General features: G+C 44.9%; 2 protein-coding genes and 1 long non-coding RNA gene across 5 annotated transcripts; 1 reads left to right on the plus strand and 2 right to left on the minus strand.

Moving 5' to 3' along the window:
* Positions 1 to 29737: 29737 nt before the first annotated feature.
* KLHL38 (kelch like family member 38) lies at positions 29738 to 41037 on the minus strand. Of its 2 annotated transcripts, none has more exons than XM_029591980.1 (4): positions 40720 to 41021; positions 37908 to 39489; positions 31985 to 32090; positions 29738 to 30641 (listed from the first exon to the last, which is right to left on the minus strand). In XM_029591980.1, the coding sequence occupies exons 2-4, from the start codon at positions 39255 to 39257 to the stop codon at positions 30352 to 30354; spliced, it is 1746 nt and encodes a 581-aa protein (XP_029447840.1). In that variant the 5' UTR covers positions 39258 to 39489; positions 40720 to 41021; the 3' UTR covers positions 29738 to 30351. The 2 variants fall into 2 exon arrangements, with proteins under 2 accessions (XP_029447840.1, XP_029447841.1); XM_029591981.1 differs by having other exon boundaries at positions 30473 to 30641; positions 37946 to 39489; positions 40720 to 41037.
* Positions 41038 to 74919: 33882 nt separating this feature from the next.
* ANXA13 (annexin A13) lies at positions 74920 to 203117 on the minus strand. Of its 2 annotated transcripts, XM_029591982.1 has the most exons (11): positions 202514 to 203117; positions 160118 to 160193; positions 151867 to 151961; positions 148110 to 148280; positions 131563 to 131596; positions 131392 to 131471; positions 126837 to 126905; positions 126014 to 126115; positions 88982 to 89057; positions 86302 to 86414; positions 74920 to 75187 (listed from the first exon to the last, which is right to left on the minus strand). In XM_029591982.1, exons 1-11 carry the CDS (start codon positions 202526 to 202528, stop codon positions 75068 to 75070), a joined length of 951 nt encoding a protein of 316 aa, XP_029447842.1. In that variant the 5' UTR covers positions 202529 to 203117; the 3' UTR covers positions 74920 to 75067. The 2 variants fall into 2 exon arrangements, with proteins under 2 accessions (XP_029447842.1, XP_029447843.1); XM_029591983.1 differs by lacking the exon at positions 160118 to 160193 and having other exon boundaries at positions 202514 to 203110.
* LOC115085681 lies at positions 84961 to 86728 on the plus strand. Its single transcript, XR_003854928.1, has 2 exons — positions 84961 to 85439; positions 86221 to 86728. It is a non-coding gene; the product is annotated as an uncharacterized LOC115085681 (long non-coding RNA).
* Positions 203118 to 277488: the final 74371 nt, after the last annotated feature.

Consider the following 277488-nt stretch of genomic DNA (forward strand, 5'->3'; position numbering starts at 1 on the left):
CTTGTTGAGAATTGACAAAATGCCAGCAAGAGCAAGGCACCCTAATTTCACCCCCAGGGACGTTGCCCATCTGGCATCCCTGGTGGTGGCTGAGGAGGCAAAAGCTATTCCCGGTGCCGGGCTGGCGGAGAAATCTGCAGCAGAGAAGGGCATGGAGGGAGCTGCAGCTGAGCTTTAACCAGCGGGCCTTTTACCATCGGGGGGTAATTTGAATGTGGTTACTGTGATTATCTAAGTTAGTGCATAAAGGGGGGGGGGGACACTGGGGGAGGGGGTGTCAAGTTACGCTTATGCCTGTGGAGGCACAAGTGGCCACCATATAGTTATATTAAATGGATATGTATGGAGACTGTAATGGTTAAGCCTGACATGATTAGCATGGATGTTCATTGCTTTCCTAGGTCATACTAGGTAGCAGAAATATAGTAGGCCAGATTTACATGGAATGATTGAAGCACAAGTATACTAATGCTATAAGGAAGAGATGGTACTAACTTACCCTGGGAATATAAAATGGTTTCGTGCTGATATCTCAAGCAATACCTTGCAGACCAAGGACACCTAGGCAGTCAGGTTTTCAGGATAGTCCCGATTACTATGCATGAGACAGTCTGACATGCCCAGCTGCCATTCTCTCCTACTCATGAGCATGCATGCTCCTAGAGGATATCTACAAATCCAGCATGCCTAGGTGTGCCCCAAAAACTGACTTGAGAAGCACTGAGCTATAGGAGAGCAAACCATTAAGAATACATTGAGAAGGCATAGATAGGGACCAGTTGTAGGGATCTTGGTTCTCCACAAGGATATTCCCACTAGTTGCACTGCGCAGCTACACGACTAGTGAACTAGAGTATCATGGTTCTTCATGGAGGCTAAATCTTCATGAATACCACATCGAGGTGCATTAATCACCTAGTAGTAGCAATCATTGTCACATACCAGTATGGAGGTCCCATTATCAGCTACAGAGCACACTCAATGTTGTCTTCCTGTTAGCGGCGTCGGCTGCGGCAGGCCGTGACTGGGACCAGGTGTCATGGCCGCTGGCCGCGGTCGGCCGCGACTGAAGCAAGGCCGACGGCTGCAGCAAAACTAATACTCACCCGGATCGCCGGGTTTGGTTGAGGGTGCCTGCAGGGGCATACAGCCCTTCTTATTCCCTCTCTTTTGGCCGCTGCCATCGCTGTGTCAGCAGCGTGGCTTCGCGGCGATCTGGCTCCTCCTCCTCTGCCCCTTAGGGCTGCGCACGTGGCTGAGGGAAATTCTTAAAGGAGCCATGACAGGAAGTGTCATGGCTCCACCTGAAGCTCCTCCCCCGGTTTCCTGTACTTAAGGCAAGGGCTGAGCATTCAGTCCTTGCCTTGGTATTGAGGTTCCTGCCTGAGTGTGTTCCTGGCTCCTGGTTCTTGGTTCTTTGTCCCGCTCTTCTCCCCTGCTCCGTGGATTGATTCATGGCTTCTGACCTCTGGACTGGTGGACGTGTCTTCTCCTGGCTTGACCCCGGTACGGATTTGGACCCTTCTCCTGGCTTGACCCCAGTACGGCGTTGGACCCTTCTCCCGGCTTGACCCCGGTACGGCTCTGGACCTTTCTCCTGCCTTGATCCTGGCCTGGACTCGGACCCCTCTGGTATATTGATTCTCGGACCAGTTTTGGACTTTTCCTCGACTCCGTCCTCAGACTGTCTCGACCTGCTGGAGGCGCCAGCCGTCTGGAACCCACGACCTGCAGGAGGCGCCTGCATCCAGACCTTCTACAGTCTTCAGAGGAGTCACCTAAGTCCCAGCGGCCGTACCCCTACAGGCTTCTCCTGGGGGGGTCGCGTGCTTCCAGGGTGAAGATTTCTAGCAAGTCTCTACAGTCCAAGAGCCCTTCGATGGTAGTTATCTACCTCGAGACAAGGGTCCACTTTCATAACAGAATACCAAGGCCATGGACCCGGCAGAGGCCTCGGCTCGGCAAGCCATTCCAGGACTGGCTCAGAAGGTCATGGAACAACAACGTATTCTGGAATCCATGGCTTCATCTCTAGAACGACTTAATGCACATCTGGACTCCATGGCAGCTGCTCAGGCTGCCTCTGCCGATGTGCCAGCGTTGGCGTCAAGCACTACCCGAACTACAATTCCGCTACCCATACCTCCACGTTATGCAGGGGATCCTCAGTTGTGTCAAGGATTCATCGATCAGTGCAGCATGCATTTTCAACTCCAAGCCTCTTTGTTTCCAGACGATCTCACTAAGACTACTTATATTCTGTCGCTCTTGGAGGGGAAGGCCCTGGCATGGGCTTCTCCCTATTGGTGATGATCAGATCCAATCCTGCAAGATCTTCACAAGTTTCTGGAACTTTTCCTCGCGGTTTTCGATGATCCTGGGAAGCAGGTAGTAGCCGGTTCTAAACTGTTGCAACTGCGACAAGGAAACCGAGCCCTCGCAGTCTACACCATCGAGTTCAGAACACTGGCTTCGGAACTCCACTGGGAGGAGACCTGCTTGCGTTCTATATACCTGGAGTGTCTGTCATCGAAGATCAAGGACGAGATGGCAGCTCGTAAACTACCAAGGTCCTTAGACGCTATCATAGATTTAGTAAACCGGATAGACCGTTGCCTGCAAGAAAGAGCTCGTGAGGGAGCTAACTCCAGAAGAACCAGCTCTTGGAACTCTCCTCGTCCAGTACCGACTGTCTCACAACCTACATCTTCTTCCGGAGGAAATATAGAGGAACCTATGCAACTAGGGCGTGGTCCTCTTTCTCCCGAGGAATGACAAAGACGCCGTCGTGCAGGCCTCTGCATGTACTGTGGAGGAACAGGGCACCTCATAGCCCGTTGCCCGATCCGTCCAGGAAACTTCAAAGCCTATGCTCCGGCGGGGGAGTAACCCTAGGCAGTACCTCTCCAGCTCCCCCACTCACTCTTCGGATCTCTTTGGCACTGAAGGACCTCCAATTCTACACCATGGCCTTAGTAGACTCCGGTCCAGGCGGGAGTTTCATCCTTTAAGATATCGTGGAGAAACTCCATATTCCTCTTCAACCTTGCCCCACGCCATTGATCATCTCCTCTATTCATGGAGATCCTCTGCCAGGGAGGAAAACCCATCAGACTGTTCCGCTGGAGTGTCACATCGGCCCCAAACACTGTGAACAAATTTCGTTTTATGTCATCCAGAGAGCCATACACCCCGTGGTATTGGGTATTCCCTGGTTACAACGTCATAACCCTCAGTTTGATTGGACTACCCTGAAACTTCTGCAATGGGGATCCACTTGTCAAGAAACTTGTCTACGGGGATCCATACCAACCGACAGCTATGTCTGCATCGCATGACTTGAAGGTCTACCCGCACCGTATAGTCAATTTGCAGATGTCTTTTCTAAAAAGGCTGCTGATATCTTGCCTCCACATCGAGAGTTTGACTGTGCCATTAACTTAGTTCCAGGAGCGTCGCCTCCCCAAGGAAAGGTCTACGCATTATCCGCTTCAGAGACTCAAGCGATGACCAGCTATATTCAGGAAAATCTACAAAAGGGGTTCATTTGACGCTCTACTTCACCAGCCGGAGCTGGTTTCTTCTTTGTAGGAAAAAAGGATGGAACTCTGAGGCCATGTATTGATTTCCGCGAACTCAATGTCATCACCATCAAAGATCGCTACCCATTGCCTTTGATCACTGAACTTTTTGATTGTTTACAGGGGGCCCAGATATTTTCCAAATTAGACCTCCGAGGGGCCTACAATCTAATCAGAATTCATGAAGGTGATGAATGGAAAACTGCTTTTAACACTAGAGATGGAGATTATGAATACTTGGTTATGCCGTTTGGACTAACTAACGCCCCTGCAGTATTCCAACACTTTGTTAATGAAATATTCCGAGACCTGCTTTAAATCTGCGTTGTGGTCTATTTGGATGACATTCTTATTTTCTCAGCCAATTTGCAAGCACACAGACAACATGTCATTCAGGTATTACAGCGGCTTAGAGAGAACAGACTGTATGCTAAGCTTGAAAAATGTATTTTTGAAAAAGAGTCTTTACCTTTCCTGGGTTACATTATATCTAAACAAGGATTTCAAATGGATCCTGCTAAATTGAAATGCATTAAGGAATGGCCTCAGCCTAATGGACTGCGTGCGCTTCAGCGTTTTCTGGGTTTCACGAATTATTATCGCAGTTTTATCCAAAATGTTTCTAAACTAGCCACCCCTCTGACTGCTCTGACTCGAAAAAGAGCTAACATCAAGGCATGGCCTGTGGAGGCCGAGGAAGCATTTCAAGCCCTTAAAGACTCCTTTCTTCGACAACCCTGTCTTCGGCATCCCGACCCCAAGCGCCCATTTTTCATTGAAGTTGATGCATCGGTTGAGGGAGTTGGAGCTGTTTTGAGTCAGACAACCACATCAGGAGCAGCGCATCCTTTTTCATATTTCCCCAAGAAATTCTCAGCGGCAGAACGTAACTACTCCATTGGAGATAAGGAGCTTCTTGTTATCAAGATGGCACTAGAAGAATGGCGACAGTGGTTGGAGGGAGCCCAATATCGCATAACCATCTTGTCGGACCACAAAAATTTAACATATTTACAACAAGCTCAACGGTTAAACCCACGTCAAGCCTGTTGGGCCCTCTTTTTCACTCGCTTCGACTTTGAATTACGGTATCGCCCTGCTGACAAAAACATTAAGGCTGACGCCTTATCTCGTTCATTCTCCACAGAAGATATTGAACAACACATCATTGATCCGGCCCGTATCATCCTGTCCGCTACCTTCACGGTACCACCTGGGAAGACGGTGGTGCCTAAGCGGCTTCACAATAAAGTTTTGGCTTGGGGTCATGATTCCAGATTGGCAGGACACCCCGGACGACTGCGAACACAGGCGCTCTTACAACAATATTATTGGTGGCCAGAGATGCATAAAGATATACGAGCTTATGTAGATTCCTGTTCTGTCTGCGCACAACATAAAGTCCTCACCGGGAAACCTTGGGGCCTGTTACAACCCTTACCCATTCCCACTAGACCATGGACACACATCTCCACAGATTTTATAGTGGAACTACCTCCATCTGATGGCAATACAGTGATATGGGTAGTGGTAGATCGTTTTTCTAAAATGGCTCATTTTACTCCACTCCCCTCCCCTCCCTCCCGTCTGCTCCACAACTGGCTCAATTATTCATGCTGCACATCTTCCGTCTACATGGACTGCCTCAACACATCACCTCGGACCGGGGCCCGCAGTTCACGGCTCGATATTGGCTCAACCTCTGCAAGAAATTCCAGATTTCATTGGATTTCACTACGGCTTTCCATCCTCAGGCTAATGGTCAGGCTGAGCGCACGAATCGAACACTAAAACAGTTCCTACGTTTTTACGTCAATTCTCGACAAAATGACTGGGCATCACTTCTTTCCTGGGTGGAGTTTTGGCATAATTTGCATGCTGGGACCTCTACAGGAGCATCTCCCTTTCAGATTGTCTTCGGTCGTCAACCCCGTCCGCCCTTGCCTGTACCCTTACTTGTGCCTTCGCCAGCAGCTCAGTTGACAGCTACACAACTGAAACAATTTTGGACCCATACTCAAAAGATGCTACAGGGAGCAGCCCGCTCCGCTAAGAAATTCGCTGATCCGCATCGACGCCAGGCTCCTCAGTTTCATCCCGGGGAAAAGGTGTGGCTCAGCACCCGGCATATCCGTCTGAGGGTCCCTTCCATGAGACTGGCTCCGCGGTATATTGGTCCGTTTCCGGTATTGAGACAATTAGGTCCAGTAACCTACCAACTTCAGTTACCTGCTTCATTGCGCATTCACAATTCTTTCCATGTGTCTCTTCTAAAACCATTGATCCTCAGGTGGCCCAGTCGGAAACCGCCTGAGCCTGCGCACCATCAGGCTGTGGATGAGACTATTTATCAAGTGCGGGAGGTATTGAATGTCCGGAAATGGGGCACCATTTGGGAGTACCTCCTGGCTTGGGAGGGATTTGGCTCTGAGGAGAACTCTTGGGAACCGGCAAAGAATATATTGGATAAATCGTTGCTCAAAGACTTTCATTCAAAGCATCCTGGTAAACCCAAACTTTCTAGGGGGAGGCCTAAAGGAGGGGGTACTGTTAGCGGCGTCGGCTGTGGCAGGCCGCGACCGGGACCAGGTGTCATGGCCGCCGGCCACGGTCGGCCTCGACTGAAGCAAGGCCAACGGCCGCAGGAAAACTAATACTCACCCGGATCACCGGGTATGGTTGAGGGTGCCTGCAGGGGCAGACAGCTCTTCTTCTTCCTTCTCTTTTGGACGCTGCCATCGCTGTGTCGGCAGCGTGGCTCCACGGCGATCTGGCTCCTCCTCTGCCCCTTAGGGCCGCGCACGCGGCTGAGGGAAATTCTTAAAAGAGCCATGACAGGAAGTGTCATGGCTCCTCCTGAAGCTCCTCCCCTGGTTTCCTGTACTTAAGGCAAGGGCTGAGCATTCAGTCCTTGCCTTGGTATTGAGGTTCCTGCCTGAGTGTGTTTCTGGCTCCTGGTTCTTGGTTCTTCGTCCCGCTCTTCTCCCCTGCTCCGTGGATTGATTCTTGGCTTCTGACCTCTGGACTGGTGGACGTGTCTTCTCCTGGCTTGAGCCCGGTACGGATTTGGACCCTTCTCCCGGCTTGACCCCGGTACAGCTCTGGACCTTTCTCCTGCCTTGATCCTGGCCTGGACTCGGACCCCGCTGGTATATTGATTCTCGGACCAATTTTGGACTTTTCTTCGACTCCGTCCTCAGACTGTCCCGGCCTGCTGGAGGCGCCAGCCATCTGGAACCCACGATCTGCAGGAGGCGCCTGCATCCAGACCTTCTACAGTCTTCAGAGGAGTCACCTAAGTCCCAGCGACCGGACACCTACAGGCTCCTCCTGGGGGGGTTGCGTGCTTCCAGGGTGAAGACTTCTAGCAAGTCTCTACAGTCCAAGAGGCCTCGCCCTTCGACGGTAGTCATCTATCTCGAGACAAGGGTCCACTTTCATAACACTTCCTAATTCTTTCCTATAGATAGAGGACCTGAAGAAGAAGGCCCGGTGGCTACACCTCAGAAAGAGGCATTGGCTTGATTGGTTAAGTGCTGATCGGGATGGGGCTAGAGGTAAATGATTCTTCCAGTCTACTGGCCAATGTCCACATATAGTGAGTGGGGGTGGTGGATCTGGACACCTCCCAGCAATAGCAGCAGCAGGGTAAGCACTGTCTCTAAGATACGTTGTCCTACTGTATGTCAAGAGATAGCTTTCCAAATGGTATACAGGTTGGGCGCCTAAAGCAGATTCCTCTTGAATTAGGAGGAATGGCACATGTGCCCACATAGAAGAGGATGATTCACCCCTTGGCTTCAGCGCCCCAGGTTTGTTGTCTCAGACACTGCACCATAGGATTGGTAGATAAGTATGTTGTATCTAGCATCCTACTATATTGGGACCTCAGTTGCATACTGATCTGTTTGGCCGCATGACCTAGTGATGTTGACTTTCCTCTCCACTCCCAGCCTATCTGCGCCATTGACCGGCCTCTGTCAAATGGAAAGGGCAAAGGGCCATCGGCGCCATTTTGATTACTGGCAGCCAACGGCCTGACAGCGGGAGATCGCTCCCGGGACCCCCGCTGGACCACCAGTGTTTTGGGGGGGGGGGGGGGGGTTGCAATGAAGTACATTTGGAGGGTTGGGGTGGGTTTGGGGTTTTTGTTTGGGGTTTTTTTTACCGTACAAACCCGGTTTTAATTAATCAAATTGGAAGGGTTGGGGCAGGTTTCGGGTATCATTTCGGGAGGCAGCCAAAATAAAATTGGCCCGAACCGTGGAAAAATGAGATTTCCCGTGGCGGGCCGATAACGAAGGGTTCGGCCGAAAATTGAATCTGATTGGTGAATGAAAGAGGAGGCGGGCTTAGCCTTGTCCTTATTCACCAATCATGGAAAAAAAAAATAGACATCCCCGAAAATAAGCCCTAACCTGTTTTTCGGAGAAAAAATTAACTATAAGACCTGTCTTATTATTGGAGAAACACAGTAAGTATCATCAATAAACCAAACAAAGGAGCAGACAATGGTCCACACTTAAGTGCAGGCTTAGGTCCCGGCGAAGGGACAGGCAAAGGGACACGGGCCTTTGCCATGGCCCTTCATGAGCGGCCTGCCCCTTTTAGCAGCCTGAGACACTTGTAATGATGTCAGTGCCAGCATCATCCAGATGGGTGGAGCTACCTGGCTCCAAATCTTGACTTCAGTGGGTGAGGTATAAACAAGCCAGCAAATGCAAATAAAGGGCTTGAGTGAGGTTCAGCAGCACTAAGAAGTACTTGCTTATTTCTTGGTGTACATGGGGTGTTTGTTTTTTTCCTTTAAGACTGGTGGTCCTTGAGTATGAAGTATACCGGGAGGGATTTCAGTTTTGTTTTTTGCCATCCAATATAACATCCTGTGGTTAGAGCAGCGGGCTAGGAATCAGGAGACCAGGGTTCAAATCCCAGTGTTGCTCCTTGGGAAGTCACTTTACCCTCCGTTGTTGCCTCTGATTAGATTGTGAGCCCGCTGAGGATAGGGAAATACCTACAGTCCCTGAATGTAATCCACTTTGAAGCGCTGAAAAAAGTGCAAAAAGCCGAATATAAATCTAAATAAAAAGTGGGGTCTAATGTGCAAATATTCACAGTATCTCTGATGTTGTGTTCTGCTGTGGCTGCCCCAGGAAGATTTAAGCCATCACTGCCTCCTTTGCGCTTCCATGGGCCAATTCAGGCCCCACACCGTCCTCTTCCCTCAGGCTTGCAAATGCAGATACACTACCACTGCACACTACCGGTTAAGTTAAAGTTATCCAGGTATACACAGTATACAGGATAACTGTGCCACCTAATCAGAGCTATTCAAATCTAGCCGGTTAGGTCTGCCCGGCTAACTTCATTCAGGGATATTCCGTGGGATGTCTATTCTGCTGAATATCCAGGATAATTTATCCAGCTACAGTTGGAGGTTTCTTTGAATATTGGCCTCCTTGTGTAGAGAAAGAGGAAAGGCGAGGGCCACGGAGAGATCAACAGGCAAAAGAGAAGAGCGCAGAAGGAGCTATCAAATTAGAGCTAAACCTGTGCTCACACATATAGGAGAAGAAGGTGTACAACAGAGTTAAGCAGGCATTGCCTAGAGGTCATGAGGCCAGAGTGATTAACAGTTTCAAAGGCTAACAAAAATTTAAAGCTGGAGATGTGTCCACAGGACTGAGCTAGGAGAAGGCCATCAGAAATCTCTTTATTGGCAGTTTTAGTAAAGTGGATGGGACAAAAGAACGGACTGTGGAGGTCAAACAGTGAGTAAGCACAGGGACTACTTATTAGTCTATAAGGCGATAGCGACCTCTGGGTCAATTTTGCTACCACAAACCAACATGGATGCCCCTGTGGAAGTAATCAGGATGAAGGTGTACAATTTTCAATTGACTGCGCCCATCCTGGAATGGTCTCATGTATATTCCATGCTGTAAAAAAAAGGCTAAAATATGCTGGAGAAGGGGTAGAGAAACATTTACTGCAGATAGAAACTGTAAAACAAGAATGTACACAAAAATATTAGAAAATAGGCAGGGGGCATAACTCATTGCAGTACCATGTCATCAATAATTCATGTCTTTGGCAAGTGCTGCAGGTTTTCTGTGCCAGTCTGCTCTGATTTTCCCCTGAACCTGGATAGTTTCCTTAATACAAACCATACTACATGATACCGATCCTTTTACCAGCGAGAAAACAGTCACCTCCTCGTAGAAATCTGCAGACACAGAAGGAAAGAAGTCAGGAGCCCCCTCTGATTGCCCGCTTTGATATCACACGAAGCCAGGACAAATATTCTAATATTTGCTAGCATTTAGACACGTCTTACTGAGAGACGGTTCTTCTCGTTGCTTTACCAAATTTCCTTGGTTCATTGTAATCTCATCGGATGTATGATGGAGAGCAACACGTGATATTTGCATGTGGTTGAATAAAATATAGTGTAAAATTTACAGCTGTTTTTTTGCTGATGTTTAAATAGAGTTTAAAATAAAATGATCGGCTCTGGAAAGTTTATGACACATGAAAGTCCTGGAGTCTTTACACTTATAAATGTGTCAGTGTTCTTTCATATTGGGCAGACATATCTGAACAGCGAGGCGAAGAGAATCGTAAATGTGTTATACTGCAGAGAAGAATGCACTGACCTTGAAATGACTTTGTACTGCCCGTCCCTCCATTGTAGCACAGTTTTCAAACTTTGCTAAGATTTATGAGTAATAATAAAACCTATTTATGTCAGCAGCCGAAATGTGAAAAGTGTGTTTTCTAATGGCAACTGACTTTCTGATTTGAGCAGTCATACACTATAAAATCTTTCCTCTCCTTCCTGATTCTGACTTTCTATACTTCAGCATAATAAGTGATTGGAGTATTGAACATAGTCAAGTACAAACTGCATGGCTAAAGGACTCATGATAAGGTACACTAGCAGGAGAAAGGAGTTGGCTCATACTCAACAACTTACATCTGTATAATAATAATGGTCTTTGTAGGGTTTTTTGGATACTCCATTATGGTACTTCCAATTGCCCTTCACATATGGTTGTGGAGTCCTTTAACACTGCAGAACATTTAGCTTTGTCCAAAAATATAGTTTTGCAAAAATATTGCATTCACTCTAAAAATTAAGTGGAAAGAATTTGCTGTACCATAGCTATTAGACCGGCCTCTACAAAAATGGCCGACAAGTTCATTGTTAGCACAGTCAATGTCATTGTCATGTACCAAGGCACATGGGCCTGGGGCTTCTGTCTGTCAGATTGGGAAGAGAGAAGAGCCAATGGGGCTCATGGATCCCCCCTCTGAGATTTATCTTAGATTGCTACTCATATCCCTAATTCTTACTTGCTGCTTTGATAAACAATATTCCCTCTACTTGTTTCTGGGAGGTCTTTCGGTGCAGACATGGGAATCTTGTTTTGTTTCTATGTGCCAGTTCATTTAGGCTCTGTTCCAAATTGTGTTTTTAGGGAGAAGCAATCAAATGGAAGATGGAAAAAGGTGGAAAAAGAAAATATGAGACGGGAGCTTCCCTAAGACCCTTTCAGCTCTGCAATTTTAGATATATAAGAACATAAGAAATTGCCATACTGGGTCAGACCAAGGGTCCATCAAGCCCAGCATCCTACAATGGCCAATCCAGGCTACAAGTTCCTGGCAGGTATGCAAACACTAAGCAGATCCCATGCTACTTATGCCAGTAATAGCAGTGGCTATTCCCTAAGGGGTAGATTTTAAAAGAAGCGTGCGCGGCCTATATATACTCGCGCGTGTTATAAAATCCGGGGTCAGCATGCGCAAGGGGATGCACAATTGTGCACCTTGAGCATGCCGAGCCCACTCCGAGCCACGCTGCCTTCCCCTGTTCCCTCCCAGGCCGCTCCAAAATCGGAGCGGCCTGGGAGGGAACTTCCCTACCACCCCACCTCACCTTCCCTTCCCTTCCCCTACCTCCCCACCCTTTCCCCCTACCTTTGATGACTTCTTTTTTTTTATTTCAAAACTTACTTCAGCCCTGGGGCTAAGTAAGTTGCGCACGCCAGCTGACTGCCGGCACGCGATCTCTGACACAGCAGCAAATGGCCTCTGTGTCAGAGGCCTCTGCCATCGCCTCCGCCCTGCCCCTGCCCCTTTTTGCAAGCCCCGGGACTTACACGCATCCTGGGGCTTTACGCACGTCGCTGGGCCTTTTTAAAATAGGCCTGGCTCGCGTAACCTTTTGAAAATCTGGCCCTAAGACAACTTGATTAATAGTAGTTAATGGACTTCTCCAAGAACTTATCCAAATCTTTTATAAACCCAGCTACACTAATTGCACTAACCACATCCTCTGGCAACAAATTCCAGAGCTTAATTGTGCATTGAGTGAAAAAGAATTTTCTCAGATTAGTTTTAAATGTGCTATTTGCTAACTTCATGGAGTGCCCCCTAGTCCTTCTATTATCCGAAAGTGTAAATAACTGATTCACATTTACCTGTTCTAGACCTCTCATGATTTTATGGTTAATCTGTTTTTTATTATCATAATCAATATGCCACAATAAGCAAAAAACAAGTTAACATTTAACTGTGAACATTGAACTGATCCACATCAGCAATACATGTCAATGATACATGTAAGAGGGACATTAGCAAGGAGTGATACCCCAGCAGTGCAGGAGGCGAGCCATATTTGTTCTGATAGAACCCACGCCCCCAGAACAACATACCTCAGGTCATTCCCTGAGCATGAATATGAGTGGAATACAAACAACAAACAAATTAGCATTGCAGTCCCCCCCTCCCCCCCCCCCCCCCGGATGATATAATGTAAGAATAATTAATAGTGATGTAGGAAAATGGCTCAAACCACATACAGAAGAGTTCGCCAATATGAGAAGGCTTATATCCATCACATCAAATGTTAAATGGATTTCCAGTTACGAAACATTGTTGAAGTTTAAACTCCCCTCTCATGATCTCTATCATATCCCTCTTCATCCATCTCTTCTCCAAGCTGAACAGCCCTAACCTCTTTAGCCTTTCTAGATATTACTGATCAGGGATTTATGGTTATTTTTTTCATTTTATTTGCTATGTGAATATAGGAAGACTCCCAACATTTGACCCTCATTTTCAGTTTTAGTGCATAAGACGTTTGGGTAGGGGAGACCTTATTATCACATTTGACAGGTTTGGGAAAATGTTTAATATATTTGCTATTGCAATACGAATAGATGACCACTGGATGGCATTTTTAGAGGTGTGAACATTGTAGTTTAATGTGATTTTCGGAAAAAATGGTGTGTGCCCTTAAATGTGTGGGTTTTACTGATTGGGTGACCAAGGTGTAGTGGGAGCTATAAAAGTAGGAAGATTGTGTCAGGTTTTGCCCTTTTCTGTTTCCCTTGTGGGGGTTTGTGAAAGGGACCTCCAGGGATGTAGTCAACTGGAGCAGTCAGCCTACGGGCTGGGGAGCCCATGGAGTCTCCTTGGTGGGGAGTGGGGCCTTGCAGCAGGTCTTCCTCTCAAGAGTTTATCCTCCTCCTGAGGATTTGACCAGGTTGGAGCATCAGAAGTGAGGAGGAGTGGGGGTAATTTTGAGAGAAGAGCCCCAAGAGGTCCAAGGCATGGGTATGCTGAGGAAGAACCCTACACGTTGTGGAAGCAGTATGGTGTGGGAGATCGGATACCCATGAGTTGTGAGTAGCTCTGCAAGCGGGAAATTGCGCTGCGGTCCTTTTATGATGTGAATTTTGCTGTGGGTGTTGGGAAGAAGTGCACCCCATTCCTTCCTAACAGTCAGGCTGATACAGTATGGTGCGCTCCGGTGGAGTGCACTGTTAACCGGCATTTGGACGTGCGTTTTCGACGCGCTAGCTTTACCCCTTATTCAGTAAGGGGTAATAGCGTGTCAAAAATGTGCATCCAACTCCTCCAAGACTAATAGCGCCCGCAATATGCAAATGCATGTTGATGGCCCTATTATTCATTCCTGCGCGATACAGTAAGTAAAATGTGCAGCCAAGCCGCACATTTTACTTTCAGAAATTAGCGCCTACCCAAGGGTAGGCGCTAATTTCTGCCGGCGCCGGGGAAGTGCACAGAAAAGCAGTAAAAACTGCTTTTCTGTGCACCCTCCGACTTAATATCATAGCGATATTAAGTCGGAGGTCCCAAAAGTTGAAAATAGTCAAAAATGGGCCCGCGGCTTGCGGGTTGAAAACCGGACGCTCAATTTTGCCAGCGTCCGGTTTCCAAACCCGTGGCTGTCAGCGAGTTTGAGAACCAACGCCGGCAAAATTGAACGTTGGCTGTCAAACTCGCTGACAGCCGTCGCTCCTGTCCAAAAAGAGGCGCTAGGGACGCGCTAGTGTCCCTAGCGCCTCTTTTTACCGCGGGCCCTAATTTAAATAAATTAACTTACTGAATCGCTCACCCGCTCTCCCGCGATTTTTACTGTATCTAAAGTAAAGGCGAAGAAAAAAATCTGAGATCTCAAATCAACTTCTGATTTATAGAGAGGCAGGTTTAATTTTGGAGCACTGAACCCCCGTGATGTGCTGAAGGAACGCATTAGAGATTTGGAGGGTTCCATCATGCCCCTGAGCAATGATTATAATGAAGAGAAGTGAAATGTTTGAGTTCCATGAATTCCGATGGATTCAGTGTTTATAATGTTACCTGCTTCTCAGCCACGCTGGCTAGTTCATCCAGAAATAAAGTTAATGGTTTATTTAGCCAGTAGTAGTGGAAAGCATGGAATGGAAGACAAGGAATCCTCCCTGTCCAGCCTGAAAAATGAGCATGGTTAATGGACACCCCAGCTGTCTCTGTACAGGTACACTTCCCCATGTTCATGACCTAAGCTAAGAAGTACCCACTAAATACATTTGCATGGCATAACCCTTAATGAATAGGGAAACCCTTTTCATCATTTTATGTACGTCAAGCGGGGGTTACATAACATTGGTACCCATGATATGGGCCTATAGCAATAGCATGGACAGAGAAGTAGTGTCGTGGAAGAAATATGGAGAAATGTGAAGTTTTGAGTGCGTGTATTATTTTTTGCACCATAGAGTGGAGCTTCCATAAGAGTGAATGGAAGCAAGATGGCGGCAGGGATGTAGAACGCTGAAGACTTTCGCGTCAGAAAGGAATTCGAAAACCCTTCTCAGATTGCGCAGATCAGACCCCTGCCAGGAGGAAGTGAAGGAGGAGCTTCTTTCCAACGTGGTTGACCACGTCACTAGGATGCAGCATCTTGTGGGAGCTAGTGTCCAATCCCGTCAACAAGTCAAGAGCACGAGGTTCAGAATCATCATAAAAGGAGAGAGCTTTCTTATTTGCTGTATTCGTTTTATTATTCCCACTTTTTCTTTATTTCTGTCTTTCGCTTAGGATATATACAGTAGATAGGCGAAACATAAATGTTTTTAAATTAAATTAATTATTCTTTTTCTTTCTTGCTTGTGTTCTCTTGTATCACTTTCTTTTTTTTCTTTTTTTTTGGCGTGGTAATTTCTGTTTTCTTTTTCTTCCAGTTTATTTGGAAGCAGTGCTCAGGGCTTTTCCCTCCAATTCTATTAGAGCCACCCTCTCCCTGTTCCTAATCTGCAGCAATGGTCCGGAGGCCGTGAGACATGCACCAGGGCACCTTCCAGAACTCTGTATCCTGGGTTCTAAATCCGGCCAGCAGGTGTTATCCTTAATCTTGAACATGACTCCCCCTCCGGGGGCTGTGAATGCTGCCTCTACAGCATCCTCTGCCCCAGCGGACTTGGGGTGTGGAAGACCCATCTCTGGGGTTGAACCAGGAGCCTTCTGCATATCAGCACACTGCCACTGATTCACTGGGTTGGGCTCTCTTTTTTTTTTAACTTTTATTTCCCTCTGTTTTTTTCTCATTCTTTTTGTTTTTTGATTTCTGTTTCCTTTACTTTTTCTGTTTCATCTTTTTCTTTCTTTGTTCCTTCCTCTTTCTTTCCTTTCAGCTCACTAAATCCCGTTGGCTAGCTTTCGGCTTTTGGCTGCCACACTTGTTTTCCCATGCTTGAAGGCCACTTGAAGCAATAGAACTGCACGTACAGTACCAACATTCTTTGGCTAACAACAGCTTTCCTCTGGAATCTGCTCCTCGGTAGAATAGGGAATATAGGTCTTTGTTTTCTCTCTCAGGCCCTTGCCAAAAAAACATTTCTGTCTCTACTATGCTTTACTGCCCTAGGCATGCCATACTCAATAACACATTTCTTTAGATTCATTAATTTTCTTGTGCTGTATTTTGAGTCCGATATGAAAACACCAAGAAATCATACATTCGGTTTGTTGATCACATGAAGGCAAACATCTATGACGTTCATCCATCTTTTTGTTGCCCATAGCAATGAGACTTATGCTAATGATATATCACATTATCAAAACTATGAATATTCACATCCATGAAGTTATCCTTTGTTTATTTCATTGGATTATTCCAGGATGCTATATATATAACCTCATAATGAATCTTTATATCACAACCTGATCATCTGAATGCTAAGTTAAGTTCTTTTGTAGAACCAAATTCAATTAAAATTTCCACTCCTGGACTAGTCACTGTCAAAGACAGAATGCTGGGCTTGATAGATCTTGGTCTGATCCAGCATGGCATTTCTTATGTTCTTATATTCCCAGCTCCCTTCAGCTGGTATTTATCCTATATCCCTGATTGGTTAGTTGCCCTTGGTTCACTTCATCTACCACTGATAGATTCCCTACCACTGATTCATCGGAAATATGGAGATCAAAACTGTTCACTGTAATTTAGGGGCCGCCTCATTAAATATCAACATAATAATAATAATAATATAAGACAAGAAAATGTTCCTTTGTTAGCCTTTCAGGAATGAGGAACTCTGCTCCTCGTGTGCCACAAGCAGGCATAGTGGCTTTCAGGTTTTTTATGATTAATAATCGTGCAATATATTTGCAGACATGTGATCCAAGAACCAGGTTAATTTGCATTGCCAGCTCAGCCTGACACTTGATTGCAACTTTTGTGGTTCTTGAGAGTTCACCATTACTGGCCCAAGTGTCTGTCTAAGCTGGCTTTGAATGCACTGGTAGGCTAATCATTGATCCTATTTTGTAAAACAAGTCAATTTAGAAGGTAACAATTTTTCTCACTGGAGATTAGCCTCCAGTTTTACTGGTAATCTGTTGTATGATTTGTTCTCATATAGATTATTGCACAATTTAAAATAATTTTAGAGAGTGACATGAATTTTAAAAAATTGAATCACCATTATAGAAGATTATAATTAAAAAATGAAGGGATAAATCACAGTAAATTTCAACTTCAGAGAAACACTAATAGAAATGTAAGGCTGTTAGATCTTTACCGTAGTCTAATGTAGGGAGACCCTCAAAATGGACCTCAAAATATAAAGCACTCTTTTTGGATCTGGTGGCCATACAAGAGGCTCTTGGTGGGGGAGAACCAGGGAGAAGAAGGAAGGATGTTGATGCAGCTTTAGAGTGAGATTGTGTTGAGTTTGGAGAATGGAGGCCGGGTAGCAGTTTGGCTTCAGTGCGCAAAATGTGGCATGAGTATGGTGTGCGACTCATGCTAGGAGACACACATTGTGGGAGAAGAGGAGCCAGAGCAGTCCGACATAAGAACATTAGATTTGCCATACTGGGTCAGACCAATGGTCCATCAAGCCCAGTATCTTGTTTCCAACAGTGGTCAATCCAGGTCACAAATACCTGGCAGGATCCCAAAAGGTCAATAGATTCCATGTTACTTATCCCAGGGATAAGCAGTGGATTTCCAAAGGTCAAATTAATAATAGTTTATGGACTTTTCTTCCAAAACCTTTTGTAAACCCAGCTACACTAACAGCTTTCATAATATCCTCCCATAACAAATTCCAGAATGTAATTATTAATTGAGTATAAAAAAATGTTCTCCTGTTTGTCTTAAATGTCTCATCTAGTAACTTCATTGAATGTCCCCTAGTCTTTGTACATTTTGAAAGAGTAAACAACCGATTTGCATTTACCCGTTCAACTCCACTCATTATTTTATAGACCTCTATTATATTTCCCGTCAGCCATCTCTTTTCAAAGCTGAAGAGCCCTAACCTCATACAGGAATCATTCCATCCCCTTTATCATTTTGGTCACTCTTCTCTGTACCTTTTCTAATTGTGCTATATCTTTTTTGAAATACGGTGACTAGAACTGAACACAATACTCAAGGTGCTGTCACATCCTGGAGCAGTATAGAGGCATTAAGATATTCTCTGATTTAGTCTCCTATATTTTTTCTTAATAATTTCTAGCATTCTATTTGCTTTCTTGGCTGTTGCTGCACACTGAGTAGAGGATTTCAACATGTTAACCACAATGACAACTAGATCCTTTTCCTGGGTGGTGAATACCATGTAGAACTTTGCATTATGTACTTATAATTTGAGTTGCTCTTCCCTACATTCATCACTAGGGATGTGAATCGTTTTTGACGATTTAAAATATCGTCCGATATATTTTAAATCGTCAAAAATCGTTAGGGCCACGATACAATACCAATTCCCCCGATTTATCGTTAAAAAATCGTAAATCGGGGGAAGGGGGAGGGCAGGAAAACCGGCACACTAAAACCCCCTAAAACCCACCCCCGACCCTTTAAATTAAATCCCCCACCCTCCCGAACCCCCCCCCAAATGCTTTAAATTACCTGGGGATCCAGCGGTGGTCCAGAACGGCGGCGGTCCGGAACGGCCCCCTCAATTGAATCCTGTTGTCTTCAGCCGGCGCCATTTTGCAAAATGGCCACCGCAAAATGGCGGCGGCCATAGACAAAAACGATTCGACGCAGGAGGTCGTTCCGGACCCCCGCTGGACTTTTGGCAAGTCTTGTGGGGGTCAGGAGGCCCCCCCAAGCTGGCCAAAAGTTCCTGGGAGTCCAGCGGGGTTCAGGAAGCGATTTCTTGCCGCAAATCGTTTTCCGTACGGAAAATGGCGCCGGCAGTAGATCAACTGCAGGAGGTCGTTCAGCGGCGAAAAATGGTGCCGGCTGAAGACAACAGGATTCAATTGAGGGGGCCGTTCTGGACCGCCGCCGTTCTGGACCACCGCTGGATCCCCAGGTAATTTAAAGCATTTGGGGGGGGTTCGGGAGGGTGGGGGATTTAATTTAAAGGGTTGGGGGTGGGTTTTAGGGGGTTGGCTCACGATTTTAAAGATTTTTCACGATAGTTTACACACCCAAACGGCAACAATACGATTCCCTCCCCCTCCCAGCCGAAATCGATCGTTAAGACGATCGAGGACACGATTCACATCTCTATTCATCACTTTGCACTTGCCGATATTTAAATGCCATCTCTCATTTGGACGCCCAGTCTCCCAGTCTTGCAAGGTCATCTTACAGTTTCTCACAATTCTCTTGTGATTTAACAACTTTGAATAATTTTGAATCATCAGCAAATTTGATCACCTCACTTGTTGTTTCCATTCTAGGTCATTTATAAATATGTTAAAAAGCAATGGTCCTAGTACAGATCCCTGGGGCACTCCACTATTTACCTTTCTCCATTGAGAAAACGGATCATTTAGCCCTACTCTCTGTTTTCTATCTTTTAACCAGTTCTCAATCCACAATAGAACATTGCCTCCTATACCATAACATTTAATTTCCTCAAGAGTCTCTCATGAGGTTCTTTGTCAAACACTTTCTGAAAATCCAGATACACTATATCAATTGGCTTACCTTTATCCATATGTTCATTCACACATTTAAAAAAATGTAGCAGATTGGTGAGGCAAGACTTACCTTGGCAAAAGTTAATGTTGACTTTGTCCCATTGAACTATGCCTGTATATATGTTCAGTAATTTTGTTCTTTTGAATAGTTTCAACTATTTTTCCTAGCACTGACATCAAGCTCACTGGTCTATAGTTTCTGGATCACCGCTGGAACCCTTTTTAAAAACCATCGTTACATTGACCACCCTCTAATCTTCAGGCACCTTAGCTGATTTTAATAATAGTTTATAGATTACTCACAGTAGGTCTGCAATTTAATTTTTCATTTCTTTCAGCATGCTGGGATATATTCCATCTGGTTCAGGTGATTTGTAACTTTATAGTTTGTCAATTTGCTCTACTACATCTTCCAGTTTCACTCAGATTTGTTTCCGTTCCTCTGAATCATTACCTTTAAATATCACTTCTGGCAGGGGTATCTCTCTTATACCTTCCTCAGTAAAGACTGAAGCAAAGAATTTATTGACTGTAATCTCTCTGCTATGGCCTCGTCCTCCATTAGCACTCCTTTTCCCTTTGATCATCTAATGGTCCAACTGACTCCCTCGCATTTTGCTTGAAATGTATCTGAAAAAGCTTTTATTATTAGTTTCTCTTTCCACAGCAAGCTTCTTTTCAAATTAAGTCTTTGCTTTTCCTATCAATGCTTTGCATCTAACTTGCTGATGCTTATGCTTTTACTTGTTTTCTTCATTCAGATTCCTTTTCCATTTTTTGAAAGTTGTTCTTTTGGCTAGAAAAGCCTCTCTCACCTCACCTTTTAACCATGCTGGCAGTAGTTTGGCCTTCCTTCCATCTTTTTTAATACATGGAATACATCTGGTCTGGGCTTCCAAGATGGTATTTTTAAACAATGTCCATGCTTATTGTAAACTTTTGACATTTGCAGCTGCTCTTTTCAGTTTTTTTCTAACAATTTTTCTCATTTTCTCATAATCTCCCTTTTGAAAGATAAATGCTAACACAGTAGATTTCAAAGATCCTTCTCCAGTTATCAAGTCAAATTTGATCATGCTTTGATCACTATTGAGAAGTGGCCCTAACACCATTACTTCTTTCACCAAATCATGTGTTCCACTAAGGATTAGGTCTAAAATAGCTCCCTCCCTTGTTGGTTCTTGTACTAGCTGCTCCATGAAGCAGTCATTTATTTTATCAAGAAACTTTACCTCCTTAGCATATCCTGAGGTGACATTTTCCCAATCAATGCCAGGGTAATTGAAATCACTCATTATTACTGTGTTGCTAATTTTCTTAGCTTATTTATTTATTTGGAACTTTTATATACTGACATTCATGTGCAAAAGTACATATCATATCGGTTTACAGCGAAACGATAGAAGCATAAAACGAATGCGTTACATCGAACAGGGGTTACAGGAACTGGGATCCAACTTACAAAGAAATACTATGTTCTTCCTGGTAAATAAGAGGGTAGCAAAACTGAACTTAGATAGAAGACATATCATGAAGGAAAGGAAGGAAACATATCCAAAGTTAAATAGTGGCTAGTGGGTTGAGGTGAAAAAGTGAGATGCCAAGACCTGACTACGAAGTAGAATCATAGTTTAGAGTTCGGAAAACTTGACTGAAAGAGTAGTCCAGTTATAAAATGAAAGGCAGACGGATGGATCATCTGAATTTACTGAAAAGCTTGAGAGAAGAGCCAGGTTTTGAGTTTTTTTTTGAAGGTTGCCAAGCATATTTCTTGCCAGAGGTCTGGCGGGAGAGCATTCCATTGTGAAGGGCCAGCTGTGGAAAGAGCTTGTTTCCTTAAGGAGGATTTGACAGGAGGGGGCGTAGAGAGTGTCTCTATAAGCAGATCTGATTGGGCTAGTAGGGTTATGGTGACGAAGCGAGATATTTTGATCAGGTGGGGTGAGATTGTGTAATGCTTTGTTTATAATCATTAAGACTTTATACTGGATTCTAAATTTGATTGGGAGCCAGTGAAGGTTACGCAGGATGGGTGTGATGTGCTCTCTTTTGCTGGTCTTGGTCAGAATCCTCGCCGTAGCATTCTGCAGCATCTGCAGGGGTTTGATGGTGTTTGCTGGTAGCCCGAGAAGAAGAGACTTGCAGTAATCTATTTTCGAAAAAATGATGGCTTGAAGAACAGAGTGGTATTCTTGGAAGTGTAGAAGGGGTCTCAGTCATTTTAGGACTTGTAGTTTGAAAAAACAGTCTTTTGTGGTGTTATTGACAAATTTTTTTAGGTTCAGTTGGTTGTCCATGATGACTCCGAGGTTTCTCACATGGGAGGAGAAGATAGGTTGCTAGCTTTTCATCGTCTGACTGTTCATTCTGGACAGGTCGATGATAGTACACTCTCCACTTCTATTCTATTTCCCTTCTCATATGGAATTTCTATCCATAAAGATTCTACAGTGCATTTTGTTTCCTGCAGAAGTTTTATCCTGTTTGACTCTATTCCCTCTTTAACATATAGTGCCTCCCTGCCACCAATTTGATCCATCCTATCAGTGTGATATAATTTGTACCCTATCACAGTGTTCCATTAACTATCCATTAATCTCCTTCCACAAGGTCTCTGAAATGCCTAGTAGATGAACCTACTAGGTCCACACCATCAGCTGGGGGACACACCATTACTGGGACTGGAGCTGGAGCTTCACTTATACCAGCCCCATTCCCCACAGGTTGAGCATTTGGGTTACACGGGCCGACAGTGCTTAGGTGAGTGTCCTTTAAGGAGCGATCAGAGAGAGTCCAGGTACGGGCAGTGGTCTGGGTAGACAGAGAGCAATGTCCGGGTCCAGGCCAAGGGTCAGGGCATGCAGTGAGCACATGATATATGGGTCCAAGCCAAGGGTAAGGGAAGGCAGTGAGCAGATGATATCCAGGTCCAGGCCAAGGGTCAGGGCAAGCAGCAAACTGATGAAGTCATAATCCAAGGCAGAGGTCAGAACCAGAGAACCAGACCAAGACAGATAAGACAGACAAAGACAAGACACAGAGGGATAAGACAGAGCAAGATGTACAAGGCAAGGTGGACAGGGCAAGGCAACAGAGGCAGGGCAAGGGCATGGACAAGGCAAGACAGCAGGATAGCAAGGCAGGCCAAGGGACAGCAAGACAAGGCACAAGAGCAATAAAAGTGAGACAAGGCCTAGGAAGTAGTAACATGCAATGCAAGGCAGGAGGACTTGTTGCTGAAGCACTGGGCTAGAACATGGCTGGTGCTTAAATAATAGCCGCACTGACATCAAGGGAGCATCGGACAGACTTTCCTACTGCAGGCCCTTTAAGGACAGGAGGGGTACGCCTGCACCTAAGGGGAGGTGGGGTGCGACCGTCCTGGCAGCAGTGGCGGCATCCCTGCCACTAGAGATCCTGATGGCTTCCTGACTTCAGTGGCGCCCAGCATAGGTACGGTTGGTCATGGGGCCTTCCTGCGGCTGCCCGAGACTTTACATTGTTACAATTCTGAAAAGTGGCAAATACTAACTTAAACAGGCTTACAAACTAACCCAAAATCCTATTTCTAAACACACACAATTCTTAACAGAAGCAAACAAATAATAATAATGTATACAAGCCCACAACATTAACTCAAAGCCTCTTATCTCTAAACTCTCACAATTCTTAAAAGTAGCAAACAAATACTAATTTCTACAAACTCACAAAACAACCCAAAGTCCTATTTCTAAACATACACAATTCCTAACACTTGCAAACAACTACTAGCCTTAAAAGTAACACATAATAAACACAGCTAGTAATAGTTAACCCTTTAACATTTTTTAAAAGATGTTAGGCATTCTTTCCCAGCAAGTCCAACACCCACAGCAGATGAAGGTTCTTCAGTCAGCATTCCCTCTGGATGAGTCCAAGGGTGAGAAAGGCGAAATGGTCGAGAGACAGTGGGGAAGTTTCGGTAGTAGAAATGCCATGAAGGCCCCTGTCTTATAAAGTAGCATGCCAATAGCAGCGGCGCCAGAGGTGAGACCTACTGCAGAGCAGGTGAGTGTACCCTGTGAAGCGAGAGGGATTGGAAGCCATCCGCTAGTACCACCAGAGAGGCCACTGTAAGGCCTAAGGCTAGTGCATGGCCCACAATCACAGTAAGAGAATATACCTGGGGTTTGATGAGGGGCAAAGGAGTTCCCAGGAAGTTGGTGGGGTCAGTGTCTCCATCATCAGAAGTGCATACCATCCTAATGAGTAATGCACCGCAAGTTATGGACTTTTGAGGGGCTGATACCATGGCTTAGTGGGCCTCTGAAGGGCAGGGATAGTTGGGGTGATGAGCGTGCATCAACTATGACTTTGATGGACATGCCACCCAAGTGGATTTGCCAAGGTGCGAATCAACCAGTGTTATATATGGTGGAAACTGTCACTGAAATGGTGCGAGAAGTGAGATAGTATTCACCAAAGGTATCGTCCGGGGAAGTGCCTATAGTAAGCATGCTTGAGAATTTGGGAAGACCATTGGATTCACAGCCTCACCAAAGTTGTCCATGATTCAGCAATGTCTGGGATAAGAAGTTAAAGGGTAAGCCGCTTAAGGAAGATTCAGTCAGTGCTGATGAGCACAACAATTGAGGGGACGATAAAGACATTGATGATGTATTTGTCAGGAGTCCTTGTTGGATATTCAGGTGGAGACCCCTTGATTATTGCCCAGTTGGTGAGATGTGAAGAAGTTTCTAACTAAAATAGGTAAGGCTGAGCAAAATGATTGGCAGTGAATATGGCGGATCTGGAAGGCGCAATACTTCGTATGTGCCTACTTGGTTCATGGAGATAGTGGAGTGTGATTGTAATGACTGGATTACAGAGGAAGTGTTGGCCAAGATACAGAAAGATCTGAGGTTTAAAGGCATGACCTATGAGGACCCGGCATTGTGTTTAGTGATGCAGGATGTGGTAAAAAAGTGGCCATCTGGACGAAATATTAGGATGCAGTCATTCCAGCTGGGGTCGGAAGGCCTATTCTATAACATGTATACATCCTGCCTCTGGGGATCTGGTATAGAAACCCGACTGAATGTTTTTTTTAAGGAATGGTGCTACATGCTAAGAGCCCTAGGATCAGGTCTGTTATGATCTAATGTTTGCTCTGCATAGAAACCCTGAGGACTACATGCTTCATGGGACCTGATGGAATAAAATATTTGAGTGATGCCAGCCTTCTCAGTTGGGCTAAAGCTTGTAAAAAGTATGGCCTCTGTTTCCCTTTCAGGTTATGATCATATTTGAAGAACTTTTTGAAGACTCTTCCCAGGACTGACACTGCTGCAGGTTAAAGGGGAATGGTTTCAAGGCATTGTTACCCCTGCAGTATTCAAAGACTGGCATTTCCTTAGAGTGTTGTAGAAATGAAACTGTGCCTGACCTTCTTAATGTGGACGCGTAAATGTAAGAGAATTGCTGATGCTGCTAATAATAGGGAGACCCAAAAGAGGAAACGTGCTGTTTTGTGTTTTTCAGATCCTGTTATTTATTTATTTATTTATTATTTATAAAATGTATTAATCATTTTCCAATTTTTCAATTAAATTTCCAAAGCGATGTAGACATAGAGCAGCAGAATCATACAAAAACAGAAAACAAAGCGCAATTTTAAAACAAATAATTAACATTTTAATATTAATAGCCATCTAGACTAGCAGCCCTAAAAAGGGACCAACCTCCGTCCCATTATAGTAATACTATGTTTAAGTTTGTGCCCCATATATCTGATTCTGGGATTATACGCCAGCATCACCAGCCCTTTAAGCCTAAATGGTTTTCCCAAGAATTAATTTGGAAGCAGTCTTCCAATGGTCCCTTTCCTCATCCAGAGTAACTAGTAATTTTTTTTTTCCTTTTACCTTAGCGGGACACTGTCTATGTCTATCTTTATTTGTTTGGCAGCAGAAGAGAGACGGGTGCTGCAGTTGTTCATTAAGACTGTTCCATAATTTAGGAACCGACATGGAAAAAAGACCGATTTTGAAATTTTACGTAGTGGAAACTTTTTACCAAGGGGAGTTGCAGCTGAGAGCCCTACTGATAGAGATTCCGGATATGGGAGAATGAAGTGACAAAAGGAGAAGCTGATCTTGATGGCCCTTCATCTGATCTTTACTTGGTGGTCTGGGGAACCAGGACCACATTTGGTTAGGCGAGAATGTAAGAAGACCTCCCCCCCCCCCCAGAATGAACCCCAAAATATAGTGCACTCTTTTTGGGTCTTGTGGCTGTACAAAAGGATTTCAGTGGAGGAGAACCAGGAAATGTCATGGTTGCCTTGTTTGGAGAAATATTTTGTGCATGTAGTACTACTAAGAGATGACTGGATGGCGCTTTATGTATTTAATGGATAATGTGTTTGTGGGGAAATGGTGTGTACGTTCCCTTACAGAATTAGGGTTTTCTGATTGGATGTCCAAGGTGTAGCAGGAGCTATACAAGTGGGAACTTTAGGCAGAACTTTTCCCTTTTTAATTCCTCCAGTGAACTGCTGGAGTAGCCGGCCCACAGGCTGGTGGGGTCCAGGGACCTTCCCAATTGGACGTGGAACCCTGGGGGGGAGGGTGGGTCTTCCTCTCAAGCAGAGAGGCTCATGGACGTGGAATGGCATGGAGTTGGATTGTTTTCCTCCTTCTGAGGAACTAACCAGAAGCTGGAAGGAGAATTAGCCAGGAGGTGAATGGAAGAGGTCATTCCTCCCTCTGAGGAAGTAGGCCAGAAGTTCAGGAGTGGGACGAGTCCCAGAGGAGGAGTGCTCCAAAGTGTCATTTGATGTGCAGTGGTCAAGGGAACCTGCGCTGGGGGAAAGGTGCTGTGGAATTCAGAGGAAGGCTATGACCAGCAAATGAGTGAGTAAAATATGTAACCTGAAGATGCATTTGGTCTCCATTGGATGTGAATGTTGATATGGGTATGCTACAGAGCAACACAGACTCCTTCCATTAACAGACACTTTGTGAAGAAACTCAAAACCCTGCAAAAAAGACACTCAGAACCTACCAAACCTGCCATACCAAAACAGCACAATTGTTTTAATGTGAATGTAGCCGCTCTTTGGCATTCTCCCAAAAGCTGCCACCCTAGACGCTTGCTTAGTTTGTCTAATGATTAAGCCAACACTGGGAGGAAAACTCAACCTTCTGCAAAACTTGTGTGTTCAAGGATCTCTAATAAAGTGCTAGAAATCTACAGCTGTGAGCTGTATTCTATTCTTTAAGCAAGAGACGTTGGTGAGGATTCTGTGGGTGGCAACTTCTGAAGAGGGTCCATCTCCAAAGGATGAGAGTGGCATCGTTCCTGAAGGACTAGGGTACTTAGAGTAAGGTGCCAACTGACTCCAGAATCATCCGATGGGATTTATCCATTCCAGGGTTTACCCCACTGCAGGCAGGGGCTCATAGTCTTACTTTTCTTAGGGAATGCAATAGGGCAGGGGGTCCCCAAACTCGATGACTGAGGGCTGCAACCCAGTCAGGTTTTTCAGGATTTCCACAATGACCATGCATGGGGTCTCCTTGCATGCACTGCCTCCACTGTGGAAAATCTGAAAACCCAACTAGGATGCAGCCCTTGAGGACTGAGTTCAAGGGCCCCTGTAATAGAGAAATCAGCCCTGCATGTAATAGGGTAAATTTAGGTGTGGATCAGCCCTGTTAGGTGAATCTGGAACCAGTTGGTAAACCTAACTTACAGATACACTTAACAGATTTTGTTCAGGTAACAGCAGGGCCAGAACTTTCTGGGAAGGTTTTGGAGGCAAAGGGAAGGCAGAAGGAATTTCCGGAATCTGCTTTTACTGCTCTGTGTTTTGTAATTTTGTGGTTTGGACTGCAAATTGTCTGTTTTTTTTGGAGAATCCAAAAATCTGGGGTGGATTCTTTTGCTTTTCTGCCACTTTACTTACTATTCTTCAGTAAACTTGTTTGGTTTTGGTTGTGGAACGAGGCATTTTAGGTGAAGATTCTTCTTTTAAGTCTTAGGCCTGATAGCTTGAGCTGTCCCTCGCTGGGAGAATCGCGATCCAGGAGTGCAGATGGTTTTTCCTTACTCTGCTGTACCTAAACATGCAGTGCCCTGGGCTTACATTACAGAAACAGAAAAAAGAAGACAGCAGACCGGGTTTGGGAACCCCTGCTGTAACCTCTTGCTCTAGAATATTATTTCCTCTGATCAAGGTTTGCTTGTTGTGCATGATTTATACCTTTGATAAGCAATGAATGTCTCAGTCGGGTCCACCTCCTCTCCTCTCTCTCTCTCTCCTTTATGTTACACACAGACAGGTCCTTTAAACCTCATCTCATAAAGGTTTGGGGGCAGACCCTGCACCAATTTGATAGTCCTTCTCTGTATCACCTCCACCCTGTCTATAACCTTTTGGAGGGATGACCCAATACTTCGGGTGAGGTCTCACCAGTGACCTGTACAAAATTATTATTGCCTCTTTATGTCTACTGGGCACCCTTGTACTCAGCAGAGGAAGCCAAGCTAAGTAGCTCTGTGTGTGATGGGAAGGAACTGAGAGAGACAGGTAGGAAAGTGAGAATTAGTTTTAAAGCTGATAATAAAGAGTTGACATAACCTATAAGAAAAATCAGGATGAAGAAGAGATGAGGGCGAGGCGGGGGGAAGAGGAGGCTAGATGGGGAAGGCTGTAGAACCCTACATTGAGACAGTATCCCTTTCCTCATCCAGAGTAACTAGTGATTTATTTATTTTTTTTACTTTTACCTTAGCGGGACACTGTCTCTCTTAATTTGGTTGGCAGCAGAAGAGAGGTGGGTGCTGCAGTTGTTCAGTAAGTTATCATCCAATATATCACACACGTGCCACACAGTGCCATCATGTCAACTAGGAGTACTAACTAGAGTTTATTTTGCTGTTATTTTACTTGGGTTACTATTGCTGCCTGGCAGTGTGTATTCAGCAGCAGCAGAAGAAGAAAAACAGTAATGGCTTTCCCTTAGAGACTTGCTATTCAATCAGCTAGTATTGATCCCGTACAGGCCCAAACTTCTGACTGTGCCAGCAGCAATGTTCATCCAGTGCCCACAACAGCAAGAACAGAAGAAAAAGTCAGCACAGGCCCTGCAGCGGTCCATTCCTCACATAGGTTTCCTTGATAACAGGAACCCATGCAGGAGGAAGGGGGTGGGACTGTCATGGGGCCTGTGAGCCTGGGCCAGCTCATGGCAAATTTTTTCCTCTGTTCCTGCTGGCTGAGGTCAGGAGGGTGGACATTATCAGGCAGGGACTCCTCTGCTCTCCAATCTCTCAGGAAGAACCCCCCCCCCCCCACACACACACACACACAGTGCCTATGAGTGATGACATTTTAAATCTGGCCATGGTCACATATACCAGATAGTAGCAGTATGCACACAGTGAGAGAGCATCACAGCTCATACAGGGCAATTATTCTTTACTTGTTCCCTGCTGTGGTTGATAAAGAGAGGCTGCTAGCAAAAGAGGTTGCGTTTAGGTAGGTCAAGCAAGTGTGTACCTTCTATTAATACTGGGCAGATCCTATGCAAAAATAATGTCATTTGGTGTATTTTGAAAACAAATTCCTAACCAAAGTAACAGGGAAGCTGATGAACAGATCAGAGGGCAGGGAAAGAACAAATGGAGAATATATTAGCCAGCCTGAGGAAAAAGCTCAACTCATTCCAATATCAAAGGTCAAAAATAAGAGAAATCCCATTAGTACATTTGGTCTATAATGGCATTCGCAAAACTTGCTCTGCTGGGCTAGTGAGAATCCATAGAACCTTCCAAGTAAAGGGGCTTCTCATCAAAACTAGGCACAGGAGCCAGAAGGCTGGCAAACTCCTTATCACAGAGGTCCAGCTTGGGGCAGGTTTTCATTTGTTTGACCTCTAGCTTATGCCCTTCCTGTTTCTGGTTTGCCTTCCCTTCATGGCTGCTGTTCTCACCCCAGCCATTTGGCTCACCTCAGGATTCTTTGCAGACTGTGGTACGTTTCATTTTGTAGAGACGCTGTGCATGCGCTATTGTGGGTGCCAATCCCTTATTCCGATGCGACAGCACAGCGTCAAGAGAGGAAGCATGGAGGGTGGGGAGTGGAGGAGCATCAGCCTAAACCTTCCCTGTTGAGGCAGGCCCCAGTGTTGTTGACTGAATCAAGGAAGAGATTGCTACAGCAATGTGAAAAACATGAAGAATTCCTGCTTGGAGCCCAGGCATGTCTCACACACACAGGCTCAAAACACACACCTGGCTTTCATAAACACGCGGATCTAATTGGCTCATATTTTTTCAGTTTGAAACAAAATATAAATCAATCCCACAGGCAAGACCCACATGCAGCAACACATACCCCCTACTAGCAAGCCATCAGGCCAACTCTGTTCTATAATTCCATTGTTTACCAGTTCTGTACAGCAGTCTGAAGCATGCTAAAATGAATTTACATTTTGCTCGCAGTAATTACATGCTATTTAAAATAACTTCATCAGTACACGATCTTCTCCAGCACAAGGAAAATGTCCGCTTGCCTTTGCATCAAACTTACTAAAATGTATTATGTTACACTATAAATAGCAGGAGGGAATAGTGATGCCTTACTTTCCGCCAAGAATACCAGGAATACATCTGCCCCCTTTGGGCTGTATTTTGTGTTGATGCTTGCAGGTGGCTCTTAGTATTGCATATGATATGCCCACTTGCACTCTGTCTACCAGTCACTACAGAGTCCTCTCAGCCTTGTGGCAAGGAAATGCTGTTTGTGATAATAATAATAATATGAATTATTTTATCCAAACAGACTCCAAAAGGGCTTTGCAACTTTAGATATTTTAGAAACATACACGGAGCTCCCTCTGGGGAGGGGGGAGAGGAACAGGCACGGGTACCAATTTTCAGTGCTTCACCTGCATGGCAGGGGAAGAAGGGGCAATACCACCATCATTATTGCCACCCGCTTTCAGATGGATAAACCGAGGCACAAGGAGAGCTACGGGTTTCAGGTAAGATGTGAGGCACAAGGGACACACTGGAGGGTCAGGCAGCCGTGGTCAAACAGTTTGTGGGGCAGTTTGCCCTCCGATGTCCATGTATCCGTGTCTGGGTCGTAACAGTCAAAGGAGTCCAAATCCTCAATCGTGTTGTCTATGGTGAGGCATCGCCCGCCGGTTACATACAGTTTGTGTTTGATAAGCGTGGCCCCGTGGTGCATCCGCCTGTCCTTCATATCTGCACATTTAACAAACTTATTGGTTTTAGTGTCATAAGCAATTGTTCTCCTTGTATATCCTACAAAAAGCAAAGGAATGAATGAATAGGAAAGATGAGCTAACAACAATAATGACAATTCTTTTTTCTTTTTTTTTTTAATGGCACATCACATCCAAACCAGACTTTACATTCAAAGTGCTTCAGAAACATCATATCCACCAACTTTTCTGTGCATGAGCTGCGGGGTAATTTATGTGTGTATACAACTCAGAGTCTGGCTGTGTATGCCTATATAATGTATTTTATAACCTATACAATGCATTTTATAAACTTTGTATGCATATGAATGTTGTTGAGGCTATGGATGCATATATGTGTGTCTGGAGTTATTTGTATGAGACTGAGGCTACATTTGCATGTATACATATGTGTGTGTGTGTGTGTGTGTGTGTGTGTGTGTGTGTGAGGGGGGGTATTTAAGAGTGAAGCTGTGTGGGTCTATGTGAAATCAAGGTTATCTATATGTATGGATGAGACTGAAGTTTTGTCAGGGATGTGAGATTTAGGTTGAGTTTGTCTTTCTGTGTGAGACTGAGGCTGTAGGTGTGCATAAAAGACATATTGCCGACTTTTTTTTAAATAATGGACTCAGCTAGTGAGTTGTCTGCCTAGCATCCATATTGTGATCCTGCCAACAATCTGTTGTTAATAAAGTATTTTTGCTTTCCCCACTTTCAATACTGAACTGCTGTGGAATACATTGAACGTTGGTTTAATGCTGGTTTACTGGAAAAGTCAAATGAGGCCTGTGCTGCAAGCATATCAACGTGTCACTCAGCATCGAGTGACCATGTGTCAAGTGTCTTTAATGCCCCGTGATCAAATCATGAGGCAATAACCAATGGCATAACAGCTTCCTGATGACATCACAATAGGGCTGGCTTATCAAAGGCTTTCACAGAATATATTCTCAGGGGGAAAACCTTTGATACATTAGGCCTAATGTCTAACTCAAGTGAAATTTCAACTAAAATGGTTGAACACACAACACAAGATAAAATAAAAAACAATCCTATAATTAAAAGCAAGATCTATCGGATATAGGAAAGGTAAATGAAATAGTGGCCTTGTGCTCGCAATATACGCAGGGTGTGCATTAAATCCTGTAGAGCACATTATATTATTTGATCTTCCCTGTATTGAATGGGAAATGGAAAGCTGTGTTGCAGTGAATTACAGAGATATTCAGGTTGGCTGTGTAACTGACGGCTCCCTGCACGTTAAATGTGTTAGTAGGGTCTTTACTGTATGAAGTTGTAGGAAATAACCAGAGGTAAATCGCTAGAAATGAACTGAAAGAATGAAATGCCAGACAAAAAACCAAAACAAAACACATTAGAACTGTAGGTCATGAACTTTACCTCCTACAATCAAAATCCGGTCGCCAATTACAACTGCAGGGGCAAAGACGTTTTTGACCATTCTGGTCTCCATCCTGAACCACATGTTTCGGTACACATGATAAACCTAGTGAGAAAAGAAAATGCTAGAGGGGTTAGTGCTCTAGTGGGTGCCCAAGGCTACATGCTTTGTGTTGCTAAAACACAAATGGTCAATGGTTTAAGCCTGCATTTCATTTTTATTACAATGCATCTGAAACTACCTGTATGGCCAGGGCCAATGCAAGCATATTTGGGGCCTAGGCAAACCTTTGATCATCCTCCCCCTGCCCCGTCAACTGAATTCCAGCACAGCACTTGCTTCTTTGACAGTATTGGCTGTGGTACAGCGCCCCTGTACGCATTTTATTTAGCTATTCTTATATTCTACCTCCTTCACATTATGTTCGGCAGGATTTTGCCTAAACCCCCTCCCCTAAATCTTGGCATTTGCCTAGTTTGCCTAACGGAAGGGCCGGCCCTGTGTATGCCTAACCTGAAATCACTCTAGGGCGGCTTAAGATAGTTCCTCTTAAAATATTTCATTGGGCAGTTTTAAATTGGTTTGAAACTGGTTTCCATGCTCACTGGCTAAAGGAAGCTAAGTGAAGACTATGCTACTACCACTCTCATATTAACACTTTTCGGTAGCAGTGACAGGCTGGTCAGGGGAGTGACTGAAAGGATGAGATTCACATGGTTAAGTCTTTCCCAACACACCCTATGGAAGAAAAATCAACTTTTAAAGAATTAGGCCTCTGGCCTCTTGTTTCAGCAGGATGATGGAGGATAACCATGAAAAATGTGTATCCCTTTCTTTATGCAGAGAACCAGCGGTATCATCCATTTAGAACTGGGTGGGAATGTAGCTGGTTTGGTGTGGGTTCCCCATGTTATATAAATCTCTGCCACCATTTTCCTGTGCGGTATTAGGAGTCGGCCCAGTGTGGGACAGCGTGCCCTTGTGCCCTTCCCTTTTGGTTGTTTTTCCGGAGAAGGGCCCTGGGACGTCTGGAGTGAGATCTGGGTGCAGTGAAGAAGTCGGGGCACCGTCACCTGTTTCAAACCTGGTTTTGGAAATCATTTTGTTTTTGAGGAAGACGTTTCTCCGCCCTTCCCGCCTCTGCGTTTTGGTTTTCCCTTTTTTGCGTGATGATTTTTTTCTTTTGCATAAGCTGAATACCAAGGACTCAGGCACTGAAACATCAGAGCAGGAGGAGGAGGTTGTCTTTCATAGAGAAAAGCCCACAGGACCACCGGGATCCTCAAGGGAGGGAATGAATTGCCATTCAGTCCCTGGGAGAAGGAGTAGGGAAGAAGGAGGCAGACTGGAAGATCCACTCAGGGGATCACGGCCATCTCTAAGAGATCAATGGAGCAAGAGAAAAGGCATCTGGAGAGCACCCGTCTGTTACTGTGAGAGGGAAGAGAGGAGAATATAGAGTGACAGGACTGAGAAGTATGAAATGGGGGATTTGACAACAACATCTAGGTTGGGACTTGCTCTTTCCATCTATTAGATGGAAGGGAATGCAAAGACCTGCTTCGTTTTAGGGAATGAGAAAGATCTGAAGGATGACAATTGGCTTTCATCATCCCTGTAAATAATTTAGAAAAGCAAAGTCACAAATTTATTAAAAGCCTAAAATGTGAATCTGGACATTGCAACTATTCTGAGCTATAAAGAAATTGTATTACGTTTCATCAATCACCAATAATGTTGCTTTGGAAACCATATCAGCTTCCAGTGTGCTTCTTACTGCTGTTTACACCTATGAGATCATTAGCGCTGTTTGCAATGGATTTACTTGCATGATTTATAGTTAAGCAATGCACAGGGGCTAGAAGAGTAACCTTCCCCCTGACCAGGAAATTCTGGACTTTCAGATAAAATTAACATCAAGAGAGACTTTAACATCCATGACTGTGTTTGAGGTGTGTTTCCTGGAGCCTGTCTGGGATTATCAGCTTAAGAAAGTTAATATAGTCCATGACAAGTTAAGCTGCAGTATTAACCATTTATCATTTATCCCAAGGCAGCGATCTTAATAGACATGCATCCGGTTCTTTAAGCATGCACACTCACAGGGCCACTGGAAAGGGTGGGACCATTGGAAAGGGTGGGCAAGAAGGGCAATCATTCAGGGCACCAGGTCAGAGGGAGTGCTAGTGCACCATGCAGTCACCATCCAGGCTAGCAATAGCAGTAAGCTCCTGTGGCAATTGCTTTCATTATCTGGGGCTTAAAGCCTGAGATGATGTGTTATTGGATGGGATTCCCCCAGCCAGCCATGTAATTGGAGGAGCATTCCCCTTACCCCAGCGGCTGGGAGATCCTCCTCTCTGAACTACCTGGGGCACTATTTGCTCAGTGATAGTACAGCTCACTCCCATCTGCCTCTCCATAGCCCCACTTCTGCTACTAGGGATTTTCAAGGGTAGCTGACTGTAAAACCACTCGGAAGCCTTGCAACACAGTTTTACTCTGTGCAGGTGAACGTTTAAGGCTCTTCGTGCAGGGTCCATCCACCCTATCACAGTAGAGTTTGTGCAGGACCCTGGACATCAAACCCACTTTATAAAGATGAGATCTCGGTGCACTCTCTATGGAAGGTGTCCTATGATTTATAGTTCAGAACTGCTCAGTGCACTAAAGAGAAACCACTTTGAAAAATGCATTCAGATACATCACAGTAAACACTGATTAGGGCTTCAAGAGACTCTTTCAGGAGCTCACATGCCTTCTTGTCCTTCGAAGATGTCAGCTTCTGAAACAATCACCCAGAGCTTTACTTTCTATGGCATTTATGGGTTTTGTTGTTTTTTCTTAACCAGGGAGCTATCTTAATCCCCTGCATGAACCTCCTATGCCATTTTCAAGATACATAGCCAAGGACTATAGACGTATTTGGAATCAGGGAATTAGAGATTGCCGGGATATGGTTTGCAAATGCAGAGATAAAAGAAACTGGGGCGGGCTTCTGAGGACTGGATTGTTCTCAGCAGGTTTTTATTGTATCTCAGAAAACTGTTGTTAAGTGACTTATGCTTGAGTGATTTTGGCTAAGCCAGGGAATGAGCTATTTACTTCCCTTGGGATTTTCAACTGTGAAGGTTTCAGTTGTGGAAACTTAGCTGCATTACCAGTTTCTCCAGAATCTGCCTGCTGATTAAGGACATGACCTACATTACCTTACCTTCTCATTAAAGTGCGTTTTGTTTGAAACACAGAATATGATGGCAGATTCGGATCTTGAAGCCCATCTAGTCTGCCCAACTCCCTCCCTTTTACAGTGCCAGAGACCTCAATTGACCTGTTCTTTTCCTTCTTTTCTATTCAATTAAAGATCCTCTGGGCTTATCCCGTACCATCCTGAATTCTGTTACTGTTTTTTCCTCAACTGGGAAGCTGTTCCATGCATCCACCATGCTTGCTGAGAAGAAATATTTTCTCACTCACTCAAAGGTGCAATCATCAAATCAATTCTGAAGAAACCTGGGTCAGATCAAAAAATATTAGATAACTGTCACCCAGTCTCTAGCCTCTACTTCCTATCTAAGCTAAAAGAAAAAATGGTTTATCTCCAACCCCTTTACCACCTCGTGAAAAAGAACATTTTACACTCCCAAGAATCCAGCTTTAGGAAAGGCCATTGAACTGAATCTGTTGTATTAGCCATTACTAATAGCCATTCACTTGCACCCTGATCAAGGTGGAGATTTTCTCTGTGTCTTGCTAGATCTCTCTGCTGCCTTTGACACAGTTGACCACCAACTTCTGATCCAGTGCTTACGGCGACATCACCCTAAACTAATTTGAATCCTGACTCTCTTACAGATACCAGTCTATCAATTGGGCCACTAATCCTCAAAACCTTGAGCTCTCACATGTGGAGTCCACCAAGTTTTTTTTTAACATTTACATATGTCCGATATGTGACCTAATTCAGGGCTTCAAAACTGAGTGCCATCTTTTTATGGATAACATCAACTCTGAATCAAAATTGGAACTGACCACATACCCCCGTATCAAGTCTTACTAATTGTCTTAAGTGGCACAATGGCACAACAATCAGAAAGTCAAATTGAACTCCTTTAAATCGGAACTTCTCTGGATGAGCCACCAAGGTCATCCCTTACAGTTACCACCCTACCTGTTAATCACTCTGTTACATCCCAAAGAAACAGTACAAAGCTTAGGGAGTCCTACTTACTCAAAACCTCAGTATGGAAACACACATGTCCAAAGTAGTAAAAACCTCATTGATAACACCTGTTTCAGATCTTCCAACTACGAAATTACCTAGACAAACACAATCTGGCTACAGTAATCCATGCACTAATCACCAGTAGAATACTGTAATTCTTTATTAAATGGCATCTACCTGAACAGTTCAAAATGCCTCCTGCTCCTACAGAACAGAGCAGCAAGAATCCTGGTAATAACAAAAACATCTGACCACATAAAACCTATTCTATCTCGGCTATACTGGATCAAGTTCCGAACACTCTGCTTTGTCTACAAGTGCTTGAGCAAACAGGATACAGAATATCTCTCACAACTCCTTATGCCTCTAAGAGAGAACTCAGATCTTCTCAACTGGTTCTGCTTTCCACCCCGCATCTGGCCTCTGCTAGACTGTTCTGCACCTGACTTCAGGCCTTTAGCTGTTACGCACCAAAGATCTGGAACATGCCTTCATTATCCCTACGCTCGGAGCCCAGCAGCCTCACCTTCAGGAAAAAAAAACAAAACTAAAGCATGCGTTTTAATCAAACATTCCCAAAAAAGACTTCTTGTCCAACTACCACAGAAGTATTCCTATTTCTACAGCAGCAACAAAGTAACCTAACTATGAACTGTCTCTTTAAATATATAGATGCTCAACCAATATTGTCTGTTGATTTAATACTGTTGTAAGCTACTTTAAATTTATTGTAATCCGCTTTGGGGCCATTCATGGTAAAAGGCGGAATATAAAATGTCAATAAATAAATAATTTTATTTCTGATTCCATCCCCTTTTGGCCTCTTGAAAAATATTGGCTTCTTGTGTATTAATTGCACCTTTAAGTTAGTTGAATGCTTATATCATAGCCTCTCTTTTTCTTTGCTTCTCTAGAATACACATATTTAGGTCTTTCAGTCTCATCTAACAGAGCTTCTGCTGCAGACTGTGTACAAATTTAGTAGCGTTTTTTCCCCAGACTGCTTACAGTTTGTCTATATCCAGACAGAAGTATGGCCTCCAGAATTGGACACATTACTTCAGATAAGGTCTCACTGCACAGAGACATTATCACCTCATTTTTTCTATTAGTTATGCCACTTCCTGTACACTCTCCCTTTGGGTCTGCTCACTGCTTTTGTGCATTGTTTCGCTATTTTGAGATCCTCAGATATGATCACCCCAAGGTCTCTCTCTTACTTCTTACTCTCCATTTTATAATACTTCCTTGGATGTTTACACTCCAAATACATCACTTTGCACATTTTTTGGGTTGAAACTTAGCTGCCAAGCACTTGACCACACTTTGAGCTATCTTACATCATCCTTCATTCTGTCTTTATTGTTGGAGATTTTGCTATCATCTGGCTAAGGAAACTGTGAAGCCTCAGGTACATCAGTGCTAGAAAATATGGTTTCCTATTGCGAAGACTATTTTTTTCTCTTTGTATGTTTCGCTGTTCCCATCAGCAAAGCATACAAAGCTGAATCTTCATTTCTTTAAATTAGTTATTGAATGTGGACCACTGAGAAGAGACCTACCCATGTAATCTCAAAATTTCAAAACACAACATGAATTTTAGATAATTCTTATGTTGATCCAGTTTTCTACCAGAACCACCATGGCTACCATAACCACGCACTACAGCAGATGTGAAGATATAAGTAACTAATTACCTGTATCAGGCGGACAGGATTTTGCATGACATCCTCACCTCCAAACAAGTAGATTCTTTGGTTTTTAGCAGCAACGGCGGGATGCAGGACAGCAACAGGCATGTTCGCCATGGCCTCCCAGACATTGTAAATGCTGTCATATCTCTCCATAGAGTTCAAGATTTCCTGGTTTTCCCCAATTCCTCCAATCGAAAAAATATAGTTCTTGTAGGCAAGGCTTCTGTGGGAGTAGCGGGAAGCTAGCATTGGCTCTCCTGTCCTCCACTGATTCATTTTGAGAGACAGAATGTAAACAGCGGCGCTAAGCGACGCTCTCCCACTGCTGACAGGCATCCCTCCTAAGACATAAATATTACTGTGCAAACCTACAGCAGAAAACTTATAAAGACGCAGTGGTAGTTTAGCAAGGCTAAGCCACTGTTGGGTCTTTTCATCGTACAGCAAAACGTCTCTGGTGGTTTGCTGATTGTCCTTTCTGCCACCAACATTAATCAGGAATTCCTGGTGCGAGCATCTTCGAGGCACATGCCACATAGGCTTGATGTCAGGGGCACTGGCGCTGTTAAAAGAAAACATTAGCCTGCGCGCTGATTCCAAAATACTTCTACAAGAGGGAGCAGTCTGAATGAGAGGGTCATTGGCAATAAAATGGAAGAGAAATGTTGGGTGCACATACTGAAGCCTGACCATTTTGAACAAGTCCTGTATGTACCCTCTCCTTGCCTGCAGGTCATGTCGGATCCAGGCCATCATGGCCTCGAATACTTGCTCTTCCTCACCACAGAGGTCATCATCACCAAGATAATTGATCAGTTCCTGCACACAAAGTTCTTTCAGATCTTCAGAGGTAGCTACTTCAGGAAAGCATTTTAGGGACATGACCTTGGCCTTTGCATTGAGTGTCTCACAGCTTAAAATTTCTGAGAGCCTTATCATATTTAAGCAATTGCTGGGAGTTATCTGGTCTTGGAGGTAGGAAGAACAGGCCTCAAACAGTTTTGTATACTGTAACATGGAAGCCGCTTGCATGAGGTATAAAACGCTCCCTTCTGTGATCAGAATCTCTCCGGTGTACACATAAAGGAGAATCTGCTGCAGAATGTCGGAGTCAATGCCCTTCAGGTCCACCTTCTCTTGGAAGCTCTCTTTAAAGTTGCTGCAGAACATTGCCCTGAAGTAAGGGCTGCTGGAGGCGAGCACATTTCTGTGGCATGGGAATTCATGGTCACCGGTGCAAATAGTAATGTCAGTCAGCAACTTATTCTGTCTTAATGTGTTGAGCTGCCTCAGTAATTCAGAGGAGAAGTCTTCATCCTGGAAGCGAAGTCCTTCTGACGATTCCTCATCCATGCTGATCGAGGATGGGTTACTGAATAATGCTGTTGTCTCCTAGCTGGTTTTCAGTAGAAATTCTGCCTTACATGCTTTGCGTTTGTCAGTTTTCTAACGCTGAAACATCTTGCCTAAGTCACAGGGAAATGAAAAGCTGCAAATCCATCCTAAAAGCTGAGAGATAGCTCAGCATCGTCCTTTAAACACATTGGATGGGGTAGAAAGTTCCAGGACTGTGTCTTCTGTCAGCCTAACAAAGAACAGAGGAGTTGGAAATCTTGTTGTTTATGTTTTAACTACAGCTTAGCTCTCAGACAAGCTATTGACAAATTGTTTAAGCATCACAAACACTTTTGTGCCAATTTCATGTATTATTTTCACAATGTTAAGTAATCTTTTACAATTTATACTTGCTTGTAGTAACCATTTTAGCAGAAACAAATAAATCATTTCGAAGGTTTTAACTTGGTTGTTAGCAGTTTATAGTTGACAAGTTGCTCCATGGGTTAAGAGCCAAGTTGAGCTCGTCCTGACTTTACCCCCCAGTGTATGCCTGGGCCTGTAATTCCAGTAGGTCTAAGGGCTGAAGGACTACAGCCTACAGCTGGAACATGGGGTTATCTGGTGATGTTACTGACAGAGGCGTGTATTTAGCGCGGCCCCCATTACTAGCCATGGGGCTTATTCACTAATAACGAACATCACAGGTTAGCAAATAGATCCCAGAAGTGGCTGCTAGTTCTATTTGCAGACTTTCCCCGCAAAATAAAATCATAAAGACAGCATTTTCCCATTCCAGTGTGGAATACTATAGACATGGCTTTCTTTACACTTTGCCCTCAGCTTGGAAACGTCCCTCTAGCCTCACTCGGATATGCACGTGTCCAGGAACGATGCTGTCCTAACCCCATGAGCCACCGCTCTCTGCGGCCATAGAAAGGAAAGCGAGGGTAATGCTTGTATGTTAGAAACATGAAGCAGCTGCAGGCAGGGCTGCTCCCACCTCACAGCATGCTGCCGTCAGGCAGTGCTGCTGTTATATGATTTTACCGATGTGCCGACCGGACTGCAAAAAACAAAGGGCCTAGCAATTCTTGCCAGCCAATAACAAAAGCAATAGCCAAGAATAGTTGTGCCGTTTTTGTTTTTAAATCTAAACTGGACATGAAAGTATCCTTTGAATCTTTTCAAATGTCAAAACTATATTTGCAGAACCCGCAGGCTCTGCTTCGAAAGGGACTTTTCCCATTCTTTGCCCCATCAGTACTTTTGAAGTACTCTTGAACTCCAGAAGGGGAATCTGAAATTACATCAGGCTAATTATTTACCAGACTCATGGTTTGCTTTCAATTAATAGCACGGCCGTGAGGCAACAGCAAGGAGCAGAACAGAAACAGGGCATTCAGTTTTAGGAACATTTGATGGGCAGCTTGGGGGCAAAACACCGCAGCGGTGGGCGAGGGGTAAAGAGGATAATTACCTTGCAGTATGCGGTCTCCAGCTCCGGCTGATCCTTTCCAGAGGCCGGGCGTGAGCAGTCCTAGAAAAGTACCACGGGGCTTGCTGTTGAAGAAGGAATGAGAGAGGCTGATGGATTCCTGTGTTTGTTTACTCTGAAGGCACTCTCACCGCTCTCCCCGGCCGTGCACAACAACCCAGAGGCCACCGAAGTGGCAGCGCGCATTCCGGAGCTAATTATAGCGGCAGTGGGCAGCCTTCTCAGTGTTGTCCCATGTGACTGGGACATGCCCAAATGATGTTTTCATGGTCAGTGTTTATGTGTTACCCGGCGATGAAACTTTGCTTAGGAAAGACCTGACTGGCCACTTGGAAAGAACTCTAGACGGAGCCTCCTGTCCTAGACTACTTGGAAACTGGAGAAGTCTGTAAATAGTGTGCAATGTTTAATGTTGCGTTATACTTCAGGGGATGTGCTTTAACTTGGTGCTTGAGGGCGGGCTGGAGGCTGCCTCAGGAGGCTGGGGCTGTTTTAAGAGACGATGCCACCACTCTTTCAGTTTACAGAGGAGGAAGAGGCGGGCAGGCTGGGAGTAAGTTCACATCTGGGGCATTGCTGCAGATGGTCATCTAGAGTGGATAAACTATTTGTTTTTATTCAGGGCGAGGAAGAACATAGTAAAGATGAGAGACTGTTGGGTTGCTGCCCACCTGTAGGACTGAAAAGCTCTCAAAATACCAGCAATCTAATCTGCAAAGAATCCTGATGAAAGACAAATGGAAGGAGTAAGAAGAGGTGACTTGTTAGGAAGGCTAACCAGAAAAATAAAGGGGGTGGGGAGGGAAGATCCTCGGGTGTAAAATGGTTTCCTGAATGAAAGCATACTTTTAAACCAGTGGGAGGTTTTCGACCCATGACAGCAAATTATTTCGACCTGGAAGTGTGATCTGCAGGGTCAGAAATGATGTCACCACCACACACCCTACCCAGACCACAAATCAGAGCCGTAGCTAGGCAATTTGGTGCTTATGGCCAAGTGAAAAATTGCCTCCTCCACCATTACACAACATGTGACGCCAGAGTTAGAAGAATCTGTCAAATGTTTGTACAGCAATGCCCAAGGCTGGTGCAAGGGTATTAGGTGCCCTAGGCAAACCTTACAGCCTTGCATCCCCTTCCCAACCTGTCACACCCTCCCCGCACACAATTAAAAGTTATACATTCATAATATCAGATTTTACATGAAAAAGGATATTCATACTACAGTCTTATGAGGCAAAATATCACTTACAATATGGTTATGGCAAGCCAAGTGGTTAGAGCAGTGGGCTACAAGCCAGGATTCAAATCCCACTGCCACTTCTTGTGACCTTGGGCAAGTTATTTCGCTCTCCAATGCCTCAGGTACAAACTTAGGCCAAGAAGCATTAAGCTGCAATTTTTTTCCTGGAGGGGGGTGGTGTGTTTATCCTCCCCCCAAAAATATCACGACTGTATCATCGCATTGTTCTATCTTGCAACAAATTACACAAGGCAAAACAATATAGTCCTGTCCTTTACCATGCAATGGCAGCCCCCAATGCATGGGGCCGCCATTGTCTTAAAGGGCCATGTGGCCCAAGAAGTGACCTCCTTGAAATAGCCAAAAATAGAATTGAGGGTCTTTGTCCTTTGGTCCATGGCCCCGTTGACAATTCCAGCAGACTTGCGGTGCTTCTCCTGCGACTCAGGCTGCGCTGGCGATTCTGGTGGGGCTGTGATGCTCCTCCTCCTCCTTGAGGCAGCCTCGCCGTTGATTCCAGAGTGGCCGCAGCGCTCCTCCAAAGGCCCCGCCAGAGTTCTTCTTGCTCTTCCAAAGGCCCCACCAGTGTTCTTCTTGCTCTTCCTAAGACCCTGCTGGCGATTCTGGAGAGGCCCTACCACTCCTCCCACTCAAGTTGCGCTGCCCCCAATGGCAGCGATAGGTGATATCACCAGTGGTACTAGGGTGGGCGTCGGGTAGCGGTGCCTATGGCTGAGGCTATATTGGCCATAGGCATGCTACGGCTTCTGATTGTCTGTTTGGGTCTTTGGGAGGACACCTCTGCCCCCCCCCCCCCCGAACCCCCAGGTTGCCAACCTGAAACGCAGAGGATACCTCTCAGGTACAAAAGTTTCCCTTCTCCTACTTTAATCTGTACTTATTTCTTTTCTATAGTTTTCCATTTCTATCAATCTCCCCCCAAGATGGCATGCCTGGGTGATAGCAATACCCAGGGGTGGATTGGCCTATCGGGGGATCAGGCATCCCCTGGTGGGCTGGTCGCTCTAATCACGCGGTCTGCCGAGCGCGGCTGTGACAGAGCCACGCTCGGCAGCCACGTGGTATCTCCTGGGCCGGCCCGGGCGGCGAATCCCCGGGCCGGTCGTCATCGGGAATCCGCCCCTGGCAATACCTTTGCCAATGTACTGTACCTCCGTTTTCTAATGGTTGCTATAAAGGAAGAGAACCTACTCAGTACCAGGGCTTAATGCATACAAAGTCTCACCAAAATCTGTCATGGCTTCTCTAAATTAATTAGGAAGGGAAGGGCCATAAGAATAGACTTCCAGGGCCCAACGTAATGTAAACATCTCTTTCTGTGGGTTTGAGACTGGAGGTGAATTCTAAACAGTTGGCTCACCTTCAGAAAATACTCCAGAACTGAATCAGGTCATGGTCCAGGGTTCTACAACTAACAGGTTCGGCTCTGGAGACACCATGTGGAGCCTCTCCATGGCCTCCTGGCTTCTGTTGGCAGAATCCCAGTTAGTGGAATCTGAAGCCTATTTGGTTTCAAATTTCCTGGACCTTTCAGAGGATCTGGAGCTGGCAGACCACTTATCCAAGGAATGTCGTTTTCCTCATCCTCGCACAGACACTGAGGCAGCTGGCAGACTAGATTCAGAAAAGGCCTAAAGTAAGGTTCTAGGCCTTGCACCCTCTGAAATCTTCCTATGGGTCTGCCAGCCCCACTGGGGCCTTTCTTCAATCCCTACTTACTCATCCTTGAGGATCACTATGTCATCTAGGGATGGGGATGATAGTTTTGTCTGCTCCTCAATGGGAAATGACATACATTTTCTCGGGAGAGACCCAAGAAGTGAGGTGATCTTCCCAGAGCTGACAGAAATCTTCAGTCCCTTTCTCATTCCACTACTAATCTAGACCAAAGTGCTAATTCTGCTGCCTTCGGACCCAACTAATTTTTAATTAATTTAAATTTATTTATTTTTATATCCCACATTTCGAAACTTCAAAGCTGATTATGTTCAGGTACTGTAGGTACTTGGTGATGCAGACCTGGCGGCCTCGCTGAACCCTGCAGTTTTGAGCACTCTTGCAAGCTGGGGTCCCAGGAAGGCAGATAGGGGCATAAGGTACCCAGCATCAGCTTCTTCAAATACATTTGCACAGCAATGAAAGCACTGTGGCATCACGGTTGCGGCCTTTGCAGTGCACAGTGCTTCACATATTCCATCGCACAGGTTATCACACTTTCGATCAAGGCCAGATGTAGTTTTCCTCTTTGGTGTAGGGGATGAACCTCAAGAGGACCAAGCACACCTCTTGGTCCTGCAGACAGGAATGGGTTCATGCTCACCTCAGGCCCAGCCACAGGATCTGATTGCCCTCAGGGTGCGATGGCAGGCTGTCATCTCCCACCCCAGATTGGTCAGCATCAGTCATCCTGATTAACTTCCAACTTGCCTCTCCAGTGTTAATACTATAAAACTTCTTCTCTCACTTTTCTCCTTAGGCTGAGGGAAAAGAAAATCAATGCCTCGGCAGCAGATAGCTTGACTTGCACTTCCACATGCTCTCCTCATGCAAAAGCCACCATGCACTGCATGCTTCAGTTTTTCTGAATGCTCATTGGTGGTGCTCCTTAGACACGGCATGTGAGGATCCAGCTCCTCAGATTTTCATGCGCTTCCTTTCCCATGGCAGAAACATCATCCATTTTGAGTATTTTCCTGGTGTTTCACCAAAGTTTTCCAAACACTCAAAAGTCCCAAAATGACCCGGGGGGGTGGGGCGCAAGGGAAAAGGCTCGCCTAGGGCACCGAATCCCCTTGCACCAGCCCTGGAAGTAGGCCTGTGTTGTTTTCCTAATGTCTGTGAATCAATACCCCAGGCCTAGCATTGGCTGTCTTCTGAATCCAATTCCCTTTTCTCCTCACCATCAAAGCGGAGAGCAATGTTATTGCAACAAAAGCATCAAGGTTATTGGTTAAGGGTAGTAATCCCCATGCTTTCTGTTAAGGTAGCAACTGCCACTCCATGCAGGCTATCCCCATGCACCCTTTTCTTCATTTCTAACCTCTAGCCTTTAGGGATCTACAGTGTTTATCCCAGGCCCTTTTGAATTCATTTATGGCCGGGCCTTGTGCGTGCTGCCTGCATTTTCAAATGGGCCCGGCCACACGCGTAAACCCTGGTACGCGCACAAATGCCAGGCCTCTTCAAAGGGAAGGGCCAGGAGGACGTGGTCTGGGCAGAGAGGAGCACGGAGGGGCAGGGCAGGACAGAGGCCAGCTGGACAATGACCATCAACCGCTGTCCTGGGGAAGCACGCTCCAGCATTCAGCCGGCGCATGCAAGTTGCTTCTGCTCCAACAGAGCAGTAAGTTAAAAAATTATTTTACTTAGGCAGGGGGCAGGGGTCGGGGTGGAGAGGGGAAAGGGTAGGAAGGTTAGGCCTTGGTTAGGGAAGTTCCTTCACAGTCCGCTCTATAATTGGAGCGGACTGGGAGGGAACTGGGGGAGGCCCAATTGCATTGCTGCACATAATTTGGTAAAATTCCCCCCTGCATGCGCCGTCCGCACATGCATGCACGGATTATAGAATCCAGTGAGCATGTGTATGCGCCCCACGAATTTTATAACATGTGTGAGCCGGCATGTGATGTTATAAAATCTGTGTGTCCATGTATACACATGGACGCACGCATGCACCTTTTAAAATCTACCCCTTACTGTTTTTGTCCTCACCACCTCTTCCAGAAGGGCATTTTAGGCATTCACTATTCTCTCCGTGAAGAAATATTTCCTGATGTTGGTTATGAGCCATCCCCTTCTGAAGGTTCATTTTGTGACCCCTAGTTCTTCTGTTTCCTTTCCAATGGAAACGGTTCAGGCATCATTAAAACCTTTCAGGTATCTGAAGGTCTGTATCATATCACCCCTGCTCCTCCTCTCCTCCAGGGTGTACATATTCAAATCCATCAGCCTCTCATTATAAGTCTTCCGATACAGACCCCACACCATTTTGGTCACTCTTCTCTGAACCAGCTCTGACCTGTCTCTGTCCTTTTTCAGATATGGTCTCCCTTCTGTGCTGATATGGGCTCCAAATAAGGCCTCACCAGCGACCTCTATGCAGCCTAGTATTATTCTGGCATTAGCTATTGCTTTGTCACATTGCTTTGCTGTCTTTAAATTGTCAGGCACTATTACCCCAAAGTCTCTCTCCCAGTTCATACACATTAGTCTTTCACCTCTTATCACATGCAGCTCTTTTGGATTACTGTACCCCATATACATGACTCTACACTTCTTGGCATTGAATTCCAGTTGCCAAATCTTCGACCACTCTTTAAGCTTTCTTAAATCTCTTTTCATTCTCTTTACTCCTTCAGGCGTGTCCACTCTGTTGCTGATCATGGTATAAACCGTAAATAGAAAAACTTTAGTTTCTGCAATGTCGCTCACAAAGATAGTGAATAGAATGGTCCCAAAACCAATCCCCGTGGCACTCCACTTTAACAAGTTCTCTCTTCAGACTAGGTTCCATTACCATTACACACTGTCTCCTGTCAGTCAACTGGTTTGTACTCACTCCCAAGCTTCTCATTCTATTCACAAGCCTCCTATTTGAGACCGTATCAAAAGCTTTGCTGAAATCCAAGTAAATCACATCAAGCGTTCTTCCTCGATCCAATTCTCTAATCCCCCAATCAAAAACATCAATCAGATATGTCTGACTGGACCTTTCCCTGGTGAATCCATGCTGCCTTGGGTTCAGCAGCCCACCTGATTGTAGATAGTTCACGATCCTTTCCTTCAGCAGAGTCTCCATTAATTTCCGAACACTGAGGTGAGGCTAACCGGCCTGTAATTTCCCGCCCCCTCTCGGCTACCACTCTTGTGAAGTGGGACCTCAATGTTTAAAACTCTCCTTTCCTGTTTCTCCTTGATAGAAATTCCTGTGGAAAACCTTAGGTTTCTAGATTGTATTCTTTCACTTTTTCAACCTCCTCTTAGAAATCACTGGGACTCGACAGAGACAAAGATCCAAAATGAATGCAAAAAGGGAAAAATACCTTTGAAACTTCCTCCCAAATAAAATTACCAAACACCAAAGTGCTCATAACACTAAGATTCACTTCCTAACCTACTCAGCACAGGGTTTTAAGCAATGCTGGGTAGGGGAACTAGCCAAAAACCTGATCCTTCTCATCCAACGCCAAACCAAAAATGCCTAAGGGTTACCTTTTCCTATGCAGGCAGGAACCTACCACTATAGCAATCTCCAGTGAAGGTGCTATGGAAAAATGATGTATTAATTAACTTAATTTATTTACTTAAAAAAAATCGTACAACCTGCAGATTCACTACAGTTCAATGCAGGTACAATTAAACCATACAAATTAAAACAAAAATACTTATAATCCTTAAAATAGTACAAAGAAACAGTAAGCACTGGACACATTCATCTTACGGCTTGTCTTGCATGCTAATGGTCATCATTCTGAATAAGCTTCTTTCTGAAAACCTTATAATCATTCTCTAGTCACAACTCAAGAGGCAATTCATTCCATATTTCAAGGCCATTAATTGAAAAAGGTTTTGATCTAGTGCACACCAGTCTAAAAGCCTCTATAGAAGGAACATCCAATAGTTTCTGAGATTGAGAACGTAAAGATCTATTAGGTACACACACTGACACTCTCTCAGACAGGCAACTACATCCATCATAAATTGCCTTATGAAGGATGGAATATACATTAAACTGCACTCTTTGAGCTATAGGGAGCCAATGCAACTGTTTCATAGATGTCTTTACATCAGTATCTTATTGCAACCCACAGATCAACCTAAACCACAGTGTTCTGTACTAACTGAAGAATTAGTAAGTATTTTGTTAAGCCTGTATATAGAGCATTATAGTAATCCACTGACCATAATGCCAAGGCTTGAACAACTAGCTTAAAATCCATAGGAGATAAATAATTATGCAACGGTCTTACTAAATGAAGTTGGAAAAAGCCAATTTTGACACATTCTTAATATCATACTTAAAAGAAAGTGTAACATCAACAGTTATCCCCAGATTGCAAATTTCTGCAATTCAAAAATATTTACTGAAGTAGAAAGATGCTCTAAATGCCCTAACAACAAAATTGTGATTTTATTTACATATAGCAATAATTGATTAGACACAAACCAATCCTTAATCATCCTGTAACTTTTCCACAATGCTTCCTCTGGAAATTCTCCTGGCTTTACACTAAGTACAAAACATTGTACGTCATCTGCGTATAGCTTATAAACCAAATCCAGTGACCTCATTAGAAACCCAAGTGGTCGCACAAGCACATGTAACAGACATTCGGTTCTGTTACCAGTAAGCCCTGGGTGTCAAGTGTCAGCTAGCTAGGGCGGGATTAAAGTGGGGAGGATTCATTCAAATACAGCCCTTCCTTCTGTGGGGTCTGAAATGACCATCCCTCTGGTGAGCTTTAAAAGCAGGGCTCTGGCTACTACTAGAGAGTCAGTCCTTTGAGTTGTGAATATTGTTCAGAGGTAGATAGCAGCTTAGTTTTCGTTATTTTTACAGGCACAGCCAGAGAAGCCAAGCAAACCCTGTTTGGTGGTCCTGGCCAGGGTCAGGAGGAGTTTTGCCTATCCAGTTGTTACGACTGTCGCTGCCCGACGTCTCCACTCCGCCCTCCTTACCTCTCTGGCGACTCCTCCCGTGGTTGACAGACGTTTAGCTACCGCGGCGTCTGCCTGCCATCCTCTCCGGCGTCCCCGGTCCGGCTTGGGTGCTGCCTCCTGCCATGCTGTCCAGTTGCCTTAGGGCATGCGCGCCGCGCAGCCCTGCTTCAAATACTTTCTTTGGCGCAAACCTCAGGGGTGTCCCCCTATGATGACGTCACGCATCCCGGATACAAATAGCCTACACTACTGCTAGCTAATCGAGTTAGCAAGGTCAGGTATTCGTACTGGTGAACTCCTTACGGGTGGGATTCGCTCTCCATACCTAGCTACTCTTCCTCTCCATTATTGGACTTACTCTATTTGGGGTACCTCTCTCTTCTCTTTCAGGTTGCTGTCTGGAACTGGTACTCACTCCTCGAGGGCCCATGTTCCCTGACTCGCTGCCTGGACTTCACTTCTGCCTGGAAGATACCGCTGCCTACACTATCAGTGAGTTACTATCTACTTCTCTCAGAGCTGTTCCCTGGAACCAGATACTCGCTCCTCGAGAGCCTGCCTCTACTCCAGCTCCTGTGATCCCTACCGAGAGAAACCGCTGTGTGAGTACTCATCCAACGAGGCTCTATTCCTGAACCCTGCATATACTTCATTGTACTCACTATCTCAGTTTCTCTACACTACAGCACAGCCATTGTGGGATCGCTGTTCCAGAGCCTAAGGGACTACAAGCCCAGCCGGGCTTCATCTCTGCTCACTACTGCCACGTCTGGTGGCTCCTCAATACTGTTAATAAAAGATCTGTGTTGTGTGTCCTAAGCTGAGCCTGACCTGTGGCCCCTCATAGGACTTCCCCTCGTGGGCATGGTCAGCAGCCACAGAGTCCAAGGGTCCACCCAAAACCTTACAAACAATAATACCAGTACAGAACCTGTCTGGTGGGAATTCTCCTCTGGGTACATTTTTCAGAATTTTGCCTTTTAAGTGGTAGGAGCCTTACTGAAGCCTGTTTAGCTCCTGGGCCCAGGGAACTGGGATCTCTGGCTCTCAAATTGAGCAGGTTAGGGAAGACCTGCCCCCTATATCCTCAGTGAGGTCACTACAGATTACTTTCGAGACCCAGGAGGAAGTTCTGACTGCCCTTCCTTCCTGTCTGGAGCACCAAGAGTCCTGCTCCAGGGGATCCCTCCCATCAGGGATTCGAAGACAAGAACAAAGGACTGCATTAGAGCACAGAAGTATCTGAGCCATCTAACAGTGAATAAAGGCATAGCCTACCATCAAAAGGGTCACCCATCTGCTGACCCTCAAGGCCCTGGGGAAAGAGAGAGAGTTTTATCTCTCTGTGCAGAGACAGCAACTTTGTCACCTTGCCAGATGGAAGGGGTGGTTTTGCCCATCAAAAAGACACCCTATCCACTTGTGGACCTATTTTTCCATGCCCTGGAGGGTAGGAATTCCCTGGCTGGCCTTTGACATTCCTGCACAGATTGAGGAGAACATTGTGATAAACCAATACATTGTGCTGCTGTGGATCAAGATTTGTGCCATCTTCACTCATTGTTCATCAGTAAAGAATTGTTTTGGACACTAGCACGGTGACTCCAGTCATTTTTCGGCACACATTGGGACAGATGTACACTGCTTGCCCCAGGCACAACGAGACAGACACAAGGAGCCACTTTTAGCACTCGGGGCCTTCGGAGTCATCTCCCACCCCACTCAACAAAGGATTCAGGCTCTAAAATAAAGAGACTGCGCCAAGCTAGCCTGGGAAGGCTCCTGCTCCAAAGAGTATAACAAATTCTTTTATAGCCTCATCAGGTAGCAATCCGCACCTGGGGATGGGGTTACACACATTAAAAAGGCCGGCCAATAAAACTGATCCTTGCAGGGTTCTTGAAGTAACAGCCTACCACTTAGTGTCAGTCCCTCCAAACCTGACTTGTTGTCTCCTCTCAATAGAGATCTAACCTACATGGCTTGGTCCTGTCACTAGTCCAAAATTCAAGTGGCGACCTCTACACCCGCGATGGGGTGGAGGGAATGGAGGTCAAAAGAAATCTCCACAAACCTTTAGGCCCCCCCCCCCCCCCCGCCAGAACCACCCCCATCAACTGGCAGGGCCTGCTTCAGCAGGGATCGTCACCTTCCCTCACTCCTCAGGCTCAGTCATTTTTATTTTCAAATAGTCCCCTTACAAATTAATACAGACCAGACTGCAATGCTGAAAAGCAGCACATCATTTTCTGTTCAGGAAAAAAATCCAAAGGCTTTTCATAATCTTATGATAAAATGTGCCCTGTTCACAAGGAATCTTGCCACGGGCATAGAATGCAGGAGTGCATTCTACACCAGAGATCGGATTGCACACAGAACTAACTACAAACAATTGATTACTTTTCTTTTACTGGGTAGCAAAGCCCCTGTTCTTCAAGGATCAGATGCAGATTCACAAAGTAAGGAAGGAGAGAAAGACATTTGGGTTCACCATTGCCTCATCTTTAGCTTTCGAAGATGCCTCATTTGAAACCTTGGTCTCTGCTGTTATCCCCGTACCTGAAAACTCTCCGGATTTGACCTGGAGACTCCGGAATTCTAAAGGAATTGCCGGATCTTTGGGTCAAAGCAAGAAACCTCTGGGCGCAGCTGCTGAAGTGGCTCGTGAAGTTCTGGGCCCCAAAAGAATTCACTTGGGTCCGTGCTGGTGGGAAGAGATAGGAGTGTTGGCCACATGGCCAGAAGAAAGAGCTGGGGGCAGCGTCAGCCCATGTCGTCCCCAGGGCCCGTGAGGGCAGGAAAAAGGAGGCGCTGGGGTTACACAGCCAGAAGTGGAAACCGGGAGGAGTGTCGGGCTGGGAAGAGGTGTGTGGCATGGCTGGAAGAAGCTGCTGAGTATTTTTATTAATTTTATAAAATTGTGCTGGCCTACATTGCACTGACAGTGCTTGTTACGGTTCGGGGCCCCCTTCTTTGTCACCCGCGGCTCTTGCTCTCGACCCTCACACTGCCGCCATCACGCCCAGTCACATTCTCGTGAGTGGCCTTAACCACCTAGATGCTGAAAGAACTCACTGCTGCTACCAGCTTAACACTGCCTCTGGATGCAGGTCTCCCAGTCTCCCTACACAGCCTGACTCCGGCAGCTCACCCTGCTGCCTCTCCCTTCAGGAGCCCAACGTTACTGCTACACTCACTGCCAGGCAGGAAGAGAGAGAATGAGATTCATGTGTGAGAGAGAGAGAGAAAGTGTGGGAGAGGGAGAGAAGAGAGAGAGTGTGAGCAAACGTCGGGAGAGGGAGAAATGTGAGAGGGTGGGTGAGCATGGGTGGAGAGGAAGAGATTGAGCATGAGAGTGAGAGAGAAAAGTGAGTATATGAGTGGGCAATTGTGCGTGAAAGAAGTAGATGAGTGAGTAAGCATGAGAGTGAGCATGTGCGAGTCAGAGAGTGTGAGCGTGAACTTGTCTTAGAGTTTGTGCAGATGTGGGAGGAGAAAATCTGTGTGCATACCACACTGCTACATATGAAAGGTTTCCAGGTCCCTACAGAGAGAAGGCTTATTTTATATACGGCTTGTTCATGACATATTGCTGGATGAAAGGACTTTAGTACCTCTGAACGCTTGCATCTTTTAAACAGTCATAAAGGAATCGTCTGTACCTAACTTCTTTGTTTTTTTCACTTGCAACTCATTTTGGGCCTGAGTTATTCTCCATAGACACAGGATAGGAGAAAAGCCCCAGAAAATCAGGTCCAAGTCGGGATTCTTTTCTCTTTCTAAAATGTGTTTTCGATATCTCTTTGCTGCAGGTTTTCCAGCATTTTGGTTCTACCATTCACAGCAAGTTAACCTTGACCTTGACTGAAGGTCGAGTGGAAGGCCTTGCTTTAAATCCCTCTTTCCTTTACACAGCAGAGGGCTCCAGATTTCACTCACTGGCCCACAAAGCTCTTCTCCTTTGCTCTCCTTCTCTCCCATCCAGACTAGGGATATGGTGCTAAATTTGCATCAAAGGGCTTCTGCCAGCTCTTCTCTATTTAGTGAGAAATGCTTTGAGGCCAATATTAAAAAAAAAAAAAAAAAAAAGCTGATCTCCTAAATTTTGGCACCTAAGGGGCTTATTTACTAAAGGTTTTCTCCCATTTTGTGTCTATGGGAAAAATGCAGAGTAAATAACCCTCTAAATCAGGAATTTCTTTTCAGCCGAATTTAGGTTCCTAATGTAGCCCATCTTAAGTAAAAGGTGGTGAAATCATGTGAGATGTGTCACTGGTGATATTGCAGGGCTGCAAACTGCATGCTATCGCCTTCAGAGCTGTAGAGTTAACAGCCTTGCCCAGAGCATGTGCAGGCAGATTACTTATTCTGCCAGCCCAGGACACAGCTATGTTTGCTTTGATGCAATTCCTAAAAATGACCATTTGTTTGCAATTAAAGTAAGCAGGTCTTCATATTTTCTGTCTCAAAAACTGAGTTGGAGTTAGTTGTGATTGTTGAGAGAATTGTGACGGAGTTTCAATTAATACTTTGTCTGTATATTAGTGCAGACTATTAGAATCCATAGCTGTGCAAACCACTCTTATCTAGTTGCATGAGAAAGTTGAGTCAATGCAAGTAATGCACTTAACTTTTCAAGAGATATCGTGTTTAAATGTTAATTATGTATTTAACAAAAGATGTGTGCACACAGGGTTGAGGTTAATGTAATTATGACAGAGCATGCCATGTGCAGGCAGATTACTGATTCTGCCAGCCAAGGACAGAAGAAAGTTTGCTCTGATGTAATGCCCAAAAACCGGTGCCTAACTTTGCAAAATATATATTTATGTATTTCACTTGTGTATAAAATTGCCTTTATGGCATTGCAAGACTCAGATTTTGCAATGTTCAAGACTGCAGGCACTTTCATTTCAGTCACTAACCACTAACTGCACGACTTACTGGCACATGAAACTATTCAGTTTTGCTAAGGGCCTGATTTGTGTAAAACTGGGTTTTACTCTAGTAAATGCACTTAACGCGTAAGTGGGCTTTTGAAAATCGCTACAATATGTCATTGAATTGTCCATAGTGTAGCACCCCTTCAAGTAGTAAGCTGCCAAGGGAGAGGGGCTGCACAAGAAGAGTAACCCCCACCTGCACCCATGGATATGAGTGTCAGAGTGGGGGCTTGCGGGCTATTTATTTATTTATTTTATTTTAAAAACTTTTCTATCCCGTCGTTTAGTCATGCACCATCACATTGGGTAAAAATCTCTAACAAAGTCCCAATAACATTTCGGTTACATGTTTTATTAATATAAGTTAAATGATAAATGACATGGATCTTGTCCATTTATATGGTTATACAGGGGCAACCATACAATTATTGTACTTTATACTGAATTTCTTTATTCTTAGTAGTTAAGTAGGAGAAAATAATAAAATATGCAAAAATGCATCTGGTGACTTTTGTGCCGTGTGTTGAAGTTCATTTGCCTGATCATTTATATTTCTTATTCTCCGTTCTCACGGTAAAATGCTTTTTTGAAAAGCCAAGTTTTTAAGCTTTTTTTGAAGAGTTTTAAAACTCTGTAATCTTGTTTCGAGTGGCATTGTGTTCCATAGTATCGGACCAGCTCACTATAGTGCTCAATCTCTTACTTGGGTCAGTCTAGCTGTCTTGACCGAAGGGATGGTTAAAAGGGCTTTATTGGCTGATCTGAGATTTCTCTGGGGGACATGTTTAACCAGTCTGCATTTTCTTCGTTGATTAGTTTGTGAATCGTGCAGAGTGTTCTATATTGTACTCTTTGTTCTATTGGCAGCCAGTGTAATTCGGCAAGTCTTTGAGTGATGTGATCCCTTTTGGTTTTACCAGAAAGTATGCTGGCAGCAGAGTTTTGTAGGATTTGTAGTGGTCTAATTGTTGAATATGATAATCCCAGATATAGTTACGTTAGCACCTCCGGGATAAATGATCAAATGCCTGATCCTCTCTTCTAGGGGTCTCTGTGGTTCTCACTCCACACCAGGGAACAGTGTACAGCACAAAAATCACCACTTTACTGTAAACATTGACTTTTTTTTTTTTTTTACTATGAACAGGTATGCAGAACAATATAGAAATGATAAAGCAAAAGAAGGGAAAATAATTATTAATAGCACGCATCCATAAGCCTGACAATCATAAATTGGCCAAATATTTATCTAGTAAATTAAGCAACCTGCCCAGTCAACCAGGGCTATGAGCAACTTGAATTATCAGTAGCAGTCTGTGGATTCTCCTATTCAGACCGCCCTCTGGCAAACCTTATGGTTATCCAAGACCTTAAGGGTAAATGATCTACCAGTGCACAACAAAAATGTTCTACTCTTACTTTCATTATTCTCCAGTCCAAGGAGTGTATTTTATTTTTATTTATTTCATTTATTTATAAACTTTTTTTATACCGACATTTGTGGGAACATCACGCCGGTTTACAAGTAACTTTGAAAGATTAGAAAATACAATGAACAAGGAGGGGGGAAGATGGGGCAGGCTGAAGAAAAAGGAGGCGGCAGCTGGGAATTCAAGAGAGTTAGTGGAGAAACAGATAGGAACAGCACCATTACAAGGTACAGACGGTGAGTAGCCTTAACGAGTAAACAAGGTGAAACCATGGAGGATGTACAAAATGATCATGGGATATGTACAATAATAATACTTTTACAAAACTGTCATAATTTGGGGGAGCAAGGTAAGCATCATACAATGGGGGGGTACAGTAGTCAATTTACACACTATGTATTATAAGGCTGGGGGGGAAGAACTAAATTAAACATCGGCAGAAATTCTGTATTGTTCTGAGGAAACAAAGTGAGCACCGTACAATGGGGGGTACATGCTGTAAAGGGAATATGCTAAAGGACGGTAAGAGGGGCTGTATGAAATTGAGTGTCTGGCTAGCTTTGGTTCGAGTCTGGGTAAGCTTGTTTGAAAAGCCAGGTCTTGAGTCCTTTTCTGAAGTTACGCAGGCAAGTTCTGCAGGTAGGGAGTTCCAGAGGGAGGGGCCGGCGATGGAGAAGGCTCTTTCTCTGGTGAAGGAGTGATGTGCAGTTCTGAGGGAGGGGGTATGAAGGGTGCCTGCGAGGGAGATTCTGGTGGGACGATTTGATGAACGGAAACGTGGCGTATCCTCGAGCCATGAGTGATTGAGATTGTACAGGGAGCTGTGGAGGATGGTAAGGGGTTTGTATTGTATGCGGAATGAAATAGGTAACCAGTGCAAATCCTTTAGAATGGGAGTGATATGGTCACCTTTTCGAGTATTAGTGATGATTCTGGCCATGGCATTTTGCAGTATTTGCAGGGGTTTGATAGTAGAAAAGGGGAGGCCCAGAAGAAGGGAATTACAGTAGTCCAATTTTGATAGCATAGTCGTCTGGATTACAGTGCGGAAATCCTGAGCATGGAGAAGGGGTTTGAGTTTTTTAAGGATATGAAGCTTGAAGAAAACCCCTTTATAAGGGTGTTGATATGGGGTTTGAAGTTTAGCTGTTGATCTAAGGAGATACCCAAATCTCTGACAGATTGCAAGGGGGCTTTTCCTAGATTGGTGGTGTCAGAGATGGATTGCGGTATACGGTCAGGTTGATTTGAGATTATGAGGAGTACAGTTTTCGAGGCATTTAAAGCAAACTGGAGGTTGGATGTAGGGAGTTGGATACGAGACAAGAACACCCAAAGGAGTTGATGGATGCGAGACAAGAGCACCCAAAGAAAAAAAAAAGGAAAAATCACAAGAATGTTGGGCCCAGATACAACTAAGAAAATGGTTGTTAAATCATAGTCAATGCAGGCTGTATAAGTTGAAAAGTAATGGCTCCCTCTGGGGAAGCTCCAAGCTTATAGAGGCTCCAAACCAGGGGAAAACAAGCTGGTTCCCTGCTCTGATGCAGGGATTTAGAAATTCAGGGTAGGTCCCTACTTGGTTGGTAGCAAATAGCAGGGGTTTATCGTGAGGTTCACTGATGCAACAGTCTGGGCCCCAGAAAGAGAGCTGGAATCGCTGTACGGCTGCTGAGCAAAAGTAGGATTACTTAAGCTGAACAAAGTCCTGCAGGAGGAGGACGTAAACTCTCAGCTCCTGGACTCTCCTTCTGCTGTGCTCTGTATCCTTGTAGCCATGGGCAGAGGACAAGGAGGGATCCTAGCCCAAGCACAGCTCTCGCCTTCCTTCCCCTGCTGCTCTCTCTCCCCGATCTCCCACGCAGCCTCGTGCCTTTTTTTTCTTGCTCCGCACTGATTGGTCTGACGGTCTCTCCTCTCTCTGGGTAGTAAGCTGGCTCCCCATTGGCTCATTTAAGTAACTGAACCCCCTGTGCCTCTTGTAATCTAAATCCGATAAAGGCTGCTTGTTTGCAACAGCACAAGTCTCATGCTGGATCTAAACTGAAACAGTTTTATTATGACCTCTCTCTGCTCTACAGGGAAAAACAACAGTGCCCAGTTGTCCCCTTGCTGCAATTCTGAGATACAGTTGTCACCAGTCCAGTTATTCTCTGTTGGTCTTTTATTTTTCTTGTCCCTGGGTTACACCATATCTCCCTGCGCCAGGTAAGGTCTGGGGGGCAGGGACCCAAATCAGTCAGTCCTGCCACAATAGGATTTACTCGCGTTAAGTGCAGTTTATGCGAGTAAAAGGCTTTTTAAAATTGTTAACTCCTTTGAAAATTTCCTCCTAAGGGAATAAGCAACTTTGTCAACTTGTAACCGTCTCTTTTTAGTCAGTAAGGAGGTCCAGACAACTGATCCGTAAAGATAGACTTTTATTGCCAGCAAGATGCAGCTAAGACAAAGGCTCAGTACAACTGCATGCCCCTCCCCTCCAGGAGCAGACTCTTATGCACTTTACAGTTCTTATCTTTTACACATGCGTTCTAAGCATTGCTGAGCGAGCATATTCCGGCTGAAGGGGCTACTGACCCCCTCCCTAGACACCCTGGAACTTTCGTGAAACTTCTCCCATGTTCTGCAGGAGAGGCTGCTGGGACTTGCAGTTCTGGAAAGGAATTCGCGAGTCTGCAGTAATACAGCCCATCACATAATACATCCATTGTTCTAATCTAGGTTACAGCAGTGAAAGCTTATCAGAGAATAAGAACAGCGAAGCCAAAAAATGAAAATGTGCAATGTGCTGACAGAGAGTTTCTCAATGTCCTAATTACAGCTGTATTGCAGACTGTAAGTAAACCCGTCATGAAGCAGGGAATTCTGGTACATGAAGTCCTTTGTCAGGTTGAAGCGTTCAGACCCCTTCATTCCCCCCTTTGATACTTATCATTATTTATGAAAAGTATCACACCATCACAACGCAACTGTGGAGCTGAAAGAAACAGAAACAAGAAAAATTAGCAATTTGAGTTCTCAGGGGGCCCTAATTTCCCAAACAGTCCGATGGTTTCTTCACGGGTTTGAGACGGATGGGCCCTAATGGCTCCACCCCCCTTTGTAGCCCGAACTTGTCATGTATGGGAAGATGGCCCAGGATAAAACATGAGGATGGTTAAACAGGTTCTATAGGCTCAGAGGAATACATGTACAGTGACAGAAGCTGCGTGGCGGTTTTGCATTCAGCAATGTCCTTCATCACCTGACGAAGGCGGTTTGAGCAAGAAAGGAATAATTCAGGGTCCTAAAAAACAAAACAGAATTAAACTGGCTGGGATAACAAACAAGCTCTTAAATCCACCGATCATGGAAAACCAACCACGGAATCCATTGGTCCAGTCCCAAGCACTATTCCATTGCTGGACAGGGACGTGTGCCATCTTGACCATGCGATCAGTGATGTCTTGGATAACCTTGTTTTGGTCATCTACCTGTAAACAACAATTGGAGAGGTTAAATGTTCCACAAACCCTCCTTCCTGGGCCAGAGGATAATCTAAAACCAATCTATTCTGGTACACTGCAGTCATAATTTTGGTATTTTGTTTTGCCCAGAGTTTAAGAGCGAAAGCAGTCGTTGGTGATGAGCTCCAGGACTGCCTGAAGCCTGATGATTCAATGCAATTAATACTGCTTGGAAGGGTTCCCGAGTTGCCCCTTTTTGCTGCTTCATCTGCTCTCTGATTTCCTTGACAATAGGGTTTGATTTCCTGGTGTGTGCTTTGCAATGCATTACAGCCACCTTGCGAGGTAGCCAAACTGCGTCTAGTAATTCACGTACTTCTGATGCATTGTTCAATTGTTTTCCCTCTATAATGCTCCATGCACTTGAATTGTAAGAAAGGCATATTTAGAGTCTGTATAGATATTTACAGTTTTCCTTCTGCCAACTGCAGAGCTCGAGTAAGGGCAATTAGTTCAGCTTTTTGTGCAGACGTTCCTGGGGGAAGAGGTTGAGCCTCAACGATTTCATCTTCGGATACAACAGCATATCCAGCAGAACGTATCTCATGAATGATTTGGCTGCTCCCATCAGTTAATAAAGTCCAAGCTCCTTGCCAGGGTTGATCCCTCAGGTCTGGTCTACTGGAATGTATTGTAGTCATGACTTCTTCACAATCATGGGCAACTGGTTCAGGTGCCGGCATAAGAGTGGCCGGGTTCAAGTTTTTGCTGTCTTGTATTTGAATTTCAGGTGTTTCACACAGTAAGGCTTAATACTTGACGAGACGTGAATTAGTCATCCATTTTGGTCCATGGGTCTCTAGCAGTCCTTGAATGGTGTGGGGAGTTGTTACGTTCAGAGTTTGACCAAAAGTTAATTTGACTGCTTCTGGAATTAGTAAGCATGCAGCCGCAATGCTTTGAAGGCAACCAGGCCATCCTTTTGCAACATTGTCCATTCCTTTTGAGAGATATGCAACAGGTCGCTCCCATGAGCCTAAGGTTTGAGTCAATACCCCTATGGCCATGCCTTTTTTCTCGTCGACGAATAGATGGAATGGTTTCATCACATCTGGCAATCCTAAGGCAGGTGGTTCAATTAAGGCTTCTTTTAATTGACGTAAGCTTGCCAGTTCGTTTCCTTCCCATTGGAAGGGTTGAGATTCTGCCTCTTTACCCCGCAGCTTGTCGTACAGGGGTTGGGCAATAACTGCATAGTTAGCAATCCACAGCCTACAGTATCCTGCAGCTCCAAGGAACGCCCGGAGCTCTTTCTTGCAAGTGGGTACAGGTTGATCTCTTATAGAACTGGTGCGAGAAATCCCCAGACATCGGGTTCCTCCACATATTTGGAAGCCTAAATACTCTACTTCCAATTCACAGATTTGCGCTTTCTTTTTACTTGCACGATACCCTTTTGAGTACAACGTCTTTAGCAGCTGAAGAGTGGATACCGCACATTCGAGGTACGTCTCTCGAAACAACAGAAGGTCATCCACGTATTGTATGACTGGCCCATACTTTACTTGATACATCTTTAAGTCTTTTGCCAGTTGCTCACCGAACAGCGTAGGTGAGTGCCTAAACCCTTGAGGCAACCGAGTCCATGTGTACTGCTGCTTTACTCCAGTATCTGCATCTTCCCATGTGAAAGCAAAAATCTTCTGACATTCCTCCGCCACCGGGACGGAGAAGAAGGCATCTTTGAGATCAATGACACTGTACCACTTTGATGCAGGAGAGACTTGAGCCAAGATTGAATACGGATTTGGGACGAGGGCTACTAGATCTGCTACTTGACTATTCACTTTTCTTAAGTCTTGTACTGGTCGATAGTCATTAGATCCAGGCTTCTTTACTGGCAACAAAGGGGTGTTCCAAGCAGATCGGATTCGCCGAAGAATGCCCAAATCATACAGTCTTTGCAGGTGTATCTGGATTCCTTGTCTGGCCATATATGGAATGGGGTATTGAGGTTGATTAATCACCTGTGCATTCTGTTTCATCTCTATCCATATGGGGGTAGCGTCGATAGCTATTCCTCCCGGGTTCTGTTCGAACCATACTTGGGGTACACTATCCATCAGTTGTCTTCGTTTTTGTTGAGGGGGGTGTTGTTTTCATATCGATGTTCGATGGTTCGTTCGACTATGGGAAGATGTAGTCTCCATTCTTCTTGGAGGGGACAGATGAGTATCACTGGATGGTCCCCGAAGGAGGCTTTAACTTCCCCTGTTGGTTGAAATCTCAATGTGGTCTGAGGCTTACACAGCAGGTTCCATCCGATAAGGGATACCATGGTCCCGCCTACTTGTATACTTCATTCTTTCTGCAGAGGGGCAGTGAGTACCTGACCTGAGTCACCCACTATAGAAACAGTCTCTTTCGTCGGGGGGGGCCGATTGGTGCAGTCATGACAGATCGTTGGCCTCTGAGTCCAACAGGCCCCTGATTTTTGTTGTGTTACCTCGTGGATCTCCACCAGAGGGTCAGTGGGGATTCTTCCCTCCCGGTCTCTTCAGGCTGTATGCTCCTTGTCGCCTCCCCCGCCATCTGCCAGTGGGGGTTGTCCGATCTCCTTCCTCCTCGGCCCCTTTGTGTCGGTGCAGGTCCATTTTTGTCGTTAGTATTCACTGCAGGGCTCCCGTATTTCTTTTGCCATTCTTCACAGTCTCTCTTCCAATGGCCTTCATTTTTGCAGTACGCACACTGATTCTTTCCCAAAGGGGGGGTCTTGTTCCCCCTCCTCTTCACGGTCTGCCATTGTCTTGGCTCCTTCCCGTCCGCGTGTCCTCGAGAGCGGCGGCTAACAGTCACTTTCTCCTTCATGTCTCTACTTGCTTCTCTCTTTTCTCTTCCACTTCTCTATTTCCACATACCTGGTCTGCTATAGCTTTTAACTGGCTGAGGCTCATGCCCTCAAAGCCTTCGGCCTTCTGCAGCTTCTTTCGGATGTCGGGTCTCTATTATTAAGTTCCTGGTTGCAGGGACGGGCCCTTTTCTTCTCTTCCTGATCCCTGTTCCCATACATCTCAAAATACGATGAAAAGATCACAGTCCATCTGGAAATTGAATAGGTGACCTGCGCCTGGAGGCAAATCAGTTCTGACGAGGCTGAGAAGCTGCAAAACATTGCTTCCTTCATACTTGTAAGTTTGGCATTGGGTTAATTCAATAAAGTCAACCTGGATCTGCAGGCAAGGATCCAGGGGGGGCGCTTTAGGTGTGCAGGAGTGATGATCAAACCCTTGGAAGCCTTGTATCAATTACATTGCAAACACTAAGAACATATGGTAATAGCCAGAGCCCAGCCCCCACCAGTGGTCAAAGAACATAATTGCAATATATACATATATATATATGTGTGTGTGTGTGGGGGCTACTACTTTATCATTTGGGCCGACTCATATTTGCTCTTGTTCCTAATCTTGCATAGTGGCCCCTTCTCTTGCCCACAACTTCCAATAATCCTTATCTTGCGCCTGCCACTGAATCAAAATTTTTAATATTAAGTCTTTGTTTTCTCCGGTTTTTTTTTTGTTTTTTTTTACAAACGGCATCCTGTAATTCCCACAGTCAGCGCTGCACATGCTTGGCTGTCTTATCTTGCCAGTTCCTTAAAACAGGGAGTAGCTCTGCATATTTAACTACTGCTAGCCAAAGAAGCAACAAGAAAAACTTTAACAAAGAACCCATTCCTAATCATTTCTCTAAATTTCCCAGAGACAGCTTCAAAATAAACTGTGTCAGCAAAAGAGAGTTCATACTTTATCATGCGTTCCAATGTAACTTTTAAATAACAGATAATATATATGAGACAAGCATTGAAACGCACAGCCATATTGAATGCACTACGCACTGGCTCAACGTCTTTTTTTTTTTTTTTTTTTTCCTCTGGCTCGATTCCCTCCTCTCTCCTGTAATTATCTCTGCCGTTAACCCTTAACTGCCATCAAGTTCTAAACTTCAACACCAGTAAATGCATTCTCCAGCAATCAAATCAGTATTTTAACTTAACACTGTACATTAATTTGTTGTATAGTAGTCTTGTGCAGCATCTGTAAACCAAAATCTCTTCTTATTAGGGTTTAAAACAATTAAAAACAAAGAATCCCTGGTACATGTGCTTGCAATTCACAGATAGCAGTTACATACATTACAATCCTTAATTAATAATGGGGACTTCCAGTTCCCCATTTTGTGCGCCTGAGCCACCATTACGAGGGCGGCTCCCTCCACTAACTTCTTTGCCCACGATGGAGGATTCTCAATAACTGCAATCCAAGCAGTTATGTACGGTATATCCTCAGGGCAACCCGGATTCCCTTCTTCACTAACTATTTTCTGGACCCTCGTGGCCATTTGGAAATCGAAAGTTCCTACCGGAGGCCAATTTACACACAAACTGGGCCACCTATGGGTACATCGTTGAATCATTCCGGGTTTAATACATTTATGTCTATCGAACACTTCCCTATAGTGTTCCGTCATGACTTTTAATGGAGTCGAACCGCCCCCTCCCATCAGGATAGAATTCACAGACAGAGGAGGGAAGGGAAGACGGATAGGTAAGGGGTCCGTACCCGTCAGACACAAAAGGGTCACAATCGCCCCGACTAGGACGCGGTCAGCCCGGCCTAGAACTGCGAGGCCATTCACTCTCTTTCACACAACAAGAAACCTATTCCCACTATCGTATGCGTTACTTCTTTTTCCTCTTTTTATGCGCGTGGCTTTCGGAATGCAATTCCTACCAAACCACCGCTTGGGGTGTGATCAAAGCCCCCTCGGTCCCCTCACGGATGGACCGGTTATTTGCTACTCTTTTAGCTATTCTTCACTTTTCCCATCATTCCCTTAATACTCGCCTGCAGGGTTCTTCCGAACGTCATGAAAGCCTTCTTCCCGGATCACCAGCCCAAAGGTCTCAGAGGATCTCCGTGGAATGACCCCCTCAGATACCTGATCACTGAACTCAGCGGTGGCCACTCACCAGGCAAGTCTGGGGGATCACTCCGCCACAAAATCCCCTGGACCAACTGGGGGGCTAAAATAGCGTCCCCGGTACCTCCTGGCTGGCTCGCCAAATGTAACCGTCTCTTTTTAGTCAGTAAGGAGGTCCAGACAACTGATCCGTAAAGATAGACTTTTATTGCCAGCAAGATGCAGCTAAGACAAAGGCTCAGTACAACTGCATGCCCCTCCCCTCCAGGAGCAGACTCTTATGCACTTTACAGTTCTTATCTTTTACACATGCGTTCTAAGCATTGCTGAGCGAGCATATTCCGGCTGAAGGGGCTACTGACCCCCTCCCTAGACACCCTGGAACTTTCGTGAAACTTCTCCCATGTTCTGCAGGAGAGGCTGCTGGGACTTGCAGTTCTGGAAAGGAATTCGCGAGTCTGCAGTAATACAGCCCATCACATAATACATCCATTGTTCTAATCTAGGTTACAGCAGTGAAAGCTTATCAGAGAATAAGAACAGCGAAGCCAAAAAATGAAAATGTGCAATGTGCTGACAGAGAGTTTCTCAATGTCCTAATTACAGCTGTATTGCAGACTGTAAGTAAACCCGTCATGAAGCAAGGAATTCTGGTACATGAAGTCCTTTGTCAGGTTGAAGCGTTCAGACCCCTTCAAACTCACTCATAACACATACAGAAAGTATTCACAGATTTATGCATTAGGATTCACTTAAGATTAGTGTTATGAAATCCCCTGCCCGCGGGTTCCCCTGCGAGCAGGCACTTACCATTTGCTGCTGTTTCCCCGACGCGGCATGGACGCCGCCGTCAGGCCTCTCCAACGCGGCTGGAGCCGTGGTCTCACCTGGCTCACGTGGCCGGGAGGCCGCCCGTACTCGTCCTCTTCACCGCGGCCAGAGCCGCGGACTTTCCTGCCATCAAAGGGGCTGGGACCGCCCCCGATGCCACTGCTATCTTTGCGGCGCAAAGGCCGCATCCCTGGGCTGGAATGGCGGCTGGAGCCGCCCCTGGGGCCTCCTGCAGCGGCTGGAGCCGCTGCTGACATCGGAGCCTGCGCCCAGGCTCAGCCCTGCTTCCTTCACGCCGTACATCGGTGCAGGCCGCTGTCCACGGTCCTGCACATCCCTGCTTCCTGCTTCTTAGGCGCCGGCGTGCGCCTCTTCACTGGATTTAAAGGGCCAGGCACAGGAAGTGGCCCCACCTAGGGAGTGGACTTCCTGCCTCTGGAGGCTCCTGCCTGCCAGAGCCTTGTAAGGTCTTCTGTTCTTCGTGGAGCTCCTCGTCTCGTCTGCCTTCGTACCATGTCTTCGTGTCTTGATGTCTTGCCTGAGGTCCCAGTCCATGTCCTGAGGTCCCGTCATGATCTTCAACATCCTGATGTGCCTGCCTGCCAGGATGTTCTTCCCTGCGTCTTCGTCTGGTGCTTCTGAGCCTTTTGTTCCTGTAGAGCTGTGGTTCTCGGATGATGTCGTGCCCGAGAATGGAGTGGCCTACAGGTGGGATTTGTCCCTGTGCTCCTGAGCCTCTGTTCCCGCCATAAAATAATTTTCATGGATGTGAGCTCTTGGGCTGTGGTGTGGATGATGCAGCCTAACTGGGAAACAGGTTAGGCCCATGCCGACTGCTGGTAGACTGGCTCTTACAGGAACTAGAATTGGAGCTTCACCTATACCAGCCCCTTACCCTGCCGGTTGAACTTTGGCTTCCAGAGTCTGGCAGGGCTTAGGCAAAGGCTCCATAAGGAGGTGTGAGACAAAATCAGGAGGAAAGCAGCGGTCAGGGCTGGCAGCAGACTGAGGCAGTCCAGGTCCGGGCCAAAGGTCATGGCCTGGCAGCGAGAGGATGGTGTCCAGGTCCAGGCCAAGGTCATGGCAGGCAGCGAGCAGATGGAGTCCAAAGCCAAGCCAAAGGTCAGGATGGGCAGCAAGCAGGAATCAGGGACAAGGTCAGGAAAAAGCAGAGGTCAGAACCGGGAAGTTAAGCCAAGACAGGACAAGGAGACAAAGGCAAGACAGGGCAGGATGGACAATGCGGGGCAAGGCAGGGAATGGAGGACCAGGACAGGACAAGTCAAGGCAAGGCAGCAAGGCCACAGTGGGCAAGGAACATGTCAAAACCGACTAGCACAGGGCACACAGCAAAGAACACAATGAATAGCAACACACACTGCGAACAAGGCAGAGGACCTGTTGCTGAGGTATCCATGTGTGCGCGCCGGGTAGCGCGCGCATATGGATGCCCGCGCGTACTTTTTAAAAATGTACCCCTTAATGAATAGAATAACATTCAATAATTGAGAGCATGTCTGGGGTTTAAATGCTCAGTTGCGCTGACATTATCAAAGGGCGCCTGCCAGGTTTTCCCCATCGTGGGGCCTATATAAGGAAGAGAATTATGTAGCGCGATCAAGGAGGCATGGTGGCGTCTCCCCCACAAGGGATCCCGGTGGCATCTTCAGGGCCCGGTAGTGCTGAGGGTAAGTGTGCCTGGTTGCGGGCCTCTCCTCGAGCAGCCGAAACGTTACAATAGTTAGACAAGGAAATCACAGGAGTTCTCTTGAGCAATTCACTGCTCTAGACCTAACAATGAGTTTACAGCTCCAAGCTTGGCATTGCTATATGTAAGGACTGTAGACAATATAGGTAGGAGATGCTCAGGTTTTTAATAGTTTATTTTGTGCCTACCTCACTCTACATGCCTTCAGATTCTTATTGGCAGATGCTTGATATGCATATCCCAGTCCATGTGGAAAGGGGTTTTCAGCGTGAGTATATACAGTATATAGGCTTTCTTTAGGTGAAGTTCTTATGGCCTGGATTGGCCACTGTTGGAAACAGGATGCTGGGCTTGATAGACCCTTGGTCTGAACCAATATGGCATGTTTTTATGATCTTAGGGAGTTATTGCAGCTGTTGAAAGGGAGAAACAGCAGGGTACTGGCTTACTCCCTGTTCACCTGAGGTAGAGGAAGGGGCATTCACCTTCAAGAGAAGCAGAAAGGGTCTCCTAGCCCAGTGACCCAGAAGAAGTAACTGATATCTGCATTGTCTGAGAAGGGTATGCATCTCAGCCCGAAGAGAGGAGATCCGTACCTGAAGAACTGCAGAGCCATAGGTATTCAGGGAGAGCCTAATAATTAGATCCCACATTTATTTCTGGAGATCCAAGAGAAGAAGGAGAAGACCAAAGGGACCCTCCAGGATTCTGTGGGACTGTATTTTCTGTGTTGCTGAAAGTTTTGAAGAAGTGATTTTTAAAATTAACTTTTGCAATTATAACCCTCCCTTTCCTTGGGGGTCACTTTCAGGGACCTTGGAGGGAGGTGAGCGCCACTGCCGCAGCCCTGAGATAAGATAAAGTCTACCAGAAATCACCAATGGGGATCAGACTGACTCGGGGAGGCCCAGAGCTTACCCACAGCTCAACACAGTCCAATGTCCACGCCAATGTTGGTTCCAAAATGAAATTTATTTGTAAATCCAATGGACAGACAGCAGAAAAATAGTAAAGTCATAAACTGAACAGCTGGATACAGTCCCACAAAAAATGAAACGGATTCAATAATTTCTCACTCTCCTCTCAGGAGGAGGATTCCTACTCACACAACACTTCTGCCCCAAGGCCTTCGGGGCAGCCTCCTTCTTAGGCAGTTCATATACTGGAGCTTTCCCAGACAAGGTTTTACCCCTTTATTTGATAGGGTGTCCTCCCTCTAGTAGGCTGCCAAAAACCTGTCCCGCAGCTTTGAATCTTTCCTGTTTGTTGCTTCAAAAATCTCTGGATGTCTCACAAGCTCTCTCTCTTCTCGGGACTCACCAGACAAAACCCAACAGATGCTTGGGGCAACTTATATAGAGTCTCACTAATCCCAACCCATTCCCGGAGAAGGGAATGTACCTCCTACGTTACTTCAACCTTTACAGCACCAAACCCTCACGTCCTCCCATACTTTCCCTCCCCTAAACGGGAAAGATAATTGCAAAGCACACAGCCCTGCAGATTGCATGAGCTCTGCACTAGCAGAACTCTCTGTCTTCTAAATGAACGCTTAAGAGAGTAGAAACCCTCTAGAACACACTCCTCCCTCCAGAAATCTTCAAGAAACATGTTAGTAAATCTAGGTAGGGTTACACAATTCTATTACTTACTTCAGTAAAAGACATTTTTGTTTGGAGCAACAAACCCTGGGACTTAAGAGTATCTTTTTTGCTGGACCGGACAAGTATTTTTTATTTATTTATTTTATTTGCAGTTTTTATATACCCTCATTCCACGTGAGAATCACTAGATCACAACGGTGTATAAGGTTTGACATAAAATGCAAAGGAAGAGTGAAAGGAAGGCATATAAACAGGATGACATTCAATGAACAAATCTTAGAATTAAGGTTGAACTTCTAGTTACAGAGTTATTGTTACGATCCCCCCTGTTGCTGCGCTACAGGTGGTCTCTCACCTTCCTCCAGAGGCCGCTCCGAAGCCAGGGCCTCGCCTGTGTTCCACCCGGGACTTGCTCCAGGGCCTGAGAGGCCTAGCGGTGCCTGTGGCTTGCATGCCAGCGTTTGGACTTCCTGTTGGCGACGCCCTTCTCCTAGGGGCCGGCCCGCAGCTCTCCACCTTATTTATAGGACCAGCGGTGGGCGGTCCTGGTAAGCTCCTCCCAGGGAGTTGCCTTCTACCTCCAGTATATAAGGACTTCCTTGTCATTTGCAACGGGCCTTCGGATTGTGCATTACAGTCGCCTGTAACCTTGCCGATCCAGGTCCTCCATGTATTGATGGTTCCTTGTCCTGTCTCTGTCCGGATGTCCGTGCCTTGATGTGTTACGTGATGTTTGATCCTGTGCCTGATCCAGTTCCTGCTTTTCCTTGATGTCCTCGTCGGGCTCCTGAGCCTTCTGTCCTGTTGGGCCCTGGAGTGGCCAACAGGAGGGATTCGTCCCCCGGGCTCTTGAGCTTCCCTGCCTGCCAGCCGAAGGGGCTTTGGATGTCAGTATCCCAGCATCGGAGTTCCTGTTCGCCTGGATCTTCCGCTTTGTCTTCCCTGCACCCTCCTTTCCTCAGCGTGGTCCGCGACCAGCCTTCCTGGGCTGTGTAGGGCGCGTCTGGGACGGGGTGGTCCGTGACTCAGTCCCACGGGTGGGCTGAGTAGGGCGCCCTATTGGACAGTGCCATGTCTCCTTCCAGCCCTCCTCTTCAACGTCTTGCTTCAGCCTGTCTTGGATGTCTGCTTCAGCCCCTGTCTGACATCTTCTGTGTAAAGGACTCTGTCTGCCCTCGCCTCTGTCTGGCCTGCCGCCCATTGCCGTACCCAGCGGCAGGTCCAAAAGGGCCGGGAACAGTCGGAGGACCGTTCATCAGTCAACTTCCCAGTGTTGGCTACCATAGGCGTGCAGGTCCGGCTGAGGGTCAGACTCTGTGCCTGCTTCTGTACCCGCCTGGCTCACCATGCCTGCCCAGCTCACCTCCCACGGTGTGGCTGGGGCTCCTCCCTAGCTTTCGCCGTGGCCCAAGGGCTCACCACCAGCTCGAGACGACCGCGCCCGCGCGCGCTCGTAAGTTATCAAGAAGACATTGCTGAAAAGCCAGGATTTCAGGTCTTGCTTAAATTTCTTGGTGTCAGAAGTAGTCTTGGAATGTTAGTTCCCTCTCTCCCTACCCCACTTCCATGCTCATTGACCCCTATTGGGACTGTGTTTAGTTTTGCAGGGGCTCAACAACACTCAAAGGTGTCTCCCTTTACTGAGGAAAAGCCTGAAAAAATATGATCAAATCAGTACATAAGAAATAAGAAGCTGCCATACTGGATCAGACCAAGGATCCATCAAGCCCAGCATCCTGTTTCCAACAGTGGCCAAACCAGGTTACAAGTACCTGGCAATTACCCAAACACTAAGAAGATCCCATGCTACTGATGCAATTAATAGCAGTGGCTATTCCCTAAGTCAACCTGATTAATAGCAGTTAATGGACTTCTCCTTGAAGAACTTACCAAAATCTTTTTTAAACCCAGCTACACTAACCACATTTCACTGGCAACCAATTCCAGAGCTTAATTGTGTGTTGAGTGAAAAAGAATTTTCTCCAATTTGTTTTAAATGTACTACTTGCTAGCCCTTCTTCTGTTATCTGAAAGAGTAAACAACCAATTTACATTTACCCATTCTAGACCTCTCATGATTTTAAAGACCTCTATCATATTCCCCCTCAGCCGTCTCTTCTCCAAGCTGATCAACCCTAACCTCTTTCGCCTTTCCTCATATAGGAGCTGTTCCATCCTCTTTACCTTTTGGTCGAGCCTTCTCTGTTCCTTCTCCAGTGCAACTATATCTTTTTTGAGATACAGTGACCAGAACTGCACACAGTACTCAAGGTGCAATCTCATCATGGAGTAATACAGAGGCATTATGACATTCTCCATTTTTTTCACCATTCCCTTCCTAATAATTCCTAACATTCTGTTTGCTTTTCTGACTGCTGCAGCACACTGAGCCGATGATTTCAATGTATTATCCACTATGACACCTAGACCTTTTTCCTGGGTAGTAGCTCCTAATATGGAACCTAACATTGTGTAATTACAGAATTAGTTATTTTTCCCTTTATGCATTACCTTGCACTTGTCCACATTAAATATAATCTGCTATTTGGTTGCCCAATCTTCCGATATTGCAAGGTCTTCCTGCAATTTATCACAATCCGCTTGTGATTTAACTAAACTGAATAATTTTGAGTCATCTACAAATTTGATCATCTCATTTGTCGTATCCCTTTCCAGAACATTTATAAATATATTGAAAAATACTGGTCTAAGTACAGATCCCTGAGATACACCCCTTTACCTTTTTCCACTGAGAAAACCTACTATTTAGTCCTGCTCTCTGTTTCCTGTCTTTTAGTAGCAGTATCCCATCAGACGAGCTCTCTTAGAGGTGCAGGGGTAGGCCGGTGGCAGATCCCTCTGAACTCCAATGCTACCAGTCCGTTCCTGTGCTTCTAAGTTGAGTGGGTTCAGTGGGACCTTCTGCTGATTCTCAGGCTTAAGAGAGAGGGCTGGCCCGTGGAGGAATAGGCGCATCTTTCACCCTGGCACTCCTAGGCATGGGCCTACACAGCCTACTGGGAAATCTGGGTCTTGTGGTAGGTGTCAATGTTTTTAGGGCATGACCTATACCTTTCATACATATGCATAGCTAACCTAGAGACCACACAAATGTTGTTGCTGTTCTAACCTTACTTCTAAGTAAAGGTGTTATGTAAATATATTTTAGCCATTCAGGGACAGATATACTAAGCTTTTTTTTTTTTTTTTGTCTCATATTCACAAAATGGGAAAAACCCTTGAGTATAACTGGCCCTAACCCCCTAATTGAAAAACAGACTTTCCCCCTTTCTGTTCATATGGAAATAATGTTTGTTGAACAAAGCCCTTAGAATATTTCTGTTTTGAATATGGAGCATACCAGCTGTTGCCTTAACTAGGGGAAGCAAACTTAAGATGGCCCGATGGCTCCATATTATATGGGACAGTATGAACCAGTTCTGTTTTCTTTTTCTTCTTTTTTATAACATGGCACTTATAGACTTGGAGTCCTCTTTTCCATAGACAAATTGTAAATACAGATTCAGTGATGTGGAAAGTTAAAAGCTGTCCCTTATTACCTGTGGCATTATCTGGTCACCCTAAGCTAATTTGCTTTATAGAGCTCAGTGGATGTACAATTGTGTCCCAGTTATGGGGAACCTCTTTTAAGCTGCAACATCGAATACATGAAGAAGGGATGGAGGTGTGTAACAAGTCTGGGTTATGTATGAGAGAAGGGAAGCATTTGGCCATAGTTCAAGCTCTGTGGGGTAAGTAACATAGAAAGCAGATGACCTGAATCTTAATGAGGTGGTATGAGTGTTGAATCCATCAACCGAAAAATCTCAACCACAGCAAAGCCAGATCTGAGTGGCCAAAAGCCTGAAAGCTCAAATTTTCAGCTGAGGTAGAAACTTTCTAGTATTTGCCCATAATCTATTTATTGATTCAGATAAACAGAGCAACTTCTTAAGTGTCTCTTCTCCAGCATTATAAATGTTACACTCTCCTGAGTCTCTGTCCATGTCATTAAAACCGCCGGAAGCATTTGTCATGATGGTATAGGCTTTGCAGCTGCTTTTGTATGGCAACCGAATTACCATCTCAGGTCTTGTGCTTGTCCCTCCAAAATATTGTGGGGGAATGCAGAGCCCTACTACCAATTGGCAGTGTTGCCACAGTTCTGTGTACAAAAGGAAGACTATAAGAACATAAGAACATGCCATACTGGGTCAGTGTTATGCTCTCCTCCAGGAGAGGGAGGAGTTAGCAATCTGTTAGGGTTCAGCTCCCTTGGTGGGAGGAGTTAGCAATCTGTTAGGAACTACTCCTCTAGAAGGGAGGAGTTTAGCAATCTGTTATGATTCGGTATGGACTGCGGAGATAGCAATCTTGTAGAATCTACTCCTGTGGAAAGAGGAGTTAGCAATCTGATATGCTCAGTTCCTGTAAAGGAAGTAGATGACAATCTGTTATGAATTGTTGCTGAAGGTCCCTGATGGAAGGAGTAGCAATCTGTACCAGTGGAGTGCTTGGAGAGGGCACTCAGCTGTAGAGGAAGGTAGATAGGTGAATCCTTGGGCCGATGGCAGATGACAGCACCCCCAGGAGGATATCCTGAGAGGGACCACTGGCTAGGCTGGGTTATGGAGACAGACACAGATAGTTCTTTTATTAGTCAGGATAGTAGAACCACCAGAGGTAGCAGTAGTGAGCTGATATGCCCGGCAGGTACTGGAACAGCGATCCCAGGGTGGCTGAGCTGTAGAGAGACTATAGATAGTGAGTAGACAGGGTATGCTATGTTCATAGCCAGAACTAGATAACCAATCTCACATAAGGTTTTAAAGAGGCTCAGTAGCTGGAAAGGGTTAGGCCCTCGAGGAGCGAATACCTGGTTCCAGGGAAAGCTCTGAGAGAGCGATGTTAACTCACAAATGTCTGTATCTGCGATAGCTTCCAGGCAGTAGAGAACCTTCAGAGTGTTCAGGAACATGGGCCCTCGAGGAGCGAGTAACGGTTCCTATCTGCAATCAACCTAATAAATGAAGCTTGACCGACGTACTGCAAATGCGCAGTAGAGAGCAGCTCTACTGCGCATGCGTGAGAGCACGTCGGTCAGAGGGGAGCCCAGTGGACGGCTGTCTTGGAAGCGGCGAGGAGGAGCAGCGGCGGCAGCACAGAAGGTCTCCGGGGGGGGGTCTCTCTCTGTCGCGCGTGGGGAGAAGCAGCGGCGGCGGCACAGATACAGAAATAGGAGGTCGCCGGGAGTCTCTCTCTCGCGCGCCGCCTCATCACCGAGCCCGGTGGAGGCGGCGCGCACGGCGAGAGAGAGATCCCCGGAGACCTCCCATTTCTGTGTTTGTGCCGCCGCCTCTGCTTCTTCCCGCGTGAGAGAAAGAGACCCCCCCGGAGACCTCCAATGGAGGAGCAGCAGCGGCGGTTAAGTGTCAGGCGGGCCAGAGAGAAGAAGAGGGAGTGGAGGAGAGCTGAGAGAGAGGGAATGGGTTGTGGAGGAGGTGGGAGGGATAGGAAGATGAGAAGGGATGGAAGGAAGAGGATGTAAGTGGGAAGGGTAAAGTGGAGAAGAGAAAAAGGGCGTGGAGGAGGGCTGAGGAGAGGGAAGGGGTTGTGGAGGAGGTGAGGGAAAGGAAGAGGATGTGAGTAAATGGGGAGGGTAAAGTGGAGTACAGAAAAAGGGAGTGGAGGAGGGCTGAGGGAGAGAAGGGGTTGCGGTGGGCGGGCGGCAAGGGAGATGAGCCGGGAGGAAGGCGAGCTGTGCGTCCGTGGGCGGGTCAGTGGCGTCGCGCCCCCGCGGGTGGAGGCGGGCTGCGGGAGCGGGAGGGGCCGGAAGGGGGTGCGTGGGGCGGAAGGGCCGAGGATATGCCTGACCAGTGGGGGGGAAGAATTCTGGAGCGAGAAAGAGTGGGGAGCGGGGCTGGGAGAGGGAAGGGTTGTGGAGGAGGTGGGAGGTGATGGAAGGAAAAGGGAAGTTGTGGAGAACAGAGCGGCTCTAACCATGCCGGTCTGAACGATGGAATCTCACCCGTTTTAACGGGCTTAACGGCTAGTCTGAAATAAAGAAAAGAGAGCGAGGCCCCCGAGGAGCGGGTAACCCTGGTAAGTCCGAGGAGGCAGAGTTGCTTGGACAATTGGTATCCGAGTCCGTATTCTTGTCCTTGCTAACTCAATCTGTTAGCAAATGTTAAGACCTTTTATATTGGAAGTGGATGACGTCAGTTCAGGAGGACGCCCCTGAGGTTCGCGCCTTTGCTGGTACATTAGTTGGAGTGCACGCGCGCGCCCTACGTCATCAGGCAACATGGCGGATCCGCAGCGTTGAGTCAGTCCGGGGACGCCGGAGGGAGATGGCATGGAGACGCTGCGGCTGTAGCCGTCCATCAGACCTGGAGGGAGTCGCCACAGAGGTAGAGAGGGCGGAGTGAGGGCATCGAGCAGCGACGGACGCAACAGTCAAACTAAGAGTCCATCAAGTCCAGCATTCTGTTTCCAACTGTGAGCAATCCAGGCTACGAGTACCTGGCAAGTATCCAAATACTAAGTAGATCCCATGCTATTGATGCCAGTAATAACAATGGCTATTCCCTAACTCAATTTGATTAATAAAAGATAATGGACTTCTCCTCCAAGAACTTATCCAAACCTTTTTCAAACCCAGCAACACTAACTGCCCTAACCAAACTCCAGAGCTTAACTGTGCGTTGAATGAAAAAGAATTGTCTCCAATTTGTTTTAAATGTGCTACTTGCTAACTTCATGGAGTGCCCCCTAGTCCTTCTGTTATCCGAAAGAGTAAATAACCGATTCACATCTACCCGTTCTTGACCACTCATGATTTTAAAGACCTCTATCATATCCCCCCTCAGCTATCTTCTCCAAGCTGAACAGCCCTAACCTCTTCAGCCTTTCCTCATAGGGGAGCTGTTCCATCCCCTTTATCATTTTGGTTGCCCTTCTCTGTACCTTCTCTATCGCAACTATATGTTTTTTGAGATGCGGCAACCAGAATTGTACTATGGTTTCCAACACCTTTTGAGAACTCCGTGCAAATTCCTGGAAAGAAACATTACCGTGTTTTTTTACATCTGTCCTCCAAACTGATGGACTCAAGTTCAGAAAATTAATCCCACATAGTATAGAAATATGCAACTTTGGCATTAAATTTTCTGGTACTGCGCGCGAGATATGTCTATGTTCTAACTTTTCCTTTGAAAAAGACTCAACAAAATTATTAACTGGAAGAAAACCAGAACTATCAAAGTAGTTGTTCTTCACATTAATCCTGAAACAAGAACCAGTAAGATTTCAAGGATTTTTTTTCCCTTTTATAAGAACATTTGGGTACATTTCTGGGCATATCAGACACTACATTTACATGACATATGAAAATAAACTTGACTGTTTATTGCTAGGTTCTCATCGCTGGCCCCGGTTCACAGAGGTGGGGCGTGATTCCTTTCAGTGCAGTAGTGCCAGGAGTAGTTTGCAGAAGTCACCAGATGTATCAGATTTGATGGCGCTGGCCAAAGATTTGTTGTACATCTGATGGAATTTCTCTTTTATTGTCTGGAGGTCGATCTGTTGAAAAAAATGAAGAGTATATTTATAAGGCACAATTTTTTTTTTTTTTAAATCATAACTGAACAAGAGGAATTTTTTTTAAAGTACATTCCTCAAAAGCCAGAAGTCAGTTTGCAAGTTTTTCCTCTAGTTTGTGCAGTACCTGTGCTGCAAGGTATGTTCCCAGAACTCCTGCATTTTGAGTCCTAGAGGTATTACCCACACAGGGAAGGTAAGAGCGTGCTTTACAAGGAGCATGTCAGACGGAAGCTGGAGTTCAGACACGGCATACAGTGAGAGGCTGCAGTGAGCTGAGCTGATAAACAGGGAATCCACTGGAGGAAAGGCTGGAGGGAGAATGCCAGACTCCCAGCGAAGCCCTGAGCTCCTGGGAGGAATGTGGAACCCCAGCTGGAACAGTGAATAAAAGGAGATCCCCCTCCCCAAACACACATACACACACTCACTCACACACACACACACACACACACACACACCTTAAGGAGAATGTGAAATCTTATTGTATGGTAGAACCTTCTAAAAAAGGGAAGCTTTCAGAAGAGAATGAGTCAGAAGATCTATAAGATGTATAAGGCGCCTGATCACGCCTTATACGGACAGTCCACAGGTTATGAAAGTCACCACTGTAGATGCTCTAGTTCATTAGCTCTCGTTAGGCTCAGGTCTTACCATTCAACTTTGTACACTGTTACCTGCTACACTCAATTTATTTTACTATTTATTGTAGATATTTTTTTTACGGCTTTTGAACATTGTTTGACATGTTATTGATATCTATTTAATAGTCACATTCTTATGTTCAGAAACTCTGTTTAATATTTACGTTCTTATGTTCTAAAAAACTTTGTTCAATGTAATGCCTTAACAGCGACTGTTTTGTTCAATGGAAACTGACCTGATTTGATATGTGTATCGAGAATGTCGGTATATAAAAATTCTAAATAAATAAATAAATAAGATTCTGTCCTTGGGTAAACTGGGGAGAAAGCAAAGGCTTTAAAATCTCAGAGCTTCACTCTGGAGTTTGAATAAAGCGCATCAATGATTTCTTTATTAGATTGAGGTTTGTGATTCTAAATTTAAGTCCATCTGTCAAATCTCTGAACTCTGAAATGGAATGTTGAAGTGGAAGCCACTGTGCTCAGCACAGCTATTTAAAACCCGTGTACACTCAGACTGTGGAGGGTGGGCTTTTATTTTGAATGGGGATGGGCTTTTATTTTGAAATGCATGAAAAGGTCAAATAATGGCCTAGATTCATCATTCCCTGCTGCACACTTCTGCCCGCATAGCGCCACTGAAAAAGGTGGTGTTATTTCCGGTGCTACCCCCACCCCTTTCCCTCATTTACATGGATAAAGTTGCGCGATGCGGCGGTTATCGCATGCAATAACGGCACATCGCGTTTCAGTGAATGACCCTGTAAATTTGTTGTTTCAGATTCAAGAAGAAGGTCAGGAAGTATTTTTTCATGGAAAGGGTGGCGGATGCCTGGAATACCCTCCCAGAGGAGGTGATGATGACAAGGATAGCATGATATAAACACAGAGGATCCCCTAGTGGCAAGAGATTGATAATGAAGATACTGGGCAACCTTCAGTGATCAACAGCAGCCTAAGGCAACAGTGATATGGCTGCATTGTGCTTTTTGGAAGGCATGGGGGTAACATGCATGGAGCGGCAGTTGCAACCCTAAAGGAGACACAGTGGGATTGAGTGTTGGGTTCCAAATGGGAATTTGATCGACTTTTGGTAGATGTTCATAAAATCACCCCTGGTTCGGGCTAGATGGGCTATTTTGGTCTTATCTGCTGTCATTTACCATGTTACTATGTTTCATGCTGTTTCCAAAATGAAATCATAGAAATATTTTGTTTTTTCATTTTAGTTTGTATTAAATGAAGACAAACAACTAATGAAATGAATATTTTTTCCCTGCACACCCCAACTTGCAAGTATTTTTCCTGTAAATAAAAGTCAGACCTTTTGGAACCACAGCTATCGGAAAACATCTGCAGTCATTTCAGGTCTTGATTAAGATCATTCAGTGCTGCCACAGAGAGGACTTGGTCACCCTTGCTTTTGAATGCTTTCATCCATAGTCCAGTAAACATTTTAAAGAGCCCTATGGATGTCAGGAATTGATCTCCTGAGGAAATGGTTACTTTTAGTTTCTATTTGGAGGTAGCTCATCTACTAAATGTGGTACTCCAGAAGGCCTAATATCTTTTATTGGGAGATAAACACATTTTTAGTGCTTTTCAAGATGTATCAGAAAACATTTATACATTGGTTCGATCTGTCCGTCCATCTGAAGGCACACTAACTCCCTCTAAAGTACACTGAGCAGGTACAAACTTGGAGAGGGAGAGGAAGGTCGATCATAGTCTTGCACAGAAAGCTATTGAAAATGACTGGAAATTGCAGAAATTCAGGTTATTGGTCATTTTCAACAGGGTTACATTAAAAAAAAAAAGTGTTAGAAAATCCATGCAAATACAGTTTCAACAGAAATGCTAAACAAATACTTTTGTGTTCACTGAAGAAGACCTTGGAGAAAAACTGCTGCTGTTTGGCAAGGGTACATACAGGAGTGGGGTAGAGACCACACTTTATGGAGGAAAGCGCTTGTGTAGAATTAGGAAAACTGAAAGCGGTGAAAGCCATGGGGACGGATGTGTACTGTTGACGGAGGAGAATGTGGACCCCTTGCCTGAGGGGGAGTTGGCGCTACCTGAGAGGGTGAACCCTCTCAGGTCCCCACCATCGGGAGGCGAGGCTGAACTGATGCAAGGGCCGGCTGGAGCTTCACCAATACCAACCCTGTTCCCCGCGGGTTGAGCCTTTAGGTGCATGAGGTCGGCTGGTCTTAGGTGAACCCTTGTGAAGAAGATGGAATAACCAGAAATCAGTCCAAGGTCAGAAGCCGGACAGTCGCCGATAGCCAGTCCAGAGTCAGAAGCCAGAGAGTTGCCGATCGCCAGTCCAGAGTCAGAAGCCAGAGAATCACCAAAGCCGGTCTGAGGTCGAAAGCCAGAGGATCCATCCAAAGGGAGTGGAGGATGAAAGCAGGAGCAGGAACAGGACTCGGAAGGCAGGAACAGGACACACGATACCAAGAAGACACTGAAGACCTCACCGAAGCGAAGCAGATTTGTTGCCAAGTTGAAGAACATGAAGAGGAAGGTCCAATATATACTCCCATGTTCCTGACGTCATCTCAGGGGCTGGCTTGCTTCAATTGGTGCTTGGCTCTTTAAGAGTGGCCAGGAGGTGTGGCCATGCGCCCAGGGAGGGCCCAACCCGGAAGGGCTGCCCGCGACGGCATCCAGTGTCGTTGAGCCACGAAGAAGGAGTCAGGGACTGCCGTGGGAGGCAGCTTCCTTAACGGCAGTAGCTGCGGAGGAGCCCAAGGCTGGCAGCGCGCGGCAGGGCCGTCTCCCTGCAGAATTCCCGATGCCCACGGAAGAGTTAAGGGGGACCAGTCACGGCCGTGGCCGGCATACCTAACAATACCCCCCCCCCCTTAGGGCGTCTCCCCGGAGGTTTCGATTTGGAAGGGTGAGCCGCATGGAACTGGGCGAGCAGGTCCTTGTCCAAGATATTGGAGATAGGCTCCCAGCTATTTTCTTCAGGGCCAAACCCCTCCCAGGCTAGCAGGTATTCCCACTTCCTCCTGTGTTTCCTGACATCAAGCACCTCTCGGACCTGATAGGTGGAGTCATCCTCGGAGGAGAGAGGCTGTGGTTCAGGTGGCACTCTGGATGGCCATGTCAACACCAGTGGTTTTAAAATGGACACACGGAAGGTGTTGTGGATTTTGAGGGATGGAGGAAGTTGGAGCTGATAGGCTACTGTGCCTACACGGCGGAGTATTGGAAATGGACCAATGAAACAAGGAGCCAGTCGCATTGATGGTAGCTTCAGGCGGATAAACTGCATACTTAGCCATACCTTCTGGCCAGGTCTAAGAGGTGGGCTCGGTCTGCGATGATGGTCTGAGAATTTTTTGCTGCCTGGCTAGCCTTGAGCAAGGTCGCTGGGTGAAGGACCAGAGGCGCTGTAATTCCTCAGCGGACAGCTGAGCTGCCGGTGAAGGAATGGTCACAGGAACAGGCAGAGGTGGAAGAGGTTGCTTGCCATAAACCACTTGGAAGGGCGAGGAGCTGGTGGCGGCGGAAGGGTGAGAATTAAGGGCAAATTCAGCCCAAGGGAGCAGATCTGCTGTATGTTATTAATGTAGGTGCGTAGAAATTGTTTGAGGGTCCGATTAGTTCTCTCCGCTAGGCCATTGGTTTGCAGATGATATGCTGATGTGTATTCCAGGGTGATGTCAAACTTTTGACAAAAGGATTTCCAGAATTTGGTGGTGAACTGGGGTCCCCGTCGGATAGGATGACTTTGGGTAGACCATGCAAACTGAAGATATGATGTACAAATAGCTGGGCTAGCTGAGGTGCAGAGAGTAACCCCGGTAATGGCACAAAATGGGCCATTTTCAAGAACCGGTCAACAATAACCCAGATGGTGGTGTTGCCTTTAGACAATGGTAAATCAATGATAAAGTCTGTTGAGATGTGTGTCCATGGTTCGTTGGGGACAGGCAGAGGGTGGAGTAAACCCCGAGGCAACCCTGGGGGATTCTTGTGGTGGGCGCACATGTGGCAAGATTCAATGTAGGATCGAGCATTCTTAGGCATCCCAGGCCACCAGTAATACCTGCAGAGGGCGACCAGAGGAAGATGTTGTCCTGGATGTCCTGAGCTGCGGACCCAGGTCAAGACCTGACTTCGGAGGTGTGGCGGTACGAATGTTTTCCCTGGTGGAATGGGTATAGTGGCAGCCAGCAGTACCCAGGAAGGGTCAATGATGAAGCTGGGAGGTTCTGGTGCATCTGTGGTGTTGAAGGCTAGAGAGAGCACTTCTGCTTTCAAATTCTTGGTGGCTGGACGTTATCATAAAATGAAGTCAAATCTAGCAAAGAATAGGGCCCAATGGGCTTGTCGTGGATTGAGATGTGGCACCCCAATGCAGATATTTCTAAATTTTTATGATTGGTATAGACCATAATCTGGTGTTGCCCACCCTCTAACCAAGGGCGCCATTCTTCGAAGACAATTTTGATGGCAAGGGGCTCCTTGTCGCCAATGGCGTAATTACGCTCTGCTGCGGAGAATTGGCAGGAGAGAAAGGAGCAGAAATGTAGTGTATGATTGGCAAAGTATTGGCTGAGGACGGCTCCAACTCCTTCAGTGGAGGCATCCACCTCGACAATAAATGGGCGTCGTGGATCAGGGTGACGAAAGCAGAGTTCGAGGAGAAATGCTTCCTTAAGACGAAGAAATGTGGAGGTCGCATCAGGCGGCCAGTGTTTGGGATCGGCGCCTTTACGGGTCAAGGCAGTCAGCGAGGTCACCATGGAGGCGTAGTTGGAGATGAAAGAACGGTAATAGTTAGCGAAACCCAAAAATCGCTGTAGAGGTTTCAATCCGGAAGGTTGAGGCCAGTCTTGAATAGCTTTCAGTTTCTGAGGATCCATGCGGAGCCCTTGACTGGAGAAGATATACCCCAGGAATGGGAGAGCTTCTTGTTCGAAGATGCATTTTTCGAGTTTGGCATAGAGTTTATTTTCCCTAAGATGCTGTAGAACCTGAGAGACGCTGTGGCGGTGGGTAGAGAGGGAATTGGAGAAAACTTAGATGTCATCGAGGTAGATGACGATACATCGATATAACAAGTCTCGGAAGACCTCATTCATTAGGGTTTGGAAGATGGCCGGGGCATTACAAAGGCTGAAGGGCATAACTAGGTACTCATAGTGCCCATCCCTGGTGTTAAAAGCTGTCTTCCATTCGTCACCCTCCTTGATATGAATTAAATGGTAGGCTCCCCTAAAGTCCAGCTTGGAGAAGACCTGTGTACCTTAAAGGCGACCAAAGAGCTCTGAAATTAAGGGAAGCGGGTAGCGATCCTTAAGTGTTATAGACAAAGCATCCATCCTTTTTGCCCATGAAGAAGAACCCAGCACCCGCTGGGGAGGTCTATTTGCAGATGAATCCTTGGTCTAGGTTTTCCTGGATGTAATAGGATATGGCCAGTGTCTCGGTAGGTGAGAGAGGATAAGGGCGCCTCAGGGGTGGCTCGGTACTGGGTAGCAGATTAATCGCGCAAAGGGCCAGTGAGGTGGTAGAGTCTCGGCTCTTTTTTTTTTTTAAAAACATCTGTGTGTGAAGCGTACTGTGATGGCAGGCCATGAGGAAGGGCGGTCACAGTCAAGCAGTGTAGTGAAGAAACCTTATCAAGACAAGAGCTCAGACAGGCTGGTCCCCAGCGGATCATTTGAAGAGTCTTCCAGTCAAATTGGGGGCAATGCAATTGGAGCCAGGGGAGTCCCAACATAATGGGATGTATAGACCGATCAAGGACATGGAAGGTGAGATGTTCCACTTGAAGCAATCCAGTGCGGACCTGAATGGGAGTAGTAACGTGGGTGACTCGACCCAGAAGGGGTTCACCCTGAATGGATGAGAGAACCAATGGGACCTGGGCACAGAGGAGTGGAATCCTGAGGTGTTCCACCAAAGTCTTCATGATAAAGTTACCCCCGGCTCCCGAGTCCACCAGGGCGAGGGTATGGAATTCGCGGTCTCCCATCGTTAAAATGACTGGTAGAGTTAGTGGAGGTGCAGGTGATGCAAGGCCCAGGAAGAGTCCTCCTTCAAATCCTAGGCCTGGGAGTTTCCCGGATGCACTGGACATGATGCCAGGACATGCTCAGCGCCGCAGCAGTAGAGGTAGAAACTGTGTTGCTGACGTCTAAGGTGTTCTTGAGGGGATAGCTTGCCTTGGCCCAGTTGCATGGGTTCTTCTGCTGTGGTCCCTGAGGAGCTTGGATTGATTTTGGGGGATGGCAAATGCCGAGGGCGTCTAAAGCTACCAGACGTTTTCCTGGAGAACTGGACCTCCCGAGAATGCTCTTGAAGGCATCTGTCGAAGCGCCTGGTCAGGTTGATGAGGGCATCCAAGGAGCCTGGTACCTCGCGGGCTGTGAGTTCGTCCTTAATTCTAGGATTCAGTCCTTCCAAGAAGATGGCCCTCAAACAACTGGGATCCCAGTGGAGTTCCGAGGATAATGTCTGGAACTCGATTACGTATTCAGCTAGAGTCCAGGAACCTTGGCGCAGGTGTAGAAGAGTCGCCCCTGAGGCCGCCTGCCTAGAGGGGTTGTCAAAGACGGTATGGAAGAGAGCCAGGAAATTGCTCAGGTTTCGTAGAACTGGGTTGCCGCGCTCCCACAAGGGAGACACCCAGGCTAGGGCCTTCCCGTCGAAGAGAGACAAGATGTAGGTTGTCTACATAACATCCTCTGAAAAGAGGGTTGTTGTAAGCAGAAGTGCATCTCAAGTTCTTATGATGATTATGAGTTTTGCTGTTTTATTGTGTTATGATATTCTCTGCATTTTTGGAAAGATGTTTCATAAAATAATACATTGATATTTGTTTAATTACATGATCAGATCTGATCTTTCTGTTAAGTATTTGTTTACTTTTTACATGACGGTGTATTTATAAAATGCAATAAATATAAAATAAATGAATAGAGATAAGGCATTTTTAATATTGGTAAGTGCTTGAAATAATCAAATTAAAATGTTATAATATTTCACTCATGATGTATGTGGGCTGTTGCAGGCTACTCAGAAATCCATTGTCAGGTGCATACTACGGCATTGTTTATCGATAAGAGTACAACTAGTAGGGCCTAGACCTGTATGTCTACTGCTCACCCATGTTAACCTTAGGCCCTCCCCCCCACAAAAATTCAGTTCTGGCTATGCCACTGCCTGCTGGGCCATTTTGGTCTTTGTCTGACATCATTTACTATGTTTCTATGTACAATAAAGCACCATTTATTTAGAAAGTTTGGGACTAATCCTTTTCCAGAGAATGTAAAATTCCTGCATCTCTATTACCTGCCCCCCTTACCTGACGGTCTGACCTGAGCCAGCCGGTAAGCCAGCCAGTGAGCCAGCAGATGAACCCGTACGGTTCAAATAGGTGACCTGAGACAGTGGACTGTGCAGAAGAGAGAGCTGCCAGCAGAAGGAGCAGGTCAGAGGCACAGGTCATTTTTTTCTTCCTTTTCCCTGCCATTCTATGGGTTTCAGAGGATTCCCAGCTGTGAGAGGAATTCTCTGGATATTAGGAGTTTCTGCATAATGAAACACTAGATAAAAGGTGTTCTACTGCACATAGATATTTGAAGGCTAATGTACAATCATTCTTGTATATACAAATGAATCTGCTGGTTCAATTAAAAAGACTGTGTTGTGGAAACACGGTAGCGGTTCCATCTCTGGTATTTTCGTGTGCCATGGGCCCCAATACAGCTGCAGAGGAGCTCCAGCAAGCAAGAACCTTTTGGAGACTTGCGCTGCCAGGACGAAGATAAACCGGATAAGGAAGTCATCAAGATAAGACATCTACAGACCTTGAGATGGTGAAGACGAAGACGGAGCGTGAGGACATCATGAAGACACAGGATCCTACCTATAACAAAGTGCCTTGAGAAGCAGATGACGAGAAGTCCTAAGGAGGACTGGCTCCTTGTGAAGGCAAGGTTGAAGTGAAGACTGGACCTTTTTATACTGAAGAGAAGGCAAGTCCCTGATGCCATCACTGGTGGACTTCCTCCCTCGCTGTCCCTTTAAGAAGGGAGAAGAGGCGCGGCTTTGACCCCTAGGAGAGGGGGCAGGATCTCGGACAGCAGCCCTGCAATGCTGAGGAGAAGAAGCAGGGCTCGACGCTGGAACTTAGGCCTCAGAACAGACCTGGCACCAGGCAGTCTCCCCAGCCACAGGAGGAAGGTTTCTGGCAGCAACTGGCTCTGGGCAAGGACGGGGATGTAGGATCTCTTACACGGAGGGCCCAAGGTAAAATTGGTGGCCTCCGGGCCACATAGAAATACCTTCGGTGGTCTCCAGGCCATGGAGAATGCCATCAGCGATCCCCTGAGCACAGGAGGTGCCTCAGCGCGGCTCCTGCTGCCCGAGGAGAGCATTAGCGACCTTGAGCCGTGCCGGGTGACACTGCGTGGCTCCAGCCGCATAAAAACAGCGTTGGCAGCCCTGGGCCGCAGGAAGGCAGTAACAGCGCAGCAATGACAGAATTCGGTGGCCCCTGGACTGCATGCAGGACACAGCGCGGCTCCGGCCCAGGCAGGAAGCATGGCGGCGGCTCCAGCCGCGTTGAAGAAACATCAGCAGCCTTCAGACTGCTGCAGAAGGGGAAAAAAAAAGTGGAGATACTGCCCAAACAGGGCAGAATCGCAACAGACTGCAGTCTTCAAAATAACCAGTTCTCCCTGGGATCATAAGGGCCAAAACATTTTAAGGATTAAGAAAATAAAATGGATTTTACAAATATATAGAAATATATAGAAGTCAAACTTGCGCGACTATATATCCTGACCAAGTTAGCCGGATAAGATTACCTGGTTAAGTCTGCTGGCCACCCAGCAGCTCAGTATTGACCCTTTACATTAGTATCTATGCCTGCTCTTGTGAATGTCTGTATGTTTATTTGGTGACTTGGTAGATTACTTCCATTAGAACATAAGAAATTGCCATACTGGGTCAGACCAAGGGTCCATCAAGCCCAGCATCCTGTGTCCAACTGAGGCCAAACCAGGCCACAAGTACCTGGCAAGTACCCAAACATTAAATAGATCCCAAGGTAGTAATGCTGGTGACAAGCAGTGGCTATTCCTTATTGATTAATAGCAGTGAGAAATCACTAGGGATTTTAGGTAGAGCATGTGTGCAAGGCTGACTCAGGTTCTTACACGAAGTTCATTCAAAACAAGAACAGGGTCTGTCTTTAATCAGAACTCCTTGAACTTGCTCTCAGCTGGTCACATTGTCTACTTACAGACAAAAAGCAGACTTTGGGTCATTTATCACTGCCTTAAAGTCCAGCCTTCTTAAGCTCCGTGTACCTTGCATAGACAAAACAGTTTTGCTCCGTGCATGCTTAGTGCATAGCTGTCACTCGTGCTACACCTTGGGTAAGTCGCAGGCAGGCCATGGCTATTTTTGCTCTCATTTTTGTTATTGCTGTATCTCACATTGAATGCTTTTGTCCAGGAAGGTGAGGAATACATAAAATGTAAAGATGATGATGAAAGAGATCACACTGTACAAGTCAGACGAAAATGATAAGCAAAAGTGGCTCTGTCAGATCAGCAAAGGTGAGATAAGATTTTACTGTCACTTCCTTAGCAGAACAATTGCTAAAATTCTCGCTAAACTAAATTCTTTAGTAGGACCTGTTCTGCCACAAGCCTGGCTTGTTTTATTGTGTTATGTTTACATTAATGTATTTTTATCTTATGTATGTTATGTTTTCTATGTAATCCACCTCAAACTATTTTTTGAGGTGGTACAAACTTAGATTGTAAGCCCTGTGGGGATAGGGAAATACCTACAGTACCTGAATGTAAACCGGTGTGATATCTCAATTGAGATCGAATGTCGGTATATAAAAATAATAAATAAATAAATAAATAAAATAGAGTGCAGGCTATAAAGGTTTTTTGGTTTTTTAAAAAAGAAATACTGTAAATACATAAAATAAACCAGAATGATGCTGGAATGAGTGATACAAGAGACACATTCAAATATCTCAAGGGTATACATGCACAAGAGGCCAGCATTTTTTGGAGCAAAGAAAATTCTAGAAGAAGGGATGGTAATATGAAGCTAGAAGGGGGAGAGACTCAGGAGTAATGTAAGGTAGTATTTTTCCTTGTTGGATGCGCGGAGGGACCACAGATGGTATGGGATATCTTGAAAGCCTGGCAGAAGCAGAGAGGTTCATCAGCGGTGCAGAAGCAAAGAGATAGGTAGACCAGATACCAAATCAGGTCTGGAAGGAAGATAAAATGGGCAGAGTAAATCAGCTTTTCGGTTGCCATCTGCTGACATATTCTGTGAATGTATGAGTGCTGCATCTTTCTCGTCTTCTGCCAGAATCAACAGTCTATTTGGAGGATTGAAACTGAGAAGGCCGGTTATGAAATTAGACTGGCTGGGCCCCTTAGAAGGACTTACCTCTGCTCTGGTCACAAGGATTCGAATTACCATGTCCTCATCCGTTCCTGCTCCCTTCATGGCTTTGTGCAGCTTTCCGGCAAAGTAACTCTGGCAGTCTCGGGTGCATTGCACTAAACAGAAACACATACATTCTAATGAACATGCTACGCTGCATGAGATTAACACGAGCAAAGGGATGGACAAATTCTGAGTCAAGATGGTTGAGCAGTGCCATTATGAAATGTGCCATGCATGGGATAGCTCCAGGAAGGAATGCATTATTGGTCTGGCCCAGTAAAGACGTCATCATAAAAGCAGCATAATGCAGACAGAAGGATGCTGAATGCAAAGCACAAAAAAAGCCTGCTCTCAGTTTCATCCCTGCTATTATGTTTAGCTTTGATGCAAAGATTAACAAGTCCGCAAGTGCAAATGTAATATACAATAAAAAAAAAAAAAGGAACACCAACAATCAAAACCGCTATATCAGAGAAATAGTGACAGTGGCTGTAGGTGAGGAGCCACGCTAAAGTGTTTGTCTTTTTAGAAGAAATACCCATTAAAATGGTGAATAAAGAAGCTGGCCGCATGGAAGCCGCTTACTCCTTGAGAAAATACCAGGGTTGGTATGTTCCAGATGTTTTTTTGTAATTTTTCATGGTTTTTCACAAACAATTTTGCCAATGTAATGAAGTGTTTGGAGCACTGGACTACATTACACATTGAGATTAAGAAAATGGGGGTCGGATGATTATAAAAATCAATTGTGGCTAAAGAGTGTGCATCTATGCTGTTATGCACATGTACGAGGGCCCCACAGTTAGTTTGCTTATTGAGTATTTCCCTGTTATATAGCTTTGATTGTTGGCTGTCCATGGTATTTCTGTATTATGTTGATCTTTGTCGTTCAATGACTCACTTTACCAAAGAGCAGAAAAAGAAAACAATGTTAGTCTACCCAAAATAAAAATGAGTTGAAAGAAAACATGTAACTGTGTGAGATTATATCTTTATAACGCCAAAGAACTTGTAAGGGGTAATTTTCAGAGGCATTTCCGCAGACAAAACAAGTTTTTTTTAATGCACAGACATAGCCTTTTACAAAAATTGCTTGTCCGTATGCATAAATGTCTTGTTTATGTGTAGGTTTACTGGACTGAAAGAGGGATGTTTCTGGGGGCAGAATTTGGGAGGAATTTGGATGGCATTTAAAATTTTCAGGGAAAATCTGTGCGCACATTTTAAGAGATGTGGTTGCATGCGGGGTAGGTAGGATGGGATAATCTCTTCAAAGGAGACTTATGTGCTTAGAAAATTAGTGTAAATTTTCACATGTGTTTGCCAATTTCCTTATGTGAGCTGCTTGAAAACTAAAGATGCAAGCCTTGGAGATTACTAAGTTCCTTTCCTCAGGCAATGAATAGCCCTGAAAGCATAGAGAGTCCATCAAGCTAGGTTGAGAGAACATTGCACAAATCTGATCTTTGAGTGAGTTTCGTCACTCCGAAGGTCATCAAATCTTCACAAGAGACCACTGTTCTGTTCGTACGTCTCACTTTGAATGTCAAAGAGGCCCCTAACCCCCTACACTAATACCTAAACCTCACCTCGAGTTACTAGATGGGCCTCCCATAGAGATATACATACCCATCTAGTGTAATGGCATTACTGCTTCTCTCTCTCTCTCAACTTAGCACTTCACATAGGTATTAGTGCAATAAAATGCCTATTACCATAAAACACACCCCTTTGTCTATCACATGTGATATTTAGTGCATTTTGATAACTCCAGGCCTACGTTAGGGGTGTTCCAGGGCATAATTAGGAGGAGTTGAGTTAGCCAGTTAAGTTAACTGGCTAACTCCAATGTTCAGTTAAACAGATATCTTAGTAGGTTAAGTCTGGTCAGACCAAAGACCTGTCCTAAAGTTAGCCGACTATATTCAGTAGTGCGGCTGCACTACTGAATATACCTCCAAAGTTAGCCGGATAAGTTTATCTGGCTAACTTTGTTATCCGGACTGTGTCTGAATATGGACCTCTTGGAGATTTTGTTTTGCATTGATATGTTGGAGTGAACCTCCAGGGTCTCTGGGGAGCTCCTTGTGGAAGAGGGGGGCAGGGAGTTGGACTACCTAACCACATGGAACATTAGAAGGCCAAAAAGAGGCAAAGTCTAAGCCAATGTGTTTGGCAGCACAGCTGCATCAAGCATCCAAGATGAGGAAGCAAGGCCGGCCAATGTGAAACTGCAGCAAGATTCTGGTATGTTCTTAGCTAGGGAGACCAGGCAGAGGCCTGAGCCAAATGGTCCTTATATGCAACATCTATTATGTAAAACAAAGATTCTCACTGAGTGGAGCAGAGTTGGTAAGAACTCCCTTCATAAGAAATTAGTAGTATATTAGTGATTGTTTTGGTGAATTCCATGAAAAATAAATTGTGTAAATAGTTATGAAAGGTTTAAACAAATAAAACTAATTACATCTCACATTTCACCCAAAATGGAAGCTTGCTACTCTTAAGATAACCATTTCTGTCCTAATGCCTATATTTCTCTAACTAAATTGTGTATTCCCAGGATAACCCAAAGCTCTGCAAGATAGTGGGACATGCATGCGCATAAAATTCTGTACAGTTTTAAACTCAGTTGATCAATGTGGGGAGCAACAATGAAGAGTGAAATTTGGGGATTTACCTAGAGTTAGATAGGCCTCCTTCAAGTCTCCTGAGGTTTCGCTTTCAATTACTTCTTCAATGTCCTTCCCATGCAGCTGAAAAGACAAAGGAACGGGTCAGTGTTGGAAGCGGACGGATTAACACTCGTGCACCTAGGATGCTGCTACTGTCCCAACGTCACTGAAGTTCATACTCAGTGCCCTGCCTGGAGGGATGGCACAAGAAGCTCACTAAGAATGGAATGACAACGTATGACGTTGGAAGGATTTTGTGATTTTGTTTTATTTTGCCATCAGCAGTGTTAAAATGCCCCGCTTACAAATAGTTGTAATAGCTTCAATACTGGGGGAGCAGAGTTTATGTTTATTTTTCGGGTAGAAAGATGACACGTTCCAAAAAATAACCCCCCACCACCACCACTACCACCACCATTATGGATGCTGGCCTAGCACATACCTTGAGCCACCTAGCAGGCCATTTGAAGTGCTGCTTTTCGCTGCCAGCATATATTTATCTGTTTACAGAACCTCAGAGTCTCATGTCACCATTCACGGGATATGGCATCTCCCAGCGATATGAGTCCATGTGTTCACGTTTTGCTGACAGTTCTGCACAACCCCTCTTTGCTCATTCTTTCTCATACTGTGTGGCCTGTTTCTAATTATATGGCTGGCTTGTGTCAGAGTAAACCCTAAATCACAGAACAATGTATTGATGTTATCAGTTTCCGGATGAGAAGTCGTGCCCACGCTCACAGTCCTAACGTTTATCTCACAGCAATCCATTCTTCCTTGAGGCAGCCTGTTTGCTGACGAAACATGTTTCAGGTCATTAGAGTGGAAACTATTTTATCAGGTACACTTTTCGCAATGTGCCTAACTGCAAAATTATGCGTGTCCTTGTAAGCCTGCACCGAACAATTCAATTTCCAAGCATAAGGTACCCACACACACTGAGTGTGAAAATCAGATTGTTTTGCAGGTGAAGTAAAATGGGGGTGTAAAGTTAGGCAAACTAGCAGAATGCCAGCTATGCAGGAAGTTTTTGAAAATGTAAAGTATATGCATGCATCTAATGCATGCACACAACATATTCCTCCCACCCCGGGAGTACAGCTTTTTTTTTATGCAGCCAAGTTTGTGTGCATTATGAGCTTATGCACATATGTTCAGGCTCTGATAGTGGCTAATTTGAGTCACTTGAAAGTACCCGCCAGATCCCAAACAGGAAAGTCCATGTCATGCTGCTCACTCCCATAGGTGGGAGATGGAGACTTCTAGGACTATCCAGCTAAATAATGGTTTATGAGCCTCCCTATAGAAAAGATTTCAAACCTTTTTTTAAACTCAGTTTAATTACTTGCCTCGACCGCATTCTCTGGCAGCATATGGCTAACTTACTTAGGTTAACTCTGAGATCAACATTCAGAAGGGGTTATTGGGCTAAGTTAAAGACTTAGCTGGACAAAGCCCGAGTTTTAAATTTCCCTCCCCACTGAAAGACTAAGTTTTAGCCATGTAAGTTATTACAAGGCTATAAGTTGGCTGGATAAAAATGAAATTGGGTGGGGGCATTCTGGGGATGGTTTCAATTTACCCAGCTGGCTCTGAATATCACCAGTAGCCAGTTAAAGTTATCCGGCTAGTTTTGGTCAGACAAAAAAACAGTCCTAAAGTTAGGCTAGAGAACTGCCAAAACAACTCAACACAAACAAAAGTGGTGACCAGCGGCTGAGTTCCACGCCCCTTCTCTATGCCAGGAAGTAAAAATGTGTAGTAGGCCAAGTGGCCCCCCCTCCTGCCCCCATACCACAAAGCCCCTCCAGCCCCACATGCCAGGAATTAAAATATGTAGTGATAGAGTGGGTCACCCTCACCCCATACAAACAAAATGTAGTGGCCAAATGGGCCCTTACCTATTCTTCTGAATCCACAATTCCATCTGCAAACTCTTAAAACTCTGTATGAGAGCCAGTGGGAGGAGAACATAAGAACATATAACAGGTCCCATTTTTGGGCGATTAAGCTGCAACCAGGTGTGCTATGGATCCGGGTCCAAGCCTGGATGGGCGGGAGAAACTATTCTCCTGGGCCCCTGGCAGGGTCAGTCACAACAGTCAGCAGATCACACTCTAGCTCATAGATCCCCAAGAGGTGTAAAACTATCCAGGACAAGAACAAGGAAACCAAAACCAACAAAATAGGTAGAAAACAGGATTCAAAACAGGGTCCAAAACCAACAGAGTCCAAAAGTGGTGCTCAAAATAATCAGTTTACTGCAGCTTAAGTCTCCGTGCCCAAATTACAAACAGCCAATATACAACAGATCACCAAAATCAAACATTTGGGTTTCCTTGCCCATTGTAGATCTTCTCACCTCTTTTCTCTCTTGCACCTTCATCCATAGAAAACATATCCTCACCAGTGATGGCAGGATAACTAGAATATAGCTCCAGCACAAACTGGGCAGGTGGGAAAAAAGATCCCTAAGCACAAAAATGTTAAACTGGATTCTAACCAATCGAACAAAACTCCAACTGTAATCCAAACTCTCAAAAGTCTTCAAGTCTCTTGAGTTCTTTTCTCAAAAGCCTCAAAACGTCTCTTCATCCTTGCTGTTACGGGTTGCTTGGACAAAAAGATTTTTGATCCAGTCCTGGTTGCATTCAATATTGAATCATTATATATGGTCATCCCTCAGAGTAGTGGAGCTTCTAAAGTAACGAGGGGAATCCTCAAATGTTCCACTAGGTGTCAAAGTATAAAGTTGCCTCCTGCTCCCGAATCCACAAGGGCAAGAGTTTGGATTGTAGATGGTCCGCAAGTCAGGGAGACTGGTAGAGAGAGCGGAGGAGAAGGCGTGGTAAAGCCTAAGAACAGTCCTTCTGCAGGACTTAGGCCCGTCCGTTGCCCGGACAAATAGGGCATGTTGGGACATCGTGACCAGCTTGTCCACAGTACATACATATGCCATGCCTCTTCCGAAGTCTTCTCTCTTTTGAAGTCAAATGACTGCGACCAAGTTGCATCGGTTCTTCTCCACTGGCACAGGTAAAGATGGAACCATCCGAATTGCAAGTTTAGCACGAGTCTCCTTCTGAACTGGTCCTTTAGTAGGCTTGAGTTCTTTCACCTTATCACGAAGCCGGTGGTCAATTCTAGTAGCCAAAGCCACTAGTTCATCCAGTGAGTCAGGTGTCTCACGAGCGGCAAGCTCGTCCTTCAAACGAGTATTCAGACCTCTGAAGAAGAGAGTTTTCAGGCATCTAGGCTCCCAGCATAATTTTGTAGCAAGAGTCTTGAACTCTATTGCAAAATCAGCCAGTGGTCATTGCCTTGCTTCAGGTCCACCAGGTCAGAACCAGCAACAGTCACTCGAGTAGGATCATCAAAAACGGATTTAAATAATTCTAGAAATCCATCAATATCCTGCAGGATTGGATTCTTACATTCTCATGGCGTTGAAGCCTAAGACAAGGCCCTTCCGTCAAGATAAGGTAGAATATAAGTAGTCTTGGCATAGGCTGTGGGGAAATGTGTAGGCTGCAATGCGAAATACATGCAGCATTGGTTTAGGAAACCTCTAGTTCTTTGAATCTCTCCAGAGAAACGAACTGGAGTAGCCTGAGGTACCATAGTCTTTATAGTTACTTCAGGTAACTGACCTTCATTACTGGAAGTGGTGCCTTGCATCTTCTGTGCTTGTAGCTGATGAAATGCTGAAGTGAGTTTCTCCAATGTGTCTTGTAGTTTAGCAATGCGCAGGGCCAGGCCAGGGATGGCCTGTAAGGCATTGAGCTGTGCCGGATCCATGGAGTTATCAATCTGTTATAATTAGTGAGGTTTGGGTGGACCCTTGGACACTGTGGCAGCTGACCACGCCCATGGGGGGAAGTCCTGTGAGGGACCACAGGTCAGGCTCAGCTTAGGACACACAAATACAGAGATTGATCTTTTATTAGACAATGTGATGAAGCCACCAGAGGTGGCAGTAGTGAGCAGTAGAAGTAGCCCGGCTGGGCTAGTATCCCTCAGGCGCTAGAACAGTGACTCCTCCGATAGCAGTGCTGTAGTGGAAAGAACTGAGAATAATGAGTACAGTGGAATATGCACAAAGCCCCAGTATGGAGAACCCCAGGATAGGGAGAGCAGGCCCTCGAGGAGCGAGTACCTGATCCCTGAGAGCTGAGAGTCTTGAAGGTAATGTACTCACACAGCGGTTCCACATAGGAGATGGCACTAGGGCTGGAATGGAGGCAGGCCCTCGAGGAGCGAGTACCTGGTTCCAGGGAACGGCTCTGAGGTAAAGATGGTAGTACTCACTGGTGTTGAAGATAGCGAATCCTTCCAGGCGGAAGAGAAGGTAGGAGCAGGCAGCGAGTCAGGGAACATGGGCCCTCGAGGAGCGAGTACCGGTTTCCTGATAGCGCCCTGAAAAGCAAGTGAGGTCCACAAGGAGCGGGTACCCCGTTAGCGTTAAGAGTCCAATGGAAATTGGAGAGGCAGAGTAGCTGGGTACGGAGAGCGAATCCCATCCGTAAGATTCCCCCTTGCTAACTCAAAGGCTAGCAAACATTGTAGGCTTTAAATATCTGGGCAGCGCACCAAGTAGAAAATAAGAGTGAGGGCCGCGCGGCACGCGCACCCTAAGGTACCAGCTGAGCATGGCGGGAGGCAGCGCCCAAGCCGGTCCGGGGACGCTGGAGAGGATGGCAGGCAGATGCCGTGGCGTCCATCCATAGCAAGAGGAGGTGCAAAGAAAGAAAGGTAGGCGGAGTGAAGCTGTCGGGAAGGGACGGTTGCAACAGTTAGATTTGTTTTTTTCTAGGGGATGCAATATTAAGGACCTTGTTATTTGATCTAGCATTTGGAAATACTGTACTTGATGAATAAATGAATACTCCATGTACTGTTCAAGAGTAAAATACTTAACGGTAATAAATGCAATTTTTTTCCATAATTGAAAATAGCCCTTCAGATTAAATTCCTGAAGCAGATTAGAAATATCCTTATATCTTTGAATCTCAAAAAGCACCGTTTGATTCATTAGATCGATCCAGGTTTTATAAGGTATTTCCTCCTCCTTCCATAACATGAGAATAGGTTTTTTGTTTTTTTTTGCTAGCAACAGAGCCATAGACACAAATTTCACCCGTCTACTGCATAGTGCTCTAGGTCGATCATATAAATGTAAATATAGTCGTTTACCTGACCGAGCAACTTCAGTGTTCAAAACCTTTTCCAACAAACTTTGTATCTGGCTCTAAAAAGAATTAATCTGTACCTTACAGAACACAGTGGTAAAAATTGTTTGGTTTGACATATCTCAAATTGTTGGGAGAAATATGTGGCCTATCTATTACAATGTCTCTGTGGTCTACAATATATAGGACAGACATCAAGACCATGCTGTACGAGACTGTTAGAACATAGAAGCTATTTCAAAACAATCAAGATGCATGCTGTAATGGTTTCTCATTTTGTCGAATTCAAACACAAGGTCACAGGCATTAAGAGGTCCATTTTAGAATTAGTCAAAAGCAATTGGAAGGGGGTAATCAGGTCAAAATTTGACAGCTACATTAACTACAGTGGATATACTGACTGTAGACTGTAATACCAAATGGATTAATGTTGAAATTGAATGGAATCCATTTTTCAACAATTGATCTATATAGTGATTCATTTTTTGTGTGGGTAATATAATTTGACATAAGAAACAGCTGACTGCCATTGCAGTGCATTTTTCAATCCAGCTGAGTATCATCGGACGTCACTCATGGGATGAAGTAGGGTAAAATGGGTAGACTTTTAAATGAGGCTATTCTTGTAATATGGCTGACGCCTTGGGATGAAAACGGAGGCTTTTTGTTTATAAGAATATTAAATGTAAATAATTTTGAAGGGCAATCGAGTGCATTGTTGCTTTGCCAAAAATGCTATACTTATCTTATCATGTAAGTTATTAATTTGTTTTTTAGTAAAAGTTATTAAGAAATCAAGTGTGCAGAGTGATTCAAAATACAGTACTATGTCGGGTTTGCCACTTTGGAGATTACATCTTCATGATTGAAGCTGAATACATTTAAAGGAAATAATTTTGTTTTCAAGAATAAATATTGCAATTCCTGGCCGTGGCAGGCCCGCGACCAGTTCTACTCACCCCGATGCCCGGCTTCTGGACCTGCCCCTTCCTCGTTGGCAGTGGTAGGCAGCCACCTACGTGCTCTTGCTCTTGCTCCTGCTTCGCTGCCAGGTCCCTCTGGCAGCTCTGTGGCCTTCCCCGATCCCAGTCGGGTCTCCCCATGTTTGTTTAGGGGCGACGCCTCCATCAACTAATTTCTGTCTGTTCACCTTAAGCACGAACGCACCTTCCCTGATTTTAAAGGGGCTGCGGCGGGAAACCTTTCCACGGCCCCGGATGATGATGTCCCCAGGCCTTCCAATTTAAGGCAGGCTCTGCTGTTTGGTCTTTGCCTTGGCATCAGGTCTCCACGCTTCATGTCGTATGCTTAGTTGCTCGTTGAGTTTCTGAGTCTTGTTCCTGACCTAGTTCCAGTTTTCGTGTTCCTGTTCCAGTCCTTGCGTTTCAGTTCCAGCTTTCTGACTCCTGAGTACCCGTTGGACGGATTTCTTGGCTTGACCCTCGCTTGTTCCTGGCCACACTCTGAATGAATTCCTTGGCTTGACCTTCACTTGTTCCTGACCACGCTCTGGAAGGATTCATTGGCTTTGACCCCCGCTTGTTCCTGACCACGCTTTGGACGGTTTCCTTGGCTCTGACCCTTGCTTGACCTTTGACCTTGTCTCCAGCCACCTGCCCTGACTTCAGTTCGAACCTGACTCTGCTTCCAGCTGACTACTTTGGATTTGGCCTTTCTTAGGCTTCTGCCTTTTACAAGCCCGGACTTAACATATTCCTGACTCCTAGCCTGCTTTAGTCTGTCCGGGCTTCTGAAACCAGGCCCTGTCTTTAATTCAGCTCCGTTAGACCCTGCTTCCTGGCTCCTTCCTTAGGATACTCTTCTTGGGATCAACCATGCAGAGGCCCGCCTAAGACCAGCTGGCCCCAGTACCCAAGGGCTCAACCTGTGGGGAACGAGGGCTGGTATTGGCGAAACTCCAGTTGGCCTCTGCTTCCCATTCAGCTCTGCCTCCCGACGGTGGGGACCCATGGGGTCATCCCCATGGGTAGCGCCAACTCCCCTACGGGCTAAGGGTCCACCTCCACAACAATAAATGAAACATTTTAATTGAATATAAAAAAGCCTAAAATATGGAAGGGACAGGTGGATGACTATCCTTGGACCAATGATTAAATATGATCCATTGATAATGACATGGGAATAAAAACTGAATCTTCCAACTCACGGGTGTTATGGGGGTCCACTGTATTATATTGTATGGTTTATATAAGCAATACTAAGGACATTAATGCTTGTATTTTGCTATTTATATTGGGTGCAACCAAGTGCTGACTCTTCGTTTTTTGATTTACTGAAAATTGACCCATCTTTGTTTTATTAGGGTAACTATATGATCATCCTCTGTAGAAAAAAGATATTTGTATATTTATTATTTGTCTTATGATTTTGTCAAGCATTGGTAATATATTGCTTTATTCACCTACTTACTTAGCCATGACAAACTATTCATTGCATTTGTTGATTTACAAAGCTATTTTCTAAAAAGGTAGAGTCAGCTCAATCTTTTATTTCTTTGTATAGTTACATGTTGACATGACCTGCCAGCAGTGAGTGGTTAACTTCATGTTCAAGAACAGGGCAACTTTTCTGATTTATGTTTCATATCAGAGGAGCTAGTAGTATTTATGATTTTTTTTTTTTTTAGTTAGCTTTATTTTCGTGGGAGCAACTAAGTAAATTAAAGATAAATATTGTCCAGATTGTTATCACCAGCCTGTGTCAGCATCACATTAATACACAGACAATTTTCCCTTCACGCCAAATCCCTCAAGCCTCAGAAGGGCGAATAAAGGCACCAATCTGAATTACAAAAAAAAAACCCCAGAGAGACTAATTGTAGCCTGAAAAAAAAAAAAGGCATTTGCATCATGCATGAGGAAGATCCACCATTATTCACCTCTGCTTCACCTATAGACCTCCTCCAGAGCAGCTATTTACCCAGATACATCCATGGGTCTTTGATTTACCTCCAGCGTTTCTCCAACCTGACTCTATGTACTCTGACTTCAAGCTTGTGCAGTTACGCAGCTTCCAATAATCTGGGGATAGGGAACCACCTACAGTACCTGAATGCAATTCACTTTGAAGTGAAATTTAAAAATCAGATAAATACATAATGAAAATAAATTTTCTATGGGAGCAATTTTGTCAAGTCTAAATAATTTTTTTTTAATGCTTGTGGAAAATTAGGAACAGCTAAGCTGCAAAAACCCCTCTTCTTTTACTTTAACAGAGAGCAGCACAGTTTTCTTTTAACAACCTTCCCCTGTTTCTAAATACTGGCTTGAAACTTTTGAGCAATTATACCAATTGTCAAGGCTTCAACCCAGTGACTGTCTATTTGTGCCTCTCTTAAGCATATATAATCCATGCTGATAAAGGATGAGCAAATGGATTATATAGCTAGGGTTGAAGTCTTGACAATTGGTGCTATTGCTCATAAATTTCAAACTTATGCAAATTCATCCTCCCTGTGTGTATACTACTATGTGTCCAATATAGGTGCACATATTTTTCTGTGTAAATACTGTCTGAAATTTTCCAACAAAGCCTGCTTTTAAAGTGCCTGTGTTGGCTTCTCCATCAGGAATTACAATGCTATCCTTCCGAATCTGCTTTCACTTATCCTAATGCCTACATTTATTTATTTATTTATTTATTTAAAGTCTTTTCTATACCGTTGCTAAGTTATATACCATCGCAACGATTTACATGTAGGCACATAAGTAAGTTTGGAGTAAGCGTACTATAGTACATTCTAACAGGTGCCATTAAGTTTCGGTTACATTAAATCATAAAAATACGAACAAATGTTTAGTGATGTAGGTTCTGACCAGGTGTACCTAGAAGGTACTTTTACAGGTCAAAAAAAATCACATTTACTGCGTTATATTATTACATTCATTGTGTACTCAATTTGTTAAAATATTGTAATGCACATTTATGAGAATACATTAGCCTACATAACATGCACATCAACTCTTTTATCCTATTCTGATCCTACTTTTACTTATACTTGTAGATTTACTCCCTCTCTACAACACACACGTTCAGTCACATCTTACATGATCAAATGTCCACGCCATATATTTTCTATATTAAAGCAAATCCTTATGCATATATATCTATCTTCTCAAAAACATTGCTCAAATCCATGGGACTGTGGGTCTCTAATGATTTAGGGGATATAAAAAGACACATACAGTAATGACATACTGCACTACTACAAGGCAATCAGACTCATTCATACTAACTGCTTATAGCACTGACTAGTAATATTACCTAAAGTTATTTCTTAATCACACAAGATAATATACACAGGGAGTAGCCCTGTGAGCCTCACTGTCAGCAGGCGTAGTCTCAGTGGCGTGGGACACAGCTAGAACTAGAGACTTTATTATGAAGGAAGGAAAAAGTAATGTCCACAGAAATGGAGATGTAGAAGTACAGTCCTGGGCAATGAGAATTGCCCAGAGTGAGACCACAGATGAGAAGATCCAGTAATGACCCGCGGAGCTGGGTACTAGGGATGTGCAGAGCAAAATTTTATGTTCATATTTCTTATGTCCGAAAGGGGGTCCCACTTGCGGTCAATATGGACATAAAAAAAATTCAATGAGTTGGGTATATGTACATATGTCGCCCATTAAAGTCAATGGGGGAAGGATTTCCAGCCTATTTTTGGCTGCAGAATTATGGTTTTCTTATCAATTGGCCCAGGAGAAAGTTCCCTTTCCTTTGTGCAGGGAAGTACTCCCTGGAAAGGGTCCACCCCTAGAGTTGTGTGTACCCGGTGTTTACATTGGCGTCCAGTGAATATCATTGGCGTCTAGTGAATTCCGTTGGCGTCTAGTGAATTCAGACGGTACTTACGCACTTCAGCAGATGACAAAGGAATTGGAGGATCTCTCAGAAATAAGAATACGTGTGGGAACACAAGGTCTGGATGAACAGGCAGGCACAGCAATGGAGTTAAAACAGCAGTAGGAACACAAGGCCTGGATGAACAGGCATTTCATTCGAGGACAGAGGTCAATCCCAGCTAGGGACACAAGGCCTGCATGAACAGGCACAGGAACTAGGTTAAAACACTGGTAGCTCGCCAGCATCTTTCTGATGCATGCTAGAATATTGGCAGCGGTATGGGCATGGTCCGTCAGGTGGGTGTGCAGTAAAGCCCACCTCCACCCTCATGCTTGTTCAGGGAAAGACTCCCTGGAATGGGTCCACCCCTAGAGTTGTGTGTACCCGGTGTTTACATTGGCGTCCAGTGAATATCGTTGGCGTCTAGTGAATTCCGTTGGCGTCTAGTGAATTCAGACTGTACTTACGCACTTCAGCTGATGACAAACGAATTGGAGCCTAGGATCTCTCACAAATAAGAATACGTGTGGGAACACAAGGCCTGGATGAACAGGTACATCATTCGAGGACAGAGGTCAATTCCAGCTAGGGACACAAGGCCTGCATGAACAGGCACAGCAACCAGGTTAAAACACTTGTGGGAACACAAGGCCTGGATGAACAGGCACAGCCACTGAGTTAAAACACCTGTGGGAACACAAGGCCTGGATGAACAGGCACCGCCACTGAGTTAAAACACCTGTGGGAACACAAGGCCCGGAAGAATGGGCACAGCAACTGAGTTAAAACACCTGTGGGAACACAAGGCCTGGATGAACACGGATACTCGGATAGTAATTATGTGTTTTTTTAATGTATTTATATTCTTATTCGAAAACGTTTCTAGCACGTCATACTTGATTACACTCAGGAACTGTAGGTATTTCCCTATCCCCAGAGGAACACAAGGCCTGGATGAACAGGCACCGCCACTGAGTTAAAACACCTGTGGGAACACAAGGCCTGGATGAACAGGCAGGCACAGCAATGGAGTTAAAACACCAGTAGGAACATGGATGAACACTGATACTCGGATAGTACAATTTTTTTTTTATAGATTTATATTCTTTTTTTAAAAAGTTTATAGCACTTCATTTATTTTTATATTTATTTGTCATTTTTATATACTGACATTCTTGTATTCAATGCAAATCATACTTGCTTACACTCAGTTACTGTATGTATTTCCCTATCCCCAGAGGAACACAAGGCCTGCAGGAACGGGCACAGCAACGGAGTTAAAACACTTGTGGGAACACAAGGCCGGGATGAAGAGGCGCAGCAGTCGAGCACAGAGGTCGATCCCAGCTAGGGACACAAGGCCTGGATGAAGAGGCACATCATTCGAGGACAGAGTTCAATCACAGCTAGGGACACAAGCCGCGGAGGAAAAGACACTAACCAGGATCCTCCAAGCCCTCATTTTCTCCAAATTAGACTACTGCAACTCTACATTTCTTGGACTCCCTTCCTCATACACAAAACCACTCCAAATGGTTCAAAACGCAGCAGCCCGTCTACTAACAAACACTAGGAAAAGAGACCACATTTCCCCAGTCCTAAAAGACCTCCACTGGTTACCAATTCAGTTCAGAGTCATTTACAAATCCATCACCTTGATATACAAAATCTTTCACCAACACACCATAATCGACCTACAAATTCCTCTCCGTTTATACAAATGCACAAGACCGACCAGGGAAGCCTACAGAGGATGCCTCCTTGTTCCACCCTCCAAAACCACTTATCACAGCACCTTTAGAGATTGAGCCCTTTCCACAGCAGGTCCACCGTTATGGAACTCCATCCCCCCAGATCTCAGAAATGAACCTTGCCTCCTAACCTTTCGGAAAAGACTCAAGACATGGCTTTTCAGGCAAGCCTTCCCAAACTGCACCTAACACACACCATCAATAAATTCTCAGCTCAGAAGCTGTATATATTGGACGCCATATTTGTAATGTACTCTTGTATATTTTTATATTCTACACATGTATATAATTAACCTCCTCTATCCCTCTTTATTTCTTACACTCCCAGTTCATAGCCCCAGTTAATTGTAACTGCATCTCTTCACCACGTGTATTTATGTTATAGGTTGTTTTCTTTGCACCCCTGTTTTCTGTAAAGCGACATCATGTGAACGATTTCATGAATGCCGGTATAAAAAAACCTTAAATAAATAAAATAAATAAGTAAGTACCGCAAGGGAAAGTTGAAAACAACTTTGAAGAGGGAGTTCAAGAGGGCGTGAAATTGTAAAGAGGTAAATGGGTGGGGTCCGTGCAGTCCGCCCGCAGGATTCAACCCGGCGGGTTCGGTCGGAGCGGGGTTTCGGCGGATCCCCCACCCCCACCCCTTTCGCGGGGGGTGGGGGAGGGGCGGGGAACGCCTCCCGAACGGCCCCGGCCCCCGCAGGGCGCATTTCCTCCGTGGCGGTGCGCCGCGACCGGCAACGGGTCGGCTGGGAAGGCCCAGGGGGGGCAGGTGGCCCGCTGCTCCGGCGGCGCGTGTTATAGCCCCCCCTCCCGGCGTTTCCTCCTTCCCCTTTGGCAACTGTTAACTTGTCTTAACCTCATTCACTACATCTATGCAGACGATGTTCAGATTCTTATTCCCATAACAGAATCTATTAACAAACTTGGCTATTCTTACAAGCCTTCCCTGATCCTTCAAACTTTCACTAGATAAGTACAGCTACTCAGCTTTGAATATGGAACTTCGCCCCTCCAATATTCTCCTCATTTAGCTACCCTACTTATGCACTTCAGAAAATGACAAAGGAATTGGAAGATCTCTCAGAAATAATAATACGTGTGGGAACACAAGGTCTGGATGAACAGGCAGGCACAGCAATGGACTTAAAACACCAGTAGGAACACTAGGCCTGGATGAAGAGGCACATCATTCTAGGACAGAGGTCAATCCCACCTATGGACACAAGCCGCGGAGGAAAAGAAACTAACCAGGATTCCCTCCGTAACGGCGAGTGAAGAGGGAAGAGCCCAGTGCCGAATCCCCGCTCGTCCGGCGGGCGCGGGAAATGTGGCGTACGGAAGATCGCCTCTCTGGCGCCGCTCGGGGGCCCAAGTCCTTCTCATCAAGCCTCAGCCCGCGGACGGTGTTAGGCCGGTAGCGGCCCCCGGCGCGCCGGGACCGGGTTTTCTCGTAGTCTGTTTGTTTGGGAATGCAGGCCAAAGTGGGTGGTAAACTCCATCTAAGGGTAAATACCGGCTCCGGCGCGTGTTATTGCCCCCCCCCCCCCCCGGCAGCAGCTTCGCCGTTTCCCCCGGACAAGGGTCCACCTCCAAGTTCAACAATTTCTTACTCTTTACTTTGTCTGTCGAGGCTTGACGTCTCTAAAAGGGTTTGACCTGGAATGCTGTGCATGTCCATCCAATATCGCATACAATATAAAGTGGCATGTTTAATTCAAAATGTTGTACACGGGGAGATCTCAGAAATGAACCTCGCCTCCTAACCTTTCTGGAAAGACTCAAGACATAGCTTTTCAGGCAAGCCTTCCTGAACTCCACCTAACACGCACCATCAATAAATTCTCTGCTCAGAAGCTGTATATATTGTATATACAGGTGGCCCGCCGCTCCGGCGGCGCGTGTTATAGCCCCCCCTGGCAGCAGCTTCGCCGTTTCCCCCGCCGTTTCCTCCTTCCCCTTTGCCAACTGTTAACTAGTCTTAACCTCATTCACTACATCTATGCAGACGATGTTCAGATTCTTATTCCCATAACAGAATCTATTAACAAAGCCATCGCACTTTGGAACAACAGCTTACAAGCCATCACTAATCTCCTCAACAGTCAAAGCATGAGATCTTATTAAGAAACTGACATTATCCTCAACAAATTTCTTACTCCTAGCAAAACCTCTACCAAGTAAGTACACAGGGGTCTGTATTTTCATACCCCAGTGCTTGCTGTTTGAATACCGCTCTTGCCGTACCGACCCGCAGGGACCACCTAGGGACACAAGCTGTGGAGGAAAAGAAACTAACCAGGATTCCCTCAGTAACGGCGAGTGAAGAGGGAAGAGCCCAGCGCCGAATCCCCGCCTGTCCGGCGGGCGCGGGAAATGTGGCATACGGAAGACCGCCTCCCCAGCGCCGCTCGGGGGCCCAAGTCCTTCTGATGGAGGATCAGCCCGCGGACGGTGTTAGGCCGGTAGTGGCCCCCGGCGCGCCGGGACCGGGTCTTCTCTGAGTCGGGTTCTTTGGGAAATCAGCCCAAAGCGGGTGGTAAACTCCGTGTAAGGCTGAATACTGGCACGAGACCGATGAAACAGCTAGTAGCAATCGGAATCTCTGGATTGGCGCTCGCCTGGTTCAAATTGTTGCTAACCAACAGAGGTTATAAGGTAAAAATCCAGAACAAAGAATCACCACGCCACGACTTGGCCATCGGAGTCCCACAAGGTTCCTCTTTATCCCCTAAACTCTTTAATATTTACCTCCTACCACTCTGCCGACTCCTTACCAACCTCAATTTAATACACTTTCTCTATGCAGACGACATCCAGATCCTGATCCCCATCAAAGAATCATACACAAAAACCCTCGAATACTGGGATTCCTGTCACCTAGAAATCAAAAGCCTCCTCAAAAGCCTAAATCTGGTACTAAACTCCTCTAAAACTGAAGTATTACTCATAACTCCTGACAACAATCTCACAGCTTGTCTCCCAACCAACCTACAAACTACTCATGTGAGGGATCTAGGTGTGCTAATCGACAATTAACTGAACTTGAAATCCCATATCAATAAAACCACCAAAGACTGCTTCTATAAACTGCAAGTTTAAAAAAGGATAAGACCACTCTTCCACGCCAAAGACTTCAGAACCATCCTCCAAGCCCTCATTTTCTACTACTGCAACTCTACATTACTTGGACTCCCTTCCTCATACACAAAACCACTCCAAATGGTTGAAAACGCAGCAGCCCGTCTACTAACAAACACTAGGAAAGGAGGCCACATTTCCCCAGTCCTAAAAGACCTCCACTGGTTACCAATTCAGTTCAGAGTCATTTACAAATCCATCACCTTGATATAAGAAATCATTCACCAACACAACATAATCGACCTACAAATTCCTCTTCGTTTATTCAAATGCACAAGACCCACCAGGGAAGCCTACAGAGGATGCAATGCCGGTATAAATAAATAAAATCAATAAGTACGTAAGGGAAAGTGGAAAAAAAACTTTCAAGAGCGAGTTCAAAAGGGCGGGAAACCGTTAAGAGTTAAACGGGTGGGGTGCGTGCAGTCCGCCTGGAGGATTCAACCCGGCGGGTTCGGTGGGACCGGGGTTTCGGCGAATCCCCCACCCCTTTTGCGGGGGGGCGGGGAACGCCTCCCGGACGGCCCCGGCCCCGTCCAGGAATAAAAAAAATAAAGTAAATCAATAAAATCAATAAGTACGTAAGGGAAAGTTGAAAACAACTTTCAAGAGCGAGTTCAAAAGGGCGGGAAACCGTTAAGAGTTAAACGGGTGGGGTGCGTGCAGTCCGCCTGGAGGATTCAACCCGGCGGGTTCGGTGGGACCGGGGTTTCGGCGGATCCCCCACCCCTTTCGCAGGGGGGCGGGGAACGCCTCCCGGACGGCCGCAGGGCGCATTTCCTCTGCGGCGGAGCGCCGCAACCGGCTCCGTGTCGGCTGGGAAGGCCCAGGGGGGGCAGGTGGCCCGCCGCTCCGGCAGCGCGTGTTATAGCCCCCCCTGGCAGCAGCTTTGCCGTTTCCCCCGCCGTTTCCTCCTTCCCCTTTGCCAACTGTTAAGTAGTCTTAACCTCATTCACTACATCTATGCAGACGATGTTCAGATTCTTATTCCCATAACAGAATCTATTAACAAAGCCATCGCACTTTGGAACAACAGCTTACAAGCCACCACTAATCTCCTCAACAGTGTAAACCTGGTCCTCAATGCCTCTAAAACTAAACTCCTCTTCATTTCCTACAAGCAAGAAAACTCCCATCTCAGATCCATCACAAACACCTTCTCACCCACAACCATGTGAGAGACATGGGAGTAATTATAGACAACCGTCTTCACCTAAAGAATATGATCCAAACCACAACTATAAGATATAATATTATATCTTAATGGGCCTCGACAAAGGAAACTCTTTCCTATTGATCTTGTTAGACCTTTCCGCAGCGTTCGACACGGTCAACCACGCCATCCTCCTAAACCAGCTTTCGTCCATAGGAATCAGCGGCACCGTCCTATCCTGGTTCAAAACGTTTCTCAATTACAGAGGTTACAAAGTTAAACTCCAAAACAAGGAATCCTCAAGATTTGACTCTGTCATAGGAGTCCCTCAAGGTTCTTCATTGTCTCTGACCCTATTTAATATCTATCTTCTTCCTCTCTGCCAACTTCTTACCGACCTCAATCTAAAGTACTTCCTTTACGCAGATGATATTGAAATCATCATCCCTATCAAAGACACATACTGTAAAACTCTTGAGTACTGGGAAACATGCCACCAGAAAATCAAACAAGTAGTAAACAACCTACACCTCATCTTAAACTCATCCAAGACAGAAATCCTACTCATCTCTCCTGAAAACAATATCTCCAACACTACTCTTCCCACCAACCTACCTACCACACAAGTTAGAGAGTTAGGAGTGATAATAGACAACCGGCTAAACTTCAAGGCACATATCAACAAAACAATCAAAGACTGCTTCTATAAACTCCAGGTTCGGAAGAGGATAAGACCTCTTTTCCATGCTCAAGACTTCAGAACGATCATCGAAGCAGTCATTTTTGCGAAATTAGACTACTGCAGTTCCCTATTGCTAGGTCTGCCCTCATCCTATTCCAAACCACTACAGATGGTTCAAAATTCAGCAGCCCGATTACTAACAGGCGCAAGAAAGAGAGACCACATATCTCCCATTCTGAAAGAGTTACATTGGCTACCCGTCCACTTCCGTATCATCTATAAAGCCAGATGTGTCATCTTCAAAACTATTCATCAACGCATCTTATGCACTTTAGCTGATGACAAAGGAATCGGAAAATCTCTCAGAAATAAGAATACGCGTGGGAACACAAGGTCTGGATGAACAGGCACATCATTGGAGGACAGAGGTCAATCCCAGCTAGGGACACAAGCCGCGTAGGAAAAGAAACTAACCAGGATTCCCTCAGTAACGGCGAGTGAAGAGGGAAGAGCCCAGCGCCGAATCTCCGCCACTCCGGGTTCGGGGATCTGAACCCGACTCCCTTTCGATTGGCCCAGGGCGACGGAGGCCTTCGCCCGTCCCTTCGGAACGGCTCTCGCCTATCTCTTAGGACCGACTGACCCATGTTGAACTGCTGTTCACATGGAACCCTTCTCCACTTCGGCCTTGAAGAAGAATGCTCAGTCTGTTTAAAATAAGAAAATGAACGGACCCACTCTGAAGGACCATGCTCAGTCTGTTTAAAAGAACAAAATTAACGGACCCACTCAAGGACTATGCTCAGTCTGTTTAAAAGAACAAAATTAACGGACCCACTCTGAAGGTCAATGCTCAGTCTGTTTAAAATAGCAATATCAACAGACCCACTCTGAAGGACAATGCTCAGTCTGTTTAAAATAACAAAACGGAACTGCCCAGCTAGGGACACAAGGCCTGGAGGAACAGGCACATCATTGGAGGACAGAGGTCAATCCCGGCTAGGGACACAAGGCCTGGAGGGACAGGCAAGCACAGCAATGGAGTTAAAACACCAGTAGGAACACAATGCCTGGAGGTACAGGCAGGAACAGCAACGGAGTTAAAACACTTGTGGGAACACAAGGGCTGCACAGTAGATGCCGGTCAGGCACAGCGATTCATGTCAAGAACATGTGCTGCAGTGCTTACATTATCTTGAGCATAGGAGGCAATTGGAACTGCTGCAAGGCTCCTTTCAATAGCTTTTATTCATCTTGCCATTCACAAGGAAAATCGGGAAAGCCAAGCAATGGCAGGTTTACTTTCAAAAACACTAGCATTTCCATCAAGACCGGTGACAGCCTTGAGCGGTGAGGGCTCATGATATCCCCTGTCATTGAAAAAACACGTTCACTGGGCACACTGGTTGGTGGACGTGACAGATATCCTTCAGCCACTTTGGCTAGGTGTGGCCAGACAGTGGACTTGTGTGCCCAATATGCCAGCGGATCTGTCTGCGTGTTCTCTATCGGCTCTGAGAGATACCGTGTCACTGACAGCTCTGCTGCTGTCTCCTCCTGTGCTTGGGAGGGCTGAGAGTCACTCAATCCAGTTACTTTCTCTCTCGCCCGTTGCACAACTGATGTATCTTTATGGCCAACATGCCTTGGGCGTTCTGACGTTGAGGTGGACGCACTAATAATAGTATCTGTCACTGACACAGTCCTTCTCCTGCCAGGGCTAGCAGCAGCACAACTCTGTGACGTGCCTGCTGTTTCCACCTGTGCTTCAAGCCTAATCTGTCTCCGCCTATGGTGCTCCTGTTCACGGACCTGTGCTAACAACAGCTCCTTCACAAATGACAGACAATTGGTCTGTAGGGCGAGTTTACCTTTCACACGGGGATCACAGACAGAGGCGAGCATGTATGTGCTGTCCTCTGTTAAAGGCCTTAATCTGTCTTTCACCTGCTGCTGCAAAACGTCCACACACTGCAGCACCTCAGCAGTCATTCCCTCTTGCCGTTTAATGCCTTCCAAATGGTCATCCAGGAATTTCACTATAGGGATGATGTCAGCCAAGGTGGAACTTCTGGAACTCAGCTCCTCCGTGACGTCCTTGAAGGGCTGCAGGATTTTTACCAGCTGACTCATGACTAACCAATCGTGATGCCCTAGGGGATTCTGCACACCTATGTCTATTGTACCAGAAAGTTCATGAAGGGGTGTCTGCAGCTCCAGTAACCTCTCCAGCATCATAAAGGTTGAATTCCACCGGGTGGGAACGTCTTGAATGAGACGCTTCTCGGGCATATCCAAATCAGTCTGCTTTTCTCGGAGAACCTGCCCCGCCCTGACACTTCTGTGGAAGTGTGCTGCTATGTTCCTGCACTTGTGTATTAACCGACGCAGGTATTCAGTCTCCTTGTCCTTGGACTCCAAGCCCAAACCTGACTTCACTACCAGATGCAGAGTGTGTGCAAAACATCGGATGTTCTTAAACCGCCCATCGCTTATTGCCTTAACCATGTTTGCACCGTTGTCTGTGACAAAAAAGCCTGCCCGCGTTTTACTGTCTCGCTGGTGTACTTTCCAGCTCGCCAGCATCTTTCTGATGCATGCTAGAATATTGGCAGCGGTATGGGAATGGTCCGTCAGGTGGGTGTTCAGTAAAGCCCACCTCCACCCTGATGCTTGTTCAGTAATAGAGCTGCTGGCTGCCCCTGCCTCTGCCATGTCCCACCAGTGTGCTGTCAGAGAGAGGTAAGAGTGTGCAGCATTCATGGCGGTCCAGATATCGCAGGTGAAATGCACTCTTCCATCTGCCTTACCTAGCAGTGCTTGCACGCGACTGACACAGTGCTTGTACAGGCTGGGGATGACCTTTCTACTAAATGTGGTTCTGGAGGGGACTTTGTAATTTGGAAGTACGACCTTCAAGAAACGTTTGAAACCCACATTCTCAACTAACTGCAGGGGCTGGTCATCAAGGGCAATCATTTCCCCAATGCTCCTGGTTACTACTTTTGCGGCTGCCTGCCTCCTACCCCGGGATAGCGTTACCGCACTCCACCCCATTTCCTCCATGGTGCATTGTCGCTTCTCCCACATGTCAGTGGGTTTCTGGCCTGCCGCCTGACTGCTAGAAGGGTATGAGGGCGTGGGCTGACTCTGCTGCTTTCCTACCACTGCACCCTGGTTGGAAGGGGAAGGGGTCCCCTGACGGAAAATGCTACCATCCCCAGATGGCAGTAATCTTGTTGGGTGTTGCCTCTTAATATGATACTCCATGCCAAAATTTGACAGATGTCCCAGTTGCTTGCCTCTGCTAATATCCCTGGCACAGTAATTACACCGAGCATAACGCGGGTCTTCTGTCACTTTAAAATGTGCCCAGATCGCAGATTTCTTTTGTGATCCTCCTCTCTTTCCCGCCCTGGGGGTGGATGGTGGCACTGGAGTTGAGGTACTACTGGGTGTGGGTGGTGCACCCACTGCACCCGGCGAAGCAATGCCAGCGGGGGCAACAGTCACCCTCTGTCTCCCTTCTGACAGCTCTTCCTCCTCCTCGATATCAGTGAAATGTCTCCCCTGCCGCAGATTTCTGGAGGTGGAGGCTAAAACAGGACTAACTGACAATTCTACCGAAGATTGCTCAGGTATTACATCTTCCGTTTCTGATGAGAATCCCATCCAAGAAGATTCTTCTTCTGAATCAGAAGCTAACAGTGCCAGCGCTACCTTGTCACCACGAAGTTTTGCAGGACACTTCTGTCCCCTGGCTGCTCTTGGGTGTGTAACTTTTGTCTGGCTAGACTCTGCCTCCTCTTCACTCTCCTCCAAAACTACAGTGCCAGAAACACGTGCTGGCGATTGCAAAGTTTCATGGTCTGATTTCTTTTTTTTTGCCATGGAACTGCCATCTCCTACAAAGACGTTTGATTGCGACAGTTGCCTTTTTACCTGTACTGGTGGTGTTGCGCTGGTGTCTTTTGCGGTGCCTCCGCTGCCATTCCCACTAAGTCGCTTGCATCTCCCTTTCCCTGACATTATGGATTTAATGTCAATGAGTACTAGTGGTAACACTGCCCACTGTCCCACAATAATAATGTTCGGTCAGTTTAAAATAACTAAATTAACAGACCCACTCAAGAAGAATGCTCAGTCTGTTTAAAATAACAAAATGAACGGACTCGCTTAAGGCCAATCTTCACTCTGTTTATGCCCACTGCCTGCCTGGCAATGCACGGAATGTGTCTGTCTGTGTGTGTGCAGTGAGTGCACAGAGAACAAGCTTCCTTTTCAGTAGATATGAGGCAGGGTACTCCCAGCCCTGGAACTGCTGCCCACCCAGCACTGAACCACTCAAGGACAATGCGGTTAAGTCTGTTTAAAAATAACAAATTGAACAGACTCGCTTAAGGGCAATCTTCACTCTGTTTACAATGCCCACTGCCTCACTGCCTGCCTGGCAATGCACGGAATGTGTCTGTCTGTGTGTGTGCAGTGAGTGCACAGAGAACAAGCTTCCTTTTCAGTAGATATGAGGCAGAGTACTGCCAGTGCCAGCCCTGGCACTGCCCACCCAGCACTGAACCACTCAAGGAGAATGCTTTTATATTTATTTATTTATTTTTAATTTTTATATACCGATGTTCTTATAGAGACTATAAATCACTCCGGTTTACATATAACGATAAACTGCCCAACAGAGATAAGGGGGCTTTACATAGAACAGTGGTACATATGGAACATTATAACTGGATGACAATTTAACATAATGATAATAAATAATATAGAATAGTTTTTTTAAGTCTGTTTAAAAATAGCAAATGTAACAGACTCGCTGAAGGGCAATGTTCACTCTGTTTACAATGCCCACTGCCTCACTGCCTGCCTGGCAATGCACGGAATGTGTCTGTCTGTGTGTGTGCAGTGAGTGCACAGAGAACAAGCTTCCTTTTCAGTAGATATGAGGCAGAGAACTGCCAGTGCCAGCCCTGGCACTGCCCACCCAGCACTGAACCACTCAAGGAGAATGCTTTTAAGTCTGTTTAAAAATAGCAAATGTAACAGACTCGCTGAAGGGCAATGTTCACTCTGTTTACAATGCCCACTGCCTCACTGCCTGCCTGGCAATGCACGGAATGTGTCTGTCTGTGTGTGTGCAGTGAGTGCACAGAGAACAAGCTTCCTTTTCAGTAGATATGAGGCAGGGTACTCCCAGCCCTGGAACTGCTGCCCACCCAGCACTGAACCACTCAAGGACAATGCGGTTAAGTCTGTTTAAAAATAACAAATTGAACAGACTCGCTTAAGGCCAATCTTCACTCTGTTTATGCCCACTGCCTGCCTGGCAATGCACGGAATGTGTCTGTCTGTGTGTGTGCAGTGAGTGCACAGAGAACAAGCTTCCTTTTCAGTAGATATGAGGCAGGGTACTCCCAGCCCTGGAACTGCTGCCCACCCAGCACTGAACCACTCAAGGACAATGCGGTTAAGTCTGTTTAAAAATAACAAATTGAACAGACTCGCTTAAGGGCAATCTTCACTCTGTTTACAATGCCCACTGCCTCACTGCCTGCCTGGCAATGCACGGAATGTGTCTGTCTGTGTGTGTGCAGTGAGTGCACAGAGAACAAGCTTCCTTTTCAGTAGATATGAGGCAGAGTACTGCCAGTGCCAGCCCTGGCACTGCCCACCCAGCACTGAACCACTCAAGGAGAATGCTTTTAAGTCTGTTTAAAAATAGCAAATGTAACAGACTCGCTGAAGGGCAATGTTCACTCTGTTTACAATGCCCACTGCCTCACTGCCTGCCTGGCAATGCACGGAATGTGTCTGTCTGTGTGTGTGCAGTGAGTGCACAGAGAACAAGCTTCCTTTTCAGTAGATATGAGGCAGAGAACTGCCAGTGCCAGCCCTGGCACTGCCCACCCAGCACTGAACCACTCAAGGAGAATGCTTTTAAGTCTGTTTAAAAATAGCAAATGTAACAGACTCGCTGAAGGGCAATGTTCACTCTGTTTACAATGGCCACTGCCTCACTGCCTGCCTGGCAATGCACGGAATGTGTCTGTCTGTGTGCACTGCAGTGCACATAGAACTAAAGTAGATATGAGGCAGGGTACTCCCAGCACTGGAACTGCTGCCCACCCAGCACTGAACCACTGAAGGAGAATGTGTTCACTCTGTTTACAATGCCCACTGCCTCACTGCCTGCCTGGCAATGCACGGAATGTGTCTGTCTGTGTGCACTGCAGTGCACATAGAACTAAAGTAGATATGAGGCAGAGTACTCCCAGCCCTGGAAACTGCTGCCCACCCAGCACTGAACCACTCAAGGAGAATGCTTTTAAGTCTGTTTAAAAATAGCAAATGTAACAGACTCGCTGAAGGGCAATGTTCACTCTGTTTACAATGCCCACTGCCTCACTGCCTGCCTGGCAATGCACGGAATGTGTCTGTCTGTGTGCACTGCAGTGCACATAGAACTAAAGTAGATATGAGGCAGGGTACTCCCAGCCCTGGAACTGCTGCCCAGTGCCCACCCAGCACTGAACCACTCAAGGAGAATGCTTTTCAGTCTGTTTAAAAATAGCAAATGTAACAGACTCGCTGAAGGGCAATGTTCACTCTGTTTACAATGCCCACTGCCTCACTGTCTGCCTGGCAATGCACGGAATGTGTCTGTCTGTGTGCACTGCAGTGCACATAGAACTAAAGTATATATGAGGCAGGGTATTCCCAGCCCTGGAACTGCTGCCCAGTGCCCACCCAGCACTGAACCACTCAAGGAGAATGCTTTTAAGTCTGTTTAAAAATAGCAAATGTAACAGACTCGCTGAAGGGCAATGTTCACTCTGTTTACAATGCCCACTGCCTCACTGTCTGCCTGGCAATGCACGGAATGTGTCTGTCTGTGTGCACTGCAGTGCACACAGAACTAAAGTATATATGAGGCAGGGTATTCCCAGCCCTGGAACTGCTGCCCAGTGCCCACCCAGCACTGAACCACTCAAGGAGAATGCTTTTAAGTCTGTTTAAAAATAGCAAATGTAACAGACTCGCTGAAGGGCAATGTTCACTCTGTTTACAATGCCCACTGCCTCACTGTCTGCCTGGCAATGCACGGAATGTGTCTGTCTGTGTGCACTGCAGTGCACATAGAACTAAAGTATATATGAGGCAGGGTATTCCCAGCCCTGGAACTGCTGCCCAGTGCCCACCCAGCACTGAACCACTCAAGGAGAATGCTTTTAAGTCTGTTTAAAAATAGCAAATGTAACAGACTCGCTGAAGGGCAATGTTCACTCTGTTTACAATGCCCACTGCCTCACTGTCTGCCTGGCAATGCACGGAATGTGTCTGTCTGTGTGCACTGCAGTGCACATAGAACTAAAGTAGATATGAGGCAGAGTACTCCCAGTCCTGGAACTGCTGCCCAGCCAGCACTGAACCACTCAAGGAGAATGCTTTTAAGTCTGTTTAAAAATAGCAAATATGAGGCAGAGTACTGCCAGCCCTGCCTGGCACTGCCCAGGATAAAATGTACAGACTCACTCAATAAGAATGTTCTTTTTTTTTTTTCCCTAACAAAGAATCTGTTCTGTGTTGTCTATCAAATCTGGTTCTGTTCTGTGTTGTCTATCAAATCGGGTTCTGCTATCTTCTCTGCCTCAGCCTGCCTAAGCCCACCCTGCACGATCCCGATCCCGATCCCACCTCCCCACTGAATCGCTGACAATGTCCGTCAGTCCTCGTGCTGCTGCTGCTTTTATAGTGCTGCTGGCTCGTCAGGAAATCCTCAGAGAAGCACGGAATGACAGCGCGATTCGCTGCATTCAGTGCTTCTCTGAAAAGGTGAACGCAGATTCGCTGCGTTCCGGTATCCATGCCGACCTGTCCCACCCTTTCCTGTGAGTCACTGAGACTCACAGGACAGGGTCAGACAGGTTGACATGGTTACCGCAGGGGCGCCACCATTTTCAGGTAATCCGGGGCTCCGAGCTCGAGTCGCAGGTAATGGCGGCGAGAAAGCGCGCGCATGGCGATTCGCCGTATCCGACATATCTATGTTCATTTATGTCGGAAATCTGCTCGTATACGCCCCATCTTTTTTTTAAGTTAAAAAAAAATATTGAGTTGCGTTTTCCATATGCGGTCAATCCGAATGCACATCCCTACTGGGTACGCCGGGGATCCCCTCAGACGAGTGTAGGCACCTCAGGAATACAGATCCGGTAGTGGCTCACGGAGCGGAGTATGCCGAGGATGTTGGTACAGTAGATGTTGAAGAACTGGTAGAGATGCCAGAACCCGGAAGTGGCTCCAGTAGTTGGTGTGTCAAAACTCTGCAGTGCAGGAAATGCTGAATAACTTCTACTGAAGGGAAGGCGGCAGTGGCCCGAGGCTCAGGGTACACCACGGGAAATCCTCAATATGGTTCGTATGGTAGCTGTCAGTAGAGGTACTCACAAGAGATGGTTCTAGGAGAGAGACCTGAGAAGCAGGTCTAATAGCAGTTAGGCAGGTAGGCCCTCCGAGGAGCGGATAGCCGAGAACACAGGAGAGTCCCCGAGGAGCGGATACTCAGAGCGTTGGATGCCAAGACCAAAGTCAGGAACAGGAAGTCCTCGAATGAGACGGATTCACCAAGACGGAACTCCTTGCTAACTCGTAGAAGGCAAGGGCTGGTCAGGTTAAACACAATAGCAGATTGACGTCATCGGGAGGGGACGCCCCCGAGGTTCCCGCCATGATGTGTACAAAGGAGGCCCATGCACGCTCATGCGCACCTAAGTAATTCTGGATCCAAGATGGCGGTCGGCAGTGCCCAAGCTGTCCCGGGGATGCCGGAGAGGTTGGCGGGGATTAGCAGAGACCGCCATTCTTCCCAGGCTTGATGGTGCAGGGAGAAAATAGATGAGCATGAGAGGTTGCAACTGTCTGCGACCAACAGGTGTAACACAGCTGTTTTGAATATTTATTCTTTTTATGATTATGATTTTACTATTATGATTGATGGTTTATATATCTTGATTTTATTGTTTGATGTTTAATGAGGAATAGTGATGTTTCTGATTTTACATTGTTGCACTGCATAACGAGTCTATCTTGTTACGGTTTCCAATTCAGTTTTTGTCTGCATGTTTCTAGTTATACTTTGCCTCTTTATTCTGTATTTGATGAGGGTTAATCTGTGTTCTGCCTGTGTGACTGAGGTGAGGTATTTTGCTAGCATGGAGTTTCAGCTTCGCTTGTTCTGTTTTCCTAATATCAGGTGTATTGGTGTTTTAAGGCCTGGTGTAATATTTGAAGCGTTGCCTTTTCATAGGTAGGGTTGTTACTGTTTGAGTGCTGGCAGTTAGTGCTCTTTTCATGTGGGAGGGTTTACTATATTGTAAATAAGTTTACTTAAAGCTTTCTGAGGGCCGACATGCTTTACCATAGACCCAGTACCATATGACTGTAGGTGTCTTTTTTGCAGTGGTTTCCGGTTGTAGTAGTGCATGTAAATAATAATACATGTTTTAAGTGATATGAACACTGAATATTCTTTTTCATGTAAAATCTGTTACTATAAATGCATATTTTTTAAATTATTTGTGGGAAAGGTGGGACCAGGAGTGTGTGCAAGGCTGTGAGGTTTGCCTGTGACACCTAAGACCCTCGCACCAGCTCTGGCTGCACTGGCTCCACAAGACAAAGCAGCATTCCATCTGGAGCTGTACTAGTTTTGGTGAGTGGCTCTCCCCAGTCTCGGCCAGGGCTTAATTTTCTGTTTTTATAAACCCAGGGAACAGCAGGGGGAGGGGGGTCACTTCTTGTCCCCTCTCCCCTGGATTGGGTAGGCAGAGCAGAGCCTGGGGAACCATAAAAGCAGCAGACTGTGTAGCCTGCAGTCAATGGGAATGCACTAGAGTGGTGGGAGGGTTGTGGAGAAATGGGAGGCAAGCTACAGGCACAGGTGGGAAGGGGGTAAGTCAGGAGGAAGTGCCTATGCAGTGTTGGGGAGGCTTCTGTCTGAGGAGACTGCACTGAGCTCTGAGAGAAGCAGCTGGTTCGTTCTCTCTTAGAAAACGAGATTGGGATAGGGAGGGGGCTGCTGCAGAACAGGGAAGGGTTGGCAGCAAGCAATAACTTTACACCTGATGATGCAGCAGTGCTGGACTGGGGGCACTCACTGCCTGGGCACATAAGCAGCAGTACAACGGTAGTATGTCAGTCAGAGCGAGTGAGAGACGCACACACACCCATACACACTTTGTCTGTAATAGAGTGTGTGTGTATCTTTGTCTCTGACACAGACACACTCACACTCTCAGTTTGTGGGTATGTCTGAGAAAGAGTTTGTGTCTTTGTGGTTGTTAGTATGTTTGTGCCAATAAAGTTTCTGCAATCTAAAAAAATCTGTTTGTGACTGAGCATGGTGTCTGTTACTGGCTGTCATTACTTGCAACTGGTTCAAGAGCCAGACCAGGAATCCAGAATATATCTCTATAAGAGACATAAGCAGATGTGTAGGGGGCCCAACCAATTTGCATGGATGGAATGGGGGCTGCAACTCCGCTCACCCATGTTCTCTGGAATGTGTTCAACTTCTTAGTTATTTAGAAAAGATTAAGTTTATTTTGGAGATATTTTGGCTCAATTCTGCTGGGTTCTAGGGATGACGTAGTGTGCTTTTGGGAGCTGTTGATACATGTGCTGTAGGGAAAGTGCATGAAGGCATCAGATACCCCATGGGCCAGTTTTGAAAAAAAATCCCCCAGACCAATATCTCCTTGCAATTCCCCCTGAATAGGCACACATTATACCTGTTTCTAGGGCAGCAAATATTTAGGGGCAGCAAGCTAGCTAAGATTTGCTGTCTTCTAGCTCTGCTAATTCTCATTCAGCAGAGAACAGCCTTCTACTACCCTACTTGAGGTGAGGGGATTAAAAGCACCAAAAGTGCCTTGGGGTAGAAAAATCCTAAATCCATTCCTGACCACATACAGAGCATCAGGTGACATATGTGGTGGCCAAGTTTCTTTGGTCCTATGATCATGTCTATATAGCAAGGCAGCACTCCCTGTATTAGTACAGATGAGGTCATGATGCTCAGGATATGGTTCTTCTGGGTAGGTGTAGAAGAAAACAAATCCTTATAGCCAAACTGAGTAAAGGCAATTTTCAAATAGCCAATTTAACCAAGTACATTGCTTTGAAAATTGCCTTTTAAATGTATTGTTGTGAAAGAAGTATAAAGTGAATATTCTAAATGTATCTATTTATTGTAAATATTTATAATCTGCTTATAATAATAAATCATGATAAGTGGAGCACAAAATAAACATAGAACAATATTAAAACATTAATCAGACATTTCAAAATAAAACCATCATACATACAATAAATCTTCCCAGTGCCGGTGGGAGGATGTCTAGCAGCCCTAGCAGTGATGTCATCACTTGATCTCTCTCTCTCGCTCTCAGTTCACATATAACAAACGACCACCAGTTTCTCACAGAAATACATTTATTTATTTATTTATTTTTCTATACCGACATTCGATCTGGCATATCACATCGGTTTACATATAACAATATGTCTAAGGCGAACCTTGTAATGACATAGTACATTATAACAGCTTAACTAACTGGCTATATACCAAACGGTTTTATACAAATTATTATAACATGCTTGAGTAGCATAACTTAATACAGCATTATAAAGGATAATAAATTAACTATGTACAGAGGAAGGGTGGGGCATGATATAAGGTGGGAGGGGGGACTGTGGCAGGGTTATTTGTCTAGGGTGAAAGCTTTCCGGAAGAGCCAAGTTTTGAGGTTTTTTCGGAAGGTAGGTGTAGAAGGATCAGTTCTGAGAGCGGTTGGAAGGTTGTTCCATAGGTGAGGACCCGCTACGGATGCGGCGCGTTCTCTCGTGGAGACTTTATGTACTTCCTTTGTGGGGGGAATGGGGAGTAGGCCTGTGTTGGTAGAGTGGAGATTTCTAGTGGGGATGCAGGTGGTCAGAGGTCTTTGTAACCAGCTGGCTTTGTCATTATGTAATGCTTTATGAATGAGCATGAGTGTTTTGTATTGAGATCTGAACGGGACGGGCAGCCAGTGGAGTTGTTTGAGTGCGGGCGTGATGTGATCTGTTTTTTTTTTTCTTATTCGTTAGTGACCGTGCTGCGGCATTTTGTAGGAACTGGAGGGGCTTGAGGGTGGATGTGGGGAGGCCAGTTAGGAGGGCGTTGCAATAGTCAATTTTGGCGAAAAGGAGGGATTGCAGTACCGTCCGGTAGTCTGGGGGATGAAGTAGAGGTTGGAGTTTCTTCAGGATTTGGAGTTTGTAGAATCCTTCTTTTATCAGTGTCTTGATATGTTGTTTGAAGTTCAGTTCTTGGTCCAGGATGACTCCGAGGTCTCTAACCGTCGGGAGTATGTTGTATGTGGTTAGGGTTGAGGGATCCGTTATGGGTATTGAGGATATTGAGGTATTGAGGTATTGAGGATATTGGGTATTGAGGTATTGAGGTATTGAGGTATTGAGGATATTGAGGATATATTGAGGGTATATACATACCCGAAAATGCCCTCCAGCTCTGTGCCTTACCTGTGCCACTTCTCATTTCGTCTGTCTTTTCAAAACTGCTGCCCTTACCGACTACTCTGCTGCCCCGCCCACTTCTGGCAGCCTAGGCCATCGCCTACCCCGCCTAATGCTTTCACTAGCCCTGAATCTGACATTGCTGTAAATTACATTCTGCATATTATCACATTACCAAGACTTCATGCTATCCAAGGGCCTCTCTGAACAGACATGTTTTCAGCATCTTAAATATTTTTTATATCCTGTATCAATCTCAATCACACAGGCAATTCATTCCACAGCTTAATTCTTATAAGGGATAATGTTCGATTCTAGCAGCCCTACTTCTGGTATCTCCAAAAGGTCCAATCCAGAGGAACATAGACTCTGTGATGGAATGTAAATTTTAAACATTTTTTCAAATACAATGGAGAGTCTGACTGCAAAGCCTTAAACACCATAATTATTATCTTAAGTTTTAATCTCTGCAAAACTGGCAGCCAATGTAATTGCTCAAGCTGAGGGGTTATTTGTTCAAATGGGGCTGTCTCTAACATCGAACGGGCAGCCAAATTTTGCAATACTTGGAGCACAGGAAGCTGATATTAGTGAATTACAGTAATCTATTGATGTTAAAATGAAAGCATTTTAAAATCAGATGGATTAAAAAACTGCTTTAAATAATGAAGCATACTTAGCTTGAAATAGCCCATTTGAAAGCATCGATTTTAACTGAAGGGTATACTCCAAAGAACTATCAAAGCAAAAACCCAACTTTTTGACGTGATCCACAAAAGCAATCTCATTACCATTTACATTTATTAGGGATGTGCAATCATTTTTCCCGAATTAGGCAATGTCAAAGAAATTGCCTAATTTGGAATGGTTCACTAGAACCGAAAAACGATTGAATGTTTTCCAAAATTTCGGGAAAAATTCATCTTTGAGTTAGTGCGCACTAACCCGAAAATTGGGGCCACCAAAAAAAAAACCCCGAACCACGGGAAAAACGAAATTCCCATGGGGGGCCCCCGAAACGAAGCCTGACACGAACTTTTTACCCGAAGCCCATCTCTAACATTTATGGGGTTTAAAGAAATAGGCCCTGGGAGTTCCAGAGATGCATAAAGACTTGGTCATTGAAAAATTCAAGACCATGGCATTTAGAATCCATCCAGCTTCCAACAGCAGATAAGACAGTTTGAAATTTCAGCAAATGCTGCCTGTTCATCTCCTTTCACTAAGAAAGTACAATTGTATATCATCAGCATAGCATTAAAAACCAAACACATCAGATGAATCCAATAGAAAACAAAGGATGCAAGAAAATGTTAAAAAGAACAGGAGATAGAATTAAGCTCTGAGGCAACCCCCACTCTGCTATTACTGAACCAGTTTGAGACCGTAGGCCCAATTCTAACCTGATGCCGTGAAGCCAAAAAAGAATCAAACCACCTTAAAATTCTTCCCCCAATGCCAAACTCTCTTAAGCTCATTGATAAGATAGCACTCAAATGCAAAAACTGCAACAATATCCCCTCCTCAATCTAAAGTCCTTAAAAGATAATCATTAACTGAAACCAGAGCTGTAGCTGTGCTTTGGCCATCTCTGAATCCACACTGGCTTTCATGAATTGTTGAAAAATCAAGTTTTCTAAAGGTGTCTCTACCAGCAATAGATTTAATATAGATATATGACTACAGGGTTGATTTTTAGGTAAATCACCCTTCTTCAATACTAGATGGATTTGTGATCTCTTAAATCCCTTAGGAACGACTCCTTCTAATAAAGATAAATGTATCAACTCAGCAAGACAGCCAGTGATATAATCTTTTAAGGGGTAAATAAATAACCCGTATCAGGCAAGGGTCGAGGGCACAGAACGAGTTCTTCAATTCCCCTGTTCTCTGCTCTACTTCACTATTTTGGACAATATCAAAAGAATCCCAATAAATCTTACCTTCTGTCCTCTCAGAGCTAGTACCTTCTTCTTTTCCCTTAAAATCCTTGATCAAGCAATTCTTAGCTTTATCAACACAATGGGTGGCAAATTCCTGGGCTGAGTATTCTCACTGAATATTTTTCCCGGAATAAAATAAAATAATTTCTTGATGAATGGCTCCATCTGGCCATGACGGAGACCCTGGTCATGATTTCCTAATCAATAAAGCATTGGGCCACTTGTAAACTTCTGGTTCAATTCTTGAATTGTATTGTTGTTTGACTTTTAATAAACAGTTTGAAACCCCCCCCCCCAAAAAAAAAGTTCTTGTTGACAATTTTACAAGCTTTGCAATCGGGAGGATTATTATTTCTTTCTAGTAACAATAGACAAAATCATATACTGCTTACATGCCTTCCGATACATGGCTACATTCTCAGGGATAGGAGAATGACGCCATTTCTGGTCAGCTCCTTGAACTAATCCCATTTTGCTTTTACGTTTTTGCAGCGAACCAATGCGCTCTCCCATGTCTATGCTTTATTACCCTTTCCTGGAGCAACAGTTTGAGAGTCTGTAGTCAAAACATCTAATAAGGATGAAGCAAAAGTTTCAAAAGAATTCTTAATAACCAGATTTTTCTGATTCTCCCATTCATCCTTAAATATCTATCAAAGGATGGATCTTTTTTTACAACAGGTTCAGAAGAATCACCATTTCCATGTCTACAAATGCGGAAGAAAAAGTAATCACCCTACGATCTGTCCATGGAACTACTTCCACTTTAATATCAGTAACCAGTGACTGTGCCAACCAATGACTGGAACTATTAACTGAACTAGAATAGGCCCTGCTCTATGCGTTGGTACAGTTATCCAGGCATAATTTGAGGGACAACAATAGAGATTCAAATTCCCAAAACAAATCCCTCGGTTGACTATATTTATGAATACTAATGTCACCAATTACTACAATTTTACTTGATTGGGACAATAAACCAATTAAAAAGTCTACCAGGATGGACAAGTCTCTATCAAAATGCCCAGGTGGGCAAAACAACTAAGCTAATACCCACTCTTTCCATCTAATAACCAGATTCTCACTACCCTCTCCTAACGCCAATGAAACCTACTGAAGCTGAATATTAAGCCTATGGAAAAACACCACTCCTTCCCCTTTCCTATCCAGCCTACTTTTATGTAAAACATATAATCATTAGGGCAACACAATTGTAAAAGAGAAACATTGAAATCTTTATGCCAGGATTCAGAGACAAAATAAATAAATCAAATTAAAAATCCATCCATCAATAACTGAAATATTAGAAAAGTCTTGGTTTGAAAAGAAGATACATTGACATAAGCCATTGAAAGAGGACTAAAATCATACCCAGTTCCATACCTACTTTTTAACAGTATAGGAAAAAGCCTAGTGGAGGTCACCAAAATCTTAGGTCTATCAACAGAATAATGCCTTGAGCATTTTACCACCGGATTATATCGACCCCTACCTACCAAAACAGGGATACATAGTCTTAAGGATCCTATAAAATCAATGCTCATAAAACTAAATAAAAATCCAAACAAAATTCCAAACAAAGGGACAGGGCCCTTTGCCAGCGGCTTGCCAACTGCAGGACTGCCGACGGGCCACTTCCTTTAGCGGCCCAATGGTCCTCTGACGTCGATGACATGAGGGTGGGTGGAGCTACCTGGCTTCGCCTTCAGGAAGGCAGGAAGGAACAGCAGGTAACTTGAATGCTGTGCAAGAAAGTGCTTAAAGGAGAAATTTAAAAATCCCATGTACATTAATTAGGAGATGCGCAAATATGTCGGGCTTGTGCGCATGGAACAGATTTTAAAAGCTGCCGAGTTGCACGCATATCTCCCGGAGTGTGCACATCTCGAAAGTTTTCATAAAGGGACAGGGTGCGGACATGGTCTGTACGGGCATGGGCATTTTGGAGCATGAACCTGAGATGTGTGGGTAAATGCTTACATGCTCTGGCGTGCGCCGAGGCCCCCTACCACATAACTTTACTTCTGTTAAGGAAGATGTGTAAGTTAAAAAATAAAGAAAAATAGGCAGATCTGTGGGGTTTTAAGGGGCGGGGCTAACGGAGATGGTAAAGGCTATTAAACTAGGAAGGTTTGGAGGACCTGTCTCTTAACTTGGCAAACTGGAGACAAACTGGTAAAACATGTAAATCGTGGGAATTTAAAAGGGGTTTTTAAATTCCCATGATTTACAAGGTTGAAGCGGTATTTATTTAAAATTCAGCACACATGTGCACGTAGCCAGGCTATTTTATGACATGCGAGCATATGCACGTGTATGTTAGAAAATGGCCGTGTCCTTGGAAGTGGGCCAATGTAAGTGTGCAAATGTGTTTTGAGAAGAACTTTCTTAGGCCTGGATTTATCAAAATGCGATAGCAAAAGGGGTGTGTTTTATGCTAATGTCCAGTTTATTGCAATTTGCACTAATTACCTATGTGAAGAGCTAAGTTAGTGAGTGCCATACCTGTTGTATTTCTGAGAGAGAGAAAGAGAGAGAGAGAAAGAGAAAGAGTCTAGCCCTAATGCCCTCTCCCTCGATAGGTATTTGTATCCCTATGGGAGGCCCACCTAGTAACTCGAGGTGAGGTTTAGGTATTAGTGTAGGGGGTTAGGGGCCATTTTGACATTTAACATGAGACGTACGAACAGAACAGTGGTCTCTTGTGAAGCTTTGATGACCTTCGGAGTGATGAAACTCACTCCAAGATGATATTTGTGCAAGGTTCTCTCAACCTAGCTTGATGGACTCCCTACCTGGGTAACATCAAGCTAGGTGGAGAGAACACTGCACAAATCTCATCTTTGGGTGAGTTTCCTCACTCAGAAGGTCATCAAATCTTCACAAGAGACCATTGTTCTGTTTGTACGTCTCACGTTGAATGTCAAAGTGACCCCTAACCCCCTACACTAATACCTAAACCTTACCTCGAGTTACTAGGTGGGTCTCCCATAGGGATACAAATTCCTATCTAGGGAGAGGGCATGGCTAGGTTCATTCTCTCTCTCTCTCTCTCTCAACTTCAAATGTACTAAAACAGGCCTTTCAGGAGACATCACAAAATACCATAACACAAGCTATCGCACGGCTTAATGCTACTGAAAAATGTGTAGTTAAAATCGGTGTTAAGTCTGTGCAATAGCACTTTGCAGACTGGCAAGCCCACCCCTAACTCCTCCTCTTTTTCAGATTTGCATTGCACCATACAATATGGTGCTATCGCATGCGTTAATGGGGCTTTTCGCATGCAATAAGCCCTTAATGCATGCAAAAACGCCTTAGCGCATTTTGATAAATGACCCCCTTAGTGTGTTGGTAGCAGCATGAATGGCAGTATTAGTAGCAATGAGAGCAGTTCTCCCAGCTGGCTTTCTTTAGCGGCCCTCTGACGTTATCGTTGTGGGAGTGGGCGGAGCTACCCGGCTCCGCTTTCAGGGAGGCAGGAAGGAACAGCAGGTAACTTGAACTGTGAGAGAAAGTGCTTAGTCAGTTGGTAGCAGCATTGATGCAGTAGTTGCAGTTGCATCCTCCTTGTTGTGTTTGTAGTTGATTTCTTGGCATAAAGTGGGTTTATTCAATTTTCCAGAGACATATAGAACTTCTGAGATTTATTTTCCAACTTGGGATAGGAAGAACTTCATTTGCTGAAGTCAGTAAATATCTTTCTGCCAGAAATTTTTCTTAAGTTCGAAATTAGTGCGAATGAAGTCCATAAAGTAGAAATAAACATCAGCAGTCTAGACTTCAATTTTTTTTTGTTTTTTAACAGGGAAGCTCATCGTAAAATGTTGCATACCTATTATTTCCAAAAAGCATAAAAAAATGAGACATATTTCATGCCAAAAAACTGAAATAAAAAGTTAGGAATAAGAGTTGAAGAGGAAACAACAAAGTCATGTGTTGTTCAAACTGATTTTTTTTTAGGGTGGGCTTGGCAGTTCCTTTGGGTTTCCAGCTCAAATGGAACCTGCCTCTCCTGGGGCTCTGACTTCATTAGCCTGCATTCAAAGCCACCTGAGATATTTCTCCCATTTTCTTTCTCTCATCCACTTCCCACTACAACTCAGCCACAGTCCTCAATAGTCCTGGTGTGTGTGTGTGACCCACACTTCTGAGAGAAGATACAGTGCTATACAGAAAGACATATGGAGGGAGAGTGTGCTTTAAGAAGCGCTGAGAACAATGCGCTCGTCTCAGCAAAAAAAAATGAAAAACAGAAAAAAACCAATCAGTAAAGGTTAGAAGTCTGTGAAACCTTCAGAACAGAAAAGAACCACCCTTCACCACCTTTGTGGAACCATCTATTCCATCTCCGTTGGCCAGGGTATATTAAGGTCCTATTTGGCAGCAGGTTGCGCTGTCCTAGCTTTTGCGATAAGGCTCTTCCTAATGAATATGCATGAGACATATTTGCTTATAGTCCCTCCACAGTAACAGACGATATGACAGCAGATAAAAGACCAAATGGTCTATCCAGTCTGCCCAGTAGGGTGGCCAACTGCCTGGTACTGGACTGGACAGTCCGGTTTTTAAACTAATTGTACAGGATCCGGTTACAAAGGTAACCGGTCACTGCATTGTCTGGTCTGCTACAGGGACCGCGCCTAATTCAGCATTCAGAATGAGAGGGGATAATCGGCAAACTCCAACCCGCCCCATGAAAGTGGCCAAAGGAGGAAGACACCTGTCACTCAAACATTCCTGCCAATCATTTCACTTCCCTTGGGTGAGGGGCAGATGCATCAGCCAATGGCAGGAGGTGCAGACCGGGAGTGGGAGTCTGTGAGATTAATAGAGCTGGGATATCATGGAGAAACATTTGCAGACAGGGTGTAAAGATGCAGAGTGAATCGATGCTGCATTGGACTTACACTCAATCTCTGACTTGTCACTGGGTGCAAGTGAATTTTGTATGGGGAGGCCAGGTCTAAATGAGAGAGAGAACGTATGTATGAGAAAGAAAGGGGGGGGGGGGAGAGAAAATCTGTGAATAGCAGGAACTGGAGGGTACTTAATATGAATCCAGGTTTAAGGGCATTTGGAGCAAATTATGCAAATGAAAGGAGCCCCTCCTCCCCCTCAAGTGTCCAGTCCAGGTCTATGGAAAAGTTGTCTGCCCTACTGCCCAGCAGGGTGGTCAGGGTTGTAACTGCCGCTCCGTGCAGGTTCCCTGCTTTCAGAAAAGTAACCTTGTTTTATCTCAGTGCTTCTTTTCCATCCTCTGTTCACTAGGGATCCTCTGTGTTTTATCTCATTCCCTTCTGAATTCTGTCACAAGTTTTGTCTTCATCACCTCCTCTGGGAGAGCACCGCAGGCAATGTATGCAGACATATCTCGTGCATATTCATTACTAGGGTCATCTTGAAAACCTGACTGGCTGGGGATGCGGTTTGAGCATCACCGACATAGTCCTCAGATCCAGACTTAAACAAACTTCTAGCTTAACGGGAGCTGTGCTCTTCTCCAAAGTGCCACAGATGTGGATTTGACTTTCCCACACCCATGACTGATGGGGCAGGGGAGGAGGGCGAGGGAGGCTCGTGAGAAGCAGCAAAGGGAATTAACAGGGTCACCTGTTAGACGAAACAAATCTCATCACAACACCACACAAGGCCTTTAGTGAATATGGAGAATCCGGCTTTACTGCAGACTTTACTGGCTACCCCCGACTCAATCATACTTACAATCTCATAGGCTTTGAAAGTAGCTCTTAATTGCATATAGTTTCTCTTTGCCAAGACGGTATTGAATGCCAGTTCCTCTGTGCCCCAGCGGCCTTCTCCTGCCTTTAAAATTGAAAAACATCCCAATGTTAAAAAAAAAAAAAATCTATAAAAAGACTTACCATTTGGATTTTAATACTGCAGGGAATACCCTGCTCTGACCGTTGCCTCAACTAGTTGTTCTTTCTTTATATTTACTCACGCAGGACTGTCTGCATGACATGAAAATATTTCACCGAGCCCGACGGTCTGAATGAATGCCTGCCTCCGTGAGAATTGCTGCAGGGCTATTTTTATCTGCTCCTGGCTTTCCCATTCCCATGTGAAGCTTTCTGGGGGTCCCTGTGTCTGTTTCCTGAACTGGAACCAGCAGACATCATGCATTACAAAACTCTTTGGCATTACATTACAAGAAAAAATTGTCCAGAATGCCCCAACATCGGTCGTCTTTTGATAGGATTTGCCTCCCCTCCTCACCTGGTTCAACCTGGAGAAGCTGATCCAGTTCCTGGTTTTGCCCTGTTACATGCATGGAGATGGGGGGGGTTATGCTTTTCTCCGGGAAAACAGAATTACAACTCCACGCAATGGGAGAAAACCAAATCTGGACCAGTCTCTTTCGAGTTGGCAACCCTATCTTCTGATGGTCAGTTTTTTAAAAAATCCTGATTACAGCTCGAGAAAAACATTACATTTACTTGCCCTATTGGATCTTAAAAGCCCCAAACAAACCCTGCAGTCATTATAAATCTGTAATTCCTGCACCAGCTCCTCATTCACTCACTTCATACAGGTCTTTGGCATCTTGGCCAGCTAAGGCTTCGTTGATTTCAAGCCCCTCATCTCGCTTACCCTAGAGGGGGAAAAAAAAAACAGACAGGGTATTATGCAGCTTGTTTATTCAAGCAAGACAGTAAGAAAGAAGTTTTGGAACTACACAAAAGCCAAGTTCTTATCTCCTGCAGGGGTCTCAGCCTCACTAGCGTTGATATAGTGTCCTTTTGCTGCCACCTGCTGGGACGTATGAAGCACTGCAACAACTAGGGCATGGTGCAGCATTTTTGCCCCTAAACATTCTTGGAAGACAGAAAGGGGTAAAGAATGCTGAAACTATTGTATGCAGTGAAAGTTATAGAATATAAGCCCATGTTAGCAGTGAATTAAATATTCTAGCAGACTGTGGTTGTTTAAAACCTGTAAATAAAATGTGCTTTTACAAAACCTGAAGGGTTAGGCTTCCCAAACCTGTCCTGGTCACCAAACAATCCGAGTTTTCAGGATGGCAACAGTGAATGTGCATGAGATCAATTTGCATATACTGGATCTCAACACATGCAAATCTCTCTCATGCATATTCATTATGGATATCCTGCAAACCCAACCGGCTGCCTGGTCACCTGGACAGTTTTGGGAAGACCCTGCTGAAGAACATAAAAGAATACACAAGACACAGACCTTTTTCAGCAGAAAGGAAGCTCTACCACAAGAGGTTATGATAAGAGGCTCCGAGGGGATTAGATGCAGGAGTCACCTTAGAAAATATTTCTTAATGGAAAGGGTGGTGGAGTTAGCCTTTGGCAAAAGCTAATGCACTGGCTCATGTTGGGTGGCTCCCTAAACTGGCTGCAGCCATTCCTTATAGACGAGTCCAGAGGTGAATCCAGGCTTCCTTCACATCTTTTTTTTTTTTTTTTTTACTCTTTATTTATTTAACTTTTTGCATACAAAAATACAAAAATGTATATTTCAAAAGATGACATGCCAGCATGAGGACTTCACATAGACAACTTAACTATAAGCACGTAAAAACACCCTTCAAGACAACAAACCTGCTTATTAGCCATCTCATGGAGGGATCAGTTCAGACCATAATACCCCAATCGTCTCAAATTTATGACTTTACCCCATGAAGTACAAAGCCTAATCTCTCAATATCAGAAAATGTTTGTCCCTCTTTAGGTCAGTAATGCAAGCAGGGGTTGAACTTCCAAAAGGCAGCGAGTGTGAAATGAGCAGCCGGGAAAAGCTGGGCAGCATACACTCTGTATCAGTGGAAACCAACTACCCGTCCCGTCTTCTCCACATCTTTTTATTTTGATCCACGGTTTCGACGTGCTCTTTTGTGCTTCCGACTCCAGCAGAACCAGGGCTGGGATTCTGGCTCCAGGAGCCCTTCATTTTGCAACTACCTGGGGATTTCTGAAAATTGCCCTCCCTGTGGATTCAGAGGCAAAGGGAAATGAGGTGGCTTGGCTAAGTTCATAAGTCTTGTCACGAGGGAGGGGGAGAGGCGGGGGAGAGACGCGAACAGTTCTCAGTCCACTGCTTTGAGCCCTAAGCCACTCTTTCTTCACTCCCGGGGTTTGACAGCGCTTGGTCTTGAATGTTAATATTACCTACCACCCTTAACATAAGGCTTGGGGTTAACCTGCACGGAGCAGCAGTCTCTTTCCTTAACCTATACATGAAGTGTTAGTTACTACCGGCAGGGAGTGGTAGTTAATAGAGATGTGAATCGTGTCCTCGATCGTCTTAACGATCGATTTCGGCTGGGAGGGGGAGGGAATCGTATTGTTGCCGTTTGGGTGTGTAAAGTATCGTGAAAATCGTTAAAATCATGAGCCGGCACACTAAAACCCCCTAAAACCCACCCCCGACCCTTTAAATTAAATCCCCCACCCTCCCGAACCCCCCCAAATGCCTTAAATTACCTGGGGGTCCAGCGGCACACTAAAACACAGCACACTAAAACCCCCTAAAACCCACCCCGACCCTTTAAATTAAATCCCCCACCCCAAATGCCTTAAATTACCTGGGGGTCCGTATCCTTAAATTACCTCCGTAGCGGCGGTCCGTAGCTAAATCGGGGGAAGGGGGAGAGCAGGAAAAGCGGCACACTAAATCGTGTAGTCTTCAGCCGGCGCCATTTTGCAAAATGGCCGCCGCAAAATGGCGGCGGCCATAGACCAAAACGATTCGACGCAGGAGGTCGTTCCGGACCCCCGCTGGACTTTTGGCAAGTCTTGTGGGAGTCAGGAGGCCCCCCCAAGCTGGCCAAAAGTTCCTGGGGGTCCAGCGGGGGTCCGGGAGCGATTTCCTGCCGCAAATCGTTTTCCGTACGGAAAATGGCGCCGGCAGGAGATCGACTGCAGGAGTCGTTCAGCGAGGGTTCCGGACCCCCGCTGAATGACCTCCTGCAGTCGATCTCCTGCCGGCACCATTTTCCGTACGGAAAACGATTCGCGGCAGGAAATCGCTCCCGGACCCCCGCTGGACCCCCAGGAACTTTTGGCCAGCTTGGGGGGGCCTCCTGACCCCCCCAAGACTTGCCAAAAGTCCAGCAGGGGTCCGGAACGACCTCCTGCGTCGAATCGTTTTGGTCTATGGCCGCCGCCATTTTGCGGTGGCCATTTTGCAAAATGGCGCCGGCTGAAGACTACACGATTTAGTGTGCCGCTTTTCCTGCTCTCCCCCTTCCCCCGATTTAGCTACGGACCGCCGCTACGGAGGTAATTTAAGGCTACAGACCCCCAGGTAATTTAAGGCATTTGGGGGGGGGTTCGGAAGGGTGGGGGATTTAATTTAAAGGGTCGGGGTGGGTTTTAGGGGGTTTTAGTGTGCCGTGTTTTAGTCTGCCGCTGGACCCCCAGGTAATTTAAGGCATTTGGGGGGGGGGGTTCGGAAGGGTGGGGGATTTAATTTAAAGGGTCGGGGTGGGTTTTAGGGGGTTTTAGTGTGCCGTGTTTTAGTCTGCCGCTGGACCCCCAGGTAATTTAAGGCATTTGGGGGGGGGGGTTCGGGAGGGTGGGGGATTTAATTTAAAGGGTCGGGGGTGGGTTTTAGGGGGTTTTAGTGTGCCGGTTTTCCTGCCCTCCCCCTTCCCCCGATTTACGATTTTTTGACGATAAATCGGGGGAATTGGTATTGTATCGTGGCCCTAACGATTTTTGACGATTTAAAATATATTGGACGATATTTTAAATCGTCAAAAAACGATTCACATCCCAAGTAGTTAATACCATAAGAAAATTGCTGGGTAGACTGGATGAACCATTTGGTCTTCTTCTTCTGTCGTCATTACTATGTTACGATGTAAGTGTTTGCTGAGGACCAAACAATAAACAAGAGGTCAACCTGCACACAATGGAGGTAATTTTCATAGGGTTTTACGCAGGTAAGCAGACTTTTGAAAATTGCTCCTTTTTCACGTGTAACTCCTTTGAAAATTACCTCCTCTACCGCCATCGGTAATGGTGTCCATCTGGGATAGGAGAAGCTGTTGCATCAGGGGATCTTCAAAACTGGTACCCGGAGCAATGCTTCCTTTAATTGCTTCTGGGGGTGCACTACTGTTTTGTACCTAATTTAGCAAATGTCTGGGGGGGGGGGGGGGGGGGGGGGGGAGTACCAGAGGAAGGAGGAGGAGAAGAGTGGTCCCTTGCTCCTCTTTGCAATCAGTCAAAGAGGGATATTTTAATGTCATGGAAAAATTAGAAAAGAAACTAGAAATTATCATGCTTAAAACAGCAATACAAAATATATTGGAAAAAGTAGACCTGGACTAATTATGAAGGGCAAATAATAATCTTATCACAACAATAATAAATAATCTTAATTAAAACACACCAACCTCATGCAGTAATGCAATGAAATGGTTAGATCCCCATAGTGTGCTTTTTAAATAACTAAACAAAATAATATCAGTTTTGTTATGACGTATCGCACCCCTTTACAGCAACCTCATTGCTCATTTTCAAGTTTTACTCTCTCTAGCCTCCATTGCTCAGTCTCACCTCCTTCCCCAGCCTCCAGTGCTCAGCCTTGCCCCTCCCCCCACCACCATGCAGATTTCTCATTGCCGTATTCTTGCTGGAATTTAGCAGAAAGCTGGACTCTTAGAGGTCTTTTTGACTCTTTTCTGTGGGCTCACCTCTGTCAGAAATGCTGGGAACAGGAGAAGAGGTGGGCTGCGTCAGCTGCCAGCAGCTTGTGAGCACGGCAGGAATGAGGTGGAGGCGCCGGCCGATGACATCCATAGAGTGCACAAACACTGGATAATAGACGTTTTTCCAGATAATAGAACACAGACCGGGCAGTGCAATTTTATTTTTACAGATAATGAGAGTTTCTGAATAATGGCTCTTTGAACAAAGGTGCTCTGCTGCATATGCTTGAAAGCAAGGCATTTTAGATATTCAGCTCTACCAAAGTCCCAAGATAAGGTACCTAGGCAGCTGTTTAAAAGTTAGATAATACAGGCTTTTCATCCGAAGAAACAGTTCTTGATTTAGACTACAAGTATGACAAATGTAAAATATTTAGCCACCAAGCTGTCGTACCTGTAGCAAGCAAACCAGTATGCCTCTGAAAGAGCCACTTGTGTCACTCTTGATATCAGACTCTAGATCTCTGTCAAACACTGTTAGAGAGGGGGAAACAAATTGTTTTAAAGTTCTGCTTACTGTTTTTGATTTAAACGAGAGATATTTATTGAGCACAGCAGTACTTACACCTGGAATATGCTTCTTTTATGGCGACAATTTGCTGAAAGACAAAAGCAAATCAGACTTAAGTATTAATGGCAGCTGAAAAATGGAATGAAGTATTTTTCCATTCGTGCAATTCAGCATGCAACAAACTGTTTGTTTTTCATCAGAAAATGTACCTTTTAGTTAGTTTATGCGGAAGAGACACTGAATTTTCTGAAAGTAGGTCAGCATGGAAAAATGGGACCGTATTTGTTATAAAGAGTTATGTTAATTATCCAGAGACTGTTCCGGAACCCCTTGAAGACATATTCTGACAACTGCACTTCCATTCCTCTCTGTTTATTTCTTGTGTGCGAGCAGACACAAACGATTGGTGGCAGGAGACGGAAGGGCCATAATGAGATTCAGAAGCTGGGGCCAACCTGCAGCCAGCGGAGAAACGTGCACAGGGAAACTCCTGGCACGCACTAGACAATATCCCAGAGCAGAGGGTAAAAAAGGTGAAAAACAGTCTTTTAATGCTAAAGGGGGGTCCCCATTCAAAAGATCTAGTCCCCTAACTTAAAGAGTTACGTACCTAGATCTTCATAAGTGAAAAGTTCAACCATGCTGCACGCCTACATTTATGTGCCTATAAAATGGGCCAGGGGTGAGGTCAGGTCAGGATAGGTTGCAGGAAGTATGTTAGGAGGTGAATCCTGATTTTCAGCACTAGGCAAATAAATAGCAGACCTAAATTTCAGGAACTTTGGTTTTAGGCCTTTAAGGGGCCCTATTTACTAAGCTGGGATAATGCACAGCAATGCTGATTTCCGCATTCATCACATATTAAAAACACATTATCTGGCAGTATTTTGAAATAACGTGCAAAATTTTACAAAAATATCACACACTTTCCTGTGCTATTTAATGGCAAACAAATCAGACACAACATGCCCATGATATTGAGTTTTGCTGCATGCAAATGTATGCAAAGTAGTTAATTACCATGCTCATGGAGTAGCATGGCTTGCAGGAAACTTTACAAACCCCACTACTCCGGGAAAACTAGCTTCATCTCCTGCCCTTGAAAAACCATGACTTCTCTTTAAATCTAGGGTAGGGATGAAGATGGGGACTTGTGAGTGTTGAATTTGGTGAACTTGGGTAGGGGCAGGGCTCAGAATGGGGTGGGGAGGAATCTAGGAGGGACAGGGGATGGTAGCGAGGGGCCAGGATTTTTTTTCTTTAATTAGCAAGCTTTGATCGTGGTGGAACTATGGAACTTGGGTACTGCAGGTTAGTAAATCACTTGTAAAATAGTGCTGTTTTACAACTGCTTAGTAACTAGGCTCTTATGATAGAAACATTTTCAGCCTAAAACATAGGCACCTAAATTCAGCTGAAATTTCCTGAAATTTAGGATCCTAAAACAGAGATGATTAGGTCTGGAACTTAGTTTCCTTTGAATATCTGCCTCAAAGTGTCCAGACAGAGGAGCATGAAAGGCTTGTTAAAGAAAAAAGGTGATCTGAGGTAGTTTTCATCTCTTTTTTGTCTGGTTGCTTTGGCTTAATCAAGGAGCATTTTATTTGAATTTTTTTCTTGCCGTACTTGACATTATCTAACAAAGTAATATGGCTGTCATGTTAGTCCTTTTGCATACACAGTACAAAATGGTTAACAAATAAAAACAGAAAATATATATGGTTAAATCTTTTTATTGGATTGTAGGGAATCCCAATCCTTGCTGACAGGACAAGCAGCTAACACGGACCCTTTGACATCAGAAAAATGGACATTGGCCTGTATGGCTATCTGCAGCCAAATGCAGATATGAGAGAGAGACTTTGTAGTTTCTGTGTCCGTGACCAGTTTGACAGATTTACAGGCCCTGACCACCTAGATGGAGCTGGTGAGACCTAGAGAAACATATGGACAATTGGTGCAATGTGAATCTGTGCAGCAAGAACACTAGGGGCCTCTTTTTATGGTCTGGAGCCAATCAGTTCACTGTCAGATGTGAACAACTGGCAGTTGTCATGTTGACCACTCCCTGAACCTGGATAAAAAGACAAAGGACTTGGAAAAGGGCACAAAAACAGCCTATCAAAACCTTAATTGTGTATTTACCCGACTATGAATGAAGTTGCTGAATTATGCATAGGTAAGCCCTTAAATGCAGTGGGGAGCAAGCACTTAGGGATGGTCAATCATTACCCATCCAGAAGAAAAAGATGACCCATCCAAGTGCTACAACCTCCCCCTGCCTTGCCTCCTTGCACCCTGGGCAGATGCAACTTGCAGAGACAAGGTCACAGTAGAGCAGTCCTGTATACTACAGGTATCCAAGACTGGTGAGCTGAACAACCCCTGTTGTTTCAGTGACAGAGATTGCCTTCTCTAGCTCCATGTTGAAGACCTGAGAAGGGCCGACACCACCAGACCAAGGACACAGAGAGTGTGAGTTGCTGCTGTTCCCGTATTGGTGAGAAACTGTGCATTCCATTTCCTGTTTAGTGACTTGTGAAGTTACGGTTTTTAGCCCTTTACATATGTAAGTCCAGGCATGAGGAAAGTGATGCTAGCATTAATTCTGTAATCTGATAAGCACCAGATGTCAGGCATGCTTTTGTAACAATTGTTTTCTTATTTTTTGTTTCCCTAATGATAAGTACTGTCTCTGTATTAATGTCCTTATGGTAGCCCCAGAATAAATACGATTTTATTCAGACAAATGCTCAGGATTACTCATTACATTTCTTGACTTACTTTCAGGAGTACTAGGTAAAAGGTATCACCTTCTGTATTTTTTGTTTTTGTTAACCTTTATTCCCCTGCATTATCTGACAAGTGTGGGAATGTTCCATGTATGCAGAATGCCTGAAATATTTCTCATACTCTTGTAACTTTGCAGACGGGATTAAACTCAGTGAACTGTCTCCTTGTTTCAAAAGTATCCAAGTGATTAGAAAGGCAACTGTAACTGAGGCTGGTTTCAGTTTTTGGCCAGAAACTCTAGATGTCACTAGTTACTTTTAAAAAGCAATTTCTTCAATAGAAAAATCAAAGACTGTCTGTTTACAATGGAGTGTTTCTCATTATTTCAGGGTTACTAATAGGCTTCTTTCCCAGAAAACAGGTCATGCTGATAAGAGCAATCTAAAGAGGCACTTATTGACTAAGCCACAGTGCTCCCTGATGGTGTGCAGTGAGCAATACATCTGTCAAAAGGAGAAAATAACTTTTCAATGAAATTTCTCCCTGATTGGGAGAGCTCGATGTATATGCACAACCCTTCCTGGTTGTCCTTCAAGTACCTGCAGAACCGGAAGGAGAGGACTCATTCCTGCAGCAAGTCCTGTGGAGAGGAGAGGGTTAAAGGGGAAGCTAGTTGAACAGCATCCATGATGGCCAGGGCAAATAGTGTGACTGATGGAGGGAGGGAGGGAGATGGAGAAGTGAGTGATCGACAGGAGAGAAGTATGGGTCTGAGTAAACACATTTTATTACATTATTTGAGATATATTTCTCATCAATCGAGCAATTATTGAAACACATGAGGCTAGTTATAAAAACACAAAAGACAGAAATAATTCTATTAAATAGGAACATTCCAATTATATTTCCAATAGCAATAATGAGTGATCAGACAAAAATAGAATTATCTGATTATGGCTGTGACCTAGGCATTGTAATTGACAGCAACTTGTCAATGAAAAAAAATATTAGCCAAAAAATATAAAAACGGCTATTTTAAGGAAAGCTAACTAAATATCTTAAAATGTTTAAAGCCCCTCCTCTCACATGATGATTTTAGAACAGTGTTACAAACTTTAACTTTTAGCGATTTTGATTATTGTAATGCACTATTTTTGGGTTTACCTACAAATACAATCTATCCACTTCAGTTATTATAAAATGAAACAGCTAGAATATTATCAGGTAATAAAAAATACAATCATATTACACCTATATTAAAGTCACTACACTGGCTACCGATCAAATTTAGGTCACAATACAAAGTACTTACCATCATTCACAACATGATTTATAATAACAACACAGAATGGCTGAATGCCTCATTACACCTATATGTTCTGACTAGGAATTGAAGATCTGCCAATAAAGGCCTACTCCTAGCTCCAACAGTGCATGGTGTGCATTTAAGCAAAGTCAGAGAAAGGACATTCTCATTTGCTGGACCAAAACTCTGGAACACAATGCCGGTTGATCTACGTGTACAGAAAGATAGCAAGCTATTTAAAAAAGAACTTAAGACATGGCTATTCAGTTTAGCATATGCTGACAAGACAAAAAGAAAATGCAGGATTGAAGAGACAACAGAAAATAATTTTTATTGTAGCTACATTGTTTTAAATGTAAATGAACCATTTTGTTTCCGAACATATTTGATTTTATGTTTTATACAATGTATTTATTGTAAACCGCCATGATTGTTAATTCCAGTGTTGTACTTTGGACATTGAGATGGCACCTCCCACAGCATGGAGCCCTGCGGGGACTTGCAGCGATAGGCTAGCTCCGAGCAGAGATGCATGCTTTCCAGCCATGGACGCCACTCCTCAAAGGCCAATTTTATAGCTAACAATTCTTTATCTCTGATATCATAATTCTTCTCAGTGGGAGAGAATCGTTGTGAGAAGAAAGAGCAGGGTTGAGGACATTGGCATCGCTGCATTGGCTCAGTACTGCTCCTACGCCGACGTCGGAGGCGTCAACCCTGATGATGAAAGAATGCTGAGTATTGGGATGATGAAGGCAAGGCTTGGTTTGGAAGGCTTCTTTGAGAGTTTGGAAGGCCGCTACAGTCTCACCAGACCATCGGGATGAATCAGCCCCTTTTCTGGTCATGGCCGTGAATGGTACTATTAGAGTAGACTAGTGCTTGATGAAGGTACGGTAATAGTTTGTGAAGCCGAGGAAATGGCGCAAAGCTTTTAAGCCCAGTGGGTTGAGGTCACTCTTGAATGCTTTTCAGCTTTTGAGGGTCCATCTGGAAGCCGTTCTTGGAAACGATGTACCCCAAAAAGGGCACAGACTCCTGGTGAAAAGCACACTTCTCGAGCTTCGCATATAGGCGATTGTCACATAGCCTTTGTAGTACCTTTATCATGTCTGCCTGGTGTGTCTGGAAGTCCTGAGAGAAAATCAGGATGTCATCTAAATATACAACCATGCACTGGTACAGTAAATCTCGCAGAATATCATTCATCATATTCTGAAACACCGCTGGTGCATTGCACAGTCCAAAGGGCATGACTAAATATTCAAAGTGTCCATCACGGCTGTTAAAAGCTGTTTTCCATTCATCCCCGTGATGGATTCGGACCAAGTTGTAGGCCCCTTTTAAGTCCAGCTTAGTAAACCAAGTTGTAGGCCCCTTTTAAGTCCAGCTTAAAAGGGCCTCGGTTATCAACGGTAGAGGGTAGCGACCCTTGATAGTGATTTCATTGAGACCTCTGTAATCAATACAAGGGTGAAGGGATCCATCTTTTTTCCCAACAAAAAAGAAACCCTGCGCCAGCCAGGGACTTAGAAGGTCTAATAAACCCTTTTTGCAGGTTTTCTTGGATATAGGCCGACATGGCCTCAGTCTCTGTTATTGAGAGGGGGTATAGCCTTCCCTTGGGAGGCTCCGAGTTAGGCTTGAGATTTATTGCACAATCAAAGGTCCTGTGTGGAGGTAATACGTCTGCTGCTTGCTTGGAGAAGACGTCCTGAAAAGACGCATATTGCGGTGGTAGACCAGGTAGTAGGTGTGTGCATTCGTTCCCTACGAATTGGGAATCCGCAATGTATAGGGCCTTATTCATTGTATTCGTGGGGAAGCGAAACGTATCGTGATTCCCCACGAATACAACGAATCTCGACGAATAATTTGGCCGCCTAAAGGACCCAATTTAAACAAACCCCCACCCTCCTGACCCCCCAAGACTGACCAAAACTCCCTGGTGGTCCAGCGGGGGGTCCAGGAGCCATCCCCTGCACTCACACCTTCAGCTGCCTGTTTCAAAATTGCACCGATAGCCTTTGACCTACTATGTCACAGGGACTACCGGTGCCATTGGTCAGCCCCTGTCACATGGCCATCAGTGCCATCTTGTGCTTGTACCATGTGACGGGGCTGACCAATGGCACATAGTAAGGGCAAAGGTTATCAGCGCCATTTTGATTACTGGCAGCCGACGGCCAGAGTGCAGGAGATCACTCTCGGACCCCCGCTGGACCACCAGGGACTTTTGGCAAGTTTTGGGGGACCCTCCTGACCCCCACAAGGCTTGCCAAAAGTCCATCAGGGGTCCGGGAGCGACATCCTGCACTCCATAGCCTTTGCCAGTATTCAAAATGGCTATCGATAGTCTTTGCCAGTATTCAAAATGGCGCCGAATGCCTTTGCCCTCACTATGTCACAGGGGCCAATGGTCGAACGCCTTTGCCCTCACTATGTCACAGGGGCTGACGGCCCCTGTGACATAGTGAGGGCAAAGGCGTTCGGCGCCATTTTGAATACTGGCAAAGGCTATGGAGTGCAGGAGGTCACTCCCGGACCCCTGCTGGACTTTTGGCAAGTCTTATGGGGGTCAGGAGGGTCCCCCAAGACTTGCCAAATGTCCCTGGTGGTCCAGCGGGGGTCCGGGAGCGATCTCCTGCACTCGGGCCGTCGACTGCCAGTAATCAAAATGGCGCCGATAGCCTTTGCCCTTACTATGTCACAGGGGCTACCAGTGCCATTGGTCAGCCCCTGTCACATGGTAGGAGCACAAGTTGGTGCCGATGACCATGTGACAGGGGCTGACCAATGGCACCATTAGCTCCTGTGACATAGTAGGTCAAAGGCTATTGGTGCCATTTTGAAACCGGCACCGAGGGTGTGAGTGTAGGGGATGGCTCCTGGACCCCCCGCTGGACCACCAGGGAGTTTTGGTAAGTCTTGGGGGGGGGAGGGGGTCAGGAGGGTGGGGGGTTGTAGTTAATTTAATTTTAGCGGGGAAACGAATAGGGAATCGACGTATAAACATATCAGGGCACCATACGGCCGAATGCAACGTATCTGCCCCTCGAAGAATCCGAAACCCGAATGCAACGTATGGTGTCCCTCTGCACATCCCTACCAGGTAGTGAGGGAGTTGTTGTCATGCAGAGCAGCGGTGAAACTTTGGCTAGACAACATTCATGGCAGCCAGGGCCCCACTCAGAAAGCTCCATGGTGGTCCAATTGAACTGAGTTGTGTGTTCCTGTAGCCATGGTAGGCCAAGTACCACAGAGTGAATGACCTTCTCCAGGAGCAGAAAGGAGAGGTTCTTAGTGTGTAAGGCCCCTGTGCGAAGGCATATGGGTTGCATGGTAAGCGAGACCTCCCCTGGAAGTGGTTCTCCATGTATAGAAGACAGCAGTAGGGGGGGTAGCTATTGGTGTAGTGGGAATTTGCAGATGGTCTGCAATTCTCTTTAGCATAAAATTTCCTCCCGTACCTAAGTCCATGAGTGCGAGTGTTGAAAATTCAAGGCCTCCAGAGATGAGAGAGATGGGGAGAGATAATGGAGGAGAAGGTGCAGTTAGACCTAGGAGAAGTCCTCCAACAGATCCTAGGTCTGGCCTTTTCCCAGACAGATAGGGCAGGTCTGGACAGCATGGCCAGATTGGCCGCAGTACATAAAGAGACCAGAGCGTATGTGAAAACATCTCTCTTTAGAGGTGAGGTGACTGCGTCCTAACTGCAAGGGTTCTTCTTCTTCTTCACTGAGCACAGAAAATTGGGCTGAAGTCGTGTGCATGGCTCGAGGGCGATTACCTCCTGTAGAGTGCTTCTTGTGACATTTTGCTTCTTGGGTCCAATCACGTATCCTGCGATCAACTCTCCCAGCTAAATCAATGAGAGATTCCAGGGTGTCTGGCAAGTCACGAGCCACCAGTTCACCTTTGCACTCACCCCTGCTCCCGGTAGCAGCCTCACCGCGTCTACCTCTCTGCCGGGGCTCCAGAGGCCCAGTCGGGGCAGGAGCCCGCCCGCTTCCCCAATTAGCGAGCCGTGCAGAGGAGGCGGAAGCAAAATATATAAATAAATATAAAAAAAACAACGAAGAAACAGAGAAGGAAGCGCCCTTCATTTCCTCCCTCGGTGAGTTTTTGCCGCGCCCCCGACAGGCACCCGGCCTATCAGAGGGCGCCATCGTGGACTTTAAATTTCAAGAAACTCCCGGCAGCGTTCCTTTGCACTCACCCCTGCTCCCGGTAGCAGCCTCACCGCGTCTACCTCTCTGCCGGGGCTTCCCCAATTAGCGAGCCGTGCAGAGGAGGCGGAAGCAAAATATATAAATAAATATAAAAAAAACAACGAAGAAACAGAGAAGGAAGCGCCCTTCATTTCCTCCCTCGGTGAGTTTTTGCCGCGCCCCCGACAGGCACCTGGCCTATCAGAGGGCGCCATCGTGGACTTTAAATTTCAAGAAACTCCCGGCGGCGTTCCTTGCACTCACCCCTGCTCCCGGTAGCAGCCTCACCGCGTCTACCTCTCTGCCGGGGCTCCAGAGGCCCAGTCGGGGCAGGAGCCCCCGCCCGCCTTCCCCAATTAGCGAGCCGTGCAGAGGAGGCGGAAGCAAAAATATATAAATAAATATAAAAAAAACAACGAAGAAACAGAGAAGGAAGCGCCCTTCATTTCCTCCCTCAGTGAGTTTTTGCCCGCGCCTCCCGACAGGCACCCGGCCTATCAGAGGGCGCCATCGTGGACTTTAAATTTCAAGAAACTACCGGCGGCGTCGCGCGCCAGGCGTCGCGCGCCCGAAGGAGCGCGACCTAAGGGGCTTGCCCCTTAGTGCGCCCCTTTGTGAGCCGCTTTGTGAGGTTAATGTGAGGATCCAACAAAAACCCATACATCCACAACTCAGACTTACCACCGCAGTGTCTCATACCATCCATCCCCAACTCACCTGCTTTCATCCAGCGCTTAGCAGCCAGCACACATCCAGCGCTCATTCTTCCAGCGCTCACTCTTCCAGCGCTCACTCATCCAGCGCTCTTCATCATCAAGTGCTCTTCTTGCGCTCACTCATCCAGCGCTCACTCATCCAGCGCTCTTCATCATCCAGTGCTCACTCATCCAGCGCTCACTCATCCAGCGCTCTTCATCATCCAGCGCTCACTCTTCCAGCGCTCACTCATCCAGCGCTCTTCATCATCAAGTGCTCTTCTTGCGCTCACTCATCCAGCGCTCACTCATCCAGCGCTCACTCATCCAGCGCTCTTCATCATCCAGCGCTCACTCTTCCAGCGCTCACTCATCCAGCGCTCTTCATCATCAAGTGCTCTTCTTGCGCTCACTCATCCAGCGCTCACTCATCCAGCGCTCTTCATCATCAAGTGCTCTTCTTGCGCTCACTCATCCAGCGCTCACTCATCCAGCGCTCTTCATCATCCAGCGCTCTTCATCATCAAGTGCTCTTCTTGCGCTCACTCATCCAGCGCTCACTCATCCAGCGCTCTTCATCATCCAGCGCTCTTCATCATCCAGCGCTGACTCATCCAGCGCTCACTCATCCAGCGCTCTTCATCATCAAGTGCTCTTCTTGCGCTCACTCATCCAGCGCTCACTCATCCAGCGCTCTTCATCATCAAGTGCTCTTCTTGCGCTCACTCATCCAGCGCTCACTCATCCAGCGCTCTTCATCATCCAGCGCTCACTCATCCAGCGCTCTTCATCATCAAGTGCTCTTCTTGCGCTCACTCATCCAGCGCTCACTCATCCAGCGCTCTTCATCATCCAGCGCTCTTCATCATCCAGCGCTGACTCATCCAGCGCTCACTCATCCAGCGCTCTTCATCATCAAGTGCTCTTCTTGCGCTCACTCATCCAGCGCTCACTCATCCAGCGCTCTTCATCATCAAGTGCTCTTCTTGCGCTCACTCATCCAGCGCTCACTCATCCAGCGCTCTTCATCATCAAGTGCTCTTCTTGCGCTCACTCATCCAGCGCTCACTCATCCAGCACTCACCATCATCAAGTGCTCTTCTTGCGCTCACTCATCCAGCGCTCACTCATCCAGCGCTCTCTCATCATCAAGCGCTTTTCCAGCATTCACTCAGAGCTCACTCATCTAGCACTCTTCCGGTGCTCACTCACCCAGCACTTTTCCAGTGCTCACTCACCCAGCGCTCATCATCATCCAGTGCTCTTCCAGCATCTACGCATTCAACGCTCACTCATCCAGTGCCTTTCCAGCGCCAACACATCTATCACTCGTCCAGCGCGCTTCATCATCCAGAGCTCTTCCAGCGCTCATCCAGAAATCCTCATCAACCCCTTCTTGGATATTACAAACTCAACCAATCTCTCCTCTAACCAACTACACAGTAACTACAAGCTTCAATGCCTCCCGGTCTCCCAATCCCAATTCTACAACATAGGCATTTTCTCACAGGAAATCCCTTAGCGATTTCCCGTCCAAATACCTATAAATCACTCATACCAATCATGATTTCCCCTCTTACACAGACTCTAGGCCTAGCTCTTTTCTCTTTGATTTTATTCAACGCCCAATCTCTTACAAAAAAAACACTAATACTCAATGACCTTCTACTGGACTCTAATCCGGACCTCTGTGCAATAACGGAAACATGGCTTAAGAATACGGACACCGCACTAATTAACCAACTCCCAACTGATACCCACGACTTCTTCTCTATTCCCAGACAGAAAAAAAGGGGTGGGGTATTCTCCTGGTAGCTAAAAAGAGCTGAGACTTACTCAATTCCCAATCTACGCTACTACCAAAATTGAAGCCGGCTTCTTCAAATCCGACCTTCTGCAAATCATTCTTGTCTATGCCCCCCCAGGACTTCTGGACTCAGACATCTCCCCCATTCTAGAATTAATAGCCACCCACCTAAACCTTGAGTCTCCAGCCATCATATTGGGAGATTTTAACTTACATGTGGATGATCCCTTGCCTTCTACTAACTGTGAATCTTTCCTAAACGCCATGACCGCCATGGGATTCAAACAGATAATCAATAACCCCACACACAGAGCAGGACACATTTTGGATCTCATCTTTGTAAACTCAGGCATCTCACACTCAGAAACCACCCATATGCAAATCAGTTCCATGGTCAGACCACGCATTAATCTCTACCACATTTTCGCTGGCACAGTCCAGTATCAAACACAATCCTCAACCTCAATTTACCTACAGAAATCTCTGTTCTTCCGATGAACTACACGAACACCTTGTTCTAGAACTCCCTCGCTTAGACATCTCTACCCCCAACTCAGCTCTCCACTCATGGTCCAACATTACAGAAACGGCAGCAAAATAAACTATGTCCTCTGGCAACAAAAAACAGAAACACAATGCCTACAAAAGACAACCCGGTTTAACCAAGAACTTCAAAAAATTCAAACACTCCCTTCGACAAAAAGAAAATAAATGGCGTAAAGCCCCTTCAACGACCTCCCTCTCAGCTTACAAACTTGCACTCCACCTATACAAGAGCGCCACATTAAAAAACAAAAAGGGACTACTACGCTCACAAAATCCATCACCCTCATTTTCGATTCAAAAGCCCTTTTTACCTACGTTTCGAATTTAACTCAAGTCAACCCACCAGACATCCCTCTCAACCAAGCGCACGAAAAAAGCAGAGGATTTGGCCAGCTTCTTCAGTAACAAAATTTCCAACCTGCAATCACAGCTGAAAACCAACATCATAGCTCCATTCAGCACATACTTTCATCCTTGCAAAGGCTCTTCTATACAAGCTTTCGATCCTATTGCAACATCAGAGACAATCTCAGTTTTGAAAAGAATGAAACCTTCCTCTCACCCATTTGACCATATCCCTTCCAAACTACTGCTACTAATTCCAGATACCATCTCTAAGGCCCTGACTGACATTATCAATTGTTCCTTAACACAAGGAATCTATCCAGATGACCTGAAAATTGCTTCCATCAAACCCCTCTTAAAAAAACCTAATTTAAATCCCAAAGACCCCTCAAACTTTCGCCCAATCTCCAACCTCCCGTTCATTGCTAAGGTAATGGAAAAATTAGTTAACGCCAGACTATCAGAATACCTTGAAGACCACAATATATTACTCCCACCTCAATATGGCTTCCGTAAATCTTTAAGCACGGAATCACTTCTCATATCACTAACAGATTACATCATCATGGGCCTGGACAAAGGTCATGCCTACCTGCTGATACTCCTCGACCTATCTGCCGCCTTTGATACTGTTAACCACGCACTCCTCATAAAGCAACTAGCGAACATCGGAATAACAGGTGCCGCACTGGCCTGGTTCAAATCATTCTTGGGAAACAGAGGATATAAAGTCAAAATACATAACAAAGAATCTCAGTTTTATCCTTCCACGCTAGGAGTTCCTCAGGGCTCCTCCCTTTCTCCCACGCTCTTTAACATTTACCTCCTCCCTTTATGTCAACTATTAACTAATCTGAACCTCAAATATTATCTATACGCAGATGACGTTCAGATTATCATCCCTTTCAAAGAATCCCTTACAAGAACCATAAAAGTCTGGGAAGATTGCCTCCTAAAAATTGACAACCTCCTATCCAGTCTAAATCTAATCTTGAATACTTCTAAAACCGAACTTCTCATAATTTCGCCTGAAAACAGTAACCTCGCCTCAAATCCACCAACCGGCTTTCAAACATCACAAGTGAGAGACTTAGGAGCCATCATTGATAATCGGCTAAATCTAAAATCTTTTGTAATCAAACTACTAAAGACTGCTTTCATAAACTGCATGTCTTAAAAAGAATTAAACCACTTTTCCACTCCCACGACTACAGGACAGTCTTGCAATCAATAATCTTTTCTAAATTAGATTATTGCAATTCCATTCTTTTGGGTTCTACCGGCTTCTCACACTAAACCCCTTCAGATGGTTCAGAACACTGCGGCAAAGAATATTGACAAACACAAGAAGAAGAGAACACATACTACTCCGATTCTCAAAGACTTGCATTGGCTGCCAGTTCATTACAGAATCTATATAAGTCTATTACCACCATTTACAAAGCTTTCAATCAACTCTCTCCGCTTAACCTCCAAATCCATTTAAAAAACATACTTCCGCCAGACCAATCCGAGAGTCCTACAGAGATTCACTACAGGTTCCCCCTGCTAAAACCTTTCACCACACGACTCTTAGAGACAGGGCATTCTCTACAGCAGGACCTACCTTGTGGAACTCCATCCCTCCAGACCTGAGACAGGAACCCTGCCTTCCAACTTTTAGAAAAAGACTAAAGACCTGGTTATTTATGAAAGCCTTTCCAGACAACAATCAAACCCAAAATCAATATAATTAACTCAGAACACCCTTCAGGATAATCAACAGTTTTGACAATCCCATCAATGGTACAATCCCTTTTAAACTGGCAGGCTTTCCCAGTTATTCTTCACTGTTAAATTACTATCTCCTTTTCTTCTGTTCCAAGTTGAAATATGTCCCTGTTTTATTGTAACTGCAATTTTCCCTTCTTTTAGCACTTGTTAATGTTTTTTATCACTTTATTGTTGTTCACTCCTTGTTATTTGTAAACCGGCATGATGCGATTCCCTTCGCGAATGCCGGTATAGAAAAGACTCAAATAAATAAAATAAATAAATAAATAAATATGGGTGTTGAGGCCCTCTAAAAATATAGCACGTAGACATCCCAAGTCCCAATGGAGCTCAGATGCTAGTGTCTTGAATTCAATAACATAGTCTGGTAAAGGCTTACTTCCTTGTTGAAGGTGAAGAAGAGTAGACCCTGCGATGGACTGACGTACTGGATCATCAAATACTGATTTGAACAGGTTCAAAAAGTCAGTCAGATCATTTAAAACAGGGGTTGCTGGGTTCCCAGAGAGGTGAAGCCCAGGCCAGGGCTCTTCCATTGAGTAGCGACAGGATATAGGTAGTTTTGGAAACAGCATTGGGAAAATAGTTCGGTTGCAATGAGAAGTGCACAGCACTGATTAATAAAACCCCTGCACATCTGGGCATCACCAGAGAAGAGTGTAGGAGCTGGAAGCATTACAGTGGTGTGAACTGCAACCACTTGAGGAGAAGAATCTTTCTCTGGAACCATTGGCGTATTCAGTCGGGCATTTAAATGGTTGAAAACAGTGCTAGTGTCTCCAGAGATTTCTGTTGCTCTGTAATCTGCTGGGCCAGGCCAGGAATGGCCTGTAAGGCTGCGAGCTGAGCTGGGTTCATGGAGTTAGCAATCTGTTGTACTTTGGACATTGAGGCGTGAGCCCTTGGTCACTGCAAGAGATGGCACCTCCTACAGCGCAGAGCCCTGTGGGGACTTGCAGCGATAGGCTAGCTCCGAGCAGACATGGACACAGAGAAAGTTAGTTTTTATTATATTGCAATTTAGATCGTAACCCGGGGAACAGGTAATAATCACAGCCAGAAGAGGAGATGTCTGATGACAATGTTCCGTCTGAAGGCTGCAGAGTGGAAAAGGCAGTCCCACAGTCTCACCAGGTCCCGAGAGGGAGATGGATCCGGTAGTGGTCCGCGAAGCGGAGTAGGCCGAGAACCCAGGCCTAGATGGAAAGGCCAGTGAGAGTAGATCCGGTAGTGGTCCGTGGTGCGGGGTAGGCCGAGTATCTATGAACAGAGAGATGAGACAATGCAGAAACAGAACTGGAGCGGTAGTACTCACTCTGATACTGGCAGTTGTAGTAGGAGAGAACCCTCGAGGAGCGGAGGTCCGGGATGAAATAAGGCCCCCCAGGAGCATCCTTGTTGGTAGCAGATAACCCCAGAGGATATAGAGGAGCGAGGCAAGGCCCCTGAGGAGCGGGTACCTAAGTCGTCCTGGAGCGAGAGTACACAGAGCGGAAGCGTCTGGTAACATAGAGAGATCAGCATGGAGGATTCCTTGCTAACTCGTATTAGGAATTGTGAATGGAATTTAAATACCAGAGCTTGTGACGTCATGTGGTGGGGACGCCCCCGAGGTTCCCGCCATGACGCACGTAAAGGACGGGGCTGCACTCACACGCGTGCCCTAGGTGACTCCGGGAGAAAGATGGCGAACGCAATCGCCCATGCCGGACCGGGGACGCCGAAGGGGTCAGCGTGGAGAAGCGGAGGCAGCCATCTTCCCAAAAGGAACTGAGTCAGGCAGAAAAAAGGTGGGTGATAGAGGGCGCAGCCGTCTGCGACCGATGGGCGCAACATCCAGAATTAAATATGCAAATGTTTAAGATGGGCCCCTGTGGAGTTCACATACTCTGGAATATAGCAATCTTGCCCAGGGACTATTATCTTTAAGTCATTTGTTTATAAGATGATAATATTCACCATTTGTCTCAGAGATACTGTATCATGTCTTCTCTGTTGGTATATGAAAAAAAAAATATTCCTCTGTTAAAATAATCAGTGAATACAAAACTACACAACCTGAATGATAGAGAGTTGCAAACCACAAGGCCATATAACACTCATCCTACAAAAACTACACTGGTAACCAATCTCCTCTAGAACCAAATTCAGAACTCTAGCATTGATCTAAGAGGAAATGGGCCAAGTCACTTGAGAAAGGGGATGGCCTTCTGCATGCCTTCCAGACCTTTGATATCTTCACTTGGCACCTCTTTAATCACTCTATCAACAAAAGGATATCAACAGCCCATCGACGAACTTTCTCGGGAGCATCACCTGTCATCTGGAACTCTCTCCAAAGAAGAGCTTCTTCAAACACAAGCTTACTCCCACTTCAGGAAGAAAGTAAAAACCTGGCTTTTCCACCAGACCTTTAATGCCAAACTCATAACTACTTCCACCCTGGAAAGCAGATAAAAACTGGCTTTCCTCCATTCCTAAAAATGACTAACAAACTGTGTAACACCGTTTCTGAGCTCCTTAAAGTGACTATGAGAAACTGGCCAGCACCATTTAGGAGTACCTGTAACTTGCTGCGACAATCTATCACTTTCCTGTGATGATGTGGTTTTTTTTTCTCACTTCAGGTTTAGTCTTTGATGTCCACTTTTTTAGACTGGACCTGTTAAGCTGCTAAACTTACCACTCTAGTGATTGCTATAATGCTTTCTAACATGTTGTTGCTCGAATGCGTTCTATCCTGCCTTGGGATAGAGTGTTGAACAGTGAGAGTAATTTTCAAAAGCATTTACAAGCATAAATTGTTTTTTTTAAAATCAACTGGTGGGTATGTGCACGTAAAAGTCCAAGCAGAAGGGATTTGATGTGTACTTTTATGTAAACGAAACGAAGGCGTTCTCAGGGGTAGACTTGGGACGGGGAAAACCATTTATGTGCATACTATCGATTTTTCACAAGTAGGCGTGTCAATGTATGCATACCCATTTATACCTGCTCCCAAAAGACGTGTATGTGCCATGCCATGCCAGGTTCCCTGTACACCCGCTGATTTTCAAAGCGGATGTACACACACATATGTCTGTTTTGAAATGTAGGGCTGAAGTCCATGTGTACTTTCTACTTGCAGACTTCAGCCCTACTCAGGCTATTGTAAGATTAACTTTTCTTAGAATAAATACAATTACCTGGTTGGCTCTGGTGCAAAGAATCTGAATCAGCAAACTTTCATTTGTTCCAATGCCCTTCATCGCCTTCCGAAGTTCTCTGGCGTCATATTCACATGGACGATCCAAGAGTGCCAGGGCTGTCTTTTCAAAATTCCCACTCAGATCACTTTTCAACACATCCTCCAACTCCTACAAAAATATTTTGAAGACTCTGGCATCATCAGAAAAAAACTGAACATGCATCACATTGTTATACATGAAAGATTTAGGGTGATCAAGAAGAGCTCTATTGCAAGCTGGTACAACAGGGCGGGGCTACCAAAGGCAGCTTTGCCCAATGAGGTCCAGTAGGTGCAGGGCCACCAGTGGCAATTCCCATGTTGTAAGGTATCAGGGGAAACTCCATTGGCCTTCTCATTCTGAAGGCGAGGGAGGACTGTACAAAAATTGATTTGAACTAATAAGTCGGGTTTGCACTTGGCTTTGCTGCTTAGTTCCAGAATACAAAGAAAGGAGGGGTTAGGGAAGTGGAACACTGTAATCCTGGTGAGGGGTTTACTCAAGGTGTGACCCTGAGGTTTATGAAGGAAAGAAATGACTCACTGCTCTACGACCCGCAGGAGGTGCCTGCACCTGTTCCTGAAATGTTTTCTACAACCCACAGTTCCTGGAATTTTCCCCTACGACCTGCAGGAGGCACCTGCACCCAGGTTTATTCAAGCTTGCCAGTTCATCCAAGTTTTCTGGTTCTCTCTTCACTTTTTCTTCCTACGACCCGCAGGAGGCACCTGCATCCAATTTTTTCAAGTTCTACAGCTGTTTCAATTTTTCTGGTTATGACCTGCAGGAGGCCCTGCCTTCAATTGTTCTATAGCTACAGATGTTCCTGGTCTTTTGGTTCTCTTTGCAGCCTCAGTTTCTGATTTGCACAGCCTTGATTCAGTTTTCAGTCTTGCTCCAAGTCATCAATTCTGTCCCAATCCTTCAGCTATGTCATCATCTAAGGCTTCAGCTTGCTTTAGCCTCGCAGCTATGGTTCAGTTTATGCTTCGCATTAATTAAGTCATTAGTGTTTCCTTGTCCAGTCTTCAGCCTGGGAATAATATCAATGTTATTTTTGATACTACAGGCCTCTTAATCTCCATTGAAGGAATTCCCGCAATAGGAGGTCCTAGAATTGTGATAACACCTTTATCACTGTCAGCACATTGGATTTAATTATCTACAGAGCTTTGAAAGATCTCATATTTTCTACCTGGTCTGTCGCATATCAGACAAGGCAATTCCTACCTCCAGCTAAGAGACTTTGCCTTCTAAAACAAAACTTTGGACTTTCTGCTGTCAGAACACATCATAAGAGTAAGTATTGACTATGAAATCTTGAGATTTTGATATTGAGTTGCACCTGAGTGATTCAGTCATTATAAGGAAAAACTACAAATGAGACTGTGAAATCTCTAGATTTCATATTCTACATCTAAGTTACAGAACTCTGTGAAATCTCTAGATTTCATATTCTACATCTAAGTTACAGAACTCTGTCCTTGCAAATATTGTTTAATTCCATCTAGAGTCACTACAGGAAAGGAAGCAAGGTATCCATAGTCACTACAATTGATGGGAATCAGAAGTAAAAAACTAATAAAGAGTTGTTTAAGCTAAGACTCTTACTGATTGTGGTCCACCTTCCCCAGTTTGGAGATAACTAGCCCGGTCATTTCTATGTACTCTTTGAAAATGAAAGCGAAACCACTTCTGATCTTTCAGCTCTCTCCTGTAAAGCTCCAACTATAATATAATCCACTCTTGATTTTAAGCCTGCTCGAACCTGTGGATCTCAAAATCAAGAATTAGATTCTCTTTCAACTCTCAAGCCACACGTTCTTGCACCATCTGCCTGTGGTATATGTTTCACAATTCCAAGCCACAATCAGCTTGGACTTTAACAATCCTTGGAAGTATCCCTATGCTTCTGGAGGTGCCAAGGTATATTGCAGTGCATCTACATTCTTCAATCAATCATTTCTCATGTGGCTGCAGCCTCAGGTGAAGCAATTTCTAAGCAGTAGCTATTTCCTTGGATTCTAACAGAGTAGGCTCTTCTCCAGTGCCATCGATTATTTCAGAATCAACCTGTTTGCATTCCTGCAGCTCCATTTACTCATCTAGCCTGGTTCAAATCCTGGGACCAAGTCTCCTATGTCTTTGTCTAGTCAGGTTCCTGAGTTTCCTCATGTGCCAGCACGTGGTCTGCAACCAACCACGGTGGCTGTGTAGAGCGTGTCTCTGCATAATCTCTTGATTCCAAGTTCTTCCAGGTGTGCCATCATCGTGGACCATGATCAACTCATGGCAGACTGTGTAGGGCACTTCGTTAGCACAAGGCCTACTTTCAAATCCATCTTCACTGGTTCAAGTCCTTGGAGGCCATCCTTGTTCTGATACTCTGGTTTCCTAGTTCCGGTCTCGTGGACCTTATCCAGCCAGCAGATTTCCATGTTCCTCATCCCAGGCCCTGTTCCTTGTTCCAAGTGATGTTCCTCGTTCCGAGTGATGTTCCTTGCTCCAAGTGATGTTCCTCGTTCCAAGTTAAGTTCCAAGTCTTCAGTGCCTTCGTCACATCCTTGTTTCCAGAGTTATCTTCTGCCCTTGACATCTCTCTGTCCATTCCCAAGTGGCAGGTCCAAAAGGGCTTTCAAGTGGCTAGAGGGCTACCCCAGTGAGCAGCATTGCGATACTGGATCTCATTCCTGTGCGTGCAGGTTCAGCGGAGTCTACGAGTGTTCCAAGTCTCCAAGTGTTTCAAGTCTCTGACTCCTCCAAGAGCTTCCAGTCAATCTCTGTCCAGCCTATGCCTAGATATGCTCACCTCCCATGGCATGTACCTTGGGGCATTGCCCTGGGGTTGTGCCGTGGTCCATGGCTCATGCTCTTCTTGGTGATCAGGTCTCGACCCTGACTGCAACAGATTGCAAAGGCCTCATGACTCTCAATAGATAGCAAGGTCTCCACTCACAACACTGGTACCCTTTAGGAGCAAAATGGCTCTCACCAGGGAACAAAAGACCTGTGAGCCTACTCTGAACCCTTGGATGGGCAAGCACTAGTGATTGATCCTGTTGTGAGAGACAGTGAAGGCAGAAGAGATCTCCAGTTTAAGCTTTAAAGTATTTTTTGTCTTAAGAGTGGAGAGGTTTTTGGAGTCCCCTTCCCCATTGGGATTTCAGAGCAGAGAACAGGCCTGATCCCACTAACATTTCCCAAGGAGAAATTCCCCAGAAAGATCAGAGAATAAGGATGAAAGAATATTTAAAGAAGGAAGAACAAGAGCAGGAGACCCCCATCCAGATTTCTACCATCAAAGGACCAGGAAGGGCAGGATATTTAAGGAAAAGATGATCAAAGTTAGGAATTTTCAGTAAAGTTGGGGACACCTCCACTAGGATTCTCGCATAGGCACTGGGAGAGTTTGCACATTTCAAATCACCATGGGCTCTACCCAGAGGGACCCCCACAGCCTGTGGGATAAATGTGTACATGCACTTTGGCTAAGAGCCATGTGTCATGATTGCCTTCAGACTCCGGTGCAAGTAAATCCCTGCCTCATGGGGGCCGTGAAGCTGGCTCCTCACAATCCTTTCCCCTGCTCAGTCTGAATCTCCTACATTACATTTGCATTTACAATTTATATATTGCACTTTATTCTCGTTCATTCAAGGGGTATTGAATACTGACAGCATAGAAATCCTTTGGAAATGGAACCTCTCTGAGATACCTTGCCATACATGGTCTTGTACTTCAGTTTAATTTCTTGCCTCTGGTCTGATGAGCGGTTTGAAAGAATTTCAATTATGGTCTTTTCATCTGTTCCTGTAAAAAATTAAATTGAAATAAAACATTTATTTATTTATTTAACATTTTTCTATACCGACCTTCATGGTTAAATACCATATCAGGACGGTTTACATCGAACAGGGGTAAAATAACTAGATAAAGGAAGAAAAAACAAAGTTACATTACAACGAAGACTGTGAACTTGGAAGCTTAGGAAGCTAGAAGAGAAATATAAAGTTAAGTTAAAGGGAGAGAAACAAATTCCGGACTAGAGGTAGTCCAGACTAGAGATAGTCCACATGTTAGAGTCGGTATCCATGCTGTCAAGGTAACATGAGCAGTTTTGCAGAGTATTGAGTTTCTGCAGCCAGAGGGACAGGTAGGTGAGCCTCCCACTCCACCCCCTGCACTATTGTTTTTGGGCTCCAGAGAGCAAATACCTTGGGCTATTAGGATTTAGCTGAACAGCAACTGTCCTAACAGGGAATATTCAGGAGATAATCACTAGGAAACTTAGCACAGTGGCAACAAATATATATATTATTCAGCCTTTCCTTATAGGGGAGCTGTTCCATCCCCTTTATCATTTTGGTTGTCCTTCCCTGTACCTTCTCCATCGCAACTATATCTTTTTTGAGATGTGGTGACCAGAATTGTACACAGTATTCAAGGTGCGATCTCACCATGGAGCGATATAGAGGCATTATGACATTTTCTGTTCTATTAACCATTCCCTTCCTAATAATTCCTATGTACATAAGAATATAGAATTGCCATACTGGGTTAGACCAAGGGTCCATCAAGCCCTGCATCCTGTTTCCAACAGTAGCTAATTCAGGTTACAGGTACCTGGCAAGATACCAAAAAGCAGATAGATCCCATGCTGCTAATGCCCAGGAAAAGTAGTGGCTTTCCCCAAGTCTACCTGGTTAATAACAATTTATGGACTTCTCCTTCAGGAACTTGGCCAAACTTTTTATTACACACAGCTACCCTAACTGCTTTTACCACATCCTCTGGCAATGAATTCCAGAGCTTAATTGTGCATTGGATGACAAGAATTTTCTCTGATTTGTTTTAAATGTTCTTCTTACTAATTTCATGAAGAGTCTACCAGTCTTTGATATTTTCTGAAACAGTAAATAACCAATTCACATTTACCTTTTCTATTCCGCTCATAATTTTATAGACCTTTATCACATCCCATCTCAGCCATTCCTTCTTCACGCTGTATATATTGAGTGAAGCTTCCTCATTCTTTGCAATTTCACTCAAAGTTTCTCCTTCCTTAATTTAACTCACCTATAACCCATCCTCTTGTGTTTTTCCCAATCACAGTTCTGTTCTTTCAAGTACCTCATGACAGACTCTTGCTGAAATTAAAGTCATTAGATGGGGGCAATGTTCTATTGTAGATTGAAAAAAGATTAAAAATTAGAAAACAGAGAATAGGGCCAAATGGTCAATTTTCTCAATGAAGAAAGGTGAATAATGGAGTGCCCCAGAGATCTGTACTGGGACTGGTGCTTTTTAATATATGTATAAATGACCTAGAGATGGGAATTATGAGTGAGGCGACCAAATTTGCTGATGATACAAAAATTCAAAATTGCTAAATCACAAGAGGATTGAGGGAATTGCAGAGGATTTTGCAAGATTGGTAGTCTGGGCATGCAAATGTCAGATGACATTTTATGTGGACAAGTGCAAAGAAATGCACATAGGGAAAAGTAACTCAAATTATAACTATGCAATGCAAGATTCCACATTGGGAGTAACCACAAAGAAAAAGTATCTAGATGTCATCATGCATAAAATGTTGATATCCTCTGCTGAATGTGCGACAGCAGTGCCCAAGAAAGCAAACAGAATGCTAGGAATTATTAGGAAAGGAATGGAGAATAAAACAGGGAATATCTTGCTGCCTCTGTATCACTTCATGGTGCGACCTCACCATGAGTATTATATGCAGTTCGGGTTATTACATCTCAAAAAAGATATAGTGGAATTAGAAAAGGTACAGAGAAGGGCAATCAGAATGAAAAAGAAGATGGAACAACTCCCATATGAAGAAAGGCTAAAGAGGTTAGTGTTCTTTAGCTTGGAGAAGAGATGGCTGAGGAGAGATATGATTGAGGTCTGTAAAATAATGAGTGGAACAGATAAAAACGAACTGGCTGTTTACTCTTTCAAAAAGTGCAAAGACTAGGGGACATTTAATTAAATTACTAGGTGATATATATAAGACAAATAGGAGAAATATTTTTTTAGTCAACGCATATTTAAACTCTGGAATTAATTGCTGGAGGATGTGGTAAAACCTGTTACTGTGGCTGGGTTTAAAAAAAGGTTTGGATAAATTCTTGAAATTGTTCATAAACTATTAATAAGTTGGACTTGTGAAAATCCACTGCTTGGAATAAGCAGCATGGAATCTATCAACCTTTTGGGATTCTGCCAGGTATTTGTGACCTGGATTGGAAACAGGATTCTGGGTCTGATGGACCTTTGATCTGACCCAGTATGGCAAATCTTATGTTCTTATGAGGATGCGAGCATCTTATCACAAATTATAAAAATCTTTGGCATATCTTGCAATGAATAGATTTTACTATTCCCTGCTAATACACAATGCCTTATATGACGTCATTTAAATGTTTGAGAACTTGCTAATTTAAATTTCATCCTTATCTCTCAGAAGGTCATAAGCCCTTTTCCTTTAAATACCTGAGCCAACATCCATATACCTGTTCTTTCCATGCAAGCCAATAAATGCAAGAATGGCTAAACATTGGGTTGTACCATGGAAATAATTTGGTAGAATCTTTCCATGTAGTTTTCAATGAATTTTCTAGTTTCCAAAATGCTCTGCAGATTGATATTAATACTAAACTTTCCTGAATTATTTTTGCAGGATCCATTCCTGGAATATGATACAGGCAACGAGAAAAGACTTGGCTCTCTTTCCACCTCCAGCCATTGAGGGTTACTCTTCTCGCTCCAATTTTGTAGCCACAATTCAATTTGTCACAAGAAGTGTGCATGATAATACAGAAGAAAGTCTGGGAGGTTGACCCCACCTTCCTGTTTGAGCATTTTAAGTTTCTGGGGGGCTGTATGTGGAGGGATTTCTTCCAGATAAACTCAGAAAGCAGGTAGTCCACTTCCTTATAAAAGTTATCTGGAAAAAATACGGGCAATGAGCTTAATGTATATTTCATCTGTCAGATAATAGAAAGTTTAACAGCTTCAAGTCTTGCCCGCCGTGATGCACATGATGGTGACCATTTTAGCATTTCTTCTTGAATTAAGTCTTCAATTTTTCCAATATTAATCAAAAATTTCTTTTTCAGTCATTATGGTATATCACTCCCAACTCTGTTTCCATTGAAATGAGTAAGGATCTAAAGTAGTCTTTGTAGAATGAATATTAAGGGTGAGGGATTCTTGTTTGAACCAATGTACTATGTTGATTAGTCTTAGGACCAAAGGACGGTATACAAATCATTGTAAATAAATAAATAAATTGATTTTGTAACCTGATAAGATTAGAACACAAGGCAATAATGTCCAATAGTTTAGAAATGGAAATATCTAACTCAGATTAATGTTATCATCCACACAGATGGATAATTTACAACCAATGTCATTAATACTGAATCCATTAATTTATTTGATTTGTGTAGTAGTAATTGCTAAAGTCTCTAGTACCAAATTATACTAAAATGGAGATAACGGACAACCCTGTCTAGTACGTCTACTTAGAACAAAGGAATTCAGGGACCCCATACAGTGTATGTATCATTTGCACAAAAGATTTTCCATGGATCCATAGTGGCAAGAGGATGGAAACGATGTACATTGTGGTAATTTGCACAAAGTGGCAGTTCAACTCAAAACAGCAATGGTAGAATCAGTTGGTGTTGGTTGCATTTGGGAATTTTATATACACATCTACCTAAACAGAATGAATCTCAACTAGGCAGACTAGATAGGCCTTTTTTTTTTTTTTTTTAGAGAGATTGAGGGTTTATATGCCAGAATAAACCATCTTGAACTGTTCCAGTTATGGTGGAGTTTAGCATTGATCCCCAGCCTCCCACATCAAGAATTAAAGGTATTGCTATCAGTCCATCTGGATCCTTTTAAAGGGGAGAAAATATGAGAATTCCAGAGATTCCATTCCAGGCAGAAGCTAATGCTATCTTGAAACATCACCCAGATTGAGTAGACTTTGCCAGCAGGGATGCATCGGAAGTGGGAGAAACTGGCAACAGAAGATCTTGTAGGATCTGAGCATAGACGCTGAAGTGACTTGCCTATATTCACACAGAGAGTCAGTGACCGAAGTGAATCCTGAACTCATGTCCCAGGACTTCTACAAGATCCTAGTCAAGACCAACACCCTCCTGCAGTGCCTTGGCTGCTGCCATTGCTTCATAATTTGCCTTTTGCTGTGGCATTAAGGAAAATGGCTTCTTTTCCCCACTCAAGGCTACTGATTACTTTGTCTTTCCCCTGACCCCACAGACATCAACCTTCTGCGACCTCTCATGCTCACCTCTTTTTTCTCTGCTCCATCAATCCTGGGAAGAATGGTGGCCTCCGCCAGCCAATGCCAACCTCCCCGGCATCCCTGAGATGGCGTGGTCGCTGCCGACTGCCATCTTGTTTCTGGAATCACCTAAGATGCGCGTGGGCAAGGGCCTCCTTTGTACATGTCATGGCGGGAACCTCTGGGGCATCCCCTCTGGATGACATCAACTCACTGCTGTACTTAAGCTGACCGGCCCGTTGCTTCTACGAGTTAGCGAGGAGTTCCCTCGTTGCTGAATCCGCTCCATTCTTGAACTTCAGTTCCAGATTCTTTCTTGGCGTGTGGATGCTCTGGGTATCCGCTTCTCGGAGGGCCTTCCTGCCTTGGACTTCTACCTGTCCCGCTTCTCGGGACACTCTCCTGGAACTACATCTTGTGAGTACATTTTACAGACTTCAATGATACCAGCTTACTGAAGCTTTCTACAGTGTACCCCAGGCTCCGGGCCACTACCGACCCTCTTCAGTAGAAGTTGTTCCTGTATACCCTGTGTTGCAGGGTAGTGCCGTTCCAGCTACGAGATCCACTTCCAGGTTACTGCACCTTTGTGTACCTCACGGGCACCATCTTCAGTATAGACATCCTCGGCGTACCCCACTCCGCGGGCCACTACCGGATCTGCATTTCTGAAGTAATCTCTAATCATCTACAGGGACTTCCTGGTGTACCCCACTCTGCGGGCCACTACCTGAACTGCACTTCTGAGGTAACCTCTACTCGTCCGAAGGGATTTCCTGGTGTACCCTGCACTGCGGGCAACTACCAGACATTCACTTTAGTGACATCACTCTGGGTATACCCCATTGCTCAGAACTATATTTATTTACATCTCCCACTCTGCGGGCTCTGCCTTCCTTCCTTCATAATAAAGTCTCTGCCTAAAAGCTATGTCCTGCACTGCTGAAACCGCGCCTGCTGACAGTGAGGCTCACAAGGCTCCTCCCTGTGGGCGGAGACACCTCTCACCTCGGCCCAGGGTTCACATCCATACAAAAACATAACACACTGATGCCATGTGCCTCATGGCAAGCAGAAGTGCACAGTGGCAGAGCAGTTTCATAGCATTTGAAGCCAGTGCTGCTACTAGCAGTGAGGGAAAGAGAGAGAGAGAGAGAGGAAGGGAAGAGGCCTGGGGAGGATAAAAGCTGATGTCTGTGGGAGGGGAGAGAGCAGTGGTTAATATCTGCAGGAGGCATGGTGGTTTGTGTAGAGGAGGAAGTGTTTGTCTGCAAGAGAGAGAAAATGAGGAACTTATGGAAGAGGAGAATCAGGGTCTGTGGTAAGAGGTGATATGAAGGAAAGAAAGCAGAATAAAATTTTTGTCCCCAAAATTAATTAAATCAGAATGATACATCTAGGATACAATGTATCTGATACATTCATAACTAAAAAAAACCAAACAATCGAAGAATAGAGTAAGGGGACAAAATCCCCAGTGACTGTAGCTGACGGGATGTGGAGCCTCTGATTCTGGCCACTCATCAGATCTTACCTGACAGCTGAGACCCCCAAAGAATCACAGAATCCAGGGACAGCTCTTTCCCCGCATGAGACCTACAGCTCCAAATGTAAGGCACCTTCAAATGTCACGTGGAAATATTGCAAAGCTCCTCCGTGAATGAGGGAATGTGTTCCTATCATGACAGGGGCCCTCCCAGTGTCCATTTTTAATATTTATGTGTTACCTGACAAATTATTTTCCCCAGGAGGCTTGCACTTTCTGTTAGCAGAAAGAACATTGTTCCTTTCCTTTCTCACAGTTTTGCGTGCTATACTGTGAACCGAATGCACAGGCCTTATATTTGGCCTAAACTTCCAGCTGCATCAACAATCACAGCATAATAATAATGCAGGAAGAGGGCACTTTTCAAAAGGATCTAGCCAAGTGGCACCTGAGATTCCCCCCAAGAAGGAAATCATTCCCCTCAGAGTGGCTGACAGCACCTGCAGGCCTTGACAGTGTGCATAGGTGAGATCCGGCCAGAGATTACATCCTTACCACGAAAAATTGCTCTTGGAGAAATTCTAAGGGGCACCAGCGAGCCTCTACTTTTGGGATTTTTTATGATTTGCACTGTTGTAGATGGTTTATTAAGAGGATGTGTAAATCTCTTTAAGGGCAGGGGGAGTGAGCTTTTCAAATGCACGGCACCAGTTTACCCTCGATCTGTCTCCTGCAGAAACAGCAGAGGCAAATGCACACGGCACTTGTATACACACACCCCGTACTCGGGTAGACCCCATGGAACACTAGAAACAACGTACATGAATGCTGGTGTTCTTTTTTTATTTTATTTTTTTAAATTTTTTATTTATATGCAGGCGTTCTTTGCACCTATTTGAACTACTAAACATTGCACCAATACTGGAGCTTGAATCTACTCAATTTGGGAGGCGTACAAATGAGTGGACATCATGAGAGATTTTTTGGTTGAAATTTTTTTTAAAACACTCCCAAAAATGATAGGAAGCATGGACAATCGCAGTTCGCAAGGCTATGGTATAAACTGGGGTGTTCTCAAGGTCTTCCTGTTAAAGTTTCTCCTTCTGATATCTGCATTATCGGCTGTGGAATATGAAAGGAGACGTTTCTTGGTTGACTAATCAGTTAAACAAAATACAAAACCAAATTGATTTTTGGTTATTGCTGCCAATGCAAAATGCTACTGAGGAGAAAATGGGTAATAAAAATCAGTTTGTAAAGGATACAGGTAATCTAATTTTCCGTAGCTGATTGGTATTTTGTTGTGTGTGTGTTTCTGTGTTTGTTTTATGTGTGTGTTTGTATGTATACAGTATGGGGTCGGTTTTAAAAGGAGTGTGCATGCATCCATGTGTGTGAGCCGCATGCTAGAGCACGTATGTTATAAAATCTCATGACCGCAGACACATGTATGCCGGATTTTACAATCCACACACCCATGTGCATGCGGCGTGTGCGGGGAGGGGAGGTGAATTTTAGTAAACTACGCATGGTGAAGCAATCGGGCCTCCCCCAGTTCCCTCCCAGTCCACTCCAATTAAGGAATGGACTGGGAGGGAACTTTCCTATCCCTAACCCTACCCTTCCTACCTCTTCCCCCTCTCTTCCTCGAACCTAACCTAACCCTAACTATCCCCATTTTTTTTTTTTGCTTTTTTACTTACTGCTCCATCGGAGCAGAAGCAAACTGGCCGGCACGCACTTCCCCGGGACAGCAGCTAATGGTGCTGTCCTGGCCCGCCTCCTGCCCCGCCCCTTTCTGCCTCTCCCTGCCCTCCTGGCCCACCCCTTCTGACAGGCTCAGCACATGTGCGCGAATCAGGGTTTACTCTCATGGCCGGGCCTGTTGTAAAAAACGCACAGCACACGCAAGGCCCGGCCACATGCATAAACCCTGAAATTTTCACACATGGGCCTTTGAAAATGTACCTGATGTGTTTACGTGCTTTGTATTTGCATGTGTGCACATGTATATGTGCTTCTGGGTGGGGCGGGGGGAGGTTTCTGTGTGAATCAGAAGTTGTTGTGACTGTAGACTGGATGAAAAGGTGACCTGTAATTTTCAATAAGTTGCACACAATTATAAGAGATGACAGCAGCCAGAGTTCTTACCCATTCCTTTGCAGGCTTTATGAAGTTTCTTGGCATCTCGTTCTACATCAAAATTGTGATGGCGTCTAATGGTTGGCTGTAAGACAAGTACAAAATATCTCCTCATTGTGTTCTCATGTGATGTTTTGTCTAAAGGCACCTGAAACTACTAATGGAGGGTCCCTAGCCAAAGCAGTACCTTTTTCTCCCTCCATTACCTTTAGGGAGAGTAATTCAATAACTGTACACGTGGGTAATGTCTGCCACCTCCCTTTTATACGTAGTCTTTATCCTGAATATTACAGTTAACTTATGATATATTTTTGCTTTGAAAATTCACAGAGAAGTGCCGAAGCATGCACACAAAGCCACCTGCACTAAGGGCGTTACTCGAGTTAATGTTTTCCAAACTTTCATAAGGAGTTGGGGAAAACTCCGCACTCTACATTATTGAAATTTCTCCTTGAAATTCTTCAGTTCACACCTGAGCAAAGTCCCTCTGTTAGTGGGATGTATTTTTTGCTTGCAAATGCTTGTACTATTCCCTTAGGGGCAGATTTTAAAAGCCCTACACATGTAAATCCAGGAGGATTTACATGCGTAGGGGGCTTACGCGCGCCGGGCCTATTTTCAAAAGGCCCGGTGGCGCGCATAAAGCCCCGAAACGCGTGTAAATCCTCCTGGATTTACATGCGTAGGGCTTTTAAAATCTGCCCCTAAGGGAATAGTACAAGTGGGGATAAAAGGACAGGGTGAGGAGGGGCAGAATGAAGAGGTGAAAGCATCACTGTGGAAGGAAAAGCGAGGTAAGGAGGTGAGTGAGAGAGAGAGGAGGTGCTAGGAGGCTAAATGTTACTGTAAACTTTACAACTATTTATTTATTTTATTTATTTATTTAGGATTTTTATATACCGACATTCAATGAGATGTCACATTGGTTTACAATAAGGTACAGAAGGTATTTCTACAAAGGCTGTTTAAGAATTACCCCCTTGACCTGGTCACCTCTCTGAAGACTTATGCCAGAACTTTCCAAACCTGTCCTTGGGACCCCACAGCCAGTTGGGTTTTCAGGATATCCACAATGAATATGCATGAGATAAATTTGCATACCATGGAGACTCGGTATATGCAAATTTAACTCATGCATATTCATTGTGGATATCCTGAAAACCCGACTGGCTGTGGGGTCCCAAGGACAGTTTTGGGAAGCCCTAACTTATGCCTATTCTTCCTAATGTTCCGTGATCTTGAGTTTTCTTTATCTAAACTTCAGCCATCTCACCCTGGGCAGCAAACCAGTCCCCTCTTCTGAGCCATCGGCAAATCCCACCCTTTACTGTTCCTTATTATTGTATCTTCTCTTTTCCATTGCCACCTGAAAAGTCACGTTCTCTGATTTTCCTTTGATTATGAATCCCTCACCACCTCTCCAAATATATATATTGTGGAACTTTTCTTACTGTGAACTAAAATACTGTTTTGAATTTGCATGATTTTGTGGTCTTTATTTTTGAAGCCATAGCTCAGTGAAATTTTTGTTTGGCCTTGTAGTTCTTCATTTTTTCTTCTGGCAAAGCTGGAACCAGGCACCACTGAGCTCCCATTCACAACCAACCGGGGGGGGGGGGGTTTCCTCTCATTTTATCAGGCCTGCCCTGCCCTCCCACTGTTTTTAGTCTGGTCATTACAACAATAATCCTAAGAGCAGGAGCCATGCACTCAGGCTTCCTTCTGGAGCCCCAAATCATGGACTCTAATTCTGGCCTCCAGGTGTAGCCCCTATTGATGACTACTGCTCTCTCCCCAGCACCCATTGACCTGGGGCATGGAAGATCTGCTCCAGGAACTAAACTGAGGATCTTCTGCATAGAAGTGAACAGCACCTGCCACTGAACTGGCCCAGCTCAGTGAGTTCTAATGTTCAAGTCCAGCTCACTGCACTTTGTACCCCTGATAAGGTTATTAGTTGTATATCTAAAGTAAATCCAAGAGGGCTATAAAATGCTCTTTTTTTAATCTCACTCGGTTCCATATCAACACTGAGTCTCAGAAACTCCAAAATCTTTTATGACCAACTTCCTGTTTGCTATCTGACTGTGCAGAATGTTATGTAGGCACCAGTCATTCAAAGAATGCAATCCGTTTTGTGCAGCATTTCAAAATGAGACATAAGCAAGTCGTAAGAGTCACCCTGCACAAATTACAAATTATATTGTTAAGAACATTAGTTTTGAAATTCGTTATATGAAAGCCATAGGATCTGTCTACTGCTCAGTATTTCAGCTGTACTCAGGGTGGATGGAGATACTCATCCTTCTACCATTACAAATGTTCCTGCTTGTTCATTAATTTTGAAATTTGTGCAGCAAGTTCCCTGTATTTCTATTGAGCCCCTGGGAACAGCCACACTTAGAATAGGTTCATAAAATGCCTCCTAATAGGTGGGATTCATTTAGTTCAAGCAATGTGCAATGCCATTTGTGACATCAAAGCTAACACGGATTAATAAGATCCACAGAAATAAAATTTAAATAAAACAAAGAAATATATGTAAGGTGGTACTTTTTTTTTTTTTTTATTAACTTAATATATTTCTTAACTAGCTTTTGAGAACTAATACTCTTTTCTTCATGTTAGAATTCAAATGAGCAAATGTGACATTATAACTTATATTTATAAATATACTTACATATATATATATATATTTTATTTGTTAATTTTATTTCTGTACAATCAAGTGGATTAACACGGTAGCCAAACTACTTTATCCAATAGCATCCAGTAAATGTGAAGGAATTTGTGACTCTTCCTATTTTTAAGGCTTCAGAAGAACTACAGAGAAGTAGCTTAAATAATTTTGGTAGTGATGATATGAGAGTAAACAGCATTTTACCTGTGGAAATGGACTTTTTGAAAATTGCCCACTTCATTGGGGAGCAAAAGTCTGCGCATTGTTCAACAACATACTTACTTTTACCTGTGTAGGGACCCTCTAGGTCCCCACTATCTATTTTGTCCCTAGGCTACGATAAGAAGGAGGTAGGCCTGGAGTTGGCAGACCATCCCTTACAGGTACCTCCTGTAAGGCTGCCTGGCTTGGTCAGCCGGCAGAGTGGGAGATGGCTGGGGTAAATTTGAGTTGAGTTTTGGAGAAGCAGGAGTGTTTCCCCATTTTTAGGCTCCACAGCCTGATATCAGGGTAAGAGCCAGATTCCTGGCCCAGCAGCAAACTGGTCTGGCAGGGAGCGTCTCTGGGAGTGGAGAAGAGTTGGAAAGTCCAACCTTTTTAGAAAAGTGTTTGTGTTTTGTGCGGAGTCTAGTGCTGCCTTTAGGGGGAATTTTCCCTCTGCGTGGAGGAGGTCGGGTAAAGGAGCAGTGTTTCCCTGCCTGCACAACAAGGGGAGACAGTGGTTGTTTTACCAACAGAGAAGTGAATTGCATTTTTTAGATTTTTTTTTCCTGTTTTGGACTTTTTTAGAAAAGTTTTTGTGTTTTGTGCGGAGTCTAGTGCTGCCTTTGGAAGGAATTTTCCCTCTGCATGGAGGAGGTCGGGTAAAGGAGCAGTGTTTCCCTGCCTGCACAACAAGGGGAGACAGCGGTTGTTTTACCAACAGCAAAGTGAATTGTGTTTTTGAGATTTTTTTTTCCTGTTTTGGTTTGAGTAATTTTTTTGTGCCACCACCTCTGCCCATGAGGAGGAGTAAAAACTTGTTTTCATTGTTGTTGTTGGGATTTTCTAACTCATCGGTCCAAGGTCAATTGGAGATCTTGCTGATCAGTTGAAGATATTTTTTTGTTGAAGTAAGTTTTTGTTGGAATGCCCCACAAGTGTGTCCATTGTCTTTTTGAGAACTACATGGTGACCCAAAGCAAGGACATCCCAATTGTGAATACCTCAGTGAAAGAGAGACAGAGAGACCATTTCCCCCTCCTTCACCCCCCCCCCCCATGTGCCTTGGAGGATTGTTCTCTTTCTCCCCGTCTGCCCCCCACCACTGGAAAGGACCCCAGCACCTGAGGCCTGTGAACTAAGAGAGAGAAAAAGGAAGTTTATGGCCCTGGGACTCTTACATCCCTGTACTCAGGACACCCACTGAAAAGAGGGTTACACCTGCATACTACAGAGGCATTCCTGTGAGCGTGGTTACGTTGGGGGAAGCAACAACTTGCGTACTTTTAGATTTTCAAAACCATGTGCCTTGTTTTGGCCAGGAAAGTACCTGCAGAAAAAGTAGGTACAAATTTTTTCCAGGGGCGATCATTTTGCTTTGATGACCAATGAAGACCCCACAGATAAAAGCTAACCCACGGAGTTTGTGAGCACTGCTGGCTTGATTATCCCCCCCAAAATATTTAAATCGCACTAGGGTACAACTAGTTAACTCTGCTTTGAAATACTTGCAGTACTTCATGGCACGCAAAAGATATTACTTGTTTTAAGCAACATCCAAACAGTTTCCCTGAGGTCCTGGGAGCAATCATGCTAGAAAGAGTCACCTAATATTTCACAGTATTGGATCTGAGCCCCTATAGGCTGTAATGTCACAACTGTATGAACCAATCAGATCTCATTCCGTGTGAGGTAATTTGTGACACTGGTGGCGCTCCCAAGGGATCCAAGGGAAATGGCTCTGCAGCAGCAGTAAAGGATTAGGTATAATTACTGCCCTGTGTACTTTTGAAAGAGTGCTCAGAGGATACAGTTTAATTTTCTCTCTCTTTTTTCAATCCACACTGTTTCCTATGGCTTTTTCATTTTTTATACCTATAAATTAAACAGCAATAGGGAGGAACAATTTCCAAAAAATAACAAATCTCAATCCAATTATAAATACTTATTTTCAAATTTTAATTTGAACTATGTCTGTGTTAAGTCTGGATTAATACATTTCACGCTTTTTGAGTAATAAGTTGTTTTGGGTTTCCTTCGGTGGAGAATCTTTGTAAGCTGCTGATTGTGGTTTTTGGCATGTCTAGATCAATAGTCCAAGGGACAAGTTTATCTTTCACATCACACTGTGTTTATGGAGGGATTTTCCTAGTGCGTGTTTCATTTGTTTGAGTAAATACCTCGTTAACACAAGGTATAAAAAAAAGCTATTAATACACATACAGTATTTTGCTTGGCATACAGCAGGTACGGTTGGAAGGGTATAAGTCAACCAAAGCTGGCAAATGCCAACTGGCTTGCATGGTGGATTTTGTAACTGTCAAGGACTTGCAAGCTGGAGTCAGGGAGCACCCTCACAGAGGCAGTAGAGGGCTGCAGGACAGGAATGGAGCTGCTCTTCTGCCTAACTAATGCCCTCCTCCCCCTGCAGGTTGAGCCCTTGGGTTCTGGGGGCTCTTAGGACTTGCCTTCTGTGGAACTTCATGGTGCAGACATGGACTGGTGCTTCTGTGCAGGCTAGGAATTGGATGCAGGTACTGGCTGAAAGTTGGATTCAGTGGGGGTTTGGACCTGGAGCACAGGCTGGGTTGGATACAGAGCACAGGCTGGGGGCTGGAGAACAGGGGCAAAGCCTGAGGCAACAGGATAAGGGCAAGGCCTGGGAAACAGACAATGAACTGGACTGGGCAGGGCAAAACAGTACAAGGATGGACAAGGACAGGACTTAGACAAGGACTGAACAAGCACTGGACTAGACAGAACAAGCAACTATAAACTGGAAAGCCCAACAGAGCACAATGCTGACAAAAATATTCCTAGTAGGCCTGAAGACTGAAAGTTAAGACAGAACAGCCCAGGAGGGCACAGAGCATGGCAGGAAGGCCTGAGGGACTGTAGAGCAAGACTAGAAGGCCTGAAAGTGCCCAGAGCAAGGCAAGAGGCCACAAGGCAAGGCAGAAGGCCCGGCGGCCACAAGGCTATGCAAGGAAGAATAGTGAGGTAAGAGTGGCTTGGTCAGAGAGCCGAGGTGACTCAATGAAGGAGCGCTGAGGTATTGAGCAGGCTGGATTAAGTAGGGTTGAGGCTGAGGTGTGGTGTGACCAGTGAGGGGGTAACTGGCAGAGCTGTGAGTGAGGATCACTGAGGACCCCTGGTGGAAGAAAGTTTGCACAGCAAGCAGAACCTTGGCATGAGGAGGCTGCCTAGCAGGCAAAACCGTGACAGTAACATAGCTGATACTGTTAATTGAAAATTATAAAATGGTAGAAAGAATCATTATGATTTGCTTGACTTCCAAAAATTCCAAATAATGCTCACCTATTTTCCAACACTGTTATTGGTTGGATCTTTCAGCAGCCCTCTCGCACAGTGGGGGAGGGGGGGGGGAGGGGGCCCTTCCACTATCCCCCTGCCCAGTCCTCTTTGCCACTTCATTTACAGGTCAAGGGAGGAGAAATTGAGTTCTGGGATGGTGGTAACCAAGTTTGAAGGAGCGGGGAGGAGGGCAGAGAAACAGTAGGAGGAAAATTCAAATGCTTGTTTTTCATAACTAAAATGAATATATTGTCATGGAGAGGACCCTTGCCCTGCAACCCCTCCCCCAATTTTTTTATTTTAAATTGTACTTGAGTTGACCAGAAGAGATGAAACGGGGAGGATCTTTACTATTACACTTAGGGGCAGATTTTAAAACCTGCGCGCGGGTGCAGATTTGTTTGTGCAACCTGGCGCGAACAAATCTACGCCTGATTTTATAACATTCGTGCACAGCCGCACGCATGTTAGAAAATCCAGGGTCGGCACACACAAGGGGCTGCACAATTGTGCAACTTGCGCGCGCCGAGCTACGTAGCCTGCCTCCGTTCCCTCCACCCCCCCCCCCGCACCTTCCCCTCCCTTCCCCTACCTAACCTGCACCCTAGCCCTACCTAGAACCCCCCCCCCCTTACCTTTGTTGAAGAAGTTATGCCTGCCTCCTGGCAGGCGTAATTTACGCGCACCGGCCAACGGCCGGCTCGCAATCCCGGGCACAGCGGCAAATGGCCGCTGGGCCCTGGAGGCTCAGGCCATGCCCCGCCCCCCCCCCCGGACCGCCCCGGCCCACCCACGCCCCGCCCCTTTTTGCAAGCCCCGGGACATACGCGCGTCCCGGGGCTTGGACGCACCGCCGAGCCTATGCAAGATAGGCTCGGCGCGCGCAGGGGCAGCTTTTCAGGGGTTACGCGCGTAACCCTTTGAAAATCTGCCCCTTAATTTTTCTTTATAGTGTAGGTAAATTAACCATACCACAGATTTTTTTTTTAAATGGCAGTTCTGATTAAGACAGTATTTTAAAAAATCATGTAATAATCTCAAAAAGGCATTTCTGTGTGTTTTTTGTAGTGGGAAAGAAACATTTTTTAAATGGTTGAAGGCATTCAGCATTTGATCTCTTGTTGAACAAAGCAAAACTGAGACATGTTGGCATCTCACAAAAACCTTATGTTCTTTGTGGTTATCATTTAGACAGGCCTGTTTTTCCATAACTAATATTCTAAAAAGGGGATTGTTGCTGTTGTGGAAGTGGACCCTTGGGCCGAGGTGGAGTTGGCGCAACCTGCAGAGAGGGGCCCTACAGGTCCCCACCGTCGGCAGGTGGAGCAGACTGGAGCATAGACCCAACCGGAGCTTCTCCCATACCAGCCCTCGTTCCCCTTAGGTTGAGCCTTCGGGTGCCGTGGCCTGCTGGATTTAGGCACGGGCCTCTGTGGAGGTGAAGATCCGTCCCTTGGAAGACATGACAGGCCAGCACAGTGGACAAATGTGGAGTCAGGTCGGGCAGCAGTCAGGATAGGCAGCAGTCTACGAAGTCTGGTACGAGCTGTGGTCAGAGGCAGGTAGAATTCAGAGGCGATAAGCAGGCAGTGGTCAGTGGCAGGCAGAGGTCAGGCAGCGTCGAGATCTAATCTGAGGTCAAACCAGAATTCCAATTCAACATCAAGCCACAGGTACGATCCAAGGTCAGAGCCAGAAGTCCAATCCGATGAGACGAGGGACAAAGAGGAGGAAGGAGGATGAGGGGGCCACCGGAAGCCGACGAGACACTGAAGACAGATGAGGGAAGACTGACCACAAAGACAAGAACTCAGAAAACAACACACAGTGGAACAGGAGCCAAGGGTCAAGGAGCAGGAAACAGGAATCAGGAACACAGTGGCAAATGCACCTCTCGAATGAGACAACCTATTGCCGAGGCCTGGGGCATCAGCAGAAGTGACCTTTTATAGGCCCAGGACAGTGACCTCATTAGGGAGGGCCACAGAGCTTTTCCGCTGCGGTCCCTTTAAATTTAGACAAGGGGCGCACATGCCTAAAGCAGAAGCGGTGCCTTGAGACCTGCCGGTGGCGTCTTGGCCATGAGTCCTGGTGGCCTGAGACCAAGTTGGGGAACAGCGCTACTGCTGAGGGTGGTAACACGATAAGCATGGGGGCCCTCATTGCACTAGGACATGGTGTTTTTGTTTGGGCCGGGCTGGAGGTGAGAGCGGCAGTTTATGGGAATAGCCCACTGACCGCGAGCATAACAGCTGCTTTTAATACGGTTATGTTATAAAATGAATGTTTTGTATAATTCGATAAATGTGACTGAACTGAAGTGGAAGAAATGTAGGAGAAAGAGAAGCAGGGCGACATACTTAATTGAAGAAGAAAAGAAAATAGGGGAGAGTGTGAAGAGAGAGAGAGACGGGAATAAAAGACAGGAACAGATTCTCAAAGAAAGGAGAGAACTGCCATAGATTGTCACTGTAAAAATCAAAAGTGACCACAACATGTCTGCTGTAGTCCAGTTCCTTTTTTTTTATCTGACCAACAGATTTCCAAAATTCTTTTTAGACCTGTAAGCTCATATTTGTCCATCTACTTGCCCAGTTTCTTATTTTAACTAAACAAGGTATCTAAGGGCATAAAATCTCTGTTTTGTTAAAACCAAAATTACTGGTCATAAAGATAAATATGACTAAATGAGAAAGATCCAGCATGGATTTGTACCTGGAGATTAATACCCTTATTCAATAAACATACTCACTGTCAATGTGACTCCAGCATTGCTCTATGCTTCAACGGCAAGAGGAAATGTGGTAAAAAGGATTTGCATTCACAAAAAAACGGGGAGTAGCTTGCTTGTTGCAGTGGTTACTACCCAAACCAAATAAGTCTGATACTTCACTTTCAATGCATATCCAGCATAGCTCTCTGCTTCAATGGCAGGGGGGAAAAGGAAAAGAGGATTTATATTTAGGCAACAACCAACAAGGACTGAATTACATAGTCTGGGTAAACAAATAATTATGGGTGTAGCTTGCTTGTTATGGCGGCTACTACCCAGAATCAATTAAGCCTGATACTTCACTTGGAATACATATCCAGTGCAACTCACTGCTTCAATGGCAGGGGGGAATAAAGAAAAGAGTAATTATATTCAGACAACAACCAACAAGGACTGAATGGCAGAGGCTGGGTAAACAAATAATCATGGGAGTAGCTTGCTTATTGCAGCAGTTACTACCCCTAACCAATTAAGCTAGATATTTCACTTAGATGCAGCTCCAGCACTGCTCTCTACATCAGTGGTGGGGGTGGAAGGTAACTAGAACCAAAATGTTACTAATAAGGGCCAAGAGTATCAGATAAGTATGAGAAAAAAAATGTGTGAAAGCTTGCTGGGCAAACTGGATGGGCCGTTGGGTCTTCTTCTGTTGTCATTTCTATGTTTCTATATTTCTATATGAGGTCATACCTTACTAACCTATTACAATTCTTTGAAGGAGTCGCTAAGCATTTAAATTAAATGTGAGCTGATCAAGATAGTATATTTAGATTTTCACAAGATGTTTCTCATGAGAGACTTCTCAGAAAATTAAAAAGCCATGAGATGGGAAGTGATGTCCTACTGGGGGTTGGTAACTGGTTAACAAATAGAAAGCAAAAAGGAAAATTTTAAAAGACCCCATGCATGCCAAAGCCGGGAGATATGTGAGTATCTCGGGCCAGCGTGCACCACCCGGATTTTAAGAAGTGCCCATGTACGCATGTATCTCTTGGTATGTGCACAAACGGTAAACGCAAAAGAAAGGGGCGGGGTGTGGGCAGGAGATGGGTGGTCCAGGTATGTAACATGAAATGTGTGCGTAAGTACTTACGTGCACAAGTGCAAGCTGGAGTCCCCCACCATGTAACTTTACTTCTGCTATGGATGGTGTGTAAGTAATGAAACAAAAAAAACAAGGCTAGTTAGCAGGCTTTTAAGGATTGGGGGTAAAGGGGTTAAAGGGAGGCATATTAACTAGGAGGGTTAGGAAGTCCTATCCTTTACCTGGGCAAACTGGGAACGGACTGGTGAAACTGGTAATTGCATCGGCGGATGTATCTAATAAAATACCTATACTTATGTGGTAAAGCTGGCATTTGCACGCACATGTGCAGGTCCATATAAAATTGTGTGCACGTGTACATGCGTAACAGCCGATTTTATATCATATGCACATATACGTGCAGATGTTATAAAATGGCAATGCCTCTTGGTGTGAACTAGTATACCCATGTACATATAAGCCTGCGTGGCTGTTTGAAAGTTACTGTCCCAGAGTAGAATTTGTCAGTTTTCCCAAAGGAGAACAATAAATAGTGATGTGTCCAGAGATCTGTAGTGGGACCAGTGTTATTTAAATTAGTCATTAATGATCTGGAAAAGGGAGCACTGAATAAAGTGATCAAATTTAAAGATGACAAAAAATATTCAAAGTAGTTAAAATACAAGCAGATTGTGAGGAACTGCAGAAGGACTTTGCAAGATTGGTAAACTGGGCATCTAAATGGCAGATGAAATTTAAAGAGCATGAGTGCAAAATGATATACCTAGAGAAACATAATCCTAACTATAGTTACACAATGCTGGATTTTATACTAGGACTAACCACCTAGGAAAAGGTGAAATCCTTGGTTCCAGTCTCTCTCCCACTTGTCACACCATACATTCCCCTCAGTCACTTCCCCTTTCCCCAGTCACCCCCTCCACCCAAACACACAGACATACACTAGGGGAATTCAAAGTATGCATATCCCAAAATGCCAGGGCCCCTTTCCTAAAATGCAAAGGGATAGGCCAATTCAAAATATGCATTTTCATTACATGCTTTTGCTGTCTAGAACTTAAGGGTATTATTATATCACTTGTTTGTTTACATTTGTTACTAGGCACTGGCCACTCCCCCACAAACACTACCTTGCATCCTTGGCAATACAAACAAGTAACTAAGGACACAGCCAATGGGACTGCAGAACCGTACCTCTAGCTAACACTGCTCTCCTGATTGACACTTTTTAACTTATTGGTAACATTTTCATTTAGTGCGCACTATTGTTAGTGTGCGTTAACATCCAGTTAGCGTGCACTAATTCCCATTAGGTGCATACTAACACGAAATACAAATTTTTACGAAATTTCATCATTGTTTTTCATTTTGTGGCTCTCCCAAAACAAGACGAAATAGCCAATTTCGTTGCCATTGTCTATTTTGTTTAAAACGAATGCACATCCCTAGTTAGGGCTCTTCAGCATAGAGAAGAGATGACAGAGAAAGGGATATGACAGAGTTTTATAAAATCAAGAGTGGGATGAATAGGTAAATAGGAGATGGTTATTTACCCTTTCAAATAGTACTAGGACTAGCAGATACTCCATGAAACTAGCAGGCAGTAGATATAAAACAAATTGGAAAAAAATATTTTTTCACTCAGTTCACAATCAAGTTCTGGAATTTGTTGGTGGAGGATGTGGTTGAGGCATCTAGCATAACTAGGTTTGAAAGGGATTTGGGCAAGTTCCTGGAAGAAAAATCCATAAACAATTATTATCAAGTTTCCATGGCAGTGAGCAACAGTGAATTAGATCTGCTCTTTGAGATCTGCCAGGTACTTCCCAATGGCACAAAGTGGCCACTGTTAGAAACAGGATGCTAAGCTGATGGAGCTTTGGTGTGACTCCTCATGGCACATGATAATTTCTAAAAGCATGGAAATAAAGCAATTGATAGCAGATAAGGCCTGTGAGACTCATCTAGTCTGTCTATTCCCAATGCAGTTTGACAGAGCCTACCCGATTCCAGACTTTATGCTCATATTCTAACAACTATGATGATTAAGTAAAAATCGGGAGATTGGGGCTTTCTGTTAACTAGTTAGTTGGGGATGTTGGGTGGATTTCTAGATAGTATGATGGGATGCTTAGCTGGGTATTTTTATTTAGCTTTGTGAATTGTTTGAACACTGACAGCCTGTCCTTCCCTGGTGAAAAGTGGGGTTAATTTGAGTTACCAGTATGTATCTAAACTGTCAATATGATTGTATTTTATTAATGCAACATGATATAGGATGACATAACCATTTTACGGGTGATTTTGAATCAGAATACTGGTGGGGACAGATGGGCTCATGGAAATGAGAGCACTTAACCTGGAGCAGCTCTGCCATGCAATCTAAAAAACCCAAGTCACTAGTATCCTGCATGGACGCCGTGGTTGGTAAACGTGTAATACAAATAATGGCACTGCTGGCTGGTCTGAACTCTTGTCGAATTGCAGGGGCTCAGAATTTCTGCCTTTCCTCCTCTCACCATATGCACTAGCATGGAGCCCTGCACTGTCAGAGAAATTCAAATGCAGCTAAAATTTCCAGTGCATAAAATGATTCTGAACAAATAGCAAAGTTTTGAAATTTTATCACGTTGACCGCATACATTTTGTGCCACAAAAATTATCCATACAAAAAGGGGAGTTCATAGGAGGTGTTTTGGGGCAGAATCTTTAGTTGGTGAATGCACATATTGAGCATTTAATTAGCCCTATTCCATGGTAGGGTCCTTACTGCTATGCGTGGTTGAGTGCTATGGCATTTTCAGATGACACACTGTTGTAATGTCCCTAGATAGAGTTCTTACAGGATGGGCAACTAGATGCACTCTTCACTACTCTGTTTATTGTATAGAAAGGTGTACAGAACTTACGTAGGGTAGAGTGGAAAAGTGGGGGCTAAATTTTGTATTGATGAATGTAGTTTTATAGGATTTGCTGATTAAAATGTATTGGAGTGTAACAGTAAGCTAGCAACCAGTTTCTGAAAAAAAACCCCAAAAGAAAACAAATATTTAATAAAGCAATTACATTCACAATACAAACAAGTTATTTTCCTGTTTCTTATTTTTTCCCTAGAATCGGTTCTCTAGAAGAAATTAAGTTACTTATCAGATAAGTAAGGTTATCTTTCTTTTCTATCTTTTTAGCTCTGTTTGTTAGCTGATACTTTATAAGTTAAAATTTTTGTGCTGCTCGATTTCCTTATAGGGCTTTCATCATTCCAGATTTCCTTCATCAAAGGTAAGCATGTTTTGTCATATGATGTATTCTTTTATTCATTGTTTCTCTTTCTTATCTAACAGTTCTCATATTTTATTCTTTTCCTGAGTATGTATTGACTTCTGTTTCCTTTTTTCTAGTTTCTTGATCTAGCTAGGCCAGCTGTTGTATGGATAATTGTGTGTACACTTATCTTTGACCTTCTGGTTACTGGAGTGCTTCACCTTCCTTACTATCATCTGTCTTTTTGCCCTCCTTCCTCTATTTCTTTTGGGAATCTGCTACACTATGCTTTAATTAAACCAAAGGGAGATAAACTGATCAAGATTTCTATGAGTTCCCTCTGCTTTTCTAGTATGTTCCCTGGTATGAATCTTGATGTCTTTTTGAACAAATAATTAATTGTCCCTACTCTAAGAGGATTGAAGGATATTTGATATTTGATATTTTAAACACTCATACTCTCTTTCTAGTACTTGGTGTACTATTTGAATTTCTTTATAACATTGGTTAATGTCAGTTCCAAAGCAAATTCTTCTCTGGAGTCTGCTTGGCTGTGCTATCAAAACAATCTCTGGGAATTTCCAAGAAAGGTTACTCCTCTATATAGTCAAGGATGACTAGTCCAACACTCTTTTAACCACCTTACTATAGTGCCTATGCCCTAGACAGGTATTTTAATCCCTATGGGAGGGCCACCTACTAACTCGGGGTGGGGATTAGGTATGAGCGTCGGGGGTTGGGGGCCACTTTCGCATTCCACATGAGACCTACAGAAAGAACAGTGGTCTCTAGTGAAGATTTACTGGCCGTCGGAGTGAGGAAACTCACTCCAAGAGGAGATTTGGGCAACATTCTCTCCACCTAGCTTGCTGGACACTCTACCTGGGCAACAACAAGCTAGGTGGAGAGAATGTAGCCCAAATCTCTTCTTGGAGTGAGTTTCCTCACTCCGACGGCCAGCAAATCCTCACTAGAGACCACTGTTCTTTCCATAGGTCTCATGTGGAATGCGAAAGTGGCCCCCAACCCCCGACGCTCATACCTAATCCCCATCCCGAGTTAGTAGGTGGCCCTCCCATAGGGATTAAAATACCTGTCTAGGGCATAGGCACTATAGTAAGTCTCTCTCTCTCTCTCTCTCTCTCTCTCTCTCTCTCTCTCTCTCTCTCTCTCTCTCTCTCTCTCTCTCTCTCTCTCTCTCTTGACATTATAGCTTTCATCTGTAAAATGTTTCAAAAGATAAATTAGGCTTTTCGAATTCTTACCTTGTTTGTCAACATTAAGAATTATGCTAATTTTAAAACTCACATTCACTCATAAACTCATTCATACATGTTAATACTCAATTGTTCTTTCAATCTTTGGGTATTTTGCTACAATTTCTCTGCTACCTTGGCAAAGCCTTGGCATAGGGACTTCTGTTCTATGCAATATCAACTGCCTTCTTGTGTTTTCAGTATCCTTGCTTCACTGATGTCATTAATAGAGCAGTGCTTATTAAGTACAAATGTATTCCTTATCTAACCCCTGCCACAGATGACTGCAATGTATTGTCCATTTTAATGTTCTTAAATTTAATGGAGGTGACTCTCAAAATGGAAAATTGCTGCCACGTGGCTTGGCAAGGTCCCTATGGCAAAACCTTCAAACTTACAGTGGCTTCAATAAAAACCTGGAGTGGAACATTGTAACTTACTAGGAATGGGACTATCTCACACACCTCACATTTCCTCAATCGTTCCTTGACATATCGCCTTGGAATCTTGTAAATGGCAGGGGCTTGCCTAGGGCACCTTGTTTCAGACTCACTCTCTTTATTCAGATGAAGAGCCCCATAGCAACACCAGTGCCATTTTTTTTCCTTTGTCTTTCCTCTATTTTATTAATGTGGCGGGGCCTTGTTCAGGGCCCTCAGAGTCTCCATTAGTGCCTCTTATTTAATTTTATTGGGGGTTTTTTTGTATATATTTGAATATTCAGATGTGGTAACACGACCTGGAGCGCTTCTGACAACATTTCTTCGTCACCACTGGACCCAGTCTCTACTTTATTTCAGTTCAAACTTTGTCTTAATCAGCAAGAACTTGTAATCCACTCCCTTGCACTTCTGACCACCTCGAGGCTGTTGAAAACCCTAGACATCCTCTGATCACACACTTGTAAACCATACTGGTCTCTCCTTTCAACGACAGTCCACTATTTAGGTCCTTACATAAGAATATAAGAACATAAGATTTGCCATACTGGGTCAGACCAAAGGTCCATCAAGCCCAGTATCCTGTTTCCAACAGTGGCCAATCGAAGCCACAGGTACTTGGCAGGATCCCAAAAGGTTGACAGGTTCCATGCTGCTTATCCCAGGGATAAGAAGGATTTCCCCAAGTCCACCTTAATAATGGTTTATGGACTTTTCTTCCAGGAGCTTGTCCAAACCGTTTTTAAACTCACTTCTATTAACAGTTTTTACTACATCCTCTGGCAATGAATTCTAGAGTTTAATTATGTGTTGAGTAAAAACTTTTTTCTCCTATTTGTCTTAAATGTATTACTTAGTAATTTCATTGAATGTCCCTCTAGTCATTGTACTTTTTGAATGAGTAAACAATCAATTTGCGTTTACCCATTCCATTCCACTCATTATTTTATAGACCTCTATCATATCTCCCCTCAGCCGTCTCTTCTCCTTTAAATATTTGTGCCTCTTGTTGCTTTTTTTTTTTTAATAAGGTAATGGAAAGATGGAACAAACTCAGTTCAAATTTATCTCAACTGCTATCACAACTATCTCTCTGCCTCAACCAAGCCAAAACAGAAATCATTCACATCCAGGACGACCGTCCCGCTTCCCCCCTCGAGAGCACCCCCTCAAACAACACAGGAAGCGCAAACAACACTGGGATGCCAAACTTATCAAGAACCTCACTCACACCATCCACAAAAAACCTAGGAGTAACCATCGACAGCCAACTCAACTTTAAACGACACATCTCCAATATAATCAAAGATGGATTTTTCAAACTTCAAACACTTAAAAAACTCAAACCTCTCCTCCAACCGCATGATTTCCGAACTGTACTACAATCAATTATTTTCTCAAAACTCGACTACTGCAACTCCCTCCTCCTTGGACTTCCTGAAATCCACATCAAGCCCCTCCAAGTTCTACAAAACGCCGCCGCCAGAATTATCACCAATCACAGAAAATCCTCCCACATCACACCCACTCTCAAAGACCTCCACTGGCTGCCCATCACACAAAGAATCCAGTATAAAACCCTCACCCTTCTTCACAAAAAAATAAACAACAACAGAATGGTCTGGCTAAACAACAACATCCAACCATATTTCACACAAAGAAATCTCAGATCCACCAACTCAGGTCTCCTCTCCATCCCAACTCTTAAAAATGCTCACCTCAATACAACACGCAAACGAGCCATTACAATAGCTGGCCCTACCCTCTGGAACTCCCTCCCCCCACAGCTCAGAAACGAACCCTCTCCGCAAGTCTTTAAAAAACAGCTCAAAACATGGCTGTTCTTGAAAGCATTCCCTCCTGAACCCCAACATCCTATAATAAACGCTCTTGAAAGCCTTACCGCATAACTTCTACTCTGCATGAACGCATAACCCCTCCCCCCTCCTCTATCCTCCCTTTTCCCTGTCCCCCACCCTTCTCGTAACCTCCCTTTTCCCTGTCCCCCACCCTACTCATAACCAAGTCATATTGTACATATTGTATATAGGCTATATGCCATTTCTATATACCCACATCTAATATTTAATTTTAACTTTATTCATATGTTACAATGTTCCTTATATTTATTGTTTAATCAACTGTTCTCTTGTTACAATGTAAAATAGGGCAGTTCCGGCTCTATTCAACCTGTTTTCTGGAAACCGATGTGATATCTCGATCGAATGTCGGTATACAAAAGAAATAAATAAAATAAATAAAATAATGTCCAGGAAAATTGACTTTACTGTCATATTTGCTCACACTGTCATCTTGTTTTTTTGAGTTGGGCATGGGAGTATACCTCCCGAAACCTAGTCTGGAAATGCATTAATTAATCGAACAAAAAGGTGTCCCCTTTTATTTTCAGCAATTTCAGCGTTGCCTGTGACGCAGGCAGGGAGTAACAGCGGGCAGGCAGATAAAAACTGAACAGTAAGCACAGGTGGGGGGTCCCCACTAACTGAAGAAAAAAAGAGGAGCCCAGCGTTGGGGGCAGCAGGGCTGGCAGGGATCCCCCTAAGCCCCACTCTCATTTGTGTAAGTACATCGGCTACCCCAGGGCCGGTGGAAGCAGTAGGCGCCCTAGGCCTGGACCTAGGGCGCCAACCATTAGGGGGTGCGAGCGGCGGCAGCAAAGAGGAGTGGGGATTGCTGGCACCGCTTGCAAGAGATAGGAGTTGGGGCTGCGACCGAGGGGGAGCACAACTGTGGGGGGGTGGAGCGGCACAAGGCAGAAGGTGCCTAGGGCGCCTAAGCCCCTTGCACCGGCCCTGCAGCTACCTCCTCTACCCATAGGTTTGTAATCATTTCACACTTAGGGAAGCCATTTCCTGGCTTAGGTCTGTCACCTTCTCCCCTTCTTCTGTAATACTGACCAGAAGAGCTTATTTAAGATTTCTGCCTCCTCTTAAAGAAATCCTACTTTCTCCCTTTACCTTTTCTGTTCCCCCTTTGGATTTTCATCTCTCCATTACATATCTAAAAAAAAATTTTTATCTCCTTCTTTTATTGGTTGGGCTATTTTCTCCTCTGTTTGGATTAGTTTTAATTAAAGTAAAGGCTTGGTGGTTATAGAACAATGAAAGGCAGCACGGTACTGTCCTTGTAGTCTAATCTTTGATCATGCCCAATGCACTGCGCTGCCAGGACTTGCTAAGTGAGGTCATAAAATTGTGTGGGCTGCTCGAAAGGTCACTCTAGTGTATCAATAGCCTAATCCATGCTCCCATTTACAAATCACAGTATGAGGAGGCAAAGGATGTCTATGCTGCTGAGAGAGATGTTCTACGGTTGTCGAGCATTATTTCAAAACATACTGCTTCCCAGTTAGGACATCATTCTTCAAGTTATCTCCCTCCTGGAAAAGTATCCGCTATAGGAGAAATGTTCAGGATGGCTATTTCAGCGATCAGTATGATCGAACCATAGTAAGGCATTATCTAGTGATGTCGGTTTCCAGAAAGACATGTAATGCAATGAGACAAGGTGCGTGGCCGCTGCTGATAACATGGGGCATTATACCCTGTTTCCCCCTCTGGCAAGCCCCCCATGCACCTTTGTGCAACCCCAGTCCTTGGTGGAAAAGTTTCCCACCAGGGGCTCGAGAAGCTGTGGAAGATGCCGGGATGCTGGGGGATGAAAGAGGGCAATTGGTGAAGCTGGTAGGGTCCCCTTCGCACAAGCTAGGTGCAGCCACACAGGCAGAGAGTGGCCTCGCTATCATGGTAGGAGCACAGTTTGCAAAGGACAAGGTGAAAGCTTAGCTGATCCTATGGCAGGCAGCATGGCCTGGGCAAAAAGGCCATTGCCTTATTCCTGGGCGTAGTTAATCCTTTTATTACATTAGTTTTTTTAAAAATAATTCTTTCTATTCCAATAACAACTTTTTATAAAATAGAAGGTCATGTGAAGCACGGTAGTGTACTTACAGGGTCATTTTTCAAATTGTGTTAGGGTGTTATTTATAGCATCGCGAGATGCGAAGGCAAATTTTTAAAATGTATTCAAAGGGGAGGAGTTTATGGAAATGAGGGGCATTAACGCAGTGTGCAATAGCGTAATGCATGTTTTTAATGCAGGAAATAACTACACCTTTTTTCCAAATCACTTCTATCTTCACTGATGTGTATTGTGCTGCTTGTACTTCTGACTGTGCATGTAAAACTGGCCCCAAAACCTCACCTAGATGATCCTCCTATAGTGGTATAAATAGTTGATTACTCTAGCTAAGGCTTATAAAAAGTCTCTCTCTCTTTCTCTCCCCCCTACCTTTTCCTTATTACAAGCAAAATGTACAGTATTTTCATGCTTATAGGCCTTAGCTTGTTAAATAACCAATGTGGAACTGAATGCTTTTGTGTTAGTGAGTGCTAGAGTATACTGTATATACATCATACCATCAAACTGTTTTTCACTGACGGTAAGAGTGAATGTTGAGTTATACACAGTGAGTGCTATCGATTTTGAGCAAATTCAATGGTATGATGCAAATATTATTAATGATATGATTCGTACAAACTCCTACCTTTATGTTTCATAGATACATGAAATGGAAAGTGAACTGCAGCGTTGATTTCTTTTGAAAAAAAATCAGGAAATGGGCAGTAGAGTTTCCCTTTGAAGAAACAAATGAGCCCTTGATTTAGTACAACGCTACAAAATGTGATATCATGTTGGGTTGGTGCGAAGTTTAAGGGAAATCTCAAAAAATCCTTCATCTCAAATTTTATTTGCAACAAAAAATGATAAAAATTGACAATAGCACCATGATTATAAGTGACGCCTTAGCTTTTGGAAGATCATGATGGTCTCATGTTTTCAAGCGTGGTATGACGGTGCACAGATAACTCACAAATAATTCTAACACTGCAAAAATAGCCTTTTTATAGGCAGAAATAAGTGTGTTTTGATTGCTATTGTGGGCACAAAGATAACCAGCTTCCTATGGATGGCAGACTATTAGCACCAGTATTGAGACTGTTAGAATATAATGGCACAGTTCTGCCTTTATTGGGATGTCAATATGATTGCTTAAATAAAAGCTGTGGCTTTATTTTGTCCCAAGGTTGTGGTGAGTGTATTTTCTTATGCTCAATGATTGGAAGGAAGGAAGGTGGACAGAGTTGTCGGGGTGTTCATGATTCCTGTATTATCCTAACATATTTATGATTAATAATGGCTCCACTGTAACCGCCAGTGAAACTAGGCATTGGCATGGAGAAGTCTCTAAGAAAAAGTTATAATTTTTAAAAACAAAGATTTCAATTCCTCTTGAGACTCTGACTTTTTTTTTTTTAAGGGAAAAGGGACCCTTCTGGCGGAGCAACCTACTTAATTTTTCAGGGTAGAAGCTGGCTGCAGAGGTTCTGATTTTCCCGTAGTGCACCAAAATATTTCCAGAATTACTTCGTTCATTTTTTTACTGCTCCTCCATTCTGAGAGGAGGAAATAAGAGACTGACCTATAAAGTGTCCTATTTTCAAACAAATTAGTGACACGGAATGGCAAAGCACCTTATGAAAATAGCACTTCACATAATCTCGCTCATCAGTCAGTAGAGGTTAGCACCATGCAGAAATATCATTGGTTTCAATTATGTAAGAGGGTACTCGTCAGGTGAAATCTTAACATTCCTTAACAGAACAAAAATAATCTGCTTTCTTGATTGATTTCATACATTTTGGCTTTTGCTCCAGTTCTAAAATGGCACCAGATTTATCAATCAAGGCATCCTATTCTATTCAATAGTGAAGAACACTACTGCAAAATTGGTGCCCAGCTATAGGAAATGAATCCCTATATTTCTTACCATTGACACTTTTTTTTTTTTTTTTTTAAATAAAAGGTGGGCACTTTTTATATTTTAACCACATGTCCCAATTTTAAGAATCACTTCCCCCCATGTCCTGACTCCAGCTGTCTTGCTGTATTCATGTTTTATACACACCAGTGTGCTGCCTGCCTAGACTTCATTGTTGTGTGGGCATGGACCCTTAGACAAAGTGGAGTTGGTGCAACTTGCAGGGAGGAGCCCTGCAGGTCCCCACTGTTGGTTAGCGGAGCTGGCTGTGGCAGAGGCCTAACTGGAGCTTCACCTATACCAGCCCTCGATCTCCTTAGATTGAGCCCTTGGGTGTTGGGGCCAGCAGGTCTTAGGCGTGGGCCTCCGCACATGAGCTGGATGTCCAAGGAGACAGTCGAGTTACAGGCCAGGACAGTGGCAGATGGAGGTCAGGCGTGGTCATTAGTCGGGCTGTGGTCAGGGGCAGGCAGAGTTCAGGCGTGGTCGTTTTTCAGGCAGTGATCAGAGGCAGGTGGAGTTCAGGCATAGTTGAGTGTCAAGCAAGCCGAAGTCAGAACCAGAGATCTGTCCGAGGGAAGGCAGGATGGATAGGTAAGCAGGGAGGTAAGGAACGGCACAGCGGGCAGGCAATGACACAGAAGATACTGAAAAACTGAAGACTGAGCACAAGACAAAGACCTGATGAAGAACTGAAGACTGACCACAGACAAAGACAAAGACCAGAAACTCAGGAACAAGGACCAGGAATGCAGGAACAAAGACAAGGGATGCAGGAACGAAGACCAGGAACACAGGAACGAAGAACAGGAATGCTGAGACAACTTGCTCTACTATACAATAGTCAACTTATTGCCAAGGTATCTTGCAGCAGGAGAGCTGCTCTTGAATAGGGCAGGCTTGATGACCTCAGCAGGGGCCACAGGGCTCTCCCGCCGTGGTCTCTATAAATTCCCCGAGAAGTCATGCGACCGCGCCTAACGATGGTGCTGTTAGGTTTTGTAGGTTTTGTCGACCCTTGGCCCGAGGTGGGAGTTGACACTACCTGAGGGGTTGGGCCCCACAGATCCCCACCATCAGGAGGCGAGGTTGACTGGAAACACACGGCTGTGGCCCCAGAGACAGGAGGTGTAGAAGAACTGTCTGCATCACAGCCACGTGATCGCAGGCGCCTGCACAGCAGCAGTACTGCGGGGTGCCCCGAGGAGCGGGGACTGAGAGAGTCAATTCAATGATATCACAGTGCTGGGCAGGTCTGGAGAAAGGATATATCAGAGGAAAGATCTCCAATACAGTAGCGTACAGGGCAGGCCCCGAGGAACGGGGAGTTCGGAGTCAGGACCCCTAAGGTGATAATGTTGAGGCTACCTCGAGGAGCGGGGAAGCATAGAGACAAGATCTCTGGCATAGTAGCGCTGAGACTACCCCAAGGAGCGGGGAAGCGTAGAGGCATGATCTCTGGCAAGGTAGCACTGAGGCTACCCTGAGGAGTGGGGAAGCGCGGAGATAGTTACACAAATGGAAGCGCAGAGCCGGCCCCCAAGGAGCGGGTACCCAGAGTCAGAGTCCACCGACAGAGAGTAGAAATCGAAGACAGGAACCGCAGGTCTAGAGAACAGGCTCAGACATGTCTCGCCTGCCTCGGTACTGTGAACACAATCTCAGATAACATCAGTTTCAAGACTGGGCAACAGACTATCTTTTATCCTTCGCAACAATGTCATCTCTGTCTTTTGATCTGTAGGTTGTACTGGATTCTCCTTATAGTCATTCTATATGTAGCAGTGCTCCAGAGTGCAGAACATATACTGTTCTTAGAGGCGATACTAAAGAGTCGGGCTTGTTGGTTTAGGACACTGGTCCTCGACCTATACAATACCAAGTGCAGCTCCCACCCCCCACCCCCAAATAGGCTTATGTGGGTTCCAATCCTCAAGGTATATTTTAACATTTTAATAATTTAATTATTTCAGCTACCTTGATTAATATTACTCACTGAAAGGAATACAGTATATATAAATCTAGAAAGCCTCTCGGACTCCTCTTCTCTATGTCACCTCTCTTTTTTGGCAGTTCTGCAGGAGTAGGGAAGGCGGCTTCCTAACTTTCTGGCTCTTCTGTTCTTTGTTGGAAGAGGAGCAGATGGCTTCTCCCTTCTCTGGCTCCTGACTGCAGCCTACTTTGGTAGTTGAGCAGAGAGTAGGAGGCAGATAGTGGGCTACTTCCAGTGCTGGTGCTTTCATGCCCTCCTCCCCCCCCCCCCCCCAAAAGAACATAAGAAATTGCCATGCTGGGTCAGACCAAGGGTCCATCAAGCCCAACATCCTGTTTCCAACAGTGGCCAAAACCAGGCCACAAGAACCTCATGATTTGTTTGACCCCTTCTAAGGGTCATGCCTCCCAGGTTAAGCATCACTGGTCCTAGATTATGACAGGTCCTGAATTCAAATCCCTCACACAGCATGTGGTATTCATATACCCAAAAATGTTATCACAATGAGGGTCAAGAAGCCTAAGAGTAACATGGCCTAAAGTTATCCAGATTACATTACATTTAGTTCTTACATCCTGCTCCTTTCTCGCAAAAGGGACTCAAAGTAGCTTACAACAGGATTATTTATTTATTTATTTTTATGGTGCATATCATGAAGTTTAAGCAGTTTACATATTCATACATAATATAATTTAAGACATTAAATTTAGCATTTACTATTCAAATTCAAATTAACAACATAAACATTAAAAATTACAATCACAATTAAGCAATCAATCAGAAACATAAAATATAAAACAAATATAATCTATTTTGCGATGGCCTTATATAAGCATTGTCATGTCACAGAAAAACAGATCAAATACAATTAAAATACAATAGCCATCAATAACAAATACAATAATCAAGCAAATTATAATAGAGATCTATATCACCAACCCTCACCTTGTCAAAAAGGGGTAGGGAAGAAACTTACCCCCAAGTCTCCCACTGCTCAAAAATAAAGCTTGGCACTCTTGAAGGCAGCAGCAACAGCCGTGGAGGCAGGACATCTCAGCTGGAAAGGGACCCAGATGAACATGCTCTCACCCCCTTCTCCAGCAGCACCTCTGGATGAAAGGTTAGTTGTGAAGTATGCATTAACCTCCTCTCCTTCCTCTCTCTTCCATTTTCAGGATTCCTGTTGTGGGGGTCAGGATTGTAACCTGGGCTGCCTGTTCACACAGTCCCTCGCATGTGTCTGTGAGGGTCAGATTTCCTTGGATCCCTGAAGCTGAAACGTCAATCCCTCTTGCTTAAACTGGATCATAATGCTTGATGTGACACTGGGAGAGCTGGTCACAGAAGGGCGACCTTCTTTAGTCATCTCTAATTCAGGATGATCCATGAAATGTGGATCTGACTTCCTCTTGTTTAACATTCATTGAGAGTACAGATGTTACTACGGGAAAGGTAATGGTAGGGTCTCATGTTTTTATTCCCTCACAATCAGAGCTGAGTGAAATATTTCTCATCTTTCTTTCTAACCTTGGTCTTTATCCGGCTATATTCAGTGGAAAGCTTTGCTATTTTCATCCGGTGCTGCACTATCGGGTGTATTGAAGGGAAAAGGGAAAGCAGATATTGATATCTCAATGCAACTGTGAAGGTTAACACATTTGCATAATCCAGACAAATGAGCCCCTGACGCAGTCGAAAGGCGAAACTCTGCCAGATTCGGGCATTGTGACTTGTAACCTGGACTATTTGAAATAAAAATTTTGCTTTCCAAGATATGGGTCCTGATTTCATCACTTAAAATTCCATAATTATAATGTCATACTCTCTTATTCATTGCTTTAAATTTGGGGACAAATTGTATGTGATCGGGCATCACCAATGTCACGAATATTTGATTTTCTAGCTAGGGATATAGTAGGAGAGGGGTTTTATATTTTAGAATTCCTCCCATTGCTGTAACCCCACCTTTTTAGGGGGTGTGGCATCTAGGATATAGAATTCCCTGGAGCATGCTCAGGGCTTTAGTGGGCAGGAGAAGCTGACGAGTTGGTGAGGAGAGAACATAAGAACATAAGAAAATGCCATACTGGGTCAGACCAAGGGTCCATCAAGCCCAGCATCCTGTTTCCAACAGTGGCCAATCCAGGTCATAGGAACCTGGCAAGTACCCAAAAACTAAGTCTATTCCATGTAACCATTGCTAATGGCAGTGGCTATTCTCTAAGTGAACTTAATAGCAGGTAATGGACTTCTCCTCCAAGAACTTATCCAATCCTTTTTTAAACACAGCTATACTAACTGCACTGACCACATCCCCTGGTAACAAATTCCAGAGTTTAATTGTGCGTTGAGTAAAAAAGAACTTTCTCCGATTAGTTTTAAATGTGCCCCATGCTAACTTCATGGAGTGCCCCCTAGTCTTTCTACTATCTGAAAGAGTAAATAACCGATTCACATCTACCCGTTCTAGACCTCTCATGATTTTAAACACCTCTATCATATCCCCCCTCAGTCGTCTCTTCTCTAAGCTGAAAAGTCCTAACCTCTTTAGTCTTTCCTCGTAGGGAAGCTGTTCTATTCCCCTTATCATTTTGGTAGCCCTTCTCTGTACCTTCTCCATCGCAATTATATCTTTTTTGAGATGCGGCGACCAGAATTGTACACAGTATTCAAGGTGCGGTCTCACCATGGAGCGATACAGAGGCATTATGACATTTTCCGTTTATTCACCATTCCCTTTCTAATAATTCCCAACATTCTGTTTGCTTTTTTGACTGCCGCAGCACACTGAACCGACGATTTCAATGTGTTATCCACTATGACACCTAGATCTCTTTCTTGGGTTGTAGCATCTAATATGGAACCTAACATTGTGTAATTATAGCATGGGTTATTTTCCCTATATGCATTACCTTGCACTTATCCACATTAAATTTCATCTGCCATTTGGATGCCCATTTTTCCAGCCTCACAAGGGTCTTCCTGCAATTTATCACAATCTGCTTGTGCTTTAACTACTCTGAACAATTTTGTGTCATCTGCAAATTTGATTATCTCACTCGTCGTATTTCTTTCCAGATCATTTATAAATATACAAGCCATTAAGCCCGTTAAAACGGGCTACATTAACATTTTTTTTGGATCATTTCCTTCCCCTCATTCTCCCTCCCACCTCCCCACTCTCTCCCTCTCCCACTCCTCTCTCATTCCCCCCCTCCCTCCTCCCTCCTCCCCCCTCCCCCTCAGTCACTCCCCCCTCCCATGTCACTCCTCTCTCCCCCCTCCCTCCCTCCCTCCCTCCTCCCCTGAGTCACTCCTCTCTCCCCCCCCTCCCCCCCTCCCTCCCTCCTCCCCTGAGTCATTCCTCTCTCCCCCCCTCCCCCCTCCCCTGAGTCACTCCTCTCTCCCCCCCTCCCCCTGAGTCACTCCTCCCCTGAGTCACTCCTCTCTCCCCCCCTCCCCTGAGTCACTCCTCTCCCCCCCTCCCTCCTCCCCTCAGTCACTCCTCTCTCCCTCCCTCCTTCCTCCCCTCAGTCGATCTCCGCCGAAGACCCAGAGCGGCGGCCCGAAGACCCGGAGCGGCAGGAGCGGCGGCCCGAAGACCCGGAGCGGCGGGAGCGGCACCGGCCCGAAGACCCGGAGCGGCACCGGCCCGAAGACCCGGAGCGGCGGCATGCGCGCGAGGGAGGGACAGACTTCCTTCCGTCCGTCTGTCCCTCCTCGCGCGCATGCCGCCGCCGCTCCGGGTCTTCGGGCCGCCGCTCCTGCCGCTCCGGGTCTTCGGGCCGCCGCCACCGCTCCCTGCCCGGGTCTTCGGGCCGGTGCCGCCCGCCGCTCTTCGGGCCGCCGCTGCCGCTCCCACCGCTCCGGGTCTTCGGGCCGCCGCTCCTGCCGCTCCGGGTCTTCGGGCCGGTGCCGCCGCCGCTCCGGGTCTTCGGGCCGGTGCCGCCGCCGCTCCGGGTCTTCGGGGCCGCCGCTCCTACAGCGCCATTTTTATTTTTAAGAGGCACACTGTGACCGACGTGCTCGCATGCGCGGTAGAGCTGCTCTCTACTGCGCATTTGCGGCACGTCGGTCAACCTTCGTTTATTAGGTTGATTGAAAAGTAAGGGTCCCAATACAGATCCCTGAGGCACTCCACTGTCCACTCCCTTCCACTGAGAAAATTGTCCATTTAATCCTACTCTCTGTTTCCTGTCTTTTAGCCAGTTTGCAATCCACGAAAGGACATCGCCACCTATCCCATGACTTTTTACTTTTCCTAGAAGCCTCTCATGAGGAACTTTGTCAAACGCCTTCTGAAAATCCAAGTATACTATATCTACCGGTTCACCTTTATCCACATGTTTATTAATTCCTTCAAAAAAGTGAAGCAGATTTGTGAGGCAAGACTTGCCTTGGGTAAAGCCATGCTGACTTTGTTCCATTAAACCATGTCTTTCTATATGTTCTATGATTTTGATGTTTAGAACACTTTGAGATTTCCAAGGATCTCAAGCAAGCTGTTGGAGGAGTAGGAGATCTCCCTAGAATTTCATCTTAGGAGAAAGAGATCCCTTCAGAACTACAGTTACTACTGAGAAATTTGGATCCCTCCAGGATTTTGAGGAAGAAGTGCAGTTTGAGATTCATCACAGGGTCTCAAGAGAAGATTGACAAATACTTTTTGGGTGGGCCTCAGCTCATCACTTTTCATATTTGGACATTTATGGACTTCTGGATAAGATTTTTGGACTTTGATCTTGACCAGTCTGAAGGGAAGGACATACCCCCGGTGTCCCAAAGGATTTGGGGCAAGGATCTTGTTGCCTGAGCTATCTGAAGAAGCAAGGGTAAGAAGAAATTGAGATATTTTGAGATAAGGACTCAAAGGCTAACCCCTATTGACAATTTTTCACAGTTGAGAAATAAAGTTTAAGAGTTTGACTAAAGTAGAGATTTGGATGTTTTTGTACTTGGGGGTCTGTTACCCCTCAGTTTTTGTGTCTGGGGATAATCTTCTACCTTGTTATTGATTTTATGCTGGAACCCCATTCAGTTACCCAACATATCAGAGTGAGAACTATTTCTCCAAGGATAATGGTGCAAGGGAAGTGAGAAAAGAATTAGAACCTAAGATGGACAAATTGACAATAATATTCATTGCCATCATATTTCTCCTTTTGTTTTTGATTTTTGGTATTGTGGCCTGGATCATCCTTTTTAAGTTACAGTAAAGACTACTTCTTTTGAACACTCAAGAGCGTCCCCCCCACTACCAGTTTATCCCTTTTTGCCTTTTACTAGAGGATGAAGGGACCCCTTTGTTTCTCTGGGTTTCTTCCTATTGTTCTGATTTTTGCTTCCCTGCTATTGCTCCTCACTATTTGGCACCTCCTGGAGAGTTTTGAATTTTAATTATGAAATCATTACAGAGGTGGAGATCGGCAATGCCAGGGGCCCCGGAAGAGAAATCTTCTTTCCCATCCGGGCCTGGACCCAGACCTGCAGCACAGTGGGTAGGTGCCCTGTTTACTCGCTGACTAAAATACAGATATGATCTTTTCTCCTTGCATAATGCATGTCATTTGCTATCTACGTCAGCCCAATATCAGTGCCATCCTCCTGCTCCAACCACGATCCTGACATCATTTTCGAGTCTTCACTATCATTATTACAAACTTAAAGCGCTTCACTGGTGCCGTCACTGCTCTACTTTCTCAGTCTGCTGCCGAAGGATTACCTTCTTACCACTGATCCTTCTCAGTTCCCGAAAGCTAATCATTTTTTCACCTATGACTTTTGTAATTCCTTTACTTGCCTGTTTCACTGCCTTAGTAGATGGCTCCTACCAGATTCCTACAAATAGGAACATTTTGCTGCACACCTGTGTGACTCTTTATTTATGACAAACGCGCAGTTAGGGAGTTCAATCATGTCATTCCCTTTGTCGCCTTTTGTAGGCCCTTGGTTGTTATGTTTATCTGTTGTGTAAATCTTACGTCCTTCACATCCGTCAGCCCGGTGCACCTTCACTGCCAAAACACTGATTTTTGATCATTATAGACCACACACACACACACTGCAGGGACTATGCTTGTTTAATAACATTTTTTAGTCAGCTAGAGACGACGGTTAATCAATGTAGCAGGTCGTTATTTTTTTTTCTTTAAACAAGAGGAATATGGTTCCTGATAACAACAGGATCACCTCTTTCTGCAGCATTGTTCAACATCCTCCTCGCCCCACCTCTGTCGGTAACTTTCAACACTAGGATTAAATTACAGATTGTAAGCAGACGATATCAAGTTTTTCTTCCCTCTAAAATCATCTTGGACTGCTACACATGATTTCGCCACACTCTCTTTATCCAGTTTCAAAACATGGCTATCTTACAACAGTTTAGCTCTTAATTTAAAAAAGACAGAACTCATCATACTACGCTGCTCTGTTAAATATCCTATACCTGACACATTCTCCTTTGAGAATCAGACAATCCAGATCTCACAAAAGGTCCATAACCTAGGGGTGATAATTGATCCTATATTCTCCACAAAACCGCATATCACAAGGATCCTGTTATGAGGGCAGCAATAGACGGGGTGTTGTGGACACCACCTCTGAGAGTGGCACAGGACGGCAAGGCTGGAAGTAGATGGAGAGAGCGGAGTAAGGAACAAGTGCAGGTTGGGCTGGAGCTCAGGAACAGACTGAAGCTGCGTGGAGGTAAGGGTGAACTCAGGAGTACAGGAACAGAGTGCAGATAAGTGTGGAACTGGATGCAGGTAAGTGAAGAACTGGAACACTGGAAGTGAGTGCAGGTAAGGGTGGAACTGGAACACAGGAACAGGGTGCAGGTAGGCAGTGGATTTCCCCAAGTTCATCTTAATAATGGTTTACGGACTTTTCTTCCAGGAACTTGTCCAAACCTTTTTTAAAACCCAGCTACACTAACAGCTTTTACCACATCCTCTGGCAATGAATTCTAGAGTTTAATTATCCATTGAGAAAAAAAAGTATTTTCTCCTACGTTTTTCTTAAAAATATCGCCTAATAACGTCATTGCATGTCCCCTAGTCTTTGTACTCTTTGAAAGCATAAACAACCTATTCACATTTACCCATTCCAATCCACTCATTAGTTTATGTCTCTTTTATATTTCCCCTCAGTTGTCTCTTCTCCAAGCTGAAGAACCCTTAGCTCTTTAGCCTTTCCTCATAGGGAAATCATTCCATCCCCTTTATCATTTTGGTCACCTTTCTAATTCCACTATATCTTTTTTGAAATGCGGTGACCAGAGCTGCACATAAGTAGCAGTCAAAGTATGGTCGAACCATGGAGCGATACAGAGACATTATGATAGCCTCTGTTTTATTCTCCATTCCTTTCCTAATAATTCCTAGCATTCTATTTGATTTCTTGGCCACTGCTGCTGCACACTGGGCAGAGTATTTCAACATATTATCCACGATGACACCGAGATCTTTTTCCTGAGTGGTGACTGCCAATATAGAAGCTTGTATTGTGCAACTATAATTTAAAATGCTCTTCCATTCATGCATCATTTTGTACTTGTCCACATTAAATGCCATCTGCTATTTAGATGCTCAGTCTCCCAGTCTCGCAAGGTCCTCTTGTGATTTAACAACTTTGAATAATTTTGTATCATCAACAAATATGACCATCTCACATGTTACTTCCATCTCTATGTCATTTACAAATATGTTAAACAGCAGTGGCCCCAGCACAGATTCCTGGGGTAGTCCACTAGTTACCTTTCTGCAATGAGAAAATTGGCCAATTAGCTCTACTGTCTGGCACCATAGCTGATTTTAATTATAGATTACAGATTATTATTATTAATAATAATAATAATAATAATAATAGGACTGCAATTTCATTTTTTAGTTCTTTCAGTACTCTGGGAAGTATGCCATCTAACCTAGGTGATTTGCTCTTTAGTTTGTCAATTTGGCCTAGTACATCTTCCAGATTTACTGAGATTTGTTTCATTTCCTCTGAATCATCACCTTTAAATATCACTTCTAGCATGGGTATCTGCCTTACATCCTCCTCAGTAAAAACTGAAGCAAAGAAATCATTTAATCTCACTTCTATGACCTTGACCTCTGTTAGTCTACCTTTTACCCCTAGATCATCTAATGGTCCAACTGACTCCCTCTCAGGCTTTTTGCTTCAAATGTACCCCAGTTCTCTTCTCATTACATTAGATCACAATACAGTGGTGTCTCCAATATAAACTAGCTTCTATGATTCATAAACTGTTATATAACATGACTTCTTCCTGGATTACTTCAAATTTAAAGCTATATACTTCATGCACTTCACTGCGCTCCTCCAATCAACATCTTCTGGACATCCTTCTCCACGACATGCCTGACTAGACTCTACAAGAGAAAGAACGTTCTCAATATCCAGCCCTAACCTTTGGAACTCATTGCCACCACAACTCCATAGTATTGACAACCTAAAAACAATTTTAAAAAGCTCTTCAATTGTACCTATTTATGAAGGCCTTTAAAGGCCTCCATAACCAGTAAGCCAAATTGAAGATGCACTAGATTAATGAGATATAACCTTGAGGCTCCTCTGCTTTATCTGACAGTGTTTTATTTAGAAATAGATATTTTAAAGTTATGTTAAGTCCTTTGTTCTCTGTCCATTAAAACTGTGTATGTTTTTATGTTTCTCGCCCCGAACCTTGGAAGGTGTGGTCTATGACTATTTCAAATAAATAAATAAATAAATAAATAGACTGCTATGTCCTAGAAATTTTCACTTGATTGGTTCTGAGACACTATTGGGTATGTAAGTCTTTTTAAAAATTCTATATATGTCTTGGATTTCTAAAACTTAATTCCAAGACCATCTAAAATAAAAACTTGAAGTAGAACATGGGTGGCCAACTCTGGTCTATGAGAGCCACAAACTGGTTTGGTTTTCAGGATATTCATAATGAATATGCATGAGATAGATCTGCATATAAAGGAGGCAGTGCATGCAAATATACCTCATACATATTTGTAACTCTTTGTCAGAGGTTTGTCAGTTCCTCTAGGGCCATAAAAGTGTTTGTTTATCTGGGCTGCTCTTGCCATCTGTTGGGAACCCCGGCCGTGGGCAGCCACGGCTGGGTCCCCCCTCACCTTCCTGCACTCTCCGATGCGCACTGCTGGCTTCCCCACTGTGGCTTGGGCCAAGTCGGGGCCTTCCCGCGGTGTCCTCCCCATGAGGGAGACACTGCTGACTTTCTCGGGCAGCTCCACCCCTTAGGCGCACGCATGTGCCCCAACCCAGGATTTAAAGGGGCTGTGGCGGGAAACCTCAGCCCGGCTCCAAATCCCATGTCATTATCTGGGGACTATATAAAGGTTCTGCAGATCTCAATGCTTTGCCTTAGAAACAGGTCGACTCTCTGAATAGCTAGTTGCTGTTCCTGCTTGTTCCTGATTCCTCTCCAGTGTTCCTGCTTGTTCCTGATCCCACTCCAGCGTTCCTGCCTGTTCCTGCCTCCATCCATGTGTTCCTGCTCCTGTGGTTCCACTCCTGCTCCCACTCCTGCCTCTGCTTGCTTCTCCAGTTTTGACTTCGTCCTGGTTCCTGGATTCTTCTGTCTGTTGCCTGTCTTGACCCTTGGCATATTCTCTGACTTCGCTAGTCTTCTGCCTGCCCCGACCTCTAGCCCAATTCCTTGTCTTGCACCTCTGCTGCCCGCCTCGACCTCTGGACCCTCTTCTCAAAGTCTTCTGCCTGCCTCGACTCAGACTGCTTACTGGACTTCCTTCACCCGGAGACCTTTGCCTAAGTCCTGCCAGCCCCAGCACCCAAGGGCTCAACCTGTGGGGAACGAGGGCTGGTATAGGTGAAGGTCCTGTCAGGTCTCCTGGTCCTGTTCCACCTCCCGGCTATGAGCACCACTGTAGGCCTCCCTTCAGTGGATCCTCCAACTCTCGAGCCGGCTCAAGGGTCCATGTTCTCAACACCATCCTTCCCCTTCTTCCTGCATTTCCCAGGGAGTGAGCTCTTTCTGTGGGGGGAAAGGACATCCTTTGTGGCCCAGGTGATGGAGTGTCTTTCCTGATGTGAATGTATCTTTCTGATGATATATTCTTTTCTAGGACAAACAGGCTGGACTCAGACTAGGTGTTCAAATCAAATTTACTGATTATTTCCAAAAGATCAATCACTGTCCCAAAACATTCAAGAAATGAAACTACCCAGTTGAACTATTTATATTGTCTCTCTGCTGGGTGCTTGTGTCCATCCCTCTAGCTCCTGGGAGGGAGTTTGCCACTGCCTACTCATCTGTGCAAACAGCCCAGTAGATTGGGGAATCCTATGGAGGGAGCACACACCACGAAAAGATTCTGAGTCTAAAAGTCAGTTTGATGCTTACAGCCTGTGTCCTGATCTCTTTGGGGTGGAAATCCAATTGGGAATCTCCCAAGGCTTGATGTTACAACCTTGGCGGACCTTTCTGGGAGAGACGCCTGATGTTCCAGTTCTGCTTACAGCCCTCTATATCCTTCCACAAGTGTGCAGAAGGGGGGGAAAACCTCCGCATTAACAAAAAAGGAAAAAAATCCAAATGTCTCTATCCAAATTATCTCACGTTGGGTAGTGCTGCTGTCACTGGTCGTGCATCCTCTAGGTAGTAGAGGGGTAGCTCACAGGGGTCCAGCCCCTTCTCTCAGGATTGGAGGGGTTGCTATTTTCCAAAGAACAGGGTGTTCCCCAGAACAAAAAAGAAGTAATCCAAAAGCTGACCAAAAATCTACAAAACCTTCTCTCTCTACACAAGGGGAGGCAGACCTCTCAGACAGGTTGTACACTGATGAGGAATCTCCTCTAAACACAAGAAAAAGACCAAACTGGGTTACTGGGCCCAGCTCAGCAGGGAGAAAGTAACAAAACTCCATACTCCTCAAAACCCAACTCAAACCGTCCACACTCTCTCTCTACCTCTAATGCCTCCTTATGCCCCTGGGATAACCAATCACAGACAGCTCAGTGGAGAGACTGAAAGAGAATGGAAATCCCCTGCTGTTACTAGTCCTGATGGTGAGAAAGCCTGGGCCGTCTAGTGAGAAACTGAAGGGCTGGCCACATATTCATTGTGGATATCCTGAAAAACAGACCTGTTTGTGGCACTTCAAGACCAGAGTTGCCTACCCCTGCCCTATAGGGTAAGTCTTCACCCTTCCTCTCCTCTTTACAAAAGCAAAGAATATAGAAAGGTAATAAGCAAAGGCAAATTTCAGGCTTCTATCAGAAGTTTAAGTTCAGATTGCTAAACACCAAACACTATCTTGGATCCACGAGGATAAGTAATTCTGAATGGCTAGATGTGGGAAATATGCGCTTGCCAGCAAGCCATTTCATCAGGGTTTAAACACTAACTTCCCTTCTCCCTGACCTTTGCCTGAATAAAAGCATCACTTGTGCTTAAGTCTCTGCCAAGGAGAGGATACCTGACTTCATGTATTTCTCTGGCTTATAATTAATCCTGTTAGCCTGAAAGAGGGGCTGGGTGTTCCCTAGTCAGAGGCAGGACAAAGTCAGGAGGTATAGATTTCAGCAGCCAATGAGATGATCCGTGCACACCCCCTGAGCCAAAGCCAATAGTGTAGGGACTCGTCTGTTGCTATGGGAAAGTAGCCAATCATGTAATGACACATCATCTGCCTTTGTATGAATGTACAATAAAAGGAAGAGCCTCATGAGGGCTCACCCCTTCTGGAAGAGCCTCGTGAGGGCTCACCCCTTCTTCTCTCTTCCTGCCTGCCATGAAAGCTGCCTCAAGTGTGTTCTATGCCTCCATACTCTACACTAATTACCCTGAGCTCTTTAATTCTGCATGACGATTATGTCTCACAGGCAATCACAGAGCATATACTTTTTTTTTTTATTTAGGAGTCTATACTGGGACTATATCATATTATAGTAAATTATCAATCTGGTGTAGAGCAATACATGAGAATACAATTTCTTCCTGTTTATGTTGGCTCACTTAATACTAAGTGACAAGCTGAGCTCCCTGCTTGCTGTTACAAACCCACAATGAGACAATTATATTTATAATGCCAATTGTTTAGGGCAGTTAAAAAAAATGTAAGTTTTTCTTATACTTGTAAAGAACAAATACTGAATTAATCATCAACAACTTTTATGGTAGCAATAAGACACATGGGATTCAGTGTTATGGCGAGATAACACTACACCCCCGGGGAAACTACAGCACTTCTTGGAGGCCTGATGTTGTTTCATCATATCATCACACCCTTCCATGTGTTGACTTGCTGGGTGAATAGCAGCAGCAAGTGACCTCTGCTAATCCCTATAATTGCATAATAGGGCTTCTCATTAATAGCATAGGTTTTCAAATAGAACTACTTAGATCTAATCATTTAGGCTGCTCCAGAACGGCAGCTCTACCCTACAATTCACATTTAAGGCTCCAAAGGGATCACTGAAAAGAATGAATACAGTCCACTGCATTGTCAGGAAGCAAGCACTCATGAGAAAGCAATGGACATGGGGAGGATTCCGTTTGGATAGGTGCCTGCCACTTGTGAATGTTCTGCATGGTCTGGGTCAAGACCACTGTCTGCTGCTTAGCAACTTTAGCACAAAGTTTGGGATGTTTGGCCATAGCTATCTTCTAGAAAGCAGAGATTTGTATTTTGTGAAACTGCAATGCCATTCTTATCTTCCATGCAGGATATTTATTACCCCATTCCTTAACCTACTGCAGGACTTCCCAGACCTGTCCTGGTGACCCCACAGCCAGTTGTGTTTTTGGAATATCTGCAGTGATTAAGCAGAAGATAAGTTTGCATATACTGGGTCTCCAACTTATGCATATTCACTGCGGATTATCCTGGATAGCTGACTGGCTGAAGTGAGGGGGGGGGGGGGGGGTGTCACTAGGATAGGTTAGGGTTGCCTTTCCTGTCAACCCCCTTCTAGATAATCTTTCATTTGTATCCTTTTCACCTTTTGAAGCTGCAAGTGGCTTGAGACATGGCATTTCATTTCACCCATGATTTATATGAATTGTTTTATTTTACTCCAGTAATGATGTGTCTGACCCTGCGTTGTACCCGGCAATGTCACTGTTACTGTATATAAAAAGAAAGCAATAAATATATCAAAATACTCATGTAAGAAAGCTTACCAGCTATAAAGAGCAGTTCCTTTACAACCCACACACTTTATGAAAATTGGTAGCAATAAAAGACAGTTCAGGATTTCAAAGCCATTATGCAGACACTATATGCCAAAAAAGCGTATCTGGTTTCTTCTAAAATAAACTTGAAGGGAGCTTTGCCCTCTCAATCACAAGATAAGACTGCTTGAATTTCAATTTGACAACTACTTTCTAGAAGGCAAGGACAGTTATTTAATTCATCTTTTTTCCCTTCCAAAGTGGGACTGAAGCTAGGCTTGTGACAGGCCAGGCAAAAGGTATATGCAGAGCTGGGTTTCAGTGTGTCCTAAAGGCACACAGGATGCCCTGGTTTAAAAGACCCGGTAAGCTTATTTTTTTAAAAAGTAATGAGCAAATTAAGGATAATTTACAATTAATCTGTGGCGAGTAGAGATGCTGCTTATGGCTCGCCGAGTGTGTGCTTTTCTTGGCTGCGAGTAGGATGGGCACTGCTTGCAGCCAAGTGAGTATCTACTCCTATCTGCCGCGAGCGGGATAGGTTTCCACTCGCAGCCCCACAATGGCTGCTCTTTGGCGCCCCCTAATGGCTGGCGCCGTAGGCAACCATCTAGTTCACCTAATGGAATGCACCGGGCGTCCCTAGGAAGCACAGACTATGCCAAATGGGCAATCCAGTCCTGCATACACCTTTTGCCTGGCCTGTCACAAGCCCAGCTTCCCTTCAGTCCCAATTTGAAAGTGAAAAAAGATGAATTACAATAACTCTCCTTGCCTTCTAGAAAGTAGTTTTAAGATTTTAAGATGTTGTAGCCCGCCTGGTAAGATTGTTTCGCAATAGGCAGGATATAAATAGTATTAAATAAATAAATAGTTGTCATTATCCGGGCCTCCTCCTGAGACTTAAATCAAGCCTCACAACCTTCACAGTTGACTGTCCTGCTTCACAATTTAACTTCACGAAGTCACGCTGCATCCAATATATACAAAATATTTAAAAAAATATGACCCTCAAATGGTGTACTGACACAAGAATTGTCATTTCCAGATGGTTTCCTTTGGAAATTATATTGGGATAAATCGTTGAGGATTTCTCTCTCCTCTTCTTTCACTCAATCCATGTTTTTTCTAGCCCATCGCACCATTTGTACCCCTTGGGCTATGTATCAGGCTGGTTTATCCACTTCACATGTTTGCTGGACATGTGGGTCCCCTCTCACACCTTTTATTTTATTTCCGGCTTATCTATGCCCAAATGCTCACTTTATCCTATCCACTTTTCTTCCTACTTATTGTACTTAAATCTTTCATTATCCAACCTCTAATGGCTCCCCCATTGCTAAAAAGGGTACTACTACTTTGAATCTCAAGTTTTGGTGGCATACTGTGTGTTTTATTATTGAAATGAAAAAGAAGCGGCACTTAGAAACCATTGAATATTTAGCTGGATAGCAATGTTGGGGCCGATAGACCATTATTTTTCTCTTAATCTGTTTTAGCCCTGTAATTTCGGATGTTTTACCCTCACACTGGGCATATGTTTTATTGTTGTATCTTTTTCTTGATACTGTACTATTAATAATTTTAATAGATGTTGAAGGTAGGATTTATGTATTTATATTATCTTATGGCTGTATTTCTATTACGTGTTCATTTCGGAAGCTCTGTTTATTTCTACTTCTTTCTTCTGTAAAAACTAAATAAAGATATATAAACTAAAAAAAGAAAGTAGTTGTCAAATTGAAATTCAAGCAGTCTTATCTTGTGGAGGAGAGGACAATGCTCCCTTAAAGTTTATTTAAAACAAAACCAAAAACAAACTAGATATGCTTTTTTTGACAAATAGTGTTTGCATAATGGCTTTGAAATTCTGAACTATCTTTTATTGCTACCAGTTTTCATAAAGTGTGGGTTGTGGGAGACATTTTACTCCTATGGGTTGAAAAGGAACTGCTTCTTATAGCTTGTAAGCTTTCTCACATGAGTATTTTGATATATTCATTGCTTTCTTTTTATTTACGGTAACCTCTCAGAGGTCTACATTCAGCTGCTGTGCTAAATAAACATATCCAGCTAACTAGCACTGTACACTCAGTGACACAGCCACGCTATGGAATCTACCCAGTTTTCTTAAAGTTAGCAAGAAAAGTTTAACCGGATAACATGAAGTGCCTCTCAGTTTTTAACTGCATTTTATGTATTTATAAATATGTAGCCCATGCTCATTTCTGTGACTTGCTAAGTTAAAGCACGAGTAGAAGTTGGTTTAAAATAAAAGCAGTTGCTGAATAAGGGACGGTGATCTCTGAACCCCAAAAGCTGCAAACAGATTAGGTTTCATGATTTCAGCAATAAATATGCATATATTTGATCCTAGGGTTTAATTTGCATAGTTTGACTATCCTGAAAACCAGATATGTTTGCAGCACTCAAGAGACTGAAGTTCACCATTCCTGCATGCTAAATCCTCCAAAATATCCAGACATCTGCTTAATGGCTCTGCTACTTCATCTTTGAGTCTTATAGCTAGATTTCCTTTCTTCATGGGCTAATAAAATGTACACCTGTACACCTTGTTTTGGATAAGGAGTCCTGACAAATTGGTTTTCTTAGGCTATGTTTAGGCATGTTTATTTTTTTATCTTGCTTTTTCTCTAATTACTGAAAATTCAGCTGATTCCATTTTAGCAGGGCAAGCACATCCAGTCCTGGTTTTATCCCACTGCGGGCATAAACCTGTCATCCTGCTTTATATCAGAGGCATCAGTACTACAAGTCATCAATTTGATGGTGTAAAACCATGACTGGATCAGCCTGCTCTGCCACAATGGAGCCAGCTGGTCTCCCTCACTAGGGATCCATGGTAAGAGATCCCCTCTGACTCAGGCTTGACTAGTGTGCTGTCCTGCTCGGTTCCCACTGTAAGTCCAGCACCGAGCAGCAGAGAAGCACTCTGATTCTTCTCCTCCTCCTCATGGCTCATTCAATGGCAGGGGGAGAGGGGCTGGGGAAAGAGCATGAGAATAGCTGGGGAGAAGAGAGGTGGATCGGCTGGGGGTAAGGGTGAAGAGCAACCTGGAATATGAATATAATTATGTTTCATCTTAATGTTATTTTCTTTTGAACTGTGTATCTAGTTTTGTCTAGTCCTATGGGATATGCTTGTATTTTAATTATTTTCTAATTGTTACTTCATAAGTATTATAATAAATACTTTTCAATATTTTTCTTTATTGTTATTTGGTCTCATATTTTGGTTGTCATTATTTATGATTGGGACCTTTGTAATCTCATCTTTTTTTTTTTTGCCATATGCTTTAATATAACAATCATATGAAAAATTAATAAATAGGAAGTTAAACAATGTATTTAAAAAGAGTAGGACTGGGAGAAAGAAAGACTATTCCACATTAATGATAAATTATGTTGTGTGCTTCAATAGTAGAGTAAGCAAATGATGCCATATCAGATGAGACAGGCTGATTTCGGTCTTGATTTGACCCCTCCCCCCTATGCATCCACAAACTTTTAGTCCTCCGTGAATTGTGTAGACATCCTGCTCTTTGTTGCCTGCACCTCACTTTGAGCATATTAAATTGGAAAGGCAGGAGACAAAGATTGGATGGGAAGATCATCAAAGACTGGATTGGAAGGTCATCAAAACTGAATCAAAACAACCTGCCCTTATTGTACAGATACTCCCATGTCTGTGTAACACTGTAGACTTCCTGCTGAAGATCCTCGCGCCATTCTTTTTCATATTTTATGGAGGGGAATCAGATAACTAAGCAGGAATAATATGAAATGCAAATTCTATTTGTCTGGCCCCACTCAGGAGCTGCAGTATCGTATGCAAATCACATTGGTGCTTTAATGCTCCTGTTGACCCTATGAAAACCTAGATTATTTTACAGATTATGACTCCTATTATTAGACCAACATAACAGTCAAGACGTCAACCATGTGCTTTGAGAACTACATCTGTCCCACGTGAAGAAAAGATCTATATGTGTCCTGGAAAACTCATGTACAGCAGGTACATATACATTACGGTTGGATACCCCTTATGATAGTCCAGTAAAAGGACTGTACCCCCTTCCATGGAAGCTTAGATCGCCACCTTTGTGCCATGTCTGAGGCACGGTGACCTTGCTTTTTTAATTTTCCCAGCAGAAAAGCAGAGCTGAAACAAAGTAACTATTCAGTTGCATTTTAATTTCCAGAAGTCAAAAGAATCCTATGAATTCAAAATTTGCACATAACCTCTTGTTTTCTAAAGTCAAAATAATAATAATCAAATCTACAATTATTTTATTTTTCACTGTAGCGTCCCTCTACTTAGTGGGCCATTCAGCTAAAATGAAACCTGTCCTTGCTCGGGCAATAGCACCATGGCCCCTTTATTTATGGTTACCTTAGGGAGTTCCCATTTTTAGGTGTGGTTCCCCAGAGAGAGAGAGCACCTATAATGGAGCGCGTGTCCGCCTCCCTCTCGTCATGGTGCAGGCACTCTTGAAGCTGCATGCATGAATTTACGTTCATGCAGACTTCCTCCAGCGGCTGCACATGCCACACCTAAGACCATTCAGGACCTGTGTCACTGTTGCCCCTGCTGCCGGTCTTCCCCATTGTGTGCCTGTTTGAAAAGCTGAGCGGGCTGCGGCAAGTCAGTAACGGCTGTCTGAGCAGCCTCAGCCACAAGCCCCATGACTCCAGGCTGGGAGAGGAGTGAGAGAGGCGGTGGACAGTGGGGTTCCTGAGAGGTGGCAGCCGGCTGGTTCTCTCCTCCCCCATTTCTTCTTCCCTCTCATGTTCACGGGAGCCGCCACTGCTTTTTGCATCCCTCGTGTTGCTGCTTCTCTCCCCCTCACTGGAGCTCTCCCCGCTTGTCTCTCTCCCCCTCACGTCCCAGTTGTTTCCCCCTCATCCTCCCTCCCATTGATTCCCCACGCCAAACTTCACTCTGGCTGAGAAAGAGAAATGCACCGTCGCACAATGCTTGCAGCATGCACTTTCCTAGGTGTTAATTCCTTTCCTCCTCCGTTCTGTCCCAGCCAATGCGCGGGTGATGCTCTGGCTGAGAGGCAGAAGTGCACTCTTAGCCAGTTATGTATTTATTAATTTGAAATCTTCTATCACACTCTATCATCAGTTTTAGGCATGCGATATAATAAACATTCATAAAATACACACTGACATGCACCTCAAAATCAAGCACTGCAACTCCAAGGTGAAAAGAACCCAACTGGGAACCAGGCTCGCCTGAGAACGCTCTGCATGTAGCCCCTACTGTGCCTCACGACGCCAACGCATCTCAACTCAGAACACAATCTATTCCCACTGCTGTAGCTTACCCATTTCCTCAGCTCTGGTGTTAGTGGGTGTTGCTGGTGAATGATGGCAAGGATTTCTTTCCTCCCACTGCCGCCTCCCCAGCAATGCCCAGAGTTTGCTATCTGTCCCCCCCCCCCCCTCCCAAAAAACCATAAACTGGGTTTAGAAACTGAGCTTGCAGTGCAGCGCTGCCATCGTGCCATTGGGCTAGTCCTGGACCCCCGGTTTTTAAACTTGTTCCAAGTCCTTTTTTCATTTTCTCCTTGAAGATTTCCGGAAATGCTCTGGCAAGATCTTCTATTGAAGTAAATTATAAAGTGCTTGCAGACACCAATAAAAGAAGTAAAGGGAGTTTGCTTGATCTCTCGAAGGTTTTCTAAGTGTTTAGGTAACCCAAATGACCCCTATAACAACAACCAAGAAGCCAGTTTGACATATTTGTCTTTCTAGCTGAAGGAGAGGGTAATAAATGGCAAAATGCCATTACATAAAACATACATATGTACAAATGTTTGCACATAAGAGCACAGAGTATGAACTGGCCACACCCTTCCACGTTGTACTGTAACTATATGGTGCACAATCACTTAATAGCAAATCAGCCTAGAAATGCAGGATTTGTCTATTTGCTGCAGAGCCCATTCTTTACACATGTAGAAACTAAACTTTTACAGATAGCAAAAGTTGGATACAAGACAGCTGTTTTAATACTCTACGGAAACACAACTGTAACTTGGATCTTGGATAACCAAACAAACCAATAACAGCTTCAGATCATTTATCATGCAACAAACAGAGATTTTGATATACCTTTTCCTTTCCCAAACCTTCGTGCAAGGCTAAATATAATATTCTGCTACAAAACACTTGGACAAAATAGCTCAAAGCAACTAAACATGAATACAATTAAGTTCTTAGATGAAGCAAATGTCAATGGGAAGTGCAAGAGGATAAGGATATGTTACTTTAACATTTGAAATGCTATTAACAGCATTAACAACTACATTCTCATAATAAAGATGGATTATTTTATTTAAAGTAGGACAGTACAGATATTAAACTTTGCTACTCATTAAAAATTAAGTGTGAATACTTACATGGAAGTTCCCCATTGTTTCTTATCGTCAGTGCAGGAGCAATGACTGCTTGGATCTTCTACCAGCAATGAATGCAACAGTCAAGTTTTATGAGACCTTTCAGATTAATGATTAACATCTTGATGTTTATCTTAATTTCATCATCTTATTGATGGGCAGGTCTACATAAACTATGTTTTTTTCACATAAGCCAATCCTGTAGGTGTACTGAGGAGAGGAAAAGATTTTACTGCTGGCTGAAAAGGATCAGTGAGTATTACTTTGGGAAATCTTAGGACTTTGAAATTTTGGGGGAAAGGTGAAATAGTGGAGTAGATTCTTTAGTGTGCCTGAAATAAAAAGCTAGCATAAGATAGGTAATTCTAATGGGGGAGGAGCTGACTGTTGTGGTACATGTGGGCACCAACGACATAGGACAGTGTGAGAGGGAGTTTCTGGAAGCCAAATTTAGGCTTTTAGGTAGAAAGTTGAAATCCAGAACCTCCAGTGTGGCATTCTCTGAAATATTCCCTATTCTATGTGTAGGTCTACAGAGGCAAGCTGAGCTCCAGAGTCTAAATGAATGGATGAGACGATGGTGCAGGGAAGGAACTGGGCAACCATTTGGGGATGATGAGTTTTTTTTCCCAAAAAAAGGGCTCCAGCTTAACTAGAGTGGAACCAGGCTGCTGGCACTAACCTTTAAAAAAGAGATAGAGCAGCTTTTAACTAGAACAAGTGGGAAAGCCAACCTTCACTCAGCAGTGCAAGGTTCAGAAGGAGGTATCTTTGAATGACACTAATGAAACAGGAGAGTTAGGGCATCCCAAAAGGAGGTTCCAATAAAAGCAAAAGTAGTCCTTGTGCCTATAAGTAAAGAAGCACCTGAGTTAAGATTCCAAATTATCCCTGTCAATTGATAAACAGGTTGTGAATACAAACAATAAACATACTTTGAAATACCTATAATGCCAATGCCAGAAGTCTAAAAAGTAAGATGGGATAGTTAGTGTATAGCACTGAATGAAGAGGTAGATATAACTGGCAACTTAGAGACCTGGTGGAAGGAGGATAACCAATGGGACAGAGATATACCAGGATACAAATTATATCACAGTAATAGGGTGGATCAACTTGGTGGTGGGGTAGCACTTTATGTTCAGGGTGGGATAGAGTCCAACATAATAAAGGTCTTGCAGGAGACTAAATACACAGTAGAGTCTTTATGGGTAGAAATCCCATGTGTGTTGGGGATGAGTATAGCAATAGGAGTACACTACAATCCACCTGGCCAAAATGATCAGACAGATGATGAAATGCTAAGAGGAATTAGGGAAGCTAATAAATTTCATAGAACAGTAACATTGGGAGATGTCAATTATGCCAATACTGAGTAAATGTAACATCAGCACATGCTATAGAGGTAAAATTCCTGAATAAATAAATGACTGTTTCACTGATCACTGAGTTTAGGAACTGACAAGAGAGGGAGTTATTTTAGATCTAACTCTTATAGGAATGCAGGGTTCGATGCGAGAGGTAATGGTGGTGGGACCATTTGACAATAGTGATTATAACATGATCAAATCTGACCTACTGCCTGGAAGAAGGACAATAAGTAAATCTACAGCTCTAGCACTAACCTTTCAAAAGGGAGTCTTTGGCAAAATGAGGAAAACAGAAAAAAGTGAAAGGTGCATCTACCAAGGTTAAGGGTGTATAAAAGACCTGGACATTGTTTAAAAATATCATTCTAGCAGCGCAGTTCAGATGTATTGCTCACATTAAATATGGTGGATGGAAGGCCAAACGACTGCCGGTATGGTGCAAAAAAAATTCCTTCAAAAACTGGAAGAAGGATCCATCTGAAGAAAATAGGAAAAAGCATAAGCACTGGCGAGTTAAATTTAAAATATTGATAAGACAGGCTAAGAGAGAATTTGAAAAGAAGCTAGTTGTAGAGGCAAAAACTCATAATAAAAACATTTAAAAATATATCTGAAGCAGGAAGCCTGTGAGGAAGCCAGTTGGACCGTTAGATGATTGAAGAGTTAAAGGGGCACTTACGGAAGATAAGGCCATTGTGGAAAGGCTAAACAAATTCCCGTTCCAGAAACAGTTTTCAAGGGTGATGATTCAGTTGAATTGAACCAAATCACAGTGAAACTGGAAAATGTAGCAGCCAGATTGACAAACTGAAGAGTAGCAAATCACCCAGACCAAATGGTATACACCGCAGTAAAAAATGAAATTTCAGATCTATTACTTGTAATTTGTAACATACCATTAAACTCGTTCATTGTACTTGAAGACTGGAGGGTGGTGAATGTAACCCTGAAATTTAAAAAGGGCTACAGGGGTGATCTGGGAAACGATAAACAAGTGAGCCTGACTTCAGTGCAGGGAAACATCATTTTTTTGAAGGGATTAATAAACTTGTGGATAAAGGTGAGCCAAGAGATTTAGTGCATTTGGATTTTCAGAAGACATTTGACAAAGTACCCAATGAGAGACTCCTAAGAAAAATAAAAAGTAATGGGATATAAGCAATGTCCTTTTGTGGATTGCAAACTGGCTAAAATATCAGAAACAGAGTAGGATTAAATAAATGGTCAGTTTTTTCAGTGGAGTGTCTCAGGTATCTGTACTTGGACCAGTGTTTTTTTAAATATATAAATGATCTGGAAAGGAGAATGATGAGTGAGCTGATCAAATTTGCAGATGGCACAAAATAATTTGGGATGGTTAAATCCCAAGCAGCTTGTTATAAATTGCAGGAGGACCTTGTGAGACTGGAAGTCTGGGCATCCAAATGGCAGATGAAATTTAATGTGGATAAGTGCAAGGTGATGCATATAGGAAAAAGTTATCCACATTGTAGTTACAAGATGTTAGATTCCATATTAGGAGTTATCACCCAGGAAAAAGATCAGGACTCATAATGGACAATACATGGAAATCATTGGCTCAGTGTGCTGCAGCAATTAAACAAGCAAATAGAATGTTAGGAATTATTAAGAAAGGAATGGTGAATAAAATGGAGAATGTCATAGTGCATAGTGTGGTCACTGCATCTCAAAAAAGATATAGTTGTACTGGAAAAGTTTCAGAGAAGGGTGACCAAAATGATAAATGGGGATGGAATGGCTCCCCTATGAGGAAAAGTTAGGGCTGTTCAGTTTGGAGAAAAGTCGGCTGAGGAGGGATATGATAGAGGTCTATAAAATCATGAGAAATCTAGAATGGGTAAATGTGAATGAGTTATTTACTCTTTCAGGTAATACAATGACTAAAGGGCACTCCATGAAGTTAGCAGTAGTATGTTTAAAACAAATCGGACAAAATTGTTTTTCATTCAACACACAGGTAAGCTCTGGAATTCATTGCTAGAGGATGTGCTTAAGGCAGTTAGTGTAGCTGGTTTTAAAAAGAGTTTGGACAAGTTCCTGGAGGAGAAGTCCATAAACTACTATTAGTCAAGTTGACTTAAGGACTATCTACTGCTTATATTACCTGAACTACTAGTATGGGATCTTTTTGCTGGGTACTTGTGTGTGTGTGTGTGTGTGTGGTGGGGGGGGGGGGGGGGGGTGTCAAGATGGCACCCTGAACAGACATGTGAGTTTGAGTTCCTGCAATTTTCTTCATAATTTCTTTCCTGTTCATTTGCTGTACACCTTCCCCTGTGGCTATGGACAAGAGGAAGAGAGTTGTTCGGAATTTGCCATCATCAGGGATGTCCTGGGAAACCACAATGCTGGAGCTCTCACCTGTTCTACCTGTGCCAACTTCAGAGACCAACTTGGCTGGTTTTGGGGCTATCAGCTGCCAATGGCTGAAGCTTTGCTCAGTCCCATAGATTGGTCAACACCGAGGCCCCCCTGGTGCTGCTGCCCGTGTGGTGGCTGAGACGCCGACACATGACTGGATTCCTGGCGCTGCCAGCGCGTCATCGTTCAGCGTTCATGTGCTCTCTGCTGCTGGTGGAATACAGCGGGACACCCTCAGAGGAGTGTCAGCATCCCCGGCAGTCGGAGAGACAGATTGACGGAGTGGCGGATGAAGTCTTGGGGCCGGGTGAGTTCTCCTTGTTGTTGGGGTCATGGGTGCTGGCTCACAGGCGGTCCAAGAAGTCATCTCATCTTTCCAGGTCAGCTTTGGCAACACTAGAGGTGGAGGGAGATTAGAGGCATGAAGTCAATAGGAACATGTAACTATAATTTTATAACTGAATGTTTCTAATTTGGAGACTCCTGTTTCCCAAATTAAAGAATTACAAGAATTACAACAAGCTAAACAAATTGTGGATTTAACATCTGTTTTGTGAAGGCTTGAAAATATGGGAAACTTTGCTAAGAATTTGAATTTGCGTATTTTAAATTTTCCTCAAACGACAATGGTTTCCCCTATTGAGATGTTTAAATCCTATATGAAGGACGTGTTACAAATCTCAGAATCAGCGTTGCCTCCTATTAAAAAAGGGCCGGCTTTTCAGAGGATTTATGCACGCCGGGCCTATTTTCAAAACGCCCGGCAACGCGCGTAAAGCCCCGGGACGCATATAAGTCCCGGGGCTTTACTAAAGGGGTGGTCCGGGGGTGGGGCATGGGCAGTCTGGGGGCAGGGCAGGGGCAGGGACACAGGTTCCTGGCATAGCGGCCATTTGCCGTTCTGCCAGCGTGCTCAACTTGCACCTGCATATAAGTCCCGGGGCTTTTCAGAGGTGTTTACGCACGCCGGGCCTATTTTCAAAACGCCCGGCAACGCGCGTAAAGCCCCGGGACGCATATAAGTCCCGGGGCTTTACTAAAGGGGTGGTCCGGGGGCGGGGCATGGGCAGTCTGGGGGCAGGGCAGGGGCAGGGACACAGGTTCCTGGCACAGCGGCCATTTGCCGTTCTGCCAGCGTGCTCAACTTGCACCTGCCCAGAGGCAGGCGCAAAAGGTAAGGCAAAGGTCAGGGGGGGTTAGAGTAGGGCTAGGGGGGGAAAGGTTAGGGGAAGGGGTGGGGAAGGTCAGGCTAGGGGGAAGGGAACGGGGGAAGGCAGCGCGGCTCGGCGCGCACAAGGCGCCCAATTATGTACCCCCCTGTGCGCGCCGACCCCCGACTTTATAACGTGTTCCCCTGTGCACGCATGTTATAAAATCATGTGTTCATGTGTGTGTGCCGGGTAGCGCATGCACATGGATGCGCTCATGCACCTTTTAAAATCTACCCCAAAATCTTTTACCTGCTAGCTGCTAAGAAGGATACAGACAAAAAAACAGCAGAATAGTCCTTTGGATTTGACTGATTTTTTGGAAAATTCTGGGGTGCAAACCTTTTTCCAAAGCTACTTTAACATAAGAACATAAGAATTGCCATACTGGGTCTGACCAAGAGTCCATCAAGCCCAGTATCCTGTTTCCAATCAAAGTCACAAATACCTGGCAAGTACCCATACATTAGTTAAATCACAAGCTACTATTGCTAATCTCGTTTGTGTTTCTGCAGCATAGAAATCATATTCTCTGTTTATTTTTTCTTCATTGAGAGGCTTCCTTCAAGGATGAAAAATGTGGATATTTTCAGATTTAGCCATGGAGCGAAGGAGGAAATTCTTGGCCATGAGACCTGAGGTCACCTACTTGGGAGCCTCTTGTACAGTTAGGCACCCTTGTAAATGTCTCATAGTCTTTAATTCTGTTAGATATGGGGTTTTTTGACCCCATGCAATTGAGGGGCTTTATAGATGCTAGATGTAATGCCGCTTCTCTGCCCTCTTAAAGGTAGATTTTAAAATGGCCACTTGAGCGGCCATAAATGCATGTATGCTGTGGCGCGTGTCAAAGGCAAAGTATTTTGTAATGTTCACGCATATGCACGTGAACAATGCAAAATACGTGCCTGTGTCGGCTGCAAGTTGGGTGTGCCCTACGCGCGCTGTGCACGTTGCTGCATACACTGAGCAACAGAGCACGTATGTTCATGCGCACACTCAGCAATGCAAGGGCGGGCCTTCTTGTTCCTTCATTCACTGTGAGCAAAATGCCAGGGCGAGGCGGGCAGCCCAATTTCATCACCAGGGATGTTGCCCATCTGGTGTCCCTGGTGGTGGCTGATGAGCGGCCCCTGTTCCCTGTGGTGGGCAGGCACACTAATTGCAGGGTTTTATGCAGGGCTTGGAGGGAGCTGCAGCTCGCACACAACGAGCGGGCCTCCTGCCATTGTGGCATGAGTTGACTGTCTTCACTGTTATTATGTAAGCTACTGCATAAGGGGGCACTGGGGAGTGTCAAGGTCAGGTTATGCCTGGGAGGGGGGATGCTAGTGCCCACCATATAGTGTTATATTATATGGTTATGTATGGAGACTGTAATGCTTACACCTCAGATTATTTGCATGATTGTTCATAGCTTTATGAGGGCACACTAGGCAACAAAGACAGTAGGCCAGATTTACATGGAATGCTTGAAGTTTTAAGCCACAAGTATTCTAAATGCTGTAAGGAAGAGATGGTAGTAACTTACCTGTGGAATATAAAATGGTTTCCTGCTGATATGTCCAGCAATACCTTGTACCCTGAGGACTGGCTTGCACCTAGGTAGTTAGGTTTTCAGGGCAATTACTGTGCATGAGACAGTCTGACATGCCCAGTGACAATATCCCTTACTCATTAGCATGCATGCTCCTAAAGGATAACTGGAAAACCAGCATGCCTAGGTGTGGCCCAAAGAGTGACTTGAGAAGCACAGACCTTAGAAGAGCTAATCATTAACAATGCATTGAGAAGGCATAGATGAGGACCAGTTGCAGGATTCCTGTTACTCCATAAGGATATTCCCACAGCTACATGACTAGTGAAGTGGGTATCATGGTCCTTCATGTAGGCTAAATCTAGTACTAGCATTCATTGTCACATACCAGTATGAAGGTCCCATTACCAGCTACAGAGCACACTCATTGTTGTCTTCCTATTTCTTTCCTGTAGATAGAGGACTTGAAGAAGAAGGCCCGCTGGCTGCGCCTGAAGAAGAGGAGGTGGCTTGATCGGCTTTTTGCCGAGCAGCATGGGGCTGGTAGTAAATGAATCTTCCAGCCTACTGGGCAATATCCATATATAGATAATATGTATTTCAACATTTAAGTAGACATCATTCTGACACATGCTTTTGTTTTAAGGTGATGTTGAAGAGGAAAAAATGGAGGAAGCACCAGCCCCAGCCCCCGCACCTGCTGCAACCGCCGCTGGGGAACAGCCGGATGCTCCTCCCCCACCCATCGAGGAAGAGGCAATGATCGAGCCGCCCCCCCCTGTCCAAGAGGTGCACCCCAGGCCTTTTCCCATTCCTCCTCTTGTAGGGGCTCCTCCCTGTTTTTCCCAGGGAAATAGGGATGTGGGCACATAGACGGGCCAGTCTTTGCTGGCCCAGGAAGGCATGCATGGCCCTCTACTTCCTCTGCCACCCCCCCCCCCCCCCCGGCTCAGCAGCCCAGAGGCTCATCATCAGGAGCACATTCTCCCGATGATGAGCCTCTTACAAGGGGTGAATTTCTGGCTTAGCCGAGGGGAGCGGTAGAAGAGCTGAGAGATATGCATGCCTTCCCAAGCCCCTCCCCATGTTTGTTTATTACAATATTGTATACAGTTAAGATTTTACACTACTAAAAGAAAATTGTATTCCCATTAACCTGTCAGTTTATTGCCTATATAATGACAAGAGGACATAGGGCGTGGGGGTAGGGCGTGGTGATGGAGGGCCAAGGGGGGGGGGGGGTGGACTGAGAGGGGGAGGAGGGGGAGAGGGAGAGGAGGGGACAAGGGTTAAAGGGGAAAAGGGGAATTTGGATTCAGACAGCAACCACCGAGAGCCCGACTTTTACGGTCTGTGGAACTGATGCACAACCATAAAGGAAAAAAACACAGGACTACTTCTACAGCCAAATCCATAAGCAAAGCCCGTCAAGCAACACTGTCTGAACTTTCAAGGAGGCTCATCACCCAGTAAAAATGTTGCTAGCAGTAAATTTTTATGGGTTATCATAAGGCTTGGAGAGAACTGCACGGAGCAGGAGTTGCTATCGTTAAGAGAAACATGGGGTAACCTGTACGGCACGGCAGATACTACCACAAGAAGCTTGCTGGGCAGATTGGATGGACCATTTTGGTCCTTTTCTACATTCATTTCTATGTATTTTTTTTTTAGAAACAGGATTTTAACAAATGTGGAAGTAACCTTTGATTTACGTCATTTATTTCAGGCCTTTATAATGCTTTGCAAGACAGAATAAGAGGAAGCTCACACCTACAGTATACAATAAATGTGGCAGATTTTGAGATTACAGCAGGCCTAGATCATCAGGTTCAGAAATATAACAAACATAAGGAATGTCATACTGGGTTAGCATCCTGACTCCAACAGTGGCCAAACCAGGTAACAAGTATGGTACTTGCCAGGATCCCAAAGAATAGATCCAGTCCTTCTTGCTCACAACCAGCGATGAGCACTAGTTTTCCCAAGTCTACATGGCTAATAGTGGTTTATGGACTTTTCCTCCAGGAAATTGTCTAATCTCTCTTTAAACCCAGCTAAGTAAACTACTTTCACCACATCCTCCGGCAACAAATTCCACAGTTTAACTGTGCCTGAGTAAGTAAATACTTTCTCCGATTGTTTTCAAAAGTGCTAGCTATTAGTTTCACAGAGTGACCCCTAAGGGTAAAAAACCATTCCCGACTTACCCGTTCCACTCCATTCAAGTTTTTATACGTCTCTATCGTATCTCTTCTCAGCCATCTCTTCTCCACACTAAAGAGCCCTGACCTCTTTGACCTTTCTTCATAGGGGAGCCATTCCCTCCCCTTTATTATTTTGGTCATTCTTCTCTGTACTTTTTTTTAGATCCTCTGTATCGGGTGACCAGAACAGCTGACACTACTCAAGGTGTGGTTGCACCATGGATCAATACAGAGACATTATGATATCTTGTTTGATTTTCCATTCCTTTTCTTATAATAGCTAACATTTTATTTGCTTTTTTGACTGCCACTCTCCATTGGGTCAAGGATTTCATAGTATTGTCCACAATGATTCCAAAATCCTTTTCCTAGAGGTGATACCTAATATGGAACCCAGCATCATGTACCTATATTTAGGACTATTCTTCCCTATATACATCACTTTGCACTTGTCCACATTAAATTTTATCTGCCATTTAGATACCCAATCCCCCACTCTAGCAAGATCCTCTTGCAATCTCTCACAATCAGCTAGTCATTTAATAATTTAGTGTCATCTGCAAATTTAATCACCTCACTTATCATTCCCTTTTCCAGATCATTTATAAATATATTAAAAAGTATTGATCCTAGTACATACAGTGTTTGGGCTATGATAGGTTGGCCATAGGTTATGTAAGCCTATATATGTGTGTGAATGTGTGTAGATATATATATATATATATATATATAAATATATATAAAACATAAAATTATATATGATATAGCACACTAATGAGAATATTTGTGGAAAAAAATGTATTGTAATATACTATTTAAATATACATAAAAAAGAAACTATTAGCAATTAAACAAAATTTAGAAAGACAGACAAATGACACAGAAAAAATTAAATTTAAGCATGTACAAGAAATGTTATACAAAAATTTCAAAATAGTGAAACTCAAATAAATAAATGTAGATTAATACAAAATATATCATGCAGAATAGTTTCACAGAGAATTATGCTATAACAATGACTTTCATAGCCCAATAGCCTTGTGTACAGTCTCAGAGGAAATAAAATGTCGTCTGAAGTACAAAACAATCGCTGAATGATAAAGTCCCAAACATAGAAACCCCAACAAAGGCCTTATGTTTCGCTGAACAAGGCTTCTTCAGTTCTACACTTATGCAGAACTGAGGCTACTTCTCCTGCCATTATACTACTCACTATTATATTACTACTACTTATAATTTCTAAAGTTTCTAAGCGTATGCAGTGCTGTATAGACACACCTAAGACACGTGTATATGTATTTTATCTATCTATCTATGAAACATATCTATCTCCTCTGAGACTTCTGACTGACCTCCTAAGTGGGAATCTTGCATGTTCTTCAAGCATTTCTGATCAAACTCTGTTTCATGACCCCAAGGCCTAAGATCAAATAACTCCAATCCAACACAAAGTTTTAGTGACTCCAACTTATCCAACTATATTTACCTTTTCTGGGGCATCAGCAGTAAATCAACATAACTTGAGTCACAGGCTCCAATAGCAGAGATAATAGTCAGGATAAAAAAAAAATCCTCTACCCATTAGCAGCAAAACCAATAAAGCATCCTTTAGTCCAGATAAGAATAGACAGTATGGCTCCCAAGAATTACTCACACATGAAAAATGAGTTCATTGAGTTAAGGATGATCCGAAAAGGAAAAAGGTTTTCTGGTTAAAATCTGTGTCCATGCCTTCCTCTAGTGCTCCGTAGGGAGAAACTAGGCAATAGCACCTAGAAGCTTGGACTTGGCATCCCAGAATCCATGAGAGAACAAGTAAGGCCACTTGTAGGTTGGAAGACCAGTGGATTGGTCAAGGAGTTATTTGAAATCGCTGACAAACTATGTCCCATCTCCAGACGTAACCTACCCCAATCCACAAAAAACCATCAACCATGGTACACGACTGAATTAAGAACTTTAAAACATACCCTGAGGCAGCGAGAGAGAATCTGGCGTAAAGCCCCCTCGCCCCAACTCGCCTCAAGCTACAAATCCACCCTTCACCATTATAGAATAACCACCCTCAAAACCAAACGAGATTTCTATGCCTCCAAGATCCACCAGTACATGTACAACCCGAAAGCCCTCTTCAATTATGTTGCCAACCTTACCAAGTCCTCCCAACCCGCTATCCCTGAAAATGAAGCCACCACCAAGAGCGAAGAAATCGCCCAATATTTCCTCGCAAAAACCACTAACATCCTCCGCAGATTTCAACTCCCATCTCCTTCAACCCCCCTTACCCCTCCCCTCGAACCTCCCCCCACTACACCCACCCTCCAAACCCTCGAACTGACCTCCTCTAAAGAAGTGGAATCTATCCTCAGAAAACTCAAACCCGCATCCCACCCTTCAGACACCATCCCCACAAAATCCCTCCTCTCCATCCCAAATGCTATCTCCAAACCCATTGCAGACATTATAAACTCCTCCCTCTCCTCAGGCTCTGTCCCTGATGCCCTCAAGCAAGCAATTGTTAAGCCCCTCCTAAAAAAACCAGCATTAGACCCCAAAGACCCCGCCAACTTTCACCCTATCTCCAACCTGCCCTTCCTCTCCAAAATTATGGAAAAGATTGTGAACATCCAACTTACAGAATACCTAGAAAACAACAATATACTACACCCAGCCCAATATGGTTTCCGTAAGTACCTCAACACCGAAACACTCCTGCTTTCCCTCACAGACCACTTGCTCATAGGCATGGACCAAGGCAACTGTTACCTCCTCGCCCTCCTCGATATCTCAGCTGCCTTTGACACCATCAATCACAACCTCCTCATCAACCGTTTGACCGAAATAGGCATCTCAGGCCTAGCCCTGCTATGGTTCAAATCCTACTTATCTAACAGAAAGTTTTCTGTCAAGATAGGAAACGCCAATTCCACACTCTACCCCCTGGCTCAAGGTGTTCCCCAAGGCTCCTCCCTCTCCTCTACCCTCTTCAATATTTATCTCACTCCCCTATGCCAGCTCCTCACAGGACTCGGCCTCAAATTCTACCTCTATGCAGATGACGTGCAAATCATCATTCCCATCCACAACTCTCTCTCAGACGCACTCGCTTTCTGGAACACATGTCTCGCCAACATAAACGATTTCCTCACTAACGTCCACCTTGCCCTAAACTCTGCTAAAACAGAGCTGCTCCTTATCTCTCCCCACCTTCCCCCCAAACCCCTGATCTCTAATGACCCAGCTTTCAATACTATAACGTCCCAACCTACTGTAAGAGACCTTGGGGTAATTCTAGATCAACAACTCAATCTAAAAAAACAGATCAACTCCATCCTCAAAGAAGGTTTCTTCAAGCTCAGTATTCTGAAGAAGCTCAGACCCCTCCTCCACTATCATGATTTCCGTACTGTCGTCCAAGCTACCCTTTCCTCAAAGCTTGACTACTGTAATGCCCTCCTCCTCGGCCTACCCTCCTCCACTACCAAACCCTTACAATTGTTCCAAAATGCAATTGCCAGGGTTATCACCAACTCTCGGAAAACCGATCATATCACCCCCATACTCAAAGAACTCCACTGGCTCCCCATCGCATCTCGCATTCTCTTTAAAGCCTTAACTATATTACACAAATCTATCCACTCTCACAACTCTAACTGGCTAGATGAACCCTTCTGTCCCATACGCTCTGACCGACCTACTCGTTCTGTCAACAAAGGTACCCTCTCCATTCCCCCGTTAAAAAAAGCCCACCTCACCTCCACTAGGGATCGCGCCCTATCCATTGCAGGCCCCAAACAATGGAACGCCCTCCCTACCACGCTTAGGCTCGAGCCATGTTACTCCAAGTTCAGAAAAAAACTTAAAACATGGCTCTTCCAACAAGCCTACCCAGTCTAATCTCCACCCCCCTCACCCCCTTCAGCCCATACCTCTCTGAACCTCTGTATATAGACCCCTGGGCCCTTGTAAGTATATAGACCCTGTAAGTAATCCGTTTAAGCCTGTATATACATACCTGTAAAAAGTCTGTTACAGTTTTAATGCTTCCATTTCTCTGCCCTCTGCTCTATGTATATTCCTCCCTGTTTCCCCCTCCCCGTTGATTGTAATTTCAGCCTTTCAGTTACAATGTGAACCGGTATGATGTATGCTTACTAATGCCGGTATATAAAAGTTTTTAAATAAATAAATAAATAAATAAAGAACCATAGCAGACTCGCATGACTAAGGTACGGTTCTACCGAACATGGAGCTGGGAATGCAAGTTGGAAGAATAATAAGAAAAAGACGCCTCTTGTAAGGGAACCCTCTGGAGGTTTTCTCTTACATCACACTCACTTAAAAGTCACATAATTATAACCCTGTACTGCAGAACCAACTGCACACAGAATAAAATTGTAGGCATTAAGTACACCCCATCCAGAAAAATAACCAGAGAGACATGGGAGCCAACTTTTGAAAATGATTGGGGATGCTGAATTCAACACAAATTATAGTGCCCCCCAGAAAAAACAAAAACAAAAAAAAACCAACCCCACAGAGTGGGTTGTGACGTGACAGATCAGCCTGTATTTAACTATCCAGAGAGAAGCAAGTAATGCAGACATGGGGAAGACTCATGTCATCAAAACAAAAGCTAGAAAAGCATTCAGAGTCCCACCAGTCAGTCTTCTCCCTCTCCCCAGCTCATCCTCCCCAGTCTCCTCCCTCACCCCTCCACACCACAGTTTCTCTCAGCCCCCCCTTTTTTCTCACATTCTCCTAATCTCTTCTTCCTCCTCTCCCCACATTATTCTCTTTTCCCCTCCCTTCCTTACTCTCTCTGACCTTGTTTAATTCTACCCCTCCTGCCTGGGCATACTTTGACTTTTATATTTGGGGGCAGGAGGTTTAATACCCCTCTGTCTACTTCACTCCCTGTATCCCCTTAGTCTGCTCTGCTCTCCATTTCCCTTTGATCCATTGTTCTCTGCACCCCCTTCCCAGTTCTTCTTCCCATCCCTCCACTCCCCAGCAGTTTCTTCTTCAGCCCCTTTAGCCAGCTTCCCCTCCCTTTACTGCTCCCCCCACACCTCACCCCCTTTACTGCTCCCCCCTCACCTCACCCCTCCTCAGAACCTTAGGCTTCTCTTCATTGGCAGCTCACCTCTCAGTCTGTGATTCCTCCCTTCCACTAGCTTGGATCGCTCCCCTGTTCTGCCATTCCTGAGCCTAGACACATCATTTTTTTCTGGAGCTACTCCTGCCTCCCCATCCCCTGTGGCACTTCTCCCAACACTCACAGATTCCAGGGTAGGACCAGTCCCATGCTGGCAGTGTCTACATAAGACACTCTGTCACCTGCATGCCCCTGAGCCCTGGCAACTCAGCAGTCACTATCAGCAAAATATGTGGTATCCTGTCACCAGGACAGAAATGAAATCTGACCAGGGACAATACAGACCACCACCAAAACCTGAGATATGTCCCTGATATTGTACTTCCTGTTATTTTATCATTTTTTTCCTTTATACTGGATAGGACCAAGGGTCCATCAAACCCAGTATCCTATTTCCAACAGTGACCAATCCAGGTCATAAGTACCTGGCAGGATCCCAAATAATAGAAGGACCAGGGGGCATTCCATGAAGTTAGCGAGTAGCACATTTAAGACTAATCGGATAAAATAATTTTTCATTCAATGCACTATAAAGCTCTGGAATTTGTTGCCAGAGGATGTGGTTAGTGCAGTCAGTATAGCCGGATTCAAAAAAGATTTGGATAAGTTCTTGGAGGAGAAGTCCATTAACTGCTATTAATCAAGTTTACTTAGGGAATAGCCACTGCTATTAATTGCATCAGTAGCATGGGATCATCTTAGTGGTTGGGTAATTGCCAGGTTCTTGTGGCCTAGTTTGGCCTCTGTGGGAAACAAGATGCTGGGCTTGATGGTCCTTTGGTCTGACCCAGCATGGCAATTTCTTATGTTCTTAATAGATTTCAAGTTGATTACATCCAGGGGTAAACAATGGTTTTCCTTAAATCTACCTGGTTAATAACAATTTATGGTCTTTTTTGACAGGAACTTGTCCAAACCGTTTTGACTAATTTGTATTTATAAAAGTGATATATAAACACTTTTAAATAAATTAAATAAATAAATAAACCTTTTTTAAATCCAGCTATGTTAACTGCCTGTACAATATCTTTGGCAATGAATTCCAGAGCTTAAGTGTGTGTAGAGTGTAAAAGCATTTTCTCCGATTTGTTTTAAATGTGCTACTTTGTAACTTCATGGATTGTACCCTAGTCTTTTTATTTTTTTCAAAGAGTAAACAACCTATTCACATTTACCTGTTCCACTCCACTCTATCATAGCTCCTCGTCAGCTGTCTCATTTCCAAGCTGAAGAGCCTTAATCTCTAACCTTTCCTCAAAGGGGAACCATTCCATTCCCTTGATCATTTGTCACCCTTCTCTGAACCTTTTCCAGTTCTCTATATCTTTTTTGAGGTGTGGCAACCAGATTTGCACAGTACTCTAGATGTGGTTTAACCATGGAGCGATACAGAGGCTTCTCCTTTTATTTTAATCATTATGATTATTGCTTTGGGAACATATGTAAAACCCTCAAGCCATTATATTATCTGAATCTGAAGTTCCACAGCTCCAGGGCCTCGGCTGCATGTGGTGCTTCCCATCCTCAGCTTGGAAACCTCAGAGATAACTGTTGTCTCCTGCAGGATATAATAAAGAATTTTTAAAATGTTTGTGAATAAGGGGAACAATGTTCCCTTCCATTCTCCCTCAGTTCAAACGTTGACCGCAGCCCCTCTCAATACTGGGACTGCCGAAGGGGAACAATTTTTAAGGGAAAGATTTTAAGCACATCCTTCCAGTAAAACACCTTATTTACCCCAGTGACTGCCCCAACCCTTGACTCATCTCAGCTAACAAAGAAATCTTCACCATACCTAAAATAAACAATTTCCTAACCTTTGTGTCGGTAGTTTGAATCTATGCTCTGTTGCTGATTCTTCTTAGTTTATTTTCTGCCTCCTCACGCCTTTCTTTGAAAACTTATTTTCTGATCTTCCTCTCATTTCTTTATCATTTCGGTCATTTTTCCTTCATGTGTACATCTCTATCTGTTGACTGTCCCTCCCCAGCTCGTTATCTTCTCTCACCTCCTCCTAGTCTCGCCCACTCATGCCACTTCCAACCCACTCCCCATCCCTTTCATGTCTATTCCCTCCCCCATTGATTTCTTTCCTACTCACAAGCCTTTTCTTGGTTTACTTCCCTTTTCTGCCCCATCATCTCCTTCCCCAGTCTCTTTACTTCTCGCCCCTTCTTAAGTTCTCGCTCCCTAACTGCTCACCCCAGATCCTCTTCTTATCATAGCCCATATCCTTTCTCCCAATTTGTATCCCCTCCTCCCTTCTCTCAGCCTCTGTTACCCTCATAGCCTGTGTCTACTCCTCTTCCTGTCACATAGCTCTACCATTAGCCCCTCTATCTCCAGCTCTACTTCCCATCACTGTTTCTCTCCTCCTATTATTTATTATTTAGCATATTTTATATTCCTCAATTTCCATATTATGTTCAGTGTGGAGAATTCCTTCTTTCAGTTCTTCTCTCAGACCCTCCTCATAGCAATATTCTCACTTCCAGCCAGATTTAACTTTTTACAACCAATCATATGTATTTATTCATCTTCACATCTCCCAGCCAGCATTCCCTGAGGGAGTGATAGAGATTGTAAAGCTGAATAGTCTACAGCAGTGGTCCCCAACCCTGTCCTGGGGGCCCACCAGCCAGTCGGGTTAATGACTTGCAAATTTTCTCTCATGCATATTCATTGTGGATATCCTGAAAACCTGACTGGCTGGTGGGCCCCCAGGACAGGGTCGGGGACCACTGCTGTAAACTATTCAGCTTTACAATCTCTATCACTCCCTCAGAGATCCTCTGTGTTTAGCCCATGCTGTCTTGAATTCAGATACTGTCCTTGTCTCCACCACCTCTCTAGGGAGGCTGTTTCATGCATCCATCGCCCTCTCTGTAAAGAAATATTTCCTTAGAATAGGCCTGAGTCTACCCTCATCCCATGACCCCTCAATTCTAAGCCTCCTTTCCTTTGAAAGAGAACCACCTCCTGGGTATGGATACCTTGGAGGTTTTTAAATGTCTCTGTCATGTCTTGCCTATTCTGCCTTTCCTCGAGGGTATATATATGTTTAGATCTTTAAGTCTGTCTTCATATGCTTTGGAATGAAGATCACTGATCATTTTAGTAGACAACCCTCTGGTCCAACTCCAACTGATTATATCCCTTTGTAGATGCAATCTCCAGTACTGAGCACAGTATTCCAAATGAGGTCTCAGGAGAGACTTATACAAGGGCAATATCACCTCCTTTTTCCTGATGACCATTCCTCTCCCTATGCAACCAAGCATTTTGCTGGCTTTTGCTGTTACTTTATCCATCTGTTTGGCCACTTAAGACCATCCAATATGATCACACCCAATCCCTGCTCTTTCATGCTTAGAAGAATTTCATCCCCTATACTATACCTCTCCCTTGGGTTTTTGAATCCTAAATCCTTAACTGTGCATTTTTTTTTGCATTAAATTTTAGCCGCAAGACCTTAGACCATTCTAGCTTTGCTAGACACTTCATGTTTTCCACACCTTCCAATTTGGTATCAAACTTTTCCCTATAATCCGCAATGTGGCACCCACAAATGTTGCTCTTGTCGGCATTGAATCACAAATTCTATAATGAACCCTTCATGGAAATCTGCATATTAAGGTGAGGGCGGGGGCAGGGAGGGACAATTTGCATATTACAAACGTTGCTGCAAAGTCAGCGGCTACTTTTTATCCATGGTCTATGTACCAATTCTTTTTTTAAAAAACGCCTGTATACTTTCACTTTAAAAATTGCCTACGGGAAAAAATACCTGCAGAGATCTGCACCTCCTTTTTCTGTGGATTCAGAAATCCCAAACCAGGCATGTACCCTCTCCGACCCCCCTCCTCCTCCAATCCTAACTTTGCCCCGGGAGCACCTCTCTTTTGGCGCGAGTAAAAAGTAGGCATTTTGTGGACCCGCGTGCATACAGGGCGGGCAATTATCAGACAAGCAATTTACATGGGTAGAACCTTTGTTTTTTGTTTGTTTTTACCCCCGTAAATGCTTTCGAAAACTGCCCTCTCTAGATTTACTGGGAAACACCCCCGAATAACACTGTGCTCAGCGTTTGCTGCGAGACGCTCTCCTATCAGATTGAAAGGTAGGTCTCACTTTTTGTTATCAGAGTAAACAGACAGTGCCAGCCGCACGCCTAGTACCGGGTGACCGTTACTATGACGGCAGGGATTGATCGGTATGGCGAGTCCTGTTGAAGAATCATTATAGCTTAATTATAAACTACCTCTTTTATGGTCGGTGCTTTCTTCCCCTCCTCCCTTCTGCCACCATAAATTAAGTCCACTTGTTCAGTGTGTAGTAGAGTCAGCCCAGCCCAGCCTGCTGAAGGCCACTTCACCTCTTTGTCACAACGTCACGATTGTAAGGAAGAACACACACACCCTCACATAGTTCAGCTACGCCCATATAACTTTATCTTCTACATGCGTTTTATCTTATAATCATATTTTCTGAAGATTATTTTTGGTTGCAAGGATAATCCATGTTATGTATTGTTTGTTAGTAACGAACGTGAGATAGGTTAGGACAGGAGCCGCCCCCCCCCCCCCCCCAGCCTCCCATATATTTTGAGGCCCATTGTTAAAGGAATTTGCTTGGCTAACTGAGCGGCTACCCACATAAATTCCCCCAGGCTGAAAGTATATAGCTACGATTACTTTCAGCCATCAAAATAAAGGGGGCAGGCCCGTAGGTGCCAGCTCTGTGGGTGCTTGAGCACCCACAGTATTGTGTCTTGCACTCCTGTGGATTGGGGAGCTGAGAGCTCTTTGGAAGGAAGTGCTTCTGTCTCCCTGCCACTGTTCCTGCCTCCCACTGCAGCCCATTGGCGGATGAGGAGTGGCTGATCAATGTGCTGCAGGGGAATCAGAGAGCACCAGCAGTGTAGGACAAACAGGCTTCCTGCCTTATGCTCTTCTGCACTGAGGTGCAGTGGAGATGGGAAAGGCTGTTGACAGAGGGCCCGGGAAAAGGACAGAGATGCTGAGAGAGGGGTTGAGAGAACTTCTTAGCGTTGGGAGAGAGGAGAAGGCATGCTGGCTGGGAGACAGGAAGATTGCTTTTAAAAGGGGACACTGGCTGGGAGAGGGAATACTGCTAAGAGGAACTGAAAGGCAAATCCTGGCTTGGTAAGGAGGAGAGAAACTGTGAAAGGAAGAGGGGCTGGAGAGAGAGAGGGGGGGGGGGGCTGACAGTGGAGCTGTGGGAGAGGAAGAGGAGTAGAAACAGGGTGTGAAGATGAGAGGGGCTGGGAGAGGAGCTGAGAGAAGAGGATATTTGCTGGGAGAAAGGTCATGGGCTGTGATAAGAAGAGGAACTGGGGGCAAGGAATATGATTAGGTGAAGACAAAGAGGAAGACAAAGGTGAAGAGGTGAAGGAAAGGGACTGTGCGACAGAGAGGAGAAGCAGATAGGGAGGTACGCTCAAAAAATGATTGTGAGAAGAAAGGGGATAATGGTGGAGGGAAGAGGCATCATGGGATGAAGAAAGAGATGTCAATGGCAGGATGAGGGTGAAACAAGGTGAAAGTGAGAGAAGATAATGAGCTGTAAAAATACAGTCGACAGATAGAAAGATAATCACCCACAAAGGAAAAATAATAGAAATGAAAAAGAAATGAGAGGAAAACCAGAAAAAGAATGAAGAGGCAGAGAGAATTCCAAGAGCTAGCAGAGACAGTGGACAGATTCATATGACATCAGTAAGACAAAACTCGCACCCAAACTGGCAAAAACAGTATAAGAGGAAAGGGTAACAGGAGTGTGAGCCCTTTGTGCTGCGGCGTAGTTGATACAGCCTCGAGGGCGGGACAGTCTGGAGCTTCCTCTTTATCAGCCGCCTCCCCTGCAGGTTTAGCCTTTGGATTCTGGTGACCTGCAGGACATAGGCAGGTCCCTCGGGCAGTGAAGGTAATTAAAATCCAGAAGCAGACCATGGTCAGGGCAGGTCACGATCGGGGCAGGCAGCTAGCAAGAGTGGTCAGAGGGGTTTGGGGAATGGGCAGGATCGGCCTGGTAGGGCCCATGGGTTCCTGAATGAGTGTGGGCAGAGGGTTGTGTGCTTTGCGCTATGAGGCCCATGCCGGGACTTTTTAAAAATTCTGCTTCCTCACTGAAATGGTCATATTCTTTTAAATATAGCTGGTTAAGGCTAAAGTTATTCGACCGTATGAGGCTGGATAACTTTGGCGCTGCTCTAAGCAATTCTAAAGTTATCGGGCTAACTTAGCCAGATCCATGGCAATATTGGTCAAGATGGCTGGATAACTTTATCTCACCCCAGAACGTCACCAGAACACCTGTTTTTTTATCCTGCTAAATTATAGTGACTTATCTGAGTCTAATATAGCAGGATATATGCCCCAATATTCAAAAAATAACTTCATTTGTGAATTATCAGGCTAAATTGCTTTGAATATAGACCTCATTGTGTTTAAATATTTTTCCTTATTATTTATAATTATGACATAATGCATGCCACCTAGAGCTGTTTGTTGTTTTTTTTTAAATAGGCAACCAATAAATGTAATTAAATAAAGAAATGTGCTTACATTTCTTTTTTTTTTTTTTAGCATTTTATATTTGATCATTGTCTAGACTTTTGGCATTTTCTAATGTTAATATCCCAAGCTGCAAATAAAAGCTAGGGTTGGACTCTAACTTAGGTTTCTCTATCTATGCTTTTAATCTAAAGCCAGAGTTAAAAATAAACGTTAAGCTTTCCTAGCTGGAATTAAAAGTTAGTGTCATGGTTTCTTTCGCTTGCTGTGCAGTCTCACCGTGCCCTGATTCTGCCTGCTATGAATCCTCTCCACCAGCAGAGGCCTCCAGCAAGCTCTGCTCCCAGCTACCTGAACCACCTTCTCACTGGCTACCTGATTCAGCATTTCCTGAACTACTTAAATCAGCCTTGCCAGTACCTCGATGCCTCTTCATGGAGTCATCCTTGGCTCTCTGATCTGGACATTTTTACCTTGCTCCTTGCCTTGTGGCCTCTGAGCCTTCTGTTACCTTGCACCTTGTCTTGCGGCCTGTCTAGGCCTCTCCTTGCCTTGTGGCCTCTGGGCCTTCTGTTAACTTGTACCTTGCTCTGTGGTGAACTCAGGCCTTTCCTTGCTTTGTGGGATCTGGGCCTCCTTTTGTAGTGGGCGGAGACTTCACCCTGACAGAGGACAACCTGAAACTCCTCCCAAACAGGACTTCATGTATCAGAATTCCCCGCTTCATAAAGGATCTACTGCCTGCAATACAGCTATAGTTAGGACATTGAGAAACTCTCTGTCAGCAGCATTTTTTCATTTTTGGCTTTCGCTGTTATTATTGTCTGATAAGCTTTCACTGCTTGCCTGCCAAGTCTGTAACCTAGATTAGAACAATGAATGTATTATAAGTAGGGCAGTATTACTACAGACTCGCAAATTCCTTTCCAGAACTGCAAGGCCCGGCAGCCTCTCCTGCAGAACACAAGAGAAGTTGCACGAAAGTTCCAGGCTGGGGAGAAGGAGGGGGTCAGTAGCCCTCAGCCGGAATATGCTTGCTCAGCAGTGTGTAGAACGCATGTGTGAAAGATAAGAAATGTAGAATGTATAAGAAGGTACTCCCCTGCTTGGGAGGGGGTGCAGTTTTGCTGAGCGATTCAGCTGCACCTATTTGCTAGCAAAATAAAACTTTTCCTTTTTCGGACCAAGTGCCTGAGTTCTGTTTGTGCCTGCTCTTTGTACCCTATTACACTTTCACTTTGTGCCTTGCCTTACAGCCTATTCAGGCCTCACCTTACCTAGTAGCCTTCTGGCCCTATGCCTAGTGGCCTATGTGCCTTCTGCTTTGCTGCTTTCAGGCCTCAGTGTTCTGTGTTGTCTTCTCCTGTCCTTGTCTGGTTCTATCCTTGTCTGGCTGATCTTGTCCTGTCCAGCCCAGTCCAGCCTGTGTCTATATCCATTCTCAGTCCCTGCTCAGTATCTAGTCCAGCCTGGGTCTGAATCCAGTCCCAATCCCCTGCACAGTGTCTAACCCAGCCTGTGTCTGTATCCAGGCCCAGTCCTTGTTCAGTATCCTACCCAGTCTGTATCTTTTTCCAGTCCCAGCTTCTGCTCAGTATCCTGCTCAGCCTGTGTTTGTATCCAGTCCTAGTCTGTGCCAGGTATCCATCCCTCAGATCCAGCCTGTGTCTGCCCAGCCTGTCCAACTTCACTCAGCCTGCTCCAGTATTCAGTCCTCAGCCTCCAGCCTGTCTTTGCCACAATGTCCAACCTGTGCCTGACCTTAGGTCCTGCATCTTCCTGCCCTGTCCAGCCTTGTTCAGCCACTACTGCCTGTCCAGCTTCGCCCAGCCTGCCTTACCATGATGTTCTTCTGCTGAAGCCAAGCCCTACTGGCTCCCTGAGCTCAACCTGCAGGGGAGGGGGCTGGCTAGGCAGAAGATAAACCACTGACCAACCCTGCGGTCCTGCCCTACTCCTGAGGGGTAGTATCCCAATCCCAACCAGTATGACAGTTAGCCTTGGAGGAAGATTTAGGGTTCCCTAGCATTTAATTGAAGAGCTAGGGCTAAAGAGAAAGATAGGGTTCCCTTATTTAAATGTAAAAGCTAGAGTTAAAATAATAAATTAAACTTTGATAGCTTGAATTAAAAGCTAGGGTTTGCTTGGGCTTGCTTGTTTTGCATAAAAGCTAGAGTTGAAACAAAAGTTAGAAACATACCTCAAGTAAGATTTGCCTACAGCTACAGGGCCATCAGCTGGGATATCAGGCCTGGGGAGTGCCAATGTGCCTCATCAGGGGGCGGGGCACCCCTATTCCACGTTGCAATTGTAATGGCAGGAGCTCTCTGGAGCTCTGTCATGGCTGCTGGATTTATTTTATTTATTTAGACATTTTATATACTGTCGTTCCATATCAAGATCACAACGGTTTACAAAAGTGTAACATTCATAAATAGAAATCAACATATTGAAGGTTTACAGAGGTAGCATTCATAAACAGAGATTAACATATGTCAATTGAAATGTTCCAATACAAATTAAAACCATTTACTAAAGATATAAAACTTAGGGCAAAATAGGACAGGAAAATAATATAACAACTATTCCATATTAATAGGTACATAGTATAAATCATGTTTCATGGCGTTTGTCCTACATGCTTCTAGAGCCACGAGCTCTCATCATTCTTCATATTGAAATTCCTACATGGTCACATTACATTTTATTCCTCATGCTTCAAATTAATATCTCTCATTCTTCATGAAATTATAGTTCTCTTTCACTCTGCTTTTAAGTTAGGTTATATGCATTTTTGAATAGCCATGTTTTTAGCTCACATTTAAATCTCTATCTATCTGGTACCTAATGTAACATCTCTGGTAGTGAATTCCAGAGTTTTGGACCGGCTATAGAAAACACACAATCTCTTACATGGGTTAAATGTGTACTCTGTATTGTCGGAAGAGTCAGTAGTCCTTTATTTTGGGAAGACCAAGTAATGGAGAGTTACAGTAGTCTAGGTTTGAGAAAATAAGTTTGCAGTACAGTGTGGAAGTACCTGAAAGTTAATAAAGATTTCAACCGATGTAATATGTGCAACTTGGCGTAACCTGTATTAATTAATTTATTGATGTGCTTTTTCATAGTAAAATTTTCATCTAAATCTCATACTTGATTTGAGGGGGTAATTTGAAAAGTACACAAGTCTAGAACCAGTGGTTTAACTGTAGAAGAATTTATACTTAACCAAATGATTTCAGTCTTTTTAGGGTTTAATGTTAATTTAAGTTTAGATAGTTCTTGTTGTATTGTTTTCATATAGGTTGATAGTGTCGATACTGTATGTTCAAATGATTTAGAGAATGGAATGTAAATGTGTATGTCATCCATCAGCATACAAGAAGAAAGAAATTCCTAGATCCGTCAGTAATTTACGCAATGGGAGCATATAAATATTGAATAATGTTGCTCAGAGGAATGAACCTTGAGGGACACCTGTATCAATATGAAAAGTATCAGAAATGTGATTGCCCAATTTGACTTGGAAAGACCTATTAGATAGAAAGGAAGAGAACCACCTTGAGAACACTACTGTCAATCCCAATATTGCTCAGCTGATGGCATAACAGGGTATGATCCACAGTGTAAAGGCAAATGTTAAATCAATTAGCACAAGGAAATAAGATTCAACAGAATCAGAACCTCGTAAAACAGAGTCCATTAAGGAGAGGAGTAAGGTCTCAGATGAACGATGTTTCCTAAATCCAAATTGATTTGGGAAAATAATATTTTGGTCTTCCAAATGAGTCACAAGTTGGGATAACAAAACTTTTTCAAGTACGTTTGAGACAAATTGGATATGGGACAATAGTTATCCCAATTATCAATTCTACCGATTTATTTTTTAGAATCGGCTTTATCACAGCTTGTTTTAAACTGGGTGGAACAATTCCTTCTGAGAGAGAACGATTAATTAAGATAGTGATTATAGGAATGATAACACTGTGTACATGTTTCAAGGAGCTGGCTGGAATTGGATCACATGGGTGAACAGCAGGATTCATTTTAGCAGTAATCAGGGCCAGTGCAAGGGAATTAGGTGCCCTAGGCAAGCGTTCTCCCTTGCCCCCCCCCCCCCCCAATTGCGCTGCCACACCCCGGTCTTGGCCCCGATTCCTACCTCATTCTCGATCACGCCCGCTGACTGTGTGGTTTTCTGGGTCGCGAGCAGGTTGGGCACTGCTCACGGCCCACCAAATCTCCACTCCTCTTTGCCATCACTTGTGGCCCCATATGGCTCGCACCCAGTGGTGCACCAAGGGTCTCCGGCGCCCGGGAGCCAATGCATTTGTGTGCCTCTCCAGCATCCCCCCCGTAATCCTTCTTGTACTAATGCTTAAGGTCACAGAAAATCAGTGGCATCTCTAGACAGAAGAATTGGGGGGGGGGGGGGGGGGGGGAGCCAAAATGACATTTCTTCATCTCACCCACCTCTATAGCATGGATCCTATAAAATTATTTGATAACGTCATTAGACTAATTCTATATGGCTATGAGAGTGAAGTCTGGAATATATAGGAAGGGACAGAATGTCAATATAAATCCTTCACCTCCAGTTCTGTAACTCTGCATCCACTGAAATTCCCCCGAACAATGGAGCTTGGATGTTTCCCTTACAGCTCATCATACTAAAAGATATTTTCAAATTCTGGTGTCACCTCACAGTAACACAACACAAACACCTTTCACTGCCAGACACATTGTGAACTATCACAAAACCCCACAAAAAAAGACACTCAAAATCTATACTTCAATCCCATCGTAACATAACATGTTATAAACTATGTTATGTAACATGTTATATAACTATGTTATAAAGCTTAAGTTAATCTCCTAGAAGTTGGCACGTCGCCCCTTCGCTTTGTTTATACCTCTCTACCTTGGTTTTCTAACTCTTCACTTCCATCTCCCAGTTGCGCACCCTTGTTATAATGTAACTTTTTACTTTCTGTTCCCACTCTGACTCCTCTAATTAAGTTTGCGACTTGTTATTGTTAATGAGCTATTGTTCTATGTAAACCGAGTTGATTTGATCTGTATCAAGAAAGTCGGTATATAAAAACCCTAAATAAATAACAGTAATAACACCAAGGACTCAAACAACAATAACCCTACCTGTGAATAAGCAAGGGTAAATATTACACTGGGTCCTAGGATAACAATACACCACCTACTGAGGAAACAAAACAAACCCGATTGCTATAGATCCCTATACAGACACTACATGCTAGCAGAATCTCTCATCACGGTCACACACACAAAGCAGAGACAGACTCTCACCAAATACTGAATACAAAATAAAGGAGCACAAATTAGACAAAAACTGAAATGGAAACTCCAAGAAGCCAGACTCTGTGTATTAACAATGGAAAAACAGAACCACCATTCCTCATAAAACAATAAAATCAAGAAACATAAAGCATCAGTTATAAAAGTAAAAACATACTAATAAAAATATTTTAAAACTAGTGATAAATAGAATTTCTATTAATTAAAATCATATACATTTTTTACAATTTCCCAAATACCAATAAAATATTTCAAAACAGCACATATATCAAATAACACCCAATAATTAAAACTAATAAGGATTTTAAAAAGCCCATGCTGTCCCCTGCTGTCCCCTTCTGTGGGAGCTCTTGATTTCCAGTCACCCTGATATTGTCGAGGATTAGGAGGTTATCCTCTCTCTCTCACACATACTCACATGTCCATTCTCTTTCACACATACACTGTCACATACATACACATTCATGCTTTTATATCCACCATAACCTCTCGCTCTCACAGACACTGACACACTCTCTCCCCCTCCACCCCCCCACCCCCCACACACACACACACAAACTCTTACTCCCCTGGATTTTCTCATACACACTCACACTCTCACACTCACTGGCTCCCTCACATACACACAAACACACACACCCAGGCAGGCTCCCAGTCATTCTCACACATACACACACACACTGAACCCCAGGCAGGCTCCCATTCATTTTCACACCACTCCTTCCCCATTCCCCAGGCATGCACACATTAATTCTCACACACACAGACCCCCAGGCAGGCAACCATACATTCACACACATACACCCCCATGCAGAGTCCCATTCATACACATGCACACACTAAAGGCAGACCCTCCTTTCATTCTTTTGCCAGCAACCTCAGAGCCTCTCTCATTCCTCTGCTGCCAGTCACTGTTGCCACATGGCTATTGGGGAGGTGCTGATTGCTGCTACTGACTAGAGATGTGAATCGTGTCCTCGATCGTCTTAACGATCGATTTCGGCTGGGAGGGGGAGGGAATCGTATTGTTGCCGTTTGGGTTTTAAAAATATCGTGAAAAATCGTTAAAATCGTGAGCCAACACCCTAAAACCCACCCCCGACCCTTTAAATTAAATCCCCCACCCTCCCGAACCCCCCCAAATGCTTTAAATTACCTGGGGATCCAGCGGTGGTCCAGAACGGCGGCGGTCCGGAACGGCCCCCTCAATTGAATCCTTTTGTCTTCAGCCGGCGCCATTTTGCAAAATGGCCGCCGCAAAATGGCGGCGGCCATAGACAAAAACGATTTGACGCAGGAGGTCGTTCCGGACCCCTGCTGGACTTTTGGCAAGTCTTGTGGGGGTCAGGAGGCCCCCCCAAGCTGGCCAAAAGTTTCTGGGAGTCCAGCGGGGTTCAGGAAGCGATTTCTTGCCGCGAATCGTTTTCCGTACGGAAAATGGCGCCGGCAGGAGATCGACTGCAGGAGGTCGTTCAGCGGCGGTCCGGAACCCCCGCTGAACGACCTGGTAGCAGACCTGGTAGCAGGTCGACCTGGTACCAGGTCTGCTACCAGGTCTGCTACCTGGTAGCAGACCTGGTAGCAGACCTGGTACCAGGGAGAGCTGTAAGGGAGCAGACCTGGTAGCAGACCTGGTACCAGGGAGAGCTGTAAGGGAGACCTGGTAGCAGAGCCGCCGCGGCCCTGATCTCGGGCCGCGGCGGCTCTGCTACCAGGCCTCTTCCTCTTCTCGGGCCGCTGCAACTTGGGATTCATGGCGGCACTTAAGTGCTGCTACTCTTCTGCACGTGCTGATGCTCCTCCTCCTCCTTCCTTACAGAAAAAAGGGAGACGGGTAGCGCTTCTGCACTGTGCGGTTTCACGCTTTGTCCTGCTCAGACAACCTATAGCTAGGGATTCACCCATGTGTTCTCTGAGGACAGCAGGATGTTAGTCCTCACGAAACCTCCCGCCTCCCCTGGGAGTTGGTTTCTCCATGTATCATGAACTGAGGAACTCTGCCTAGGGGGCAGGGTAATGACTACTGCTGCACATGCTCAGCAGAGCATGTTTAAAATTTCTAGATTCTTTGAAAACAAAGTTCCGTGCTGGGCTCCATTTGATGATGTCACCCATGTGTGAGGACTAACATCCTGCTGTCCCCGGAGCACACCTGTTACAGGTAAACAACTCTGCTTTTTTCATTTTAACAGAAAGATCCAGACAGAGTAGTCCAATAGTTACACACAAATTCAAAGTAGCATTACAAACACTTCTCCAATGCTAGTGCTAAATGAACTTTACAATACCCCCTCCCCTTCTGCATCCCTCCCCCCACCGCTTTCATTACTCTCACACATTATGTTCTGGTCACCACATCTCAAAAAAATAGAGGAATTAGAAAAGGTAAAGAGAAGTGTGACCAAGATGATAGAGGAGATGGAACAGCTGGGAATCTATCTACAAGTTTGGATCCTGCCAGCTACTTATGTCTTGACCGCAGTCTCATTCAGGTGTACACCTCCTCATGTGCAAGTCTGCCATTTCTATGAATATGAGAAGGTGTACACCCAAATGAGACCATGATCGAAACAGTTAAATTATTTATTTTTTTCCCCAGACGAAGTGGATTTATGAAACACCGGCTGGTGTTAGGGTTTGGTCATTGTACTTTGGGATTTGGATATTGATATTGGTATTGTGATCACATAATTTTAAACCATTAATTTGGGGACTGTCACATTTGCAATGCAGCAGCATGTTTTCCACTAGCATTTTTCCAAAAGCATTTGTGGTAAAAATTTCTTTCAATAGGGCTTATGATCGAGAACATAAGAAATTGCCATGCTGGGTCAGACCAAGAGTCCATCAAGCCAAGCATCCTGTTTCCAACAGAGGCCAAACCAGGCCACAAGAACCTGGCAATTACCCAAACACTAAGACTGGCATCGGCTTTTACAATTGTTATTTTCTCATCATCGACAGACAAAGAATACAGAGCTGGACACAAGTGTTTTCTTTTTCATTTATTTTTACACAATTTTTATTCATCTTCACTCTGGCAGCTTCACTTTCTTACATATGTTTCATTAATTTCCATGGATAACTGGAAGGGGAGGGAGTGGGGAGTTATGTCTTATATAGAAAATAAATACATTTGATAGTTTTGAAACAATTTCTGACATTGCATTATACCTTGTAAATGTTATACTGTTAATGAGAAGTTCCTATGTACCAGCTTTGTCTCTAACTTCTCTGTCATTCTTATCATGCTTGTACTCAGCTGTAGAAGTCACTTTACTCTGACTGACCATTTTCAATGTGCCTTATTTGTTTGATATGCTATGTCAAATAAAGTTCATGCACTACAAATAAAAAAAAAATTTAAAATTCTGCCAACTTTATATTGGTCAAAATAACACAATTTACATGACAGTCTTTAAGTAACTATATTTTAAATTATTACAGAAAAAAGTTGTTTAAAGTTGCAGAATTTTAAATATTTTGAGCAGAATTTCCCTAGAAATTCACTGTAAGAGTGTCCCTTCCACTCACTCTCCCTACTCCCCTGGCCAGTTTGCCCTCTCAGGCCTGTTCTCAGTACTGCCCCTCACTCAGGCTCCCTCTGTCCCTCCCTCTCTCACACACATGCTCCCTCTCTCTAATACACATACACACACCCTCATACAGTTTCCCTCACATACACAATCCCTTCACACAGGTTAGCACCCTCACATACACACAATCCCTTTTTCATACACATGAGCTCCCAATCTCTCTCACACATACACACTCCTTCACAATCTCCTCATATAGGCTCCCTCTCTCTGAAACCCACACTCAAGCATCCCACAAGCCCCCTCTTTTACCTCCCATGCTCTCTCTCACCTTCCTGCTCTGTCACCCTCTCCTCATATAGGCTCTCTCTGAAACCCACAAGCATCCCCCCACTCTCCCTCTTACCAACCAAGCTGTCTCTCCCCCTCTGCCACACCCTCCTCTCTCTCACACATATCCCCTTCCTCTCATATAGGCTCCCTCTCTGAAAACCACACTGAAACGTCCCCCCCACCCACCCTCTCTTACCTCCCATGCTCTTTCACACCCTCCTGCGCTCGCTCACCCTCCCCCACATACCAACCATGCTCTCTGTCACTCTCTCCTCTCACACACACATTCTCTCACTGGCACGCCGTGGGACGTGCTCAGTTCTTGAAGGAGTTCAATTTCATGGACCTCCGAAGACTGAACCTCTCGTCTAACCATGCCAGCAGTGAAACGCACAGCCATTTTTAATGTACTAATATTTGCAACACAAACGGCACATAATGCGTAATGACGCAGTGACGCACTAACATTTAGTGTAACGTAACTCCATTTTGGAATAATAATTTGTATTGTATTAATACGAACGCCGCTGTAAAATGTCTAACACGTCAATTAAATGACGAAACAATAGTCTGATCATAAGCTACACCTACTAGAGGACCACGCTAGCTAATGCTTGTTCAGCAGTTTGTAAATTGTTTGTTCAGCAAAAACCAGAACGCATGTGTGAAAGATAAGAGTTGTAAAGTGCATAAAAGTTTGCTCCTAAGGGGGCGTGGTATGCAATTGTACTAAGCCTTTGTCTTAGCTGCATCTTGCTGGCAATAAAAGTCTATCTTTACGGATCAGTTGTCTGGGCCTCCTTACTGACTAAAAAGAGACGGTTACATTTGGCGAGCCAGCCAGAAGGTACCGGGGACGCTATTTTAGCCCCCCAGCGGGTCCGGTAGTTTGGTGGCGGAGCGATCCCCCAGACGTACCTGGTGAGTGGCCACCGCTGAGTTCAGCGATCAGGTTTCTGAGGGGACCGTTCCACAGAAATTCTTCTGAGACCTCTGGGCTGGTGATCCGGAAAGAAGGTTTTCGTGACGATCGGAAGACCCCTGCAGGCGAGTATTATGGGAACAGTGGAAGGAGTGGAGATTAGATAAGGAAATAACCGGTCCATCCCCGAGCGGACCGAGGGGGCTTTGATCACACCCCGCGCAGTGTTTCAGTAGGAATTCTGTTCCGAAGACCACGCGCATAAGAGGAAAAATTATAAGTGAAGTATATAATAGTGGGAATAGGTTTCTTGTTGTGTGAAAGAGAGTGAATGGCCTCGCAGTTCTAGACCGGGCGACCGCGTTCTAGTCGAGGCGATTGTGAACCTTTTGTGTCTGTCGGATACGAACCCCTTACCTATCTGTCTTCCCTTCCCTCCTTTGTCTGTGGTTCTATCCTAATGGGAGGGGGCTATTCAACTCCGCTAAAAGTCATGACGAAGCACTATAGTGAAGTGTTCGACAGACGAAAATGTACGAAACCCGGAATGATTCAGCGATGTACCCATAGGTGGCCCAGTTTGTGTGTAAATTGGCCTCCGGCAGGAACTTTTGATTTCCAAACGGCCACAAGGGTCCTGAATTTAGTTTTGAAAGAAGGGAATCCGGGTTGCCCTGAGGATATACCGTACATAACTGCTTGGATTGCAGTCATTGAGAATCCTCCGTCATGGGCAAAGAAGTTAGTGGAGGGAGCCGCCCTCGTAATGGTGGCTCAAGTGCACAAAATGGGTGACCGGAAGTCCCCAAACCGGAAGAGAAAGGGACAGGCGGCCATATTGGGAATCAAAGATCAGGCGTCATCTGCGGCGGCCATGTTTGTAGTGCAAGGGAATTCACAGACTCAAGAAAAAAAAGTTAAACCCCTGCCGCCCGCAGTACTATCCGATGCAGAACATCTTTTGCCGCCACCATATGCCCCTAGTTGTCCTCAATTATATCCTGCGCCGCCTGGTCCCTCAGCCCCCGCCAATGCACAAGCTGATCCTAGAATAGCACCGAGTCCCGAAGGACGGCTTGAAGCGGCGGCAGCAAAAGTTGAAGACGGCGGCGAGTCGTCCGTGGCAGACGGCACTCGCAGTAAAACCCAAACCGCAAGTTTGCAATTACCAATCAGGGAAACATCCACTGTAGTTCCCGTGGTTCCCACTGAAGAAAACGAATATCGCACTACGCAAACAATAAAGTTATTTACCTACATACCTTTTACATCCAGCGATCTTTTTAACTGGAAACAACTTGGCCCTTCTTACGCTGATAAACCAGATCAGATGATAGATTTTTTGCGAGGAATTTTTGCAGCCCATAACCCCAACTGGGCTGACATTCGGCATCTAGCCTCCATTCTTTTCACCACTGAAGAACGTCGACAAATACAATTAAATCTGGAGGAGGCAGCTCGAGTAGGAGCTGGGGCAGATGGTAATCCTGATGAAGCGGTGAAAGCACAAGCCCCGGTTGCCGATCCCAACTGGGACTTCCAGACCGCAGCCGGTCGTGAGCGCTTTGCTGCTTATCAGACTGCGTTTCTTGAAGCTTTAAAGAAAGGGAAGAAGAAAGTTGTGAACATGGGAAAAATCCAGGACATGGTGCAAGGGAGAGATGAGTTCCCCGGAAACTTTTTGGAGCGGTTGATGGACGCATACCGACAATACAGTCCATTTGATCCAGAGGACTCCAAAAATCAATCCATCATAGTGATGAGTTTCGTCGGACAATCCTGTCCAGACATTCGCCGGAAGTTGCAGAAATCGGAAGGATTTGAGGGAATGACCATCAGCCAATTAAAAGCCATGGCCGATAAAGTCTATGTAAACCGAGAACCGGACGGAGACAAGAAGGAAAAGAAAGAAACTAGAAAGTTAAGAGAAAGTGTTAGTCTGTTAGCCGCAGCGTTGGAAGAAACTAATTTCGGGAATCCGTCCAGGCACTATCAAGGACATCCTGGACCCCGAGGAAGAGGCAGGGCGCCCTCTAGGGGGCCGCCAAGAGGACGAGCAAATAGAGGAGGTTCGTTTAGACGTGGAAGAATGCCGTTAGGAACTAATCAATGTGCATTCTGTAGACAAGAAGGACATTGGAAGTCCGAGTGCCCGGAGTCCTTGCAAGTAAAACAGGAAGGATATACTCCGTCCAAACCTAAGGAAGCGGAATGGCAGATGGCCGTAGGTGAAACTTCCGGCGAAGATAGTGAAGCATGACTAGACAAGGGAAATCTTCCCCTTGATCCCTTGGTGGAAATAAAAGTAGGGACTGAAACATTCAAAGGATTGCTAGACACGGGGGCGCAAAGATCTGTAATGACCACCGCCATCACCACGCCCACTTCAAAGAACATCTCTATAGTTGGGGCCTCTGGAAAGCCACTAATTGCTCCTTTCCTCCAGAAACGACAGGTCCGAGTAGGAGGACAATTAGTATCCCACCAATTCCTTTATGTCCCGGGATGCCCAGTACCACTCATAGGGAGAGACCTTCTTTGTAAATTAAGAGCTAATTTACAATTCGAGTCCACTGGTGAAATCAAGGCATCTTTCGCTGATAATCCAGTCTCCCTCATTTGTCCACTCCAGGAGGAATGGAGACTACATCTCCCCATAATTGAGCACATCACTGAACATCGATATGAAGACGACACCCTTCTCAACGAACAACGGAGACAGCTAATGGATAGCGTGCCTAAAGTGTGGTCTGAGCAGAATCCGGGAGGAATAGTCATCAATGCTACTCCTATTTGGATCGAGATGAAACAGAATGCATAGGTGATTAATCAACCTCAATACCCCATTCCATATATGGCCAGGCAAGGAATCCAGATACATCTGCAGAGACTGTATGATTTGGGCATTCTCCGGCGAATCCGATCTGCTTGGAACACCCCTTTGTTACCCGTAAAGAAACCTGGTTCTACTGATTACCGACCGGTACAGGATTTACGGAAGGTGAATAATCAAGTAGCAGATCTAGTAGCCCTCGTACCAAATCCATATTCAATCTTGGCTCAAGTCTCTCCTGCATCAAAGTGGTACAGTGTCATTGATCTCAAAGATGCCTTCTTCTCCGTTCCAATAGCGGAGGAATGTCAGAAGATTTTTGCCTTCACATGGGAAAATGCACACACTGGAATAAAGCAGCAGTACACATGGACTCGCTTGCCTCAAGGTTTCAAGCACTCACCTACGCTGTTTGGTGAGCAACTGGCAAAAGACTTGAAGATGTACCAAGTCATGTATGGGCCAGTAATACAGTATGTGGACGACCTTCTGTTGTTTCGAGAAACGTATCTTGAATGTGCAGTAGTCACCCTCCACTTGCTAAAGACGTTGTACTCTAAAGGATACCGTGCAAGTAAAAAGAAGGCGCAAATTTGTGAATTGGAAGTGGCATATTTGGGCTTCCAAATCCGTGAAGGCACTTGTTGTCTTGGAATCTCTCGTACTAGTTCAATACGAGGTCAACCTGTACCCACCTGTAAGAAAGAGCTCCGAGCGTTCCTTGGAGCTGCAGGATACTGTAGACTGTGGATTGCTAACTATGCAGTTATTGCCCAACCCCTGTACGACAAGTTGCGGGGTAAAGAATCAGAGTCTCAAACTTTTCAATGGGAAGGACGTGAGCTAGCAAGCTTACATCAACTGAAAGACGCCTTGACTGAACCCCCTGCTCTAGGGTTGCCAGACGTAATGAAACCATTTCATCTATACGTCGATGAGAAGAAAGGAATGGCCATTGGGGTATTGACTCAAACTCTAGGTTCGTGGGAACGACCTGTTGCATATCTGTCAAAAGGAATGGACAATGTTGCAAAAGGATGGCCAGGTTGTCTTCGAAGCATTGCGGCTGCATGCTTACTAATTCCAGAAGCAGTCAAATTAACTTTTGGTCAAACTCTGAACGTAACAACTCCCCACACCATTCAAGGACTGCTAGAGACCCATGGACCAAAATGGATGACCAATTCCCGTCTTGTAAAGTATCAAGCTCTGTTGTGTGAAACTCCCGAAATTCAAATACAAGATAGTAAGAATTTGAATCCTGCAACTTTACTCCCAACTCCCGCTCCAGTTACTCATAAATGTGAGGAAATCATGGCTACAGTGCATTCCAGCCGACCTGATCTACGCGACCAGCCCTGGCAGGGAGCATGGACTTTATTTACTGATGGAAGCAGCCAGGTTATAAATGGACTTCGGGTCGCTGGCTATGCCGTGGTTTCTGAAGATGACATCATCGAAGCTGAGCCTCTACCCCCGGGGACATCAGCGCAAAAGGCTGAGCTAATCGCTCTCACTCGAGCTTTACAATTAGCAGAAGGGAAAATTGTAAACATCTATACTGACTCAAAATATGCTTTCCTTACCATCCAAGTGCATGGAGCCTTATACAAGGAACGAGGATTCCTGACTGCTGAAGGGAAGCAACTAACTAATGCATCCGAGATACACCAACTGTTAAATGCCGTATGGGCACCGAAAAAGGCAGCCGTTATGCATTGTAAAGCCCACACAGGGAAATCAGATCCCATCGCCAAAGGAAACCAATGGGCAGACAAAACAGCGAAAGAAGCAGCACGTACACATTTATCACATACCCCAGCTACGACGTGTCCACTTTTGCAATTCCCAACTGAAATCCCTGCCTATTCCATGGAAGAAAATGATTGGGCACAGAATGAGCAATTTCACCAGCAAAACGGATGGTGGATTACGCAAGATGATCGAGTATGGATACCTGAAGCATTAGCTTGGACTATTGTCAAGGAAGCCCACAACAAAACCCACCTTGGTCGAGATGCCTTAACGAAACTATTGGGGAAAACATATTACATCAACAGAATCACTCCGTTGACCAAGCATGCAACTAATCAATGTATCACTTGTGCAAGAAACAATCCCAGAAATGGACCTGGTCCTGCCCCCGGACATATCCTATGAGGTACTACACCATTCCAAGTTTGTCAAATCGACTTTACCCACATGACTCCCTCAAAAGGATACAAAGCAATGCTGGTGGCTATCTGTACTTATACTGGGTGGATCGAAGCCATACCAACACAAACTGAAACTGCCAAAGAAGTAGTGTCTTTGCTCCTTCATCAAATCTTACCACGGTACGGATTGCCAAGGCAAATAAATTCAGATAATGGACCAGCTTTCACCAGCGAAATCACTCAACAACTAAGCCAAATTCTGGGTGTCAGATGGCATCTGCACTGTGCGTGGAGACCCCAGAGCAGCGGAGCTGTTGAACGAGCTAATAGAACTCTGAAAAATCAGATAGCTAAACTGTGCCAAGAAACAAAGACTAAATGGCCAGACATCCTACCACTAGCCTTACTACATGTCCGATGTAGTCCACGAAAGTCTGGTCTGACACCTTATGAAATGATGTATGCAAGACCTCCGCCCCTTCCATCTTTTCCTGAGTCGCTGCAGATACAAGGAGAAATGTCTCTTAGTAACCAACTCAAAGGACTCCATAACACAGTCATTGCCATCCAGAACTATACATGCGACATTGAACCACTAGTCTTGCTAACCCCGATTCATCCATTCCAAATCGGAAGTTCTGTGTGGATGAAGGACTGGGATGAATCAGACTTCCTCAAGCCACGATGGAAGGGGCCATACACCGTGTTATTAACCACTCCCACAGCTGTAAAAGTCTCTGGATGCCCTTCATGGATTCACTGGACTCGACTAAAACCCACTGCCTCCAATTGGCAAGTCTCCAGGATTGGGGACCACAAATTAAAATTCACTCAAGGCAGGCAAAGAGTTAGTCCTGGGTAGAAGACTTCAGTAACTTGCTAAAATATTAACGTGTACGTTTCTTTCCTTCCTTTCAGAATCCATACCTTATGAAATCAACTGACCTAATCACGAGCCAATGGGCCAAACACCTACTTCACAGATTCTGAAAATAAAAGCCTCCAATATGTACCCTAAGCGGGCAAGAATTCTACAGATTTTACTACTGATCTCCTGCACATCAATTACATCTCTTATTCTACCTCTGAGCAAGAATTGTACAGAATGTATCAAACTAATACGTACTACAACTCAAGATGGATTTCAAGTTGTCTCTACAATCATACACCAATCTCAACCTCCTACTTCGTGTGCAACCCAACCTGCATGTGCACTAAACACAACTCAAGGATACCAGTCGTTTCATCGATGTCTAGAGGGTGACAAAGTCATTTGTCATACACCAACCACTCCCAAGTACTACAACATTACCCTCACTGCCGGGTTGCCAAAAAGCTATACCTCCAGCATCATCCCAGAAGGAAAAGGAATCTTGTACTACATCAATTCAACTAAGATCCTTATGGGAGGCGGATCTAGCGTTACAATCACCTTCGATGCATGTGAAGCAATTGATAAACATCCCAACGCACTCCATTGTGGATCTCAATCCTGGAGAGATTCATATGTCTACAACCATAAATACCTTTGTCCTTACAATCGAGCAGCCAATCCATCCAGCTGGATACCATGTGGAGGGGACCTGACTCTATCCGGTTGGGCCCTGGTCTGTGACTACACCGGAGGAGGTTACCATGGCTGCCACGGAATAGGCAGATTAATTGAAGTAAAAGGAAACATTGTGTCATTGCAATGGCCCATAAGAACTGAAGGATCCCCCTGGCAAGATACTTGGGGATTTGGTATCGACGGAACTGGAAAAGACCCAATGACCTACATTACCATCACACAGCGGAGAGACAAACCCCGTCCAATCATCCACCAAACCACTGTGGTTGGTTATCAATCCTTCTTTGATGAAATATCTCATGTGACCGAAGAACTGCAGAAGCACACTATTTCACATCAAGCAAAGAATATGTTCGTAAATTTGGCTGAAAACATAGCTCTCTCACTGGAAGTAAAAAATTGCTTCGTTTGTGGAGGTATGAAGACAGGAGAGCAATGGCCTTGGGAAGCCAAGGAGATATTCCAGTCTGACCTCGATGTCCTGAATACAACAGTAACTTATAAACGGAAAACTCATCCATATGAGTGGGCTCTCCAGACTGATGTGATTGGCAGACGATGTATATCTCGACAACATTCACGTATATATACTATCTCTGTTGGAAATTCCCCATGTACAGGGGTTCTCACCGCAAATTTAACCAATCACACATGGTGGCAGACTGAAAATTCCACCAAACCCACTACCTTTTGGACTGAATTAACCTTAAACAAAACATGGGCTGCTGCAGGAATGCCCACTACCACCTTCGCCGCTCCAGATGGCTATATTTTGTTTGCGGGCGTAGGGCTTACGAGCAGTTACCCACACACTGGTATGGCACTTGCTTCTTAGCGACAATCCGACCAAGCTTCTTCCTCTTACCAATCTCTGCTGGAGAAACGCTGGGAGTCCCGGTGTATAGTCCCATGAAACTGAATAAACGTCGTAGAAACAATAAAGTTTCTATTGGAGACTGGAAGGATCAGGAGTGGCCTCCAGAAAGAATAGTACAGTATTATGGGCCTGCCACTTGGGCTGAAGATGGTTCTTATGGATATAGAACCCCTATTTATATGCTCAATCGTATTATCCGTTTACAAGCAGTATTGGAACTCCTGACCAATGATTCTGCCTTGGCTCTCAACATCCTTGCCAAACAAAATACAAAGATTATCACAGCTGTTTACCAAAACTGTTTAGCCCTGGACTACCTCCTAGCTCAGGAAGGAGGTGTGTGTGGGAAATTTAATCTCTCTAATTGTTGTTTACAGATAGATGACAAGAGTAAAGTCATCGAAGAGATCACTGATCGAATGGTACGCTTAGCCCACGTTCCTATACAGACGTGGACTGGAGTTCTTGACTGGACAGCATCGTTACCAAATTGGCTTACATCGATTCCAGGGCTGAAAGAACTCTTCATCCCTTTGTTATTTTTCTTGCTAACCTGTATTCTATTTCCTCTGTGTCTACCTCTTATTTTCAGAAATTTACGCTCCATGATTGAAAGAATTGCTGATCGAAGAGCGGCTGCTCATGTTATGATGATGAATAAGTATGTGTCACTTTCCACATTCCCCTCATCTGATTCATCTGATTCCGATGCCGATTCTAATGATGATGATTACCTTGCTACTACTAACCTTTAATGCAACCTAGTGATTTAGCCACTCTGGGCCATTTTGTTAGCTAGGGTAAGCCGGGCTACAAAGGGGGGTGACACCACTAGGGTCCACCCGTCTCAAACCCGTGAAGAAACCAACCACCTAGCAACATTTTAGGGCCCACTTTGCATGTTACCAGTATTAATTCTTGTTTGTCGTTTCAGTTACTTCCCAGATAAGAGTGATACTTCCGCCTTCCGCCGAAGTTGAAGTATCAAAGGGGGGAATGAAGGAGTTCAATTTCATGGACCTCCGAAGACTGAACCTCTCGTCTAACCATGCTAGCAGTGAAACGCACAGCCATTTTTAATGTACTAATATTTGCAACGCAAACGGCACATAATGCGTAATGACGCAGTGACGCACTAACATTTAGTGTAACGTAACTCCATTTTGGAATAATAATTTGTATTGTATTAATACGAACGCCGCTGTAAAATGTCTAACACGTCAATTAAATGACGAAACAATAGTCTGATCATAAGCTACACCTACTAGAGGACCACGCTAGCTAATGCTTGTTCAGCAGTTTGTAAATTGTTTGTTCAGCAAAAACCAGAACGCATGTGTGAAAGATAAGAGTTGTAAAGTGCATAAAAGTTTGCTCCTAAGGGGGCGTGGTATGCAGTTGTACTAAGCCTTTGTCTTAGCTGCATCTTGCTGGCAATAAAAGTCTATCTTTACGGATCAGTTGTCTGGGCCTCCTTACTGACTAAAAAGAGACGGTTACATTCTGAGGAAGATAAAGGCCCGGCACACCGTTCGCGGAACACAGGGCCTTCCCTTTTCTCCGCGAACGGCGCACCATGCCTCCAACATCGTGCACTCTCCTATCTGAGCAGAAGCTCCTGCAGGCATTTTCTTCGCGGGCTGCAGACAATGAAGGGGAAGGGAAATCTCTTGCTCCTGTTTCTGATTCTCAAAAGCGTCAAACATGCAGATCAGCTCCACCACCCCATCCTGCCCAGTGCAGACTGATGACGTCACACAGGGAGGCGGGCAGCGTTCCACTGAGTACATAGATCACATCACAAAGCAGGGGGCGCTTTACTTTGAGGGCACATGCTGATTACATCACAGCACGTTTAACTCTCAGGACTCACATTGATGACATCACTGAGAAGACGGGGAGCTTTACATTAAGGGATTATATAGAGTTGGCAATATAGAGCTTGTTATCACTGGATCTGGCAACTTTTTCATCCAAATAAAGACTTCTAAAACTGTGATTGGGAGAGGGATCTGTTTTAGCTAATTTTGTAAAACTTTAGGGACAAATTTGGTGCCTTTTTCACATTTCTAAAGTTTCCCCCCTGCTTCCTAGTGGCTGAACATGTACTAACAGCAGAGCCCCGCCCCTTTGGAGCTTACTGATGTCGTTCACATTCCCATCGACCAATCCCATGCGGGGGCAGGGAAAGTAGAAAGCAGGTCCTCTCTCAGGAAGGGAGGGGGAGTTTCTCCGAAAGGGTCCTAAGCTTAGAGCGCGGCCCTGGAGTGAGCCAGCGAGTGTGCGGGTAAGAGGGTGACAGCACGTGCAGGCAATTTCTGTGCCCATACTCTGGCACCCTTATAGCCAGCACAGGGGTGGGAGGGAGCACTCATTGAGTGAGCGCATGAGCAGGAGCGGTGTCTGGGTGATGTGTATGAGAGCCCCTGCCGCTTACACCAATCTCTGGGCAATCAGAATTCCATTTCCATGCTGTGCTGCTTCCACCAAAAACAACACTGTCGTCGATACTTTTCATTTGTTTGGCTCATGGACCTCTTTGCAACCTTTAAAATGTTGCTGACCACCACGTTTCTCTTTCATTTTTACATGCAGTTATATGACATATAACTGAATGTTATATGTCATATAACAAACGGGGCACTTTGTTGCCCCGTTGGCTTTGTTTTCCCCCTCCCCATCTCCTTGTTCTATTGTACTTTCCGCTCATTTTGTTAAAATGTGAACCGGCATGATGTCTCGAACTAATGCCGGTATATAAAAGCTATTAAATAAATAAATAACCATTACTTTTCAGGAAAGTATCCCCTCTTCTGCCCTATTGCCTCTCAGCCCTAGCCCATTTTTGAATGCAGTTCCTTCCTCTTGGCCCCTGAGTGCCTTTCCTTCTGCCCTCTGGTCTATTTTCTTACCCTCAGCCCCTCTATCTCGTGTCCTCTCCCTCCTGAATTCCATCCATGGCCTTTTCCTTCTTGCCTCACTTCCACTCACCCATGGCTCCTTCCCCTGAGCACTTCCCCCAGCTCTTTTCCTCTTGCCCTGCTAATCTTCCCCCTCCACCTTTTGTCCTCTCTCCTTCCTGCCCTGCTTCATCTTACCCAAGCAGCGGCAGATTCCCGATGAAGACTCGCCCGGGGATTCGCTGCCCAGGCCGGCCCAGGAGAAACCACGTGGTCTGCCGAGCGCGGCTCTGTCACGGCCGCACTTGGCAGACCACGTGACTAGCGCGACCGGCCCACCGAGGGATGCCCGATCCCCCGATAGACCAATCCACCCCTGTACCCAAGGCCCTGCCATCCTGCCTTTTCTCCTGCCTTCTGTCCCCTTCCCTCTTGCTCTTTCTCCTGTGTCATCGGGCTAAGTTGGGGCCGCTCAGGGGTTGGGATTTTCAAAGTCTGCAATTTTCCTGGCTAATACTAAATTTAGCAGGACAAATGGAGCCGAATATCAGCTTTTTGAAAAAATCCCAAAAAAGGCATTCACTGCATTTATTGTTGTTGAGAGAGGTAATTTGCCTTAGCAATCTCTGAGTGGGAACTGAATCCTAGCTTCCCTGGTTCATGGCCCATTGCTCTGACCACTAGGCTACAACTCCACTCCAGAACCTGCTAGCGTTGGGTTGAATGATAACCTTTTGCATACCCCAGTGCACATTGCCGAAAGGCGTCAGATGCAGAGCAAAGTGTGCCTGCTGGCCTTATGAGAAGCTTTAGTATTCCAGAGTGCGATGATGCAGTGGAACACCGCTGCCCATGCAAAAGGTTATCATTCAACTCCATATTAGCAGGCTCTGGAGTGGAGTCATAGCCTAGTGGTCAGAGCAATGGGCCCTAAGCCAGGGTTCAATTCCTACTCAGGGATTACTAAGGCAAATTACCTCTCTCTCCAACAACAGTTTACCTAAGGCAATTCAATTCTGATTTACATCTGAAGCTTTTAGCAAACTCAATGCATGTAAATGGTTTCTTTCCTGTCCTTTCAGTTGTGATTTCCAAATGAACCTTTTATCATATTTAGCATAAGTGAATGGTTTTGCTTCTGTAAATTCTCTCAGGTGTTGTGTACTTTGCTCACAGGGAGTCACATTCTCAGTGGAGTCTCCTGTCAGGTTTCTCAGCCTTTCCTCTGGCTTGCACTGATTCCAGCAGATTTTCCCCCAGGCACAACATGGGCAGGTTAATCTTGCTCCATCTTTGTCTGATACAGTTATAGTCATTTCCAGATGTTGAGTGAGTTCCTCAGGATGTCTTCCTTCGTGTCTTCTCTTGGATTCATCGATCTCTGAATAAGAAAATGACAGACATTACTTGTTGCGAGGGAGACTCAGAGTGACAGCAGTCAGGGTTTTCCAGCATTAACATCTCAGAGGGAACAGGGGTGTAAAGCAGCCATGTCACCTCCTTTCTGCAGCATTCTCGGATGAACTACAGCACCTCGCTGGGACTCAGAGGTGGATGAAGGTGAGGACTGAACATCTCAACACCATCAGATGCATACAATTCTCAGAATGTTGTTTTATTTTATTTATTTATTTATTTAAATAATTTATATACCGGAGGTTCCTGTATAATATACATATCACCCCGGTTTACAAATAACAGTAACTATCGCTACATTTAGCGGTTTACATAGAACAGAATTATAAACAAAGTTTTTACATTGAGCAAATGAAGTAAACAAGTTATGCAACTCACACAAAAATAAAAACCATTTTGTAAAACTAACAAATTGTATTTAAATAGGCCTGTGATGTCCAGCACTAGTTCAAAATATTAATGAGGGTCTTCATACACAGCTACCGTTAATATTGCAAATTTAATTGGTGCTTCACTATAATCATAGATCTCACTTGAAAGTCCTTACAAAAATGGACAACAGTGAATGCTTCTTAATTAATTTTAAATAACTTTTTTTTTGGAATCTGTTATATTTGCAACTAAAAGTGCTTATCATCGCTATCAGAACCCTACGCTTACCCCTGAAGCAGATTATTTTTTAAACTTGGACATGTGACAGGTTCCGATAGTGGAATGTTAAATATCGCTTGGAGACTGCTTCATCGAAGGAAACAGCAAGAAATCATAGCTATGATAAGTACTTTTAATTGTAAATATAAACACAAATCTAAAAAATAGGAATTTAAAATGGATTAAGAAGCTCCTTAAGAATAAGAGTGACTTTCTCTGAAACTGATGCCACTGGATCCACTGGAATGCCAACGGAATACGAAAATTAAGTTTTTTTTTATTTCAATGTAATCAGTGCTATAATTTTAGAAACATGATGGCAGAAAAAGACCATATAGCCCATCTAGTCTGCTCATCTGTTCAATTAATTTAGTTGTACAATTCCCATCACTTCCTTAGAGATCCCCTTTGCCTCTTAACCATTCAGCATTCATCCCTGATCCAAGCCCTGTCCCTGCACAGCCCCTAGCCCCTAATCCTTTGACATTAAGCCTAGCTCCGCACATACCATGCCCCTTTTTGCTCATGGCAATATGGTTTTCAAGATGGCACTGCCATCCAGCAGGAGCAGCAGCAGCCCTGGGGGACTTGCAGTGGAAGGAAATGATGTGAACATTTCAGGGGGGGGGGGGGTGAATTTTATGAGAGGTGCCTGGGTAGAAGAGATGGGTTCCCAGGAGTCACACTGTGGGAAAAGAAAGGGAGCAAGAACCAAAAGGGCTGAAAATGAAACAAAGGAGAGATGCTTATTGCTTGATGCATCCACAAAATGTTGCTAGGGTAATTTGTAGGATAATTAAATACAATGAATCCTAGACTAGCAAAGTGAAGATATTTTACAAATATATCATTCATGTGACATATTGCAATCTGAACTCTTAAATGATGTGAGGGGGATATGATAAAGGTGATTAAAATCATGAGAGGTCTAGAACGGGTAGATGTGAATCAGTTATTTACTCTTTCGGATAGTAGAAAGACTAGGGGGCACTTCATGAAGTTAGCATGGGGCACATTTAAAACTAATCGGAGAAAGTTCTTCTTCACTCAATGCACAATTAAACTCTGGAATTTGTTGCCAGAGAATGTGGTTCGTGCAGTTAGTATAGCTGTGTTTAAAAAAGGATTGGATAAGTTCTTGGAGAAGTCCATTACCTGCTATTAATTAAGTTGACTTAGAAAATAGCCACTGCTATTACTAGCATCAGTAGCATGAGATATACTTAGTTTTTGGGTACTTGCCAGGTTCTTATGGCCTGGATTGGCCACTGTTGGAAACAGGATGCTGGGCTTGATGGACTCTTAGTCTGACCCAGTATGGCATGTTCTTATGTGAACACTCCTGCAAGTCTTCATTTTTGGTGTCTTTGCTTCTTTTCTTTACTCTTACATGTAATGTTCCCAGTAGGATTTTTTACATTTTGTATTATCACAGTGTGGCGATCGGTCTGATCTGTTGTGTTGTGCACTGCACCTAATGCTCAGACTAGGCCTTCAGGCATCTCTAATAGCTGACAATGGACTCCTATGAGAGACTACTGCTAAAGATGGAAGCAGCAGGAAGCTGGAAAACTGCTGAATGTGCTGACTCCAGTGAAGAAGCAAAGATCAATCTGTTCTTAAATGTACAGGCTCACAAGGATATTTCCCTGTAATTTACGGAGTTCAACAACAGATGGAGACAGGGACCATTGGTGAAGACCTAACAAAATGCAGTCCTCACAACAGCAAGGCTGAAGGGAAAAAGTTCAGAAAGAAATCCATTGTGACTCCCCTATACAGTTCCCTCCTCTTGGCCCCCGAGTGCCTTTCCTTCTGCCCTCTGGTCCATTTTCTTACCCTCAGTCCCTCTATCTCGTGTCCTCTCCTTCCTGAATTCCATCCGCCAATCCGCCCCTGTACCCAAGGCCCCTGCCATCCTGCCTTTCTTCCTGCCCTCTGTCCCCTTCCCTCGAGCCTTCCCTCCTGCTCTTTCCCCTGTGTCACTTTTCCTCTTACCCCACTTCCTTCACCCTTTGCCCCTCCCCAGGTGCCTTCCCTCTTGCTGTCTGACTGCTGTGTCCCTTGTTCCCTCCCCCCTCCCTCCCATGGTCCCTTCCCTCCTCTCCACAGTACCTTTCCTCCTGCCCTCTGGCCCCTTCCCTCCTCTATTCAGTACCTTCCCTCCTGCCCTTTGTCCCCTTCCGCTTCCTATTCTCCCCCATAGCCAAGAGATTTTTACCTCAAGATTTCCTTTCCTCACAGTCAGGCCTATCCTGTAAAGTGCGGCTGCGTTTACCCTGCTCCTAAGCCGCTTTTAACTCACGTTCCGGCCGCGTTAGCCCTTCCTGCGATCCCGAATCCCCTGTAACCTACTCCTACCGCGTCCTAAATTCCCCGGGTAACCTCTTCCGCCCGCGGCATGTATATTGCATGCAAACGAGCGAATTAGCTCGATATTGCATGCAAACGAGCCAATTAGCTATTCCCCTAGCATCCCGTAAACCGCGCCCCGACTAACGCTACCTTTCCCTGCCGTTTTATCGCGCGTTTAACCTGCAAACTTACCGCCTACCCTGACCCAGGCGGTAGAGGCATGGGTAAGGGTAGGTGGCAAGCTTTCCCCCAGCCCCCGCTCACCTGCCCCGGCCGCGATCATGGGTGCCGGTCTCCGTGGCAGCCCCAGTCCTCTCCCCTCCTCCCGAAGCCAAAAAAAAAAGCTTTTTTTTTTTTTTTGGCTTCGGGAGGAGGAGAAAGGACTGGGGCTGCCACGGAGACCGCTTTCCCCCGTGCAAGTAAGTTGTTTCGCCGCTTGTCTCTTCTCCCCCCTCCCGGAGCAGGGCGCGAAAAGCCGCCTTGCTCCGGGAGGAGGGGGGACACTGACAGCGCACAAGCAGCGATGGAGAAACGGCGAAACGACTATCAGTGTCCCCCCTCCTCTCGGAGCAGGGCGCGAAAAGCCGCCTTGCTCCGGGAGGAGGGGGGGACACTGACAGCGCACAAGCAGCGATGGAGAAACGGCGAAACGACTTGTCAGTGTCCCCCCTCCTCTCGGAGCAGGGCGCGAAAAGCCGCCTTGCTCCGGGAGGAGGGGGGACACTGACAGCGCACAAGCAGCGATGGAGAAACGGCGAAACGACTTGTCAGTGTCCCCCCTCCTCTCGGAGCAGGGCGCGAAAAGCCGCCTTGCTCCGGGAGGAGGGGGGACACTGACAGCGCACAAGCAGCGATGGAGAAACGGCGAAACGACTGTCAGTGTCCCCCCTCCTCTCGGAGCAGGGCGCGAAAAGCCGCCTTGCTCCGGGAGGAGGGGGGACACTGACAGCGGCAAAACTTTCCCCCAGCCCGGACACCGGCAAAACTTACAATTTTGCAGCCATGAGCCACGAGCAGGAACGCGAAGATCTGGCTCCGATAGCTCCTCCCGACAAGATGGCCGCCTGCACGGGGAAAGAGTACAATTGGCCGCTCAAGACGTGATGTCGTGACGTCACGTCTTCAGTGGCCAATTGCACGCTTTCCCCGTGCAGGCGGCCATCTTGTCGGGAGGAGCTATCGGAGCCAGATCTTCGCGTTCCTGCTCGTGGCTCATGGCTGCAAAATTGTAAGTTTTGCCGGTGTCCGGGCTGGGGGAAAGTTTTGCCGCTGTCAGTGTCCCCCCTCCTCCCGGAGCAAGGCGGCTTTTCGCGCCCTGCTCCGAGAGGAGGGGGGACACTGACAGTCGTTTCGCCGTTTCTCCATCGCTGCTTGTGCGCTGTCAGTGTCCCCCCTCCTCCCGGAGCAAGGCGGCTTTTCCGCCTGCTCCAAGAGGAGGGGGGACACTGACAGTCGTTTCGCCGTTTCTCCGCCGCTGTCTTCTGGCTTCGCCGGTGTCCGGGCTGGGGGAAAGCTTCGCTGCTGTCAGTGTCCCCCCTCCTCCCGGAGCAAGGCGGCTTTTCCGCCCTGCTCCGAGAGGAGGGGGGACACTGACAAGTCGTTTCGCCGTTGTTTCTGCGCTGTCGCCGCCGTTGCTTCCTGGTATCTGTCATTTCAAATGACATTTGAAATGACAGATACCAGCGTGGCTGTGAAGCCTTAGGCCCGCGCACCCAGGATCCTGTATAGGCGCTCTATCCAGTATCCTGGGTTGCGCGGGACTAAGGCTTTTCGGACGCGGCTTACATTTGCATATAATTAGGCTTCAGGATCGAGCGGTAGGTGAGCTGCACTGTGCGGGCGGTAACCGCGGGTGCCGTAGGCACTAACGCAGCTCTTCCTACCGCTCGGTACTGGATAGGCCTGATTGTACTAAAAGAGAACTACCTTAAAGAGCCTGGTAAGCAAAGCACTGGAAGAGGACAGATACCTGCTGCCTGCCTCGACTCAGCCCTGATAGCACAGAAATCATCAAACTGAAAGAAAAGCAGTTTTCCCCCCTTTGTGGCTGTGGTTAAATTTTCATGCACTCTGTTTACGCTGGGTCTTCTTTTCATTTTCTCTCTGCCTCCTCATTTTCTCTCTGCCTCCTCATTCTTTCTCTTCCCGTATTCTCTTCGTCTTATTTCTTCTACACAGCAGTTTAAAAAATCATTAAAAACTCACTTATTTCAGAAAGCATACAGCTCATTCATTAACTCCCAAAATTAATATGCTCCCACTTCTTCATTTTCAATGTTTTAGATTGATATATCTCTATAGAGCCATGCTACAAACTCAACCCACTTCCTGTTTAATATCGCAGGGCATGAATGTTATTTTTTAATATTGTATTGTCATTTTATTGTATAATTTGTATTTCTTTCATTGTTTGTTGTAAACCGTTTTGATTAATTCTTTTGAATTGTAAAGGTGGTATATAAACATTTTTAAATAAATAAATAAATACATAAAGTGATGTATTGTCTCCTCATTTCTTTAACAGTTTAAATAATTTTTGTGTTTCAGTAAAACAGACAGACTTATCTACTGCATCTGTGGAAATATATAGAATAAACAATGTTGGCTAAGTGGTCTTGGATCCTCCTGAATAGTACAGGAAACAACATCAATCATTCATATTTTTCTACAGGATTACAAATTCAAAACCCCCCCCCACACACACACACACCCCTACAGTATTACCTTATGTGATTGCAAAAGAGATGGTCTACATCAGTGGCTCCTAACATCTGTCCGCAGACCCTGGGATAATCACAGTGGGGTCTGCCAGAAGCGCAGCTGCCCAGAAAATGAGCGGGCTCTGCACTAAGGCTGCTTCCTGTGCGGTGTAGAAGAGCCCAGTCCCAGGCGAGGAGCAGGGCGAGCTGCTGGCAAGGGCCCGATCAGCGCAGAGAGAAGATGAGGAGCGCCACTGCTAAAACCCCGGTACCATAGTGAGAAGAGCAAATAATAAACATCTTAAAAACCAGGAAGTTCTAAATAAGCTCAGGTTTATTATAAGACTACAAATTACAAGTTAATCATAATATAATGTATTTTATATATTTTTCCACACCAAATTCTGTTAGGAGAATCCACTCAGGATTTTTATTAGGTCATATTCAAACAGAGAGATCTGCTAATTAGGCCTTCCTACAATGCTTAGAACGTAGATACTAAATGTACAAACATGGAAACCTCACAGAATTTCTGAAAATAATGATGCTGATGAAGGCGGAGGCACAGACCAGCATTTGCCAGGAAATTCTTGCAAGATCTCTCTGTAATGATGTCTCAATAGTCTTTTTCTCTGGGTCATTCTTACATCATTTGCCCGTCAGTCACAGGTGATGCAAAGATTAGGGGAGTCACAATGGATTTCTTTCTGAACTTTTTCCCTTCAGCCTTGCTGTTGTGAGGACTGCATTTTGTTAGGTCTTCACCAATGGTCCCTGTCTCCAGCTGTTGTTGAACTCCGTAAATTACAGGGAAATATCCTTGTGAGCCTGTACATTTAAGAACAGATTGATCTTTGCTTCTTCACTGGAGTCAGCACATTCAGCAGTTTTCCAGCTTCCTGCTGCTTCCATCTTTAGCAGTAGTCTCTCATGGGAGTCCATTGTCAGCCATTAGAGATGCCTGAAGGCCTAGTCTGAGCATTAGGTGCAGTGCACAACACAACAGATCAGACCGATCGCCACACTGTGATAATACAAAATGTAAAAAATCCTACTGGGAACATTACATGTAAGAGTAAAGAAAAGAAGCAAAGACACCAAAAATGAAGACTTGCAGGAGTGCTCACATAAGAACATGCCATACTGGGTCAGTGGGCATGCTCAGTGGCCTCACTGGGCCAGTCAAAAGTTTCTAGAAACTTTGACAGAAAGTTTTCCCGCCTGGGCTCCGTTCAGTGACGTCACCCATATGTGAGGACTAGCATCCTGCTTGTCCTGGGATAACTTTATTTATAGGATATTATAAAATATTTAGGAAGTAAAACAATTCTCCAGGCCAGCGATTCTTCAGTTTTCCCGAGATATTTTTTTCTTTAATCTGACAGCAAATTAGAGGACTGAGATGGGCTGGAGAGCTGTGCACATCTAGGAGTGCTGTAGACTGATTAGCAGCAGCATCCAGAACCATCAGTTAACTAAGATCCCCCCTCAGTTTAATGTCTGACTGCGCCACGATTAATCAGAAAGTTCAGGTCCTGCTAACAAGATCAGATTTCTGCTTTCCTCTCGCTGACACCATCACTGCATTGACTTGTGAGCAGAGAGCCTGGGCTGTGCAGACATGGGAGTTACAGTCAGGGAGAGGCTGAGCTCAGACAGGAAAAGAGAGAAAAAATGCAGTACAGAGAGGATCAGGGGCGCGAGACAGACATTTCATGGATCATTCATTCCACCAGAAGTAAAACCAATCCAAGGATGGGGAAATACTGTGAAGTGTAGGAAGTGTGTAATTAAGGTGTCTGGTAGCAGAATCACACCCCCATCCTCTCTTTTCCTTATCCCCCCTTCCAAAGTCCCTTTCACTCCATTTTTGCACTTGCTCTTCCCCCTGATCCCCTTTCCAAAGCCCCCTTAACCCTCTCTCCTTCCCTTCTTCCCACCAACTAATCCCCTCACGCACCCTGGCTCCCCTCCCATAAACCCCTTGGTCACTCAAATTATTTGCCCCTCCCAAGCCCCTCACTCACCTTGATACTCCCCATGGTTTATTCACTCCTCCCAAACCCCTCACTCACCCTGATACATTAGCTTCCTCCCTTCTTCCACCGCACAAACCCTTCACTACTCATCCCCAGTTCACTCCCCCCTTTCTTTTGGTTCACTCCCCAATCAGTTTGTTCTCTTCCCTCCAGCCCACAATCTCAGGTTAATACTCTACAAGACCTCCCCATGCCCATGGACCCCCTCACTCAGAGGGTACTATCGGCAAACCAGGAAGATGAATAGGACAGTGACTCTGCAGTGTTCGTGATAGATCCTCCCTTCTCCTTTACAGCACCTGAGCATCCTGCTTTGAACCAAGGGTGTAAAACTGCACCATTCAGGTCTCAGAGGAGGAGAGAGGAGGATGCACTGAAGGATCTGCAAGGCCTCAGTCCTCCTCCTCCTCCTGTTTGTCCGATAGGAGCCAATGAGTGAGGAGATCCAGGGGACGGGAGCGGGAAGATTGTGCAGTCCATTGCCACCAATATGTCTCTTCGGGGGCAGGCAGGTGGACGAGTAAGGGGTTAATGCAGAGCTGGAGAGCACAGCCTGAGAGAGAGAGAGAGGGGTAGAGCTGGAGAGCAGAGTGTGAGAGAGAGAGAGAGAGAGGGGCAGAGCTGGAGAGCAGTGTGTGAGAGAGAGGGGCAGAGCTGGAGAGCACAGCATGACAGAGCTGGAGAGCAGAGTGTGAGAGAGAGAGAGAGAGAGGGGCAGAGCTGGAGAGCAGTGTGTGAGAGAGAGGGGCAGAGCTGGAGAGCACAGCATGACAGAGCTGGAGAGCAGAGCGTGAGAGAGGCAGAGCTGGACAGCACAGCATGACAGAGAGAGGGAGAGGGGTAGAGCTGGAGAGCACAGCATGAGAGAGAGGGGCAGAGCTGGAGAGTACAGTGAGGGAGAGGGGCAGAACTGGAGAGCACAGCGTGAGAGGGGAGGAGCTTGAGAGTGCAGAATGAGAGTGGAGCGGAGCTTGAAAAACGGTCTTTCGAGAACATTATTACTCCCATGGAAATCGAGCAGGCAATTAAAGCTCTTAAAGCAAACAAGGCCCCAGGTCTAGAAAGGGTATACGGGATTATTTTACAAAAGGTTTGTTGATCAGGTAGCTCCATATTTGTTGGAATCCTTTAATGCCCTTCAAGCTGAAGCTTGCTTACCACCTGAAGCTCATGTAGCTGGGATCACTATCTTAGCCAAACCGGGGAGGGACCCCTCCGAGTGCGGATCCTACAGACCAATATCCATGATAAACATCAACCTGAAAATATTAGCAAAAATGTTAGCTACCCGACTAAACAGGGTAATGGCCAAATTGACACATCCCGATCAGGCGGGTTTCATTCCCGGGAGGAAAGAAGCGGACAATATTAGGAAAATTATTGATCTCATGTGGTACACACAACAGACTCAGACCCCGGCTATATTAATGGCAGTTGACGCCGAAAAAGCATGCGACATGGTCCACTGGCAGTTTTTGTTTAAAACATTAGAGAAGATGAATTTTGGCCAAAATTTTTTAATTGGCTCTTCAAATTATACGACCATCCGAGGGCTCGGGTTAAACATAGAAATGACGGCAGAAGAAGACCAAACGGCCCATCCAGTCTGCCCAGCAAGCCACGCAGTTCATCCATTTATTTCTTTATTTATTTATTTTTCCACCCTTTTTCTCCCTCCACCCTTTTTCTCCCTCCCACCCATCCCTATTGGCTTCCAGCACCCTCCGGCCCCAACTCCCTTCCACCCCTCCTCCATGCAGAGAGCAGTGCTGTATCCGCATCCCAGTGAACATCCAGCTCAAACAGGGGTAGCAACCGCCGCAACAAGCAGGCCACACCCCTGCCCCATACTCCTACCCACCCCTGCTTTGTTTGTTTCTTGTTTTAGTTTTTTTGGAGATGGCAGCCCTCCGTGAAGGCGGAACACCAACCACTGGCCACTGGCATCCCGCTCCGTGAATGCCTCTGTGGCTACTGCCGCTCCGTGCAGTGTTTTGCTGCCTGAAGGTGGAACCCCAACTACTGGCCACTGGCATCCCGCTCCGTGAATGCCTCTGTGGCTACTGCCGCTCCGTGCAGTGTTTTGCTGCCTGAAGGCGGAACACCACCCACTGGCCACTGGCATCCCGCTCCGTGAATGCCTCTGTGGCTACTGCCGCTCTGTGCAGTGTTTTGCTGCCTGAAGGCGGAACACCAACCACTGGCCACTGGCATCCCGCTCCGTGAATGCCTCTGTGGCTACTGCCGCTCCGTGCAGTGTTTTGCTGCCTGAAGGTGGAACCCCAACTACTGGCCACTGGCATCCCGCTCCGTGAATGCCTCTGTGGCTACTGCCGCTCCGTGCAGTGTTTTGCTGCCTGAAGGTGGAGCACCTACTGGCCACTGGCATCCCGCTCCGTGAACGCCTCTGTGGCTACTGCCGCTCCGTGCAGTGTTTTGCTGCCTCCACTTTATTTACGCCCACTAGACTTGATGGATCCACAGTGTTTATCCCACGCCCCTTTGAAGTCCTTCACAGTTTTAGACTTCACCACTTCCTCCGGAAGGGCATTCCAGGCATCCACCACCCTTTCCGTGAAGAAATACTTCCTGACATTGGTTCTTAGTCTTCCTCCCTGGAGCCTCAGCTCGTGACCTCTGGTTCTGCTTAACGAGGCATACTCGGACCCCTTCCCCATAGGAAAGGGCACCAGACAGGGGTGTCCTTTATCCCCGCTACTATTTGCGCTGTTTTTGGAACCCTTCACCACTAAAATTAGGAATGAATCGTCGGTCACGGGTATATGGATAGGGGAGGAGGATTATAAATTGTCATTATTCGCCGATGACATATTATTCACTTTATCTCACCCACAGAAGTCCTTGGCTGGTGTAATTAATCTGTTTAAGGAATATAGTTCAGTCTCCAGATTCCGCTTAAACCTTGATAAATCAGAGGTACTTAACCTCTCCTTGCCAGGGGCACTCGCTGACCAGTTGAAAGTATAATATCCTTTAAAATGGGCTGGTTCTAAAATAAAATACTTAGGCATTATGATAGGTACCAAATTACAGGATTTATTCAAATTGAATTATATGCCACTGGTAGCCAAGGTATTTAGTGATTTGGATCAATGGGCTACATTACCTGTTTCGTGGACTGGACGAATAGCGATCCTAAAGATGTCGGTATTACCGAAATTTATTTGTTCCAATCACTGCCGATCCCAGTCCCCACAGCACTACTAAAGCAGTGGCAGCGTCGTTTTTTTGCATTTCTTTGGAAAAGGAGGCCCCCCCGAGTTTCTCAAACGGTGCTGTACCAGCATAAACTGAGAGGTGGAATGGGGGTCCCCAAACATCAATGGTACCACGTTGCAGCACAGCTCAGTACTATCTTATCCTGGCATAGGCAGAATGAGAAACCCCGATGGGTCGTTATTGAGCAAGCACTAATAGGCAAGATGCCTATACAGGCTTTAATATGACAACCTAAGCCAATGCTGAAAATAGTGGGGTCACTTACCCTCTCATTGGCTACCACCTTGCATACTTGGGAAAAGTGGAAACACTTACTGGTAGGGACTAGAAAATACTTCCTTAACACGCATCTCTTTTACAATACTAAATTCCCCTCGGGTTGGGACTCCTCTCTGACGCCAGGGAGGTTTACACACTTTGGGTCAGCTTTGGGGGAAAGATGGCGAATTATCATTTGCCCAATTACAGGAGGTCTATCATCTCCCGACCTCAGCTTTATATTCCTTTCTGCAACTTCGTTATTTTATACGGCAAGAGCATATTCAGGATGAACTCATAAAGGGGAGATCCCAATTTGATGGGTGGTGTGTTTTTGCTGATCAAATTAAGGGTGGGCTGTCCAAAATTTATAATGCACTACAAGGGTCATTAACAGGTTCACCTCCATATACAAAAAAAATGGGAGGAGGAGTTGGGACAGACGTTTACCGTTGAGGAATGGGATCAGATATTTTCTTGTACTAAGCATTGCTCTGTGTCTACTTCATTAACTGAAAATGGCTATAAAGTGTTGTTTCGTTGGCATCTCACGCCTTACAGACTGCATAAAGCAGGCATTCATGATGATGCGTTATGTCGGAAGGATTGTGGTCATGTTGGAACCTATCTGCACCTTTGGTGGGCATGCATTAAAGTGCAGAGACTTTGGCAAGACATGTCAGATATTATATTCAGTACTCTACAGCGGAGGATCGAGCTATCTCCAGCTAACTGCCTTCTAAATGTACCTGTGGAGGGATCAAAATATGAAAGTCTATTGGTTAATCAGTATTGCATTGGAGTTCGTTGCCTGGTAGCAGCCACCTGGAAACAATCGACAGTCCCATCAAAATAAGATTTACTTCACAAATTAGATGCTATGAGCATCTTGTATAAAATTACAGCTCAAAAACACCAACACTCGCCCGGATATCACAGGATCTGGCATCCATACCTTACATGGAGGGAAGTAGCCTCCGTGCAATCGTCAGTTCCTTCCTCATGACTTTTTGACTTTTAAGCACATGTGATCACTCACCAGACCTTGGACAGTCTTCAAGGGTATGGGGGTACAGATCGAGCCAATTAAGTAGACATCTCAAACTTATGTCTGTTTCTTTATTATTATTAGTCATGCTCAGTGGTAATGTGCTGTTATAGTTACATCATTTATTTCCTAATTTACTACATGTCATAACTGGATTGTTATTCATATGATTATTGTATACATATATCTTTTGTTTACAAGGTCATTAATGGTTATCAATAAACATTACATTACAAAAAAAGAATGAGAGGGGAGGAATCAAGTTCCATACAGACAGGGCTGGAGACTACGAGGGAGGGGCAGAGTTCAGGTTGCACGCTGGTGATGCAGGCAAGGGGCAACTTTCCTCTTTATTATATTCAGATTATTTTAATTAATTTGTACTGAACTGAATTCAGTTGCTCCTCCTCTGCCACCTCTCCTCTCCCCTCACCATCAGCCTCACATGGTCTCTCCCTCCCTCTTGTGATGTTATGATGACAGGAGGTGACATAATAAAAGGCAAAGCTGCCAGGGTATCTATTATGCAAAGGATGGCAGCAAGCAGGGAGCATTTCTGCTGATTGGGACTCTGGATAGCAAGAGACCAAAGGACCTGAAGCTTCTGGAAATAAACCACAAGCGAGAGGAGAAAGGGGAGGAGCATTGACAACATGGAAATGAACTACAAGTGAGAGGAGAAAGAGGAGGAGCACTGACTCAACATGGAATTGAACTACAAGCGAGAGAAGGGAAGGAGCATTGACTCAACATGGAAATGAACTACAAGCGAGAGGAGAAAGGGGAGGAGCACTGACCAAACATGGAAATGAACTACAAGCGAGAGGAGAAAGGGGAGGAGGATTGCAGCACAGAACAACTCTACCTGGAACTGAATATTATAACAACTCCTCCCCCACCCCTCCTTCCAATGCTCCCTCTGCTCTCCCTCCTCCCTCTCTCACCAATCTCCCTGCCTTATCTCCTGCTCTCCCCCGTCCATGTTACTTTTTCTCCTTTGCTCTTTCCTCTCTGCCCACCTGCCTTGCCTTTGCTCTTCTCTACTTTTCCTCCCTTTCTCTGTCTTGTTTATGCTTCCCCTTTCCCTTTACCTCACTTCTCCTTTTAGCAAAACACTTTTAGTGGTTAATATTATTTCCCTCCCATGTAAGATTCCCTTTTATTACCATTAGAGTCATTGCTGCTGAGGGTCCCTGAGCGATGGCGCTGTGGGTTAATAGGGACAGACAGGGAGAGTTTGTAAAGCTAAGGAAGCGCAGCCAGTTGTACAGTCTGAGCTGATCTTATCAGCACCCTCCCAGCTGACTGAGACAGGTGCAGCATTCAGCTCTGCAAAAAAGTTCACTTAAAAATGAGTTGGAGATACTGTGAAATTCCTTTTCTTCTTCCCCTGCTTGTAATGCAGTTTATTTAAAATCCTTTGGGTTCACTGTTCTGCCTTCATAACAAGCTCTGTTTATTAGCACTGTGGATCCTAGGTAAGTGAGTTTTTCAGTGATTCTTGTATTTTTTGGATGTGCAGTCTTTATTTATCTGGATTCTGTGAAACCCCAGGTTTAGGGAGTCACAATGTCCTCAGAAAGCCCTCATGAAGGAGCAGGTGGTAGGGTACTTGGGAAGCCCAGTTGGTGGGTGGGAGGTTGTCAGGAGAGAGGCACAAGTGCAGGAGCAGGCAAGGCCTCTGCAGTGCTTACTAGGACCTTCAAGGTCCAAGCAAGTGAGCAAGGGTTTAACCTCCGAGTGTCAGCTGAAGCAGCTTTTGCTTTACTTCTACTATGAATGTTTATTCCAGGGAGGTAAAGGAAGAGATGTGATGTGTGCTCTTCATTCCTGCCATGAATATTTAATTCTGGGTGGCTCTTGCTTTGTTTTCCCTGTGAACATTTAAATCTTGGGGTGGGAGGCTGCAGGAAGGAGCCAAGGAAGAGGCAGAAGCTCTTGTGCCACTCTCCAGTCCTTATGAATATTTAATTCAATGACAAGGTGGGGAGATGAACCAAAGCTGTAGCAGCAGATCCTGCTCACTCCTGCCGTGAACATTTGATTATGGGGGGGGAGGGGGAGGAGTCAGAGACACAGAGCAAAAGCTCCCTCCATGAACCTCTGGTCTGGGGCTCTGGCAGTGGCTGCCTGGGACTGAGCTGTGGGTCTCATCTGGGTCTGGATGTTTCCCAGCCTTGACCTAAATAATCAAAGGATGCAAGGTCTGGCCATTCCCATGTGAATTTTAACCTGGAGGTTTGCAGTGATAAGGAATGCAAAAGTACACATCTAGATTTGCTTTTTTATTGCCCCCTCAAAAATACCCCTGCCTGCTTTTTGTGAGGGAACGTAGTTAAAGGAAAACTTTGTATATAGTTTTCTCCCCTGTCCGAACTCCAAACCAGAAATATTTACAAAACTATATGGGTAAAAGTCCATGCCTTGTTATATGCTCCTACTTTTACTTGTGTAGAGGATGGACAGTAATCAAACAGCCCATTTCTGTGGATAAAAGAGCGCTTTACCCCCGGAAATGGCTTTCATTATTGTCCTCCCTGTATATAATGGTGATGTGCGTTCAACCTTACACATTCTAAAGTCTGAACCTTTTTTTTAACAGATAAAGAAGAAGACCGAACGACTGTACCCCCTCCCCTCCCCTGACTGTACCCCCTCCCCCTTGACTGACTGTACCCCGTCCCTTCCCCTCGACTGACTGTACCCCCTCCCCTCCCCTGACTGTACCCCCTCCCCCTTGACTGACTGTACCCCGTCCCTTCCCCTCGACTGACTGTACCCCCTCCCCTCCCCTCCCCTGACTGTACCCCCTCCCCCTTGACTGACTGTACCCTATCCCCTCCCCTTGACTGACTGTACACCCTCCCCCTTGACTGACTGTACCCCCTTCCCCTCCCCTTGACTGACTCCCATCCCCAGACCTTATTTTCCCCCCTGTAACCCCCTCCCCTGCCCCCATTCCTCCTTCCCCGTGTGAATGTGCATGAATGTGTATGAATGTGTTCCCTCACCTTCCCCCTCCCCCCCCCCACCTCCCTCCCATCCTTGACGCCCTTCCCTTTTCCCGTTTCCCTCCATCAATCCCATTTCAGAACCCGGTAAGTTACAGCTACAGTCTGTCCGGTTTTTAAAAATTACCCATCTTCTCCCAAATATTCCTGAAAAGTATTGCCCTATCTCACGTTTGCCTGTCATCCAAAATGTTTAAAAAAGTAGTTCAAGGTCAGCTCTGGGGCTTTCTAGAGAAGATGTTAGTGTTTCATGCTAAACCTGCAGGTTGCAGGAAGTGCCTCAGCATGCAGACGGCACTCACTGTCCCTTTATGCAGCCCTATAGGATTTCCCTCTTCTTTGTCAGCCCTGGTTATGACTTTGTTACTAGTTTTAACAGGATGCCTTCATTGCAGCCATTTATTTATAGCAGGGAATTCTGTTTATTTTATTCTTTGTACATTGCATTGATTTCCTTTTGTAAGATTTTGTGATTAATCAAGCTAATAAATCATAATCATAATTAAACAGAAAACATGACAAACAATCTAACAGGAAATCAGTAACAGAGAAATGAACAAAACTCACAATCTCCAGAGCAAAATAAAAATTAATCCGAGTAAAATTAAACTTCACAGGCTCTTTCAAAGAGCCAAGTTTTGAGGCTTTTCCTAGAAAACCTGAATTCTCTCTCACTGTGTAAAGACAGAGGAAAAGAATTCCAAAATATGCAGCTAAACAGGAAAACCCCCTCTCGCAAGCTCCAGACAAATTTCTCTAGGAGAGGGAACTGGAAGTAATGCCGACTGAGATTAACGTAATCACCTTGCAGGCTCATCAGGAAGTGAGAGAGGCCATGATACGTGGCCATGATAGCCTGCAAATTAGCCTAAGAAAATAAAAACAAATCTTTGTGCTAGAAGAGAAGTGAGGAGCAAAACTTAATGAGTTATGAAAGTTAACTCCTAATAAAGTAATACTATTTCTTAACTGAATAGAAGGATCTGCCATCGGTGGGGAAGGAAGTAAATTTAATCTATATTTCTAGTAAAACAAATGCCCTCCGAGTTTCCTGGGTTTACCTTTATCTTCTTCCCTGCTATCAATCCCCTCCCCTTCCAGGTGGTGAGGAAGAGGAAGGTGAATAGAAGACATTATTGATAAATATGTATTAATAATGCATCTAAATGGCAGATGAAATTTAATGAGGGTGAGCAATCCATTCTTTGGGATTCTGCTGACCTGGATTGGCCACTCTCAGAGTCAGGATGCTGGCATTGATGGACCTTTGGTCTGATCCAGAATGGCATTTCTATGTTATTTATCTAGCTCCAGCAGCAGAGAGAGAATAACTGATGTTATTTCATTTATTTTTAAGTTCAGACACATTATTTAACCTTGCTGACCTTTAGATGTAAAGTATTATGCACTTTATAAACTAGAGGCATCATCCTCTCACTGGCAGTGTGGCCCGATTGATGGTGAGGGTGCACAGCCCCATGGAGGGATATTCTTGTAAGATGGAGCAGTGAAATTGCTCTGTGGGAAGGAATTACCTCCTGGGGGATGCACAATGGCCAAGGTTTGTGCTCTATCACTGGCAGGTCATGGGTAATAACTACAGTGTATGTAAGCCCCAGGGGAGGGGGATGGGGACATGCAGTCAAAGTTTGGAGAAGAGGGATGAGGTCAGGGATCATAAGGGTGGGCCTCTGGGGTCAGGAGGGGGTGAGGTCAGGGGTCATGGTAAGGGTGGGCTCTGGGGCTAGAGTAAGCTCAGGTGAGGGGAGGGGTGAGGTCAGGGGTCATGGTAAGGGAGGGCTTGGGCTGGAGTAAGCTCTGGGGTGAGGGGAGGGGTGAGGTCAGGGGTCATGGTAAGGGAGGGCTCTGGGACTGGAGTAAGCTCAAGTCAGGGGTCATGGTAAGGGAGGGCTCGGGCTGGAGTAAGCTCTGGGGTGAGGGGAGGGGTGAGGTCAGGGGTCATGGTAAGGGAGGGCTCTGGGACTGGAGTAAGCTCTGAAGTCAGGGGTCATGGTAAGGGAGGGCTCGGGATGGAGTAAGCTCTGGGGTGAGGGGAGGGGTGAGGTCAGGGGTCATGGTAAGGGAGGGCTCTGGGACTGGAGTAAGCTCTGAAGTCAGGGGTCATGGTAAGGGAGGGCTCTGGGACTGGAGTAAGCTCTGAAGTCAGGGGTCATGGTAAGGGAGGGCTCGGGATGGAGTAAGCTCTGGGGTGAGGGGAGGGGTGAGGTTAGGGGTCATGGTAAGGGTGGGCTCTGGAGTTAGAGTAAGCTCTGGAGTCAGGGGAGAGGTGGGTATTTTTTTTAGATTAAGGGGCAGGCCCTTCAGTGAGGTTAGATCCTCTGGAGCTGCTCAGGGTAAGTTTTCAGGAAGCTGCTCAGTGCTGAACCGGCTAAGCTAAATTTGGGAACATTTCCAGCCGCCATGCTGTGATTGAAAATGTATCCAATAAACGTAATCAACTCTTGTGGCCACTCAGCAGCTCTTCTGAAAACTTGCCCCATACTTTGTATGCAGAAATGGACACAATTAAGTTTGTGATAACCAAGATCAATGCCTGTACCGCAGATGGAAAGTAGGACATCAGGAAATGCTCACACGTCTCCTTTCTTTCTCTTTCTGGTTCCGCTCGTCCTGCCAACTTCTGCACCGGTGCATTAGATTTTCCCTTGACATCCCGTATCCCGTGTGTGTGTGGTGTGATTGCAGTGACGATGACAAGGTAAGGAGCCTTTGCAAACATCACTTTGTGCCCTGTAATACTTTTAAAGGTCCTTGGTCAGCGGATTTGTCCGGCTGAGTTTGGAATTTAGCAGGACAAACTGCAAAGTGTTAAAATTGTGGGCCAATGAATGGTTAACTTACCTGGATAGAAAGAGATGACCGGGTGTGGGGCTTATGTTTAGCTGGGTAGCAGCCCTGAAGTTAGCTAGATAAACTGACTCCACTGTCTTTGGATCTATCCAGCGGGAACTCGTACCTGGGTTAGTCCAGCTAACTTCCTGCTCTCGGCACCGCTGCATGGACCTACCTATTAGTTTATAAATATAAATGAAGAAACATTTTGTTGGTATGCAGGGACTTCACAGTGCTAATCAGTGATTTCTCAGAGACAAGGAGTCCCTCAGAGCACAGGGAACCGTCTGCCCTCTATAGTTACTCCAGTGAGCCATAGCAAATGGTTTAGTTCACTCACTACCCTAAATTAGGTCCTCTTCTGGGAAAAGGGACCCAGAAAAGACAAAACAATAAACATAACAACTGAGGAATCACTAAATAGCAGTCAAATGTTTATTTATTAGCACACTCTGGTCAGAAGACCTCATTGATTCAGATGCTGGTTGGTTACTCCAGCTCTGCCTGACACAAAAACCTGAAAGAACCATGTGAGACTTGGTGCAGGACCCTGCTGACACCCAGTACTAACTCACCTATCACTAATCCTTCACAGAAACAGTGCTAATAAATGAATGCTTGTTATTATATACAAGAAAAGGATTTACAGTTAACTCAAAAGGCTTGAAAAACTGGAAACAGCAAAGAGGAAAAAAGAAAAAGAACAGTAACTGCTAGTACTTAACAGTTTGTCTGCAGAGTGAAATGCTGCATCCTTCCCAGTCAGATATGAGGGTCCTGTGCAACCTTTTCCTGTCACCCCACAGCTGTACTTCCCAGCTGAAACAGGTCTCTCTCTCTCTTTCTGCTAATTCCAACTGTCATTCTCTCAGCCCGTTCTATCCCTCTAACAGATCCTCAGCAGCAGTGCAATGTCTGCTGAACGAGCATCTCTCTCTCAGTGTTACAGTCTCTCTCTCTCAGAACCTTAGCAGGGTGAAGACATCGGTCCTGGGATTCATCCCCTCAGCTCCTGCGCTCTTATACTGCCGCCTGCTGACCGGCTGAAGATCATCTGAATAAAAAAAAAACATTCTCTCAATATTACCAGGCAAATAACAATTACAACTCCTGCTCATCACCAAGAACAGTTTTCCAAGTGTGTGGCTCGACTTTTGTGCTGTATCCGAGGGACATTTGAATTTCTGCTGACTCCACCCCTCCAGCTCTCCCTCAGCTGCATCCCTGAAAAACCTCTGCTCGCTGGATGTAAAAGACTAGTGGTTAGAGCAGTGGGCTGGAAGCCAGGGTTCAAATCCCACTGCCACCACTCCTTATGGCCTCAGGTACAGATTGTGAGCCCACTGTGGTTAGGGAAATAACTACAGTACCTGAATGTCATCCACTTTGAAGTGCTGAAAGTTGGAATATAAATAAAAAATTAAAAAAAACCTCAGGCTCCTGATTGATTTACCCAAGTAACCTCTACAGTACTGATTCAATGGCCCATTTCTTTTTTTCTTGGCTTAAACATTTTTATTGACAACTAGCTGTACCCGGCAACGCGTTGCAGTGGCAGAGCCAGGTTAAGTAGAAAAGAAAGAAAAGAGAATGGGTATAACCGCCTCGTGCCCCCCCCCGAACATGGACGCAATAACATCCCCATGCCCCCCCCCCCCCGCAGGCCCGCCGATACCTGTCAAAAATGGTAGTCGGTGGAGCGGGTGTTCGTTCCGGCATGGAAGTGGCGCCGGGCCCTCGGCAGCCAGCACTGAAACTGTCTCCGACGGCTGTTAGAACTTACTCTGTCAGTGGGGTGGAGCAATGGGAGCAGTCGTCTCGCTCAGATAGTAAGGGCGAAGGTGCGCCGGTTGTCCAGAAAATGGCATCGACGGGCCCTCGCCCTTACTATGTCACATGGGCTACTGCCGCCATTGGCGTTCCCGAGTGTCCTAGTAAGGGACAGAGCCGTCGGCGCCATTTTGATTGCTGGCAGCCGATGGCCGTAGTGTATGTGATGTGTCACTGAGCGCTGTTGCCCCCTCCTCCCGCTGGAGCAGCCCGAACTATTCTGCCATTTTGCGTGCGTTCGGAGGGTGTGGGCAGTAAGTAGAAAAGTCATGGGCGTGGGGGATGTGAGGAGGGTGTTTTTGTGTGAGTTCGTAGGGTGTGGGAGTAGCATGCTGGAATTCTGTGGGGTTTTGGGAGGGTGTGTGAAGTAAGTACAAGTGGCATGTGTGCGGGGGGAGTGTGAGGAGGGTGGATTTGTGTCTGGTCGGAGGGTGTGTGAATCCCAAACATTGGTCACGTGTGTGTGGGGTGTGAGCATTTGTGCAAGGTGTAAGACCTTGCGCTTACGTCCAGCAGATGTCGATGTTTTGTGAAACCAAATTTTAAAACTTTTTTACCAGCCCCCGGTGTGACATATATGTAATGTAAGTGTAGAAGAACCTTGCCGTATGTGAGGTGAAGCTTGTGTCCAAATTTGAAAGCAATCGGTTCACGCGTTGCTGTGGCTGAGCCTGGTTAAGTTGAAAAAACAGAGCAGAGCAGTAAAGGTTACAGTTTGTGTGTTTTTTTATTTTTTTGTATCCCAAATGAACAGCACCAGCAAAGAATAGTTTCAATATGCAAGCACACCTTCCTAGCCCCCCCCCGCAACCCGGCGAAATAGAGCAACCCACGCTACAGCCCCCCTCTCGGGAGACGTGGAGAATGAGTGGCCCCCCCCTGTGAAAAACGCGCGGCGTAAAATAAGAAAGGTCCCCCACCGTGCTCCTCCCCGGCTACCTGTGTAAACTGCCAGCCGGTGGCGAGGGTGTGTGCTAGGGTTTGTTCCGCTGGCTGCCATGTCACAAAACTTCAACGGTGAAAGTGGTGCGTCAGGATTCCTGACCTAGTAAGGGCAAATGTCCGCTGAGGATATGGTGCCGACAGGCTCTTGCCCTTACTATGTCACATGGTGTACCGACGTCATTGTTGTCTCCGTAAAGCATAGTAAGGGCAAGGTCCGCCGGCGCCATTTTGGTTGCTGGCATCCGACGGCCCTACTGAATGCGATGTGTCCCGGACCATTCCTGTGGTGCCGGCGGAGAAGCACGGACTTGTTTCAGGTGTAGTGTGTAATCGGAGTGCAGTGCGTGGGTGGGTGGAAGAGGGTACTTTAATTTAAATTTGGAGGGTGTGTGAAATGCGTGGCTTCCCAATGTAGCAGCCAGGAATCCGTGTTTTGGTGTGTTTTGGGAGGGTGGGGAAGTAAGTGACATTGGCAGGCGTGTGGGTGGGGGTGTGTGGTGTGATGAGTGTGGATTTCTGTGTGTTATGAGGGAGTGTGAATGAAAGACAATAGCCCTGTGTGGGGGTGGGGTGTGATGTGTGAGTGTGTGTGAAAGGTGTAAGAGGTTGCGCTTGCGCTGACGGCCACCAGATGTCGCTGTTTTGTGTAAGCAATTTTTAAACTTGTATTACCTGTCACAGGTGTGACCTAAATGTAATGTAAGTGTATAAGATCCTTCCCGTATGGGAAGTGAATGTTGTGTGCAAATTTGAACGCATTCTGTTAAGCGGTTGGCGAGATTAGCGACGACGTACAAACTATTTAACATTTTTATTTATATAGATGATAACAAATGAGGTTCATAAGAGTAACATTACAATTCAATACAAATAATGGAATACACAATTGTCACCAATGAACTAGCATCTGTAGCTAAGGTTTTATGATAATTATGATGGTACATTCCCCAGTCCCCTCCCCAGCTACTGGGTATACAACATTGGGAAAAAGAAAGAAAAGAAAGAAAAGAAAGAGAAATACATAGGAAAGGAATGGAGATTTACAATATCATGCTAATCAGTTGCATAAAGGGAGCATTCTGCTTATATGGAAAGTATATAAAAGTTATCCAACATATGTACATGGCCAAACATATGGTAATGCCACCCACACAGGTAATATAGGCCAAGACCCGAATCCATGCCGACAATGCTATGTGGATACAGTTATGCCGATTGCTGAGCTTCCAACCACTGCAGATACGGATCCCAAACCTTATGAAAAGCTGGCAAGCGATCCAGGTGAACCGCTGTGAGGCGACCTAGTAGATAACATGCATGTAGTCTGTTTTGTATTTTAGCCAAACTGGGCAGTATGCTGCTAATTCTGTACGAGCTACAATAAAAACTTGTAATGCAAATTGTTGTGTCTCTTTATTTAGCTCCTGTATAGGTGCGCTCAGAAATACATGCCAAGGTTTAAACTCTAGTGGAGTGTGGAGCATCCGGGACATCCAATCTATAATCAATGGCCAGAAACAAGCCAACTTAGGGCATGTCCACCAGATATGATAATATGTACCAACTTCCTCACACCCTCTCCAGCAGTATTGTGAGACTGCTGGACGACATTTATGGAGAGAAACCGGCGTATAGTGCCAGCGACCCAGTGGAGATGGAACATTTACCAGCCGCTAGGTATATGGAGTTCCACTCCATATCTGATAATAAGTGGTTGAAATCAGATTCCCACAAGGCACGATGTCTTAATGAGCTGGTCCTCTTACCATTAAGAAGAGTATACACTTTGGAAATCACACCACGTAACACTAACGCATTTCTGCAATAATGCTCGAATAGATTATCCATCAACCGCAAGGTGCCACTGCGTAATGCTCAGTGCGTAAAGTGGTGGAGTTAGCGCATAGTAAAAAATCTACTGCGTCTAAGGGGTAGTGACTTTGAAGCTGCGCACTGGTCATAAGAGTGCCCTGTGATTGCACATTTTCCCACTTAATAATCCCTGCCACTTTCCATGCCAGTGAGACTTTATTATGATGGGAATGTGGTAAGAGAGTATTAGTAAATAAGTGGGTCATGTTCGAGTATAGTTTCTTACCTACTAAGAGCTCTTTTCATTGATGCCCAGGGAGCTTGTTAGATAACCAATAGGACCCCAGGTAGATTGCGGTTGCCATGGGATTGCCGATATCGGTAGCTCTCCTAACAGGGCCTGCTCCAATATGACCATTTGTGGTATATGTCTGTTTGGTGTAGCACTACCACTGCCCTTGGCTGTGCCGCACTAAAATACCATGCTAGATTTGGTAATTGTAGACCACCTCTGTTTTTGGGGCGATACAGGGTAGTCCTGGCTACTCGAGGGGGGTCGCTTGTGCCAAATAAAACCGCATGTCATTTGCTGCCACTTTTTGAGAAGAAAGGAAGGTAAATAAATGGGGATGGTGGTGGAAAAGTATAGCAAATGGGATAAGATGTTCATTTTGATAATTGCCAATCTACCTAGCCAAGAGTGCGTGTGTTCTAGCCAACGGTCAATATTCCCTTGGATAGTACGGAGAAGAGGAGTGTAGTTGAGTGCGAACAATTGATCAGTATGTGGCCCGAAACAGACTCCTGGGTATTTCACAGATGAGTTCACCCATTTAAATGGATATCTTTGTCGTAAAAGTTGGACGACATCTTGAGGGAGCGTCAGGTTTAAAATTTCAGATTTGTCATAGTTGACCTTCAATCCAGAGACTGAGGTAAACTGAGCTAGTTCCTGCATTACTCCAGGTAGAGAGGACATTGGGTCCGTTAGTGTTAGCATAACATCATCAGCGAATAGCGATATTTTGAAGTGATTGGAACCCCTCTGGAGTCCATGTATATTGATGGCTTGTCGAATCCGCGTAGTAAAGGGTTCTAAAAATAAAGCAAATAACAGAGGGGATAAGGGACATCCCTATCTAGTGCCACGTCTAATAGGAAATGGATTCTCGTATCGACCATTAGCCTTCACCCTGGCGTGAGGACACTCATAAAGCTTCATTAACCAATTAATAAATGGAGTACCAAAGGCCATATGCAGTAGTGTCTGAAAGAGGAAGGACCAGTGCACAAGGTCAAACACTTTTTCCACATCCAACTCAAGGAGGACAGTGGGAGTGCGCTCATGATGAACTAAATCTATAATGTCCACTATTCGCCTGACACTGTCTGCCGCCAGTCTCCCAGGGACAAATCCTACCTGGTCTGAGTGCACTACGCCTGGTAGCACACCATTTAATCGTGCTGCAAGGACTCTAGCCAGAATTTTCAAATCAATATTAATGAGCGATATGGCCCTGTAGGACCCGCATTGTGTTGGGTCCCTCCCTGGCTTGTCCAAAACAGTGATACCCGCCGTATTGGCCTCTTTAGAGATTAGGTCCTTTACCTCTTAGGACATTGAACATATCTGTTAGTGGGCCAATGATATTTTGGGAAAACCGACAGTAGTATAAGAACATAAGAAAATGCCATACTGGGTCAGACCAAGGGTCCATCAAGCCCAGCATCCTGTTTCCAACAGTGGCCAATCCAGGCCATAAGAACCTGGCAAGTACCCAAAAACTAAGTCCATTCCATGTAACCAATGCTAATGGCAGTGGCTATTCTCTAAGTGAACTTAATAGCAGGTAATGGACTTCTCCTCCAAGAACTTATCCAATCCTTTTTTAAACACAGCTATACTAACTGCACTAACCACATTCGCTGGCAACAAATTCCAGAGTTTAATTGTGCGTTGAGTAAAAAAGAACTTTCTCCGATTAGTTTTAAATGTGCCCCATGGTAACTTCATGGAGTGCCCCCTAGTCTTTCTACTATCCGAAAGAGTAAATAACCGATTCACATCTACCCGTTCTAGACCTCTCATGATTTTAAACACCTCTATCATATCCCCCCTCAGTCGTCTCTTCTCCAAGCTGAAAAGTCCTAACCTCTTTAGTCTTTCCTCATAGGGGAGTTGTTCCATTCCCCTTATCATTTTGGTAGCCCTTCTCTGTACCTTCTCCATCGCAATTATATCTTTTTTGAGATGCGGCGACCAGAATTGTACACAGTATTCAAGGTGCAGTCTCACCATGGAGCGATACAGAGGCATTATGACATTTTCCGTTTTATTCACCATACCAGTTTTATTCACCATACCAGTGAATCTGTCCAACCCCGGTGCCTTTCCAGGTTTTAATATTTTTATCGCCTGAAGACTTCGGACGGCTCTATGGATTTGTCTAAAAACTCCTTTTGAAAAACTAAGAGGGTTGGCAGTGATACGGATTCCAAGTACTGATCAATTGCAGAAATGTAGATTGACATGTCTTGAGAGTATAACTGTTCATAAAACTCTGAAAGACTGTCTAATACCAATAGAGGACGTAACTAGACGACCCTGAACATTTTTAACCCCTGCCACCACTGTTTGTGCCCTGGCCGCCTGTAATTGATTTGCCAAATATCTCCCTGCCTTGTTGCCCCCTTCAAAAAATTGTCGTTTTAACATCATCATATGGTGGCTGTAGGCCATATCGTCAAGGGACCTTAATTCATCCTTAACCCGCAGTAGTCGGTGATAAATGGGTTCAGACTGAGTGGTACTATGTTGTTGTGACAGTGATGCTAGGTCGGCTAGTAAGGAGGTTCGTTTGCTCTCTCTCTCCTTATTGCAATGAGCCGCTCTAGCTATAAATAGCCCGCGGATCACCGCTTTGGCGCACTCCCACATAGTGACAGGGGACATGTCATCAGTTTGATTTTCCCAGAAATAATCAGATATCTGATTTTCCAAGCGACACGCGAAAGTCTTATCTTTAAGTAGGCTATCGTTAGGTCTCCAGGGACGAAATCCTGGGTCAGGGTCCTGTATGTGCAGGTCTGCCCAAACCGGAGTGTGGTCAGACCATGTTATATTATCAATTCCTACATTACCTATCATATTCTGTGAGTGAGCAGATATGAAAAGATAATCAATTCTGGAGTAGGTGTTATGGGGTGCTGAGAAGAATGTGTAAGATCGTGAGTGAGTATAGCACTACCTCCAAATATCCACCAAACTCCATTTTTCCACAAAGTGAAGCCATTTTGTCCGCATACCAACAGCCCCTAAGTTCTTAGAGGAGGAATCGACCCGGAGATCCTTAGTGGCATTAAAATCGCCTCCCATAATTAATTCCCCTTCCATATGTTGTTGGAGTAGGTGATCAATATTTTGAAGAAAGGGTGCCTGATTTGTGTTCGGGAAGTAGATATTTAAACTTCTAAGAAAACAAAAGAAAACACTAAGAAAACATCAAGAAAAGTCCACAGCCTCAGAGAAACATAAAGCATCTAAGGCAACCCAAGAATTCACAAGACACTCCACATAGCCACATCCAATGGGCTAGCATAACTACCTAAACTATATAATAACCATGATGTAAATTCTATCGTTAAAAAACATGATGTAATAATGTTTTCTAATATAACTCAATTTTTGTTTATCTAATGTAATTATTCTGAACCATTATGATGGCAAATCAACGTTTGTTTAACTAATGTAACTATTGTGAACCGTTATGATGGCGAAACCGAAAGACTAAAGAGGTTAGGACTTTTCAGCTTGGAGAAGAGACGACTGAGGGGGGATATGATAGAGGTGTTTAAAATCATGAGAGGTCTAGAACGGGTAGATGTGAATTGGTTATTTACTCTTTCGGATAGTAGAAAGACTAGGGGGCACTCCATGAAGTTAGCATGGGGCACATTTAAAACGAATCAGAGAAAGTTCTTTTTTACTCAACACACAATTAAACTCTAGAATTTGTTGCCAGAGGATGTGGTTAGTGCAGTTAGTATAGCTGTGTTTAAAAAAGGATTGGATAAGTTCTTGGAGGAGAAGTCCATTACCTGCTATTAAGTTCACTTAGAGAATAGCCACTGCCATTAGCAATGGTAACATGGAATAGACTTAGTTTTTGGGTACTTGCCAGGTTCTTATGGCCTGGATTGGCCACTGTTGGAAACAGGATGCTGGGCTTGATGGACCCTTGGTCTGACCCAGTATGGCATTTTCTTATGTTCTTATGTTCTTAAAACATGCTAAATAAATAAATAAAAGCGTATAGATACACTTACCCACCCATATTTTCAAAAAATATACCTTCCTTGTGGGTCCAGTAATTTAAATAAGACTTCATGAACAAATGTATTAGCAATTAATATACCTACTCCTGAGTAGCGGGCTTTATTGGTGCTGGCAGCCCAAACAGCGCTAGAGTATTGTGGGTAACAAAAAGACGCACGTGGCGTTTCTTGACATGCTTTTGTTGGTTAAAAACAACATCTGCTTTTTGTTGCTGAAGCTCCCTTTGTAATAGCAAGCACTTTCGTGGGGTGTTTAACCCTTTCACATTAAGTGTAAATATGCGAGTCACCATATGTCATGAATATAGAACCCACAAAAAAATGCACAAATATCTTATTGAGGGATCTAAGTATCTTCAACAAATCAACAAGATATCACCTTTAATGTGAATTATATCATATTATTGTCTATTAAATATCTTTTTAAGAGAATTATTCTCTAACCAATAATGTCTTTTTACGTCTTAATACAGAATATAGAACAAACATAACTAGCATCAACAAGCAGAGCGCTCTGAGCCAACCCCAAACTGATTTGTTGTACCACACTTTCGAAACCCATATAGCTTTCCCCAGTTATGCAATTTTGCCCAAAACCCTTCCCATGAACCCAATGATGTCGATTCCCGGAGCTGCCCCTTTGAGTCCTGAAGTATCCCATGTTCCCCCAGTGGGATAAGATACTCCTGGGGGTCACGAGCACCCGAAGTAAAGCGAGCGCCTCCCAACATAAGCATACCTCCCTCACAATCCTCTTCTAGAGGTGAATTACAAAACCCAACCTGTAAATATCATAATAAGTCTATTAACCCTGAAAGTCCCATAACTGTAACCAAATTATAAAGTTATGTTCAAACCCTCCTGAAGAATATAGGAGCGCTGAAACTTGCAAAGCAGGTGCTCCATATTAGACAATGCCGACTCTGGACCTCATGAGACATGTAGAGTCATTAGCCTGTGGCCTGTACAGAGGAGCGTTGAAATCCAATCGACGACGGAGTCTTCTACCTCCTTTATCTGTTCTTTGCCATCGGGGTGCGGAGTCAAGTTTGTGTATGGCAGCCGCCATTTTAGGTGCTTGGAAGTTAATTTGAAGTTGCGCCTTCTGAAAGGCTCATGGGCCTCCGCCACGTTTTTAACCCGATATGTTACACATTGGGCCTGGAACTGCAACTCAAACAGATATGTCCATCTGTATCTTAACTCACACGCATGCAAGTTGGTGGTGACTTCACGAAGATCGAAGCGCTTTTTAAGCGTAATGGGTGAAAGATCTTGAAATATTGTAATTATGTGATTTTGCCACTTGATTTCCTTCAGTTTCCTGGCGATATCATAGATTTTCGCTTTCTGTGAGAAGCTGTGGAAACACAGAATGACATCTTGTGGTCTCTGATCCTGGCGCTGTCCAAGCCCACCGTTGGTGCGAGTGAGTCTGGTGTCAGTGGATTCTCACAGTCCTGTGCTAGTGTAAATGAGTAAATTTGTTGGGCCGTTGTAAATGCATCTGAAAATTTAGGTGTATCCAGGACTCCCCATATTCTTAAATTGCTCCGCCGACTCCTATTTTCGAGGTCTTTCACCTTTTCTTGCAAAGATTGCATTTCGGTATGCATCAAGGAGTGTTGGGAGTTCAGCTGATTGAGGGCATCCCCGTGGTAATCAACACGGGTGACAATTTCGTCAACTCTCGTGCCCAGCGCTGCTAAGTCTTCCTTCAAATCAGCAAATAATGCCATTATTTCTTGTCTGTTTTGCCTAATATCCACATGAAGATCTAGGAACCACTGCCGAAGCTTGGTTCTGGTAAGCGGGTCTTCATTTGAGTGTGGTTCCATGGAGATAGGATCGCCGTGCTCTCCTTCACTGAGCGCCGACTCGTGTAACTCGACCACTGCTTGATCCGCGCCTTCAGGGCCCAGCTCCAGTTACGTTTTCCCATAGGAAAATTGCTTTAGGTCCGCGGTCCTTCATTTGGCAGCCATTCTCGTGTAACAAATAGGAAACCAGGAACCAGAGCTTGCAAAGATATCAAAATTCTGGGTTTAAACTTGAATTAGTTAGGTGCTTAATCTTATGGAGGACAGAGCCACGCAGTTAGGTGCCCTCTCCCATCGACTGCAGAACAGGGCCCCCCACAATGGCCCATTTCTGAATGCAGAAATGGTTCTAGGATGCTTTTCACTAGGAGATCCTCGAGCTCCACCTCATCGTAAACCAGGGTGCAAAAGGCACGTTCTTGGATTTCCAGTGAATGGGTGCGACAGCTGGCTCACTGCTAGTCCATTATAAACTCCCAGCTACTCAAAGAACACCTTAAGGAAATTCATTCATGATGTTCTGGAGATGCCCGGTGCAAAGAGCTCCTGGCTCTCAGAATGAGTCCGATCTCTGGAGGCTAGAGTGGCAGACCTGGAGGAGCTGAGGCAAACAGAGAGATACATTGTTGAGACCTTCAGGGACAAAGTAGCCAAGTCCTAACTCCAGTCAGGCAGCCCAGAAAAGTCTCCCGGTTGGAGAACATCATCTTACTACAGAAAGTGATCCTGTAGCACGGACCTGCTCTCCAGGTGATGCGTTGTCCTCTAGCACTGATAACAAGTCTCCTAGGGCTACTGCCCAGGAGGGAAGGGTTAGGTTGGCCATCAAAAATGTAGATAGCAGGGTGGCTGGTGGACGTGAGGACCGCCTGGTAACTTGCCTGGTGTGAAGGTGGCACACTTCACGCGTCACCCAGATAGGATTATAGACAGTGTTGGGGAGGAGCTGGCTGTCGTAGTACATGTGGGCACCAACGACGTAGGAAAATGTGGGAGAGAGGTTCTGGAAGCCAAATTTAGGATTTTAAGTAAAAAGCTGAAATCTGGAGCCTCCAGGATGGAATTCTCTGAAATGCTGCCCATTCCAGGTGCAGGTCCCCAGAGGCTGTCTTGAAATAGTTTGTATGGTTTTACTATTATTAATGATTTGAATTCCTTGATTTTATTATTTGATGTTTAGTATTATTTTTGTTTTTCTAATGCTGCACTGTATACAGGGACTGACTTGTTGTATTTCCATTTCGGTTTTTCTCTGCACATTTTTATTTATATTTCTTTATTCTATATTTGGTGAGGGTCTGTCCATGTTCTGCATGTCACTTGAGATAAGGTATTCTGCTAATATACAGGTTCTATGTAGGAATCTATAGCAGCCTGTCTTGTTGTTTTCTGAATAGGAGGTTTAGTGGTGTTTTAGGTGTAATATTTGCAGTATTGCCTTTTCATAGGTAACATAGTGGCAGAAAAAGACTAAATGGAACATCAAGTCTGCCCAGCGAGTTTCTTATAGTAGTAACTGTTGCTCCATGTAGGTTACCCCCATATTTCTGTTAAGGGAAGTAATTGCCACTCCATGCAGGTTACCAAATCTTACATTAAGGATAGTAATATTAAAAATCAAAACCAAGCAACTGTCAAACCCATAACAAAGTTACTGCTAGCAACATTTTTACAGGGTGAGCAGCCTTCCTGATAAGTCATACAAAGCTTGCTGCTTGGATGTGCTTTGCTTTTGGACTTTGCTGTAGAAGCAATCCTGCACTTTTTCCCTATCGTCGACGTAGAAAGCGATGCTGTTGTGTCAAAATCATATAAATTAATTGGTTAAGGGTAGTAATCCCCATGCCTTGTTAGGGGTAGTAGCTGCCACTCCATGCTGGTTACCCCTATGAACCCTTTTCATAATTTTCAACTCTAACCTTTAGGGATCCAGTTTTTATCCTATGCCTTTTTTTATTCATTTACCGTTTTTGTCTTCACTACTTCTTTCAGAAGAGCAGGCCAGGCATCCACCACCCTCTCCATGAAGAATTATTTCCTGATGTTGGTTTTGAGTCGTCCCCCCTGAAGTTTCATATCGTGATCCCTAGTTCAACTGTTTGCTTTCCTCCAGAAAAGGTTCAAGGAACATGCATCATTAAAACCATTCAGCTATCTGAAGGTCTGAATCATATCTCCCCTGTACGTCCTCTCTTCTAGGGTATACATATTCAGATCCTTCAGCCTCTCCTTTCAAATCTTTCGATACTGACACCACAGCATTTTGATCACACTTCTCTGGACCGCCTCTGACTTGTCGCTATCCTTTTTAAGATAGTCGCCAGAACTGAACACAATACTCCAAGTGAGGCCTCACTAAGGAGTACTGTGAGGCCATTTTCTCACTGGTCATTCTTCTCTCTATGCAGCCCAGCATTCTTCTAGCTTTAGTGATCGCCTTATCACATTGCTTCGCTGCCTTCAGATTGTCAGACACTATCACCCCATGGTCCCTCTCTCAGTCAGTGCATATTAGTCTTTCACCCACCATCACACACAGCTCTTTTGGATTACTGAACCCTAGATCCATGACTCTGCCCTTCTTGGCACAGAATCCCAGCTGCCAAATCTTCAACCACTCTTCAAGCTTTCTTAAATCACTTTTCATTTTCTTTACTCCTTCAGGTGTGTCCACTCTGTTGCAGATCTTAGTATCATCTGCAAATAGACACATTTTACCTTCTAGCCACCTTCTGTAACAAAGCTCACAAAAGATAGTGAACAGAACTGATCCCAAAACTGATCCATGCGGTATTCCACTCTTCAGGGTATGTTCCATTTACCATTATACGCTATCTCCTGTCAGTCAGTCAGTCAGTTTGTAGTCTACTTCACCACCTTGGTGCCAAATCCCAATCTTCTCATTTTATTCACAAGCCTCTTATGCTGAGGCAGGGTTACTATTTCATTGTTGGCAGTTAGTGGTGTTTTAGAATGGGAAGTTAACTGAATTGCAATTACAATATAGTATACTCATGGCTTTCAGAGGGCCAAGCCCACCCACAACACTATTAAAATAAAACTAATACCATATGGGTTCTGAGTGACTTTTTTTGCATGGTTTTCTGGTTGCCACCAGAGCAATCCAGGTAAATATAATACATATGTTGTAATATTTTTACCTTTCGAGACTGTACTTTGAATGCCCTTTTTTCATGTACAATCTGTGGTTAGAAAATGACCTAGGATGAAGCTGAGTGAAAGGGAGGACTTAGGAAAAGAGATTTACATGCATACTTAGGAAAAGATGCAGAAAAAGGATTTTTCACATGGGATTAAACATTTACAATTTAAATGAAACCAAGGAAAGCTAAAAAAAATGTTGTTGCTCTTTTTATTTGCAAAGCAATATAATATGCAAATCTTGCCAGATTTATACTACAGCCACACCACCACAAAAATATCACTTTTTGGCTTTAACTCTTACTTACTGAGAGAGTAAATCTCACTCTTTGGGATAGGGAGGAAGAGGGAAAGTTAGATGATTATGATAGGCAGTGGACAGAAAGAAGGAAAAGAATGTAACAGTGGCAGGGGAAGGAAAGGTAATGTGTATAAATTGAATCACCTATTTTGAATGTCACCACACACCACTAATATGCTTAAAACCCTGGCAGCACACATTTACACCTGAAACTGAGCAGATGGCATACTTTCAAAATTTAAAAGAATGGGCATAAATGGTATTCTCATTCCCCAGAACGCATCTTTCCAGTGTGCATAAAAGTATGGGCAAAACCGCTTTGGAGAGTCCATAACCACCCAAGCAATTTT

This window comes from Rhinatrema bivittatum, chromosome 2 (assembly GCF_901001135.1).
Source record: "Rhinatrema bivittatum chromosome 2, aRhiBiv1.1, whole genome shotgun sequence".
Lineage (NCBI taxonomy): Eukaryota > Metazoa > Chordata > Amphibia > Gymnophiona > Rhinatrematidae > Rhinatrema > Rhinatrema bivittatum.

Excerpts from the sequence above, each read along its gene's own strand:
- ANXA13 (XM_029591982.1), bottom strand. Across the intron at positions 131,597-148,109 it reads TTTGCACCAGAGCCAACCAG|CAAATTGTCGCCATAAAAGA; the intron begins GTAATTGTATTT and ends TTTGTCTTTCAG. Across the intron at positions 126,116-126,836 it reads ATGCCAAAGACCTGTATGAA|GCAGGAGAAGGCCGCTGGGG; the intron begins GTGAGTGAATGA and ends TCAATTTTAAAG.
- KLHL38 (XM_029591980.1), bottom strand. The coding sequence starts at position 39,257 with ATGGATGAGGAATCGTCAGAAGGACTTCGCTTCCAGGATGAAGACTTC. Across the intron at positions 32,091-37,907 it reads ATCCTGTCCGCCTGATACAG|GTTTATCATGTGTACCGAAA; the intron begins GTAATTAGTTAC and ends TTTTCTCACTAG. Across the intron at positions 30,642-31,984 it reads CCGGATTTTGATTGTAGGAG|GATATACAAGGAGAACAATT; the intron begins GTAAAGTTCATG and ends TGCTTTTTGTAG.